This window comes from Jaculus jaculus, chromosome 4 (assembly GCF_020740685.1).
Source record: "Jaculus jaculus isolate mJacJac1 chromosome 4, mJacJac1.mat.Y.cur, whole genome shotgun sequence".
NCBI classification, from domain to species: domain Eukaryota; kingdom Metazoa; phylum Chordata; class Mammalia; order Rodentia; family Dipodidae; genus Jaculus; species Jaculus jaculus.
In genome coordinates, this window is record NC_059105.1 from 35,888,841 (window position 1) to 36,142,546 (window position 253,706).

General features: G+C 41.1%; 1 pseudogene; it reads right to left on the reverse strand.

The window, feature by feature from the left end:
- Positions 1 to 98,175: 98,175 nt before the first annotated feature.
- On the reverse strand, positions 98,176 to 232,677 carry LOC101611087 (annotated as a pseudogene).
- Positions 232,678 to 253,706: the final 21,029 nt, after the last annotated feature.

The window sequence follows — 253,706 nt, forward strand, 5'->3', positions numbered from 1 at the left end:
TAACCACTTCTAGACCAAGCATATGAGGCAGTGTTAATTTGATGACATTCAAGGGCCCATCCTGTGTTGACAATCATTTGTGGTGAATTGTACTTTCACCTAATCATCATACCTGCATATAACAATGCTATGTTTTTGGATCTTCAAAAATATTGTTGACTTTGCTCAAGATTTCCTGATTGATTCCAATAATTCCCACATTACTTCCAGGTGTGACATCTTCTAAGATTTAGCCAGAAATTTCTAACTGATTTCTGGGTGCTATTGAGTTTTTCCTTTTGTAATATTTATGAATGCAATATCTGTGCATGACAAGATAAGGTCATTGAAGACAGGCATCAAATTAGGACTCTTTTTCACAATATGCAGAGAATGGAATATAGGATGGAAACAGGTGCTCAGTAGGGTGCTAAATGATTGAATCACCAAGCCAATATAGACAGAGACTCATAACCAACATGAAAGAAGGGTTTTAGGACCACATAGTCCTTTGAGGTTTGAGAAAAACTGTAACTACATATTTTTATTTTGAGTTTCAAGTAAGCATATGTCACTCAACTCCAAGATCTTTGAATAAGAACCACTTGCCTTTAAGATAGCCTGGAGCTTCTCACTCAACAGAGCAAACTCTCTTCCAGAATCAGTAAGTTTTCCATCTAACATGCCAGAGATAGTCAAAATCTCCCTATCTACAGTAATTGTCTCGACAAGGTCAATTAGTATTTTAAAAAACGGTACAGTCACTTGGCCCCTGCTTTCCCTTTCACTTCTGTTTCTTAGCAGAATGCTACCGGCATCAATTGCCATGAAAGCTGCACTGCACGAGAGGAAAAAATTGTCTCTGTGGATGCCAAAGGAGGTATCCTTCAGGGGGAGAGAGAGAGAAAGCAAGGGACAGAAAAAGGGAGAAAGAGAGAATCTTATAGGTGCCCTGGGAGACACTATAGCTCCCAGGCCCATCTTTCTGTGACTACATAATGTTCCAATTGCCTGGGATGCTCCAGTTTGCAGCCCAAATGCCTGAGAGAGCTGCTCAGGAGCCAACTGGAAATTTCGAGTCAGGAGAAATCAGTCCAAATGGGAAATAAAGCAACTCTTGAGTGGTAGACTTTTCTAGGAACCCCCATCAAAAAAGGAAAAAACTCTAGCTCTTCTGCTGACCAACATAAAGGATAGAAGTTAGATCAGGCTTTAGCCAAACACTAAATCCTTGTCTGGTTTGTTGTTTTCCTCGTGTCACAGAGTTCCCAGGAGGTTACTAAACCCTCTGTGAAGTTTTCTGTGTCTTTCACTGCCTTTTACAGAGAAGGATATTAAACATTTTAAGATAGTTAAGCTTTCATGTTACTTCAACTTAATAGCATCTAGATGTATAATTTTTACATCTGTGGTTTAGGGATACTTAGTGGCATGGGATTGTCAAGCTTGCCCTTCACATTAACATTTAAGGACATACATGATATATCAGAAGAATTCCTCCAGGTATAAAATTGCCCAGTGTAAGGGAAGGGTAGGAGCTTATGGGGTTGGCGGGGAGCATTAAAGGAAGAGCAAATAAAATCTAGTTGGAACAGCACTCTCCTCTCTCTGGGAGCACTTCTCTCCCAGGCTCTTTATTCTCCCCATGTGGATCTTCTCGCTTTCAAGCCCCTGGAAAGGCCAAGGAAGCCTTGTAAGGAGCTTTGGGAAGGAAAAAAGTAAAAGAATCCTGTCCTTGATGTATGAGTCCATCTGGCCTCGAAGCACTACAACCCTGGCTCAAAGCACTTCTCCCTGCAAGTGGGGATACGAGGCGCAGGGGACTGGGCATGGGTCAGCCAGTGCCACTTGACGCTGGTGCAGGCTGCCAACTAGACCGCTGGAGCCCTCATGACTTTGATGAAGTCAAGCAGACATTCATCCCAGATTCAGCTCGAGTAGAGGTGGCTTCTCAGCTCAGCTTTCACAGGATTTAGGCCTGGGACACCAGCCATATAACCCCCAAAACACAAATCATAAGCCTATCAGGAAAAAGATTACACTTCTCTCTACTCCAGGAAACAGCACAAGGAAAAAATTAGGTCCTCAAGGTAGCTTTCAATATTGATCGAAAGGCTGACCTGACGAACAACTGCCTGAAATCCTGTTTGCTGTTGCTTCTCTCCAGGGTTCTGGGATAATTTGTAATTCAAACTTGGAAGGAATCCTAAGTTATTTCCTTCAGAGTTATTCTTTCCACATGTGAAATGAAATAATTAAAACACCTCATCTGCTTTTAGAACTAGAGGGTTTTTTTTAAGCCAAGAAATTACTGATTGAATCCACATTTCTCCTAATCTTCTACTAATTTAATTTACTGTCAAAAAATTATTTTCTGTGATGAACAATGATTTTGCATACAAGTGGATCTTAGAATGGGGATTTAAAAAATTTATACTTGTTAGTAAATCATGATAAATATGTCATCCTCATTCTTATTAATCAAGATCAGACCACATTACTTGAAGCTAAGAGGACTCAGGCTTGTTTTAGTTCACTCGAGGGGTATTATTTCTGTATACCCCAAAGTGTTAATGCAGGAGACAAGCACTATTAAGTGGACACTTATGGTCATTAATCCTAATTAACAAAGGCCTTATAATTGCATATGCTTGGGAAAATTCTTATTAAGACAAGTTTATTACATGATTTGTCACCCTTATCCAAGTGAAATCATCTGAATTTAAAAAAAAAATTCCACACTGATAAAAGACAAATACTACAATGATCTCACTGGCACACGGAATAGTGGGTGGCATGGGGAGTTAGGAGAGTGAGGGGTGGAGTTGGCCAGTTGTTTCAGTGTAGCAGGAGGAATAAGGTCAAGAAACCGACTGTCCACCATGGTGACCATAGTTAATAGGAATGTATGGCCTTCTTGAAAATCACTAAGAAAGTACATTCTATATATCCTTACCACGGGAATAAATTAGTATGTGAGGAGATGTATATAATTATCTCAACTCAACCATCCTACAGGCCTTCCAACCAAGAACTTTGCCTCTGAATAGGCAATAAGCAATGACTTCTGTAGTCCATGGATTGAATCCCTTGATAGTAATTATGAAAAGCATTCTCAATGTTTCTAATTTCCTGACAACCTAAGGATAGTCCCAGACTACAAGTATCCAAATTTCTCTCAAATCTACATATACTTTCAACCTGCTTCACGGTGTGAGGTTGTTCCATAATGATGCTTTTGGAAAGCCTACCAGCCCTAACCCTAAGTCCAGGACTATAAGCACCCGAAAAGCAGAATCTATATATGTCTTGCTCACTTTATTTTCCCCAATACCTGAGTGTCTATAATAGGCATTCAAAAACTTGTTTGTTGTTTTAGTAAATTACAGTTATTAGCGAGTAGTTCCAAAGAAACAAATAGCAATAACCAAATGTGTGTGTGTGTGTGCGCATGTTATTTGGTTTTATCTAAATTGGCTGGAAGGATTGCAAAAACAACTTCCTGGCCTTTCTGTATTCTTCTTCAGACCCACTAACTGCAGGGACCATCCTCCCCAACACACCCCCAAAACATATAAACAATCTCACACACACACCATGGCAGGGGGTGGAGTTGGAGAGAGAAGACAACTGGGATCTGTTTGACACTGTTGCATATTGTTCAATTGCAGAATAAAGCATTAGCTCCCTGGAACACGAAGTCTTCCCTGCCATCCATCCTTGATCCACACGCCCCACTTCACCTATTTAGCCCTCTCTCCCACTGAGCTCTGGCCCATCCTGTGTTCTAGTCAGTCCAAAAAGTCACCTTTCCAGTTTTGTGTTGTGCTTTGTTCAATGCTCTTCCATGTTCCCTAAATGTCTTCCTTAGCTCTCCCCTAGAGTGCCTGACACACTCCCACTAGCCCCTCCTAATTGAGCTCAGATATTATCCAACTGAGAAGTTTTCTAGACCAGTTCCCCAGGGATCTCTCAGTGTGCCTCAGTTCTATCATGAATCCTAGTTGTCCTTTAGAATCACTTGGGGAGTTTATAAGGCTTTTTGAAAGCTCTAGATGATTGTACTAGGTTGCCAGACGCCTTGTTCTATGGTAATCTCTGTAGTTTTCAATGGTCTTCTCGCTTTTCACTTCTCACAGTTCATAAAGATGCCTTATCTATAATCCATCTCTTTGTGATAACTACCACAATTCCTGGCACAAAGGAGGTGTTCAGGCAGTCTTTGTAAATTCACAGTGATAAATGTATGACAACTCCCCAAATCACCCTTGCATATCTTAAAAGGGCCACAAACTTACCTTTGCAGTAGTTGCTAAAATTGAAGACTTTTTACAAAGTTCTGATACAGGAATTGATGGGCTTGATTTTATAGATAAGCTGGATCAGGGCTACCAATGAAAACTAAACTGAGTTGAAGTGAGAAATTTTCTTTGGAGTCTGTTTTCTATAAGCAGCTGTCACATTTTTCTAAAAATTAAAAAGCTCTTTTGTTGAAATGATAGGGCTAAAACTACCATTAACAACAAATAACAACAACAACAACAAACTAGAGAAATCCATGGAAATGGGTACCCAAAGATGTCTAGGTAAGAAATCTCAGGGTACAGCCTTCCATAACGTGGCTTCTCTCCTCCCCACAAAAAAAACAACTTGAGGCTCCACTCCATTTCCTGACATGAGCACCTGGCTGACACTCCTCTATGGTCCCCTTCGTTTGGCCCTGAATGTAATTGGTAGGTCTTCTGCAACTGAGCCATTACCTTAGGCATGTGACTTCCTCCCATTAAGTGACCTCAGTAAACCCCAGCGCAGTTCTCTGTTAAACATCAGCAGCTTCCTGGGTGGATTGTTAAGAGAATTAAGCAGTTTCCTCCAGCCTGAGACATGATAAAGGCTCCATCAATGTAAGTGTGTTACTGCTTGGTGGCACTGAGCAGACACAGTTTCGTCACATAACAAAACAGGCTGATGCGCAAACTGAAGCAGAAAGTAACCACTGGCATGTGTTTGGACAAGAGAAAAAATATTTCCTTATATAAAACATAATTTTGTTTAAGTCCAGACACTATGACCTTTTGAAATGCATTATTGACAATCTGTTTAACACACAAATTTAATTTCTGAGCCACAGACATGATGGAAAGGAAGGCATGCTCATTTCAATCATAAAGATTTTAGGCATAGGATTCAAATAATTCAATCAGTTGAAAAATAGGAATGCTTACTGAAAAAAAAAAGCCTTTAAAATTGTTTATTAAGGCAGCAAATATACTAACATATAAACAATATTTCCGTTGGTTAAGTAGCTGTCAAGGCCAGAAAAGGCTGGATGAGTTCACTGTCCCCTGAGGACCCAGTGGTGCTCCCTCACCTGCTCTTCCCACTGTGCTCCTCTGGTCTGGGAGAGGGGTCACTGGTGTTTTCTTTTAGGACCTGAAGCTGGAGCTGGTGGCTCTGACCTCTGTGCTCCACAGTGAGGGTATGCTCCCTAGGGTGGGCACTGAAGTGGGATAGGATGTTTTCTACTTCTAATTTGCATATGCTACCCTCCCATCTCCCCAGAGGCCTCTTCTCAGGGTAGGCTTCCTTTAATGCCATGGAAGGATGGCGTGCCTTTCTTTCCCACATGGTTCACATGGAAGAAGTGTGACATTTCCACAGACAAGTTTAGTGATGCTTCCTGTCCATCAATGTCCACTTAAGAACCCCCCCCCCCATGCAAAGACACCTCCACACCTGACACCACCATCATTCATATCATTCCAGCCAACCTTGAGCTCCTTGAGTCAGACCAGAGCACAACGCTGTGAAACTTACGGCACAGCAGGTCAGCAGATTGGGCAGCCGCTTGCATGTACTGCCTCCTTCCTCGTGTTAGTGATCACTTATCCACTAGGCAACTTCTGTATCATCTTGACAACATTATAAGTCTTATGCTTACATACCCAAGCGTTATACTCAGCCTACCACTGACACACTAATTCAGATCCCAAAATTTAGCTTAAGAAAAATCAACAAAGGTGTTACCTATGAATTCATTTAAATAGAAGTTAAAGACAATCATGAAGAATTTGGTTGCAACACTGGAAATAAAAATCTGTCCCCTTAATTAGTTAAATTATGTTAATTTCACATAATTAGTATTTAACTAATTTGACATAATAACAGACTTGCTTAAATTATAGTCCAAACAAATAATGGAATACTTTACAGTTTGTGCAACATTATGGAATAAAATTTCATGTCATAAAAGATGTTTGTTTCATTAAGAAGTGGGCAATAAAGCAGCACCAGTGGAGAAGGCTAGTCAAGGAGACTTCCTACCTATGTTGAGCAATAATAAACACAAGAGTTCCCCCTTTGGAGAGAAATGCTCGGACTGGGATGGGGGAGGATAATGACGTTAGAAATAATTCTTCTCTGAAGTTGATTCATAGGCCTATTTGAAAATGCTTGCCCTGTAAGTTGCATATAAAAATAGCACATGCATTGTTTAGTATATGCCAACTGTTATACAGTAAAACACTAGAGCCCCAAGGACAGTATGTGCCATTTCAAGGCTGCCGCAAGCCGCTGTCTCCTGACAGGGTATAGGATCCTGGAAAGAGAATATTCCAGCTCAGAGGAAAGGGAGCCCTTTTAATAATTTGAATAAAAGGACTCTCTACTTGCCAAAACATGCAGCTTCTGAGGCTGCTTCTGCCCAGAGAGGTCATCTTTTTTGGATTTGATTCCCAAGGCTAGAATGCTGTCTCACTTTCCACACAGGTGCTGTGTGTCCTGGCAGAGACATGCATGTGTGTGCAGTTGTCAGCATGCTTACATACAATTGTCTCTGTGTGTGCATATATAATCTATCCTTCACTCTGAACGCTGGGGATTTCAGCTTTAAATATTTCTCCTCGCTAGTATTTTCAACATTTTCTTCATATACCATATCCTACTTTGAACATTAAAATGTTTAAATACCTACTTCCATATAAGGCATTTTCCTTTTTCAGAGGACTGCCAACCTAAAAATGTGCACTCGAGTTGACAAAAATCCACCAAGTCATTTCACATCTGACCTTGCCTCTTAGTTTCATTTACTCTCCCCCTCTACCCTCCTCCCCTTAAGGCTGGCTTGTGATAGAACTTCTTCCTTGTTCTTGAAGACTGCCTCAGAAAGAGTAAATCTTCCCTCGTTGGAACTCATCTTGAGATATTCCGTGTGTATCACCATCTCTACTGTTGGCCATCAACAAGACTATCAATCATAAATGTTTGCAAGCACTGAAAAATATAAGTTTCACAACACAATTTTTGCATGTGGAGGAATTCATAGTGAGAGAGACAGAAAGGATCTCCCAAAACTAATAAAGTTTTTCTTTCCAATTAATCCTATAGTTAATTAAATCTATGTGTTGGTTATTCATATATATGCATAAGCATGGGGATGTGCCGGATCTAATTAAACTTATTCTTTCCTCAAAAAGAGCTAGATTTATTATTTCTTTTTCAGATTTAAAATATGTAATATGTGTGCTTAAATATTTTCATAAAAATATAGAACTAAATTTAAAAGCCACCTAGAATGATCACTTCTATGTTGAGTGACAATTGTTCAAATTTTATGATTGATTCTCCTAGAACTCTTTTTAAATATATCATAATTACTATGTATTGAGAACTTTCATTGAGTAAATGATTATACTCACTTGTATGTGTCAACTCTTAAAATCCTTTAAAATGACTTTATGAAGCATGGCCACCCACCTAAGGCTTAGGAAGCATTATCTCTTATGAGATAACTGAGGCTCTGAGCACTAAAATAATTTACTTGTCATACTGTCAGTCAGGGACAGAATAGAGAAGGAAAGTGAATGTCTGGCTCCAAAGTCCAATACAACTATGATAAATCCATGCATATATGGATTACATCTATGAATGAGTTGGACGGAGGCCCTCAAGATATGTCTACCTAGAAAAAAAAGTGACCTTATTTGGAAATAAGAGTCTTTACAGATGTAATTAATCCCAATGACTAGGATCTTCACAAGAGAGGAGATATGGAGACAGAGGGGAAAGTTCAAGTGAAGATAGAAGAATGTGGAGTAATGCACCATTCAGCTACATGCAAAGAACTACCAAGGACTTTTGCTAGTGTATCTCAGAAGCTTGGTCAGAGGTATGAAACCTCAAGAGAGAACTTTGAGAAAGAATCTACTGACACAATTTCACACTTCAGTGCCCTGGAACTGAGAGAGAATAAAGTTTTGTTTTGTAAAGCTACAAAAATGAATAGCAACTCGTTATAGAACATATGATGACTGCTGTTTTTTTTTTATTTAATGACATATCATGAACACCTTGAATATAACAGCATATCATAGACACAGATGTATACTTATAGAACCAGGTGGATTTAACAAACTATAGTCAGTTAATTCATGACTTATTAAGTTGGTTTTAGCTTTTTGTCTTTACAATCAACAATGTCATTAAAATTCATAGTTGAGAGCAAGAGAGATGGTTTAGCTATTAAGCACTTGTCAGCAAAGCCAAAGGACCCATGTTCAGTTCCCCAGTACCCACATAAAGTCAGATGCACAAGGTAGCACATGTGTGTGAAGTTCATTTTCTGGGCCTAGAGGCCCTGGCACGCCCATTCTCTCTTTCTCTCTCCCTCTCTCTCTCTCTCTCTGTCTCTCTCTCTGCCTTTTTCTCTTTCTCTCTCAAATAAATAAATAAAATATTTTTTAATCCATGATTGATTCCATCATTACATATTTTTCTAAAATTATTTTCTTAGAATAAATTTCCCAAAGTGAATGCCCATATAGAACTCTACCTTCAATAAAGACTCAGTATATCATTATCAAACTACCTTCCAGAAAAATCATACAATTTATTAGCCGTGAATACATAAAGCAATGATGATCAAATATTTGCTTTTGTAAACCCAGGTTTTCACAAAATATTTATTGAGCAGGTGATTGGGGTGAACAATTTTTGTTTGTTTTTTATTAAGAACATACTCCGTATGGACACATTGTGTGTTGGTACCATTGGGGTGAACAATTTTAATGTTAGCCTCTTCTTCCTGGATATGCCATTATTCAGTATTAAAGATGGAATTCTCAGGCATTAGAAACAAGGCTAGGCTGTATCTCTGTAGTAGAGCATATGCCTACATGCTAAGGGTCCTGGCTTCCATCCTCAGCACTGACATAAAAAAAAAAAAAAAAAGACATAAGAAAGAATGATGCTGGGGCTGAAGAGATGGTTAAGTGGTTAAAGGCACTTATTTGTAAAGCCTGATGGCTTGGGTTTGATCCTCCAGTACCCACATAAAAACAGATATATAGGGCTGGAGGAATGGCTTACCAGTTAAGGTGTTTGCCTGCAAAGCCAAAGGACCCAGGTTCGATTCCCTAGGACCCACATTAGCCATATGCACAAAGGGGTGCACGTGTCTGGAGTTCATTTGCAGTGGCTGGAGGCCCTGATGCTCCCATTCTCTCTCTCTCTCCCTCTCTCTCTCTCCCTCCTTTTATCTGTCAATAAATAAATAAAAATAAATAAATATATTTTTTAAAAAAGACTGATACACAAAGTGGCACATGTATCTGGAGTTCATTTGCAGTGGCAGGAATCCCTGGCTTATCCATTCATTCTCTTTCTCCCCTTACAAATGAATAAATAAAGTATTTCTTTTTTTTTTTTTTAGAAAAGAATTATGCTATAAGTAACCTCAAAATCTCTATATATAACAAACTAACTTGTTGATCTTAAGTCATCATTCAGGCAGTCATAGTAACTGACTAACTTACTTGTAAATAAGCATGGCTTCTCTGTATTTGTAGACGTGTCTGTAATATAGACAATTATTATGTGGCCAGGGTAGAAAGGAAGAAAGAGATGAGCTCTAGAGTAGGATAGGCTGTCTGGATCCAGTTGTCACAACTTGCTAGAAATATGCCCTTGAGACAGTTGCTGCAACTCTCTACACTTCTATTTCCTTCCATGTAAGAGTGGACAGACATTCTTCACTATGAATGATGATAAGAAGTTGACTCTAAGAAAGTAACACTAAAAAGGTGCTCAACAAGAGTCTGATACAAGAAGTGCTCTACACATGCAAATACTCACTATTAGTATGGTGCATGATAGTTTTACCATAAATATGGCCCATGAGTGTGACTGACTGAGTATTCATCCCACCAGAGAGGCCAAGGTCACTGGCTCAACTCAGGTTAACTTGGCTCTGTTCCACAGCCACAGATTGCATCCCAGTCCTGGCCAGCTGCTGCCCAGGCAGTCGGGTAGACACATGATTAAATCATCAAGCTCCAATGTCACAGGCATTCAAGAGGGTTTGGAGAAGTCCCTCCCACTAAGGACTTTGAGAAAGAAAAACTGAGAAGAAAGGGAGGTTGGAGGAAGACCTGGGCCCTCTGAGCCAGTATTATAATAGGGATAAGTTATAAGGTGCCTGGATTATGAGAGGGGACAGAAGTGATAGCAAAGTGTTAGGCCTGTTTGTTCCTATCATCCCTGGTATTCTATGAATGAGTTAGGGCTCTAACCAGGCTTTCATGAAGGACAGGAGACACAGTGACCTGAATTTCTCCAAGGGATGGGAAGGGAGCCATAGGCAGTGTTGTCATCACTACAGGGGAAGTCACATAGTAGTTTTGTGGATAAAAAGTTGTGTGTATCAGCTATGAGAGGATGTGTGTGTGTGTGTGTGTGTGCACGCGCGCGCATGTGCGTGTGATTGAATAAAATGTACTGAAACTGGTTATTAGGGGTTCAGGAATAGAGACCTTGGACCCCAAACCTTAGGTTTATGTCTACTTCTAACCAAAGAATTAAATAAATTAAGACTGAGAAGGATAATTATTAAATTATCATATTTATTGAGAGAAGCACAGAACCAAGGCAAGGAAAACTGATACGCACATGTGGTGGGTCTGGAAAAAACATAAAGAGAGAGTTAGAGAGGAAAGAAAGAGGGCAGGAGCAGGTAAAGAGGCCATGTGGGAAGTAAGGGTCCGGGGGTTCTTCTCTCACCTCAGTCCAGCCTGGCCAAGAAAAGGGGAAACTCACACAAACTTGGAGGTTCAGGAGTGATCAGGTTCAGGAGAGACCAGTCCCCTTGCACACATGGATTTATAATCTTACTGTTGTGGGTTTTGCCTTTTGGCTCTAGTGACCCCGAGAGACAGTTGATAGGTCTGGGCTAGATGCAGGCTGAGGAAGAGGCCAGCCATGATATCAAATTCTGGGGTCTAAGCTTGACCAACCACAATGTCAGGACTTACTTTGCTTTCTAGAAAAAGAGACCTTCCTCCCAGGGAGGGGTTCAGGTATAGAAAATCAGGTCTAGGGAACTAGACAAAAGATAAGAAGTCAGATCATCCTTTGATTTCTAGCAAGTGCAGATTTTGAGCACAGACCTTCTCACTTTTTTCTTTCAGGGTCACCCTACCTGCCTAACAAAGCTACCTGGCTCCCTCTCAGTGCCTTTATCCTCTGGGGTACAGTGAATAATAATGGGAGACAATAACATTTTGCCTTAGGTACTGGCCCAAGGAGGAAGACACTCAAGACTAGCTTTAAAAGTGGGGAGTTGGGCTGAGGAAATGGCTTAGTGGTTAAAGGCACTTGCTTACAAAGCCTGGTGGCCTGGGTTCAACTCCTCAGTTCCCACATAAAGTCATATGCACAAAGTGGTGTATGCATTTGGAGTTTTGTACAGTGACAAGAGGCCCTGGTGCAAAAACTAAAGTTTATCTTTAAAAATAATTTTTTAAACCAGGCGTGGTGGCTCACGCCTTTAATCCCAGCATTCAGGGGGCAGAAGTAGGTGGATCACCATGAGTTCGAGGCCACCCTGAGACTACATAATGAATTCCAGGTCACCCTTGGCTAGAGTGAGACCTTACCTCAAAACAAACAAAACAAAAGAAATTTAAGTGGGGAGTCATTTCTACAGGTTTTTTCCCAAGAAGGGAAACTTCTCTTTTCCGAAAATAATCTAAGATACTCATCTTTGGAAAAATCATACATTAAGACACCTGTTACTGAAAAGTGGCACAACTTAGCAAGCTCCAAAAAGGCAGAATAAATTTTGTTCTTCATACTTATTAGGAGAATCTATGAAAAGAAAACTAGCCCTGAATCCCCACTTCTGCCCTCAGGATATTCCTGTCATGAAGAATTTGTTGAGGAATTTAGCCAATACATTCAAAATAAAGTACCTACAGGAAAAACAAACAAACATCAAAACAAAAACCTCTCATTGAAGTCTGTGTGCCAAGAGCAGCTTGCTGTTTCCTTAAGGACACCTTTCTTTAAGGACAATGTGGAATACACCTTCTTTCCTTCCCTTCTCCTGCCTGGAAGCTCAGAGCTCAGTTTGCAAGTGAATGTTACTCATGCTTCCGAAATTTGTGGCAGGCAGGCTGGCTAGTATTTTAACTTTGCTTTGGATTTGTTTACTTAGCCTATCAATATGGTCCCTTGCCTGCCTTCCCCCCCCCCCCCTAAATTACTGTTAAAGCAAGCCTTAGTCGAGGTCAGAGAGAAGCAGAGTCCATGCAAATAGCTTTACAGACAGCTTCAACAGTGGCAAAAAAAAAACAAGATCTGGAGTCAAAGAACTTTGTTTTCAAGTTTCTGCTTACTCTTCTACCATTTGTGGCCTTGGTCGTGTCATTTAATCCATTTTGTTTTTGATGTCTTTATCTGCTAAATAGAGGCAGTTTTGCAAGCAATCACCTTTAACCACTGAGCATCTTCCCAGCCCCGGGGAATAGGTGGTTTTAATCACTACTGGCCCCTTAACATGTATGCAAGGGTTATATGGGCTACTATATGTTAGTTACCTTGAAGACAATGGAAATCTATACAATTTAAAGTGTTCCTGGCCCAACAACATATACGCCTAGGCAAGGTACTTTTGAAATTGAAACAATCAATTAATGGCTTTTAGCACTGGATCCAATGTTTTCTAGGCTTAGCCTAGACAACCCACAAAGACAGTCCAACCAAGTTGAGCTATTCCAAGGCAGACAATCTTCCTTCCAGATCAAAATTAGCTACTATTACTAAGTCCCCTCATTTCAACATGTTTATCCTTTCATCTCTCTAACAATTGTAAGTGGGATCAGAAGTCCTAAGTAACTGATGATTCCATCCATCCATCTAAAGAAACCTGAAACAGGAGCTATCTTTTAAAACAGACCTGGGGAAACCTTCTGCTACTTAAAACCCTTCATTAGCTTCTTAGCATCTTTAGGATTCCTCAATGAATCCATTTAGGAAGGAAGAAGGAAGGAAGGGAGAGAAGGGAGGAAGGAGAGAGGGAAGGAGGAAAGGAAGAACAAAGGAAGGAAGGAAGGAAGGAAGCAAGCAAGCAAGGTAGGAAGGAAAGAAAAAGAAAAAGTCTCTTTGGGGTAGACAGAAAATGTGAGTGGAATTTACAAACACAGAGTATAATTGATTCTGACCCCAGCTTTGATCACACATTTCATGTTGAAGCTTTATGAGATGTGTAAGATAAGGTTGACTGAGGTCTAATGTAAGATGCAGAACATATGAGTCTCCTCAGATTGACAATCTTGGCATAGGAACTAACTTTCTGAAGATACTTCCAAAGTTTCCTCATGACCTCACTACCCTCTAAAATACTCAGAACCAACCCTTCCTTCCATCTATCCTTCCCTTTTCACCGGGCTTTCTGTCTCATCCTCCCCTTGGCTCCTCACTCTTCTTTCACAGATTTTCCCCTAAGGGCTTCTTTCATATTTAATGTTTTTTCATACTCTTGACTGTTCATAACTATTTCTAGAGTTAGGGTTACCATGAAAATTACTGTGTACAAGGCTCCTTTTCAAGGCCTTTTCAAGACATAGTAAACTCTCTGGTCCAATCCACGTGGCATTGACTAGCTGCCATCTTCCTTGGCTGTGAGCTTTCTCGAGCTGTGGATTTCTTAGAATTCTTATCTCCAGCTTTTGTCTTCCGGAGGAAAACACAAAAATGTCACAGAGAGGAGAGCTTCAGCACCCATCCTCTCGTTCCTGCTTTCAGAAATAGAACAAGTAGGCCTGCCAAGGGAGCTAACCACATGGCTATCACACTGGAAATAACCATAATCGGATAACTAAATTTGGCAGGAAAATGTAAACAGAAGTGTCATCAATTCAACCAGGTGGGTAGGGAAAATACCTTAATAGCTATCAGAACAACAACAAGAAGAAATATGGGTCTCCAGGTGATCTTGGAGAACAGAGAAGTCAACATTCGACCTCCCACCTACCTGGGTTTGGATGTTGACTTTTTTTTTCCTGAAAGGAAAATAAACCATCCGTTGTAAATAACATTTTTGGTCTTCTTTGTTATAGCTGCATATCCAGCACTTTACCTAATGCATCTTTTTTTTTTTTTTTTTTTTTTTTTTTTTTTTGGTCTATCCATATATTCTCACACTGCTTGCTTGACCCATAACTGGTTGACAGCCTGGCTCCTTAATCCATTAATGCCTACTCCTCAATATGGCATTTAATTACATTTGATGACTTTGAGGGATAGCAAAACTAGTTCCCTTTGGGCACAGGATTATCTCAAGTCAGAGTTAATAGCCTTAATGGTTTAAAATGGCACTAAATGGTTCTCTACATTTGGGGAAGGCCATCTGGTCATTTGCAGATAAGCATAATAATAAGCACCAGGGCAGATTTCCACATATGGGCTGAAATATAGACATGTTCCAAATTTTATACACTGTAAAATATCCTATCCCTCACTAAAACCCAAATCACAATCTAACCATTACTTGATTTGCATTAATGAGTTGTCATTCAGACAATATGATTGAAATGCGTCTGTCTGCAAACAAAGCCCCTCTAAACCACAGACACTGGTCTAGGTCAAAAGACAATAATAATTCTGGACAGTTCTTCCGAGTATGCATGTCAGTAATGGTCCTCAGCACTGCCAAGCACGTTTGTTTAAAGTTGAGCCATGACAATTGGGTAAAATCATATGATTTTGTTGAAGAAGCAATCACATCCTCTGAGTATGATTGATAAGTCATGAAAGCAAATTGAAGAAATGATAAAATAATTTATTTGCAATGATAGTATTTACTTCAATTTCCTGACTTTCTTTTTGCCAAGGTGTCTAGGTAGATTAGACATAAATAAACCTCAAGAAATCTTAGAACTAAAGTTTTTATAATCATTCCTCTTCCAAAACAAAGTAAGTCAAAGATCAGAAAAGTTCTGTTTTTTTAACCATTAAGATTATTTATGTATCAATTAATTTTTAAACATTAGTGCCTTAAGCTATATTCTTCACTTACCTATTGAATCATCTGATAATGCCCCTGGATCCTTTGGTAGCATTGATGACAATTCTCCAATTCTCGGTAACACTGCTCAAAACCCTAAATCATTTAGAAGGGAGATGCCCTTGTAATGAACAAAGCCCCAGACAAAGAGACCAATGACTGGCATTGTTGAATGCCCTTGGTAACCATGCCCCAGCTGCTTAATATGTAAAACAGAGACCAGCCAGATGACTAGCTAGCCACTTACCTGGAAGACCGGTGTAATGAGACAATAATGAGAGAATAATGAAAGAATAGCACAGACACATCTTAAGTTATGAATGAATGAAGCTTCTATATGCAAATCACTGTGGCTTTATTTCTTCCCTTAACAAGCATTGACCATGAACTTGAGATAATAGCAGATACCTTATAATTCTAGCTAATGATTTTTTTGTTTTATCCCTAATAACTAAAACCAAAGCAATGAACAGATTGAGTTTCCCTTCTGAAAGGCCTGTGAATAGGGAAGGCTAAGGCAGACCTGAGCTGTCCTTGGAATAAGATACATTTTCTTTATCAGATGAAGCAGCCAGGATTGAATGGCTTTGGGCTGCCTTGGCTTATTTTAAACTCCTACCTAATTTGCCATCCGGTACCGCACCTGGGTCTCTTTTGGCACCAGTGTGGTCCAGATTTCTTTGGCCCAATGAATATCTGCTTTTTGAATTATTTTTCCCCAGATGTAGTTTCCAGCTAGCCAAATTTAACCTTGTTTTATCATTTCCTGCCCCTCATTTCTAACCTCTTTGGGGACATTGTGATCAGCTGAGTGTTGACAATGGACCCTTATTTAGAAGCATCTGCAATTTGCATCAATAAGAAAACTCATTTTTCAATTTATAAATAAAGACACTAAAAAATAATATTTCTTTCAGGAATTGTGCCTCTCATTTGGAATCACTGCTGTTTATCATGGGCCACTTCATTTGTTAATTCTTAGCCTGTTTCCAAACCTGTCTTCTTCAGGGCAATTTGATTTTGATGACAAACAAAATATCAAAACATTGGCTCTGTGGGAAATGGCTTGCTCCTCACCAACACGTGCAACTTTGCCTTCAATGGCTGGTGATTCAACTCCACTGAAAGAGCTTTATTTCAGTCAGTCTGGCACAACCGGTTCTTTGCATGTGGATCATGGCTCCATGTTTCTCTTGGATTTTCTACAACTCGTCCTTCTACGTTCTGAGACTCTCCTCCAAGAAGAATATAAACCTGGCATGACTGTTGCTTCCTTGCTTCTTGGAGTTGCTGAAATCCCTCAACCTGCTGGAAAAGTAAAGGCTTACTTAACATTTTCTTGTTACTTTATTGAACCCCTGGGAATCCCTTCCCGGAACCTCTTTAATAATATGATGTTTCCTCTCTATGTGAATTCTCAGCTGACAGAATTTCTCCTCAGAAGTCAAAGTCTCCTCACTGTCTTTCACTCCATCCACAGTCACACCTGCGATCAAGCCACCTGAATTAGGGTCATCGTCTCCTGGTTAGTCTTCCTGCTGTCATGTTGCCCCTCTCCCTGAGTCAGAGCTACAAAGTAGGTGGCCTGGCAGTCCTACAGTTGTCGCTGCCTCTCTCCCTGATGGACAAGCCACTAGGTGATAGGCCAGTGACCAACTCTCCAGCATGTGTATCTCCTAGCTGGGTGCATTGAAAATTCTGTAGGAAATAGAAGGTGCAGCATGATCCCGGTTGGCTACTCAAAATAGAGGTTCTGCAATATGGCTCAGGGAAATTTTGCGGAAGAGGGGGTGGAAAGAATGTCAGAGTCACATGTTGGGTCATGATTTGCAGAGACATTTATCATACCAATACCTGGGGGCTAACTCCACAATGCTCGACCCATTTTCATTAACAAGGAGGGTCTAATGGGAGGGGGTAGATCACAGATGAGCCTAAATAATGGTACCAAACTGCCTGTATTTACTGAAAAGAAAACTAATAAATTAAATTTAAAAAAAATAGGGATTCTGGAAATCAAGAGCATAATGTGCCTTTGTGAATACGAAGCTTTTTCTAAATATAAGGGACAGAATGCATTGTATCTGTTATTGTAGGTAGGCACACTTGACTTTCTCATGGACAGGAGAAGAGAGAGAAAAGTAAGCTTTACCAGATATTGGCTGGCCAAATTTGCTTTTCTCGGTTTACTGATCAAAACTAACCTGAGGGGGTTGGAGACGTGGCTCAGTCAATAAAGCCCTTGGCCATGCAAGCATGACGAACTGAGCTCAGCACCACCAGCACCCATGTGAAATGTCAGGGGTGTGTGGCACCTGTAATCACAGTGCTCTAGAGACGGAGACAAAGGATTCCAGGGCAAACTGGAACTCTGGGTTCCAGTGAGAGATCCTGTCTGAATAAAAGAAGGTGAAAATGATGAAGAAAGACACCCACCATCAGCCTCTGTCCCCCACACTTGTACACGTGCACATGCACTCACACACACGTATGTGCCCACACACATGGAAACATGCAGACATTTCACACACATACACACACACACACCTAAAAAGAAAAAAAAAAAAAGCTGGCCTGAGGGCGGAGTTACACATATATCTCTGTTTTTCCTATTCATCTGCAGGTGGAAGTGGTTCTGGCATCTTTGCCAATCCTGTCCCCTTATCTTCACTTTACCTTTTCCCCTGCTACTGCCCCTCTGAATATTACGTAACATGCTTTCTTACTCTCCTAATCCCTTTTGCTGGCAAGCTTTTGGTCAATCATTATAACTGCCCAGACTGCTTTAATCAAAGCAGCATATTCTTGTTTGGCTCAATTTCCAGGAGATTTCTGTCTTGTTACTCCTCTATTTTTTTCATCTTCTTTCCCTTTATTCATAAACTTTTATTAGACCTTTGTGAAGCCAATTGAGATAGCAGGGAGTATACATTATAATTCGTTTGAAAAGGAATCAGCTGCATTTTGATGAGAGGAATCATTCTCCAAGGCATGTGGGAAGCATGGCTATTGTGCCCCCTCTCTGTGAGCAGAGTTGGAAGGCACAGGCTAGCACTTGTCTGTTCTCACCTCAGTTTAGCAGTCCAGTCACATAGGCGGCCTGGCACCAATTGCTAGCCATATCTCACCCTTGCTACAGCAGGAGGCAATCAATAGATAGATTAATCACACTTTGGGGAGCTCACACCCCAGGAAGGAGAGAAAATGAGGTTTAGAAGAAGAGGCTGTTGCCAACATGTTCTGCCTGTGTCCTCAGCATGGTACACACAAGACAGGCCAGGCACAAAGAGATGCACTTTACCCAGAACAGTGACCAGCATCAGTTTCACTAGGAGTCTTAGAAATCTACCACCAGCTGGACTTCAGGTGATGGGCACTGCTCTTTGAAAAATTCTACATGCTAAAGATGGCTCAAGCTCTATAAAAACATGAGGCTTAAGTGATCAGTGAGTAAGACTGATCATAAATGATGCTCACTTTCTGACCCCCCAACTACATATACTTTTCAACATGAAAAGAACTCTGTGTGTGAGTATGTATGCCATGCTTTCAGTGTATCTCTAAGCTCACTGAAATTTTAAATATTATAGGGAATTTATTTTGTTTGTTTGTTTTCCGAGGTAGGGTCTCACTCTATCTCAGGCTGACCTGGACTTCACTATGTAGTCTCAGGGTGGCCTCGAACTCTCGGCGATCCTCCTACCTCTGCCTCCCGAGTACTGGGATTAAAGGCGTGCACCACCACACCTGACGGGAATGTGTTTTTTTTTTTATTTGGTTGTTTCATTTACATTTTTATTTGTAATCAGGAGATTTATAATGACAATTTAAAAATCAGGGTAGAACTGGGGGCAAGCAGGATTGCAAAGCCCTGGTTACTGACAATGAGGTCAAAGCGGCTTTAGAGATCAAATTTACCATAATAGGTGATAAGGTATGTACAAAGATCACTATAGTTTTTTGTTGTTGTTGTTTTGTTTTGTTTTTGTTTTTACGAGGTAGGCTTTCACTGTAGCTCAGGCTGACCTGGAATTCACTATGGAGTCTCAGAGTGGCCTCAATCTCATGGCAGCTCTCCTACCTCTGCCTCCCAAGTGCTGGGATTAAAGGCGTGCGCCACCACGCCCAGTCCAAGAGCACTATAGTTTTGATCAAAAGAATCAAGATCGTCTTCTTGCTGCTAACTGACCCTCCAAAATAAAGCAACTGAACCTGCCATCTCAGTTTGCTCACCTCAGCAATGGCCTAACTCTGTCTTGTGAAGCAGATGCCAAGAGCAGACAGTGCTGCCCAAGGCGTGGCATCAGCTGGAATAGTTCTCTGAGGCTCCACTGCCGACTTTTCTTTTCCTGAGTAAAGCTATTAGCTCTAGCGACACTTATGCTAAGCCTCTCTGGGAGCCTTGGCCCTGTGACTGCCTGCCTTCCCCTCTGGGTAGACACTGCATCATTCACAGAACGCTTTGATTAGTGTTTGATTAAGGAGTTCTGACCTTCTTGGAATTAGTCTCATAATTACAGGGCCATGGATGTCCCCAGCCTCTCGCCAGCTCCCCAGGTTCAGACATCTTTGTGGTGTTCGTGAGTGACAGGCATTGAAGAGGGATGCCCAGCTAATGCTATAATAACCAGGTACCACCTAAATGCAGCTCGCATTGCATTTCTTGCTTCTGAGCGAAAAGCCAAAAAAAAAAAAAAAAAAAAAAAACAAGCAAGGGAAGCTGTAGTGTGAGGCTCTGGGTCCTTTTTCCTGTGTCTTCGGTTTCTGCTTTCAGCAGCTTCGCTAATTCAATCACCACCTCTAGCCACACGATAGCCAGAAGAGATGCGGGGGGAGCTGCCAAATCAGTCTTCATCCCACTCCCCTGAAAGTGCTCATGGGCTTGCAGCAAGGAGCAGCTGGGCGAGTTGGCCCAGGGGCCCGGCTGCAGAACAGGCAGCAGGTGTGCCCCGTAACGTGACACGCTCGAGCCAGGCGTCACGCGCCATGTGCAGAGGCCTTCCTCTGCTTTGTAAGCGTGCCTCCCCTCGGCTTCCAGAGTTTTCAAAAGTGTAAGGGAAATGAGTCAGAATATGAGAATCAGCCTGTTTGGTGGGAACCGTCATGTTCACGGCACTGTTTTATCCCATTTAGTGAGACATGATGAAGGATTAAAATCAAGGCATTCAAACCTCTCCGGTGTCCTCAGCCACTTCTGGAAATCCATGAACCAATGGAGATTTGGCTCCTTCTTGCAAAAGCAGCCTGGGGAGTATTACTGTCCAAATCAGCCTGAACCTCATCCAACATTTCCCCCAAGTTGTGTGGGAAGTAAACAGGGTTCACATGAGAAAACTGTTCTGGATCTAAATAAGTTTGGAAGGTTCTGGATCAAATATGTTTAAACAGGTTGCCTCACTGCAGGACTTCTCAGAACTTTTAACTATTTAATCTATTTGATAGATCTCTAAAGGAAGGCAAAGAAAAAAATCATTGCAGCCTTGTGATAAACTTGGCTGAGTTACAAAACTCTACTATTTGGAAAATAGTGGTTAAGTCCAGTCTGGTCTTCTGTCCTGTGTATGCAGGATTCCTTCTTGTCCGAACTCTACTTTGTTGCTTACAAGTGTGTGCTTTTTCTCAAAGTATACTTAAAAATCATTGCATACTATTGTTAGCAAAATGTTCTAGTGACCAGAACTTGTTTCATTTGCTCTATGTAGAAGTCTGATGGTATAATCAATACTGTGAGAGACCTTAAGTCCAGAGACGTTTACCTCTTCTGCCCACACTGAACTACTCTTGAAGCATAAGGGCCCATATTGGAGTGACTCCTGGGAATACCAGATGCTAGTCCCTTCCTGTGACCACTAGTCCCCTTCGGGGAAGAAGGGTGGTATAGCGTAATCATACCAGGTACAAAAACTGGCTCTTCCTCTTCTAAACTAGATATTTCTGGGCATGTCGGTGTGTCTCTGGGCCACTCTTTGCATTTGTGTAACGTGGGGCTGATGGTGTCATGCTTGGTGTGTAGATGACATGGACCCACCTCTGCATAGAACCAAGAAGCTGAGATTCTCCTTGGGTCCCCACTGCCTTCATTGTATCTCAAGGCCACACACAATGCTAAGTGCAATTTGCAGCCCATATTTACTTCAATGAATTGGATACCCACGTTCTGAACTTCAAGCTACATTACATGCAAACCCTTTCTTTCCATGCCTAGTACAGAAATCAGCAGATGGTAGGCGTCCAATGTTGCTAGATTGGGTGAAAAAGAAAAGAAAATTAAATAAACTTTTCCCTAGGGTCATTCAAGATGTTACTCTTTGTAATTTTATAAAATTTTTTGAAGCCTTCCAATGTGATTTTGTTATTGGGAATATAAAGGAAGAAAAAAAAATGCAATAAAAAATTCTTTATGAAGAAAGATGTTCGCCCACAGCATTACCTATATTGGTGATAAGACAGAAACAAAACAATTTCTCAATAATCAAGGAATGCCTAAGTAAATTACATTAGAACTGTATGATGGAACATCATGTGTAGTACTGGCTATATTTTCTATTTTAATAAATAGTTTCATGAAGAGCTTTATAAAAAGAAAATGGTTGTGATAGAGTGTTAGTGGAAAATGAGATACAAAATAAGACAAAGAATGTGATCAAAATTATGTAAAAATAAGGCCAAAAATGATCAGATGAAAATGACCAAGATGCAGCAGGTTATTTTATTTGATAAAGGATTTTTTTGCTCTAAATTTCAGCCTTTCTATAAATAGCTATAAATTATCTGTATCTTACAAAGATAATAAAGAAGTAAAACAAAACAAACTTATTTTAATCCCCTGGAACTTATTGATTGTTTCGATTCCAGGGCAAGCTGCAGCTTAAGCTTGAAGCAGCAAAACCACTCAGACCCACATGTCTTCATTGGCTGGAGGTAACAACTAAGGAAGAGCTTCAGAGTATCAGTCAGGGCTCTCTAGAGAAACAAAATAGGATGATCATGTGTTATAAAGGGGATTTATTACTTTATCTTACAGGATATGGGCTGGGCAGTCCAACAATGGCTGTAGGAGGGTCATAGAACCCAGTAACTTTTCATACCACAAGGCTGGATGCCTCAGCAGTCCCAGTCTGACAAGGAAGGTGTGAAGGTTTCCTAGACAGCCACTGGTGTTCAGTCCATTCTGGAAGTCCAGTGATGCTGGCTTCCAATGTCTGGGAAAGGTAGCAACAAATGGTAGATGCTTGTGTCAGGAAGTCGCTCTGGCAGCCAGAGAAGGGCCCTGTGCTCTCCTAGAGCTTCTTCATATGCATTCACATCTGGACGGGCTGCCTACTCTGGGGGAAGAACTTCCTCCCTCCCATCAGTCCTTCCTGGAAATGTCCTTAGAGATTCATCCAAGCAACATGTCTATTACTTGAATCCTAATCAGACCAAGTTGACAACAGAATTTAACCATCACAACCATGAAGAGGGCCTGGGGCCATTGACACCAGAAAGTCTGAAGAGGTCATGAGATGTGCCCTATAAGCAAATTTCTTACCCAATGTGAAAATTTCTATAAGGCTTTATGCTAGTGAACCACTGGAAACAAACGAGGGCAAAAAGGCAGAGTAGCTTGCCTATGTATCCCTCTAAGAAGCCCGCTTTTTCATCTTCATATATCTGAGCCACATTCAAGTTAAATTGTGAAATGTTTAGCCATGCCCCTCACCATTATTATAACACACACACACACCAAAACAAAACAAAAAAAAAAACATATATGAATGCTTAATCACAATTATCCAAACCTGGAAACAGCCCTAATGTCTTTCAACTGCTAAATGGATAAAGAAATGTGGTATGCTCATGTAGCGAATTATTACTCAAAGCCAAGTATGATAGTCTATGCCTGTAATTCAAGAACTCAGGAGGCTAAGGTAAGAAGATAACATGCTGCAGTCTTGTCTGGGCTACATAGTAAGACCCTATCATTTAAAAAAGAAAGAAAAAAAAGACTAAACTAGGGGGCTGGAGAGATGGCTTAATAATTAAGGCACTTGCCTGAAAAGTCAAAGGACCCAAGTTTGATTCCCCAGGACCCACATAAGCCAGATACATAAGGTGCCACATGCATCTGGAGTTCATTTGCAGTAGCTGGAGGCCCTGGTTCGTTCCCTCCCTCCCTCTCTCTCTCTCTCTCTCTCTCTCTCTCTCTCTCTCTCTCTCTCTCTCTCTCCCTCCCTCCCTCCCTCCCTCTCTCTCAAATAAATAAATAAAAATAATTATTTTTTTAAGGCTACAGCATTTGGGGCTTCTTGATATTTTTGTTTTCTTTTGTTTGGTTTTCCAAGGTAGTGTCTTGCTCTAGCCCAGGCTGACCTAGAATTCATTATATAATGATGGCCTTGACCTCACAGAGCTCCTCCTACCTCTGCCTCCTGAGTGCTAGGATTAAAGGCATGCACCATCATGCCTGGCTTCAATAATTTTTAAGGATATAAACAAGTCCTGACCTTAAAAACTTGAGAACTACCGATTCATGTGTGCACATGAGCCTCATGTTGTTGTCCTTTTAAAGTGTGGTTTCGTGACTTGCAACTTATCTAAAGTAAAATGCACTCCTCTATGTACAGTTGTTATTCTTAAAATGTACTGACTCACGTTTCTATTACTGCATTCAAATTATAGAACCCTTCCATCACCCCATAAGGTCGTGTGATCGCGTGCCCTTTTGTCCTCATTGTCTCATCCTCCTGTGCTCCTGGTAACTACTAAACTCTTCTGTTTCTACAGTGTTTTCCAGAATATCATGCAAGTGGAATAATGGAGCATGGAACCCTGTGTGTCTGGTTTGTTTGCTTCTATTTCCTTTTTGCAAATTAGCTCACAAAGTCACAAGGTTCCTTGTGGTATTTTCATACATCCTTCCCAGGAATTCTCCCTCCATCTTTACCTCCCTCTCCTTTTCTTTCTGTTAAATATTTTAGTTCTTTATTTTATTTGAGAGTGAGGGAAAGAGGGAGAGAGAAAGAGGCAGATAAAGAGGGAATGGGTGCATCAGAGCCTCCAGTCACTGCAAATGAACTCCAGATGCATGTACCACCCTGTGCATCTGGCTTACGTGGGTTCTAGGGAGTTGAACTTGGGTCCTTTGGGTTTGCAGTCAAGCGTCCTAACTGCTAAGCCATTTCTCCAACTTTCCCTCTCCTTTTCATGTCCTCCTCAATTTCTTCCATTATGCACTTTTTCTCCCAGTATTTCCCCTTACACTTTAATATTCATGTCTTCTATCTATTTTACTTAGTAGAATACATTTAGAATCTATTCACATTGTTTTGAATTTTGTGGGATAGTCCTTTTTATCACTTTTATGAAAATTATTTTTATTTATTTATTTGAGAGAGAGAGTCTGGTAGAGAGGTAGAGAGAGAAATGACGGGAGAGAGAAAGAGCAAATGGGCACATCAGGGCCTCTAGCCACTACAAATGAACTCCAGGCACATGTGCCACCTTGTGCATCTGGTTTAAGTGGGTACTAAGGAATTGAACCTAGGTCCTAAGGGCTTCACAGAAAAGCACCTTAACTGCTAAGCCAGCTCTCCAGCCATAGTCTAGTTTTTGTATTGTTTTGTTTTGTTTTAGTGCTGGTATTAAAGGCATATTCCACCACACCCCGCTCTAGCTTTTTTTTTTTTTCTTTTGAGAGAGAGAGAGAGAGAAAAGGAACACCTGGGCCTGTATCCACTGCAAATGAACTCCAGATGCATGTGGCACCTTGTGCATCTGGCTTACACAGGCCCTGGGGAATCAAACCTTGCTAGTTTGGCTTTGCAAGCAAGTGCTTTAACCACTAAGTTATCTCTCTCCAGCCTTGTGGATAATATCTTAATATTTATCATACTAGTGTTTAAAGAGAGAAAAAATAAATTATTTTCAAATAAATTAAAATGACAATTTCTTACATTCTAACATAAGCAGTATGTATTTATGAAAATCCTACTTTTCCAAAATAAAAAATTAACATGTGACATTGTTCAACACTTTGCAAACATCTCTGATAAGTAACTTAATAGAAGATATTGGAAATCTCATATTTGTTTTGATGTTATATGTATTTTTGGTTCAAGTAGATAACAAAAACCCAACTTGATGTAAATATGTATTTAGAAAAGAAAATAATACTCTTATATTTTTCAAATAAATATTGGTATTGCTTTGGTAGTATTAATACAAAGGTCAACACAGTGAAAAGGGCAATCTTAGACTGCTATGAGAATGGATATGACCATGCAGACTTCTTAAAAGTATATCCAGGACCCCACACCCAGGAGTAATACTTTTGAGTACCATCTAAGAGTTTCTCATTCTTACATCCTTTCCTAAAACCCACCATCTCTCTCTTTACTCTCTGAGGTTATCATCTTTGAATCTGTGTTCTCATAACCCTTTAGTGTCCCACCCAGGTTGCCCACTTACCACTTGTGACGTCTCATCAGTTACTTCTCAAACTCCTTGCAAGCAGTCCTTCCTCCATCCCTGGTCCAGTAATTCATAGAGGTACTGTAAAAAGTGTTTGATGATGTGCAAATGTTAAAACCCATGTATGTACAAGTACATAGTTCTAGATGCATAGAATAGATACAATGCTGATGAAATTTAGAAAAGTGAAAGAAAATATGACATAATTAGTTCTGAATATTTTTAGGCTCCCAATACCAGAGGCCAATCCATTTGAACTCAGATCTTTTTCTTCTGGCTATGAAAAAGTTGTGTTTTCTTTTTAACCTGGGCACCTTAAGATAAAGGAGAGTGTATGATATTGTGGAAACAGCTAAAGTGATAGCACAAAAGAATGTGGGTTCATATTTTATTTCTACCATTGACTTGACCTTCACGATACATTTACAATGGCTGAGCCCTAAGCTATCCCATCTGAAATAAAGGTAGGAATTGCTGCCTCAGGTGCCTCATAAGGTTGTAAGGATTAAAGAAGATAACATCTGAAAAGCACTCAGCTCAAAGATTTGCTTAGAAATTGCAAGTTGCACTGGTCTGAGTTTCCTTTGACCTTTGGCTATAAGAAGGAGCTCCTAGCAGAGGTTGAGTGGCCACGCCAGCTCTCCTAACTCAGCGCCCACTGGTGCTCAGCCACTCTCACAGAACTCTTCCCATCCCAATTTACTTGCCATTCTTCTTCCAGTCTCCAATTACTTTGTCCTTGGGTTAGATGAAATCTCTTAGTAAATTTGATAATTCTAGTTCTTGAACTTGAATTTAAATCATCATCTGGTATATCACCAATCATTAAACATGAAGACAGACAGACTCTATAAAGGGATATGCAAGAAGTCTTGTATCAAAACGATTCTCTCTGCTTAAGAGGAGAAGGTTTCCTTATTAAATATCCTTTTCAAATTTTCCAAGCTTATAATCATCAAATGTTTTGTTGGAGGACTTTTTGTTAGGAAATCACTCATTTATAAATTTTGCCTGAGACTAAAGTGTTTTTGTCTTCTGTTCTTTATGTCATTCATTCAAGCAGCTATCATGTAAAAAATAATTATCTAATATGTGCCTAGCACTGTGTTAGAGCCACTGGGAATTAGAAAGAAATCTTAGTTGATATGATACATCTCTGAACTGGATATTGAGAATAAATAGCTTACCATCTCCTCCACAGCAGTATTCAGTATGATTCTATTACATTTAAATGCTAATCCATAGCCTGTAGAAGTCTGATTCACCGGAGGACTAATGTTGCTGATAGCCACACAGATAGCCTAGTCGGATATTACATTTTGAGAAACAGCAGAGCAAAACCTTCTCAACCTTCAGTTCCTCCAAATGCCCATGAACATAGCCTTCTGATTGAGCTAAAAGATATCCACAAAATAAGAGAAATTCTGTAAGTGCATATACATAAAGGTGATGAATGTTAAATAACAAGTGTAAATTTTGTGATATTACTAACCACCCTATTTTAAACTTTGGCTAAATGTTTGCCATGTCTTAAAGCCTCGAGCACACAGTTAAATTTATTCCAGTCTTCAGTTCTCAGAATATTGTCAGTCGGTAAATGGTTCTTTACCAACTTTTATTATTTTATTTCCTCTCTTCTCTATTTTCACACTGCAATTCTTCCTTCTTCCTGAAAGTGCCTAATCAAATGCTTCTGATCTATGTCCTATGTATTAATCATTCTTATAAAGTTCCAATATTATCATTAATGGTTATGCATTCTCACTTATAAAATTTGTATTATGCTACAAATTCAATTCTGTTCCCAACATCTTTTACTCAAGACTGTGTTTTGGCACCAACAATATTGATATATACATAATTTTGTACCTGATTTGTACTATGGATCAAGTACATTTTTGAAGTGTCCAGAACATGCACCTGCATTTGGCACACATTCTGCTGAAGGACCCTTAAGGCATCACCATCTCCCACAGAGCAAACGATGCATCTGTGAACATCCCTGTGTGTTTCTTTGTGCATCTCTGAGAGGAGCCTTTGTGGTAAAAGTACATAAACAGACATAGCCATTGTGGTGGAAGGACCAAGAGATCATCCAGACACCAGGGGTCCAGGCTCAGAAGACCATATAGGGTTCTAAGGAGGTCTGCATGGTGGTCTTGGCTACAATCTGGCAAGGACCTAAAGTGACAAAGCCAGACAAGGTCTGGATTCAAGATGGGCCTTCTGACAAAGGCCATAAAGATCCAAGTTCCTGGAGATCTGTCTTGTCTCTGTGCTTTTCATGGAATAAGAAAGGATTGACTTTTCCTGTAGCATCCAATAAGGATGAGTTTTTGAAGAGCATGCCAGTGTAAAAGCAGATTTGCACTGGCCAGTAGACCAAGTTCAAGGCATTTGTCACCATTGAGGACTACATTGGTCATGTTCAGTGCTCCAAGGGGCTACCTACCTCCATCCGAGGGGCCATCAACTCAGTCAACGCTCCCCTCTGTGCCTGTATGCAGAAGTTAGTAGGGGGCCGGGCATGGTGGCACACACCTTTAATCCCAGCACTTGGGAGGCAGAGGTAGGAGGATCACCATGAGTTCAAGGCCACTCTGAGACTACATAGTGAATTCCAGGTCAGCCTGGGCTAGAGTAAGACCCTACCTTGGGGGAAAAAAAAGTTACTAGGGAAAGCAAGTCAGCAAGCATTTCACCATCCCATGAAAATTGACAGGATGCTATATCTATGTGAAGGTACACTTCATACCCACTGAGAGGCACTGGTGACCTCTCCACTCACTGCTGCTGTTGGCTAGTACTGATGAATGCTGCACTTCAGCCAGGGGCTCCACTTCCTCCTTGAACAATGTCGTCAAGGCCACTTTTGATGCCACCTCCAAGAACTCCCAACCTCCACCAAGAGACAGTATTCACCAAGTTATCCAATCATGAATTCATTCACCTCTTGCAAAAACCCACACAAGACACTCTATGCAGAGGAGTGCCCTGTGGCTACAAGATGGTGTTTCATACTAATTAAATAAGTAAATAACTAAAATGAAGCTTATTTACCATACCAGGTAGATGAGAATCACTAGACTGAACAAAAGACATATATTTTAATCCCCCAGATAGCCCTGGTTGTCTTCCAGAGTGCCTGAGTCAGTTTACAGTACCATGAAATGTGTTCCCTCACCATGTCATCAGCAACACGTGCTAATTTTCACATGTTCCTCTTCTATTGGTCTGGTTTTTGTGAAATGTTATTGTTTTGTTATTCAAAATTAAAGTTATCTTATTATTAGAGTGATTTGGGTATTCCTTGGTACTTATGCTTATATGAACTGTTTTATTTCTTTAATTTTCCATTTCATTCACTTTATTGTTTGTGGTTGTACTCTTATAAAAATTACTTACTGGGCTGGAGAGATGGCTTAGCAGTTAAGCGCTTGCCTGTGAAGCCTAAGGACCCCGGTTCGAGGCTCGGTTCCCCAGGTCCCACGTTAGCCAGATGCACAAGGGGGCGCACGCGTCTGGAGTTCGTTTGCAGAGGCTGGAAGCCCTGGCGCACCCATTCTCTCTCTCTCTCTCCCTCTATCTGTTTTTCTCTCTGTGTCTGTCGCTCTCAACTAAATAAATAAAAATTTTAAAAAAAATTACTTACTGCACATGCCCCCTCCCTCCATTCTTTCCTCTCTCTCTTTCTCAAATAAATAAGTAAAAGTATTTTTTTTTAATTTATTGATAGGGCTGGAGAGATGGCTTAACAGTTAAGCACTTGCCTGTGAAGCCTAAGGACCCCAGTTCGAGGTTTGATCCTCCAGGACCCCCATTATCCAGATGCACAAGAGGGCGCACGTGTCTGGAGTTTGTTTGCAGTGGCTGGAGGCCTTGACGTGCCCATTCTCTCTCTCTATCTGCCTCTTTCTCTCTCTGTCACTCTTAAATAAATAAATAAAAATGAACAAAAAAATTTAAAAATTTACTGACAAAAGCTGGTATCAGTTTAGATTTGAATGCTACTGTGTATTTTATTTTTCAGTGGGCTTTTCTCATTTATTATTTCTGGTAAAGATAAATAATATCTGTGTCAAGCAATTTTGTTGACCTCTGGAAATTTTTAATGATTTTTGACTCAATTAGATTTAATTTAACTTTCACTGATTGAATTTTCAATAGATACAACACTACTATCAGTAAAATATTAGAATTCTATTTCCATAATTCCAAAATTTTCTTTTCTTGCCTTATATACTTGATCAGGCAATCTAGCACTATGCTAATCGAGAGTGAGAATACTAAATAGTTTGTGGCTGGTATTAATCAGAAAAGGTCCAAAGATATTTGTATTATGACATTTGTTATAGTTTTTAGGCATGTAACTTGTATCAAATTAAGGGTGCTTCTTTATAGTCTTCATTTCCTAAAATGTTGTATCATTACTTTAATTCATGCATTTTATATGCATCCTGTGTGTGTGTGTGATAGTTATGTTAGATCCATAAAATTATTTGGCAAGCTTGTTTCATTCCCGAAACAATACATGTTCCTTGAAACTTTTTTGGTAATTCTTATCTATGCAAACATCTGAGTCATGGACTTTGGACAACAAACAGAAATCATGAGTTATCAGTTCACTTTTTTTCTTTCATTGAGTACAATCTACACCATAATGTAAACCCCCATACAGACAGACAGACACACACACACACAAACACACACTTCAAACATGTGAACTCTTTCAGTTTGCAGCTGTGTAAGTAAAAAAAAAAATCACATTTTTATGCTTTTCCCCCATGGGATTCCAATGATTGAATGCATGAATATTACATATTAACACTAAAAGAACAGAATGTCTAGTTCTTCCATCCTCATAAGTAACAAACTAGTGCTTATTTAAATTGTTTTTGCTGCATAATCTACCCAAGGCTCAAAAACAAAAATAAAACATTCGGAGTGAAGTATATTTGGCTTTAGCACTGTAATTCTCAAAAGTTAGCAGTTAAAAATCATCCAGATTCTTAATTAAAATGTAGGTTATTTAGCCATAACCCCAACAAATCTAATGTAATGTTTTTGCAAGATGGGATTCAAGATCATTCTGATATAGAAGATGATTTATGAACCATGCTTTGAGTACATGGTCCTAGACTCTTTGACGTACAATAATGTTTCACACACAAATGCTTTAGTAAGAAATTAAATAGGGGACTGGGGAGATGGCTCATGTAGTAAAGTGCTTACTATGCAAACACGAGGGCCTGTGCTCAGAACGCCAGCACCCATGTAAAAGCTAGGTGTGTAGAGCAGGCCAGCAAAATCCTAGAATTTATAGAGAGAAGACAGGAGGGTCCCCAGGGCTTGCTGCCGTGATGAGCTCCTGGTTCACTAAATAAGGTGGACAATTATTGAAGATGCCCATTGTAAACTCCTGGCTCCCACATACAAGTGTACACATGTGCACTCACATGATATGAATATGAACACTGTTACAGTCAGGTTCACAATGCTGGCAGAAATCACCTGACCAAGAGAAGCTTTTTGGAAAAAAGGGTTTATATTGGCTTACAGACTTGAGGGGAAGCTCCATGATGGCAGGGGAAAACGATGGCCTGAGCAGACGGTGGACATCACCTCCTGGCCAACATCAGATAGACAAGAGCAACAGGAGAGTGTGCCAAACAGTGGCCCGGGGACACTGGCTATATAACACCCATAAGCTCACCCCCAACAATACACTGCCTCGAGGAGGCATTAATTCCCAAATCTCCATCAGCTGGGAATGTAGCATTCAGAACACCTAAGTTTATGGGGAACACCTGAATCAAACCACCGCAAATAACCAGAAAGAGAGGGGAGGGAGAAATAGAATAAATCCCCAGCTATTTGGAGTATTAGGAAGATCACAGATCAGGATTTCTGAAAACAAGAGTTGAAACTGAAACCATGTGGGATTTTGATGGCATTGAAGTGAGCAGCTAAGAGAACCCACCTGTTCTTGGCTGTGGGACGGTGAGCACATCTCTTACTTCCATTGACTCCTCAGTTAGGTCACGGGTCATGGGAAGAATGAACTGTATAGTTCTAAGTTTTGCTTTGATATTTACATACTGTACTATGATTCCTCCAAATCAGGATAAATTGTGATGGCATGAATCTGCCAAAAGGCCAGACGATGGCAAGGCTTGAAGCTTCATTTAAAAATGAAGTTGTAGGACACGGAGACAGCACAGTGAGGGAGGTGCTTGTCTCACAAGCATGAATTCAACCCCCAGCACCTACATGAAAGTGCCAGGGTGGTATGACATGCTTATAATTCAACAACTGAGGAGGTGGAGGCAGGAGGATCTCGGGGGCTCGCTGGTTGGCCGATCTGGCCTAATTAGTGAACTCCAGGACAACGAGAGACCCTGTCTCCAATAAGGTGATCAGAATTCCTGAAAGGGACACCAAGAATGTCCTCTGGCCTCCCCATGCACATGTACATACATGAACAGGCACACACACACCTGCACACCTGCGGTTGTAACTGATTCATCCCAAGCCACTCCTCCTTTTCTACGGCGTTTGTCCCCCGTTGCTAGGGTGGGCATTCTGCAAATAGTTCACTGCTAATGCTATTTCAGTCCTTAAATAGCAAGGGCAGCCAAGGCCAAGGGCAATGTTGCACAACTTCAATCCCAGCACTCTGGAAGCTGTGGTAGGAGGATCATGAGTTTGAGTCCATCCTGGGTTGCATAGTGAGCTTCAGACCAGCTTAGGTTGCATACTAAGATACTATCTCAGGCAAGTAGGTGGCAGTGCCTTTTATGAGTAGTATTTAAATTCCACCTGACTTGAGGTAACTAGCTTTGTAATGCTTTATGGCAAGACGAGTCTACATTCTGCTCTGTGGACAGACACCCTTAGCCATTCCCAACGCAAAATCTTCACTTCTTGTAAGCCCATCCTGTAGCCTGCCTTCCTTTCTAGGTTCCCTGGCCTGAATTCCAGACATCCTTCTGAGTCTATGCCCAGAATATCACGTCCTGACTTTGCGTCTCTACCCTGGGTTGATCACTTATTCTCATTCCTTAAGACACATCGCTTTTATAATTTAAATTTGAACATGGACTCTTATACTGCATTATTCTGCTAGCTGAATGGTTTCATATATAAACACAATTTAAAGCACTTTAAGTGCAGGGTTCAAATCATCCAAGGATCCTAAAGATTCAATAGATTTACATTCAAGTTATTCATTTTCAGCCAACTCCTCTCCGAAAATGTTCTGAGATACAGGTGAAAATGTGTTGAAATTGAGCAAGCCTAGCTTTTAAGACTCACAAACAATCCCATGGTTCTGAAACCCATTTTCCCTCTCACTCATAGCATTATACTAGCTTCTATTTCCACCTGATTCCATGTCTAATAAGTAGATGAAAACAGATTGCAAGTGGATAGTACTTTGCACATACCTCTTGTTAATCTAATGTTGAATTTTCCATTAACATTTTGGACTTCTCAAAAAATGTCTCAGTCCAAATCCCACTAGTTTCTAAGGGATAATTTCACCCTACTGCTTCAGCACATGTGTTTTGAATTTTTTTTAACCATGACTTTTATCTATAAGTACAGTTCACCCACAAAATAATTACTATGACCACTCTCGTAAGTGCATACATTGTTTCTGAGTTTTTCCTCTCCTGATCTTTTTCTTATTTTTCCAGGGTTTGCAGCCTCCCAGGGACCTCTTATGACTCATTTTGCAATGTTACTTCATCAGAGAAGAATGGCATCTTGACCAGGGAAGGGGGCTTAAGTTAAAATTCCTAGGTTCACATCCCATTTCAGTTACCAGCCAACTATGTTAGACTATCTACATGCTAAAGCTGTAAAAGGGATTTGAGATAATTTAACCCAAACCTTATATTTTATAGCTACTAAAGAAAGCTTATGCAGCTTACTTACATATCACCATGTTGAAAATATGATGTTCCATTTGGGAAAAGATTCAAATACGGTTAAATTAACTACATTTTATAAAGAACTTCATTTTGGTTTATCTTTGATATTCCATGAAAGAAGATTAAAAAATAAATTCAATGTACTATAATATCAATTGAATTCAAGGAATTTGAACAACAATGAAAAAGGAAAAAGTGAATAGAGAAAACTTCAACCTAGTGCAGTTTGAATGTCTTAACCACATACTTGCAGCCCAAACAAAATGAAAGAGGCATCACTATAGTTCCTTGAAACTCTGGAGACCTTAGAATACTCTGCTTTACATAGTATAAATTGCACCACAAAGAGCTATCAAGTATGGCAATTTTGTTTTTAATGAGAAACAGAGTGAGAGAGGGAGATAGAGTGGCCTCCAGCCATTGCAATTGAACTCCAGACACATGCACATCTTGTGTGCATGTGCAACTTTGCATGCCTGCGTCGCCTGGTGTATCTAGCCTACATGGGATCTGGAGAGTTGAACGGGGGTCCTTAGGCTTCGCAGGCAAGTGCCTTAACCGCTAAGCCACCTCTCCAGCCCAAGTGTGGCATTTTTGTGGAGATGGTCTTAGAGCAAGTAATAAGACATGACCTGTATGGATATATTCCATTGTTGTAAGCAAAGGAGTTTTAAAGCTTATTTTATTTATTCATTTGTGAGGAGAAAGATGATAGATAGATGGATGGATAGAAAGACAGAGAGAGAGAAAGACAGAATTGGTTTGCCAAGGCTTCTTACTGTTGCAAACAAGTTCCAGGTTCATGCACCCCTTTGTACATCCAGATTTACACGGGAAGTGGTACTGAAGAATTTAATCTGGGGTGGCAGACTTTGCAAGTGCCTTCACCTGCTGAGCCATCTCTCTAGCCTCTAAGCAAAGAATTTGAGCAGAAATGTATTTGAAAAAGACATACAAATGGCCAGTGAACACATAAAATTGATCAGCATCATTAATTAAAGAAATGCAACTTGCTGGGCATGGTGGTGCACACCTTTAATCCCAGCACTTGGGAGGCAGAGGTAGGGGGATTGCCATGAGTTCAAGGCCACCCTGAGACTCCATAGTGAATTCCAGGTCAGCCTGGGCTAGAGTGAGACCCTACCTCAAAAAAAACAAAAAAAGAAAGAAAGAAAGAAAGAAAGAAAGAAAGAAAGAAAGAAGGAAAGAAAGAGAGAAAGAAATGCAGCTTAACGTGACAATGAGGTACTCCTTTGTACCAGCTAAGATGGCTGTCATAGATTTACACGTCAATGAGAATGTGTACTCACTGGAGCCATCACATACTACTAGTGAGAGAAAGTAAAATAGTTGTAGCTACCATGTAAAACAGTTTAACAGTTCCTCAAATGGTGAAACATGGAGTTACTATATGATCCAGTAGTGTCACTCCTAGGTATGTACCCAAGAGAACTTTAAATATATGCTCATGCCAAAAAATTGTCTACAAATGTTCCTAGCAACATCTTGGCTCTGTTGGCCTCACTTTATGAATATGGAATACAAAATAATTAGTACTGTTCAAACTAAGTTCTTCCTCAAGTAGTGGGAAGAATCCATAGGACTGGCCTTGATACCTTCCTTTGCTAGAAAGGTTTGACATGGAGTAGTTTCTCAAAAGTTCCTGAGGTGAATTAGATACTACCTGTGGTTCCACCCCTATCAACTTAAGCTCTTCACCTCAGCCAGGGCTACCTCACCAAAATATCTTCTAGTTGAGAGTAAGGTGACAATTAGCTTTGTATTATTGCTTTTTGGAGGTAGGACCTCCCTCTATAGGTCAGGGTGGCCTACTCCTGCCTCAGTTTCTCAGAGAAAAGACTCTAAACTCTTAAACATCATTTTGACAGTCTTCCAGCCCTTGTTCCAGCTCCAGACCAAATAATGAATAGCTTGATTTAGGTACTCAGCACCAAGCTTGCCTGTAACTTTTTCCCAGTCAACATCAAAAGCAAACATGAAAGTCTACACATCATAAGTCTAAGTATCTTATTAAAAGCTAATAAATGATACAAAATGACATGTGTCCTACCCCCTTCCTTGACAAATAGACTTTCATGAAAACAAATAGATCAGGGACAGCAGAATGGAAAGATATGGTACGCTGTGGTTTTCACATGACTGAACTTAAGCATTCAGCTCATGCCTGGGTCTTGCATTTAAGGGCCACTAACAAAGCAGCTGCCCCATCCTGAAGCTCGCAGAATGTCTTCATCAGCGACTGTGAGTGGTCCTGAATCTTTGCTTTTGTCAATAGGTGCTAGAAATCAAAGTACACCTTCAGCTTTTGTTTTGTTTAAAATGTTGGTACATTTTTCTGAAAACAATGTAACAAGCTAACATTGTATAGATAAAGCCAGCATCGCCAATATCTGCTATAGAGAGTAGATTAGCAGCATTCACCTCCATTGCCTTTTCAGGGGGGCTGGTAAGGTGAAGGAGTGTCTACCAAGTGCCTGTGACCTGTCACATGAGCTGAAGCCCCATGTCTAGAACAACTCTACAAATTTAATCCCTGTCACATACATAATTTCAAGTCTCCTAAAAGCCACTTGAAACACAAAAAAAGAACCTTGAAAAATTACCATTAGTGATATCTTGTATGTATCACAATTCAGCAAACATGATAACCTATAACTGACATGAAAACGTTTGAATGAGTTATGTTAAACTGATTTTTAATGTACACTATTTAAATGTGTATACTGTTTGGTGCATATATGTAGATTCTACACATATTAGCATGTCTCAATCTGGATTATACCTGTTTCTAGTGCTCAGAGGTCACATGCCTGGTGCCTCCCATATTATCCAGTGCTGACTGAAAGGTAACTTGAACCTATAATCTACTGCAGTGTCTCAAGGTGTGGTCACTGGAGCACCTATGTCTGAATTGCTTAAGGAGTTTGTGAAGATGGATGGATTCCCAGGCCCACCTTCAATGAATGTGTTCTACAGAGGCCCCCCTTGGTGTTTGCAAAGCACAGTTGTCTTTGAAAAGCAATGCCTTACAGCTATGGAATAGCTATTTTTGTTTTGTTTTGAATAATGCCGTTATGGCCTGGATAATTTGATCAACTCAGAATAAACCAGAAGTTTATTGTTGCTATGGTATTAAAAACACGGCTGCTGCCAACCAGTAATTAGTCAAAACTCTGCTCACCTGTGTGGTATGAAGCAAGTCACAGTAACTCTCCCTCCTGGCACAATTTCTCCATCAGAAACTAGAGCAGTGGCACTAATCTATGTCACTGCGTTCCCCCTGGGGACGAGCCCTTCATCAACAGGAGTTTAAAATTTGCCCTTCTCTCTTGGCTCCTTAACTTATCACTAAGGTTTCTCATTTCCAGATCCAGACCATTGTTTCATTTGGATTGGAAATGGATGGGGTGGCATTTTCATTGCCATGTCCAGATTCCATGTCTGTTTCTCCAAGTGGATGTTTTCTGGCATAGTCCAATGTACCAGAAGGAAGGAAGAAGTCAGGATGGCTGAGTTCATGTGTGCCACAAACTGCAGGAGCTGATTCCAAATTCACTCTGCTCTGAACCTCTTTTTCCCATGGTAGGAGGTTCTTGAAGCTGTTGCACTCTCCTCACAAACTTATAATGTTAGGGGGTGCTGGGGAAAGCGTCTTCAGAAAGTTTTTTAAGTGTGTCACCAATCTCCTGGGGAGATGTGACAGGTGATTTTAAATATTTGATGCTTGGAGGGAAAAGGATCCTGTGTGGCTTGAGGCAGGAAGAAAGGGAGAGGCAAGGGGCAAGCAGCCAGGGGGTTGCCCTCCTTCCTTGTTCTTTCTGCCTCTTGATCCTCCCCTTTTCCTTTTTCTGCTCCCACTTCCTGTTATTATGCATCTTTTTGTCAGCTTCCTCACAGCTCCCCACTCCCTCCCCTAATAAGGTCACAGGCATTCTAAGCTCTGGAAAGACAATTCTATGAAGCTAATTACATGTCTGGAAAATGACACCCCAGCCTGCAGGTGGAATCCTTTAACAGCCACCACTATTACTGTTATTATTGTTATTGTTACATTATCACTTCATATGGTGCCTTTAGCTTTCCTGGACCAAATTATCTTCCTTTGGTTTTGATGCCTTACTGACTTTGTGGGCCTTGATTTGCTTTTCTGTCAGGAAATTTTCTTCTTCCTTTGTTTCCTCCCCCCTCACCTTTATCCAGAGTTACATGCAACAAGAAAGAATTCTTAGATATATCAAGGAAGATGTGAAGACAATAAAATTGGTGACTTCAGTCCAAGTAATGTCGGATGGCAGAAATATTAATGAAAGGTGTGATGTTTTAATGACTTTCACACAAATATTTGAGGCTCTGTTACATGTCAGGCACTCCTTCGGGGTTTAAAAGTACAGGAGTCCACAGGACTGAAAAGTCTTTCTCAGAGTAAGAGGCAAACAATAAAGAAGTAACAAAGCAAACACAAAGTCTGTGGTGATGAAGGCGACAGGCCACAAACACCGGACAGAGAGCTCGAGGAGGACTGGAAGGTTAATTAAGGCAGCCAGGCCTTGCTGAGAAAGTGACCTTCAACCGAGACCCAAGAGGGCAAGATGTACAGAAGACCACAGAACGTTCTTCCAAAGACAAGGGGAAAGCTTGTGCTGCTGTTCCAGCTCGGAGACAAGAATTCTCTGTGGACTATCACAGAGGTGAGGGAAGTAGCTCTGGGAAGAGCAGTTTCTTTAAAGTGACACCTCCCACAGTTGTCCTCAGCCCTTCAAGCGCTTGACCCTCACTCAGTCAAGTTTATAAACCATGACAATAGATGGACCAGGTCTTACTGTTTCACTGGTACTAGAATGAGACACCCCTCCCACCCCCAAAAAAACATAAGCCTTCTAGTACAGGGAAGGGAAAAAAGAAGAAGAAAAGTAACAGTTATTTGGTATTTATCCTATAGAAGGTGTTTAAAAGGTTACACAAAGGCCCCTGAGCCTCAGCAGCTTGGAATACAAATCAGATCCCATTAGCCTGAGTGCCCCAGGCCCTCGGCCTTCTTGCCCTTACCAGCTCTGGAGAATTCCCAACTCACTTCCAAGGTCTGCTTGTCCGGCCAGGCGTGGCAGGGGCCCAGAAGGTGTTACCTGCACTCTCAAGCATCAACTGCCACAGGCTTCTTTCTGCTGCTTCAGGCTGCTGGGGCTGCCTCACCTCTGTCCTTCGGCCTCTCTGCCCCGCCACCCCACGGCCCCTGTCCTGCCTGGGCCCCCTTGGACATGCCAGTGCTGAGCACTGCTGCTCCTGCCCTCGGATGCTGGGCAAGTGGGGCGGAAGCTGGCTCTTGCCCTCCACCCTCTCTGTCCCTTCACTCCGAGCTTGTGGAAGAGAGGAACCACGACACCTTCATCCTCCACCACGAAGTTCCTTGAATCCCGGCCGACCTCTACAACTGAGGTCCATTACTCGTCTAAAGTTTTCATCCTTTTAAATAAATCTACCAGGGAGGGCAACCCCTCCAGTTACCACCACAGCTCACACTTTGATGCCCCATTAGCCTCACAACCAGTCCCTTCCTTCCTCCCTGTCCGTCAGAGTCAGAGCTTTGCTGTGAAATCTCTCTGGTTGCTAAGTTTAGAGGCTTTTAACACCCAGCTAAGATAGGAGAGCAGGCAGGTAACATGTGCATTCATTTTAAGATCAATATTTTCTTTTATTTTTAACATTTTCATACATGTATACGATGCATTTTGATCCCACTCCCCCATTTACCTTCTCTTTTCCTCCATCCCTTCCCACTCAAACCTTTTTTCTTCCCATTAGATACCCACCCTATTTCCATGTCTTGCCCATTCCCCCCCCCCACTGATTTGAATTAAGGTTGCTTGCTTATTCATGGATGGGAGGATATTTAACTAGAGACTGAGCTATCCTCTAGTGGCTTTATCACAAAAGGGCATAATTTCCCCTTTTCCAACAATCAGCAGTTTCTACTATCTACCCTAGGAGGCGTGAGGTCTCATGGACCCCTCCCTCACCCATGATGAAGTATTGGCAGGCTCAATCATGTGCAGGAAACCACATCTGCTGTGAGTCCTGGAGTGTAGAGGGTTTGTCGTATCTCAAATGCTTTCTGTGCCTCCTTTCCCATCTTCATGCTCTTACATGCTTCCTGACTCCCACCCAGCAAGGTTCCCTCTGTGGGCCTTGGAGGCTGTGCCTAAGATGTCCCATTGAGGACTGAGCACAAGCTAGTCACTTCTTGGTGACATTGGCATCTATGCACTTCTGTATTCACCTCTACTCTATGCATAAGGAAATTTCTCTATGTTCATGGGAACATAGCTGTTCAAAGGTAACTGGATAAGCTATCTGATTAGCATATCCACAGTACTGGGTTCCCTCCTAGGGCCTAAGTTCCTACCCATAGACTTTTAGCCAGCTTTGCAGTACCAGGTAAAATTTCCCTCTGATAGAGCAGGCCTCAACTCCAATCTAAAAGCAGTTAGTTCCTCCCATAACATGGATGCCATTATTGTACCAGTGGGCATATTTTACCTGGCAGGTTGACTGTGGCATACACAAGGTCCACAGCTGGGTAGAAAGGCTGATGACTTTTCTTCCCCCAACATTGCAGAGCACCTTCTGGCCAGGAGGCAGCTGCTAGCTCAGTTCCATTTAGTTTCACTGCATCTTGGAACCAAAGTATGTGGTGTCTTCAAGCAACAGAGACATACCATCTAGTTTTGGTGGGCAAACGAGAGCAATGTGCCTCTGTGGCCACCCTGATCAACAGTTCTTTGGGAGGCATCTCATTTCTGGCACTGGGCTTTTGGAATTATAACCCTGGATTCTGGAAGCATTTATCAACCTATATAGGAGACTTTGGTTTAAACACTTTTATATTTTAGTTGGCTTACTAAATAGTAGATTTCCATATGATTTATTCACATGTTCTTAGTTTTGGGTTTTTTGCTTGTTTATTTATTTTTTTTAAGAGTCTCATTCCTCTGGGCCAGACTGAACTGGAATGCATGGTGATTCTCCTACTTCAGCCTCTCAAGTGCTGGGGTTAAAGGCATGTCAAAGACAAGTTTAAAAAATTAAAGATATTTTATTATTTATTTATTGGAGAGAGAGAGAGAGAATTGGCATGCCCCAGCTTCCAGCTACTGCAAACTCCAGACACATACACTACCTTGTGTATCTGGCTTGCATGTATCCTAAGGAATCAAACCTGGCTTTATAGGCAAGTATCTTAACCACTAAGCCATCTCTCCAGCCCTCAATTTTTTAATAGTAACTTTCCTACTTTACAACCTTTAGTTTGGGGGTGCATTTCGTGAGATGTAAAGCAAAGTTTATCTGGAAATAGACTTTTTATTTTTTTTCTTTTATTTTTTGGTAACACATAAAGTTATGTCATATCTTACAGCTAAAGTTTAGTAGATGTGATAAGGTGTGATAGGTACATTGTGGTGAGGTCAGTCTGAGGAGTTCTCTGAAAGCTTTTTTTTTTGGTGTGAGAAATGTATATGAACATGTGCAGGTGTGTGAATGCAAGAAAACACATGAGACAGCAAACGTGTGGCAATCTAGTGCAGTTTCTAGGGTTATTTTTCACCTTCCACCTCACCTGAGGCAACATTTCTCACTATTCTTTGCTCTGTTCACCTAAGTAGCTAGACCACAAGCTTCTGGAAAGTCCTCCTACCTCTGACTCCCACCTTGCTATGGGGTGTGCTGGGACACAGAGGCCCACCACAGCTTCCGGCTTTGGATGTGGGATCTGAGGATCTGAGCTCAGGTACCTGCATTCTTGCGCTGCAAGAGCCTTATCTGCTGAGCCACCTCCCCAGCCTTGTATGTCAGTCTTTCCTAATAACCCTTAGCTCTGGCTTTTTCCTGGATCTGCGTGGCTCATATTCTCACAATGACTGTAAGGAGCAGGTATTATTTATTATTCCTATTTTATATGGAAGAAAATTGATTCAAGCACATGTAAACCAAGGCCCAAAGTTACAGAGTGGTTAAGAAACAGAGGTTAAAATTGAAACCTAGTTTTGTGCCCTCAAAGCCCTGTGCACTTCCTTCTGCCCCATTCTAAAAAATGATGAGGCAAAAAGCCAGAGACTCTCATCAGAACTGGCCAGAGCACTGTAATTATTGGCCCTTGGGATATATCTTAAAGCTAGGCATTACTTACCTTTGTGTTAATATTTTCTCTGCGTGTGTGTGCATGCACGCATGTGTGCAGGTGTGCATGCATGTGAATGCATGTGCATATGGAGGCCAGTGGAAAAACTCAGGTGTCATTCCTCTCAGGCACAGTCTACCTTTTTGTGAGATGAGGTCTCTCTCTCACCATGGTGATTATAGTTAATAATGTAGACTTGAAAATTGTTAAGGAAGTAGATATTAAATGTTCCCACCAAAACAAATATAACTATGTGAGGTGAGGGATATATTAATTATCATAGTGTAGTAACCACTTCAAAATGGGCTTATACACCAAAATAATCACATTGTACATCTTACATACAGTATTTTTATCATAAATTATTCCTCAATAAAGCTGGAAAAACATTCTAATTATAAATAAAATAAGATAAAAAATACCCCCCACGATATGTAAATATTTCCTTCATTGTGCCTTTAGACCCCAAAATATGGTAAAATTGTGAGTTCTTCAAACCACCCTTTGGGGACCGTCATTAATTTTCTTATCGGTTCCATATGTTTTACTAATGTGGTCTCAGAGGTTGAGAATCAACATTCCTCTGTCCTCCGGTTTTCCCTGGCTTCCTAAAGTTTAGCATCCACTGGAGACACGCACTGGTTTGCAGGTTCCACTGGGTCCTCAGAGACCACCTGCTCTCTAACTTTCCTCAGTGGTTTTGTCATGTTAAATTGCTTGAATGATTTCACAGGGGTTCAGTGCCCTTAGAATTCTGCGAGGTACTAGATATTTATAAAGGTCATTTGTATTGCAGGTGCCACTCAATTACTTGCCTGCAGATGGAAAGAATTTCTCCTTCTCTTCATATGAACCCGCCTTTTGTTTAGTTTTCATCTATAGCTTGCAGGTCTCAAAAATTACCAGGGTAAGCCCAAGGGCCTATTAAACCTCCCCTACCCCTGACAAGAATAGCCCTTCCCTCCACACTGCCTAAATCTAGTGACACAAAGGGGAAGCAAAATGGCAAATATCACAGGGAAGACTTTGGAAGTTTTGGAGTTAGAGTCTTGCCTGGGCTGTCTGTCATTAGACCCAGTCACACCAACAGAAGATGAATCCCATCAAAAGGACTCAGGCTCTGACATTCTGTCATAGCATCTGCAGTCATAACCCCTTCCCTTGAATGGAAAGACATAAGTAAGAAGCAAAAAAAAATGGGGCTACACTGGGTCCCATTTATTAATATACTATAGTAGGAAAATGCCTGTTCAAGAAAATGGAAACGAATAGCCAGCCAGTTGCTTAATTTTAAAAATAGGAATTGGAAGGTTAGGGAGTGACCCAGACCACAGAAACCACCTGAGGCAAAGAGGAAAGCTTTTATTGTGGAAAAGCAGGAGCTGCCTGGACTGACTCTCTGGAGCGGAGCACAGCCAACCTGAGATTCCCGATGGAGGGCTTTATAGGGCTCTTCAGTTGGAGGAAGGGGAGAAGGGAAAGGCTGAATAAAAAGGTTTCTTTAGGGGAGATCTATGATAGCCAGGGTGTGACAACAGAACAGTGGCCAGGTGACTTACAAGATAAGGGGTCAGGAAATGATGACCTGGGGGCGGGGGGGGGGGGGGGCATTGTTAGACAAGGACAGCATGATTATGCTGGGCGGTTTCTTGAGGAATGTGGATGACCCACTTCCTTGTGTCTGAGGCCATCCTGCTATCTTCGTCTTTGGTGACTCCATTTTGGGGAGCCCATCCTGCATCCTGACCTAACAGGACCATCAATAACTTCCTTATTTCTCACTGTGTGTGGAACTGAAAATACAGACAGGTTAGAGGTTGGTTTGCAATCAAGGTGTCTAGATGACATAACAAAGAAATAACCTATGCTTCTTGAATCCTGCCTCTGGTTTCTAGAGTGGGACAGGTTCCTCATCCTCACCTGTAAAATGAGATCGATTGCATCAAAGACTGGGCTGTTGAAAGGATTAAAGGAAATTGCGTGTAAAACTCTTAGCAAGGAGCTTTAGACAAAGTAGGCACTCAAAAAAAAAAAAAGTTACTCCCTTTTCCCTGGGGAGAAAAGTGTGCACATACAAAGCAATTAGTGAACAAGACAATGACTACAAAATGCTAAATTGCTGGTAATAAGTGCTCAAGAAGCCAAAGGAAGTGGAGATCAAAGTGGACGGACTCTACCTAGAAGCAGGGCTGGGGAGGAAAAGGGAGCTAGGCCCCAGCCCCTTGCAGACCAGTCAGATGGATTCCTGTGAGGGGAGAATGCACCCCTTTTATGTCTGCTTTGCAGCTGACTCCATAAGCCCTTCGGAGATAGACCTGCTTTTCCCGTTTGGACCTCATGATGTTGATGAAGCAATGAAGGACTGTTGCCAGCCCTCCCCCCCCACCACCACCCCGTCCAACAATAAAGACATAAAGGTATTAAAAAACCATCAACAGGGCTACAATGGAGCAGAAAACTGACATTTGTGTCCGGCTGTGTTTGCGGAACCTGTTTAACATCTTTCTCTTCCCCAATCTGTGGGGCTCCAAGAGGTGCGGTGGAAACGATGAAATACAAAATTCTCAGCTGCTGGTATCAGCAGAAATGATTAAAAAGAGGGTGGGGCGAGGCAGAAATCATCTTTTAGTTTAAATTGTTGTAAATCAGACCAGAAAACTAGGCTATACATTATGCTTTTGTTACTCTGAGAGTTAAATTACAAGGAAATGAACTGTGCATAATAATTCCCCACGTCACCGACTTCCTCGCTTCTCTGCTAATGTGCTTCCCTCCAAAGCAGGGCCAGCGCCTGGAGCCATCTCTGGGCCGACGGCGCGGCCTAGTGGCTGTTTTCTGCAAGGCGGCGGCAAGGGGCCCTGGAGGCTTCCCGAACAAAAGGGCCACCTGCGGGTCCCTGTGGTGGGAGACACTGGGACGTCCGGGGCCCACAGCAGTGGATTCCAAGAGGATTACCTGTGAGCAGTTGACTCTTTCAGTTGTGGACAGAGGATTGTAAGTTCCTGTTTCACTATCAGTCCTCCTTATGTTTCTACCCAAGCAGGGAAATCAGAATGAATAAGTAGAAAATCCCACTTAAAGAGTAAATTCAGGGAACTCAATCAGGTATTTGGTAAAAGCTGAGCAGCTGTCTTCCCACATCAACACACACACTCAGCCTCAGTTCTTCCTCAGCTCCGTTTTCTAAGGGAGACGTGTCCTGTGGTTAGTACAAAGGCTGTCTAACTGAATTCCTGCAACACCAAGTGAAGGAAAGAGCCACACTGTTCTGAGGCCCTGGAAAGTCTTTGAATGGAATGTATTATTATTATTTTTTTAAACTCAGACCAAAGCATTTTTTCTTTCTTCTTTTTTTTCCATCGAAGTTTTGACTAGATAACTCATGAAGTGGCTTCCAACTGACCGAGTTTAAACAACAACTGAAAAAAAGGTCTCATTGTCTCTCGCCAGGCGACTTAGGAGACAGGACCAGCTTTCACCTCTCAACTGCGTGCCTTTGATGATGACTAATGACGCTCAGAGCAGTCGTGCCTTGAACACTCCCTGGCACATGCTACCTCCTTCTGGTTGTTAAGCAGACAGCCTGGCGAGGTCACACAAATTTCACTTGCACAAACCAGCAGCTTGCTTCACCTGTGTGCCCCCAGCTCAGCTGAGATCCAGTACAAATGACTGCTACGTGATCTTGGCACATCCTAAGAACTAATGTCTGGATGGAAATACAGATGCCCTGGCTAGTAAGGTTAGGCGTGCTTGGCTGTGCATTCTCGCTGGTCTGGAGCGAGTACGCAGTGCACCCCAGTGAGGGAAGATGCCCACGGGTTGAGATGCAGACACGAACAAGCAGACGCAGGCGCAGCGTTTAAGTATTACATACGGGCTTCAGCCACCCGACAGGCTCCCCACAAAATTTATGGCGAGCCTCATGCAGCATTAACGGCGATGGGCTCCGTTTTAATGAATCCCCTCGGTAGTGTGATCATCACTCAGACAGAAAAACTGCCATGCAGGGCTGTGCACCCTCTCACTGACCTTTATCTCTTCCCATGGAAACGGAATCCTTTCCATCATCCACCCCATTGCACAAAAACTTCATCTTTAAGATGATTCAGTGTGTGCAGGGAGAGTCCCAAGGGGGAGGGAGAGCAACAGTGTGAGTCCCAAGTCTAGTGAGGAAAGTGAATGGGGTTTGGTTGGAGGCATGATTCCCTTCATGAACACCGTGAAGTAGAATTTCATGTTACAAATTGTGCGTGTGTGTGTGTGTGTGTGTGTGTGTGTGATTTTTTTTCCAATGCAAGTGCTTTGTTTCTGAGAGCTCACAAGGCGCCACATGCTGCGGTTGCTATGGTAATTACTAGGCTCTGTTGAATAGGGACGCAAGGGGTTACATGGAAGTGAACCAAGGGAAGAAAGTGCATGCTGGAATGAGTCAGCTCACTTATTTGTGAAAGGTTGCAAGAGGGATTCGAACTCACAAATGAAGGTATTGGGGTAAGGGCACATATTTATAAAAACCCTAGGAAGCCAATGCCTTCAGCAGTGCTCATAATATTTCTAGAGTTAAAAAATGTTTTAAAAAAAAGCCCTTGAGGCATCTTCCCATAAGGTTTCTTCAGGCAGAAGACAAACTCATGATAACAGCAGTGCAGTATGATCCTAGTAATAGTAGTTGCTGTAGCAATTGTGACAATAACAAGAATTATCCTCTATGAAATCAACTCAATGTCTTCAGGGCTTTTTTATTTTATCTTCTTTAAACCACACAAAAGAACCTTGAGAAAGGTTCAATAGTTCAAGTTTTCATCTCATTTTCTGAGATACTATCTCACTACATTGCCCATATACTCAAAATCCTCTTGCTTCCAACCCTTCCAAGTCACAACCATGGGCCACCATTGCCCAACGCATTTAAAATTTTTAAATAATTTCTATAAGACACTGAGTTGAGCCTTGACAGAAAAATATGATCACCCCAAAGGAGCTCATGGCTGGTGGAGAGATGTCATATAGGTGTGCTCATGAGAAGGCAGGGAATTAAGAAGTCACAAGGGAAAAACTTTCTCATGGGCCTCAGAGCTGGAGTTGGGAAATTGATGGTGGCTCTGTAGCAGTGACATTCACGTAGGACCTAAGAATAGTGAGAGCTCCGCAAAGGACCTGGGAGAACAGATGTTCTAATGAGAGTGAAATTTGAGCAAAGGTCCACACCTGGAGGCCAAACTTACCAGTATCCCTGAAGAGGTGAGCTCGCTGTGGCTGGGACATAGAGGATGCTGCAACTGGTGCACAAGCTAGGAGAGAAAAGAAGGGTTGCATGAAAGGGACTTGATTATCACCATGAAGGTGTTGTACCTTGTCCCAGGGCAATAGCAAGCCAATAGAGGATAATTAGAAGGAAGTATAAACACATTCAGTTTGTGTGGAGAATGGGATGGAAAAGGGGAGAATAGACAAGATACCAGAGGAAAGGCTGTGTGATAATTGAATGAGAGACAAGGGAGGGTTGGATTCAGTAGAAGCGAAGGGAAGGTGGGAGGTGGGCAGATGTATGGCTATGGAGGGGGCTTGGCCAGCAGGACTTGGTGCAGTGGCTGAGAGAAAGGAGGCCACTAAGTAGCTAGAAGGTAGTATTACTTCATTCTATTGAAAGTCTAGGATACTTCAGAGAAGTGTGATAAGCACTGGAAACAGTGCAGAGCTCAGTGGGGAAGAGCACTTGCCAGGCAAGTCTGACAAGCTGAGTTTGCAAAGCTGGACCAGTGACATGTATCAGTAACTGCAGTGTGTCTGTGGTGAGTTGGAAGGTGGAGGCAGGAGACTCTCCAGAAGCGTGGGGACCAGCTGGCCCGGTCTATGCAGCAGTGAAGAAGAAGATGTTAAACAAGGTGAAAGCCTACCACCAACATCCAAGGATGCTTTCTGACCTCCATATGCGCCATGGCCTGCATGAGCTTGCACACACACACACACACACACACACACACACACACACACACAAACTTCAAAAAGAGCTGGGTGGTGGTGCATGCCTTTAATCCCAGCACTCAGGAGGCAGAGGTAGGAGGATCACTGTGAGTTCGAGGCCACCCTGTGACTACATAGGGAATACCAGGTCAGCCTGGGCTAAAACTTCAAAAAGAGGCTGAAATAATTTATGAATTTTGTAATTTGTTCTTTCTTAGTTTAGCCTCCTATAGAAATATTTTTCTCTTTGGCTGGAGAGATGGCTTAGCAATTAAGGCACATGCCTGCAAAGGCTTAAGACCCCAGTTTGATTCTCCAGGTCCCACATGAAGCCAAATGCACATGGTGGCGCATGCATCTGGAGTTCGTTTGCAGTGGCTAGAGGCCCTGGCACACACATTCTTTCTCTCTCCTTCTCTCTGTCTCTAATAAATAAATAAAAATAAAATCTCTAAAAATTTTTGAATAAAATATTTTTCTCTAGTCACAATAAGGTGTTATAACATTTGCTTTTATAAAAATCTTTCAAGTGGTTGAAGAGATGACTCAGAGAGAAAAGGGCTTGCTGTGCAGGCACAGGACCTGAGTTCGGATGCCCATCACCATGTAAAGTTCCAGACACAGTGACACACGTAAAATTCTGGCATGGGGTAGGAAGGAAGTAAAGACAGGAGTAGTCTTAGGGTTCATTGCCTAGCTAGTCTAGCCAAATGGGTGATTTTTGGGTCTGACCTCAAACCCTGTCTCAAAGAATAATGTGGAAAGTTCAAAAAAAACAAAGAAGAAGAATGTGGACAGTGAAGAAGACTCCTACCATTGACCTCTGGCCTTCACATGTGCACACACACACATGTGCACATGTTTACACACACATACCACATGCATGAGCATTCCCACACACACATGTGACTACACACACAATAACAAGGAGGCATACCTCCCCCCACACAAATACATAAAATATCCTTTAAGAAGCAGGTTTTTTTAAACTTAAGGAATATCATTACTATATTTTTTTAAAAAGCAGTTAAAGATCCTTTACCTGTTATATTATGTTCCTTCAATAAAAAGTAACACGACAAACCAACTAATTCAGTGCTATACTTACCCCAGAAGATTTTAAAATACAATATATGATTACATTTCTTTGGGAATTTGATAAGAGATAATTATTTAGCTTTCCTACCAAGAAGTTGTCATTCAAAAAGACAGACAAGAAGCCAGGTTTTGTGGTCCAGGCCTGTAACCCCAGCTATTAGGAAGGCTGACTCAGGAGGATCACAAGCTCAAAGACTGCCTGGGCAAGTTGTGAGACTTTGTCCCACAATAAAAACTAAACACACACAATAGAAAAGAAAGAAAATAAATAAAACAACATGAAGTTATGGATTATAGTCCCCAATCAGCTTTTATTTTGTTTCAGTTGTGAAGATTTATATCCTTTTTACTGAATTTCTTTTTTTGGACCTTTTGTTTTATCTTTGCCTTAAATTATTCCCATGATCAGTTTTATCTTTTTAACTTCTATTTTCTAGATCTTTAAATGAAGGCCAAATCATTTGTTTTAAGGCATCAGTAAAAATAAATCTAGCAGAGCCGGGTGTGGTGGTGCACGTTTTTAATCCCAGCACTCTGGAGGCAGAGGTAGGAGGATCACTGTGAGTTAGAGGCCACCCTGAGACTACATAGTGAATCCCAGGTCAGCCTGGGCCAGGTAAGACCCAACCTCGGGGAAAAAAAAAAAAAATCTAGCAGCACAAAGCCGGGCGTGGTGGCACATGCCTTTAATCCCAGCACTTGGGAGGCAGAGGTAAGGGGATTTCTGGGAGTTCGAGCCGCCCTGACATTACAGAGTGAATTGTAGCTCAACCTGGCTAGAGCGAGACCCTACTTCAAAAAACAAAAACAAAACAAAAAGTTAATCTAGCAGCAATGGGTTTGTGTTTGCACAGGCTTATGTTTTTAACTGGAAAGTCTACAAATCTGATAACTTGCCTATGCAATCTAGACTCACCAGGTGGTCTATATACTGTCAGTCCATCAGAAGAGGTTGGAAACATTAACTGGGCACATTAACTGGAAATTATGCGGAATGGTCCCATCCATAGACGAGTGTGCCCACCTTGGACATCATATAAGCATTTAACAGACAATGTAAAGTGCTAAATCTTGGGTTTGAACAGAGTATGGAAGTTGAAGGAGGGAACCAGCATAGGCCTCAGCTCTCCTCTTCTGTTTCCTCATCACACTGTCTTCCTTAACCTTGACCTCTGACTCTTGGTGCTCAGTGTTTCGGGGAGGTTGACTATAGGGCAGAAATAAGTATCCAGACTCAGCAGAGAAGCTGACAAAGGGAGGGTGAGAGTCTGAGGAACTCAAACCAGAGTTTTCCAAAAGAGACCAAATTTGGTTCTTATAAATTCCAAGCAGCCACTTGAGCAGGGAGCTGATGCTGCTTTTGCGCTCAGCAACTTGACATTTGTGTCATCCAAAGAAAAGTAATCCCTTTGTAATTTAATCAGAGGAAGTCACAGGCCTTATGAGGCTCCTTTTAATCATCATGCCATCCAACTGTGAGGCTAGGACTTGGTAAACGACCCTGCTCCTCTTCGTTAGAAGCTCAAACTGGACCTGGACCCACTGAGAACTGCTCAGTATGCACAGCAGAGAGTGGACCATTGTAAGAAGCAGCCTGAGCAACAGCGACCCCCACCCCAAGTCTAGCACTCTCTGCTGCGCTACATCGCAGGAGGCACTGTTTTTGGTAGATGGAGATTGTTCTTTCATACCAGCTATAACCTGATCATACATAGAACCCAGATGTGTTCACAGAGGGTTGACGATGCCTTCCAGGAATACAGCATCCTCTCTTCTCTGCTTCTGCTTCCCAAGATGAACAAGATCTACCCAAAACCATCACATAAGTCCTTTCTCTGTGTATCATAGTTGGCCTCACATTGCTGGGATGAACTTCCAAACCAGGCACAAGTTGTAAGAGGAATGGCATTTATTTGACATTTATAGATTCAGGGGAAGTTCCATAATGGCAGAAGACGATGGCCTCCTTTCCTAGATACAAGCAGAGAGAAAAACCACCACTAACACCATAAGCAAGCACAGTCCAGGAAACCAGAGGCAGAACTCAGTCATTCTGTGTATCTTAGGCTGGAACTCAGACCTGCCTCCAAACGCACCTTAGGGCTGAACCCTAGGATCCATCCACAGTGACACTTCCTCCAGCCAGGTGGCTGGAGATCTAAATTACAAGCTTTAATAAAACTCCTGAATCTATTGAGTGGGGACATCCATTCAAACCACCACACAATGTGACCCTATTCTAGCCAATGTGACAAGGAGAAAGAACTATGGTAAAGATTCTCAGTGTCTCATAGCCTGTTTCTTTTTGCCTTAGAATGTTACTATATGAGGAAGGACATGATCCTTCAATCTAAGGTCCTAAAAGAACATAACAGAAGTCAAATGCCCTCTGACACAGTTAGAATGGTTAGACATGATAATTATATTGAAGTGCATGGGAGAGAGTCTGTCTTTTAGAGCCAACACTTAGAGAATTAGAATGTGTGGTACATCCCTACCTTCCTTTATAAGGGAAAAAGGCTTTTAACGTGGGTCAAGGGTTTGTTGCTCAACACACATGGAAACAAATACCATAGCCTCAGGTGATTGTAAAAAGAAAAGGCTTTATTGTACTATCAATCTGCAGTCAGGCCAAGAGCTAAAAGGCGCTCCTGATTGGTTGGTTGAGAATATGGTGATTTATAAGAAGAGAGAGGGGGAAAGCCGTTGGTAGGTTGGATAGCGAGGAGGTGCTGCAGGTATAAATGGTCATCTTTGTGTCTCCCTTACACCAATGAAAGTTATGTTCTGTACATAGGATTTTCAGCATGTGATAACTGGCATCTGTGCATGTCTATTCTAGGAAAGCTGGTTCCAAAGTGTCCCTGGGTGAATTTTGAAGGCTATCCATGAAAGATAGCATAAGGAATTTATATCTGGGTGTGTCCAGGTTTAGCCAACCACACTTACTCAGTTACTAGGAATCAAAACTTTGAGAGTAATGGAGGAAGATACCTAATGTTGACCTTTTTCCTATACACACATACATGTACATGTGTGCTTGAACACACACATGTGCCCCCACACATATGAATATATATACACACATGTATGGACACATAAATGTCACATTTTGGATCAAGACAAAGGCACCAAGACAGTTTTCTTAAGTTGAAGACTTTAAAAACTGGTGGGATCTGAAGCCTATAGGTAGATAGATGATAGATAGATTAGATAGATAGATAGATAGATAGATAGATAGATAGATAGATAGATAGATAGATAGATAGATAGATAGATACCAGAACCAAAGAGGGAGAGGAGGAAGAGGAAAAGAAGAGAAGGGAAAGATAGAGAGGTAGAGGGGACATAGAGTGTGTATACCAGGGGTAAGAGAACCAAAGAGGGGTAGACAGAAGGTTTCATGGTCTTGGGACCAAGAGGAAAAGTGCTCTCTAAGGAAGGGTTCTTGCTGAGGTGGGGCCAGGGTGAAGTGATATTCTCTCTTCTTAGCCCAGAGGTATCCTCAGTGACCATTACCAGATGTTTCCAGAATCTCAGACTTAGTATGAGCATGAACAGTTGGAAGGAGGGAGAGAGAGATCTGAGACTCTCAGAATAAACATGCAAAATAAAAGAAAAATGTTGGGCCTTGAGAGGCCCGGATGTGAGGCCTAGTGGAACTTCCTAAGCCTAGCTAAAGTTTGGTGAACTGCCTCCACCCAGCTGCGACTCAGCAGGAGGCCAACTGGCATCTGGCCTGCCACTTCCACACAGGAAGTTAGAGTCCCCTGCTCCTGCCCACTAAGAACCAATCATCTCAGAGGTCACAGTATGCTATTGGCCCTTACATCTCACCCCACCCTAAAGTTTCCGCCTTTGTTCTCAACATTATATAAACACCCGCCTGTAACAATAAAGTGAGTTCCTGCTTAGAAAAGACTCTCAAATCAGTGTGGTTTTTCTCCAGTGGCCAGGTGAGGTTTCTGGGTCATCTGACGCTCATCATCCGGACAATCTAAATCCTGGGGGCAATTGCCTTGCTGTCTGGTAACCATGGGAAGCTCAGGACCTTAAGGAGTTTAAAAAGGCAGTCTCAGAGGATGGACACAACTCTCCTTGGGCTGAGACCCTATTACAGGGACTTGCCCATCAACCTTGTACAACTCAAGATTGGAAAAATCTAGTCAGGGCTGTCTTGTTGGGTCCCCTATACCTTAAGTGGTGTGCCTATTTTAGAGATGAGTGCCATGCACAGGCAGAATGAAACCAAAATCAACAGCCCCCTGTCCAATAACTTTTGGGATGCTCTCCGGTATCTCTGATCAATATGCTACAGGTACTCAACAGGCAGCTATACCTGACCCGTATAGGGACTAGGTCAGGGCACTGGGCTTGGCGGCATGGAAAAAGCTTGATGAGGGACCCTCTGAAACCCCCCTTATGAGTATTACTCAAAAACCATCTGAGGACTTGACTACATTTATGGATAGGGTGGAAAAAGTCTCCAAAGAAAATTTCCCAGGGGCATTATGGGATCAGTTTACTAAAATGTTGGTCTGGGAAGAGATGATGGCCGATCACTGCCTCGCCTGTGTGGGTCTCAAGGACAGCTCCATGAGTAGATGGATTGTAGCCACCAAGGACATTGGCACTATCTCCCATCAGTCTAGGGCCATGGCTGCCGCCCTTCAGGAAAATAAACAGAGAGATTTGGACAATACAATCTACACATTACAGTTAAATCCTAAAAAATCAACATGTTTCGGGTGCGGGACGTGGGCCACTTTAAAAAGGAGTGTCCCAACAAGACAAAGCCTCCCCCGCCCTCTGGGGAGATGACCAACGCCCCTCACACCTGCTGCCCTAAATGCAATAAGGGGTTTCATTGGTCTAGGAACTGTCAGTTGAAGTTTAACATACAGGGAAAGCCTTTAAACTTCTTCCAGGGCTCCCCCAGCCCAGTTAAATAAGGGGAAAGAGACTATCAAAGCCCACTGGACCATCCCCCTGGTCCCCGGCCTTAGACCCAAAATTATTTTAAATAGTGGCAATAAAAAATTCAAACTTCTTATTGACACTGGAGCGGACCAAATGGTCCTGAGAAAGGAGGAAGTGCCCCCCTCTCCTGACAGCTTGTGCCCGGCCCTCCCCTACTAAAAGTTTGTGGGCAGTCCACCTCCTGGGAGACTGCCACGTGGCTCCCTTGGACTGACCCAGGTGGGGACAAGGGAACAGTCCCCCCTCTCGAGGTGACTGGGCTCACTGCTAACTTACTGGGGCAAGACATCCTTGAAGATGCTAAGGCTTTCATCACTACTGACCATAGGCCTTTTATAATGATTTGTTAAATAAAAAAAAATATATCAACAACAGTTTCAGGAAGGGAGGGGATGTCATCCCAATTACTCCAATAAACACCCCCAATTCTAAGGGCCACTGCCCAGTGCCCCCCCATTTAAAATCCAGTGGAGACTGGGGGATCCTATATGGGTTGAGCAGTGGCCTCTCCCTTCTTCTAAGTTATACCAACTCCACATACTTATTGATCAACAGTTGGAGGCCAGACATATCCGTCCCTCCACTAGCCCCTGGAACTCTCCTGTCTTTGTCATAAAAAAGCCTAATGGGTCCTGGAGATTTTTACATGATTTAAGAAAGATCAATGAATGCATGATCCCCTTCAGAACCCTCCAGAGGGGACTTCCATGTATCCCAGCTATTCCCAATATATACCATATTACTATCATTGACATTAAAGATTGTTTCTTCTCTATCCATCCCCATCCAGGAGACATGGAAAAATTTGCATTCTCTGTACCCACTGTTAAATTTTGTGGCCCAGATAGGAGATTTGAATGGACTGTCTTACCTCAGGGCATGGCTAATAGCCCACCCATTTGTCAACATTACCTGTCATCCATTTTCTCTTCTCTTATCAATCTCCCCAATACCCTGTTTTATATTTACAAGGATGATATTATTCTTGGGTGCCTAGATTCCTCAACACTACAGGACCTTACCCACCAATGTCTAACTATCCTTCATACTCACAGCTTTAAAGTAGCTCCTGAAAAAGTTCAAACTGTGCCTCCCTTTAAGATCTTGGGCTCAACCCTTACCCTAGACACAGTTTCACCCATTAAACCACAACTTTATATTCAGGATTCTTATACCTTGCTTCAACTCCAAACGCTCTTGGGAGAAATTAATTGGATGAGGCCTTGGATACCCATAACTACAGAAGAGCTGTCCCCTTTATTTGACCTCCTAAAGGATCTTAACTTCTCCTCTCAGGTAATTTTTTTATCCCCTGTCATCAACAAATTTTTCATAAGGTACAACAGGCTATAAATACTGTGACCTTAAAGAGGTTCAATCCTGATTTGCCCATCTCCCTCCACATTTTCTCTGGGGAAACATTATGCACCACACTGTTGGCCCAGGAAGGTGAGCCCATCCAATGGGTCCACCTATCAATCGGTGGGGTCCCCAGAGTTTATTCTATAACCAACCAGGTTGCTGATTGCATTATGAAGGGCAGAGACTAGATAGATAGATAGATAGATAGATAGATAGATAGATACATACATACATACATACATACATACATACATACATACACACACACATACATACATACCAGAAACAAAGAGGGAGAGGAAGAAGAGGAAAAGAGGAGAAGGGAAAGATAGAGAGATAGAGGGGACATAGAGTGTGTATACCAGGGGTAAGAGAACCAAAGAGGGGTAGACAGAAGGTTTCATGGTCTTGGGACCAGGAGGAAAAGTGCTCTCTAAGGAAGGGTTCTTGCTGAGGTGGGGCCAGGGTGAAGTGATATTCTCTCTTCTTAGTCCAGAGGTATCCTCAGTGACCATTACCAGATGTTTCCAGAATCTCAGACTTAGTATGAGCATGATCATTTGGAAGGAGGGAGAGAGAGATCTGAGACTCTCAGAATAAACAAGCAAAATAAAAGAAAAAGTCCCATTTTACATGTGCACTTAGTTCATCTTTTAAAGAATTTCTTTAGCTGGATAAACCACTATATGTGAAAATATTAATTTTTTAGTAGCTTAAGTGTCTATGTAGATTTTTTCTTCATCTGGGAGGGGAAGACAGAAAACATCTGCATTGCTGAGATCCTGCACACTTAGATCCACACCTAGATGGGGGGGGGGATTGTGTTCAATTATTTCCTTTTGATGATCTTATTAGAAGACCTAGCCAGACTTCATCATCTGACTTATACATAATAATTTATAGTAAAAAGTGAGCCGAAAGCCAATAGAATTTACATGTGAAAAGATATTTCCGAGTGAGCGCATGAAGTAAGCTGCTGGAAAGTATTATCCAGAAAGGAAGGGCCTTGGGGCCTGGGAATGTGCTGGGACGAATCCACATCTTGAACACAGATTCCTGCTGCCGTCATCACTGCTATATGTGTGCTGACTCCAGCGCATGGCAGGGCGCGGACCTAGCAGAACCCTAGTCCCTTGTGCCCTGGAACACAAATGCTTCCAGGAAAAGTCTGCTTCTAGAAGCTTTACACTATGATGGTTTGGTCAAGGTCAAAGAACAATGCTTTTCCGCAATGCAATCCATTCCCTCCATTTTCTCACTGAGCTTGAATGTGTTGGTGTGAGAAACTATAACACGTTTGTAAGAACTTTGTAGCTGGATGAAAAGAGTCTCAAATTGGTTCCTGGGCAAGAAGAACTCTTTAAAAATGGTTAACCTTTAAAGCAACTCCTAAGAAAGACAAAGATTCTGTATATTGAATGAGACCCTTGGAATAACAATTGCTCGTCTTTTCACTGTCCAGAACTGGAAAGCAGCAAACAAACCAATTTACATTTCCCTTAGCAATAGCTTGTTTGTTGTTATTGTCTTTAAGAGTATCAGGGTCCGTGGGTGCAAATGGAATTTAAATATGTAAAGAGGCAGTCAGACTAAAAGTAAATGAGATTTTGAATAACTTCTGTAATATTTATAATCCTTTGCACTCTGAATTCCCATCATTTCTTACTCATCCAAACAAACTCAAATGGGTTTTTGGTCCATGACCCTTCTTTCCAGTAGATACACATAACACACACGGGCACATGCGCACGCACACACGTACACACACACACACACACACATACACCACAGCTGGAATGTGAAAATGATATGACATAGACTTGGATGGAACAAGAAGTTATATTTGGTAACCCGAAAACTTCCCACCTGGTGAACCTTGGGTGACTTTCCAACCAAATGTTTTGAGCCCATGCTTGCGTCTACAACTCTCTAGTCAAAAGCAAGCAGGAAAGAAGGAAGGGATTAGTGAGTCATTTCACCAAAGCAAAACCAGGGAGGAACAACCCTGGGAAGCAAGAGTGGAGGTGCATGGGCAGGAACGAGAATTCCCTAGTAGCCCACCAGCCTCAAAGCTGTGCTGGACAACACAGGGCCCCCAAAACAGACACAGTTAGCTTCTGGGATGAAGTCAGCACACCTGCCTCCTGGAAGGTCACAAGCTCTTCCTGGGATGGAGTATCATTGTTAGGCCAACCTCTCTTTTGCCCTCAGTAAGTTGGCCTGTAAATTGCCTGATCCCATGGCTCTCCTAGCAGTTCTTGGAAGGTTGCGAAGCAGGTGTTATCACCTCTATGGTACAGGTTAAAATTCAAAGGTAGAAAAGAGTTAGATGGCATGATGCCAAACCAGATAGCTGGAGGACAGCAGAGCTAGGAGCAGGATCCAGACTTGCTGACTGGATGAGGCACTTTCCCCTGATGCATTCAGATGGCCCTAGCCATGGCCTCCTGCTTTATTTAAAGGCTTATGCATGTTGTCTCCTATTTCCTCTACACCACACAGATGGTAGAGCTGGTAATTCCATACCATTGCTGCTTTGTTGAGTTAAAGGTACATGGACTGGATGACGAAGCCGACTGTATTTGATGGTCCCCTAGAATCCTCCCCTTTCTTTGTTCATCTTTTCCCCATTGACTATTAACTTCCCCTGACCATGGGATGAATATGGTAATGCCTCTTCTTTTGAACTAATCATTCAAAGTCTTACAGGAAAACCTGCTTTAACAATTAACCAGCTTTGTGAGTTGAGTCCTGTTGCAGGATGTAGAAGCGAAAGACAAGTTTCTTATGCTGAAGAAGATTCTGTGTGATGAAAGAAATGAAGACTAACGTGAACTGTGACCAATACACAGATGCAGATAGGAGATGCCCAAGCAGAGCTTCTAGAAAGAGACAAACTTTTGCCCCTCCCCCTTCCTCCACCACCTTCACATGCAGTATAATTGGAAAGCACAAGAGCTGTCCAAAACAAAAAAAGTCTATTCCCAGGAGGTACAACAGTGTGAAAGCCCAGAGTGATAACATCACAACATCTCTCTTCCAGGCCTGGCCCGGGATCAGACAGATGCTGAAACACCAGCCCTCAGCCCCGCGTGCTGTAATTGCTCTCGCAGTATGCGGCTCAAAACATCTTGAAGTGTGGGAAAGTATTATAGCTGGAAGAATTTGAAAGGAGACTATTTGGAGATGGAAAAAGAATCTAAGAAAGCCTCAGGAACATGTGTGTGCAGAGCCTTTGCCCATGCTCCCAGTGCTACGTGACTGGAAGTACGCAGCAGATGGAGGATAAGTCTGCGTTTCATGACAAACCCCTGCTGGAGTTTTCCTGAGGCATCACTGGAAGCCCGGGTGAGATCGCGTGGAGAAACTTCAAGAAAGGACTATTACAGAGGGTAAAGGAAGGAGCCAAAGCTAGTGAAGCCTGGGATTTAGAAACCACAGACGGTCATTTCAGCCCAGGAAAGAAAGGGGGCAAGAGAGGAAAATAAGGTGACCAGGGCCCACTTAGAACTGGAGCCTTGGAGGAGGGACGCCTGGTAGACACTGCGTTCACAGAGAGATCTGGTTATAACAAAGAGGAAAGGAGGATGGGGCAGGCCAAAGAAAATCCAAACTTTTCTCTTCCTGCCCTTTCATCTTCTTATTGATTAAATCCAACCTGAAGCCTGTCTGCAAAGGAGCCACAATGATGGAGCTTGTAGGGGCCAGCTTCAGAGGCAGAGTGTGACAGAGATGGGCAAATCTGGAGGCTGAGAGAAAACCCAGTAACCCTGTACCACTGATAACAACTGTTAACAAAAGGGGCCAACAGAAGACCAAAAAACTCCCTCCTCCTGAGGACATGTGGTCAACTGCTAAGGGAGCAGACGCAGCACCTGCACATTCACAGGCCTGATGCAAAAAAATGAAAATGGGGGCTGCAGACATGGCTCAGGGGCTAAGGTGCCTGCATGTGAAGCCTGTGGACTCGGGTTTGATTCCACAGGACCCACGCAAGCCAGATGCACAAGGTGGTGCATGAATCTGGAGAGCGTTTGAAGTAGCTGGAAGCCCTGGTGCACCTATCTTCTCTCTACTTATCTGCTTCTTTCTCTCTCCCCGTCTCATCTCTCTCTCAAATAAATAAATAAAAAGCATTTTATTTTTAAAAAAAAGGGGGGGGCCTCTTTCTGTATCCAGCTTCACAAGAGCAAAAGCAAAGCTGTTGTTCTGGCCATGAAGCGGAGATATGGCCAGCGGGAGCCGGGAGCAGTGTACGTGCGTACCACCACCAACAAAAACGCGACATCGCCCTCAGCAGCATCACACGCGCGATCTGCAAGAACAAGACCTGCCCCGGCCTGCACTTGGCAGCCGCCCACAGAGCAGGGAAAGCCTGTGTGTGGTGGTGAAGGGGAGGCGGACCCACCCCGCTAAGAGCTCCTGAACCCCCATGTCCCAGGAAGCAGCAAAGAGTAGTCCACTGACTTTCGAAAGAAAAATGAAAATGTGTGTTCCTTTCACGAACTGTATTAAGAACATCAACATTATAACAGCAAGTCATTGAAGCCATGGTGGGTCCTTTCTGAGCACTGGGCTAGGTGCACAGGCCACAGGCAGCTTGTATCTCAGAGCATGCAAAAAAAAAAAAAAAAGTTGGACCAGCCACATACTTAGCAAGGGACTAGATTAAGTTGGCAACTGAAACATGAAAGCCAGGGCACTGGTAATTCAGACCCGTGCTCACTCACTCACTGGAATGGCATGTGTTGGCTTAAAACTTGTCAGAATGGGGCTGGAGAGATGGCTTAGCGGTTAAGCACTTGCCTGTGAAGCCTAAGGACCCCGGTTTGAGGCTCGGTTCCCCAGGACCCACGTTAGCCAGATGCACCAGGGGGCACACGCGTCTGGAGTTCGTTTGCAGTGGCTGGAGGCCCTGGCACGCCCATTCATTCTCTCTCTCTTTCTCTTTGCCTCTTTCTCTCTCTGTCTGTTGCTCTCAAATAAATAAATAAAAATGATTTTTAAAAAAATTGTCAGAATGACCTTCCCCTGGGAGATGGCATTAGACAATGAAGACCCTCAAAACGTTACCAAAGCAGAAATCCAGACATAGCTGACAGCTTACCGCTAACTTCCAACACACCCTCCAAGGCTCAGGAAACTTTGCGGAAGACAGGGGCAGAAAGATTGTAAGAGCCACAGGTAGGAAGAAATATCCAGAGGCATTGCCCCCCCCCACACACACACACACAATGAATGACTGCTGCTCGCACAACTGGTAGCCAAAACCCCAATGGTGAATCCCGATGACTCCACTGAGGGCTCTAGGTGGGATGGGGTGGGGGGAAGAGGAGGAGGAGAATGGGACCAACACATGATTTGTCCATACAATGAAGTTTCTAATTAAAAAAAAAAAAAATGAGAAAACTTGAGAGAAGATTTTTAGGAGTCTTCAACCTAACGGCTTCAGAGAACCTTCCCTGGGTTTTCCATACGCAGCTCAACTTTGTTTGCCAGTGGCCAAATTCTGCTCCCAGCTCTGCTGAACGCTTGGATGGCCTGAGATAGCTGCATGCTCTCAACCACGCATCTGCTTGCATTGCGTCCTGCCCAACGCAGACTCCCCTGAGGCTTCATAGGAACCCAGCCAGCCCGGTGACCTGGGCAGGCAGCTCTGATTCTTCCTGGATGGCTCTGTGGCCAGGCTGACCAGGTGCAGAGCACATCACAGGCCTTGTCTGCTAATCCCTTGGCATTTTCATTCTGCAGTGATCTTTTTGGCTGTGTATGCTGAGCACAGAAAAGGCATTCAGCCATGCTTATCGGAAGGATCTGAATGGCCTCTACCTCAGGTGAGGCAGAGCCTGTTGGTGCAGGTGGGCACTGAGCTCCAAGGTTGGGTCATGCTTCCGTGGTGGGCAGCAGGAAAGAGATTTGCATCCTCCATGGAGTTTTACATTTTAATTACTTGGATTAAACACCGGCAAAGGCAAATGGCATGATGATTTAGCCTTTGCTTTCATATTGTAAATGGAATGCTCGAGTTATTGTATCTATAACTCTTTATATGCTATGAGCTTTATGTACCACAATCTGTGGTTCTTTTTTTTTTTTTTTTGCCTCTGGAGATGAAAAGTATGAACCAAGTAAATTTCTTTTTAATGACAGCTCTTTTTTCAAGAGTCAAATAGTGCTATCAGAAAGCTATTTTCAAAGCCTAATTTTGGCTGCACTCCTCTTCCCATTATAAATAAGACTCTTTTCTATAAGCTTGATTTTCAGTCTGTGAGATGTGGTAATTCTTGCTGCAAAGCTCTTCATTGACCAGAAATTCCATTTTTCTACTTCGCACCATCCTCTTAAGTTGCTGGCTCCTTATTTAGTCTAAGAAGTATCTGTGAGGAAGCTGTGTAAGTTCAACCCTGGGACTCCAGTAGAAATTGATTTAATTGTCACAAAGTTCTCACACTCAATACCCGAAAACTTATGAGAATGAATAAAATCTTTTATATCATTATTTACACTTCTAAGCTACTGAAAAGTACAACGATTTTATAGTTTGAGGTAGGGCCTCTTGTTCACCACAGTATATTCCAGACTAGCTGTCCCACAAACTGGAGAGTGTCCTGTCTATGCCTCTCATTCTGCCATTGGAGTCTGACATTTGCATGGATTTTGGGGGATCTAAATTCAGGCCCTCACACTTGTGTGTGAGCCTTTCTCTAGCCCCAGTTTTTGTTTTTGTTTTGTTTTGTTTTTGTTTGTTTGTTTAGTGTAGTTTTTAAGGTCAAGAATCATCCTGTGATACTACCCTTGTCACCAGAGCTTCTTATCTGGTTTGATCCTTGTTCTAGATTAGTAGACAGCAAGCAAATATAAAATGGTATCAAAAAGGAGGGCTATCTAGGACTGTTCCTGCAGTGCAGGCAAGTTTGGCTACTTCGGTATGCTCAGCCGCGCTTTGTGATGTCATCTGAGGGCAAGGAGAGTTTCTAATTGGGGCTCCTGACTCCTTTCTTCTCTTTTGTTTGTCAGTATCCAGAAAAGATATATTTGTTAGCACCTTCTCAAGTCTCCTTATAGGACTGAACGAAAATATCCACCCACCTTCCTGAAAGAATTTTTTACAATCCACTTTCAGTTCTTTTCTTCAAATTTATCAGGAAAAAGGGATCCCCATGGAAATGGACCTAATTTAATGCTTGATGAGTAGAAAGGAGCAAAACCTGGGGTCCATCTCCAAGTGGATCCCACTCCAAGACAGAGAATCCATTCAGTGGAAATGTGGTGCATAAACAATTTCGGGATTAGGCATCAAAACATTTGCACCGACGCTTCTCAATTGCCAATTACAGCGGCTTGCACAATTCAGTTACCAAAAGCATTGTGGTATGCCTTGATGAATAAGCACTTAGAACTAATTGGAAAATGCATTTCTAGAGTACCTTGTTGCAGCCCTACGTGGCTCCTTTATTATCGCTTCCTGGCATCTTGCCCACCCAGCAGAGACGACGTTCTTCTGAATAAGGTATAGATGCGATAGCTCCCTCATTCCCTCCTCTTCTCACTTCCACAACCCAGCTGATTACTTCAACCATTTTCTCTACCCTTCGCAGCATCTTTCCTTTTTGTTTGTTTGTTCCTTACCAATCAAAAATTCCGCCTGTTGGTGGCTCTAAAATTACCAATTCTCTGAAAATAGGCCTTCAAAGCTCACTTTGCAGCCAGTTTGTAAAATTGTTTCTTTTTAGTGCAGTTAGGAAGTAGTGGGGCGGGGGAATGGCAATGCAGTTTCAAGCAGTTTTCTTGCTTGTTTATATTAAGGTGAAAATTTAATCAAATTAAAATTAATCTAAATAGATGCATGTGGGTACATTCTAGAAAACACAATATAGTGTACACATCAGCACACACAACATATAAAGAGGTATGTCACAGCTAATGAGTAGTTTTCGATACTATGAGTAAAGTGTTTTCTATTCTGTAGTTCTTTGCATTTTATCTTGGCCATGTATCATTTATACGCAGGAAAAATATACATGTGAATGATATTAGATATTCTTTTCATTACACAGGATATTCTTCTAGGTAGTTATCATGGAAATCAAAAGTCCAAGCATTATTTTTTTTTTCTCTTTTTTTGGTGTAGTGAGTTTGTTAGAAGAGATGTCCATGAATGAACAAATTCTCATTTGTCTTTCTAGAAACATCTGAAATTGGGCTCAGAGCAACATGACAAAGAGAGTAGTTGCCCCTCACTTCCCTCTCAGCGCCTCCTTCTGGGTGGAACAGACTTGCACTGTCTAACTTCTTAAAAAGGCAAAAATGGCTCCAGGGAAAGGAAATTTTCCCCACTGTTGAAATCTGAATTCCAAATGTGTTATGTTCTGAGGATTCACCACTAGCTGTTGGGTTCTTTTGGTTTGTTTTGAAATTCGAACAACAGCATGAGAAGTATCTGCTTGAAAATTCAGGAGGTGAAAAGTTCAGGATAAATTCTGCATATTCAAACCTCCATCTTACTATAGGGGAGGAAAAAACAAACACAGAATAGTTATATTCTATATATATTGAAGTTGTCGTGAAGTTTACCAAAAAATACTTTTTCATATACAAAGGGGAAAAGCAAGCATATAATAGATTTAAACACTAAAAGGACAAATTTCACAAACCTCTGACCGCCTGTGCCCCACTTAAACAAGACTCATTAATTAGATCCTTTGTTGACCTGGGAACTGTGAGGTTTCCACTGAAGGATGGAGAGCAGTCTGAGTCAAAATGCTGTCAAAATTTAACTTCGACAAAAAGAGCACATAACTGCATATACCAGGCAGAAATTTCTTCTAAAAAGAATTAACATTTTCTTCTTGTCTGAATCATTTATATTTTATGAACAATCACAGAAATCTGTGACAAGTTTTACTACCACATCCCATGCCTAGAAACAATAGATGTATTTGTTGCTGGAAAAAAATGACTCATGTGAAGGCCTTTCCCCCAAAAGAATAATGCTAACTTTCAACCAATGGGAAAAGCTGCCATTCAAAACAGTTTCCTCATATGCCTGGTCACTTCCTGAGGTCTCTAAAATGATCTTAAGCCTTCCAGGTATAACCTCTATTTAGAAAGTGTTGGAGAACCATTTCATGGAGACCCACTCCATAGCCTACCCAACCATATGGCTTGATCCGACATCTACTCAGCACTGAAGATATGTAAAGTATTTTGACTGCCTTATAGGAAATAGCAGAAAGGGTGGAATATTATTTCTTCCCTCAAAATGGTAATAATATCTGGGCTGGAGAGATGGCTTAGCAGTTACAGTGCTTGCCTATGAAGCCTAAGGACCCAGGTTCGACTCCCCAGGACCCACATAAGCCAGATGCACACATCTGGAGTCTGCACTGGCTAGAGGCCCTGGTGTGCCCATTCTCATTCTCTCTCTCTAGCAGATAAATAAAATATTGTAAATGGCATTAATATGAAATAATGATTAACATAGCAAGTGCTATGGCAGTTATTACATCAGATATAATCCTAAGCAAGTACCATAATAATAGATACCATCATTTACCATTTACTTTTGGAATGTCACTGGAGTCATGGAAGGAGAGACACTGTGAGGCTCTGTGTGTGCTCTACATATGTGCCAGAAGAGGTATAATGGATTATAATGGAGATTTCAAAAAAAAATAATAATGTGCACATTTTTAAATTCTATCACTCATCCTTTAAAGAAGGGGACTCTTTCTTCCCTAGGCAGTCTAGAGTCCCCTGTGTGGCAGAACGTGGGGAGAGGGGATTGAGAAAGTCAAGTCACTCTACGAAATAAGAAGCTGATTCCAGGGCTGGAGAGATGGGTCAGCAGCTAAGGTGCTTGCCTACAACTTGTTCCCCAGTACCCACTATGAAGCCAGATGCACAAAGAAGCACATGAATCTGGAGTTCCTTTGCAGCAGCTAGCGGCTCTGGCGCACCCATGTTCTCTGTCTGTGTCTCCTCTCTATATATCTGCCTGCAAATAAATAAATAGAAAATTTTAAAAAATAAAAAAGAAGCCGATTCCAAAAAGAACAGAAGAGACTGTGTGGGTTGAGACAAAGGAAGAGCTCAGAGGACAATGCAATGGGAAAACAATTTGAAGACAGGAATATTGGTGGGAAGGGAGTAGGTGGGTAGAAAATGAGTTGTCGTAATTACCACGAATGTTTTCTCCCAGCTTCCTACTGAAGTGAGATCACGGTAAAGATTTCACTATGCTTCGGTGACTTTTTATGGTGAGTGATGTTTCTAGGATCATGGCAGACACTGAAATAGGGTCAGCAATGGGGGAGGAGGGCTGGGGGAATGGCTTAGCAGTTAAGGTGTTTGCCTACAAAGCCAAAGGACCCAGGTTCGATTCCCCAGGACCCATGTTTACCAGATGAACAAGGGAGCTCACGCATCTGGATTTGTTTGCAGTGGCTGGAGGCCCTGGCATGCCTATTCTGTCTTTCTCTGTCAAATAAATAAATGAAACTAAAATTTTTTTTTTTAAAAAAAGAAATGGTGGGGATTGCAGAAGTTCTCATCATTTGAAGTAAATGACAAAATGAGATTAAAACTATATATGTGTGTGTGTATTTACATGTATGTATACATATATATGTATATGTGTGTGTGTGTGTGTGTGTGTGTGTAGAGAGAGAGAGAGTGAGTGAGAGAGAGAGAACTGTAAAGAGACCACCCGTGAGGAAGATATTTGGGTTGTGAGTGGGAAAAGTGTCCATAAGTGCCCCCTCTACCATCTGGAACCACAGCTGTCCCCCAAGAGTGCAGCAAATGGAATGAACAAACATAGCACAAACATTTTCAGCATAAGACATGGGGTTAAAACCATAGAAAGGCAATTTCAGGAATGGAGAGAACTATTTTAATCATGTATAGGGACAAAAATGCCCCCATCATGTCAGGACATGAGAAGTGACGCCCCCTTTTCCAACATGACGGGCCGCATGTGTGCATGGATTCATTTAGCAATATTGGGCTGGAGATCCATTTAGTTTTGCGTCAGTGGGACCACACAGATACAATTACAAATATCAGTTTTCATTATTGTATTTGCAGATTTAAGTGGCATATTTCCATCCTGCCTGCCTGGGAACCTGATTAACGAGCATCAGCAAATTGGATTGGAATGCTGAGAAATAGACGACCAGTGGGTTTCAGTCTTCAGAATGAGTGTCGGGGCCCAGCTTCTCTCGCAAGCCCCATGTTCTTGCTATCCCTCAGCTGTTTTTCATGACAGCAAAGACTGCTGACAGGCCCGCTGAAGTCCCTAAACTCTGATTTTCTATCACACCAAAAGATGACAAATGAGGTTTTCACTCCTGTTGATGAGCACATCATGAAAATGACATAATGGTGTAATTTTTTGCCCCAAGACAAGGGGGGAAGATGTATTGGAAACCACTGTGTTCATGTTTTTGTTCCCTTTCCACCTTCATCTGACCAAAGTTGTCACTCAAAGACCCTAAAGAGAAGCAGAAATGGATGGTGCTGTTGAGTGCTGCCTTGGCATGTGTCTATGACAAGGTCATACTCGTCACAGTGGCTAGGACATGCTTTTCTTATCAAGACGGGTTATCCTGGGACCATTTTACAGGCTATTAATTGACATCTCTGGAATTGGATATGACACCCCAAATGACATTTCTTAGGGAGAAAGCTTGACAGGCACCCGTCTAGAAAAATAACTACCTCCATTTATGCACTACCAAGAACAACACTTGAGCAGCACACACGAGTTCTCTTCAGTCTTTGCAGTATTGTTTTTGACTTACTCTTGGGCAATGAGCACAAGCTGACCTGGTAAGCTGCTTAGGTTTAAGTTATTTAGCTTAAGTATTTAAATTAAAGGTGGGCATCAAAACAAACTCTTTGTTTTGGGATTTTGGTTTAATAAATTGTGTATAGGATAATGGATGGCATTTCAGGGGCAACTTGAAGACATTGCTAAGCAGGAAGGTCCTGAATGTCCAAGGGAGGAGCTGGAAGGCCCATGACGTATCTGGAGGGTTTCCCAACTCCAGTCAAAAAGTTTGTTTCGAACCGGGCGTGATGGTGCACGCCTTTAATCACAGCACTCAGGAGTCAGAGGTAGGAGGATCGCCATGAGTTCAAGGCCACCCTGAGACTACATAGTGAATTCCAGCTCAGCCTGAGCTAGAGTGAGACCCTAACTTGTTCAGGGCTGCGGGTGTAGCTCAGGAGTGGAGTGCTTGCCTAACATGCACAAGGCTCTAAGTTTGGTCCCAAGCACTGCAATAGCAAATAAAAGCACAAAGCTTCTTGACAGGGGTTTTGGCCCACTTTTGTCTAAAATTCTGCGACAGCAGGTCAGGCAAAAGTACTCATAAACTTACCATTCCAACGGGTAAAGTTTCCCCGTTGTTACAGGTTACCCCTTCTTTGGTTCAGTAAAATATGATTCAGTTCATTGGGCTTATATTCTGTAAGCTGCAATTTTACACTGTAAGGGGTTAAGAAAGTACAATCTCTCTCTCTCTCTCCCTCTCTCTCTCTCTCTCTCTCTCTCTTTCTCTGTCTCTTACATATATTCTCACCAGGCACTCATGCATAGATAGAGCTTTACAATATTGCACAATTAAAATGGTACCCATTCTTTCGATGCTTTGTATGAAAATTTCATCCTCAAATATTCAATGCATGAAATTTTTATTTCAAAGCACAGACAGAGAAATCGGGATTTTGCGTGTGTGTGTGTGTGTGTGTGTGTGTGTGTACTTATATTTGAGTTGGAATAAAACTTGGGAGTAGAGGCCAGTAAGCTAAAAAGGGACTATAAGGGAAGGAAGAGAGGGGAAGCTTAAAGGGATGGTATTGTATATGTGTAAGTAGAAGAACAGATTACTGGGGGGTGGAATGGCCTAAGTGAGGTCAGGGGAAGAGATTGAGTAAAGGAAGGGTGGGGAAGGGCTAATCAAAATTTAAGAGCATAAGAATAACTCATAAGGAAACCTACTCTTTTAGAACAATGGCACACCCAGAAGCCATAGATTGTTACTAGAAAATTTTCAGTGCCAGGGATGGGATACCTTCCAATGAATTCCCTGGAGGGAGGTTCCTGATTCACCCAAAACATTACAGGCCATTGCTGAGGCCCTTGGTTTCCCACCAGGAATAGATGGTAAGACCTTATTGCTGAAGACTCCACATACTTGGGCTGTAAGGTCACTGAGAAATCCTGCTGGAGCTGAGATGAAAACTTCTTCCCTGTAGTCCAGCCGACAGAAAGCTGGAAAAAGTTGTGCTGTATGCAGCTCCATGGGAGAAAGAGAAATCATCACTGGGGATAAGCATCAGTGGAGACTGCAAGCCTTAAATTCAGCCAGCTGGGACAGATGAGCCAATGGGCATAGTAGAGGCATGTCTGGTATGGGGGAAACCAACTGCTTTCTAATTGGACTGGAGGCCCACTCTAAAGAGGGGATACATGCCTGATATTGAAAACCTATGATGGGGGGTGCCATGAGCCGTAGGTATATAAGGCCTGCTGGTGTCTGGGTAAATGCATATATTATGCTTATCAAACTGCCTGGTAAGCACTTCTCTTAATGTTCAAACCTATACATTAATGCTACTCTCACTTTTGGCTAGAGAAGCTTCTCTTTTCAGATGGCAGTGATCTTGGGATGATTCAAAGGCACCATAAGGCTGAGAAGAAGTGACAGAGGAGTGCTCAGCACTGACACCTCTATCTCACCTTCCAAGGCTCAGGGTCCATTGTGGAAGAAGTGGCAGTAAGACTGTAAGAGCGAAAGGAAGGGTAGGACTCCTTACATCATGCTCTTCCAGACACAAAATGGCCTGGATATCCATGACCTCACAGTGCATGGCACTACCTACACAAGACCCTCATCAAAACAAAAGAGACTGACTGAGAGGTAGAGAGGGTAGGACGGGGAGTGGAGCTGTGAAGGGGAACGTGGGGCAGGGAGGGAATTATCATGGTTTATTGTCTATAATTATGGAAGTTGTCAAAAAATAAAACATTAGGATTTCTTATATTAAATTAGAAGCTAATCCTTGTCATGGACGTTCAAAAGCTTTTAAAGATTTACCATAGTCCCCAATTAGACAGAAAATAAAACATTCATCCCCCACATTTGACTCACATTTTAACCTTTCCTGTCTTGATTTTTTTTTTTATTATATAGATTATAACACAATATACTGTTTTTTGCCCTCACACCAGCTCCTGTTACCTGAGGTGGGGGGGCTTCCTCCGTGGGGTTATGGTATTCACTGTGGGCTCGTGAAGGCCTCAGTCAGTTGGGGCACCAGGGCTGGTGGCCATTCCAGGGTGGCTGTCTGGGAAGGGACAAATCAGTGAAAGATCAGTTGTGAGCAGCCAACTAACTTGGATACTACTTCTCACCCACACTTTGCAAGCCCCCCCCCCACCCTGGGAGCTGATCTCACTCCAAAAAGCCAAACAGGGAATAAGACTGGAAGAAAAGTACCCAACTTGGACACCAGAAAAGACAGGCCTCCAAAGATTTGCTGGGAGGTGGCAAGCACAAAGTAGATCCTGCTCAGGCTCAAGTGAATCAACCCGAACCCAGTGGATATTCTTTAATCCCACACGTACCTTGACCAATTTAGACGAGGCCACCCAATGCACGGTATATGAGAGCTACTACTATTGCATCTGCGGTGAGACAACCGACCTTAAGATGGCCAATACTCCGATGCAAAGCAAATGACACATGACACCCAGCAAAGGAACACCAACCGAGATTACCTACTCCCACAGTGGAAGCTGCCAGTGAACACGTAGAGGAAAGCCAAGATAGAGAAGCCCAGAATGAAATCTCAAAAATCTAAATTCCATGGCTCCATCTACTTTCACAGGAACAAAACTTAGGATTATGACATGGTAAGGCTACATGTCTTTCTTGCCTCTCTGTACCCACATCCTTGGGAAGTGTCCTCCTTCACTGCCACTGGGATGGGTCATAAAGCCTACCTGGTAGAACAATTAAGAAAAATGGCATAAGCAGAAATTTAGAAAGATTGTTTTGTGAGTGTGTTTTCCTATGCTACCACTATTATGGTATGGCTAGGCTAGTCTGCTGGAGGAATGCCAAAGTCATATGAAAGAGGACCATGTGGCCCAGCCAACAGCCAGCACATGGGCCCCTGAAATCAACTATTTCCTCAGCTGATGGTCCATCTGAGCAACACTATGTCCTCCTTAGCCCTAGCCTACTTCACCAGTAGCAAATACATGGGCAATGCATGTCGATTGTTGAATCCATCAAGTTTTGTGGTTACTCCTCAACATTTCTGTGACAATGTACCCTACACTTCTCCACATGTCAGTGTTTTGTCTCAAATGGCATGTAGATCATGGACATTGTTTCCTCTCATTTTCTTGGATTCCCCATATTTGGGAAACAAAGGTTGAGAGAATCAGAAGTCCAAGGCCAGCCTGGGAAACGTACATGTCTCAAAATAAACATACAAGTGTCATTAAGCAATGAAAAGAGCTGGGCGTGGTGGTGCACGCCTTTAATCCCAGCACGCAGGAGGCAGAGCTAGGAGGATTGCCATGAGTTCGAGGCCACCCTGAGACTCCATAGTGAATTCCAGGTCAGCCTGGGCTAGAGTGAGACCCTACCTTGAAAAAAAAAAAAAAGAAAGAAATGAAAAGAGAGGCTGGAGAGATGGCTTAAAAGTTAAGGTGCTTGATTGCAAAGCCTAGGGATTCAGGTTCGATTCCCCATTACCTATGTAAGCCAGATGTCTATGATGGCACATATGTCTAGAGTTTGTTTGCAGTGGCTAAAGGACCTTGTGCTGGTGTGCCCATTCTTTCTCTCTTTCTCCCTCCTTCTCTCTACCAATAAATAAATAAGTAAAATATTTTTTTAAAAAATTTGGCTTCAGCAACAGCCTATAATGTTTTGGGGGCATCAGGGACCTCCCTGGCCAACAACTCACTGGAAGGTATCCCATCCCTGGCACTGAAATTTTTCTAGCAATGATCTACAGCTCCTGAGTGTTCCATTGTCCAAAACTGAAGGATTCCACTTGATTTATTTATATCCTCTCAGATTTTGATTAGCCCTCCCTCCACCTTTCCTTTACTCAATCTCCTCCCCTGACATCACGTTAGGCCTTTTCACCCCCATTAATCTATTCTTGCAGGAATAGATGGTAAGGCCCTATCGCTGAAGAGTCCACATATTTGGACTGTAAGGCCACTGAAAAATCCTGCTGGAACTGAGCCGATAACCTCCTCCATGTAGACCAGCTGACAGAAAGTTGGAAGAAGACATTCTACCTGCAGTTCAATGGGAGAAAGATATACCACCAGGGAAGATACTCAACAGTGGACACTGCAAGCCTATAATTGACCAGCCAGGCCAAATGAGCCAATGGGTGTAATAGTGGCACGTCTGTCATGGTGGAAACCAACTACCCTCCAATTGGACTGGAGGCCTGTTCCAAGGGAGGGAATACATCCCTGATGCTGAAAACTTAAAAAGGGTAGTCATGAGCCCTTGGGGTGTAACATCTGCTGACGTCTGGATATGTGTCTATTCTATGCTTATCAAACTGCCCAGTAAGCACTTCTCTTAATATTCATACCCTTATGTTAATGCTACTCTCACTTTGTATAGAAAATCTTCTCTTTTCAGATGGCAGTGACCTTGGGACAACTCAGAAGGTATCGTGGTGCTGGAAAGAAGTAACTAGAGTACCGAGTAACATCTCGATCACACCTTCCAAGGCTCAGGGTCTAATGCAGAAGAGGTGGAAAAAAGAATGTAAGAGCCAAAGGAAGGGTTGGACTCCTTACAACATGCTCCCTGCAGACAAAAAATTGGCCTCGAAATCCATGACCTCATATTGCCTGACACTACCTACATAAGACCATCATAAGAGGAGGGAAGGATTATGGCATCCAAATAGAAGAGAGACTTAATGAGATGGGGAGTGGATGTGATGGAGAATGGAATTTCAAAGAGGAAAAGGGGGGAGAGAGGGTATTACCATGGGGTATTTTTTATAATCATGGAAATTGTTTAATAAAATTGGGAAAAAAATTTTTGGGAGGAAGTGCTCTCAGGAGATGGAGATAGGAAGATGATTAGCTGAAGGTCAGCATGAGCTACAGCATCACCCTCTCTCAAAATTACCATGGGCTGGGCCAGAAGCTCTGTAGTAGCTAGCTTCTTGCATAGCTGCACAAGGCCCTGAGTTCACTTCCCATTGCTATAAAAAAAAAAAAAAAAAAGAATGAAGTTTTGTGGCAAAGGTACACACTGATTAGTACAAACTTGTAGTTTTAGAAATTGCTTAGTAGTCATTTTCAAATCTTAACTCAGAAAAATTTTTGTCAGGAAATCCTATTTGGACCCACAGGGTATAAGATGGATTGAAAATGGTCAAACATGTATTTATGAGTCAATGGAGCCTCACACCTACCTACTAGCCACCCAGAGGCACCTACTCAGTGCGGGTGTCCCCCAGGAGTATACTTTGACAATCATTTCCCATCTTATTGTCAAGTAGACAAAGATTCCAAAGGATTAAACCAATTTGGCCATTGTCATGAAGGAAATCATGGCAAAGCCAAGTTCAGGAACCGAGCTCCCTTATAGAACACTCAAGCTGCCAGAGATGCAAGGTACCATGCACTGTGATCTACCTGAAATAAATATCTATCACTGCCTCTTGAAGACCACACACCCAAAGCCCATTCTTTCCTCTTCCAGACATGACCTGTAGTCAAGGTGGATACTGCTTTGAAACAGGCAGTAAGCTAACAGAAGAAGCTAGCTTATTGTTGTGGTATGTGGCCACATACAAGTATAGAAATCATATACAGCCATGCCAATTCCAGAATTTCAGCTCTAGTTTCTCTTACGGTTTTCTTTTTCTTCAGTTAGCTTTTCTTTTCCTGTGACCAAAGCTCTCTGTTCAGTTCCTGGGTGGAATGGTTCCCCTTTAGTTTCTCATCCCTTTATACTTTTCCCTTGAAGCCTTAAACAGTCTCCTTTGCTGCTTTGCTCACATTTCCCCCAGCCATCTTTCTCATCATGTCTCCTTCATGGTCCCTTTGCTTCTACTCTGAATGTAGTTCTACTTCACTGGTCTCTCTCTTAGCACAAATATCATATCTAAAATCCGTGTTTAAAACTTTAATGATTTTTCTATAGAAAAAGGATGTTATAATACACAATCTCTTTTGATCATTCCCCTCTTTCCTTTAGAGATCTATTAAGAATCCTAATCAGTCATTAATCTACAAATTTTCTTTGTAAATATAGTCTTCATATCAACTATCACCTCCCAGAGTATCTCACAGTTCTAGAATTGAAAGATCAATCTAGTCACATATGCTACAGACATTGTTCCCTCTTATTTTCGTGGTTATCAATTAAAGCATCAAAACAATGGATCCTGTCTACCTTAATGAAAATTTCTATGCATATGGGAATTTTCTAGAATCATCTGCAGGGTGCTTTGTTTGCTAAGTGTTAAAATCAAAAACTTGGGCTTGACAGCTGTTACCACAAATCGTGGCCTACAAGCAGACCTACACCTATTAAATTCTCTCAGAAAAATAATGGTTATCCCAATTATCTAGTGCTAACTTTACTCTCCATTGGAGAATGTGCTTCTCTTTTTCAGATAGATGCAGAACCTAAGGCGAAAACCACCCCATCACACCTCAAAAATGGCCTCAGCTGAAACTAAGAATAATTGGTGAAACAAACAAGGGCCCTGTTTTCTTGGTGAACCAGCACAAGGATGAAGGAGATCGACACAGAGAACAATCAACTCCTACCAAATCAGATATCCAGAGACACAGAGGCTCCCAAGACCTCATCACTAAAGCAGACCTAAAATGAATCCAACATGGCTAAGGGAAATTTTGTGGAAGAGGGGTCGGAAAGAATGTCAGAGCCACACGTTGTGTCATAATACGCAAAGACATTTCCTCCTACCCATAACTGACACCTAACCCCACAATTCATGACCCATATACCTCAATGAGAAGGGGCCAGGGGGAGGGGTAGGACAGGGAGGAGGCTAACAATGGTACCAACTTGACTGTATTCACTGAGTACAAAACTAATTAATAATAAAAAAAAATCCAAAAAAAAAAAAAAAAACCTTGTGCTTGGGCTGGAGGGATGGCTTAGCGGTTAAGGTGTTTGCCTGCAAAGCCAAAGGACCCAGGTTCGATTCCCCGGTCCCACGTTAGCCAGATGCACAAGGAGGCACATGCACCCAGAGTTCGTTTGCAGTGGCTGGAGGCCCTGGCGTGCCCATTCTCTCCCTCCCTCCCTCCCTCCCTCCCTCTCTCTCTCTCTCTCTCTCTCTCTCTCTCTCTCTCTCTCTGTCATTCTCTCTCCCTCTTTCTCTGTGAAATGAATAAATAAATAAAATATTTTTTAAAAATTTTTATAAAAACTTGTGCTTGAGTACAAATTCTTCAGGTCAAAAATGTGTTTTAAAAAACTATGAAATAAATATTTCTACGGTATTTTGATTTAAAAAAAATAGAAATTCTATAGGAGGTACCATCAGAGAAGGGACAAATAGTTTTTCTGAGCAGCTTCTCCCCCAAAACTATTTCAAGTAGATGAAGAAGGAAATTCAACCACACTTGGGAGCACAGGGCTATAATCCTAGCAATTAAGGAGACTGAATCAGACTGGTAACAAGTTCAAGTTCTGCCTGGACAACTTAGTAAGAGTGTAATTCAAAAATAAAACTTTAAATTAAATCAAAATGTTCATGTATCTTATTGGGACAGCACTTGCCTAGGGTGTGAGAGACTCTAGGTTCAACATCCATTGCCATAAAAAAAAATACATATTTTGGAAAAGTCAGTAAAAACTTTGTTTTTAATTAATAAGTGTTTTCAAATTGAATAAAAATTACAGTGGTGAGGAAATATGATCTATCTACTGATGTGTTCATGCATTGTCATTTCCTCCTTGCCTTTAGGAAAAATATATCAGTTCTGTTTATAGGTTTTTGCCTTTTCATTTATATTTCTATATCTCTAGTCATTAAGAATTATTCATTTGTGACTGTTTATTTTGGTTTACCCAGTTTCAGCTCAGATTGTTGTTGATTCTCAATAAATGTCCATTATGAACAATTATATAAATATGCCTAATTAAAATGATTGGCATCATTTTTAATAGTACAGAACCAATTTTGCATCATCTCTGAAATCATAATTTCAACATTAACTTCTCAAACCCCAAGTGTGAGTGTGTGCTTGGGAGTGGGTGTGATGTGTAGGAGGGACTTAGTTCTGAAAGCAAATTTGCTATAAAAATCTACCTCTTCATCTATATACACAAAGGCTAAGAATCTACCATCAGATCTGAAGATAGTCATTGCAGCTTTGCATGGTTATTTCCCCTCATCATAGGGCAGCATCATTTTGCTTGTTCTTGCTTCCATGGACTAGAGAGATGACTAGAGTAGAAACACCTCCACTTCCCCTAAATGTAGAAGAATGAACCATGTTTAAACATTAACCTTCACCCCCACGTGTCACTTTCTAGAATCTCTAAATGTTAGATATTTTTATAAATGTACTAGCTAAAAGTTTACTTTTTTTTTTTTAAATATATTTATTTATTTGAGAGTGACAGACACAGAGAGAAAGACAGATAGAGGGAGAGAGAGAGAGAGAATGGGCGCGCCAGGGCTTCCAGCCTCTGCAAACGAACTCCAGACGCGTGCGCCCCCTTGTGCATCTGGCTAACGTGGGACCTGGGGAACCGAGCCTCGAACCAGGGTCCTTAGGCTTCACAGGCAAGCGCTTAACCGCTAAGCCATCTCTCCAGCCCAAAGTTTACTTTTTTAAAGGAAAAGAAGGAAGGCAATTGTATGACAAATCCTCCAGATTGTTCTCCCCAAAGTGGTTAAGAACTATAAAAAGGATTAGTATATTGTGCTGATATTAAAGCATCATATTGTTGGCTATAACAATGCCAATCACTAGGAAAACTGGTTTTGAAGAAGAACCAGCTATTACTGTGCCCATTTTATGAAAGGAAAGAACATTCACTAAAAATACATTTATTTTAAAATTTTTCCTTTTCACTGCTGCTATGTTGAAGCACCGACTCTCCTTGACACTGTAGAATACAAACAGGAGTCTGCAGAGAATATAACTACAGTGAGTTCATCAAGCTGATGGACTCCCAATTGCTGGAGAATCAGGCTTCCAGCAACCGCAGTGTGCCCACTCTCCTGACTCTCTGGGAGATGACAGGAGCCACTGGACCACAAAAGATAGCATTTGGAGCCTCCTTATACTCTCAAGTCAGACTGTTGCCTCAAGACATAGTCATCTAACATACCCTTTCATGTGCTAAAATACACCTACATAGACGCTAACATTTCGGGCTTTCCTCTATCAAGGCAGAAAGATTTTAATTCCAATCATAATTCAGGGTGCTTGTTAAAGTAAGACATCATTAAAATTTTCTCTCAATAAATATTTTTGAATAAATGAATGTATTCCCAGGAAAGTCTAATCAGGTCAAGAATTGGAGAGTGCAAACTTTTCATCACTTTAAGACTGGAAAGGGGACTGGCACCTAAAGTTGAGGTGGAGGCCAAGGGAGGAGATCACCATTGAGTTCAGGGTGGGAAAGGGCTCCGGACCCAGAGAAGGGTGGGTAAAGTGACTTGTGTTTGGTATAGAAATAGGGAGGTAGTTGTTTCCCCCCCCCCCCCCCTTTGAAAAGGACAAGGACTAACAGAAGCATTTCTACAAGTCATTTTTGTCCAGTTAGTACATCGGGGCCACTCTGCTTTGTATGATTTATAAGGAGTTAATCTCATTTTTAATACAAGCACTTTATTATAAAAGAGCTTTGCTCCCAGGGGGGTTGTTAATTGAGATGTCACTGTATTCCCAGTGGTTGTGAATCTTCCCCCTTGGAGCATAGATATGACCTTTGGAGCCAGCCAAAAGTCATTTAGAAACAAGCAGGATGGGCAAAGCAGGGGTTTGGCTGGGTAATAGAGTCTAAGGACAAAACAAAGAGAGATCATAAAATAAGAGTGATTTCCCGGGTATGCCTCACAAATGGGTGCTGGAAATAATTCCACCAGGGTTGGGGCAACCTCTTTAGAATAAATACATCACTTTCCAAGGTGACTTTTTCAAAAATAAGACTCTTCATTTGCATGTCAGTATTTAGATACATTGATATTAAGATGAAAGTCACAGTCTAATGAAATTTGACATGTATGTAATACTCTCCTTATATACTTTTGGGTACATTATTTATTTTAGATGACACTGAGATTTTTTAAAGTACATTTAAAAAGATCTATTCTCTAACCCTTTCAGCATCCCAAGTATTATGCCAAGGAAGAGCCTAAACTTCAGGGCAGAAAGTATGTAAACATACCTAGTTTATGCATGTTATTTTGACCAGGAATTTTAAAAAATGTTTTAATAATTTTCATACATGTGCATAATACATTTTTATTTTAATTCCCTCCACACAATTCGTCCCCCATCCCCATCCTGAGCCCCTTCTTTGCAGTAGTCTTTCTTCTTTTTGGCCCTTATCCATGGCCACATGTTGATGGGCCCAATGTTTTGCAGGTCTTGTGCAGGTAACAACGGCCACTATGAAATCACAAATGCAGCAGCCACTTGTGTCCAGAAGACACATTGCAAAGCATTCCTCACCATCCTTTGTCTCTCATATTCCTGCTGCCACTTCTTCTGCAATGCTGCTGAAGGGCTTGATACAAACGTCTCATTTGGTGTCTGAATGCTCAACAGTAATTCTGACTTTGATGCATGTGACGTCTCCCCATAGTCACTGCCTTTCACCAAACAGAAGATTGTCTGCAACTGCGCGGTCAACAGTGAGGAGACCACCTACAGAATGGTGGAGATATTTACAGGTTATTGATCTGACAGAGGGTTGATATCTGGAATATGTAAAGAACTTAAAAAGAAACAACAGAATGGGTAATCCAATTTAAAAATGGGCAAATATCTAAGACACTCCTCCAAAGAAGAAACAAAAGTGGCCAATAAGTATATGAGGAAATGCTCATATCACTAACCATAGAAGGGCTATTATCAAACCTAAAAGAAAGTAAGTAATAAATGCTAGCAAGGTTGTGAAGAAAAGCCATGTTTACTGGTGGTGGAAATAGAAACAAGGAAAGACACTGTAGTAAACAGTGTTCATACCCTCAAAACACTAAAAATAGAACTCCAGATGATGTCACTATCCCACTCCTTTGCATGTATCCAGAGGAAATGAAGTTAATATATAAAAGAGATACATCCATGTCCACGGCTATTGTGGCCTAATTCACAATAGCTAGGACATGTGACCTGACAAAATGACCATTGACAAATGAATGGATAAGGAATATAAGGTAGGTAGGTTGGTGGATGTAAAATAGACATAGAAGACAGATATCTAGATAGGTGATTGATAGGTAGATAGATGATAGATATAGAGACTATTGTTCAACCATACAGAAGAAAATGTTCTGTCATACATAGTAAAATCTATGGGACTGGAGGACATCATATTAAGCAAAATAAGGCAAATACAGGCAAGAATTACATCTTCTCTCTCCCATGTGGAAGTTTAAAAAAATCACAAGTTAACCTAAAGATAGAGTGATGAATATGGTCTGGGAAGGTTGCTAAGAGGTAGTGTGGCTAAGGTCGAGGATAGATAGATATGATCAATGCATGCTATATGCATGCATGGCAACTCCACATTGAATATCATTAATATCTATAATAATACAACACACATTAATTTTAAGCTTTTTAAAGTATAATAGCCAAAAACTGAATAAATTCTAGAGTTCAGATGAAAAATAATGAAGATTCTCTTAACAAAAAAGGTAGCACTAATCCGTGGGCATAACCATAAATATTTAGATGGCAATTTGATGACACAATGTATTCATTTAGCCAAACACAATAGTCACTTCCCCGTAGGGAATAGGGCCTTCCCAGCCATTAACTTTTGATTAGGTTTCCAGTACCAGACATGGATTTCCTGTAGTGGAGCAAGGTTTAAATCCAATCAGAGACCAGTTTGTCACCCATACCAGTCATGCTGCTAACACATCAGTGGGTACATCTTCCCTGGCCAGTTGTGTAGCTCACTGGGTCTACTGCTGGTTAAGACTGTTCACGACTTTTCTTCCCCACAGCCTGGATTACACTGTCTAGGACTAGACTTCTAGTCAACAGGGAGAAGGCTTCCAGTTCACTTCCAGCTTTGATTCTCTGTGTCCTCCAGCCAAATCATGGGCTGTCTTCAGTAAAAGAATCTTACCATTTAATTCTGATGAGAAACCAAGAGCACTGGAAATACCTGTACTGTTTTGTGAGCCTCAGGCACCTCCATGACCAAATGTTCACTGAGAGGTAGCCCACCTCTGGCACTGGGATTTTTCTGTGACAACCTATGACCTCTGAACACAACATTATCTACCCCAGCATGGTCCTGTGTCCAGGCATTTTGTCACAGGTAAAACTGGGTAAGGTGGTCAAAGAATATTATACAAACACAAAATTTAAAAATTGTATTTTCTTTTATTCCATAGAAATTCTAGATCACTTCTCTTTCTTCCTAGAGAGTTCTAAAAGTATCTAATATATTGTATTATTCAATTCTCTCAAACAAACTAGAATTTTGATAAATCATTATCTCTAAGATTCTATATTTATAAAAATAAAAATATACAACATTCAGTAACTGAGACACGTGGAAAGATGAGGCAGGAGGGTCACAAGTTTGAAGCCAGCCTAAAAAGACATCCACTTAAACTTGAGTTTTAGATAAAGATATCTTTTTAGCATAAATATACGTGTGTGTGACCCCAATAATGTGTGGAGTATGTTCATGTTTAAAAATTATTCACCATTTATCTGAAATTTGGGTTTAAGTAGATGCCCTGTATTTTATCAGGAAATGTCACACACACACACACACACACCCCTGAAAGGTATGGGGGATGGTCAACAAGCTATTCACTGGTGAGAAGTAGATCTCTGTGTTTCCTCCAGCAGGGAGCAGTGGGATCTCCAGCAGCCTCAGAATGTCACGCACTCAGAATGTCTGGGTGGCCCCAGGGAAAGAAGACAGAGGCTGTGCAGGTGTTCTTTCTGGGAGCTGGGGGTCCAGGGAACTTAGTGAGGGGGTTACAGAAAGAGATGCTCCAGAGGCTCTGGTGTGGGTTATTGTGTATGTAAAAGAATTGAAAAGAAGAAAAGGAATTTTTCCAAGTATGGCTGTAGATTATGAATTGGATCTCCTTTAATGTTCCTTGAGAGAACAAGTAAAGACTGAAATTGCTTTTTAAATTACTTTCAGTTAACTGGATTGCGTTTCTTTCAGTGATACTGCACTAAGATTAAGTCATAAATCCTCAGGGATTTATTTGGGTTGCAAACAGTATAATTTTTCCTGTTTTCCTCCTCTCTGGTTGCTGAGTTGCCACCCATGAGACCACTGCAGGAAGCTACCAGGCAGCTACTGGCACCACATGTAGGACCCCACCATCTCCCCCATGTCCGACTAGAAGCTCACCTCTCCAGCTCAGTTCTGTCATGGTCCAAACATCCATCTAGGGAGCTTCCAGTGGCTAGCAGAGTATTTGTGAAATCTTAGCCCTGTGTACATGTGAGTTGAATGTGTGTGCTCATGAAGTTCTGGATGCCTGCTTCTAACATGGATTAGAATTAGTTAACAATATTTTATAAGTGTGAAACCATTAAAATAAGAGACACAAGGAAAAGGATGCATGTCTGGGAGTTCCAAGTCCTTTAACTTACAGAAACCAATGAGCCTCTGCTCCTATCCAGTACAGTTGGCCTCCTGGGGGAACATGACTGATGGCTTTTTTGCAGACTGATTCACCTGTTAGCAATAGGCTTGCTTTTCCACAATTCTAGCCTTTGACTTACTCATGTATCACATTCTGTTTGGGCTTGTTGCTGCTTTCTCTGTATTTCACCAAGATAGCTACTAAATTAGCCAGGTAATTGACTTGCTAGCCTTTATTCTTAGTTTATTTTCAGAGGTTGGTTCTTATTTTGTCCTGTTTCTGCTCCTTATAGCAGTTGCACCAATTTCGTAGAAGCAGTATGTGTCTTGTACCTCAATAAAATCTCATTTTTAAAAGGTACCAAGGACTTTCTGGGGTGTTCTGGCACATTTCTGAGAATACAGAGGTATTATTTCCTAGTAGTTTCACTCCTTTTAGTTTTCTTTCTCCATTGACTTTTCCCCCTTTTTTTCTTTCTAAGAAATGTATGTTTGACATTTACTGAAACTCCATATACTAAACCAGAAATGCCAGATGCTCTTCTTACCATTCAATAAACCTCTCACTCTTGCCTTAAAAGCTAACAGGAAACAATTATTGTGACAGAGTAATTTGCAACCACGATAGGACTTTGAGAATTGGCAAAGAATTTTCATCGACACCAGTAGGTGCTTAGGAAGGAGGTTATTTTTGTTTCTAAATTCACACCTTCTTTGTAAACTCAATTTTCAGTGGGAGAAAGTGATTCTTTCACTACTTTGTCTAGTTTCCGAAAACTTCTTGAGCTGCATTCTTGCCTTCCAACCAGAACCCAACCTCCAGGGGGATCAGAACCAGCCCTACAGGGGGATCAGAACCCATCATCTAGGGGGAGGTAGTAAGCAGCTATCGACTAGGTGTGATTTGAGGAGAACCCAAACAACAAAGTTCTGCAATATCTCTGCCACAAGGCTGTATTTCTTTAAATAACAGGACTCCTCTTCAATATCTAATTTATCTTTGTATCCAAAGAGGGATATCTAACATTGTTGTCTGCCCAAACTCAGCCCTCACTGTCCATTTATGCAAGGGAACTGAGTTGCCTGACCTGAGGAAGGAAAGAAACACATGACTAAATGGTGTAAATTAGGACTAGGTCTTGCAGATTGCCCACTCATCATGGCCGGAATAAACATCAGTGAATGAGTCAAAAATTAAAAGGGGCTGGAGAGATGGCTTAGCAGTTAAGCACTTGCCTGTGAAGTCCAAGGACCCCAGTTCGAGGCTCGATTCCCAAGGACCCACGTTAGCCAGATGCACAAGGGGGCGCACGCGTCTGGAGTTCGTTTGCAGTAGCTGGAAGCCCTGGTGTGCCCATTCTCTCTCTCTCTCTTTCTCTCTGCCTCTTTCTTTCTGTCTGTCGCTCTCAAATCAATAAAAATAGACAAAAAAATTTATAAAATTAAATTAAAAGGCCCATAAAATTTAAGGATGGCACAAAGGTGTAAGGAATATGGAAAATAAATATATCAGGATTTTAAATAGTCTTGACAAACAAGAGTAACAATGAACTGACTAAAATCAAATTTAACTGGGATTAATAAAAGATCTTGCCAGTTGAGCTCAAAAATCTATTTGCAGGGCTGGAGAGATGGCTTAGCAGTTAAGCGCTTGCCTGTGAAGCCTAAGGACTCTGGTTCAAGGCTCGATTACCCAGGTCCCACATTAGCCAGATGCAGAAGGGGGCATATGCATCTGGAGTTTGTATGCTGTAGCTGGAGGCCCTGGCACGCCCATTCTCTCTATCTCTCTCTCTCACTCTCTCTACCTGTTTCTCTCTCTGTCTGTCCTTCTCAAATAAATAGATAAAAATAAATAAAAAAAATTTTAATCTACTTGCATATCAGCAAGAGAAGAGATACCTAGCTTAGCATCCTTTCATGTTTAGTCAATAGGAGATTCCATATTCTTTTAGATCTACCTTAGAAAAAGACGTAGCCAAGGCTGAGCTTGGAAAGAAAGCTAATAAAGCAAAAGCAGCAGAGGTGGCCAGGGCATAGATTAAAGAACAATCGAGGAAAGTTTCTCAGTCCATGAATGGCATCGTGGTGGTGGTTGGCCATCTCTTAGCTGGGTTCTTGAGGATGTAGGACCAGAGTAAGAGTGAAAGTGCAGAAAAAGATGAATAGCTAAAGAAGATGCAAATTATGTGGTATGTCTCCATTCTCAGTGGTCCAGCTTCTTTGCAAAGTTCCAAGAAACAAAACAGGGACGAGCCTTTGACAAGCTGGATATATCTGGAAAGGATGCAAGACAGGAGAAAAGATAAGGAATTTAAATTTAAATTTATCTGGTGTCTTCCTCTTTCCTAATTCCAGGCAAGAGTAACCCCATAATCCACCCCTCACCCCCCCCAAAACACACTTCTCTCTCCCTCAGCACAGGTACTGCCTAGCCCCTCAGTGGCACCTTGTGAAACCAGATGTAGTGGTATGATGTCATCCATGATCCCACATATCTCCTTCTAATTATATGTAAGAAGGAGCACCTCAGCATGCTTGGGGTGCAGACCAAGAAAGAAAGACGGAGGTAATCAAGAGAAGCTAAAAGATACAAAGCGTTTGCTCAACCCTTTTGTCTGGTTTCCTACACATACAAATTGGCAGATGAGATAACTAGAAGCCATAGTGGAAAGAGAGAACTCCACAAGCTACCCTTCTAAAGAAGCTATTGTCATTTTAAGTCACACCAGAGGGTTCTTCTGTCATAGGCAAAGAATGTAAAGGAGCCAAACTTATTTACTCACTAGCAATGCAAAATTTATAGCCTGCGTTCTTTTCAAAAGTCAATAAATGTTTTAAGACCTCAAAAGTTTTACTATTAATAAAATATAAACCCGATACATTGAAATTAATAAATGTTCAATTAAGCACCTACAAAATGTAACACAATGTCAATTTGTTATATTTGGGGTTCATAAAATTTCATTGCATTTGAAAACAATTTGTAGGTTATATATTTTCATTTTACAAGAATTCCTGAGTCTGCAAGAAGCTAGCCAAGAAATCATTGCCAATCATAAGTCATAAATAAATGAGTTACTCGTAATTTTTTTCTAAAGCAAACAATATTTAAAATCTTTTCAAAACTCTATGATAGAAAATGTTTCCTATGCGCTAATAGTGACTTTACTATGTTGTATATATGATGTAGAGTAGTCTCCAAAGGAAGTATTAGGACCAAGACCTATTGTGATCATATTGGGGCCAGGGGAGAGGATCCACTCCTCTATGACACAGCACCTGCTACTCCCTGTATTCCCATTCAGGCGCTGCCACTTGAAGGCTCACACTAACACTGGAGGGTCTGCAGTACCACCTCCAATGTACGAGCTGTCTGAGCCAGGATCACTAACTTCATCTTGATGAACCAAAGTCCCTCGGGGCTCACACAGGTTTGATGACATCTATCTCGTTGGATATGGACAGCTGAGAATAGTACAGAATGTAACCCAGGACCTAATATATGCTGGATCCCCAATAACCCTATGTTTTATGACAAATAGGGGAACTGAGAGATTTTAGATTGAAGAAGACACAGACACTTATAAAGTGAAGACCCTTCAGAGGATACATGTCTATTCATTATTGAATATGACACAGTATAAAATGAAAATAGAATGAATTAATGAATGAATTTATTGGTTAATGACAGCTAACTTTTAATAGATAATAGGCTCTAAAGTTTTGATTTTTTTTTTTTTTTTTTTTTGGCTCTAAAGGCCAAAGAACAAGTGGTTCAAAGTTATAAAAGGAGCATATGTCTCTTATTTTAAGGGACAACTTTATCAGAATCAGAACTGGCCAACGGAAATAGGCTTCCTCGGGGAAAACGTGCCAAGATGTGGAAGAAAGACTGGAAGGCAATACCTGAGACTCTTCCAACAAGTTCTATCTTTCTGTCACCACTTCTGCTTAGTCACACAATAGTTTGAGTGTCAGTAGAGTCTCTATTATAATTTTGAAGTTTACTACCTCCAGCATATTCTCAATAGGAGAAAGCCAATGTCCATTTGTAAACATACCCACTCATATGGATGTGGGATGCTGTGTACAGTTATCTTCATGGGTCTTTTGAGAAGCTATTCTTGCTTGTCTTGGCTGCTTTTCTGTTCCATTATGAAAATAAGTCTCAAAGAAGCCAGAAATACTTAATAAAGTATGTAGGGTAAGAATTCTAAAAGGCTGTCCAAACTCTCTGCATTAGCATCGGGAATTCTTATATTTAATAGAACTTAAGGGCTCACTGAATCAAGTAGTAATGCATTGAAATCTTTTTGAACAATGGTTAAATTTGTTACGGTTATCAAAAAGACAGCATAGTCTGTGCTTGAATCTGTGATCTGATACTTAGGTTGACTCTATCTGGGGTAATACTGAGAGGTGCCTTTAGCCTTCCTTCTCTGGGAGGGTTACAGTTAGTTACATCTCACTTGCTTCACTCTACTTCGTGTCTACAGTTACCCAGTGCTTCTGAATGCTTTGTTCACTATAGACAACTTAGTAATTTCCACAAAGGACGCTATCTACTTTCACAAGTTAGTCACTGGTCACAATGACCATGACCTGAAATAATGACAAGAAATGACAAACATGGGCATACTACGTGCCTTTACTTTTATATCTTTAAGGTTCTTTTCTTGTCTGTAGTTGCACTTTCCCCTATCAATGTGTCTGAGGCCTTTTCAAGGATTTTGGGAAGTTCTCATTTGTACCTATTTCTGTTTTGCCAAAGAAAACTGCAGTTGTAACCAAACCCTCTTTTATCTTTGGCCAAATCATGGACAAGAAACTCTAGCTAGGTAATAAAAGCACACGGATGTAGGTCAGAGCAACTTATTTTCCTTGAGGTCACTAAAAGCCAGAACTTTGTGCCTGTAAGTAGTTTAGTCATCTAGTTTGGGGAAATGTCCAGAAAATATAAGCTTAGGTCTTAAGAAGTCAATGCCCTTTCATTGCATGATCTTAGATGCAAAGACAAATTTACCTTTCTGGGTCTGAGGTTCTAATGTGGAAAACTAGAGGAGGAATGTCTGTTGCTGCCATTTCACAATGAAGTGACAAGGACAGGTGTGAACATGCGCTCCATCCAAATCAAAGTTTTTTCACAGAACATCTACCCCGAATGCAGTGAGGTGATTCCACTGAGAAATGCCTGGAGTGGTTTTGCTAGCAAGGGAGGGTGTGTGTGCTTTGTCATCTCTCGTTCACCTGGTAGCCCCAGAGATAGGACTGGCTGAGTTGAGGAGTACTGTCCAAGTATAGGAAACAATCTTTTTTTTTCCCATTGTGCAAAGCTAATTGGCCCTTGTGGAAATTGGACCCATTCCCTTAGACTAATTAACACTATTGCCTATTAGCTCCAGCTGAACTCACTTCCTCAAATGTAAACTCATTTTACTTGAGTAGATCGCTTTTTGCTACTAAATATGCCTCAAATCACACACATACTCAAGTACAGATTGGGCATTACATTGTGCCTCCTGAGGTGTTAGGAGGTGGAGTTGGAGTAAGACACTACAGACAAAATTCCAACTCTGCTGATAACTAAATGACCTTCACGGATAGGTGAACAGCCTCACAGGACCTGATTCCTCTTCTGTGAAGAAGGAGAGTTGACTAAATGATCTAATGTCCATTCTAGGTATAAAATTCTGTGAGCTTTATAGCTGCATGCTTTGAGAACACAGAGCTTCACTAATAAATGGCTGTATTCACTGGCAATAAGAGAGACTCGGTTCATCAGTGTGCCTCCTCCTCATGCTCCATACACATAATTCTTAATGAAAGTTAATGGGAATTAGAAACATCACTAGCAAAACAATCAATGCCCACACCTTTAACCCATGACCTCCTGGTCTGTCATTTTGCTGCTTTTGTCTGAACATCCTGTCATAACTCAAGAGACCTAAATGAACCCTGAGTAAAATGGGCTGAAGAGAGACTGACGTCAGGACACATTGACCTTTATTAGGAAGGTGCAATCTCATCAAAGGCCAAGTATGTGGCAGAGAAGAAGCAGCCAAGACAGATGGATGAGGAGGGGGCCATGCAGCTTGCCTCCCGCCCTTGGCATTGTCACCATCAGCAACAACCTTCCAGCAGGATGCATTTGCAAGGAATATGCCATGGAGATTTTTATAATACGCCCATCTCAGAGAGTGCTCCGCTGCACACCATCTCTACTATACACAAGAAGATTTGTCCTTGTGGTTGTCAGATCAACACAACATGATAAAGAATTATGTATAAACCCACTATTTCACCTACCCCACATCATTCAGTTACATTTCTTGGTTTATTTTTTTTAATTTTTTTTTATTATTTATTTGAGAGCGACAGACACAGAGAGAAAGACAGATAGAGGGAGAGAGAGAGAATGGGCGTGCCAGGGCTTCCAGCCTCTGCAAACGAACTCCAGACGCGTGTGCCCCCTTGTGCATCTGGCTAACATGGGACCTGGGGAACCGAGCCTTGAACCAGGGTCCTTAGGCTTCACAGGCAAGCGCTTAACCGCTAAGCCATCTCTCCAGCCCTCTTGGTTTATTTTTGTACAGGAGACTGGCACCCCCTCACACCCATAGTCTTGGATTATGCCTCCCCTAAAGTCCCAAATTATTCTCTAGCTATTGGAAGGCTATGTGCAGCACAGTCAAGGCAAATCTGCTGTAGTTTTCTTTCCTGCAGGAACCAAAGATAGCAAACAGGAGAAACACATGTGGAGAAGCCTTTCCTGCCGAGCCCCGGCTGGACACTATCTGGGATTTCTCACTGTTGCCTGCATTCTTACCCTTGACCCTTTGGTGCTATCCAGTTCCCCCTGTGTCAGGTCCCTCTGAAGGCTGCGATTTCCTCTCCTGACAGGAGGCAGGAAGGGGAGAAAGCTGCAGGCCAACCTTTGCTCTAAAAGCACTAGAGGGTTATTAACCAAGGGGCATATGACAGGGTGTGTTCAGGAAATATGGATAAAGTGAGAGCGAGAAAGAGTTGAGAGAGAGAGAGAGATGACTCCATGGGGCCCACCACACACACACTCAGCACACACATACATTCCTTCTCCCTCCCGCCATCGTTCAGTCGAGATGTCATGGAGGCTACTACAAAGTCTACTCAAATGGATATTTGCATTGCTTGCTGCCTTTTCTTCCAGCTTGTGCCCAGTTAAGAAGCAAAATAAAGTCATGGATTTCATACTGTATAATATTAAAACTTTTGCTTCCCAGGAACTAAATAAATCAATGAGTATAAAGTACTTGGACAATAAGCTGACATAAAGTAAATACAGGTGCAAGTCCTCGTTAATATCTTATTATTAATTATAAGATGATCTGGAGAAAAGCAATCATATTATAGTCACTATAACAGACTGCTTCGCTCCTGAATTTTGCTAAAGATACGCACAGGAACACACTCCCATTAGAGAAATAGCAACATGAGCATATTCTCATAGGCCCCTGCACTTTGATCTTGTCCTGCTTTTGATAACTCTTTTCTGCAAATGATGACCTTCAATTGGGTTTGGGCTTGGATGGGTCTTAGGCTATCCAAGCTTTGCTGTTTGCACTTGTTTTATTTTAAGGTATAGGACAAGTATTGGGGAAGGAAAAAAAATCTTGATCTGGTTTCAACTCAGATATTTATAAACTCATTAACCTGGAACAAGTCCCTCAGTGTTTCTGAACAGTAGATTCCTCATTTGTAAAACAGCCCAGTGATGTTCATCCTTACTACCTTGTGGCATTGTCAGGAAAAATCCATTGAGATACTGTAATAGGAAAGATATTGGGAAAGGCAAATTACCATAGAAACAGAGACTAGAACTTTGAATTCGTTTTCTACAATGGTTAGCCCAGCATTTGTTACATGTCAAGTTCTTATTGATGACAAAGATTTGTCAGCAGACAGAGGAATCACTCGACTACATTGCATCATACCTCATCATACCTGCTTTGTATCTTTCTCAGAAATCCCAGGCTAGTCATGGGAAGAAAGCTTAGCTGTTCAATACCACCATTTGCTAACTCTGATGTCAGCCTTTCCTTCCCCCACTAAATTTTATCACTGCAATCATGCTGCAAGCTCTTTGTCTTTCAATGGAGGTTTTTACCCCTTGCCTTTAATGTAAAATGACAGCCAAATCTTCAGAAGACTTGGTGTTAAGATTATGTCTTTTACATTCCTACAGTCTCTGTTGTTTAGTTCAGCTTGTCAGACTGTCAGATAAAGGCCCGTGGAGCGTTCCACAGGAATTATTAATGAACATTCGACTGGTTTTTCTTCTGGAAACGGATCACTTCACTTTTCATCTTACTGGCATTTTACATTAACAAACTAAAAATAGCCATGAGTATTCCAGGGAAGGAAATATCAATATTTGGCAGTGTGTTTCTTGCTTTCTAGTTGTTATATTTGGTTCTTTGCCTACTTAGGACAAAAACCAATGAATCAACTTTAATCATATACTCCCCAAATCAGTATCCACAGATTTTTCTTCAGCACGCGAAGAGTTGAATCTGGCTTGGGACACCTGCCTTTAAACATAGGTCTTAACTTTGTCTGCCCTGGAAAATAGCCATTTTCACACAGCATCTAACAGCAGTGGCTTTAGAAATGTCGCCCACCTGATCTCCTAGCAGCCCAGGTGCCGCCTTTCTGTACACAACACTGACAGCTAACTGCCGACGCTCGGCTTGGGATCCCACTGCTCCTGTTTATGTGCCCACTCTCTGTGGCGTGCAGTGTCTACCTGCATCCCAGCCCTTCTGCAAAGAGAGAGCCACGTGTGTCAGAATATCATATGGATGAAGTTTGACATCTTTATTCATCTTCTATTTATGGGATGAACGTACAGTTAAAAGGTGGCTTGAGACCATCAAACCCACGTCTAGCTGTGATCTAAGTGGAATTTAACGCAGGTCTCCTGAGGTGAAGGGAGAAATGAAGGAAAGAAATGAAGTGCCTGTTTCAATTTAATCCTTTAGGTCTCTCTCTATCTCGCTCTTGCTCTCTCTGTAAATCAAAAGGTTGAGACCTCCCTTGGCCCCCTGAAGTTTTAGGGTTTCAGATACTCAGAGATACAATCTGTGCAATTTTGTGGCATCTGTTTTTTCCAGACAGTATATTACCACTATAAAGTAGCATAAACGGTGGAGTCCTCTCTGCTGGGGTCCCACTTCAAAAGCAGCCTTTGAAGTCCCCTAATGCTGGCTGTGGAGGAAAGCACCCACTGTTGTGTTTAATTTATTAATTACTAAGCACAAAAGAAATGCTAATTTTCTTTTAAATTTCTCAGCCTGCCTTCTTTCTTTGAGTTAACATCCCCCAAATCTGTTTTTTTTTTTTTTTTTTTTTTGGTCATACACGAATGGCTTTTGTTGCAAATATTGGTATGATTTAATTATTAAACACCTTATGATCTAAAGGTTATTGGCATGTCTTGCGAAAAAACACATTGCTACTTTGTCCTATATTTTGGAAACAAAAATTTGGAGATCAATACCATTTTCTTCTCTCATAGTTAAACCATGAGGGTACACATTGATAGCAAGAAACCTCTGATTTATTAATTTCATCAAAAAGGAGGAAACAAGCTTGGTATGGTGGCACACACCTTTAATCCCAGCACTTGGAAGGCAGAGGTAGGAGGATCACCATGAGTTCGAGGCCACCCCGAGAGTACATAGTGAATTACAGGTCAGCTTGGGCTAGAGGGAGACCGTACCTCAAGAAACAAAAACAAATAAAAAGAAAGAAAGAAGCAAAGAGAAAAAGATCTCCAAATGTTGGCAGGTCTGGAATCCCCCAAATCCTGAAGAAGAAAATTGCCTCCTGCTTCCTCACAGAACAAACATTTGGCCAAACTTTCCTGGCAGTTCCTAGTCTCACCCCAACCACAGCCTGACTGTTGCTTAATATTTTCTCAAAATTCAAGCCAGTCAACAGGGTTCTCTGTGGTGTGAAGCAAAACAAAAACACCCCAAAGTTCAGATGCAGTCACCAGACAAAAATTTGCTAAGAACAAGCAGAAATGAGGAGCTAATAGATCCCATATGTGGCCACTAATGCAAGTTTATGAGAATTTCCAAGAGATTTCTGAAGAGATTCTTGTAGTACAAAGCAAGATCAAACGCCCATTTTCCTGTTGAACAAGACAACTAATATTTAATCCATAGTTCCCCTGAATTTGCCTTGGTAAACATGGGAGAAAAAAAAAATTGATTACAATGTTTTCTTTGTAAGGGGCTGACCGCAACGTGTGGTATCCCGCAGAAAGCATTTGAAGATGAAACCTGTTTCCTCCCAGCACAGGGTGTCCAGCCCTTGGAGTCTATTGATTAGTATTAAGTTTACCTTAAAAGAGGTGTGCTGGCTGACAAAGGTGAGAGCTTTTGTTTTCTTGCCCAACAAAATAGGATGCATGCTAAAAGATCTGTTCTCTTCAAATGCTCATTAGCTCCTTCTAGCTTCGAGTCTTCACGGAGGGGTGGGAAATGCATTTCCTCACACATATTTCAGTGTCACACCAGGAAGCTCAGCGGCACACGTGCTTTACAGCCCAGTGGTGGTGGACACGTGAGAGCTAACCACGTGAGGCGCAGAGTGGAGCGCAGATACTTTGTTTTCTTGTTGGTTGTTGTTGGAAGGGAAGCTGGCGGTGGGGTTAAAACCGTTCCCATTGTTTTTGTTTGCTTTCCCCTTTTGTGTGTCACGAACTCTGAACTAGAGAAATGAAAAATATCTCTCTCCACTTTTGTCCATGGAATGGCTTCTGTGAGGAAATTCCAGCCACCAGATCGTCCACATCAAAGAGGACCACAAGTCTTAGAAATTGCCTGTGGAATCGCTGGCTTTAGTCCCGTGGACAGAGAAAGAGAAACGCTAGCCCAAGGTGGAGGCCGTTAGGTAGTGGAATTTAAGAGAAGCAGGAACCTGCCTGAAACGTGCATGCTTTGGGAAAACACATCCCAATTAACCAAGAGCACACGAAACACGCACGCTACAGCAAGAGCACCCTGCAAAGCGCCCTGAATCTTTGAGTAGCTGGGTGGTGGTGAGAAGTCTCTACCCCAGACAGGTTACCAATACCAGAGCAGCCTGAGGCCAGCTGGAGGGAGGCTGAAATGTTCAACATGGGAAGAGTCAGCATGATCTGTGGAGATAATGGAGCATTCAGTTTGACAGCCCACACTGGTGTTATCCAGGAAGAACAGAGTTCTTGCTGGGAGGGGAGACAGTAATTGTTTTTAGCATGACAGATAAGAAGCTCTGGCTTCTGGAGATTCCTCAGCACTGGAAAACAACTGCTTCTAATGTCAATACTAAACATTTCAAATAAGGCCAGCGAAGTATTCAGTATCTTGCTACCCCCTCCTGCAGAATTATTTTCAAGCAAGAACGTCTTCCCCTCTTAGTTTTAACACCCACACGGGGAAACTTTAGGAGGTTGGTTTTAATATGATCAAATCTGTCCATCACTAGGAGCCTTCTAAGGAATTACAGGCAACGAGGTGTGGACGGACTGGCCTCCAAGGCTGGAGGAATCTCATTAAATAAAACTCTAGGGCTGGAACCTAAGACTTGAAAAGGTTGGAGAAAACAGAAGCTAAGGGGGGAAGTTTGATGTCTCCTTTTAGGTAGAAATGATAGTTTGTTCCCTCTGAGTTTGTCTAGAGTCCAGTCCCTCCTTGGGTGTTCTCATTAACGCCACACTCAAGTGAAGAAGCAGGATGGTTACTATGACTTAAAAGGAAAACCGGCCTCCCCCACCTGGTGACCATGCCCCTCCAGTCTGCTGGCTGGCAGGGTTGACAAATATTTAACCCAACTAAAGGGACATTTGGGATGATACACAACTAGTTTCTCCTTTTCTAGACCCAACTCTTGAAAACATCAGACAAAACAATTCTCAGAATAATGTTGCCTTCGGAAAGGGATTTCCCCCTCCCGCTTCTGCAGAGTCCAGCTGTCTTTCTCCCCCGCCCCCACCCCACGTCCACATTCCCACCTCCTCGGGCCCCCTCCCCAGCAAACCCTGGAAAAACAGTAGTAACTAACATTTGTGCCTTTGGCAATAAAACCACAGGCCTCACAAACCCCAAATGGCAAAAAGACATTTCCATTCCAATCCCAGTTTTAAATTAAACTGTAATGAAAAATCAGCAGTGGCAGCTGGGACCAGAGACACTGATTGTCTCTAGGAACAAAAAGGAGGGGAGCAATGGGGGGGAGGAGAAAGAAAAGAGACCGCAAGGAAGCCTCTCTCTGGCAATAAAGCAGCTGGTAAACCTTCAAGTAAAAAGAAATTAGAAAAACAAATCTAATGCCGAGACAAGCCAAGATGGCTGTTTCCCTCCGCAATCACAGTAAGGCGGATCACAAATCACCCTCCACTTTATGAATGGACAAGGAGGGGGCTGGGAGGCAGGGAAGATGCGTGGGCCTACACTGACACCTGGAGGAAGACAAAGGAAATTCTCAGGGGGCACTGAGCTTGCCTCCCCCTCCAGCCCTCCCTCACATCCCACCCCCACCCCCAACCTCGTCCAGAATGGGGAAATGCGGTTTGGGGCTTTCTCGGGGATTGAGGTAACAGTGGGGCCCCTCAGGGATGACAGAGAAAATAGCAGGGCCTCACTGCCTTCTTATAAGGGGTGTTGGGGGGGGGGGCTTTGAGGAGAGCATTGACTTCAATTTGAGTTTTGCACCAAGTAATCTGGCTAAATTGAATCCAACCTTGCAGTTTTAACCTTGATTGAAATGTACATATGGAATAGGTACCTTAATCAGAAATGGGGAAAGAATTCTGAGTAATGGTGGCCAAAGGAGGGGAGGGGGGCAGTCTGTAGTACCCTGTAAAAATCACAGATGCTACCCAGAAGGGAAGCTGTTAGCACAGGAGAGTGAATGGGTTTGTAGGTAATAAGCACTGGAAACTGTGAAATCCATGCCCCTTCAGTTTATTTTGTTGCCAAACTTCATTGAGAATCCTGTGAAATTAGTGAATTCTTCCTAAAAAATGTATGTAGATGAACACACTATTTCAGATATTCAGAAAACAGCCTTGGATCAATTGTTGAGCCCAGGCAGATTACTGTTTAAGAAAGAAAAAGTAAAAAAGTAAAAGAAAGTTGTCTCCCACCCAAGGAGACTTGGGAATCCCATGGCGACAGGAGGGGGGAATCACATAAAACTGAAAACACATAATTGCCTGTATAGATGTCATATGAATTTTCTATATAGAAAGATGCTCTTGAAACTTGTCAGATGCTGAAGAGGCTCAAGATGATCAGCTGTAGCACCAAATGGCAAGGCCAAATGAATCTATTATTTAAAAGTCAAGATTATTTACTTTGAGTGTTGTTTTCCATGCACCTGGGACACGTGGAGAGTTGAGCTCTGGGTGACCCTTCAGGTGGAAACTTCTTCATTAACTCAGTCCTGGAAGCTTGAACTCATGCATCCTCCAATGGAGCCAGCTGACCTTTATTAACTTGCCCAATAGGAACTATTGACTTACTACCAGTGTTTTTAAAAATAATCTTAGGCATTGCTACTAAATTTTGATACTCTTGCTAAATTCTCGATGTAAAAGCCAGACAAGGGCTGGAGGGATAACTTAGTGGTTAAGTCGTTTCCGTGAAAAGCCAAAGGACCCAGGTTTGATTCCCCAGGAGCCAGCTGCACAAGGGAGCACGTGCATCTGGAGTTTGTTTTTAGTGGTTGGAAGCCCTGGTGTGCCCATTCTCTCTCTTTCTCTCTCTCCCTTGTTCTCTGTCAAATAAATGAATAATAAAAAATAAAGTCAAACAAAGTAAATGGCTTTGAAAGACTATTTTGAGGGGAAGCATCTTGTACCCCACTCCTCTGATCCAGCCAGTTCCTCCTCCCAGAGCCCAATCTTTCTTCCCATTTTCTCTTCCCACCTCCTTTCACTGCCTTACTTTTGTTCTCTTCATTTTCTCTAAAGAATGGAGAAGAAGCTGTGAAGAAAATGCACATCCTTAGAAAAGTTAAATGCTTGAGGTTTAAAATCATCATAGATGTAACTTTTCTTTAATTAAGAAAACTAAACAGTAAGAATATTTCATTTCATTACAATGGCATCAATATAAGATTCTCATGTAGGTTTCTTTCCTCCATCAGTTTTAGCCATGATGCACAGTATTTCTACTTAGGCTATTGAATGACTTTCAGATATGTTTTCGTAATATGGTAGCCTCTAGGAAGTGACTTCTGGAAAAGGAAAACATTTTATACTTCTTCATTTACTGCGTAACTTTCCAGATTTTTGGTCCTCTCCAAGCTGTAATTTTATTTTGCTTTGTTTTATTTTTTGGAGTTTTAGGGTGGTAGTTGATCAAAGAAACAAAAGTATCACAGGAAGCAAAGGTTTCTCTTCACCTCCACATTTCATAGCCATGAAATATATCCTAACGACCTAACTCCCAGTATGTTGGAAATTATTTACCCACATAGTGTGAAGAATGCAATCAAGGTGGTTGGTGATGGAGATGGGATGCTGGTTTAAAAAGCTACAGAGGGCTGGAGATGGCTTAGTGGTTAAGATGTTTGTCTATGAAATCTAAGGACCTGGGTTCAATTCCCTAGTATCCACATAAGCCAGATGCTTAAGGTGGGCACATGCTTCTGGAATTCGTTTGCAGTGGCAGTGCCCTGGTGTACCCCTTCTCTCTTTCAAATAAATAAAGAGATTAAAAAATATTTTTTTAAAAAAAGATACAGAAGATGAATACCCAGTCACCAAAGCCTAGTGGTGGAGGAATGAGTCTGGGTTGGGGAGTGAGGCTTGGTTCTGTCCACTCTCTGATTTGTTGTCTACAGACCTTGAATTTTTGCCAAGTCTCCTGTCTTCTTTGAGCTTATGTTTCATTATCAAATGTGGGGAATATTATCAAAATGTGCTTAATGTTTGATTCATATCTATTTTCCTCCCTAGACTGTATATTCCCAAGAGCAGGGCCATGTCTGGTGAACTTTCTGTGCAGCACCAGGATTTGGCTGGGTAGGTGATTCACATATGATGGATGAATCTAGAGCATTGTGTGGCACTTAATGGATACAGTAAATTTGAATCTAAGTTCTAAGTTAATCTTATAGATAACATTTATAGAAGCATTTTCTACATTTTGGATATCTTGCTAAGGACTTTACATATATAGTTGTGTGTTGATTAACCACAAAACTATGTTTGAGGAATTCATAATTATGAAATTTTGTCACTGTGTGAACATTTCATGTATTAACACAGACCTGGATGATTTAAGTCAGTCATTCAACTTGGCCTCTTGGTAAAATCAGGACATTCAGTAAACTAACCCTCACCGTAAGCCTAACCCTACCTTTTGTAGACAAAAGAAAACCCTTATACATTGCTGCTGGAACTGTAAATTAGTCCAATCACTAAGGAAATCAGTATATAAAGATATTTTTAATATTATTATTTTATTTATTTGAAAGAGAGAGAGAGAGAGAATTTGGGCACACCACTGCCTCTAGCCCCTGCAAACGAATTGCAGATGCATGAGCCACCTTGTGCATCTGGCTTTACACAGGTATTGGGGAATCAAAGCTGGGTCTGTTGGGTTTGCAGGCAAGCACCTTAACCACTAGGCCATCTATGCAGCCTGGAAAGTTTTTAAAAATCTGAAATTTCTCACATGACCTATTTATACTACTCAGGTCCATACTCTTGGAACTCCAAGTCAGTATTTCACAGATGCTTGACCATCAATGTTATTCTAGCACAATTCACAATAACGAAGTTATGGAACCAACCTAGGCATCCAACCACCAAGAAACAGGTAAAGAAAATGTAATATATATCACAGTCGAATTATTTCAGCCACAAAAGAGAAGAAAATGAAGTTATGCCATTTGCAGAAGGTACAACCAGAGATAATCATATTAAGCAAATTAAGCCAGTCTTAGGAAAACAAATATAATGTTTTTCATTCATTTGTCATTCCTAGGTTTTATATGGATAAATAAAATCGTGTATGTATGTATAGATGACATGAAAGCAAAAGTGAAACTGTCTAGTATAACAAAGTAGACTAATTGGGGAGGGGAAGGAGTGAAAAACAGGAAGTTAGAAGGTATGAGGGCAATTTGCTAAACGTAGTATGTGAATTTGTATGGAAAATGTACTCATGTAATAGTACCACGTGCAGTGAATGTGCACAATGAAAAATTTTAAATATTTCAGTTTTATTTGAGTGAGAGAACAGGACAGAGCAAGAGAGAAAGAATGGGCGCATCAGGGCCTCCAGCCTCTGCAAACGAACTCCAGATGCATGTGCCACCTTGTGCACCTGGCTTACATGGGTCCTGGGGAATCAAACCAAGGTCCTTTGGCTTTGCAGACAAGTGCCTTAACCACTAAGCCATATCTCCAGCCCATCGAAAATTTTGTTTTAAAAACTAGACATAAGCCAGACATGATGGCACACACGTTTAATCCAAGCACTTGGTAGGCAGAAATAGAATGATCAGTATCATTTCAAGTCCAGCCCAAGACTACATAGTAGATTCCAGGTGATCCTGGGCTAGAGTGAGACCCTATCTAAAAAAGACAAAAATAAGTAAATAGGAGATTCAGTAAGCACAATGCATGAGACATGGGAGGCTGCTACCAGCATATCACAGAACCTTCTACCAGGTGTGCTCACAGGTGTGAGCCAAGAAAGCCCTCTGGGGAGTCCTGCCAATATCCCACTCACAAGCCAGGAAAAGGGGAGTGAAGACAATTCTTAGAGCAGAGAGTTTTCCTTCGGAGACGCCCATTTCTCTGGCAATCTCTGCCACCGGTGTTGCCAGGACTCTTCCTGCCACCAGAGAACCCAGTGGACCCACTGCTGTATGTTTCTGAGGGGGTCGTGACCCACATGACTTTCAAAAGATCAAATATTTTAGACGTGGATGTCTTAGAATCAAAACCCTTCGGTATTATAAACCTATGGACTTGCTTTCCTGTTCTTCAACACTCCCACCAGAGAAGACACCTCCTTCATAAAAACCATTCTCAGAGACCACAGATAGCTTTTTCATACTTGTACCTAAACCTGAAATACCATAGGGTATATTTTTGCATTATTTCTGAATTATAGCAGAGACCAAATTCTTTTATCCTGTTGTGAAAGGTTTTGTTCATAGGAAGAGCATGTTTATTCATGCACTGTTTGCAAAGCTGATACAGACCTTGAATAGTTATATACCTGTACCTGCATCTTAAAAACAGAAGCCTATGAAGGCACGCAGCAGCCTGGTCCTCCATCACTTCCAAACGATCCTCGCCATGAAGGATTTATTAGCAGTGCTTTTCAGAGTGATGTGAGTCTGAGCTGCATTAGAATCACCTGCAAGGCAGTCACCTGAGCACTCCATAAACGCGAAGGTTCCAGTGCCCCAGTAAGAGACAATTTAATTGAAGCCTCTGGGGGTAAGGCCTTGTAATTCTCACATTTAACAAATATCTCCCAGTGAAGTTTAATTCATGCCAAAGTCTAAGAACCACGAGTATCCAGCAGCATCGTTTAGCATGTAAGAGGAAGAGAAAACAAAACAAAAAATTTCAGTTTGATCTTGGGTGACGACTCAGTTGCCCAGTCTGTCACAGAATGAGAATCCCATTGTTTTCTTAAGTCTATTCTTGGAATTGAGCAAGATGAGGTATGAGACACAAAAACGGGAGTTGGTTTTTGTTCTGGTCTGGGCAAAGTGACTTTATTAGCAAAAGCCAAGATTACATAGGACGTAAGAGTTAGCATTGGGGCCCTTCTTCTTGCCGAAGGTGGGCATGACATTGACAAAGTGCCAGTTGTACTGCATCCGCCGCTTGGCCCGGCCTTTCTTCTTTTTCTTCTTCTCCTGTTCCGCCACCTTGGCAGTTTGACCTCTCTCTTTTCCAGCAAGAGCCAGGCACCCATGAACTTTACCTCCCAGCATGTGCCCAGCTACTCCCAGAGTGGCCAGGGCCTGCATCCCACACTGGGCTAGGCTGGCCTCATCTTCCAGTGGTGTGCCAGGAGCACGACTTGACCTTCCCGGGCGATGCCCTCCAGCGAGGCCACGTGAGCCTTGATCTGGGCGACCGTCTCCTGGCCGGTCACCTCCAGGGTGTGTAGCTCCTGGGCGCGGACAGAGAGCTGAGCGTTGGCGACTGATCCATGGGACCCGATGAGGCTGCAGCGAAGACGGAGGGGAGAAAGAGGAGGGCGCGGGGTGGGAGGGGGAGCAAGTCCTCGGGAGCATTATTGAAGCATAAGTACTCAGGGCCTCTCCCCTCTGCCTTCCCAAGAAGGTACTTTATGCTGCTGTTCAGCTCCTGCCTCCACTGAAGAGGAATATGGAGGAAAGTGAGGGAAAACGTGGAAAGTGGCAGAAGGAAGTTGTGGGAATGACAACAGTAGACCAGAAGAAACTGGAAGAGAGAGATGACACGCTCCATGGTGGTGCAGACTGAGCAAAGTGTGGAGCTATCCTAAAGGAGGGAGGAAGGCAGATTTTCAGAAACCTGTGTTGGGGAGATGGCTCAAGGAGTAAAGTGCTTGCCACATAAGCATGTAGACCCGAGTTCAGATCCCCAGAATCAACATGAACGTGCTAGACCTGGTGGCACACGCCTGAAATCCTAACACTGAGGAGGAGGAGATAGATGAAGGATTCCTAAGCCTTGTGGGCTTGCTTGTCTAGTCCAATTAGTGACCTCTGGGTTCAAGGAGAAACCCAGCCTCGGAACAGTAAGATGGACAGTGTTTGAGGAAGACATCTTACACACACAGAAAAGAAAACTAAGCCAGGCATGGTGGCGCGCACCTTTAATCCCAGCACTTGGGAGGCAGAAGTAGAAGATTTGCTGTACATTCAAGGCCACCCTGAGACTACATAGTGAATTCCAGGTCAGGCTGGGCTAGAGCGAGACCCCAACCTTGAATAATGGTTATCTCATTTATCCGGTGCTGACTTCACTCTCCGTTGGTGAATCTGCTTCTCTTTTTCAGATGGACGCAGAACCCAAAGAGAGAATCAGCTCATCGCACCTCAGCAGGGCCCCAGCTGAAACCAAAGAGTAATTGGTGAAATGAGCAAGAGTTCTGCTTTCTTGGTGAACCTGGTACCAGCAGAAGGATGAAAGAGGTAGGCACAGTGAACACTCAACTCCTACCAAAGAGGATATCCAGAGACACAGAGGCTCCAAGACCTCATCACTGACGTAGACCTAAAAAGAACCCAACATGTCTCAGGGAAATTTGTGGAAGAGGGGGCGGAAAGATTGGTAGAGCCACAAGGTGGGGCATTATGCATGGAGACATTGCCTCTTCCCCATAACTGATGGCTACCCCCACAATGCACGACCCACAATCCCCAAGGAAGAGAGTCCCTTCGGAGGGGGTAGGACAGGGAGGAGGTTAACGATGGTACCAGCATGGCTGTTTACACACTGAGTATGTACATTACTAATAAAAAAATAGTAATATCAACAACTACTACAAAAAAAAAAACAGTGAGAAAAATAAAACAAAACAATACCAAAAGAAGGGGAAACTATTTTTAGGAGCCTATTCAGTGTGTTATATACTGAAACTGCCTTTTCAACTTCTTCAGAAAACTTATCCAAAGACAAGACATGTTTTTAAAGCACGCAGGAGTTAGATATAAATTTCTTTGCGATGCAATTACCATTCAGAGTCCGACTCTAACCCTAGAAAGCCCGAATTAGATAGATGTTGGGAATAGATAGGTAGATGGTAGATGGCATAGAGATGGGTAAGTAGATTACCTAAGCTCAATAGAAGGCTTAGAAACCCAGAGACACTTATCAATCACCTGACTTATCCCACCGTGTCCCACTAATTTTAGGTTCCCCTGCTTTTTAAAATGTGTTCCTGCCCCAATTTACCTTACATTTCTAGTGTAAGTAGTAGTGTCTACGTTTCCCTTTTATTTCTTTGTGTTCTACTTTGTCCTTTTTTTGTGGTTCTCCTTTCTCTTTTCTCTGCCTCCTTTATTGTTGTCTTTGGTTTTGTGCTCTCTTCCTCAAGTATTGACTCAATATCACAACCTTCTGGGACACAGTCTCTTTCAACTCCCAAAAGTCACACAAAAGCCAGAGAGATCCACAACCTGACTTACCGATCCCAGGAACTCCTGGTCCTGGGGTTGAGGTCATGTCTGCCTGGTGTTTTTGTTTTGTTTTGTTTTTGTTTTTGTTGTCTTCTCCCTTTTATTTTTTACTTATTTTCTCCCTTTTAGGGACTATGTTCCTTGTCTCTGAAGACTCACAGGCATGAGCCAGGACACGTGGATCGGGGTGTCAACTGAAGCTGTGAATTTCTGATGCCTATGCTTCATACTTTCAGAAATTATTGATTTTATTTTTCCTGCACAATACTGTACCTTTTTGTTCTGGAAGGCGATTCTTCCCCTATCCCCTGTGATTATGGTGTGACTGTCAGTCATGTGCTTTATAGCACATGTTTCAACCTCACCAATCCTAGCCTCTCAACCCTCTGACCACACTGCTTCATTCAAAGGTAGCCATATCACTCAAGTTATACTGGAGTTATATAATGCATTCATTTTAACATGTGAATATTGTCATCTGTGATACAGTACCATGAAAAAAAAGTAAATTAGTTCTACTTGGAGCCATCTTTCCTAAGTTTGTGAAGAGAGGTCTTGTATATGATGACAGGCTTAACATGTATGGAAGCGCCTTCAGGAAGGAAACAATGACAGTCGATGGATGAGTACTCCAGTCTGCCCACCCCTCAGTGGCACAATCCTGAAGCACATTCAGTGTTCTTTCTCAGTGTTTCCCAGGAGGTTCAGTCCCTGTTACCCACAGCAATAACTTAATCATGACCATACTCTGTTTCCTTCCTTCCCCACCTCTTTTTCTTTTCCTCATAGTGCTCCCTGGAATTACCTTCTAAATAAAACACACCTAAACTTTTTTTTTTAAATATCCTTTATTTATTTATTTATTTATTTATTTATTTATTTATTTGAGAGTGACAGACACAGAGAGAAAGACAGATAGAGGGAGAGAGAGAGAGAATGGGCGCACCAGGGCTTCCAGCCTCTGCAAACGAACTCCAGATGCGTGTGCCCCCTTGTGCATCTGGCTAACGTGGGACCTGGGGAACCGAGCCTCAAACCAGGGTCCTTAGGCTTCACAGGCAAGCGCTTTACCGCTAAGCCATCTCTCCAGCCCCACACCTAAACATTTATGGGGTGTGTCAAATATTGAATGTGTTCCCCTCGTGGTTGATGCAAAGATCTATTTTCAACTCTTTGGAACCTGCCAGTAGTAAATTCAGATGGCTAATCAGCTGATCTCAAAGTAGGGAAATTTGCTGAGCATGGTGGTGCACGGCTTTAATCCCAGCACTTGGGAGGCAGTGGTAGGAAGAGCTCCATGAGTTTGAGGCCACCCTGAGACTACATAGTGAATTCCATGTTAGCCTGGTCTAGAGTGAAACCCTACCTTGAAAAACCAAAAAAAAAAAAAAAAAAAGGAAACACAATGTATACATAACTAAACATGGATAAAGGAACTGGAAGAGACCAATTAAATGGAACATGGAACTATGAGACAGTCATAGCCAGATCTTATTAATGCTACAGATAAAGGAGAAGATCATGAGCTATGGACTGTGCAATTTCTAGAACCAGAAGGAAAAAAAATGGCAGAAAGAACTGACTTTTCCAGAAAGCAACACACCTCAGCAGCATCTTAGGGTTATTCCAGTGAGATCTATGTGAGACAATACATGTTTGCAATGGGAAGCCCCTCAGTTTGTGGAAAGATGTCCCATAGAAACAATTCTAGATTGACTTTGGACATAATTTTTTTGGAGAAAATCTAAACTTAAGAGAATTGGTTTTTCATTTCATATTGTCCTTGGGGTATTCAGTCCCATTTTCCCAAATATATGATGGGAAAATGTTCAGCAAATATGACTGCCAAAACAATGTAGAAAATTGAACTAATTCGGAATGATGTCTGACTAATTACATTAAACCTCTGTCTCTTTGGCAAAAGAGGCCTTACCTTGGAGTGCCAGAGGAGTCTCACTAGGGTACCAGTTTTAATTAGCCAAGCTCTGTCTCATACCCAACGTCTGGTTCTGCATCTGTTGATATTTCTTGTTTAAAATATGAAATAATCTAAACATTCCAGTGCTGAGAAATAATTATTGTTAGAGACACTGGTGAATTCAGCAATTACCTGAGTGCAAATAGCTTCATATTTTACTATGAAGGAAATGATCTCTAGCTTTGGAAATAATATAATATCTCTTCAGATCTCTTAATGCTAGAGTTCTTTACAGTAAAAGCTTTGGAAATGAATGACTATAAGCTTCTTATTTATTTATTTTGTAAATCCTCAAAGTATTAGCCCATCTCATTTTCTTAGTCAAAGCTTGCTTCCCAGTTTCACCCTGCTAATGACCTCCTCTCTCTCTTTCTCTTTCCCTCTCTCTCTCTCTCTCTCTGCTTTAGGACCAAGCTATCTTTGATTAATCATTCTCTATGTTAATATCAAACAGCCCTTGCATTCTTCAAACAGATTGCAGCTTCTATTAAATAATGCCCTAAATATACAAAGCACATAAATGACGACCATTGAGCCAATGGGAACAGAACTAAGCTCCAAGTCTGCTGTGCAATTATAATGAAAAGACATATAACTGATGATCTCCATCGCTGAACTTAAAATGATTTGTGAAGCGTAAGATCAAGAGAAGTAGTCTGAGGTCTTGAGTTAAAGTTGCTATGATGAAGTTTAAACCAGAGGTAGAAGGCATTGAGATTGCTTGAGGGGCGCGCACGCATGTTTGTGTGTGTGTGTGTGTGTGTGTGTGTGTGTGTGTGTGTGTTTGCATTGCATATATTTTTTCTTTGAAATGGTTAAATGCTTCAAGGAGTAGAGATGCTTTCAGGGGCAAAGGCCCAGAATGATATGCATCAGAGTTTTATTTCATTGCTTATTTTAATTTATGAGGTGTGGAGAATATTAGTTTTTAGGATGATTTAATATTTTATGTTGTAAGTGATCTTCTGCAGTCAGTTTGTTAATTAGATACTGCAGACAGGCTGTTTAATATTATGTGTTGACTCTGCAGGAATAAAAAAAGAGAGAGAGAGAATATTTCTGGTAGTCAAAAAGGATCGAAGGTACATGATCAAAGTTCTCATAAAGACTATGTGTTAGAGGTGCATTCCTGTAAAACAAATTGTATTTGGCCCTTCTGAAGGCTCCCTGAGTGTGCTGGAGATAATTGGAGCCCTCTCTTGCTTTGTTCCCTTAGAAATTTTCTGGAGTTACCAGAAAAAGAAGATGGAAACCAGAGCTTTTGATTTAAATAAAAAAGCTGTGTCTAGGAAAATTAGAATGCTTTTAGAAGGCTGGAATCCATTGAAATGGATTTTCCTATTTTGATTTCCTTAGCAGGTCCAGCTTCAAATTACAGTTAATGTTATTTTCTACTTGTCATATTCTCCATACCAACATCTCCTAACTAAAGACATGACAGGTGACCTCTCCGTATGTTATTTATGTGTATAGCTTTTTAGTTGGGGAGCATTGAAAATACAGGTGCTTTTTCTTCCATCTGTGTCGTAAAGAAGGTTGTCAGCCAGAGACTTGGGTTCATGTTTACCATGTGGATTGACTTGCTATCCAAAACTTTGCAAGAGCCAGGGGATTCACACACAATTTGTTTTGTCACACAAGTCTGTCTGATGAGCCTTACATTTGATTTCAGTAAAATACATGTGTCCAACTCCAGTGAGATGTTTTTAGTGAGTATTCAAAATACATCATGGAGTGAAGAGAGATCAAATTGGATCGTTCAGTTTAAGATGAAGTTCAGGTACAGGAAACCAAAATAAAATAAAAGTCCTGCCAGTAGTGCAACTTTCTTCAGCAGCCCAACAAGATCAAATTACTCTGTGACATGATGTGATAGTTAAGGTGTTGTCAACTTGATCTGTTTAGTAATCCACAGGCTGCTTCTAGGAAGGATCAACTAAAGGAGGAGGTCTTTCTCCCAGGGTGAGCCCTTCCCCCAGAGTGGGCGGTCCCGCTCAGAGAGGGACTTGATATAAGGAAGCTCTGGGTAGAAGAGTTCCCTTTTTCCTTCCTTCCTTCCACTTGGCTGCCGGAGCTGCTCCCTACCTTCTAGCGTGGATTGAAGACCAGTACGGACTAAAGACCAATATCAACTGAAGACCCATGTGGATCGAAACCCAGCGGCTCCTCAGGAAGCCTCCAGGCTTTCCGGCTCCTCAGGAGGCCTCCAGGTTTTCCGGCACCATCTGCAGTGCCAGGTCGGGACTGCTGAGGCATCTGGCCACGTGGACTGAGCAGCTACCAGGTTCGGTGATTCTCAGGCCTGCAACTGCTATTGGACTACTATAAGCTAATCCAATAAATTCCCTTTATAAAATAATTCATTCTAGTAATTCTGTTCCTCTAGAGAACCCTGACTAATACACATGATATAAGGCATTGACAAGGGTTTTGAGCTACACTTTGTAAGTGCAAAATGGTGACACATTGTGTGGATAAAGCATTTAAAAATACAGTACAACAAAAATGGCCTTCAACTTCAGAGCCAACAATGTAATAATTTTTCATTCATTTCTTTGCATTGTATCCATTTAATTCCATCCATAAGATCAAAATGTTTAAACTATTATCACCTTGCTTTCCTAGAACTAATGTTGCCAATATTAGCATATGATAATTTGTATTTTTCCCATCAAAACAGTGTGCTTTCCAAAAGGAAAATAAGTAACCTTTGTTATTCTCATTTGAATTTCATGCTCCACATGGACCACTAATTAAGAAACAACAGAGCAAGATATCAGGATAGGAGTTCTCAGCTCTAGTTTCCCTCGTGGATATGCTAAGTAGAAACTCTTCACAGACAAGTCCTTTATGTGTATGCCAGAATGTGGAGACGAGGCTGAAACACCCACACTTTTGGAACATAAACCAGAAAATCAAATACCTATTGGGAAAGTCAAAGCAATAATTTCACTTTGACCATGCTGAGTTCCTCCCAAAGCCACACCATAGGGTTCCCCATCTACAGTTTCTCCAGTATGGAAAGAGAACTCAAGGCAGGCATCCAGCTTCCTTGGCATGCTGAGGTACTTTCTGGGTTTCCTGCTCCTATTTCTCCTTAAAGGAATATTGGCAGATTGCCACCTAGGGTCACTCAGAAAAAGAGTAAAGCAGGACGAGGCTTAAACTGACCAGCACATGAATCATGGGTGGTAACACTACATCCTGACTGGCAGCTTTCCTGAACTATCAGTGGATTTCTCACATGAAACCTTGCAACCCAGGAGAGATGGTACATTCGAATAGTGAAAGAAAAATACTCCTGTCCAAGAATGCTACATCCAGCTAAGCTGTCCTTCAGATATGAAGGAAAGATAGATTTTTTCCAAACAGTCAAAGGCTAAGTGAGTCCATCAGTGCTAAGCCTGCCATACAAAATGTATTAAAAGGGAACTCTTCAAGTTGAGATGAAAGTGTACTAATTGACAACATAAAACATACAGAGATATAAAATTCACCATTACAAGTCAATATATAATCAAATTTAGAATTTGCAATCACTTTCAACTTTTGTATGAAAGTAAGACAAGTGTGGATAAAAACTAATTATAATAATATGGTAGTGGATATATAGTACTAAAATATAAATCATAGCTGAATTGTCAGGGAAGAAAAGTAGGCATAGTTTTGGCAAGCAATCAAAGTTAATCTGAAAAGAAAAGTTACACTACTATCTTCAAATGGAGCATTATAGATAGCTTTAAAATGTTTTATATAAGTCTCACTACAGCAACAAAATAAACACTAGTAGTAGATAGATAAAGAAAAAGAAATCAAAAGATAACACCACACAAAGGAAGACAGAAGAAAGGAATAAAGGAGCTAAGAAGGTAGTCACAATACAACTAATAAAATCCCAACAGCAAACACTTATCAACAACTATTTTGAAAATAAAAGAATCGACTTCTACAACCAAAAGAGAGAACGACTAAAATGAATTTTAAAAGATCCAATTGTATATCTATAAGAAACTTTCTTTAAGACTACATTTAATCTGTATGGTAACTTGAATTAGGTCCCCCCCCCCCGCCCCATAAAGCATGTGTTCTGAATGCTAGGTCCCCAGCTGGCAGCAATTTGGGAATTGGAGAGTTGCTGGAGGAGGTATACTGTTGTGGGCAGACTTACAGGTGTTATAGCAAGCCTTTCCTTGCCATTGTTGGGCACACTCTCATGCTGTGGGGTTCCACCTGCTGTGGCAGAGGTGATGTCCAGCCTGAGCTCATGTCATACTTTTCTCTGCCATCATGTTGCTTCCCCTTGAGACACTAAGCCAAAAATAAGTCCTTTCCTCCCATCAGCTGCTTTGGGTTTAGTGTTTTGAGCCAGCAGCAAGAATATGGCTGTAATAAGCTGTGTGTAGTGAAAGAAAGATTCCCTTGCAAATTATAGCCAGAAGAGAGCAAGAGTGGTTATACTTGTGAATATTAAATAAAAGATTTTTTTAAGTCAAAGCTGTTACAATAAAGTCAAACACATAATTTTACATGTATGTGGACTCTAAAAATTTTGGCTATGTAGAATTATACAGTAGAATTGTGGTTACCACAGGTTTAGGGGAAGAGGGAGGTTGATATGCTATTGATTGAAGGATACAAAAATTTACATTTTATATAACTCAAGAGGAATAAATTCAAGAGTTCTATTATACAACATAGCAACTATGAAGCGTTGGTGGTATAGTGGTGAGCATTGCTGCCTTCCAACATAGCAACTATGATTAACAATAACACATTTCATTCTTGAAAGTCACTGAGCAAATTGATTAATATTTATTATTTATTTAAGAGAGAAAGAAAAAGGCAGAATGGGTGCTCCAAGGCCTATTGTTATTGCAAAAGAACTCTAGGCACATGTACCACTTTGTGCAACTAACTTTTACATGGGATATAGAACTGAAGCCATCAAGCTTTGCAAGCAAGTGCTTTTAACCACTAAGCTATCTGTCTGGTCCTAGATTGTGTTTTTACTACAGATAAGTATATAAAGTAATACATGTTAACTACTTTAGCCATTCCACAGAATGTAAAAATTTCAAAACATCAACTTTATACACAATTAATACATACAATTTCAGTTTTCAATTAAAATAAATAATTTAAAACACATCAAAAAAGATGCAAGACGCCACTATATAATGATGAATAGGTGAATTAGTTAAGAAGCTATATCAATTACAAGTATTTATATACCCAATATTGAAGTTCCTGAAAATTTCTAGGAAATATTAATAGAACTGAGAGGCAAAAGAAACACAGTACAGTAATTCTAGAGGATTTTAAAGCCCACTATTAGCAAGATCATTCAGACAGAAGATTTGAACTCTATGGACCAAATAGGCATAGCAGATGTGTAAATAACATTATTTTCTACAGCAACAGAATATATTCTTCTCAAATGCACATGGAACTTTATCTGGGATAAAACAGTTGTTAGTTAAGAACAAATTATAACAAATTTAAGAAGATCAAAATCATACGAAGTATTGTATCTACCCACAGTGCTATGAAACTAGAAATTATCCCATGAAGACTGGAAAATTCACAAATACAGAGAATTTAAACATGTCCCTGAATAACCAATGGGTCCCAGAAGTCAAAAATAAACAAACAGTAAGTGGGCATGGTGGCTCACGTCTTTAGTCCCAGTACTTGGGAGGCAGAGACAGAAGGACCACCGTGAGTTCAAGGCCAGCCTGAGACTACAGAGTGTGTTCCAGGTAGCCTGGACTAGAATGAAACCCTACCTCCGAAAAAACCAAAATAAGTAAATAATTTTAAAAATTAAAAATAAACCAATAGTGGTTTTCAGGAGCTAGAGAACAGGGCAAATGGGAAGAGTTTGGTCAAAAGGCACAAGGTTTCAGTTCTGAGATGAATAGACTTTTGGCATCTACTGTACAGCATGAGAATGTAGTTAATAATAAATGTTAAATGTTTTTTTTTTAATTTTGGCACTAGAGATGAAACCCAGGGCCTGACACAATGTCCCTTAGCTGTATCCGATCCTCTATAGATAATTATGTATTTTATACTTGAAATTTTGTAAGAGTAGACCTTAAGTGTTCTTACTATGCACAAAAAGTACTATGGGAGGTACTGGTTATATTAACTAACCTAATTTTAGTAGTTACTTCACCATATAAGTGCATATCAAATCCTCACAGTGTAAACCTGAAATAAACACATATCTGTAATTTGATGATTAGAATAAATTATCAGTACATAAAGCTGGAACCAAAACAATAGACACTGTGAAGCTCATATATTTCCAGGCATTTTACTGTGCCTCACTTCCTTGCATGCACCTCCAAGATACTGTGTTTTTGTTTGTGTTTGTTTTACAAGCTGAAGGTCTGTGGCAACCCTGTGTCCTATTTGCCATCAGAGTCCTTTTCACAACTGGATGCAGGCATTTCATGTCCCTGTATTACATTTTGGTACTTAGATTTGTGTTATATTTTGGTAATTAGATTTCAAGTCAGTAAGGTTTGGCAGTGATCAAGACCACACAAACCACTCTGAGGCAAAAATGAAAGCTTCTATTCAGGAAAAGCATGAGTTTCCAGGGCTGATTTACAAGGGAAGAGCACAGCCAACCTGAGTTTCCAGGTAGTGGGCTTTATAGGGATTTTTCAGTTGGGGGAAGGTGAGGAAGGAAAAAGAACTCCTTTGTTAAATTGAATAGAAAAGTTCCTTTAGTGGAGATCATGACATTAACCATTTAAAATAGCTAGGGTGTGACACCAGAAAACTGACTTGACAGTGTAACTTAGGAGATAAGGGGGCAGGAAACCGTGACCTGGAGCCTTGTGAGGCAAAGAGAGGATAAGGACTGGGTGATTTCTTGAATAATGTGGATAATGTACTTTCCTATACCTCTGTCACCATTCTGTTATCTTTGGTGACTCCATCTTGGGAACCTGTCCTGACTTAACAAAATCCTCTCATTACTGTTGTATCTATTATTGTGGATCCATGCTCAGTAATCTTACCATGCTAATTTTGGGGGGGGGGGGTAGAGTATTTTGGACCAGCCCTGAGAAGCTGACTGGAACAAGCTGTGCATGGTAGAGGAAAGATCCCTCTGCAAATTATAACCAGAACAGAGCAAGGGTGGTCATATTTGTGTATATTAAAGAAAAGAGATCTAACAGAGTGAACTTGACTGGTAAACATTATCTATGTCCTGAATGTCCCAACCTCTCTGTCATTCTCCCTCGTTAGGCCTCCCTCAGACCAAGCAATATTGGAAGTAAGCCAATTAATTACCCTTCCATGACCTCAGTGTTCAAGTGAAAGGAAGAGTCACACATCTCTTACTTTAAATCAGAAGCCTAGAAATGATTAAGCTTGGTAAGGAAAGCATGTCCAAAGTCAAGACAAGCTGACAGGCTTGCCTCTCATTCCAGTTATCCATGTTGTGAATGCAAAGGAGAAGTCCTTGAATAAAATTAAAGGTATTACTCTACTAAACACACAAACGGTAAAAATAATAATAATAATAATTTAATAATTTAAAAAACTGTTTAAGTCAAACAGGTTTATGGTTCCTATAGGAGAAGCTTAGTAGCATGAACAGGAAATCATACATGCTCCAATAGTCATTTAAACCAAAACCTACATCAGAGCAAGCCCTAATTTCCTTTGATTCTGTGAAAGCATAGAGAAGAGAAGTTACTGCAGAAGAAAAGTTTGAAGCCAGTGGAGGTTGACTCATGAGGATTAAGCAAAGAAGCCATCTTCACAAGCTCCAGGACAAGGTGAAATAGCCAGGGCTGCAGGCAGTGCAGCTGTTTGAGGTCAGTGGTGACAGATGGAACAGATGTCTGTTGGAAGAAGATGCCATCTAGGACCTTCATAGCAAATGCCTAACTCAGTCTTGTTAGATGCTAATGGAGCTCATGACTTTAAGCTGAAGACAATGCTCATTCACCACTCTGAAAATACTAAGTCATAAGACTCACAGTAAATCCATTCTGCCTGCATTGTACAAGTGACAAGCCTGGATGGTAGCGCCTCTGATGACTATATGGTCTACTGGCTAGACTACTGTTCAGACCTACTATTTAAAGAGAGAGAGAGAGAGAGAGAGAGCAATTTCTTCCAGATACTATCACTCATTCAGAAAGCACCTTAGTTACCCAAGATATGTACAGAGAGATCACTTTCATGTATACTCACACAATATCCATTCTAAACTAGTTTTAATTTTCAAGTCTTATTATTTAATGAGTATATTTAGGGCTGAAGAGATAGCTCCGTAGTTAAAGATGTTTGCTTGCAAAGCCTGACAGCCTGGGCTTGATTTCCCCAGTACCCATGTAAAGCCAGATGCACAAAGCATCACATGCATCTGGAATGTGTTTGCAGGAGCAAGAGAGCCTGGCATCCTGTCTCTCTCTCTCTCTTTCTCTTTCTCTCTCTCTCTCTCCTTCAAATAAATAAATATTTTTTGAAAGAAGTACATTTCATAAGTCTATAACTATTATGGTGATTCCTCTGATGGATCTAGGAAAACTGAAATGTGCTTCTTAAAATAATTCACTATTTCAGATACTATTAAGAACAGTCAGTCATGACTAGTGAGAGGAGAAAAAAATATCAACATTAACAGGAGTTTGGGAGAATTCGAATCCCCTAGATGACTTTAACAGCATTCAAGACCACTGGAGGAGGGAACTCAGCTGCAGTAGAGCTAGATGTGGAAACTGGAGACGTGACTGAGTGCCACAGCCTCATGATAAAGCTCACAGATGAGGATTTGTCTCTTACGGATGAGACAAGGAAGAGGCTTCTTGAGATGAAAACTGCTCCATCCAGCTGATGCCGCTGTAATGTTGTTGACATGACAATAAAGGCTTTAGATTATGGCATGAATTTAGCAGCAGAGTTTGAGAGGGTTGACTCTGATCTTGAAAGAAGTTGTACTATGGGTAACATGCTACCCAGAATGCTACAGAGAAATCTCTTATGAAAGGAGGTGAATCGCTGCAGCAAATGTCATCGTTTTCTGCCTCTAATAAATGGCTGTGGCCACCACATCTTGAAACAGCCACTACCTGGTCAGTGAGCAGCTGGCAAAACCCTAGACTGGCAGAAAATATACACAATGTAATTCTACACCCAGTGGTAAGGGAAAAGGAAATTTGCAGGCAAATGAACGGACCTAGAAAAAATCCTGCTAAGTGAGGTGACACAGGCTCAGAAAGACAAATGCCACATGTTCTCTCTCATATTCAGTTCCTGACAAAGAATTACTTGATTTGTTTACAAATTGTGGTAAGTATCAGTAATAATGGTAAGGAAGCTAGAGCGAGGCTTGGAGAGAGGAGAAGCAGGGAGGAATGAGAGGAGGGGATACTTAACAGGCTAAGTTGAGGGACAGAATACAGGGAGGTAGAAGGATCTCTGAGGGTCTGGGATAAGGGAGGGAAGGAGAGATACACAAAAGTAATTAGGGCATGAATCTGTACCATATAAACCTTCCTTTGGCTTAACTAGTTGAAAGATGAGACAGAGAGAGAGAAACTGACTGGATAGAACCACCCTGCAGGGGTGAGGAAGCTTTACCCCTCAACCATAGGCTGCTGCTGGGGAATTCCAGTCCCAGGCAGTGAGCCATTGATCCGGAGGCCCATGAAGTGCTCAGAACAATGCAGGCTATTTTCAAAGCGCTTGGTTACCCATCTGAACTAAATGGAAAGACCCTATTACTGAAGGATCCACAGGCTACAGTCGTAGGACATTGAGAGACCATGTTGAAACTGTCTTCTAAATATCCATGTTTATCCTCTTTGGCCATGATACTGTAAGTCTTGGCTAGAGAATCTGCTTTTTACAGATGACAGCAAATACCAGGGAGACCCAAGACCCATCAGAATGACAAGCAAAGAAAGTTGACTGCCTAGAGCGAGAAGAGTCAACTCTGCAGGGCCCGGGAGACAAGACAGAGGAAGTGGCAAATGAAATATGAGAGCTGCTGTCACGGCTTGCCTGAAAACCTCCTCCAGGCAGATGGCAGTAGACACTGAAAAGACTCAAAACTTATCAAAGCAGAAAATCAGAGGATGTTGAGAGCTCACCACTAAAAGAGACATACCATGACCTTTAAGAATTAGTGAACATTGCTGAACAGGGGCAGAAAGAATGTAAGAGCCACAGGATGGGAAGCTTTACCCCCACCACAGAGACTGACTAGTACCTTCATGACCCCACATTGAATACTAAGAATGGCCTTCAGTGGAATGGGGGCAGGAGAGATGGAACATAAAAACCCAATGGGAATATGACCAATATGCAATATGTTCATATAATAAAGTTCTCAGTAAAAATATACAACTTGAAGCTCAGGTGATAATTAGCATTTTTAGCAATAAAGTATTTTTAACTAAGCTATATGCTTTTTAGAGACATTGAGCTATTGCATATTTAATAGACTACATTACAGTGTAAGCATGAATTTTATATATACTAGGAAGCCAAAAACTTCACATGGCTAACTTTTTTGCAACATTCATTTTATTACAGTTATCTGAAACTAAATTTTCAATATCCCTGTGCTATTCTGGTGTTTCATTCACATGTGTACATATCTGTCTTTGAAATTCTTTCTTGAAAAACAAAGCAAAACAAAAACACCATGTTATCTCTCATTGATGTAACAGGTTAAAATACATAAGTAATTTAAAGAGTTAAGTACTGAACAACATTTGGCACACAACTTATTCACCAACTGCTGTTGGCCAATTCTGCTACTAGAACTTTCACAGTACACATTTTCCTTTCATTAAAAAGAAAAAAAAATAAGCTGGGCATGGTGGCACACACCTTTAGTCCCAGCACTTGGGAGGCAGAGGTAGGAGGATCACCATGGCTAACCTGAGACTACATAGTGAATTCCAGGTCAGCCTGAGCTAGAGTAAGACCCTACCTTGAAAAACCACACACACACACACACACACACACACACACACACACACACACAATTAGGTTTCCTCCGAGTATTATCAAACAACTTTTTCTTTTCTCTTTCCTCCCTACAATTTAGCTCCCTTTCTGCATTCCTTCTCCACCTCCTGCATCACCTCCTTTTCCCTCTCAAGAGTCTCCTGTCTCTAGTCTTAGCCCATACTCTGTTTCATATGCCCACAGTTACACACATACAAACATTAAAAGTCAGGATCCACATATAAGACACAGAGAGTATGTGAATTTTGTCTTCCTGGACTTGGGTTACTTCACTTAGTATAATCTTTTCTAGCTTCATCCAGTTGACTATTATTCCCTGTTGGTGTACTCATTTTTGAATGTAGTGGAAATAGAGACAGATTATTCAAGAAGGGAAGGGTGCACCTGAGAATGTTAGTGGGCTGGTGAACTGGAAAAGACATATAACCAAAAAGTGCCCCTGGGCCTAGAGTCTCATGGCCCTTTTTATAAGTCATGTACAGAGCATACACCTCTCCCACATTATATGTAGCAGGCCGTTCTCCCACATGCTCCATTGTTACATGGAGCATGATTGAAAAGGTTTCTGCTGCCATCACCTTCTCACTCTTAAACATCAATTGCTGCTCACCTATGGAACATCTTTTACACTTTTATTAGAGAGTAATACTATGTGAATAACAGGTTCTCTTGTGCCTTCAGGAAAAAGCATTTGGCTTCCTTAATGTAATTTTTTTTTTAAACCTGAAGGCTTTGTTCCAATTAGTTACAATATACTGATGTAGTATTACTCTATGGAAATGAATCATGTGTTTGAAATATATATTCAATACAATAGTGCTATCAACCACAAGAGTTCAAAAGAAGACATCTTTTTCTTCTTTTTCTATCGGCTGTTTAATTTCATTATGATTTCTAAAAACTCTCTGGTAGTGTACAGCTGCTCCACTGTTAATAGCCTCGAAATAGAAATGTGTTGCTTTGCTTAGAGAAAGACATCTGCATAGTGTAGAAAAACAAAATCATTTGATGTGATTAATACAGGGAGATGGTTATTGGTATTTTTAATGAGTATTGTTTAATCTCAAATATGTTTGCCTTCCAGCCATTTTTAGGTATGTTATTCAGATATATGATTTAAATCTGTGATGCTTTAAGGATCCACATTAAAAAAAATGAATGTTTGCCAGCCTATTCAACACCTCCTGCTGCTAGTGGGCTGAGGATTTTTTTTTTTAATGTCACAAGCATAGCTTTTGATATGGTACCCAAGGGGCTGCTTATCCAGGATGATGTAAATAACTACTTCCAACATTTGGTCCTTCCACCATCTTTGATCATGTCATCTTAAAATTTGCCTTTGCAATGAGAAGGAGCACACTTTTACATGAGAAGAGCTTGTACTACATTTGGAAATGTCAGAGTATATAAGCCCTGAGAGGGCAATAGGACAGGTTCAAAAGTTTGCAGATAGATGTATTATTACAGGCTTAGAAATGCCAATGAGAGAGAGCATGCATGTCTTCTATCTTGCAAATCTCTTGTTACATCATAAATATTTCTATAGCTATGTCCCATTCACTATACATTTCACAAGTGGTCAGTTTTGCCAGCCTTAGATTTACACTCAAAGTCCTAGCACTGACCTCCTTGGGAGGCATGATTTATGTAATGTAGACAGGGACCAAGTAAGAATAGAATGCAATCCAGTTCTCTTAAAGAGAGGCCAAAATGCTCCTGCTTATCATTCATGGAATGGCAGTGCTTCAAGGGTCCTTGAAGGGTACCTGCTTCTGGTCTCTCCTTTTTCAGATAAAGAACAGAGCCCGGGAGAAGCAGTTGACCTGGCAGTGGCATAGCAAAGAAAGCTTCCTCTTTCTACTCATCTTCATCTGTCTTGTACTGGTATAACAAAATTCCTCCGATTGAATAATGTGTAAGGATCAGAAATTTATTTGGCTTTTGGTTCTGGGGGGGCTAAGCAGCCCAAGATGGAAGGGCTGCATCTGGTAAAGCCTCATATCCCATGGCACATGACTTCCTATGGTAGCAGGGGAGCTGGACTTATTCTTATGTAAGGAACCTGCTCTAGTGATAACAGCATTAACCTGCTTATGAAGACTATTCCCACATAAAGGTAGCACCTCTTAATTCTGTTGGGATTAAGTTTCCTACACATGAACTTTGAGGAACATATCCAAGCACTACTCATCTGTTGGGCTCTGAAAGGCCCAGGCGTGAGGTCTAGTGGAAATTCCTGAGCCTAGCTAAAGCCTGGCGACCTGTCTCTGGCCAACTAGGACTCAGCAAGATGCCTAATGGCTTCTGGCCTGCCACCTCCAGGTGGCAATTGTAATTACCATTTCAATAGTTACAGTTTACTATTGGCCCTTACCTCTCACCCCCCCCACTGCCCCCCATCCTAAAATCCCGCCTTCATCCCCAACATGATACAGGAAACTGCTCATAGCAATAAAGCGAGTTTTTTCTGTGAGTTCTGGCTTCGAAAAGACTCCCAACTCAGTTTTGTTTTTTCTCCGATGGCCAGAAGAGGTTTCTGGGTCATCCGAAGCTCATCTTCCTTCTCAATCCCTAGGGAGGAACCAGCAGGCCTGGTCCTTCCCTCGGCACTACCTGCCCAGGAAGGAGCCTGGCACTCATCTGAACAGCCTATCCCTGAAGTTTCTTTAAGAAAGGATAATTATGTTCCTGCCATAACCTGAGGCCCAAGAAGCATTGACTCCTGAGACCTTCAACCCACCTGTGTTTACATGAAACAGGGGATTTTAGTCTTTGGCGCCACAGAGAGCCTTTTCTAAAGACTTTTGACCAAGCTAGGGTCCCCAGAAGACCTTCACTGATCCATAAACAGCCCAATAAATTTTCCCATAACCATGTAAGATGTTCAGATAAAATGTTCATCAGTATCTATTCAATAATATTTATCCCTGTAAGTGGTGTATGTTACAAGAGGCACCGCAAGTCAGTGGGACAAAGAAGAGCTATTTGATAAATGATGCAGGACAAAAGGGTAGCATCTGGAAAAAATTAAATTGGCTCTTTACCTTCCATCTTATGCAATGATTAGTTCTGAGTGGATCAAAAATTTAGATGATAGAAAGAAAACCACTGGAACATTAAAAAAAAAATCCTGGTCAGTTTTAATCTCTGGAAAGGTTTTTGTTTTGTTTTTCAACCCTGAGTCAAAATTTATTATCCATGTAAGGAAATGTTAAGAAACTTGAGTATATAGCAGTAAAAGCAAAATCTCAGATACACACACACTCATACACACATATACACACACATGCACACTCACACATACACACAACTATAAGCAAAGTCATAAAATAGAGAAATGTACAAACTATGAAAAAATTTCAGCTTATATATAAAATAAAGTTTGTTTCCTTGATATATTATTTATAAAAAGATTCTATAGAGAAATAAGAAGTCAATAAACTAATAGAAAAAACTGGGGAAAATACTTAACACATAATTCACACAAAATGAAATAAAAAAGACTCTTAGAATTTTGGAAAGATGCTTGACTTCACTCATAATAAAAGATATGCAAATCACAACTACACTGAGATACCATTTTTCTCCTATCAGGTTGGCAAAAATCCAAAACTCTGTTGATACACTCCATTGAAAAGGTTGTAGGAAACAGGCCCTCTTATACATTGCTTGTGGGAGTATATGTTAGCATAACCCCATATGGAGAGCAATTTAGCAAAATCTATCAAAATTATAAATGAATATATCTTTTACCCCAATAGTTCTACTTTTGAAAATTTATGTTACACATGCACTAGCAAATAAATGATAGGACATATGCTTAAGGTATTCATCATAGCATTGTTTGTAAGACGAAGAAAAGGAAATAATCTCAATTGTCAAATCCAGGAAATTGCTAAGATAAACAGGTTAAACAGATTATGATATATTCATACAACAGAATACTACAAAAGTTGGGAGACAAAAGTTTACTGACTCTGTAGTAATATAGATAAGTGCCCAAGAAAGCCTGCTGAATGAAGAAATGTAAAATGTATAATTGTATGAAAAGTTAGATACCCGCTACATTAAACAGGAAAGATACAGGGAGCGGGAGCTGGACAGATGAGATGGCTCAGCAGTTAAGGTCCTTGCCTGCAAAACCTAAATTCTTGTGTTTGATTCCTCAGTACCCATGTAAACCAAGATGCACAAAGTGGTGCCTGCGTCTAGAGTTCATTTGCAACAACTGGAGGTCCTGGTGCACTCATTCTCTCTCTCTCTCTCTCTGGTTTATGTTGATATATATCTTTAAAACTATGCAAATATATGCTCATTAAAGCATTACATGTTTTTGCTTATTTTTATTTATTTATTTGAGAGCAACAGAACAGAAAGAGAAAGACAGATAGATAGAGAATGGGTGCGCCAAGGCTTCCAGCCACTGCAAACAAACTCCAGATGCATGCATCCCCTTGTGCATCTGGCTAACGTGGGTCCTGGGGAATCAAGCCTCGAACTGGGGTCCTTAGGCTTCACAGGCAAGCACTTAACCACTAAGTCATCTCTCCAGCCCAAGCATTGCATTTTTTTTTTTTCAGGAAAAGAAATAATCCTCCACTTAACTCTAAAGAGGTTAGCAAGTCTATTTTAGCACAAATTTTAAGATTCTAGATTAACATGTTACTGCCCAGAGTCTTAACTTTCTTGTTTTGATTTTTTTTCCCTTCATTCAACCAACATTCCTTTATAATTTTCTGTATAGTAGGTGCTGTGTCAAATTCTGGGTATACACAGAGAGCAGGACCAACTCGATCTTTGCTTCACAGACTCTACATTCTAGTCCAAGGGCTCCTCCGTCTGGACTGTGGGCTCTCCAATCAGCATGCAAGCTCTCTAAGACCTGGCTTGACAAGTTTCTCTTCATTATGAGCAGAGCATCTTAAATGTGAGCATGTTAAATCACCATTGGCATAAACTTCAAGAATGCAATATCCTTTATTTTTATGAGAAAACAAGATGTGTTCAGGCTGGAGGCTTTTTTTTTTTTTTTTTTTTTTGGTTCTCTCAATGGCACCTTTTAGTAAAATTTCACAATATATTTTATTGTGCATAATCCAATAGAATTTAAAACTCCATTCCAAACATGGCCCATGCTTATACTTATCCAAAGTTGTAATGATTTCTTGTGATTTATATGGATGCCTTTTCATTAATGGTCTAGGATTGCACAGTATGTCACCACTTTTCTTTTTTTTTTTTTTCCTCGAGTTTTATTAGCTCACATTCCATTTTGATGAAATTTTTCAAGGCAAATATCTATTTCTTTATTCACACCAGAACCATGACTAGCATTCCCTTCTTCCATTGTTCTCTACCCCAGTTCAGGCCATTAAGACTCCAGAGTCAAGTAGCATCAGCTCAGTGTGCATTTGTGCATGAATATCTATTATAATGCTTAGCTCATTTAGTTAATAAACAAAGTAGGGCTTTCAAGGTTGTCTTGTATAACTTATCCAAAACTTGAAATGCCTTAGATTTATATTGTCCAATTTGGCAGCTATTAATTGGTTGTGACCACTGAACATTTTCAAATGGAGCTGAAGAATTATATTTTATTATTTCTTAAATTAATTTAAAATGTAACCACTAACAGGGAACACTATGATAAAGCCAGCACACAACCCCAGGGAGAATATTCCACCATCTTAATGATGTGCTCCAAGAGTACAAAGTGCATGTTCTGAGCCTTGACTATTCCAGCCAGATAGTGAAAGTGTCTTACTTGGTGAAGAGTGATCCACATAGACTGGAGATAGTTCCCAGCTACTGGTTGAAATAAGACAGAGGACAGTACCTTCTTCCCACACCCTATCCTTCAAAGAAAGTCAGCAAAAAACAAGCTTTGGTTAGGGGCTGAGGTAGGCTTTTCAGTGTTCGAGGCTAAATAACTTTCAATCTTTGAGTACTCAACAAGAACATGGGAGAACATAGCATCTCATGGATTAAACAGAAGTCCTGGACATCACGGTTGCTAGGCTTAGGACCTCACTCATTAGTGGGAATGGAGTCCTAATACACAGACCCCTGACACCCGTGTTAGCTGAGGACCTACCTTACTGCAATCACATCCGTGATGCAAGCCTTCAGCATCTGGGGGTAACTAGGCTCAGATAAATAGGAATTAATAAGCTCTGCCTCTAGCTAGTTCAACCTCCTTCATTTGCCCTCATTTCTCACACTACCAGGTATATATTCCCATCTCTGACTCACAGTTTTCCAGTGCTCTCGTCAACCCTTGTCACTTCCATATTTACACAACACCCCAGCCAAAACTTGCTTGCATGTGCTTCCTTGAACATTCCCCAGCCTCTCCCACACACATGCCTGTGCTCCAGCTGGTGCCACATATGCCCTGGTCCAGCATCTTTATCTATCAGACACAATTCCACTCATGAAACATTTCAGGCATGCACTCTCTGAAGTCATTTTCTTTAAAACCCACAACATGAGTGCTCACTCCTCCTTACACCCTGTGAAACTCAGTTCATGCTGCTGTTTTGGCATTATATTTCTTCCTTCTTATGTTGTGCACGTTGGAAAATTTGTCTGATCTTTCCCCTGGCCTGTGGGTCACTCAATAATGGGGCCAATGCCACTCATATTCTATTTCCCTGACAGTGCAGGGCACTTGGTTTTTCTCCAGGAATTATCAGTATATGAAGCAAATGAAGGACATTTATACCCATGGGAAGAATTCCAGCTATGATGAGTGAGAAAGAGATCTTTTGCAGCAATCACATGCAGCCGGTAGATGTGTTTTGTTTGGCATGCAATATGATGTTACAATTGTCAGAAATATTTAAATTTGGGGTAGTTCCTATAAAGATCTCTAGTTCCAGATTTTTCTAAAAAACAAAAACCCCAATATGCCCTATGGGTCATTTATACTTCTCTGGCAATTTACCAGCTCACACGATCTCTGCTTCACTCACCATACTCACACCCTCCAGGGGCCGAACTGACTTTAGTTTCCCTTACCCAAATTGGATGTGCACCATCTATGCACCTTCAACGACTGTAATGTTCGACCCCTGCCATTTATGAAGCTCATGTTGCCTATTTTTAAGCCATACCATTTCTGATGACTTTAATGGTTACAACTGTGGCCTACTGCTTTATGTATCATTCATCAAATTCCCAAGAGTGCACTCTATGTTCAGATATAAATAAGATTTAATTCATTTTTAAGGGGTGTGATGGCAGCTCCGTGTCCACTGACACTGTGTGTAAGTGGAATTTTTAGACATTAGAGAATTAGTCAAGGGACTCAGGGTAGCAGGTCAAAAGGCTTCCTTGTCAAAGGCAGAAGTGGCAGACACTTAAAGAGGAACTGAGAGAGTGAGACTTACACGATATTGAATGTTAACATTTCATTTCACATCTATAGCACCTTCTGTGTGAAGATTTCCAAGTAGATATCAGGCAGTAAATGAGCTTCACAGTACTTATGAGAATGGAAGGTGTTTTCCTCCTTGTCTGATGGAGGAAACTGAGGCATTATTTCCTCACGTGGTAAAGATCCCTCTGCAAGAGACACGGCAGTTGAACTTAATTATCCTTCTTTTCTGGCCTTTCCCTTAATCACCCATTCCTCATCTTTGGTTTCAAGGGTAATTTATGTTCGATCAATTTAGACACAGACTCGGAATTTAATCAATACCATCTGCGACTCCTAAGTTCTCCTTTGCAAAATCATAATCTTCAGAAAAATGAAATAACTAAAGGCATAACTAGACAACATGTAAAGATCAAATGGCCACTCTGGTCTTATAGATAAATACCCGTGTTTCAAAATCTCACATTCCATTTTCAGTAGTCCTTTGCCCTGCCTCCCCATCTTCTCACACCTCCCCACAAAGCACAAAAGGAGCTGCTGCTGTGGCCAGCATCTACTTTAATGTTTCATACTTGAAACATTGAAGGGAAACTCCTAATTTCTCTGACCCATGAGAAGTTGTACTTAAGAAAAAAAGATCTTATGCGGCTAAGTCAACACTTCAAGTATCCTTTAAGTGCTCACTTAAGAAAAAAGCAGCACACTGCCTTGGACTGTTAAACCCATTACTTTAATCACACGTGAAACGAACCATTCCAGGGCACAAATTTAGTATACTTTTCATGAACACAGGATTTCTTGAGCATAGGTACGACTAGTATCTTGAGCACAGTCAAGTTGTTACATATTCTTTGTAAAAATCATTAGTGATTAACATTGCCCCTCACAAAAAAAAATTATCTTCCTAAAGTCATCTCCCTAAACAAAGAATTATAACAAGCAAAGAATTCATTATGTGGCTTCCCAGAGTTCATGAGCTAACCCCTCACCCCTAGACATGAATAGAACTCTTGCATGTGTTTTGGGAACCAAAAACAAAAAGGAAGTGATTACTCAGACCTACCTAGAAATCATGGTGGTGAGGAAGAAATAAAACTACTGTGTTTGTGTTTCACAGCCCCTCAGCAGAATGTTGATGTCAATACATGATAGCGTTTCTCCAAGTATAAGTGGAATTTGTAGGTTTCAGGTCTGCTTTAAGGGAACAAGTCAAAGTTGTACTGATGTCTGCCTGGGAAAATCATTAGCCATCATTTCCCCCTCGGTGTGGATCCTGTTTACCCCCAGCTGCAGCTCTTTCTGATTCGCCCCATTAGAGCCCTTGGCCTCTGCTCTCTCTTCCCTCCCCAGTGTGTCCCTCTCACTAGCATTTGATCATGTCACTGGATCATCAGCTCGTTCTACCTGTCATCTTTTCTTGTAGCCAGGTGACCTGCCCCGGATCATTTCATGTTCTGTGTTTTTCAGAATTACATTGTTCTCTGGAGTCTGTTGCCCAATCGAAAGAGTTACGTTTTCTTTCTCTGTTAGTTACTCAAAGTATCAATCATTCTGTCACCACCTGTACTACCGTTAACCTTCTTCCTGTCTTCCAAATCAAAACCCATTTCTCACTTCCATACATCAACACCAGCCACATGCATTGATTAAATGTCTTTCATTTGAAAGCTCACAGTCCTGCTCTCCTTGCCCACGTCTGAATGCCTCCCATATGCTCAGCATACATGCCTAATTCTTCTGTTCCCTTCCTCTGGAAAGTCATTCTTCATTGTAATAAGTTGCCCAAAGTAAATGTATTCATCATCTTTTTCTCTGACAACCATGTTTCTCCACTACGGGAAATTAAACACTGCAACATATGGCCTGAGCAGCAAACTTTAGTGCTTGCTCGCTCAATTGTTTTAACACATTGCCGCCTTCACATAATATTCTGTTTGCCACTAGCATGTCAGGCTTCCGCTTGACATATGCATTAGACATGTTAATGGCAAGAGAGAAACCAACTGAAGCTGACAATATGACGAAAGAAGGGTAAGTGCCTATTAATTACTAAAATTCACATTTTCCCTCTATTTAGCAGGGAGAAAAACAAATTAATGCCTTCAGAACATGCCACAACATTAGCCTGCTGTGGTACCATCTGACGGATTTTTAATACCCTAAGTATGAAGGAAGAGCTTTACGTAGACTTAACAAGGCCGGTACAATTGGCGCCAGGACTGTCCCTATTCTCATGGACACTTCACCTGTTTCTCACATGCTCGTTGTACAGCATACAGTGACGGAATTCCATGACTAGTTGTCCAAACACTACTGCTGCATGTTCCAAGACTCTTTTTTTTTGTGTGTGTGTGAGTGATGTGGTGTGTATGCACGTGTTTACGTGTGTTCATATGCATGTGGACACACAGGTGTGTGGGTACGTGTGCATGTGTGTGTAATTCAGACACTGACTTTGGCTGTCTTCCTCCATCACTCTCCACCTTCTTTCCTGAGACATGTCTCTTACTTGAATCACCAGTTTGGCTAGTATAACTAACTAGCCAGCATGCCCCAGGGACGCCCTCTCCATCTTCTGAGTATTGCCATTACAGTCAGGTCACCACCTGGCTTGGACTTCATGTGGGTGCTGAGGATCCCATTTCAGGCCCACACACTGGCCTGGCAAGTGATTTACTGGCAGAGCCATCTCGCCAGCCACAGGATTCTTTCCTCAAGTATGCACCCAAACTGCTATGAAAGTGAGGGAGGGTACAATTAAGGTGACTGGACCCCTGAATGTGAAAAGAGCTAGAAAGTTTGCACTTGATAAAAAATCAAAGATGATCTGACTTATCTCTTGCCTAGTTCCATAGAACTGTTTTTCTACAAACAGTCAGAACCCCTCCTGGGAGGGAGGTCTTTCATAGTATTTAAGCCTTGTGGTTGGTCAAGTTCAGGCCCTAGGACTTGGTATCAGGGCTAGTCCTCACCAACCAGCCCGCCCTCTGGTTCACCTGAGCCGGGAGACAGCCCACCACCCAAAGGTCATAACTACCTCTGCAAGGGGAGGGCTGGCTCTCTGATCACTTGAGTGAGTTTTTCCTCTGGCTGGGCCTGGGCTGGCTTGGCCCACCCATAGGCCCAGCCAGGAGGGTACTCTCCACATGGGCTCTTTATCCCCTCCAGCTCCCCACATGGCAGGAGCTTCTTGAATTTTCTTTTCTTTCCACGCTTTCTTCCAGGCCCTCTGCATGGGATCTCTAGCCATTTGGGTACCTTTCCTTGGCTCTGTACTTCCCTCAAGAAATATAAGAATAATTATCCTTCTCAGTCTTCTTTTTTATTCAATTCTTTGATTAAAAATAGAAACAAACCTAGGGTTTGGAGTGCAAGAACTTTCCTGGACCCCTAGCACCCATTACAAAAGTATGCTTTAAATGACACACCTTCCCCAAAATAATGGAATGCAGTATCCTTCTAGGTCTTTAATTCTGAGGCTAGATCATTTAATTGAGCATGAATCTTTGGGCTTTTATTGCAAATCCACTGACTCTGAGTTCGTCTTTTAGTTAAGTAATTCAGATCTCAAAATTAGTTTTAAGTTACCATTTACCTGAAAGAAAATTTTAGGGGACCCATAGCTGGAGCTGGGAAACAAGTCAGAACTATATCCAAACACTAGCCCACTCTCCGATATCAAGCTAACATCAATCATGGGCTATAAGAGGGCCTACACCTATTAAATTCTCTATAAAAAAAAAATTAAGGGTTATCTCATTTGTCCTGGTGCTAACTTACTCTCTGTTGGAGTCTGCTTCTCTTCTTCAGATAGATGTAGATCCTAAGGAGAGAACCACCCCATCATACCTCAGAAGGGCCCCGGCTGAAACTAAGAAAAATTGGCGAAACAAGCAAGGGTGCTGTTTTCCTGATGAACCGGATACCAGCACAAGGGGGAAGGAGATCAACACAGAGAAAAATCAACTCCTACCAAATCAGAGAGCCAGAGCCTCAGAGGTTCCCAACACCTCATCACTGAAGCAGACCAAAAATGAATCCAACATGGCTCAGGGAAATTTTGCGAAAGAGGAGGCAGAAAGAATGTCAGAGCCACATGTTGGGTCATGATATGCAGAGACATTTATCTTACCCATAACTGTGGGCTAACTCCACAATGTATGACCCATATATCTCAACAAGGAGGGGCCAATGGGGAGGGGGTAGGTCATGGATGAGCCTAATAAGGGTACCAAACTGACTGTATTTGCTGAATACAAAACTAATTAATAAAAAATTAATAAAAATAAATAAAATAAGATAAAATGTGTATAAAATATGTATTTTTAATTATTCCAATTCAGTTTTTAGTACATATGCATATCCTTAAACAATGAAATGTTTTCAGTGGACATTACATTGAATTTCCTTTTGTATATTGAATTTTCTTTCCTATAAACAGAATTATACTTGACTCATGTATGGCGTTTGGTGCTGGATGACATCCAATAGCAAGTAAGTTTTCTAGAATCTCCAGTCTGATTGTCTGTATCTTTGCAGCCTTTCTTGAGATTGCCAGAGGCCATTTTCCATGTCAATGACAGTGTCGTCTTAAATTCAGTGTCAGGCAACGGTCACTCAAAGCTTAATTGAAAGGAACGATTTATGGAGGCACCTTGGTGTCCAACCATGCCTCTGACCCTCTAAAATATATCTTGAGATTCAGCTAATGGCAGACAGTTGTGTCCCTAAGACCTCATCACATGGGGTCCTCTGTTGAATTGCTTTTACATTGAGTTGAATGTCATCAGCTTATATTGAGAGGCATCCTTAGAAGCTATCTTGTAAAACTTACTGCACTTACTAGAAGAGCATTACTGTGCAGGTTTTATCAATTGAACTACACTGTGACTTCTCAACTAGGGCCTATGTGACAACTGCTTTTCAGGCGTTAGTATCAGGAAGGGTTGGGTCACTCCTGAGCATCTAATGTTATCTTATAAAGAGAAGGAACACTGAATCCTGCTTTATACATTGTCTATTGGAGAACTTAAAGGACGTACATCTTTGTTTCAACCTCTGTACTGGCATCAGCTTTTTCCTCCTAATAGCCTTTATTTCTTGTTGTTCTTATTTTCTCAATTATTCATTTTACATGGAGTTAAATATCATAATATGCATACCTTATTCAATGTCCTTAGAATTTTCCTGAAATAAATTTGTTAAGAAATATGAATTTGCACAAAAATCAGAGTTAAGAAAGTATTCACCTATACACATATTCATAATATTCATATTTTCAGATGTATTTTTAATTAATTATTTAAGTTAGTGTGTGTGTGTGTGTGTGTGTGTGTGTGTGTGTGTATTCCAGGGTCTCTTTCTGCTGCAAATGCATATGCATCCAGCTTTATGTGGGTGGCTTAGGAATTAAACCCAGGCCATCAGACTTTGTAAGCAGGAAACTTTACTCACTGAGCAATCTCTCCAGCCCCTTTACTTGATATTTTTAAAAACTCATTTGAAAATATACCATTCAACAGAAAAAATAAATGACACTGGATAATACCTCTGCTTACCACATTTGCAACCAGACAACATCAGCATGAAAATTTTGTATAGATTTTTTTTGAATCAGTACAGTTAGCTTCTTGAAAATAAATCTTCAAACGAGATAGAAAATGTGTGTGCACTTTGCATCTGCAGAGCCACACAAACAACTACATGCAAAAAACAAACAAACAAACATATAAGAGGTCAGAGGCCACTGACAACAAAGCTACCAAGAACAAAGGAAAGTCACCTTCATTCATCTTGGTCTCCAGAGTTCATGTGACAATGACAGTTCTGTTAAAATCCCAGAATAAATAGACATATGGAGTTTGATGTCACCAAAATCTATATGTAGTTTGATATTATCAAAATCTATATTCATTCATTGATTTCACAGGATACATGAAACAAAGTGTCAGGCACGAGATTCTGGGATGAACGATTAGCAGTTTGCTGCAGTAGGAAATGGGAAGCAATGGGACATATGTTAGAAGAGGAATCCTACAGTGTTTGTAGGTGAGGAAGATCCACGTAAGAGAGTGACGTGTATCAGGATATTCTCAACATCATAGCTCACCTTCCCCATTATAGTAAGCGCTGGTCAGCCCAGGGGAGCAAGTCTTACTGGGTGAGAAACATGTTCCTGGTGTGAAGGTTGAATGCTGGAAACTGCTTCTTTTTTGGTACTTAGGATGAGTGGCCGCATTAAGTCTCTATGTCCACAGACATTACCCAGACACCAGTTTACACTCTTGAAACCATTATTGCCATAACTTCCTTCACTTTTTACTTGCCTATATCTTTCAAGTGTGTCTAAAGTAAGTCACTGCATTAAAAAAGAATTTTATTTTGTTACCATGGAAGCCCTACACCACACAGCTATGAGAAAGCTCAGGAGGCATGGACTTCCTTTTGAGGTTCATATCTCTAAGCCATCTACTTGGATTAAAGTACAACCTAAGGTTTCCAGGTGAGCATTTGCAATGAAGGGGTCGTTTGTTTATTTCAATACTTAACTAGGAACCAAGGAAGAAAGCAACCTATAAAATTGTTTGAGTGAGTTGAAAGATCAAAGTTATTGAGTTGAATTGCTCCTGGAACAAGATGACAGTAAATACAGTCTTCAAACACACATGTAACCAGCCTCTCTCTGGAACACAATTAGAAGAGTTCTCAGAAGCATCTCGTATTACCAGTGGATGGATCAAGGGAGACCCTGATCACTGACATTGCAACAATTCAGTTTTGAGGCCATGAATTTGAGAACCTGAATAGAGTCCATTTTTTCTGCTATATAAATATACCTTATGAAGAAAACTTTGAGCACTAAGCCCAGAGATACAAAATGGATTTTTGAAACTGGAAGCTTCTAATATCTTCAGTCACAAAGTCTGACTTGAAGACCATCTCAGAAGGATAGAATAGTTAAGGTCTTTGTGCCTTAATATTTCTTGCCAAGAGTGTGAGAAATAATTATGAAGTGCCTGGGATGACTACCATCAAACCTCACATCTTCTAGAATTTCTTATTTCATTATCTATCTGGTTAAAAAATAGCTTTAGGGCTGCAGAGATGGCTTAGCAGTTAAAGTGCTTACCTGAAAAGTCTACAGACTTAGGTTCAATTCCCCAGTACCCATGATATCCAGATGAACATGGTGGTTGTTGCAGTCAGGTTGGCATTGCTGGTAGAAATCACCCAGCCAAGAGAAGCTTCTGGGAAAAAGAGGTTTATTTTGGCTTACAGGCTCAAGGGGAAGTTCCACGATGGCAGGGGAAAATGATGGCATGAACAGAGGGTGGACATCACCCCCTGGCCAACATAAGGTGGACAATAGCAACAGCAGAGTGTGCCAAACACTGCCATGGGGAAACTGGCCATAAAACCCACAAGCCCAACCCCAACAATACACTCCCTCCAGGAGGCGTTAATTCGCAAATCTCCATCAGCTGGAAACCTAGCATTTGGAACACCTTAGCTTATGGGGGACACCTGAATCAAACCAGCACAGTGATGCATGTCCTGGAGTTCATTTGCAGTGGCTGGTGGCCCTGACAGAGCCATTTATCTCTATCTCTCATAATTAAGTAAAATAAAATTGAAAAAAATACAGTTTTAGAGCTACGTCTCCAGTACTGTACACTTTCACCAAATTCAAAACTAAACATGGTGCAGAGGTGATTTTCTTTGTTCAATTTTTTTGTATATATTTATTGAGAACTGATTCTCTAATTTTATTTCATTCCCACCCCAATACCCTCTTTTGAACCTCCTCTCCCAGCCCCACACTACTGAAGATCCTCCTCTTTCTAAGTAGCCCTTCCTCTGCTTTGTACTCCTCTGTTCTCAATACAAAAATGTTGATGGGCTCAGAACAGTGGAGGTCTTATAGGGGTCCAAACAACCACTGTGGGCTCACGAAGGCACCAGCCAAGAGGACAGAGCCTCAGAGTACTCCTTTCTACCCTGTGCCCCTCCCTCCCTCCCTCTCTCTCTCTCCCTCCCTCTCTCTCTCTTCTCTCTCTCTCTCTCTCTCTCTCTCTTTATTTATTTTTTTTTTTTTAGTTAGGTTTTGCTCTAGCCCAGGCTGATCTGGAATTTACTAAGTATTCTCAGGGTGGCCTCAAATTCATGGCGATCCTCCTACCTCTGCCTCCTGATTGCTGGGATTAAAAGCGTGCACCATCACACCTGGCAGCCTCTTCCATTCTTGATATCCATGCTTCCACAATGAACTCTGAGCTTTGGAAAGCGTGGTGGAGATGTTTCATTTAGTGCTGAGCTCTTAACAACCTCATATTTTCAGCTTTGATGAGCTTTGAGTCTCACTGGTGTCTACCACCACTGCACAAAGAAGCTCCTGTTTGTCCATGTTAATTGGTACTTGTGGCAGACGCTCCTACTTGCTTACCAAGATTCATCATTCTCCTCTCTTCTGGGACCATCATGTGACTCATTCTGGCTGAGGAATGTAAACTATAATAGGCACGAACTGCTGAGCAACTGTCCGCCCTCTCCCTTGCAGCTATGTTGACGCATCTTAAATACCAGTTAAAGGGAATGTTGAGCTTCCACCTGAAGACAGACAACTTCTTGGAGTGTCTGACACCTATCAAAATAAACATGTTTATTGTGCTAACTCACTAGTGATTCTGGTGCTGTTTGTTACCTCAGCATGAACTAAAGTATTGTGGCTACTGAACCCTACTTCTTTCTATTACTATACCCCTATCACAACCCCACTTATGGTCCCATAATGTCTGAATACAAAGAAAATATAGAAAACAGAATTGAGTTTTAAGTTTCGACTTGTCCTTGTACTACACTTTTTTAAAAGATATATGTTATTTTATTGACAACTTTTATACTTACAGACAACAAACCATGGTATTTCCCTTCCCTCCCCTCCCTCAATTTCCCCTTCATAACTCTGCTCACCATCATATTCCTTCCCTCTCTCCATTAGTCTCTCTTTTAATTTGATGTCGTCCTCTTTTCCTCTTATTATGAGGGTCTTGTGTAGGTATCGCTAGGTACTGTGAGGTCTTGGATATAGAGACCAAATTCTGTCTGGACAGTTGTATGTAAAGAGTGGTACCCTTTCTTTGGCTCTTACATTCTTTCCGCCACCTCTTCCACAATGGACCCTGAACCTTGGATGGTTTGAGATGTTTCAGTGCTAGACACACCCTATACTGTATCAATTCTAAATCTTGACTGTGTCAGACTCCTGGGAAAAGCCATCTTTCTGAATAAGGTTTTCCACCGTTCCTATAGTCAACAGAGACTTAGTAAGAAACCACTTCAAAGCAGAAGCTGCTCTACATCCTGGCAATGCTGGAGTGAGCAAAAGAAATAAATGCTGTACTTGCATCCATCTTTGGATCTAGCAGGAGAAGGAGTACTGTGAGCAAACAAACATATTAACTCAGTGCTATCAAGAAAATGAAAAGGGAAATTTTAGCATCCACGGTAGGAGTAGAGGACACAGGCTTACCAAGGCTACTCTGAGGAAATGACATTCAGACTAACACCTGAGAGACCAGGAAGTCAGCAGCGAGAAGCAGAGACACAAGAGGCAACAAATCCACAAATGCCAAAGCCCTGAGATGGAAATCAGATGGCACGTCCTCAGAGAAGCTAAGTAGGGAGCTGGTGTGACTGCAGCTCAGCGTGAATGAGAGAGGGCTGAGGAGGAGCAGTCAGAAGGGAACAAAGAAATTATGTCTGTAGAACCTTGAAGGCTCAAAAAGGAGGTTGGATTTTACTTTCCTGCAACAAAAAGCCACTGGAGTGTTCTACACAGGAAGGTGGCTTGCTATGACCTACATTTTAAGTAGCTCACTCTAGCAACCGTATAGAAAACAGAGGGTGAAAGGAACGAGTTTAAAAAAAAAAATGAAAGAACTGAGTGATCACATAGGCGGTGCTGCAATCATTCAAGCAGGGGTGCCGAAGACGTGTGGCATGGGTGGGACGCTAGATATCTGTCGGTGGTCCCCAGATTACGCTGCAGTCACAATCACCTGGATGGAATAGAATTATTTTAAAATGCAGACCAATTAGATTAATCACTGAGGAGAGGACACTGGCATCAACTTTTATTTATTTATTCATTTGTTTGTGTGTGTGTGAGAGAGAAAGAGGCAGAGAGAGAGAGAATGGGTGCAGCAGGACCTTCTGCTATTGCAAGACAACTCCGGATGCATGTGCCACCATGTTCATCTGGCTTATGTGGGTTCTGGGGACTCGAACTTGGGTCCTTAGGCTTCAAAGACAAAGTGCCTTAACTGCTAAGCATCTATGTGCCCTAGCATCAAGATTTGGTGCTCTCTAGTGACTTCAGTGTGTAGACAAGTTTGGGAACCACTGATTTGAAGTATTTTGAGGTCATCTCACAGGGCTTCGAATAGACCGAACAGACAATGGGGAGATGTAGAACAAGAAATAAGGACATAATCTGAATTTATGACATGTGTGTAAATATTGAATCAATTGTATAAATATCAGTGCCATTTGCTGAAACTTGGAGGGTCTAAGGAAAAAGATATTTGAGGCAGGAGATGGTGGGAAAAAAAGGTCCAGTTTTGTACATGGAAATTTTAAGGTGCTATCTAGGTATTTTATATATTTTATTTTATTTTAATTTTATTAGCATTTTCCATGATTATAAAAAAATATCCCATGTTAATTCCCTCCCTACCCCCCACACTTTCTCCTTTGAAATTCCATTCTCCATCATATTACCTCCCCATTTCAATCATTGTACTTACATATATACAATATCAACCTATTAAGTATCCTCCTCCCTTCCTTTCTCTTCCCTTTATGTCTCCTTTTTAACTTACTGGCCTCTGCTACTAAGTATTTTGATTCTCACGCAGAAGCCCAGTCATCTGTAGCTAGGATCCACATATGAGGGAGAACATGTGGCGCTTGGCTTTCTGGGCCTGGGTTACCTCACTTAGTATAATCCTTTCCAGGTCTATCCATTTTTCTGCAAATTTCATAACTTCATTTTTCTTTACTGCTGAGTAGAACTCCATTGTATAAATGTGCCACATCTTCATTATCTACTCACCAGTTGAGGGACATCTAGGCTGGTTCCATTTCCCAGCTATTATAAATTGAGCAGCAATAAACATGGTGGAGCACGTACTTCTAAGGAAATGAGATGAGTCCTTCAGATATATGCCTAGGAGTGCTATAGCTGGGTCATATGGTAGATCAATCTTTAGCTGTTTTAGGTACCTCTACACTGATTTCCACAATGGCTGGACCAGATTGCATTCCCACCAGCAGTGTAGAAGGGTTCCTCTTTTTCCACATCCCTGCCAACATTTATGTTCATTTGTTTTCATGATGGTTGCCAATCTGACAGGAGTGAGATGGAATCTCAATGTAGTTTTAATCTACATTTCCCTGATGACTAGTGATGTAGAACATTTTTTAGATGCTTATATGCCATTCATATTTCTTCCTTTGAGAATGCTCTGTTTAGCTCCATAGCCCATTTTTTGATTGGCTTGTTTGATTCCTTATTATTTAACTTTTTGAGTTCTTTGTATATCCTAGATATTAATCCTCTATCAGATATATAGCTGGCGAAGATTTTTTCCCATTCTGTAGGTTGCCTCTTTGCTTTTTTCACTGTGTCCTTTGCAGTGCAAAATCTTTATAATTTCATGAGGTCCCAGTGATTAATCTGTGGTTTTATTGCCAGAGCAATTGGGGTTGTATTCAGAAAGTCTTTGCCAAGACCAAAATGTTGGAGGGTTTCCCCTACTTTTTCCTCTAGCAGTTTCAGAGTTTCAGGTCTGATGTTAAGGTCTTTAACCCATTTGGACTTAATTCTTGTGCATGGCGAGAGAGAAGAATCTATTTTCATCCTTCTGCAGATATATATCCATTTTATATTATTTTTATCTGATCACGAGATTATCTTGGTTATCTTACCTCTGAAGGGAGAAGTCCTGTAGACATCAATATGGAGATAGCCTTAAAGCCGTGGACCAAGTGTAGACCACCAGGTCAAGGCATTCAGCCTATGCAAAGAATCCACCCGTAGTCAGAACCTGATGCTCTCCTTTCTAGTCCTGCCTTGATTCCTAGGCAAGAAGGCGAGTGAGAGAATTGTGCCACTTCCTTTTTGAGGTCCCAGTATGGACTCTACCCTGACTCTGACTTCCTCTGACCACTGCTTCCATGCCCCAAGACAAGCCCTTTCATCTGTGTTCTAAAGCCTTCTGGTCAGTCGTGAGACCTCTTGAGTTCTGGCTCTTTCCCTCCCTATACCAAAATGTCTTGCCCCCACAGTCATGCGTATAGAGCACCGAAATGAGGATGTGTCGGGTACTGTGATGGGCAACCTGGAAGGTGTACAAACATGATATCCCCTCTGAGTGTTGCACGGCAGCCTCTCTTTCAGCACACGGATGTACAAGGCATGATCCCCAGACACACAATGCACACCGTCCTGTTAATATGTGGATGCTCCTGTGTAGAATTTATTTCTTCATGAAAATATTTCCTCCGTCTCTTCAAGTTAGTGCTGTCACTTTATCACTTTGAATTAATGAAGTCTTACAGAAGAGTAGGAAAAAAAGTCCTGAAATCAACCTACCTGAATTTGAATCAGCTATGTCAGGCCTGTCACTTCCTAGCTATGTGACCTTGGACCAGTGCCTTGTGTTTTCTCTAAGCCTCGGTTTTCTCACTTGGAATGAAGAGATGATAGCTCATAGCATCTACCTCTGAATCTTATTAAAGGAGCTGGTATACAGCAGCTTGGCAAAAATCCTTGCATAGACTAAGTACATCCTAAATGTCTGCTGTGCAATCAGTGTATTCCCAGGTTATTGTCCTCTCTGGGCCTTGGGGAGCAGATTCTTGTCCTTATCCTGTTGATTACCTCAGTTCTCTGACAGGCCTGGATCCTTGTCTAGGAATATAGCACTGTTACTTCTCGGTTCACCTACCAGAGCTACTACAAATCGCCACCTTCCTCCCCAGGCTTAGCTACAGATGAGGAGCTTGCTTCAGAGGCCAGTACCTGCCTGGATGACCACTGCTCCCATTCTCTGCTACTTGACTTTGGTCTAATGGTTGCATCCACATCCCAATTTTAGGCCAATGAATCCATCATCTATGGTTCCCCTAGGGCAACGTTCCAAGGTTACCTTATTATAATATTATATCTTTAATCATATTTAATCATACAATAAGACAGAAATACAAGCAACTCCCACCTGACTATAATAGTATTTCCTTCCATATAATGTGCTTTTTTTTTCAGTGTCTTTTCAAAAAGCAATACACAAAGTGTCTTTAGCAACTTGAATAATAGTAGAATTATGAGATGTGAGTGTTTAGGGACCTTGGAGGTAAACCAAGAATCTATTGATTTTCCTTAATTGGAGGAATGATCTAATAATCAATCCATACCCTTGAGATCATATTGAGGATAAAATTTTCTGCCATAAAAAGGCAAGCTTGTTTGAGGATGCAGCTTTTCTATGGAGAAGGGTAAAAAGAAAATGCTTAAAAATGCAATCTGAGAGAAAGGTTAGTGAATGTTATTTATGGTTTCCTTGGAAATGAGTTCCTCTCAGAACTGTCTCATACAAGAGGCCTTCTGAGGACACAGAGAGACCTTTGCCATGTTCTAGTCAAAAGTCTCTTATGATCTTCATCTTTTATAGAGCAAATCCTAGAGTGGGCGCCAAACAATCTAAAACTGATCTCTGTACAATTCCACCTCCACTGCTGATGTGGATAGCTTAGAAACCTTGCCCACATACCAGTTTCCCAAGCCCAGACTGCGGATCAGAGTGTAGGAGATTAGCTACACATGTTCTCCATCAGCACAATCATGCTGGTGAAATGCCTGGACATCATCATATGAGATCTGGTTAATAAAACCTGGTGTGATAAAAATAAACAGTAAAGTGATAGTCTGGTTTTCGATCCAGCCTTTCAATCTGTTTGGGAGAGAGCATCCACAGGGTTCTTTCTCCCCATAACATGCCTACATGACTTTCATTAGCATCAGTGAGAAGAGCACACAGAGACCCCACAGTGAGCCATAAGTGAACATAATTTTTGGCAACCAGTGACATGCCAGCATGGAGAGATTCTGAGTATTCCACTTAGAGGAAATGGCAGGAGGATCACTCTGTAGGACTTCTTTACATATATGCATATGCTTATATGATAGATGCCAAGGAAGACCTGCATGGAAACGGAAAGGACAATTTGAATGTGTAATGAGGAAGTGAGGGTAGTATTGTGTGGCAGGGCGCAGGGGGAGATATTATATATACTAATTCAATGTGCAATTATGAATTTATGTACAAAAAGTAAAAACAGAAAGTAGCATATAATCTCAAAGTTTTATACTTGACCAAGCAAAGGTGGTACTTGAAAATTTCTCTTATTTGTTGCATAAAGAATACATTTAGACACAAGATGCCCTTTTTAGATTCCATGAAAGCCAGACCCATGGGCCCCTGAGCATGATTTGATCTGGTGGGTACCAGCCATTTAAATAGCTGTAGAGCCTTTCCCTTCTTGTGTTTAACTATGCTCACACTGCAGAGTAATACTTGCATGTGTGTTCTCTCTACATGATGCTAACAGATAAGGCTACTAACAATTATGAGGTCATGCTGTTATTTTCAAATTAGAAAACAGTTCATGAGCAGCTTTGACAGCCGTGCTCAGGAAAAGGAAATTCAGATGCTGGTTTGATGAATGCAGACCTCCATTCCTTGCGGCCCTGGCACATGGAGACAGGCAGCTACTTAGATACTGACAAGAATCCTTACACAGCTACGGCTCCAAGTTGTAGAATCAGCCTGCTTGCAGATAGATTCTATAGCAGTGAGGGATACAGATGACCTTTGAGAAATGTTTTTGAGTCTGAGGTCAATGATCTATTTTCACACAATTCAAGAAAAGAAATTATAAGCTCATTAATAATGGCTTCCTGGTTCCATGCAGAGTAATGATTATGCATTTCTGATATGAATACTCATGAGTTGCCTCTTTGTAACAGGATTCCCTTATTTGACAGTGTTGGGGGGTTACTTAAAGGATAACTTCCTTTGTGATAGTGTTGGAGGGCTGAGGAAAGAGACATCATATAGCTGCTAGCATTTTCCTGTGAGTTATTACTAGTGCTAGGCACTCTACTAGGTGCCTTAAAGAAAGATATTATTTCCCCAGCTCCTTTAGATGGTAGGAACTATTCCCCTCTTAAGGAGATGGCTGGTTGAAGGTACCAATCTACTTGCCCAAGATCACACAGCTATGGATTGGCAGGTTGCGTCTGTCCCATAAAATTTGTAGTCTTTGACGTACTACTTTCAGCTTCTCTTGACAGAGGAAGGCTTCTCTCCCCTTGGTTGAGAAAAAAAAAAGGACTAAATGAGGCCTCCGGGAGTTACTAAGGGAACGTGAAATGCCCATACCAGGAAAAATCCTTTCGCTCTGTCAGCATTAGTCAGCATGGCAGCTGCTGTCCACATTCCCCACCCAGCCCCAGGCTCTCTTTTCATTTTTAAATACACCAGCCCCCAATAGCCGGCACATGTATCTCTTTGTCAGAGGGCTGCCCTCGGGCCGAAGGAGCCTGCTTTGTGCACAGGAACACCTCAAAATGTGTGGAAATTTATGTCCCCTACATATAATCACTGCCAGATCTAGACGCAAAATTAAAAAAAAAATTAACCCATACTTGTGTTTTCCCTGTACAGGATGCTCTTAGGCGTGACACGCCCCCATAGTCGCTGGAACGCCACGCCCCCTGCTGGACTGAGTCAAAATTACCCCCATGGGATTTTAAAAATTGGGCCTGTTTTATTGGACTCCTCCCTTAACAGTCTGGCTTCTCTTTCCTCTTACATCCTCCACATATGAAACTGAAGTGTTGAGGATAATTTTGCTGGTAAAAATGAACGATAGTAGGTGGCTTAAAGTTGGTAGTATTGAACGTAGTTGCTATGATGAGAAACACTATTCCGTACTACAGTCTCTATAGACTAAGAATCAAAATAAATGAACCCACCTAGGTGAAAAGCACAACTAAACGTAAGGGAAAAAAAAATTCTTGACTACAAAGATGAATAAACACGAAGATATTTCTCACGTCCTTAAATGTATTTCAAAAGGAAATAGCTACCTAAATTGCTATCAACAGTGTTCGGTTGTGATTGAGGTCGTGGGTTTGTTCTCACATAGGGCTGAGTTTCAGCACTGCATTTTCCATGAACTGCCTGATAAGTTCTCTAGGCCTCAGTTTCTTATTTTGCAGATGGAAATAAAATTATATATATATATATATATATATACATATATATATATATATATATATATATATATATCAGCTGTTGTTGAGAAACTTAATGAGCTATAAGATTCTTAGGTTTCTTAACATATAGCAAGGACTCCCTAAATTGCATTTTAGGTGAAGCACAGCCCTTTGAAGTTCTTTTCACGTCTGTAATTATATGCCTCTTCCTTACCTCTACCCAAAGTCTAATACTTTAAGTGGGATCCTGGGCGCATCATTACTGAGACCAAAGGAACTCAGGAAAGGTAGCAAAGGTGCACTACCAGGAAACCTCAGTAAGATGTATGGAGATGGATGTGGCTTCACAAGAGGCCACAGTGGCTACCTACTGATTCTAGGGTCTTGGTCTTTTAATGGAGTTTCACAAACTAATATGTCATTTATTGATCTTTTCCTGTGAGCCAGGCTCTGCTAAGTACTTTATATACCAACCTGCATTTAATCCTTACAACAGTCATTTGAAATATCCATTGCCTTCATTTATAGAAGCCATGAAGGCTCAGAGAACTTAACATTCCCAAGATCAAGTGATGGACAAGGCCAAATCTAGACTCCAGTCACCATGGCTTCAAACCCCTCTTGTACTTCATTCTATGGAGAAGCTCAGAGAAATGACTCTGGGGAATTTCAGCTCCTCTAACTCTGGTATGAGCTTATCCTGGGCAAAGAGGTTAGATGCATCAGTATATTCATAGGTAACTTGCCTCAATAGTAAGTTATTCCAAAGAAAAGTATGAGCTCCAGCAAGGTTGTTGAAATAAAGAGATCATTTCTACCCATAAGTAAACTTACGAAACCATGAGAATCCCTTAGCTTTATGGTTACAACCCCTAATCTTGGAAGATAAACAGCCTACAAAAGAAAGACTACCCAACATTTCCAAAGGATCTTTCTAGAATTTGTTAAATCATCTGAGATGCCCACCAGCAACAAGCCAGCTGGCAGCCTCCTTGCCTTCAGTCCTTTAATTTCTCCAGACTGCTAGGGGATGTTATGATAATCAGACATGAGAGAGGGTGAGAGTCCATTCCCATTTTCCTTGCAATCCTCCAATCTATTGAGCCTCGAGAGAAATCCTGAAAGGTCCACAGAGGCGCTCCAGGATCAACCCGGCCCCCATCCCTCAGAGAGTGCCTTCCTACCAGACTGTGCAAGCCTGGCAAGGGGATAGCCAGAAGCATCTGGCAGTGAGACCTGTACCACCGTTAAGTCGGCTCTCACCTCCTGCTGAAATTCTGGAAAAGTTGTGTGAGAGAGGCTGCTTGCTCTTATTTAGTTCAGAGGCCAACCATTTCTCTGGTGACTTCTTTAGACCAGCAGTTCCCACAGGACCCCCCATGAGCCTAATGCAATTTGTGATAAAGAGGAAATGATTCTTGTGAAAGAAGCTATGTTCTATTCATCCGTTATCTGAGTAATAATGGCAGGGGGTCTGGGAAGAAGCAAAGCCTGAATTTGTACTGAGAACAAGTCAAGGGTAGGTGCTTTTTTCCTCTCCTTTATTTTGTAAAGTGTTTCTGTTAAGACAAAGAACTGGTATTAAGACAAGTGCAGTCCAATTCCCCGCCCTGTGTTCCCCTGTCAGGAATCCATTCTTTTTAGTATGCCATATGCGTAGCTTGAGGTTATATTGGAATGCATAAATCTCTTGTGAGCCACAAAACGTTAAGCTGCCGTTGTCCTCATAATTTCATTATCTCAGTTTCTGCCCTAAAACGTTTAACACTAATTGAACACCCGAGGTTTTCCTGTGAAGTTTATTTTCTGAACATTATTGAAGTGCTGTTGATAAAAGTCAGAATTTATGGAGTCAGCACTCTTTAAAATGCCATGATAGATTTGAGCAGGAATATATATTTTTTTAAAGCAGGAATATTTTTTATGACTTTGCCTGGAATTTCAAAGTCTTTCAATCATTCTACATTATAAAGCTGTCTATTTCAAAGTGCACTTTGCAAGGACCAAATTACTTCACTGAACCAGACTTGTGCATCTGCAGGTCCAGGTTGGAACCCTGGATTCTCAGATTCATCTTACATTTCAGGTTGTTTATTTTGTTCCTCATTAAAAACACTTGACTTCTCCCCACCACCCTCTCCTTGGGGCTGCCCAGAATAACGTTAATATTAGTAGTCATCTCGCTAATGACACTCCATTCTTCTTTCCTGAAAAAAAAAAAAAAAAAAACATTTGCATGAGTCACAGCCATCAAACATCCTTTACTTTTTTAAGGAAGGGAAACGCTTCCTGTAAGTTTCAAAAAAATAAAACATGATAAAGAGATGCCATGTGTTAAATCTATCTTTTGGATACTGTTTGAAATTCAATTAATTTCACATGTCTCTGTCAGAAAGTAATTTAGTTCAAAAATGAGCTATGATCTGTGTCTCTTATGGATTTGTATTATGTGTATGCAAAAGTAACTTCATTCACAAACACACACACAATGTAAGGTATACTATTCACAAGTAGGGTCTTCACAAAACATATGACTGCATCCTGATTTCCAAAAAAACTTGAGAGTTAAGTGTCCATCTCCCATTTAAAAGAAGTTAAGTTGCTCCTGGTTCCTATGGCAACTGGCAACAGACTAGCATTTTTCTATCATTATTATAATTGGAAAAGCAAAAAAAAAAAAAAATCTATTTTAAATTATAAAGCATGGAGAGGACGATGTGTATAAAATGGGTCCCTAACCTGGCAGAGAAGGAAACACAACAGATACTTGCCTCACCTGAGCCTTAGAAACTTCACTCCCCTAGACCAAAACCACGAAAAGTCTCTGTAGGGTTCAGCAAGGGGAGTTGTTCATCCTGATTCAGGAACTGACAGGGAAGAGTAACGATTCAGTGCTTCCAACCTGGACCTTAAAATAAGCTGAAAAACTCAAAGCCTCTTTCACAAGGTGAAACATGACTAAAAACCTATGATTTTTTTTTTTTTTTTTTTTTTTAGCATTCTAGAAGCGTAGTGTATGTGTCTCACTGTATATGTTCAGCCTCTGCCCTCTACCGCCATTTACTGCCAGCATCTACAGGAATAATTTATTTGGCTCATAAAAGGGAAGACTTTCTCTCCCTGTTCTCACTAGTTTTCCCCTTCAAAAAAAAAAAATAGTTTTTTTTGTGCAGAAAGGAAAGTGAAAATAATCCAAACTACTGACAATGGGCAATACAAAGTAAACTTGACTTTATACTTCAATGTCAAAGGTAGTTTTTCTTCAGTAAGTCCATACATCTTTCATAACAGCAAAACACATAGAGATGGTTTTCAAAATATATATTTTTGTCCCCCATAGATCTAAAAGACTTTCTAGCCGAAATTTTTTTTTTAATCTCCACATAGCCCATGACTATGTATCACAGTGTACATGCTATGGCTAGGAAGGCTCCTAAAGGGACATTTCTCACCGTAATTTTTTTGTTTGTTTGTTTTTTGTTTTTTGAGGTAGGGTCTCACTCTAGCCCAGGCTGACCTGGAATTTGCTATGTAGTCTCAGGGTGGCCTCAAACTCATGGCGATCCTCTCACCTCTGCCTCCCGAGTGCTGGGATTAAAGGCGTGTGCCACCACGCCCGGTACTCACTGTAATTTTTATATCAGAATATAGAAGTGAAATTAATGATCTAGGAATCCATTCTTAAGGGTGATTAATTTCATTTAAATATTTTTTGAATTTATTTATTTATTTGAGAGAGGCAGATAGAGAAAGAGAATGGCACACCTGGGCCTCCAGCTGCTGCAAATGAACTCCAGATGCATGTGGCACCTTGTGCATCAGGTTTACACGGGTCCTAGAGAACTGAGCCTTGGTTCTTTGGCTTTTCAGGCAAGCACCTTAGCTGCTAAGCCATCTCTCCAGCCCAAGGATGAGTTACTAATGAAAGAGAGCCTTATTTTTTATTGAGAACTTTAGTATATGAACATATCGCAAATTGGTCCTATTTCCATCACATTATACTCTTTTTATTTGAGAGCGACAGACAGAGAAAGACGCAGATAGAGAGAGGGAGAGAAAATGGGCATGCCAGGGCCTTCAGCCACTACAAACGAATTCCAGATGTGTGCGCCCCTTGTGCATCTGGCTAACATGGGTCCTGGGGAGTCAAGCCTCGAACCAGGGTCCTTAGGCTTCACAGGCAAGTGCTTAACCACTAAGCCATGTCTCCAGCCCCACATTATACTCTTATGTCCCCTCTCCTCCTCCCACCCCCATTCCACTGAGAGCCCGCTTCAGTGGGGTTATCAGTATTGGCTTTGGGGTTGTGTATATAGCAGTCATCTCTGTGTGGTGGAGAATGACTCAGAGGGTGCCTTCCTACCCTGTGGCTCTTACATTCTTTCCACCCCTCTTCTGTGATGTTCCCCAAGCCTTGTAGTACACGCTGTAAGCATCCCTTAGTGACGGGCTCTCAGCAGCTTCTAGTTTTCTGCTTTGATGGATTTTGAGTCTCCTCAGTGTTGACCATCATCTCCCTGGAGGAGGGTCTCAGACTCAAAGTGAGAACAGCACTCATATGGAGCCCACCACTTCCTCTATAAAGTTTCGCCAACTATGGCAGCTGTGATACAGATGACTCATTTCATGCTAGGCAGCTGGTATTTCTTCCATCATATTGATGGGTCTCCCTATTATTCACTGCCATCTCCAAAAAGTAGACTCTTGAGGCTGGAGAGATGGCTTAGCAGTTAAGGTGCTTGCAGAAAAGCTTAAGGACCCAGGTTTGATTTCCTAGCACCCACATAAGCCAGATGCACAAGATGGTACATGTACCCGGAGTTCATCTGTGGTGGCTGGAGGCCCTGGTGTGCCCATTCTGTCACTCTATCTGCCTCTTCCTCCTCCCCTCCCTCCCTCCCTCTCTCTTTCTCTCTCTCTCTCTCTCTCTCTCTCTCTCTCTCTAATAAATGAATTGATTAAATATTTTTTTAAAGTAGATCCTGTAGTCAAGAATGACAGCAGCATGAATGAAAGGGGATGAAAACAGTCATTTAGGCTTTTAGCTAAAGTAAAATGTGAGTTTTCCTCTAGGGTCTGTGACCTTCTTATTTGGTTCTCAGTACCAGACTTCTTACTTGGTTCTCAGTACCAGGCATGAATTCCCTTAATACTAAGTGGACCTTATATTTAACCAGAGAGCAGTTGATTATCCCCATAATTTATGTGACACTATTGCCCTGGCATGTACGTCTTGTCTGGCTGGTGGCTTTTGTACCTGCCAGAATCCACTGCCTTTTCATACTGTGAATAACTATGTACACAGGTAATCGGGTGACTTCGAGTAAAGAAAGGGGATATAAAACGAAAGCATTGATGTCAGACTTTATCTTGATTTTAGACTTACTTTGTAGGTCCAAAGGAGGAGTCAGTATATTTTAGCAAATGCAATTTCTAAGTGCCTGTTATACTAGGGATCAAGAACAAATAAAGCTTTCTGTATTTGTCATACTTACAGAGTATTTCCATGGCTTATTTTTCACACATCATCTCAAATTATAAAAAAAAAAAAAAATGCGTGTGGCTGGACGTGGTGGCACACACCTTTAATCCCAGAACTCAGGGGCTGAGCTAGAAGGATCACTATGAACCTCATGTGTTCTGGATGATTTGTCCCCAGCTGATGGCAATTTGGGAGGTGGAACCTTGCTGAAGGAGGTATGTCACCTGGGTCAGGCTTAAGGGTGTTATAGCCAGCTCCTCAAATATACAAACCAATCAGGTCCTCCCCTTGCCTATAAAGGCTGCTGTCTTCTTCCTGTCACTAGCTCCACCCACTTCCACTCAGCTACACAGTGCTTTTCTGGCTCTGCTCAACCCGCCTCCCTTCACCTGGGCCACAAGGACACATGTGAGTCCGGGGCTTCCCCTGGGAGAGTGGGGAGAACATAACACTGTTTCTCGGTCTAGGGGAACTTTTCTTCTTGCCTTCGATTTATAGTTTGAGGCAACTTCTTACCTTGACTACATGCATGATTTCCTCTGGACTCTGAATCTACCACATGCATGTTTCCCTGACACGTGAGGTCTCCTGTGTGGTGCTCTCTCTAACGCCAGGCCTGCTGCCTGTCCTTAAACTCAGGGTAACCATCAGTGTAACTCTCTTCATTACTCATGTCTCCTCTGAATTTCTTGGTCTCTGCTTTGATTTTTTTCCCTCTTATCCTTCCTTGAGTCTCACCATTTGCCCTCTTAATTTCCCTCCATAGGAAAGCACATGGCAGATACCATGGGAGCTCCTTCTAAGTCTCCTTATATGAGCTCCTGAATTCTATCTATCCACCACGTGCTTGTGGCTGTACTCCAGTCTTGCTTTGAAAACAGCAGTTTCTCTTAAGTGGGCTGTATGAACTCCCCTCCATGTGCTTATATAGCTCTACTCCAGTCTCTCCCTAAACAAACCTCATATTTTTTAAAGGAACCTTATAACCCATGCAGTGTTTTACACATGAAAACATATTTCCTACTTCCCATGTGCCTATGACGCTGTTCCAGCCTTCCTTCCTAGAACCCAATCTCCCTTAAATAAAACAATTTGTGACTTCTCCATAAATAAACTTAATAATTCATAACTTATCCTTCTTGAATCTGTCTTTAAAATTTCCTTGTTAAAGGTAGGATAGAACCCAAACTTAGGGTTCATAAATTTGAGGGAATCCCTCCTGAACCCCAAAATCCTGCATCAACACCAATCGCAAGACTCACATACGCACCAGTCACATTCCTTGAATAATGGAAATGCTACAGGAGTTACGCAGGGTTTTTTGGCTAGGCAGACACAGATAGGGAAAAATGACTCTTGGTAGATGGCTGTCTACTAACCAAGATGGCAAAGAGGATGATGCCACTTCCTCCTTTTTCTTCCTTCACATAAGTGAGTATTCTGCCTGTGGGCTGGCTTGGCAGGCTTTCTAGGACCTGCGCAATACTGGCTGCATCATTAAGCAATCAGTACCTTTGTCTTTGCTTAAGCTGACCAATCATGGGTCAAGATGGGCTGGCTTCCCTCATTAGATACAAATCTAGTTTCCCTCTGGGTTAGCCTGTTGAAGCCCCTTCTTCCTGAGGAGTTTGTGTTCCCTCTGCTGTACTTCTTACTTTGAAATAAACTGTTCTTTTAAGCTCTTTCCTCCTTTGAATTCTTGAGACTGCAGAAAAAACGAACCCAGCACCCCTAGACGGGATTGTAAACGACAAGGGCGAGACTTTTGCTGAGTCGTCTGGGAAGGGTTTGCAGGTTGGGTCCACAGACATCTACAGTGGCCTAGGCAAAGTTCTCCCGGAGCCCATGCAGTTAGTCCCGAGTGGTGACTGGGTCACATCCTCCTGAAACAGAAGTTTGACGTTAGCAGCTGAAGTGACTTCACTGCCAGTCAGAGTTAACAATGTTCCTTGAAGCCGGAATGGAGTCTCTTCAAAGTAGGCAGCTGCCACAACGCAGACAGTACAGCTGGGTGCCAGGGCAGGACTTGCAGGCCTGACAGCTCCTAGTGGAGGCAGCTAGGGGTAAAGAAAGGGTCTGTCAGCTGTCATTCAAGGAGACCAAGAGCCGCTCTGGACAGGTCTGCTCATCCACAGAAAACGCACACACACACACACACACACACACACACACACACTCAGAGGTGCTTACAATAAAGACCTAGGAAATTGACATTCTTAACAGTGCTTGAACCCTATAGCTTAAACACACTTGTTAAGGGGTAGGGACCTCTGATCTGTTACTAAAGATTTAACATGCTTTATTCACATATATGTTGTTCTGTTCCAATGTGGCCTCTGGCAAGTACCCTAAGAACAAGCAAGGGACAACAGAAGACTTTCCCACATTCTTTGAATTTGTAGCATTTCTCTCTCTCTCTCTCTTTCTGTCTCTTGTGGCTACTTACATAAATTTTTAAATATAAAGAACAATAAAAATAAGGAACAGGACTGGAGAGATGGCTTAGTGGTTAAGGTGTTTGCCTGTAACACCAAAGGACACAGGTACAATTCCCTAGGACCCACGTAAGCCAGATGCACAAGGGGCACATGTGTCTGGAGTTCCTTTGCAGTGGCCAGAGGCCCTGGCTTGCCCATTCTCTCTCTCTATGTGTCTCTTCTCTCTTCTCTTTCTCTCTGTCCTTGCAAATAAGTAAATAAAATTTAAAAAATAAGGAACAATATAAGGAACACAGGAATTTATGTGCAGGTGGGACCTGGCAGGATTCTTAAGGGGTAAATGACCCACAAAGGCTTTCCATGTACTACTGTCACAAATTTTTCTCCAGTGGGGGTTCGTCTTAGCACATTAAGATTTGGAAAAGATCTTAAGGTTGTTCCGCATTATCTACATTCACTACTTTTATGGAGGATCTCCAATTTGTTTTCTCAAATGTTATTTTGTGCTGAACTTTAATGACATGATATTCCCAGTTTTCCCCTAAAATGGAGAACCAAGAGTCATTCCTTAATATTCTATATTTTGTTCATTGGAATTTTTTCTCTATGAATGTTGTGCTGAGCAGCTGACTCATGGGTTTCAAATTGAATTTTTTCCATCATCACGTCTCTATGGAAGCTCCTTTAAGAAAAAAACAGAAAATACTACTTTTTCTAAGTAAATTCACAGCCACATCCTCAGAGAACATTAAGTGCATTTCCTGGCTTAAGCTTCTGGAAGTTTCTTTGGATATCAGCCATACAACCCAAGAGAGAAAGGGGAAGAAGGTAAGCTAGGACTGGGAGAGCAATTAGAATAATGTGTTTGTATTCACTTCAATTGCTAATAAAGAAATTTTTATTTTCAAGTGCATTTATACCCACTCCTTCTTATTTTCTCCTCTATCAATAGCTTCTTTTAACTGTTACCATTGTGCTTGGAAACTATAAAAAGCAATGCATTTGAAGAATTTAGGTAAAACATTCCATCTTTAGTAAAAAAAAAAAAATCTTTGCCCAAACATATGAGTTGTTTTGAGAGACTAGGTATATACATGGATACTGGCTAGAACATACATGCCAGTAGAACGCTGACCCATCACCTTAGAAGACATGGTCCAAGAAGCTAAGCCAAAATTTTCACAGCAATGAGCCTTATATAAGCTGGACCAATAACTACCAGATTCCTTCAATTTTTTTATTATTTCCTCCCTTCTAACTCAAGACCAACCAAAAAAAGGTAAGAATTCTACCCAAGCCAAATCAGAGAAGATACCCTTACTTCTAGTTAACCAGTGTCCAGTTTCCCCATGTCAAAAGCCCCCAACTAAAACATACTATAGGAGCAAAGGAATACTTTTTCTTGGTAGATGTATGGCTGAGGGACATAACTGAGAGGGAGTCAGGTAGCTTTGTTAGGTAGTTTAGGGTGAATGGGCCCTGAAGGTAAAAGGCAGATAGGTCCTTATGTCTGTCCTTATAGTCTCCACTTTACTAGAGATCAGAGAAGGCTCTTTCCTCTCCTTATCTCATTACTGAAGACATTTTCTAGATCTGTTTTTCCATAGACAACCTGAGCCCCTCCTAGGAGGGAGTTCCCCATTCCTAGAATTTAAGTCTGATCCTGGCATTGTGGTTGTTTAAGCTCAGCCCCAGAATTTGGCTTCATGGCTGAAGATCCTGAGCCAGCTCCAGGAGTCCACACCCATCAGCTGTCTCTCAGACTCACCTAAGTCTTTGGGTAAAGCTCACCACAATAAGATTATATAAAGATCCTTACCACGTGGGCAAGGCTTTTTTTGTGTTGTTGTTGTTGTTGGCTGTTCATCTCTCTTGAACTGCCAGGTTCCTATCCTGGTAACGCTCCTCTACTTCCCCATGGGCTTTCCGTCCCCTCCTGCCCTCCACATGGCGGGAGCTCTCTGCACTTTCTTCTCTTTCCTCTCTAAGTCCCTTTTCATGTTTCAGGTCCATGCTTACTTCCCACATGGATTCTTGGGCCACATGGGTGTATCCGTTTTCCTTTCCTCAGCTTGCAACCCCTCCTTTTCTCTCATATATTTCTGAATAAAATTATAATATTCATAAATCATCCTTCTCAGTCTGGTTTATCCAATTCTATGGCTAAAACCAGACACAAACTCAGAGTTCGGGGTTCAAGGACTTTTCTTGAACTCCCCAAGCCCCTATTTCACATGACAAATGCAATTAACAAGAGAAAAAACATATACACCTTTATGGGATATGCAAGCCTTTATAATGGAATGAAGACTCAAAGAAACAGGTGCATATCTGTTTATCCTTAGGTTTATTGCGGCAGAAGTCTAGAGAAGTAAGATAAGACAGAGAGTGTGAACAAATAGTAATGACCTGGAATTTGGGGGTTCCTCACCAACATATGAATAATTTTGGGGTGTTCTCTGGATTCTTGTCTTATGATATCAAAAATAAAGTTCATAGACTAGAGGAAAAGTTTCAGAAAGATTTCTTCTATAGCTTAGAGCTTTAGAAGGAAGGTCTTTAAGAGAAGGGGGCCTAAGAGAAGGAAAGAAGATACATTTCTTGTCTAAGGAGGCAAGAGGCGGGTTGAAAAACCCACCTCGACTTGTGTTTTTATTTATTTTTTTATGAACCCCATAGGTGGGTGTCTGGTTTAGCCAGTCTAGTCCTGATGTCAGTGTCTAGGATCAGAATTTCCAGGAAAGGGCAATCTTTCCAGAAATCTTAATTCTCTAGGAAAAGCCTTTTCAGAAGGTACAGAAGGACTCCCTAAAGGGGCAGAGATTAGGAAAGGCCAGACCCTTCTGATATTTCTGACCTGTAGTAAGGTGAAATGGTCTACATTTTCCCCTTGAGGCCCAAGGACAATTTCCATGTTTAACCAAGAGAAAGCTATTCTCTTTGGGGCCCTGTCACCTCTAAGCTGACTCAGTATTAGGCTGTAGAGGGGCTACTTGTCAACATCTATCTTTTCAGGTTCGTCTCAGAATCTGTTTTCAGAGATGAACATGTTTCTTTCTACGTATAGGTAGGCTATCTCATGAACGAATGTGCTATGGCCTGCTTCAGGGGAGAAAGCTGAAGTAATAGTGCCATTATTATTTCTGTTTCCTCTCTCTCTTTCTCTCTCTCTTGGTTTTTCATTTTTTCATTTTTCAAGGTAGGGTCTTGCTCTAGCCCAGGCTGACCTGGAATTCATTATGTACTCTCAGGTTGGCCTCAAACTCACAACGATCCTCCTATCTCTGCCTCATGAGTGCTGGTATTAAAGGTGTATGCCCTGCTGGTATTAAAGGTGTATGCCCCCATAACTGGCATTCTACTGCTTTCTCAAATGCTAAGGTGCCATATTTTATAGCAGCATGTCCTGAACATTATTACCTAAAGCATTCCCAGAGCTTTCCCGGTCCCCAGCCTGCCTTTGAGACCCTGCTAAGTCCAAGTAATGGTGACTAACTCCCTTGTAATAAGTTCTAAACAGTCTCTCTGCATCCCCTGACCCCCGTTTTCTCTGTCTCCTGATTTCCACACTCCCACTTACATGTTATGCAATATGTCCTCAGTTTTGCATTTAGAATTATGCAGCTATCACCACACACACTGGGGGTTTTGGTTGCTTGGTTTTTGGCTTTGTTTTGTTGCTTGTTGTATTGTTGTCTTAGATTTCAGAAAACATAGTGTTGGGGCTGGAGAGATGGCTTAGCGGTTAAGCACTTGCCTGTGAAGTCTAAGAACCCCGGTTCGAGGCCTGATTCCCCAGGACCTATGTAAGCCAGATGCACAAGGGGACACACACATCTAGGGTTCCTTTGCAGTGGTTGGAGGCCCTGGTGTACCCATTTTCTCTCTCTCACTCTCAACTAAATAAATAAAAATGTAACAATAGAAGAAGACACAGTGTCTTATCCATCTTAGGTAAAAGCCATAATACAAGGCAGCATTTATGGAGGGCTTAGTACTCTCTAAGCAGTATGAGACGTGCTCCGAGGGAACCCTCATGATGACCCTATGGAGTAGGTGCTATGCTTCACACTTACAGTTTACAGGAGAGGAAAGAAGGAACAGAGTGGAGTCTCGCAGCTGACAAGCATGAAACCAGAAGGAACCCCAGCAGTCTCACTTTGGAGCTGTGCCTCACCCTCTCTGCATGTCTCAGGCCACTTGAATTCTGCCAATTTTGTTTTGTTTTAATTAGTTCTCTGGACTTTGAGCACCACCAAGTGAAGGAGAAACATGAGTAAAATGGCTGTGTGTGTGTGTGTGTGTGTGTGTGTGTGTGTGTGTGTGTGTAGATAGATAGATAGATAGATAGATAGATAGATAGATAGATAGATAGATAGATATAGATATAGATATATTTGCAGTCAGACAGGGTTGGTGGCTCAAAGACAACAAGGAGCTACCACCCAGTCTGCCCTGGCAGGATTACAACCCACAAATTGATCCCATCTCATTTAAGAGAACTGCAAGCTATACTCCCCAGCAGAAGCCTCCTGCTTCCTCCTCATCTCAGTATGCCTGGAGGGCAGCCTCCTGAGTCCACAAACCAGTAAGCTTTCTCCTTACACACCTGAGCCTGAGAACAAGGCTCACCCTTACTGGATGACTGATTTGAATTAAGGGCCTCACCATGTGTGTAAGCCCACTCTCTCTCTGCTTCCTGTGGCTTCACCTGAATACCACTGTGCAGATTTCTTTTTTCCCCTGTGCCTAGCATGGCTGGGAAGGATTGGGGTTCTTCCTTCAACCTGGGAATTTTCTTGCTGGCCTCCTCCATGTGTCTTGCTTTGGGGTACTTTCTCACTTTGTCACATGCATGACTTCTCCTTGCTCTGGGTCCTTCCTTCTTTCTTACTCCTCTCTGCTCTCTTAGGAGAAGGGGATCCTTTGGGCCTCATGCTTTGCCTTCCATGTGTGGGTGTGGGTGCTTCCTCCAGGGCCTTGTTACACCCCGAGATTTCTCCATGTAGGAGATTCTTTCCACCTCCCCTCTCCGTTTCCATCTGGGCAAGGAGGAGAATTCTCCTTTGATTTGAGTCTTTCAGCTAGCTTTTCCCATGGATCTTAATTCCCCATAAAATAAACCTCATAATTCATAACTTACCTTCTGAGAGTTAAGTCTACCAATTATTTGCTAAATCAGATAAGGACCCAAAATTTCAGGTTCCCAAGCCCTCCCTGGACCCCAAAAATCCTTTATCACAAAGACACTCTTGGAAAATAGCAGTCTTCATAAGTTTTCACACCCTCCCTTCTGGATATAGTAGCTCCTATGCTTTCCCTAATCAATTGAACTCTGCAGTCGGTTCTATTTCCATAGTGCTGTAAATTTCTCCCATCCATTGCTAATGGAATAAGCCATATCTCCTCATATTCTCATTTATAAGTAGATTTTTCTACCCGTCAGTAGCTGTCTTCTCTTTCTTGCTCACTCATCTTCTCTTTCTCCCCATCTCTTTCTTTCTCTACCAATAACAAAATTCCTTCTATGAAAAGGCCTTTCACCTATGTGTTGTCTCTCTCCATATTTATCTTCACTTAAGATGACCAACAAAACAGTTTCTTTTCTTTTCTTTTTTCTTTTTTTTTTTTTTTTTTTTTGCTTTAGGATTCACTTATACTAAATGATTTCTAAATCCACAGTCCAGAGGCCTTGACTGCATCTGTAAATGGTCCAGAAAGTAATTTTTGCCACCACCAATAGCTTGCATGTTTACGGCTCTATTACAATTCTCCAAGAACTTTTACCTCAGTCCTTAATATGCCTGTTATTCATCTGAAGATATCCAAGTAGTTTTATGTGTAGAACTATTTATTCACTAGTGTTTGCTGCTGGTACATCTCCTCCTTCATGTAACGAGGGCTGGGCAAGAGTAGGGGAAAGTATCTGTCAGAAAGCATCATGCATGAGGTCATCACTTCCTCAACCAGAGCTTGACTTCAACAGGGAAAGTTCATATGGATAAAATTTAAATTTTGCCAGAACATTCAGGTCTTACTTTGTGCTGATCTTGGAGAAGAGGGGTGCTTTGGAAGTGGTGGCTTGCCAGCTATCAGTGGAGCCCTGATGAGCGATGACTGACATCCGCACCTTGCTCATCGGGATGTGGACAGATGCTCTGGCTCGCTAACTTCACAGGAGGGGTTAGTGACTGAACACCACTTGGGTTTCGAAGCCTTTTTTTTTTTATGATGTAGACAAGTTTAACTAACAAACTAACTGCTGAACTTGGCCTCTTGCACTGTGAAATTTGTTCAAACACTAGCTAATAGTCTCTCAGGTCCCCTCCATGCTCTGGATAAATCGTAAAGGAACAGCCATGTCCTACAGACACAGGAGTCAGGGAGTGACTGGAGACATCCCCACCCTTGTCCCTCAGTCAGTCTGTAGGAGTGGAAATCATGTCAACCCTCACATGAGCCAGAGGCGCTAATCTTGCTGACAGAGCTTTGGTCTTAGCAGAGTCATGCAGGCAGTTAATTATACCCAGAGTTAATTGAGTGGTCAGATTAACAGTCTGGTCTCAGGAGGTCTAAAAGAGGATTCCAGAAATTTAGGTATATAACACCCTCAAAACGATGTCAAATGAGACATCATGTTCTGTTTGACCTTCCCTTTCAATTTGGAATGATGATTTCATTAATCAGGAGTCCTTCCCTCCTGTCATTCTAATTGACAGATGCTAATTAAAATAGCAAACTGGATCCTCTCGGGCAGTTTCTTCTGTGTTTCTTCCATGACCATTCTGTTCTTGACTGATTTAGCATGGCTCTTTCCCCTCAATTAACAGACAAGTTAAACTTTATATTCCCTTAAATTTTTATTACTTATAATTAGGAAGTGAAAAAAATCATTTTGCATTTTACAACTTTAAAATGTAAAAGTAAATTGGGTACTCAGATAATGTGGGACTGATTGCTAGTATGAGGTGAGTCAGGGTGACGTGGTCCATCAGCATCACCTCTGGGTCCTGAATCCCTTAAGCCCATCACTCCAGCATCCCAGCCCAAGCTTATCCTTACAAGAAGGTAACATTTTAAGATACTTTATTTTTATTCATTTTTAAGTTGAGGAATTATTTCATTGTAAATAAACTCCAGCAGTTAAATATAAGATTCTAACCATTAAAAAAAAACTTAATTATATAAGCTGATTTCATTCTAAAGCTGGGGTGGTGCATTATTTTCATGGCTGCATGTTATGAATAGAGGGCCACACATGACTCTGCACTCTGTAACCCGGAACAGCACATTGTACCCAATAAATACTTGGGGATGCAAATTAATGAATCAGCATTACATATCCTTAACTTCAGGTTCAGTGCTTTTCCATCTGCTTTTTAACATTGGGCTACACTTAAAATGAGTAACTTGAGCACTGAGGATCAGGTGGTATCCATTGTAATTTCTTTCTTACAAGTGCTGCCTCAGTCCAGTCCTACACGAAGAAAGAGTGACTATTAAATGCTGATTACACCTTACCCTCAAAACAAGAAAGAGGAAATTAGCCATGAATGAAAGAATTTGCATTAAAATAAAATATGCTCAGTAATTACCTGTAATGGCATTGATTTTTTTTTAAACAAGAATTTTCATTAAAAAGCAATTTTAAGTTCCTGGCCAACTTTTCTTCCTCTGAGCAGAAAATATTGGATTTCAGCGGTTCACATTTTTACTATGCATTATACTTACGCTCTTTCCCCCAGAAGTGAGATGAAAAAATTAAGTTTGTGAAAAACTTATGCTGAAAGAAAAAGGTAAGCAGGATGCTGTGGAGGAAAGTGGAATTTCTGATTCTTCCTTCTTCCCAGGGAAATGCCTTGCCATTAAATGTAAACAGTACTTTCCACGTTCCATTAGGAAGAGATGCATCTCCAACACACCCGCTTGTAGTCCCTGGGCAGCTCGGCATTTCACGACGGCTTGGGAGGACTCCTGCTCCCAGGAACTCATTGGTGGTCACATGCTTGCGTCACATAGATACATCCATGAGAACCAGATGAACTCAGGAAGGGTGGTCGTCACGAAAATTAGCCCTGATGAAACTGGCTACAGAAGCCCATGCTCTCCTTCCTAATTCATAGATGTGCCAAAAACCGCTGAACCCTGATAGCCATCAGGAGCCACTGGAATTTCCAAAAGGCATTTGTGTAATGGCTACAAGAGGAAGTTACAAATATCTGCAGAGACATTGCAACAAGTCGTCTATTTGGCTATGGGACCTCGTGATAAAATTAGGAAGGTTGACATTGTACATTGACAACCTCTCTTGGCTTGCCTGGCTCTTGTCTTGGGTAGTGCACAGAAGCAAAATTTCGGGTTCCAAACTGACAGTCTTGGGCAAATCAAGAGAATTGCTTGCTTTAAATTTGACATGAATCACCCATTTCTAATTACATATATTTTGAGCTTCACCAAGTTAGCATTGCTTAAACACAAAAATATTGTTCTGGTGTAGAGAATGAGTATGTCCTAGGATCCTAGATTTGGAGTTTGTGACAAGGGACTAGACACACTAATCCCCTTGGGAGAGAGGATATTGGTCAGGAGAATCACTTTAGACAAGAAAGACATAGTGGTAGAGGCTGGAAAGATGTCTTAGCGGTTAAGGTGTTTCCTGCAAAACCAACGGATCCCAGTTAAATTCTCCAGGACCCACATGCACAAGGGGGCGCATGCCTCTGGAGTTTGTTTGCAGTGGCTGGAGGCCCTGGTGTGCCTATTCTCTCTCTCTCTCTCTTTCTCTCTCTCTCTCTCTCTCTCTCTCTCAAATAAAGAAATAATATATATTTTAGAAAGAAAGAGATAGTGCTAGGTTTAAACGTAAACATTTTGAATATAATCATCCCACAGACTTCCCCTGTACCCCAGCCACTCTCCTCTTAGTCCAAGTATGGAGTTTGAGTTATATGTCCCCCCCCCCCATAAAGTCATGTGTTTTGAATGCTTGGTTTCCAGCTGCTGGCAATTTGAGAATTGGAGCCTTGCTGGAGAAGATTGGGGGTGGGATTATAGGTGTTATAGCCAGCTTCCCCTTGCCCGTGTTTGGCACACTCTCTTGCTGCTGTTGTTCACCCGATGTTGGCTAGGAAGTGAAGTCCAGCCTCTGCTCATGCCACATTTCCCCCTGCCATCATGGAGACTTCCATTTACGTCTGTAAGCCAAAATAAGCTGTTTCCTCCCACAAGCTGCTTTTGGTCCAGCAGTGAGAAGGTAACTATAACGCCAAGAAACACAGTAGCTCACTAACCTGATTATTTCTATTGGCGTTATATTAGCCTTTTATTTCCCTGTAAACACGCCTCCACTGCCCATTTCAGCTGTTTCCCATTCCAATAGTTATAGTGAGACCCTATGGAGATGGTTCTGGAGCTTTTCCCACCACACACTCCTCAGCACACAGTCATCTGACAGCAACTAGGGAACAATTGGCAGGGATGTGGATTCAAAGATCTTGACTGAAGATTTCCTCCCCTTCATGATTCTTCCCTGGGCAATGACCCAACCCACTCTTATCTTGCACTTACATATCTAATAAATAGCACATTAAAGATATCCTCACAGTCGAGGCGTGCGTGGAAGTTAGGATTTATCCTGAAATTTTGCAGGGCTCTGGGTAGGTGCTACATGCTACAGAAACAAAACTCAGAAAGCTAATAAAACAGGGAACGTTAGAGGTTAAAAGTTTGTACCTACGAAGGTCCTTGCCTCTAGTAATGTGGGAGGGACATGAAACTGGCCATGGATTCTGAAATACTGCCATGGGAAAAAAGAACTTACACTGTCAATAAGTTCTGTTCAATCAATCCATCTGAAAATGACTGGAAGCATCAGTAATTTGGTTATTTTGATAGAAATTTTTTTAAACCCCTTGTCTGCATTATTTCAGTGCCACATTATAGTATCTTCTTAAAGCATCTACAACTAGTGAAGTGAGGATATTTAAGGGAGAAGTGTTTGAATTTAGACACACAGAGCTTGTGTGGTATGATCTTTATTGTAAAATATATTAGATATGGAATCGGCTAAGAAACAGCCTCGGTGGATCAGTGAGAGCATTTCCAGGTAGATGAGTGGGAAGGAGAAGACCTCCCACTGAGTGGACATCACCTTCTCCCAACTGCCCAGACATACATAGCTCCCAGGACAGAAGGCACTGCCTATCTGCTTGCCTCTGCTTGTTGCTGGTGGGGGTGTCTACCTTAGTGGCTCTACTGCTGTTGCCAGCATCCCTCATTGACATCAGAAGCCAGCTTCTTCAGGTTCCAACAGGAACTGAAGGCCAGTGACTATTTTCCAGGCCTTCAGTGCCAGATCAGGACTACTGAGGCATTTAGCTTTGTGGATTGAGAAGCTACTAGTTTCTCAGCATCTCCAGCATGCAGACAATCATTGTTGGGCTACCCGACCCCTATCATGTGAGCCAACCCAATAATTGCCTTTAATATATGCATATGTGTGTGCGTGTATTATTAGTTCTGTTCCTCTGGTGAGCCCCGACTAATACCTGTGGCTACAGATGCATTGTAATACAACGGTCGTGCCTCAACTTTGGAGCCAGACACTTCCGTTCATTTCTGGAGATGCAACCTTACACAACTTGTTCAACCATCTGTATTTCAGTTTCCACATCTGTGAGACACGAGCCATTACAACAGCAGCTCTATAAGGATCTCGTGAGACTCGGTAGGAGAACACAGGCAAAGTGCAGATCACTGTACTCTGTATTTGATGATGTCCCTATCTTGGAGCACAGGGAATTATTAATGAAGGAAGAAGGAACAGACCCACATTCAGGACCCACTTCAGTGTCTCTTAACCCTGGGGAATGCTTAACAAAATGCTAAAACTTACACTTTGCTCCATATCAGTTAAATTACAACTACTAGAGAGCAGAGACTGAGCTTTGATGTAGTTTCTGAAGCCCTGCAGGTGATTGCCAAGGGCAACCAAGATTGTGGACCACTGATTTACGGGCTCTGTTCATTTTGGCTTAAGAACGAACAGCAACCAGCTGTTGCTGACTGCCATCGGCCGAGGTGGTTTTCAGGTGACTTTGCTAATGGTCCTGTTATATAGGAGGTAGGCAGCATGCCTGCGCAACGAGTTCAACTTTTCTTCACTTTGGACTGGTAAATTTTCAATGGTAGCATCATACAGCAAGGCAACAGGACTCCTGAGAGTTGAGGGAAGAGGATGGTAGTAAATAAGAGGTGATACTTTATATTCAAGGTGACCTTACTACTTTAAAAAAAAGAAAGGTGGGGGAGCGAAAACAAAAGGAAAAATCATGAAGCTAGAAATATGAGTTAGAACACTAAAGAAAAAATAGCTTGTGAATCATAGATGAGCAATAGGAAAATGGACATAAAGTCATCATATCCAGCTGAGAAAGATAATAGCACACATTTCTGCTTCATGGCCCCCAAACAGAATGCTTCTGAGTCTCCTGTAACTCAGGGGGTCTTATGATCAAGAGAGAGCTTTGGAAGGCTACATTAGTCTCTTTAGATTGATGATGGACAGTTGGGCTTCCATCAAACTATTGCCTGTATGTGAAAGTACTAGGATTTCTCATTCTCTGAGCTTCTGCTTCCCTAACTTTAAAATAGGAATCATAACACCTACTATTTACCTGCCTTTGGGATTTCATGATGATAAACAGAAATAATGTTCCACATAAAGCCTACATAAAGCTCCTAGAGAAAAAAAAGGGTGAAACTTAAATCAAGGTAATAGTATTGTCATGGAGGAAGATATTGGAACAAATTAATATTTTTACCTTATAAAAGTACTATCTTTCCAGGCAAATCAAAGTTTCCCCAAGAGAAATTTTGCTCAAGAATTACCCAGTAAATCCCAATATTCCACTTATTCTAACGAATCACAATTGAAGCAGCTGCCAAGACCCATAAAGCACCAACAGTAGCCAGATTGTTAAAACAGAGCTTACTTAACCCCCACATGAGTTCCACTCTATACCCTGGCATGTCCAGTGATGTTCCCAATCTCTCTCACCGCTGTGTGAATGCCTCGCAGAGGTGAGCAGTGCATGCACCACTCACATTTGTGCTTTCTGTTGCTTTTCCTGCCACTGCTACTTTTCTACAAGGCTAGCTTAACAACCCTATGAGGGTTTTCATTACAGCAAACAATGTTGGCTCTAGCTTTCTTTGCTGAATTATTCCTCTATTTTCTATAATGGATGACCCCAGTATTAAATGGAAACCATTTTAGGAACATACCTTTCACATCTCTTCAAAAATTGTGGCATTTCCTCCCTCTACTTAAATTCACTATTTCTTTTTAACTATTCTTCCCATAGACTCTTACTAGCATTTCAGACTTGATAATATATTGCAGCTTTGTGGCACATCAGATCTCTTGGAAGGCTTGTCTCCCAAAATGTTCTGAAGAACTAAAACAGGAGAACAAACGACACACTCTAATTTGTTGACAATTCTACTCTGGAAAAGTTAGGTATGCAATAGGATTAAACCTAGAGGGGAAGCAGAGGCAAACGTGTGGGAGAAAGTATGTAACATGAATAATTTTAAGGAACTGAGAAGATGGCAGGTAAAAACTTGTCTGTATCTATGGAGATTATACAGTGATGAATGATTGGTGGGCACAATGATGATTTTGGCAGGATGATTAAGATACTTATAATATCATGGTGATAATCCCTGTTGAATGTTCACTTTGGGGAGTTCCTAGACAGCAAATGATAGTCTACTGATGAATCTCTCTTAATTGCTTTTAATCCCTATACTGGCTTTTACTCTCCCCTTCACACTTTCCTAGTAGGATTGCAGTTAGGCACTGTCTGCTGGAACATTTGCTCCTCAGGGAAAAGAACAGAATCTTGCATTGAGCATCCATTCATCATCATCCTATGCTCCTTCTGGAGCATGATTTTCTCTTATAGTGTCTATGCTATTTGGATAGGGTAGGGAGGAAATAATCAATCAAAGCTTTGCATCTCCAGGAATGAGTATGTGACCCAATGACAGTAGCTATTGTGGTTTGAAAGCATAATGTTCTCCATAGGCTATGTGTTTGAACACTTAATGCTGACGGTGCTGTTTGGGAAAATCATGGACCCTTTAGGAAATGGAGTTGCACTGGAAGAAATGGGTCACTGGAGGAAGGCTTTTGAGGTTTTACAGCCTAGCACCTCTTCCTATCTGTTCTCTGCTTCCTTTAACTTCAAGATGTGAGGGGAAGGCTCCAAAGATGTGTACTCCTGCTACCATGGAACCCCCTGGCCTTCCCCTCCATGGTGGATGTATCCTTGAACTGCAAGTGGAAAGAAACCCTTCCTCCCTTAAGTTTCTTCTTGTTGGAAACTTGATCATAGCTGCAAGAAGCATCAATAGTTCAGTAGCCAATGAAATGGCATGAAGTTCTAAACCCTGTCCATGAGATCTGTGGCATGAGTGGTGTCTTGTACCACATAACCATTTTATGATTTTTTTTTTTCCGTGTTGGGAGTAGAATCCAAGGTTCTTTACTTGACAGTCAAGAGGTCTACAGCTGAGCTAAATTCTCAAACCTACGCTGTTGAAAATAGAGTCAACAGCCGGGTGTGGTGTCACACACCTTTAGTCCCAGCACTCAGGAGGCAAAGGTATGTGGATTGCAGTGAGTTTGAGGCCACTTGAGACTACATAATGAATTCCAGGTCAGCCTGAGCTAAAGTGAGACCCTACCTCAGAAAACCAAAAAAAAAAAAAAAAAAAAATAGAGTCAACATATTAGGAGGCAGAGCTGAAGAGAAGCTGGGACCTGATAGTATTATTTGAACTCTAGTCAAGCAAAGCCCTGAAACTTAAGTTATATGAGCCATGAAACTGAGTTTTGTTCAAGCCAGTTTGTGAAGGGTTTTGGATCACTTGTAACTAAACGTGTCTGACATAGAAAATGTCTGTTTTATTTACTTTTCTTTCTCAGAGCCTCATATAATAGCTGTCACATACTAGGCATTCAACAAATACACATGAAACTGTATCAATGGTTAAATGTCCATAATAGAAACAACATTGTTCTTTCTCATCTCCATTCAACACTTCCTTAGCCAGCACAGGAATTTATGACAAGACACTGAGAGAAATAAAAATGTATGTCCTCACATAAGATTGAGGACTTTCAGTCACTTCATATGTCCTACCCCACCCTGAACAGTGGAAAATAGCTGTCTATTGCCTTCACTTTTTCTCTGAAATTGATTTCACTGGCTTTCAACACCAGTCAACACATTCCTCTCCTGATGCTTCCTACCATATTCCACAATGAATTCCCATTCATTGCAGAAGTTTACTCTGCCATTGAACATTGAGGCTTTTGATATTTGAAGCTTTCTGTAGATTCCCCTAATAGCAAACTGCCAAATGCACCAAAAAATAACAGTGTTTGGTAACAGAACACTGTGACAGGGACCTGGAAATTAACTGAGACCCAGAAAGCTTAGACTTGCTCTTGGCCTTGCCAGTGACTTCCAGCATGACTTGGGAAAACCATCACTTCATTTTGTTTTGCTTTTTTCCTGCTTCCTTGAAAAACAGAGATATAAATAGTTTAGAATACAACAGTCACATTGATTTGGCAAAGGAAGCATGATGCTATAGGAAGAAAGACTTAAAAGACTTTCAATCTGTAAATATGAGAGTGGCTAATCTGAATACCAATTTGTTCATTCAATCCCAGGATACTAGAAGGTAGACCAAATTTGCAAGGGTCCCACATGGCATAAAAAGAAGCCTATAATTTATATAAAAAGAGTAGAGTCACCTTTTTTTAAATCTATGAATAAGAGATCCATAAATGGATTAAGAAGAACTATGGTGATTTGTAGTATATTCCACGGAGAAACAGAATGCAGGACTTGATTAATCTGGGTCTAACCATAAAAACCCCCGTATTTATGTTTTGTATCTGACTATAAAATAAATCCAAAAGCTCTCATAAGGATTTTGTTGCTGAGGGCCAAAGAACGCTCAGCAGAAGGAAGATATAAAATAGAAGTGCTTTTATTTTGATGCACAGGTGTCCATAAATACAGTCTTCTGCAAGTTGTGGCTTCATCTCTCACCAATTTCCCAAACTCAGTCCATTCAAAATAGTTCCAAAGCACAGGCCATGGTGTCAGTAGCCCTGAAATGTAATCCCCAGGCTTCTAATAACTAGTTCTATAATTTTTTTTTGAGGCAAGCCCAATAGACTGGCCTTTTTATACAAGAGAGCAAGAGAAAGAGAAAGAAGAGAAGAGAGAATTGGCACACCAGGCCCTCCAGCCATTGCAATCAAACTCCTGACATGTGCGCTATCTTGTGCATATGTGCAACCTTGAGCTCCTGCATCACTTTGTGCATCTGGCTTAACATAGAATCTGGAGAGTCAAACATGGGTCCTTAGGTTTCACCGGCAAGTGTCTTAACCACTAAGCAATCTTTCCAGCCCTAGTTCTAGAATCTTAAGTATATCATTTTGCCTCCTGGGCTTTAGAATCTTCATTTGTGAAATATGAATTGTAAATTTCACTGTAAGGACTCTTTTATCTGTGAAATTATTTGCACCTAGCAGGAAGATCATACAGAAGAATTTCCTTCATGATAAGTAGTTAGAGCATGGAAGCATTCTCAGACATCTTTAAATCCTGGGTGATTCATGAACCTTAAAGGGCAGTAAACACCTGGACATTGTTCGTGGGATAAATGGAACAGTGCAGGGACTGAGCAGAAAATCAGCAAGCATAGCTCTACCGCACTAGCTCCTGTGGTTTCTCCTCCACTCTCAAAGACGCTCAGTGCCGCAAAGACTGGAAAAATAAGAGTTAACTTGGCTCCTTTGTGACTGACAGTGCTGCAGGGTATGACAAGCAATCTTTCATTGCTCAGCTCGATAACAATGGAAATAAGACATCTCTTACTTTTTATCAAATACAATATTTGCCATCTCTTGTTAGGGAACATGATACAATTAAACTACCAATCTTACCCTCTGTGTTCCTCTCTTTCTCTCACAACTTACTCAAACAAAATGTTGGCAGATACTTTGGAATCTCTTAGTCAATGCTCAACATTGAGAATGTTTGCCTTATTCTGTTCTGTGTCCAACTTCCAAATTTAAAAAAAAAAAAGAAGAAGAAGAAAGAGAGTTTTCCTTGATTGCAAATTCATCAGGGAGGCTTTGAATTTTTTTTGCCGACAAATTGCTTTAGGTATATTGACTTCATAATTTGTGTGTGGCTAATTGGATTGCCTGATTAAAGGACATAGCCATCATTTGAAGGTAGCTGTTTCTGGACTTTAGTACTCTGGTGGCTGAAAAGATCTCTGGTGTGTAATCTTATACTTCTGACTTGAGATTTGTGGTGTGTAAAGCCAAAGGAAAAATCATGCGACTCCTCAGAGCTGAGTACCTATGAGGAACTGACAGACTTTCCACCATCTCCAGGATCCTTTAGAGTCAAGATCCTGGGCCTTACCCTTGACTTAGGATCTGTACCCTAGATGTATGGATGCCATATTGTGCCAACACTGATTCACAGCAGTCCCAGCTTTTAAGAAAACATGTTAAAACTGAACTCTGACTAGGCTTTGCACCTAATCACCAGAGATCCCAAGCATTATATCCTTGCCTCTCCTTATTAAACCATCCTTTGTTAAACTTGCCAATGTTGACATGTTAAACCAACAGATCTAAAAGGTCTGTTTCACATAAACTTTTACCACCAATGCTTTGATGATATGAAATGCCATGTGACCCTAGATATCTGGTTTAGGTCTGCAATCTAACACCCAGAGGAGAGGGGAGCAAATACCCAATAAGAGCTTGGTGCATCCAATTTTGAACTTAGTCCCTTTTTTCTAATCCTAATTTCTAGGGTCTGCAAATAAAAGTCAAGGGAATATAAAACATTACCTAAAGCAAAGCTAAAATTGCATGTTTTAAATTTTTATGTCAGGAAATGCAAAATTAATACTCTCCTTGAGATATTGCTCATTAATACTGTACTTAGGCTAAGCTATAGTTTTAATGGCCTAATTCAAAAGAGTGGAAAATTTTATTTTACTTAATTTAAATCATTTAGATGTATGAGCTATTTTATTTCTACTGGCACTTTTTCACATTAAGTGTAACCAGGGAAGAAGGCGATCTGAAACTCTCTCATAGAACATAAACTCTTGATGGACTGAAACGAAGTTGCGTCTGGAATACTTATGACATAATGGACTGGATGGGTGGTTGGGGAGAGAAGGCTGTCAGAAAGTCCACAGGAGCAGGGAACTCGAGGAGCTGAGCACATGATCAGGTCGGGAGAACACTTGCACTGATGTGGAGATACTTGTGTATGAATGACCCATTTGGAACAATAGTGAGACGGCCATGGCTTGTGAGAGCTGGACAATTGCAGAAGCTCCAAGTTAGTGATGATAGAAGTGTCAGTAAGGAAGCGCCTGGAAAAGAGGTTGACAGAGGGATGATTCAAACAGGACACTGAACATAGCAGGCCCGGGTCTTTAAACCAAAAAATCAGTCCCCAGCACCACAGGGCTGTGGCTTAGAGAGTCTACATGGACTGTCACTGCCCAGCCCTGACAGTTTTCTCACTTATGATAAGGAAACTTCTGCGCTGGAAGAACTATACAGTTCCTGCCAGCCTTGTGTTTTATTCCATGCTAACATGGCTCCAGGGAAATTGAGTATCAGTCACTGTTACAGGAAAGCATAAGAAATTGTCACTCATTTATTAAGTATCTTCTAGATGAATCGTTGCATACTAGTAACTGTCCTATTAGCAGGGTTTTTTTTTTAATTCAAATGGATATGATATAAACATAAGCACTGAGGATATATCCCTGTACTACATGATTCGCTGGTTTCAGTTTTTCTTATGAATATTATTGTCTTCTGTTCCACTTATTTCAACTCCAAATAAAGCAAGCATAAAGAAATAAAATCAGGGCTGGAGATATTGCTTAGTTGTTAAGGCTCTTGACTCTTGACTATAAAGCATAATTATCCAGGTTTGATTCCCCAATACTCATGTAAAGCCAGATGTACAAGGTGGTGCATGCTTCTGGAGTTTGTTTGCAGGCTCTGGAGGCCCTGATGCGCCCATACTTTCTCTTTCTCTCTCTCTCTTTCTTTCTCTGCATCTCTATGCTTGCAAATAAATAAATAAAATATTAATATTTAAAAAAGAAATAAAATTGGCCAGGTGTAGTAGCACTCACCTTTGATCCCCGTACTTGGGAGACAGAGGTGGGAGGATCACTGTAAGTCCAAGGCCAGCCTGAGACTACATAGTGAATTGCAGGTCAGCCTGGGCTAGAGTGAGACCTTGCCTTGAAACAACAACAACAAAAAGAAATAAAAATCAACAATTTAAGATAATCAATAAGGAAGGTGTCAGCATCAGTCAGGTAATAGTAAGAAAGCAAGATATGGCTAACACAGGTCCCATATTCATGGATCTAAATGGATCCACAGCTTTAGCTATAGATTCCCTCCCCCCATACACACACACACACACACACACACACATCACATCACATTTATAGAACTCTACTCAGCCTTCAGTGGGGCGATGGCTTAAGACAGGCAGGACATTTTCTGATGTCAGTGTTTTCATAAGCTATAGTGTTTTACAATCTAGGACACGTGTTTGAATGGAGAAGGGAAAAGAAGATGAAACATGGTTATTAGTGGTTGCTGTTCTGGATGGAGCTCAGACACCTAGAGCAGGTAGCCCAGGTGTGAGAAGATGGCTCACTTGGATACACTGAGGACATTGAAATGTAGTATTTGGCACCCTCAGCTTTAGTCTTACCAAGTCAGGTTTGAGTCCTGAATCAAACAGTTATGAACATTTTTTTTTAATTTAATTTATTAGTTTTCTTTTCAGTAAATACAGGCAGTTTGGTACCATTATTTAGGCTCATCTGTGATCTACCCCCTCCCATTAGACCCTCCTTATTATTGAAAATGGGTCGTGCATTGTGGAGTTAGCCCCCAGTTATTAGTATGATAAATGTCTCTGAAAATCATGACCCAACATGTAACTCTGACATTCTTTCCGCCCCCTCTTCCGCAAGATTTCCCTGAGCCATGTTGGGTTCATTTTTGGTCTGCTTCAGTGCTGAGGTGTTGGGGGCCTCTGAGGCTCTGGCTCTCTGATTTGGTAGGAGTTGATTTTTCTCTGCATTGATCTCCTTCCCCTTTGTGCTGGTATCCAGTTCACAGGAAAACATCACCCTTGCTTATTTCGCCAGTTGTCCTTAGTTTCAGTTGGGCCCCTTCTGAGGTATGTTGGGGCAGCTCTCTTCTTAGGATCTGCATCTATCTGGAAAAGAGAAGCAGATTCTCCAACGGAGAGTAAGTTAGCACCCAGAAAATTGAGATAACACTTACTTTTTTGATAGACAGTTTGATAGGTGTAGGCCCTCTTATACCCCGTGATTGATGGTAGCTTGATATTGTAGAGTGGGCTTGTGTTTGGGTATGGTTCTGACTTGTTTCCCAGCTCCAGCTAAGGGTCTAGTACCACTGAGTGGATCAGTTAGCCAAATCAAGAGCAATTGATTCCTCACCATGGCTGTGTACCACTATTGCACTTGTGTGGGTATCACATCCGGTTAATTGTTGCTACTTAGGTTAAACAATGTGTTGCTTGGACAGATCTTGGTCACTTCCCCCAGTCGCCTATGTAGCGCCTTCTGGCACTAGACACGCTGACTGTCTGGGGACAGACTCTCTCCTGGCTTCCAGCCATGTCATTCCATTTTACGTGTCAGCTGCGTATGGAGTCTTCAGCAATACAGTTATGAACATTTTTGACCTTAGTAAAGTAATGTATACAAACTTTGGAAAATGAGAAGCCATTTTGTTTGGTCATTGGGACAATTCAATGGAAGGAGATGGTGCTCATGATGTGCTAGGATTTGTGGGGAATTTTCCCCAGGAAATAACTAACATGGACTTTTTCCCAGAGATAAATAAGGGAAAGTAAAATTCCCCAAGGTATCTGCAAAAGTGACAAATTATACAAGACAAGGAGATTCATCTTAAGGAAATGGGCCACCTGGAGAGGCACACACTCAAAACCCAGTCATGTTTCCAGAATAGCTTGTCTTACTTCTGCAGATTCATTTCCATAAGGCTTTTTCCTCTTGATGTTCTGCTTGATCTTAAATCAAAGCTCACTCTTGTATTTTTACTAATTAAAACACTCACTTTCCTTTCCTTTTTACAAATTCTTCATTCCTTTTCCATTCTTGAGAATAGGTGGTAGCCCATGGAAGAAGTGGTGTAGCCCTTAATTGTGAGTTAGAAAAAAGCATAAATGCATTGAATTTTATACTAACAAGAGATCTGTGATTTGCTCTTTTCCTCCCTTCAGAAAGTATGAAAAACCACATCCTACCTTTGAATTTTTAATTTGCTTTCTTTCCATGTTAAGCAGGGATTCCCCTGAGTTTCTGTTCTCCTGATGTGTGTGTAAAATTTAGAAAGTGATTAGAAAATCTTTTTTTACTATGAAAAGCAATCAGAGCTAATACACATAAGGGCTAATTACTGTGAAGATGGATGGTGTGTTTTGGTATCTAATCATACTTTATTTGTTAAGGGTAATGCATTCTGAGTGGCTCTATCTTGCCTTCATTTAAATAGAAAATGCTTTCAAATAATCACTTAGATGGAAACATCCAGTGAAGATTCATCCCATAAGGGTTTTTTTGGAAGTTACTTTTTATTTTTTAATTAATTATGAAATTTTCTGTGAAATTACATAGGGCATATGGGTGACAATCCAAACCCAGATACCCAGGTGGCTTGGATCTGGTCAGGCTCTTGGTTAAGCATTCAGGACTGTGCAAGCCCCTTGAGCCTGTGTTGCTGAAAAAGTTCATGTAAATGTTAAGTAACCTCACTTACCTTTTCTTTTCTTACACATCAGTGTAAGGTTCATGTGCAGAAATGGTGTGCAAATCTTAGAAAATCAATAATGTAAATCATCTTCTATACATAAAGATCAGCCCTTTCCAAAGTCATTAGAAGACACTCATCTATTTTTTTCACCCCCTTCTTGCTGCCATCTCTGCTATGCCAGTGGTGCTTCTCTCACTGAGGTCACTAGTGACTGTCCTAAGTCCACTTCTCAGTCTGTATCTTTTTCTGTTGTTTTGTTTTGTTTTGTTTTAAACGTGTAGCCCAAGCTGGCCTCAAACTCCTGATCCTCCTGCCTCTGCCTCTTCAGCAAGTTCCTACCTGCATGTACTACCACAATCAGCTTCATTTTGTTTTTAACAGTTTTATACCAATATAGCTTTAATAGTTATCAAAAGTTATTACGTAAGACATACTCTCTGGTTCCACCCTTGATTTTCTGTCCCTACTCTTTTTTCTTTTTTAATTTTTTCTTTCTTTATTGACAGCTTCCATGTAGACGATAAAACATGATAGCTCCCTCACCTCCCTCACTTTCCCCTTCACAAATCCACACTCCATCATATCCCCTCCCTCTCTCCATTGTTCTCTCTTTAATTTTGATGTCATCATTCCTTCCTCCTATTCTGAGGGTCTTGTAAAGACAGTGTTAGGTGCTATGAGGTCGTGGATTTCAAGCCCAGTTTCTGTCTGGACAATTGCATTGTAATCAGTCCTATCCTTCCTTCGGCTCTTAAGTTCTTTCTGCCACCTCTTCCGCAATGCTGTCTCCACTCTTAAAGTATTTCTTATGATACCTCTATATTTCTAAGTAACATGCTAATTCTACATTTCTACATTTGAGTTATACCTAGTGATTTCCAATTTAGGGTTATAGCCAGGCATGCTGGTGCACACCTTTAGTCCTCACCCTTGGGAGGCAGAGGCAGGAGGATCACAGAGGCTGGAGCCCATCCTACGCCTACGGAGTGAGTTCTAGGTCGGCCTGGGCTAGAGTGAGACCCTACTGCAAAAAAAAAAAAAAAAAAAAGCCCGAAACAAAACAAACAAAAAGAATAATATTCACCCAACTTAGGAACATGAGTATTTATATCTCTTTTAGCCTCTCTTTCCACAAAGTATAATGTATTTTTTCAACCTTCTGCCTTTAACTCTTATTTTTTTTTAAAAAAAAGGAGTACAAATATTATTGAAAGAATAATTAATATTTATTTTTAAACAATTATAAAAATATTACTCAGGAGATAAGAATGGTTGTTCATGCCCATAATCTGAGCCCTTGAGAAGCTAAGGCAGAAGGATTCCAGTGAATTTGAGGCTAAAATGGGATATATGTCAGCCTGTGCTATAAAATGAGACTTTGTCTCAAAATTAATTTATTTATTAAAAAAAACAAATAAAAATACTAATCATAAGTAAATTTATGCTCTTCATTTTCTTCTGTATCAATAATTAGTTACAAAAATGTCCAAATTCCAGTGGTTTACCAAAGTACTAGTTCATTTCTTATACATAAAAAATTGCATGTGAATGTCCCCAGTGCTCCTCTCCCCATGATGTGCCTATCTCCCATGGAACCTTGCAATGCCCTGTAGAACCCTCTGTATCTTCAAAGACACCAGGATTATATGGCTCTGAGATGGGGAGTGGTCTATACAACTTCAAGTTATTGCCCACTGGTCAGATTCAAACAATGCAGCACAAGCTATACATATGTGCTTTACCCATCTTCCCCCAAGTAGACTACAATCAGTCCTTCCACTAGGGCAACCCCCAAAGACCCAGCAGTCACTGCCTCCTTATCAAAGGTCAAAATCCTTCTACAGAGCTGGAGAGATAGCTCAGCAGTTAAGGCACTTGCCTACAAAGCCGAAGGACCCAGGTTTGATTCCCCAGGACCCACGTAAACCAGATGCACAAGGGGCACATGCATCTGGAGTTTTTTTGCAGCAGCTGAAGGCCCTGGCACACCCATTCTCTCTCTCTCTCTCTCTCTCCCCCTCTCTCTCCCTCTCTCTCTCCCCCTCTCTCCCTCTCTCTCTCTCCCCCTTTTTTTTCTCTCTTAAATAAATTTAAAAAAAAACACTTAAAAGAAAAACCAACCTTCTAGAGAGGTCTCTTCATAGGACTCTTCAAGCCCAGTAATCTATGAACCAAGAAGACAAAAAGTTCCCTCATCTCCCTTTCCACTATACACCCAAACTCATTAGCTACTGGGGAAAAGAAGGAAATATGGAGATAAAGACAGAAGACGCTCAGCAGGCATTGGCATGTCACAATTATGGTAAACCCTTTCCCAGCGGTAGGATTTCAGTCCTTGATGATTGGCAAATTCATTGGTTAGACCCTGATTCTCTTTTTCTGAGAAGACTTCCTCATTTTGTCTTATTTTTCCATGGCTCCTGAATCTATACTGTAGAGAATTCTTCATTGTCCGTTATTTGCCATTGGCACGTCGGGCGCAGGTGTGAGTATGTCTATTTTGTTTGAGAACTGTGTGGGTTAAACATAACACCTTCAACTTGGGAGTTGCTTTAAGATTTTTCAAAACAAAAATTACACTGAGATTTTTTTAAGGTTATAGTGCACTTGATAAGACAAATAATATAAGTCCTTCAAATGTTCATCAGACTTTGGATGCACTTGTTACCAGTCATGCTCACAGCCACCTAGAGTTCATTACAAGATAGTTCTCAATCCTGACACTTTAGTCTTCCACCTCCATTTCTGTCCCTCAGCTCACGGTAACTATCTGGGCGCCATCTGAAATCTGAAGTTTAGGTGAAAGGTCATGTCTTTAGTGGTGTCTTTGCTGTAAAGCTGAATCAATTTGGTTAAGTGGGAATTCCTAAAGTCTCTTAAAGGCTCTATAGCATCCTCAGACTCTCCATCAGAAATATAAACCTCTATTTTTGTGATGTCAAGGAAACCTCTTTTTCAATTTCTGTCTTGAAGAAATCACTCCTGGAGCCATGCTTCCTGAATCATTTGGGACCAGTTTACTCTCTGGGACTCTTGCACAGGTAAAGCACTGAAGTGTTTTATACTCACTCTGCGAATCCCATTTTCTTGTTGATATTTTAAAACCTCCATTTCCTGGATCCCAATGTCTGGATCTGAAACTTGATTTTATTCTTTGACATAGTCATTTCATACACAGAATGATAAATTAGCATGGTTTTGTTCCATAGATACTAGAAAAACACCAGAGATCCTAGGTCAAAAAGATTTCACTAATTATAGCACAGCAAGCAGCCATTTCCCTGGCACCCCCAAAGTTCCTTGGGGAGACATGGAACAACTTGGGTGGATGCCCTGCATCCTATAAGCTGCTTTACAGAGAAGGAACATTGAACTTGCTTTATTGCTACTGTTTTATTAGCAAGCAGTGTGCAGGTCTACTCTATCCCAGAGGGAGACATTGGCTCATTCCTGAAGGTTGCTTGCCACAGATAGTGCCTTGAGAAATGCACCCACCCCCCCCCTCCACACACACACACACACACACACACACACAAAGAATAATGACCAGGGCTTTGCATTGTTGGCATTCTTAATGTACAGGAATGTTCTGGGCCCATACGGATCAGTTTCCTCAAAACCCATTCTACACTCTTCAGATGACCCCATTAGAGTTTTCTGTCCAACACCATTGAACAATGGCCAGCCATGAAGACTACTATAAAAACAAGGTCCAAATTGCTACCTCCCACTGGCTTCTCAGTGACTGCCACATTGTATGGCACATGGTAGGGAGTGATAATTCACAATCTACATAAACTAAGAGGCTTAAGTGTTTTATTCTGTGAGTGATTTTATATGCTAGCTCAGGTAAATATCACATTAACACTCATAAACATAAAAACCGATATCCTTTTATAAAAGACTGTTACCCATTTTTCTATATTAAACATTATTTTAAAATTTTCCTTCAACCCTTCCTTAATTATCCCACATTCTACAATCTCCAGAACCTCTCATTTGAGCAAGATAAAACTTGGATAAAATGATCTTAGCTTGCAATTCACATTTGCCTGACCCTATAGCACCTCTTTTCTATAATCCCACTATTTTTTTGGCCATTACATTTTTCTCATCGGTTAAGCATCCTGACTTCTGTAAGGACCTGCTCTGGTACAATGGCTGTCAACCAGCACCAGCATTTACTTTGCTGATGGCTGGAGGTATTTCAGTTGTTGCAACTGGAGTGAGAGGTGCTATTAGCAACTAGTGGACAGAGGTCAGGGGACTTGCAAGTACCAGAACGTCACACACAGGCAAAGAAAGGCATGGTCCAAAGTGGCAATAGTGCCAAGGCTGAGAAAGCTGGCTTTGCTTGGGAACGGATGGGGCTCCTCACATGCGTGAGGCTGCAGTTCACTTCCTATGTCAGCTGAGCAGCAACACTCACTGTTCTCTCCGTGTTTGTCCCTGCAGTGGTTCAGAGGCCTAGAGTTCTCTTTTCTTCAAAGCTAAAGTCTGTGTTTATCCTACGAAAGCTATCTTTCTATCCTTTTTGATAGCACCTTTGTCTTTGTAAAACAAATAATCTCCAAAAAAGGGTTTAAGTTAAGCAACATGGATTTAAGGTTTACTTCTTTCCCATGGAGTCCCTCTGCCACCCCGCCATAAGCATTCTCCTGTGTGGTCTAATTTATAACTTGCTACTGCTTGATTAACGGGGACACAATAGACATGTCATGTCATTATGCATTGCCTTGAGCAATAAAATTGAGTTTAAGATTATTTCAAAAGAGATACACGCCAACAATCTGACCCTTTATTTAAATATCAGCCTCATTTAAGCTCGAAGCCCTTGCAAGTTTAGAAGAGCTAACCCTAGGAACTTAACTAAATGTTTCTGTACTTAGGCTAAATGTTTCTGTATTTAGGCTGGGTCAGAAGAAAATGTAAACGATAATAATCCACCCCAGATAAGGCCCATTTGCACAGCCATCTAACCTGACCTAAATTGGGGTAAACAGGTAAATCAATTCATGAAAGTTTGGCATGGAGGCTTAATTTCCAGGCCTAAGAGATTAGATTTGCATTTGTAAAGACACAGGCACTGAGCCACAAAAATATACAAATAGTCCACTTTTAACCCAAGGCACACATAGAATTATTTTTGCTTCATCTGCTTGTCTGCCTGCCTGACATCACAAAGACTGGTTCGCATCACTCCTGGATAAGCATTATAACTTGGCATTTTCCACTTATCAATAGTATTGGAGATCAGACTGCAGCATGGAAAGCCCAAGTACAGCCCAGAACACTCTCTCCATATAACTCCAGTGCCTTCTCCTTGCCTCCACTGTATTTCTGCTTTCCTTAAACATTGTCCTGGCATGCATTCCCAACAAATCCTTTCCTTTCTGTCTGCCTGCCAACGCTTCTCTCCTGCCACTACCCTGATTTCTGGCACCAAAGAGATCTACTCAGCAATGATCCAGACTCATAATTCAAGGGTGTGACTTCACACACAGCAGCCATGAGCTATTTTTCCATAGGAAAAAAAAAAAACTCACTACTGGAGCCTGTGACTTCCATTAGCAAGAAATTATATAAAGCATTCATTTAACTTATGAAATTTTCAACTTTTTTTAAGGTGAAGGGGGAAAGAGAGATGTAAAAGGAGAAAAAGAATCTCCAAATAGATTTTTGTTGAAACGTAGTAGAAATAGACTTTCATGTGCCAGCAGAGTGTTCCAAACACCATTTTTTAATGTTTTTCCATGAATGTAAAGAGTGAGCATAGCACATAGTTTATTACTGGAATTGGCGTCTGTCTGATGCGACAGTTAAAAGGCTACAATGCTTCCTATAACTCAAGCAGCTGACGCTAAACAAATGGGATGGGAAGCTGGTTGCAGGTTGAGGGAATGGGTTTTGCAAGGCATTTCTCAAATCTCTGAGACAGGAGGTGAAGATAAATGGAAGACTAAATCAGAAAATAAAAACACACTCCTCCTTTAAGGAAAGTGAAACAGTTTTTAATGCACTCATACTCTAAGGAAAGAGGTGAGGAATAACAAAACTGGAATCTTTGAGTTCAAAGCTCAGTCACAGCTTGCTCTTACTTGGTTTAATTTAGTCCAACAGATCCAACTCTGTGTCCAACTCTGATCCAAAACTGTCAGGAGATTTTACTATACTGAGTCCATTCTCTATTTTCCTTTCTTCCAGAGCATGTGTTGGGACTTTCTGCCTTTCTTGGATACCATATAACAAGGAGTAGGAACTGGATTGCTCCTAAATCTGAAATGAAAATTCCAAGCCATCCCAGTGAAAAATGATGAAAATGATGACATGTTATCCCTGGGGGTTCTACTGGTATAAAAGCTGGGTTTTTCTCACTCCCTCACTGCCTTGTCCATCCTCAGGACATTAAAAATAAAGTAAGCAGTTAAGTCCATTTGATGACAACTTTTGAAAAATGAATTCTTGGGGTGGGGGCGAGGGATCAGGATTAGAGTGAGCTGAGGAGCAGCGGGATGCAGACCTGGGGGTCCATTGAGACTTCCACACTGTATTGCAAGTTAGTCATTAGGGAGAGTAATTGGTTACGGTTAAACCATAAGTCTTTCTGTTGGAAAATTGCCTATGGACCTTGACATCTTTTGCCTACTCATCTTTGTATTCAGGCTGGCGAGGAAAAAATATATAAGAGAGAAGTAAAGTGACTTTCAGGTTTATCTGAAGGTGCTGTATCATGAAGCCATTTTTTTTAAAGTTGGAAAATATGTGTATAAATTATTTACATTATGTGTATATTTTTGTAAGCTTTCTTTAATTATTTTGTAGAGAAATACTGCATGTTGTTTTTAAAAATATTTTTAGAAAACCACCTATTTTAATGAAAAAAGAGTCAGCCCTCCCTATATCTGTCTTCATATCTTGCAAGTAACAAGTAACTCACCCTTAGTCATCCACTGTTCCCTGCTGTAGTCACACTCTTTATTTAAATCTCATACCACTGTTCACATCTGAAAGTAATTATCTACTGATATATCTGTCTTTGTCCACAATCATAAACTTTTCAAAGCAAAAGACCACCGTTTGCAACTCTGTGACTGCCTGACACACCAGGGTCTTTAAATGTTGAATCAGTGAATGAATGAATGAACTTTTTACATGTTAGTTTCCTTTCTTATTCCCCATCAAAGGGTCATTATAAGAATAAAGTAAATGGAAGTAAGTAAAAGTGTCATTAAAATGCAATGCATCACCAGTAATCACTTAGGGAAGAATGACATTAAGATAAATATGAAACATGACCAGATGAAGGTAAATACTTTAAAGGAATATCCAGCCAACAGCTCACTAGTGATCGCCACAATCAACTTTAAAAGGCCTAATGATATGAGGAAGATTCGGTCTGAAACAACCTAAGAAAAAGTCTGTCTGTGATTATTATTCATTGCACTACTTCTCCCGGTTGTCCAATTTATGAAACCAAACTGATGTTGTTTCTGGAACAGTCTTCCCTTCCTGAGGGGCCCAATAGAGGCATAGGAGCCTATACCTCTCTTTTTTGACTTTCATTTAAGTGATCTAATCCAGATGGAAAGTTTTTCACAGACATGGCAAAGTAACCTGTCTGTGAAGCAAAAAAAGGACAAGAAAAGCTAATGAACTATCTGAAAGCTGTATTACCCATGAAGAGGTTGTGTTGAGGTCTGATAATGAATTAACTCAGTGTTGTATGAATGCTCCAGATAATGCTGAGAAAAAACACTTTCCTCTTCTGCTTGTCCTTTAATAGGGTCACCAACATTATGAATGTCTTTCGCAGTTGGTGGAGAATAGAACTTCCTACCTACTTATCTAACATAAGTTAAATAGGATTTTCAGATGTACTTGAGTCCCCTTTCTCTTTGTGAACTGGGAGCATCTTTTAGTAGCACCATGACCCTGGGTAATTCTTTTCCTTTTAACATTTACCTTTAGTTTCTTCCTTTGTAATCAAAGAAACTACACTTATTTCCTATAATTGTTGAATGGAATAAATGATTTTTAAAAAAGACATGGAAACAACTCAGTAGAATGCACTGTGAATACTGTCTTCTTTGCCTGACTACAGTGACTGCTGTGCTCGGGCTCCCGTCAGTTTGTCAATATACCAGGCTTTCCTGATTGGGCATTTTGTCTTAAATTCCACATCCATCACCTCACTACCAAAAAGTAAGAAAGAGATAACATTGCCCAAAAGCCAAAGGCCATTGTCCCTCCACACTGACAGAGAATAATACAAACCTTGAGCATCATTTGCATTGAGTTTAGGCACAGGAAGGTGTGTATGAAATTATAATGGTCTCCAGGCTGGGCATGGTGGCACACACCTTTAGTACCAGTGCTTGGAAGGCAGAGGTAGGAGAATTGCTGTGAGTTCGACTCAAGCCCGGACTAATGTTGGACCCTGTTTCCAAACAAATAATATATAGTCTTCCAAACACAACAGAATATCCAAAACCTTAAAAAAAATCACAAATGTTAGTTAGGCTGAGCAGCACCTAAGAACTTTTGTTTGTTGTTGGTAAGAATGGAAAATGGTCTGAACACTTTGAAAAAGGATCCAACAATTACTTTAATGAAATTCATTCCTTTCCTGTGACCAACAAGGACACTCCTAGGTATATAGTCAAAGGAAATAAAAGCATATCTTCATCAAATACAATATGAAAAATATTCATAAAAATTTTGCCAATAGCTAAACACAGAAAATAGTCCAGATACCAGCTAATAGGAAAATAGATCAAATATGGCATAATATAAGACCACACAGCTATAAAAAGAAACAAACTACTGGATGTTGGATGATCTCAAAAACATTATGCTAAGTGAAAGACTCTACTCAAAAGAGAACATAACATATGAGTCCTTTTACATAACACTGTAGCAGGGCAGGACAACATGAGAAGGAAGGGGCATTAGGAAGTAGGAGGACAATGACAGCTTTCTTTGTCTTGGTAAGATACAGACACGCATTTGAAATACTCCACAAGTATACAATTAAGATCTGTGCATTTCATTATATACATATTTCATTTCAAACTTGAACTCTGTAAGATGACATCAGACTCTACTGAATTAGACACAGGGTAAAATATTTAAGAAGTATACTGATATTAGCAATTTATTTATTTATATTTCATTTATTTGAGGGAGAGAGAGAGAGATTGGGAGAATGGCTATGCCAGGGCTTCTAGTCACTGCACACACACTCCAGACACATGTGTCACGTTGTGCATCTGACTTTACATGGGTACTAGAAAATTGAAACTGGGTCCAGATGAATTAACAGTTAAGGCATTTGCCAGCAAAGCAATTTTTTGAAAATTCTTTAGAATTTTGTTTATAAGAGAAAGAGAGAGGGAGAGAGTGGATGCACCAGGGCTTCTAGTTACTGCAAACAAACTCCAGACACAAGTGCCACCATGAGAATCTGGCTTACATGGGTTCTGGGGACTCAAACCTGGGTCCTTAGGCTTTGCAGGCAAGTGCCTTAGCCACTAAGCCACTTCTCAGCCCAGCAATTTATTTTGAAATACACCAAAATTTATGATGGATTGTCAATGGGCAGAATTTTAAGTAGATATGTGATAAAGTGGAATAAATGCTAGTCATAAAACTAGGCTGTGTGTATAAAGCTATTTACTGGAACATTCTTTCAACATAACTTTTAAAAAATTATTTATTTATTTATTTATTTGAAAGAATAAGAGAGAAAGAGAGAGAAGGAGAGAGGCAGATAGAAAGAGAAAGAGAGAATGGGCATGACAGGGCCTTCAATCACTGCAAACAAACTCCAAACAGATGTGCTACTTGGTGCATCTTGGCTTACGAGGGTTCTGGGAAATTGAACCTGGGTCCTTAGATCCCCTGGAAAGTGCTTTAACTGCTAAACCACCACTACTGCCACAACATAATTTTTAAAATAAAAGTTAGAGAAATACAATGGTGGCAAAAGCTCTGCCTTACCTACAGAAGTAGTTCTGAAACTTTTCTGGGTCATATGCGTCTTGCTTGATTATACAACTCCATAAGTTAAAAACAAAGGAATATATCAAATGTACAATAGTCCGGGTATAAGAGGGGGTCATGGAAGTTACTTCCTCAGAAGACAGGTTAACATCAAATGCCCTTTCACCATTGTTGCTTTTTCACTTTTCCTTCTCTTTCTACTAGTTTAGCATTATCCTTTGCCTAAGTCCTGCACAAAGTGAGGGCCTTGCCTATTTGTGGTCTAGTTGAATGCCAGACTTCTATTTCAATATCAGCCTGTTTAAGAGGGAGGCAGGGAATGTCTGACAAAAGATGGAAAATGGTACCAATGTTTCTCTGCAAAGAGCAAACTCTGTGTGAAATGAGCTTGGTGATAGATGGGTGCCTTTGCTACAGAGAATGAAATACCTGCATTGCCAGAACATTAATATAATAAATATGGAGAAGAGGAAAGCGCTTGTTTCTCACTGAGCCAGAAGCAAGGGCAGTACCACGTATGAAAAATGGAATTTTCCTTTTGTTAACAGGATCTGGTTTTCCATTTTTCCACATTAGGACTAGCTGGCATAGTTATTTATAGGGTATGGGCACATACCCACTAGCCATGTGCTGATTTTGATACTTTTTCTTGATTAAAATGTGTATGAAAGGAGAAAAGAAACACATTATCTGAAGGAATAAAATGGATACTCAAGAAAGGCCTTATCAAAGCAATATGGTTTGCTCTTTTAGAAAACATCAGGATTTTGCATTGTGTAGATGAGCATCGGGTCTGCTTGTCTTGGCACAAAGAAAGGAAGTCTGACAGAACCTTGACCATATCCAGGTTATGACTCCATAATAATGAATGGGCTGACGGTGCTTAATTTTAATGAACACGTGAGTGAAAGTAATTAAGCACAATTGTTAACTTTGCCTTATCGGATTTCATAATAGCCACTTTCAGGAGATGGAAGGTCTGCTAATGACTTCAAGGAAGCAGCCAGTGAGCATTACCATGTTACAGTCACTCTCCCGCAAGCCTTTTGAAAAGTGACAGGGAGCAGCAAGATGGCTGCCAGACAGCAACACCACTGCAACAAAATTTATCTTCTTACACTTTTTCAGCCTAGTGCCGATACCTCGTTGAGTTTTCTTTCAAAGGGTTCTATTAGTAAGTCCTAAGTAATTGCTGCAAGGACAAATGACCCTTCTGAAGAAGTCACAGGCATCAAATGTTTATTCTCTGAAAATGGAAACTTAAAAATGTTTAAAAAGCCATCACAACTTGTTTTTTCCTTCATTTTGAAATGAAGACATTTAGAAATGAGAATGACCACGGAAAATGCAAGTGACCAATAAAAATGAAGTATGTTGGCCCACTCCATGGGAGGGAATATATGCCTGGTACTGAAAACCTACTCAAAAGCCTATGTTGGGGGGGGGGGGTCATGAGCCCTAGGATGTAACGCCTGCTCTTGTCTGGCTAAATGCATATATTGTGCTCACCAAACTTCCTAGTAAGCACTTTACCCAATATTTATATCCATATATTAATGCTACTCTCACTTTTCATTAGAGAAGCTCTTCATTTGAGATGGCTATGACCACTGGGATGACTCAAAAGTTACCAGAGGAGCTGAAGGGATGGCTTAGGGGTTAAGATGCTTGCCTGCAAAATCAAAACACCCAGGTTCCATTCTCTAAGTCCCACTTAAGCCAGCTGTACAAGGTGGCACATGCATCTTGAGATCGTTTGTAGCAGCTGAAGGCCCTAGCATGCCCAATGTCTCTCTCTCTCTCTCTCTCTCTCTCTCTCTCTCTCTCTCTCTGACTACCTCTTTCTCTCTCATAAATAAATAAATAAAGTTTAAAAAGGCACCACAGTGCTGAGAAGTGGCAGGAGTATTCCACATTGAAATATCTCTATCATATCTTCCAAGGTTCACGGTCCTTGGAGGGTGAGGTGGTAGAAAGAATGTAAGAACCAAAGGAAGGGTAGGACTCCTTACAATGCAATTATTCAGACAGAAATTGGGTTCAATATCCATGACTTTGCAGTGCCTGACACTACCTTCACAAGATTCTCATAATAGGAGGAAAAGATGATGACATCAAAATAAAAGAGAGACTAATGGAGAGAAGGAGGGCATTTGATGGAGAGTGGATTTGTAAAGGGGAAAGTGTGGGAGGATTATCATGGTTTATTGTCTGTATTTATGCAGGTAGTCAATTAAAAAGTTTTAAAAAATAAAATATGTTTATCCTTATTAGTAATTTAAGATATATAAATAAAGCAATGAAATATCATTTTTCTTACCTAGCAAACTGGCAAAGATTAAAAATTGGCAACAGAATGAAAAGGGAATCTTTATAAACAACCTTGAACATATGGATATAAATTTGCTATAATTTTTGCTGTAATATTCTTGATTAGAAATTTTGGCAAAGTGCATTGAGAGCTTTAAAATATTCTGTTTTCTATGAATGTAATCAGTATACTGGTATTCTTTAAAAGGTTTATTACAGAACTTTTAGAGGAGGCAAAATTTGGGCATAACTCAAATGCTCACCCAAAGGATATTAGTAAAATAAGCAACAGCCCTTTTATAGAAAGGAATAACATGCAAAACCAAATTATGATTTTAAGAATATTTAACATAGTTATAGTATGCTATCAAGTAAATTTGGAAGTCATATTTGCAACAGTATCCTAGCTATACAAAATATGTCCCTATTTCTGAAAATCTTATGAGTATATATTTGTGTGTGGTAGGATTTCAGGTGACTTTTTGCTTTCTTATATTTTCTGTATTTTATGTCTTTCCTACAATGAATATGTTCTGCCAGACAAGAATGAATCCACACTTTGAATTATACAAACAGATTTTATGTTTTGTTTGAATCTCGCAGGCCATTGTCAGTCAATTCATTTGAATGATAGGACAATTCAGTGAATAAAAAAAATTAGGCAACCTGGTTGGTTGGCAGTTTGTAGACAAAAGAGTTGGATAATTTCCCATACTTGTAATTTTTCAACGAGTTGGTTTGGCGTCACATAAATACAGCTAGAGTTGGAACATTTGAAACTGAGAAAGCTTTTATGCCAAAAATCTCCTAGGCTCAAATCGAAAAAAGATGAAGACTGAATTTTTGACTGCAGTTTCTCTCATACATAAAAATGAACTAATAAAGCAAATCTCCCATCAACACCAGCTATATTTTAAGCACTTTAAACTGTAAATGTAGTCCTTAGCCCTACTTGGCTCCAAAAGAACCATTTGTTAGGCTGCAAAGACCACGGGGTCTTCATGGGAGAACGTGAGACTATGTCTGCTCAGACATGCCCAGGTTTCTTGGCTTTCTTACTGCTTGCCCCGTTCTACTGCGTTGCCATTTTTCTACTGATCACCTTCGGTAGGGTCAAATTAGAAACTATGATTGTTACTTCATAGAAGCTGAAAGGTTGCCCAGAATTTAAATCTGGTTTTCTTCACTGTAATGGTACCAGTAACTAGAATAGCTTCTGACACACAGTAGGCACTCAATTAATTATGGATGGAAAGAACCTGCATGAATTCAAGTCCCTGTAAGTCTATATCTGTTCAGGCAATCCTTTATACTACAGCCTTAGGAGAAACATTTGAGTGTAAGTTCCACTTAGATGCTAATGATTCAAGTTGTTTTCAGTCACTTTTGATGGTGTGTGTGTGTTCGTGTGTGTGAGTGCAGGTATGTGCACTCCACCACGCACATGTGGAGGTCAGAGGACAGCATTCAGGTGTTGTCCCTTACCTCCCACTTTGTTCCAGGAAGTGTCTCTCTGTTCACTGTTCTTTTTGCCAGGCTAGCTTGCCCATGAGCTTTGGGTCAAGTCTCCTGTCGACACCTCCCAGATGCACTCAGATTACAGACGCTCACACTACATATAGCACCTAGCTTTTTCTACACAGGTTCTGTGGAAACAAGCATTTCAGCCTGTTACCAGTGCTTCATCAATAGATGGGCGCTTGAGAATGAACGTGACTGGGAAAGGGAGATGGCAAAGAAAGCTTCAGAGGCTGACAGGAAAAGAAAGCGAAGAGTGCAAGCTCACGCCTTTAACCCCAGCGTGCACACTCAGGAAGCGAAGGTGGGAGGTTGGGCATTTGGGGCCAACCTGGGCTACGTAGCAAGACCTTGGTGTGTGTGTGTGTGTGTGTGTGTGTTTTAGAGAGGGGAACAAAAAGGAGGAGATAGAGATAGAGAAAAGGGGAAATAGTGCTTCTCAACTGCAAATGCTCAGTTTCAAACACACTGTCAAATCTTTAAACAGACTCATAATAAATATAAAAGAAGGAATTCCTAGACACACACAATCCTAAATTTGTGTTAGATGCTTTCACACATATTTCTTTTTAAAAACAGTTAAGATAATTTCTAAAAAAAAAATTTTTTTATTTATTTGTAAGCAGACAGAGACAAGAGAGTGGGCATGCCGGGGCCTCCACCTGCTGAAAACAAACTCCAGATGCATGCACCACTTTGTTTATCTGGCATATGTGGGAACTGAAGGATCAAACCCAGGTCATCTGGCTTTGCAGTTAAGTGCCTTAACTGCTGAACCATCTCTCCAGCCCAAATATTTCTTTCTTAATCCTTGCAATCACCTCTCAAGCAAGACATTTTTTGTGCCCATATTGCAGATAGGAAACCGAGGCCCACATGAGTCAATGGAAGAGATTTATTCTTTTTTAATATTTTATATTTTTATTAGAGAAAGAGAAAGGGAAGGGGAGAGAGAGAGAGAGAACGGGCATGACGGGGTCTCCAGCCATTGCAAGCAAATTCCAGACACATGTTCCACCTTGTGCATTTGGCTTACTTCTAAAGTCCAAATCATAGAGGAGAAAAAGACTGAATGCACACAAAAGCAATTTGGCCATCAGATCAGTATTGCCCCCTTCCCCGTGTGTCACTGCTGGTAATCTCTCCATTGGCATTGTGTTACGTGGATGGGTCTAGAACAGAAGGAATGTGGAAAATCCCTTCTTCAACCAAACAGGCAAGACTTTGTAAACCTGCAGCCACATTATCTCCACAAATGCTACAATATTGCTCTGTCTGCCTCCTGGACAGTAAAAACAACACCCTCCCCAAGCACTTCTAATATCCTGAAATAAATACTGGGAAGTTCTAAGTAAATATCCAGAAAGCAAAGGTTCAATAGAGAGCTAAACAACATTAAATTATTTAAGTTCCTGAATATCAAATAAAAGAACCAGACACTAGGTAAATTAGTGGGATGTTTACATTCGAACTGAATAATTTCTAATCTAATTTGCAGTGGTATTTGGAATACTGCTGACCATTTGCAATAAATAATATGTTGTCTTAGATTTGGATGATTAGAATCCTCTGGAAGGATCAGTTTTATGGTGCAATACTATCTAGCAAAGGAACATTGTTTTCAGAGGAACTATTGCTAAACTGGGGATTGTTTGTAGAATGTACATGGCCGAGGATAATTGTGTGCAACATCAATCTTATCACCATACAGAAAACTCAAACAAGCTTTCATGGTTAGTAGCTGAAACTGAAATAAATATGATTTAGGGTGTTTTTATTCCAGGGAGTAATTGTGCACTCTGGCCAGCAGTTGAGAACTATAAACAATGTTCAGGAAGTCAGAAACAAATGTTTTAATTTTAGTGAGTTAGAAAGTTTGTGCGAGAACATCCGAGGAGAACAAGACTGCTTTTGAAAGCAAGACTGAAAACTGACTTCTCCCTTGCAAAGGCAGCTGTCCAGGCGAGTGCTTGGAGAATTGCAAAGTTGGATTTACTTCAGCTCAGCTTCCTAATTTCTAGTTCTGTTTTCTCCTCCTGCCAACAGTAAAGTTAGGCGTATATGAAAAAAAAAACAAAAAAAAAACATAAAATTTCCACTTTTCAGCAAAGCTTGCGGGCTTTGCAGCACTCTTGTCTCAAGGCAAAGAACGTCATGGGAAATAGTGGTGCTTGCCACCAAGAAAGAATTTTAATCTGTAAGAGTTCCAGACTAATATTTAACATTAAGCACCAAGGAGTTGGGCAAGATGAAAGCTTCAGTAAAAGAAAAAAATAGATTACTAGATATCATAATTTTAGAATATTGATCTAAGAAATTAATAATATGAACCAAGAGTTCGTACATATACATGTTTGATGTCAGATTCAAGGATGTAGATCTATTAGATGAACCATGTTCTGGTCAATAAGCATTGATTAAAGACTACAGTATGACACTATGAAATACCTGCTGAGGAGGAGGCAGTATTATCAGATAACCTTCAACCTTCTGATAACAGGAAGGGAGGAAGATATATGAAAGGTCAACTGTACAACAGACACAATTCTAAGCACTTTGTCTTGAATGCCTGAGGAGCTATTAAGATTTCCATGTTATGAATCAACTGTGAATGAAACAACTGCAAAATGATACAAGAGGGTACAGAAGGATGTCTCATGAGGAACATCTTCAGGTTCAGTATTTTATGACTCTTGGGACACAGCACAGATCAGAAGGTACAAAACAATTTATTTGACTACAAGTATCCTCATAAAAAGGTGGTCTTTGGGATGAATTTTTAAAGTGCAGGTAGGGGCTGGAGAGATGGCTTAGTGGTTAAGTGCTTGCCTATGAAGCCTAAGGACCCCAGTTCGAGGCTCGATTCCCCAGGACCCAAGTTAGCCAGATGCACAAGGGGGCTCACACATCTGGAGTTCCTTTGCAGTGGCTGTAGGCCCTGGCGCACCCATTTTCTCTCTCTCTCTCTCTCTCTCTCTCTCTCTCTCTCTCTCTCTCTCTCTCTCTTTCTCTTTCTCTCAGCCTCTTTCTCTCTCTGTTGCTCTCAAATAAATAAATAAAAATAAACAATTTTTTAATTTAAGTAGTATTGCAATATATGCAATAATGTCTTGATGAGAATAGGTTAAACATTAAGGGGGAAAGCCAGATAGCAAAAGTAAAAATCCTTTAATAAAAATATGTATGGAGCAGTGGCTACATGATAGGAAGAGAGAATGCATTGGGGAGAGTATAGGGCAATGAAATAAAAGATTTTAGTTGGTGCAAAAAATAGAAGGTCATTCAAATTTCCAGTGAGGTAGATGTGTAAGTTCTTAGCCACAGAGGCAGTCCAACTCATTTCATCCTGGACGCATTGGCAGAGGTCACCCTGTAAAGAATGGTGCTCTGGGAAGACACCACTCACGTCTGTTAGAGCAGAAAATGGTGCAGGAAAAAAACCCAACAAAGGGAGCTCAGGGCATTCCTCTCACATGACCACAGTGGCCTGAACTAGGACCTCAACAGAAGAGCAGTGGGAGATACACTTTAGACTAGTTTAAAGGAATATTCTATGGGACTGTGCCATGGACTTGGGATGTTAGAATGGAGTGTTTGAGTGTGACCCCTGGGTCTCCTGCTAGACAGTGAAAGAGCCACTGGCAATGTAAGCATGCGTTACAATGTATGCTAAGCAATATCAGCTTTGTGTACATGCGTGTATGTACATGTTTTTATGTGTGTGGGTGCCTATGTGTGTGCACATGTACATGTATGCAGGTAGGAGGCCATAGGTTCATGTCAGGTTTCTTTCTCAATCGCTGCCCACCTTATTTTTTGAGGCAGGGCCCCTTGCTGAACCTAAAGCTTGTGGCTTCAGCTTGGCCAGCTAACCACAAAGCCCCAGAGTTTCCCTATCTCCCCCTCCCCAGTGCTGGGATTACAGCACAAGCCACATGGGGAACTGGGGGTCCAAACTCAGGTCCTCATGCTTTCATGGAGAGTACCCAGCAACTGAGCCATCTCCCTAGCCCCACTCCATGCCATGTTTTAACTAACTGGTCTGTCCTTCACCCAACACTGTTTCACAGTTCAGAGCTAGCAACAAGCCAGGCAGAAGAACTATATTTGAAAGGATAATTTGAACTATTTATATTTTATTAGATAGATAGATAGATAGATAGATAGATAGATAGATAGATAGATAGATAGATAAAGATGAGGATGGAGGGTTCACAGAGAATAGTGCAATAGTGCATAACGTGTCCACATTACCAAGGGATGGCAGAGTAGTGTGATTGTTATAGTCCCTTCAGTCTTCAGGAACTTACACATCAACTTCAATTTTACAGCCTTGTATCAGACATCATGCCAGTACCCACCACTCTGCCCTTGCTGCATCCACTAGTAAGATACATGAGACATTTTATACCAGAGCAACAGTTCCTATAGAAAATATATACAGCAAGAACCCTAACCAAAATTGACCATTGTGACTCTCAGCAGTATCCTGTGTATCTTTGGGCTAGAGGCTCAAACAATAGCTCAACACTGGACACAGTGTCTGGCACAAAACCATAGCAATGAATAATAAGATTCTTCTATTCTCCCTTTCTCTTTAGTTACATGTTGCTTGAAAAATATCCGAAGGCATCCATCACTGTGATGCTCTGAAGAATGGTGGAGAACAGCTAACTTTAAGATGGTTGAACCACTTTGCAGCACATGGAATGGAACATTTGTCTCAGGAGATCTATGCTTCAGGACAGGCTTTGCCTTGTGTGATTTCTAGACAAATCACTTCCCCTCTCTAGGCCTCCATTCCTCAGTGGGAGAAGTGGGTCTGGATAGAGAGAAATCTCAGGCTTGCTCTGGTATAACAACTTTTGAGTCTCTACAAACTAGTTGAAGTAAGTTCAAAGATTACTGCAAGTCCTTCCCAGGGCAGCTGGTTGGCTGAAATTTCCGCTTCAGCCTTAATATATAACTTAGTAGGATTTTCTTTTCATCACTTGACATCTATCATTGAAAGGTCTTTTGTGACAGGCACAATGAATGTGGCCTTCAAGCCCTTCCAAGGCCCTTAAATAAATATAGCAATTCTTCTGTGACATCTATGAATGGACCCATGAATTTACCACATTGGGCACAGGTTTTGGTGATAATTACTGGTATGGCCCCTTTCACAGGAAACACCTGCTGAGATGTGGGGTCAGCCCAGCTGCTCAAAATATGAAACACTTCTATCCATGTCCCTGTAGAGGTAGAGATAAGCAGGCCAGACTCAACAGAACCTGGAAGACTGTAGCTCCCTCTTCATTCTCTCTTTTATGCCTGGGATCCAGTATTACTCTCAGAAAACCCACTTTATATCTTTTTCCAGCCACCACCAGCACATGTCCTTCTGCTACGTTCCACCACATTTAATTCTCCTATTCATATCCGTGCTTTAATTTACTTTATTTCCCACTCAAAGTAGCAAGTTGATGTAGACGTTTCTTGAACAAAAAGTATCAAGTATTAGGAAATGGATACAAATGCAAAGGGTGGCTTTAAAGCTCTTATTGCTTTCTTTCCTACCATGCCCTTCCCATATAGATTACATACAGATCTAAGGCTAGAGAATTATATCCCAGAAACTCTGATCTCTGGAAGTCAATTGTTTCATTTCAGCCCTCTGGTCTAAGGCTTCTCGAGACATTACCCCTCATGCCTCATTCTCCTGTGGATTCACCGTTGGCCTGTCTCCTTTTCCTGTACATCTTCTGCTATGGTCTCAGGCTTTGAGTCATCACAACTTCAAATGCATTTAAGTATATTTCTGGATCAGTGCTTTCAATGAATGTGTCTAGATCTATGTGGGGTGTGAAAACTTGGCAGTAAGGAAAACCAGTCAAGAACCAGAAAGGAACAGGAAGCAGATCAAACAAACACATTCAGGAAGAAGGTGGAATAGGGATAGAGCTGTGTACTGGGTTGGATGGTGTCCTCACAAAGTTCACATCTGTCTGGAACCCTAAATGTGACCTTATTTGGAAAAAGAATCTTTGCTGCTATCATCGAATTAGCATGAAGTCATACTGGACCAGGATAACCATAAATCCAGTAGGACTATTGTCTTGTCAGAAAAGGGAAATGTGGATTCAGAAATAAAGAGGAATCATGCTGTGTGACAATGAAAAGACGGGAGAGATGCAAGCCAAGATTTACCAAGACAGCACAGGAAGAAGCAAGGAAGGATCTTTCCTAGAGCCTTCAGAGAGAGCCCAGTTCAGCTAACACCTCAATTTTAGACTTCTGTCCTCCAGAACTGTGGGGGGAATAAGCCATTGCTTTAAGCCACCAAGTCTGGGGTTATTAGTTGCAACCACGGAAATAAGAGGTTAATTCAGGTCACAAAGGGAAGGAAGTACGAATGGACCTTTCCCAAGGCACAGGAAGATAGAGGAGCTGAGGTCAAGATTCTCCCGGCATGCTGACCCGAATCCAGAGCCTTTTCATCCCTGAGCCATGAGAGTTGCAGAGTATGGCAGGGAAGATGATCCCAGCTACCGTCATGGCTCGGGTTGTTATTTACATACAGAAAAGGGAAGAAGCAGAAAAAAAGATAAAGATGAAAGAAAGAAGGAGCTCACAGTGAAAAGAATGATTTTAAGTGACAGCACTCTTATGACTTTATATCTGTGACCACAGCCAAAGTCAAATAAGGAAGCAGGGCGCCCAAATCTGGCTTTACTGGATAAAGCTATTAACTTCACAATCTGCTTGCCATGTGTGCCTAATAACCTTGGACGTAATAACCATCGTGTGTCTCTGTCGCCCTCAGATAGAAATCGCTGTAAATTTTATTTGATCAAAACAGTAAACGATGTAAACAGCCTTTATAAACGCTGACTCCCACCACACAGCCGTTAGCTCACAGCCTACAAGAAACAGAAAGCCAAACTGTAGGCCGCACTGCTTCCCACCACTCAAAAGAGCGTAGATGATGCATAGGAGACAACTGGATTTTACACCCAGATGCGATTTAACAATGAGGATTAAGAGAAATGAAACACGTCCTTCCACATGAAAGCAAACGCAGAAAGAATGTGGCAAGGCCATGGTGACATTGCATCACCTTCTCCATGTAATATTCCTAGCCCCAAATAAAAATGTCACGTATTCAAGACAGGAGTGCTAAGCTCTCTTTGGCATACAATTGTCGCACCGACTGCTGGGCTTTGAACAAAGACTGTTTGTCACTAACGTGTGTCCGGTGGTATCTGAACCACCCCCACATACAAAATAAGGTTTCTTTTCATGCTCCCACCAAGACTTAAGGAAAATATCCTGTAAGTGTGAAAGCACAATCATGTGCAATTATTGGGACTTGGCTGAACATTGGCCCCACCGTTTTTTGAGAACATGAATACAATCTCCCAGTTTTCCTCTCCCAAATACACTGGATTTTGTTGTCGTTGTTGTTGTTTAATGATCAGTCTGGGTTTAAACAAAATGCAATTTGTTTTTAAAGATATTTGAAACTAAAATAGGAAGTCTCATTATTGGTTTATTGGTCTATAAGCCCGTTCTTTCCTGAGAGTTGTTTCCAGCATTCAGCAGAGAACGGAAGGGTCCAGGGATGGGGTGTTGGTGCCCTCTGGAGGAAGAAATTGCATGGTGAGGGAAAAGGAAGAGGAAGGAAGCTCTATGCTTCAAACCCTTATCCACCTCAAACGACAATTCCGATCTGGCTGGGATGTGGCCAAGAAGCTGTCTACATTTTTTTTTTAGTACAAATACACATTTTATAATATTTATAAGAATAGCCCACTGCTTTATATTTACAACGTGTTCCCCAAGGTAATGTCATTTGATGCCACTGTACCTCCTTGCTTTCACATAGTTCACCATTAAGAGTGATTTTTATTTTTGGATGATTAAATCCACACTGTCACCCTGCCATCTGGTCATTGCTAGCCACGCTGAGGATCACAAATTTCAAAAGAGCTCCATCGATCTCACCCTCACTCCCTACTTGGTACCGTGCCTTTCTCTGTCTATGAGCACTCAGTAACTTCACTCTGCCAAATGCCTAATCACTTGTCTTACACGTCTTTGAACTCAATCCAACTTTCTGCCTGATTCTGATTCCAGGAATATGGGCTTAGAGAGCATTTTTTTTTTTTCAAATGCAAGACAAGAAATAAAACTCCAAATATCCTTGCAGCGCAGTTATGATTCAATGAGATCATAGCTGCAACACTCAGCCCAGGGCATGTTCACACATGTGTGGGTATATGTGTGTGCATGATTCAAATGCACACGGCATGTGTGCACATGTGCAGGAAGGCTAAAGTCAGAGGTTAAAGCCGAGTGTCTTCCTCTATTGATCATAACCTTATTTATTGAGACAAGGTCTCTCATTTGAACCCAGAATTTGCCTGTTGGGCTAGTCTAATCATCCAGCTTGTCCTGGAGAGCCCCTGTCTCTGTCTCCCACATGCTGGGATAAAGATAGGCCACCACACCTACATGGGTGCTGGGGGGCTGGGTCTGAACTCGGGTCCTCACGCTGATGCACCAAGTCCTTTATCCACTGATCCACCTCTTGGTCCCCAGTATGTGTTGCTGTTTTCAATATCATTTTCTCTCAGGCTCTCACAAATGTCTCAGTAGATGAAATGAAGGACTAAGCTTGCACCTGCCAAGGAAAGTTCATTGTGCAGGATGGGCCCTGGAAAGCCATCAGAGACAGGATGTCTGCCCCTCCCAGTCCAAGCATGAGGACCAAAGTATTTCCCTGGTTACCACCTACTCCAGATGACCTTCATCCTGGTAAGACCTGTCTCACCATGGGCTAAGGATGCTCTGCCAAATCTCTCAATAGTCTCTAGGGCGTGTCTGTCTCTGTTGCTTCTAACATTGGGCTCTCTTCCTCCTGGGGCCAAAAGAGACATGTCTTACATGTGTCCAGATGTCCTTCCCACCACCTCTGCTAACAAATACTTGGAGAACCACACATTAATCATGTGCTGTTTCATGGATGTAATCCTTGGTCCTCAAAGAAGAGACGTCCGTAAACAAGATTTTGTTGTTGTTGTCGTTTTCCTTTTAAGTAAGACAATTTTCCCCAGAAGCCTTAACTCTTTTGCAGGTTGTGATGGGTTGGGTTTGGCTATAGCAAAAAGCTTATTTTCCTCACACTATTTCTGAGTGTACTTTTGCCTGCTGAGTTTATTACGTGAAAGGTTAAAAAAGATCTAATTTGGGCTGGAGAGATGGCTTAGTGGTTAAGCGCTTGCCTGTGAAGCCTAAGGACCCCGGTTTCAGGCTCGATTCCCCAGGACCCATATTAGCCAGATGCACAAGGGGGTGCATGCGTGTGGAGATCGTTTGCAGTGGCTGGAGGCCCTGGTGTGCCCATTCTATTTCTTTCTGTCTCTGCCTCCTTCTCTCTCTGTCTGTCGCTCTCAGATAAATAAATAAAAATAAACAAAAAAGGATCCAATTTATTGATAACAAGAGATGTTCTATTTTCATAGGCACAACCTCTCACCTCTGAGTCTGTATTAGTCTATTGCCAATCTGACTCATCCTGAGGGTTGTATAAAATTATTTCAAATCAATAAAACTGTAAAAGAGATACCAGGAATTTGTGTGTGTGTGTGTGTGTGTGTGCACGCGTATGTGTGTGTGTGTGTGTGTGTGTGTGTGTGTGTGTATCAGAGATACTTGAGGCAAGTGGCCAAGAACATGACTAACACCTTCCAGAATATTCCTAGTGTTCAACTACCTTATCTGTTTCTCATAAAAATAAAATTAAAAAAAAGGAAAAGAAAGCACAGGGTTTTTCTTTTGCCTCAGGTGGCGTGTTAGATTACACAGGCACCCTTGAGGTTGCAAATACAGCCAAGTACAAATGAAATTTTAACTTATGCAATGTGTGCATGGATAAGGATGTGACAAGGGATTAGGGCCTGTTTTTGTTTTGTTTTGTTTTTTAAGAAGACCTAGTGTTATTGTTTAATCTTTTCTCTGCTTCTAACACATGAATGTCAAGGATCTAGATCACAATATCACCCTACAGAGATTTCCCCATTACTTTGGAATTCCTGGAATGTGATCTTCCCATCACTGGAAATCAGTGATTATATGTGTTTGTTCTGTGGAAATGTTTCCTGAGATAAGCTTTGTTTGTCTTAATGCTGGGCAGCCAGAAAAGAAAATGGGCTAACCAGAATCAGTTAGATTCCATCAGTCTCAGAGATTAACCAAAGGTATCGAATGTTGTTCTAATATTTTTTAAGCTGAGTTACAAATCGACTGTTCAGTCTGCAGCCAAAGACTCCAAATATGAACTGAATATGAAAACATTTTAACTTTCATGTTTTAATGATAAGAATGTTGTTGGCATTAATATTTGAACATTTTAGCATACTTCGTTCTGAAAGCTATGTCATGGCAGGCTCAGAATCTGCTGGCAGACTATAAATAAAATCTTTCTATAAATATACTTTATGTCAAACTACCAGCAGAATACATTTTTCATCTTCTAAACAGATGGTATAAGAGGAAAATCATGCGTGTATATGATTAATCAAACGCGCTTTTGCTGATAGAATTTTCATTACCACTACCAGCATGAGTTTTGTGAGATTTCTGCATTTTATATTTTCTTTTGAGAATTAGTTTATTTAAGGAGATGATTAATATCAATGAAGACAGATATATGATAAGGTTGTTTGGCTTCTCTGACGTACAATGGACCTGAGAGGCCAGGGAGGTTGAACCCAGTTCTTAGGTCTGTGCTTTTTTATGCGCCACCCCACTACAAGTTCTTGCTGGTTATTTTTCAGAATTCTTATTCTGCCCAAAAGTTAGTCTTTGTCAGACTCTTTTAGTGAGGGTTTAACTCTCTTGGTAATGATGACTGTTATATAAAATACTGGATGCCATCATGGAAAATGTTCATGTATTACCAAAAGTACCAAGAGTGGGTAAGATGTAGTCCCAAAAGAATGAAGATTCTGGGCTGGAAGGATGGCTTAGTGGTTAAGGTGTTTGCCTGTAAAGCCAAAGGATCCAGGTTTGATTCCCCAGGACCCACATTAGCCCGATGCACAAGGGGACACCCATGTCTGGAGTTCTTTTGCAATGGCACATCCATTCTCTCTCTCCCTCTCTCTCTCTCTCTCTCTCTCTCTTTCTCTCTCTCCCTCTCTGTCAAATAAATAAATAAATAAATAAATAAATAAATAAATAAATAAATAAATAAAATTTTAAAAAGAATCAAGATTCCCCTAGATCCAAACAATCCAGGTTCAAAACCAGCCCACCACTGTAGCAAAGATTCTGTTTTCCTGCATGGATATCTGTTCTTCCATTTCTCCTTTATGGAAGATCACAAATTTATATCTGAGCATTTTCCACATGGTATAAAAAAGACTATTGCCTAGGCACCCTTTTGGCTAGATTTGGTCATGGTACTAAGGTGAAGTCTGAGACTAAATTTCAGCCAATGAGATGTAAGTAAAGCATGTAACTTATTTTCTTGTTCTTTAGTCTTTTGTTTACTTTTATTTATTAATTTGAGGGCGACAGAGAGAGGGAGAGAGAGAAAGAGGCACATATATATATATAGAAAGAGAGAATGGGCACTCCAGGGCCTCCAGCCACTGCAAATGAACTCCAGACGCATGTGCCACATTGTACATCTGGCTTACGTGGGTCCTGGGGATTCTAGCCTCAAACTGGGGTCCTTAGGCTTCACAGGCAAGCACTAACTGCTAAGCCATCTCTCCAGCCCAGTCTTTTGACTGCTTCTCAATTGAACATGAATGCAAAAGCCAGACTCACCATAAGGTGACCATGAGAACAGAAACAGCATGCTAGGACAGTATGCAGAGATTTAGCCCTGGAGTGACCAATGTCACTAGACAGCTACTATGTCAGCTCCATCCTGCCGCCTGCCAATCTTCCTTCATGTGAAAAGAAATCAAGAGCTATAATATTTAGCATGCTGCCTGTAGATCTTTGGCAAATAATTTTCAGCACCTCAGTTTCAATTTCTTTTTTAAATACCTTATTTATTTATTTAAGAGAGGGAGACAGATAATGGAAAAGAGACAATGGACACACCAGGCCCTCCAGCCACTGCAAACTCCAGATGCATGCGCCACTTTGTGCATCTAGCTTAAGTGGATACTAGGGAATTGAACCTGGGTCCTTAGACTTCTCAGGCAAGCACCTTAACCACTAAGCCATCTCTCCAGCCCTTTTTCTTTAAAAATATTTTTATTTATTTATCTGAGAGAGGAAGTAAGAGAGAGGAAGAGACAGATGCACAGAGAGAATGGGCTCGGTTTCCATTTCTATAAAATGAAGATAAATTTAAGTCTAGGTAGTTCCTATTTTTCCACTGCATAGATTCAAAGACAGGTAGTTGCTTTGTAGACTAAATTCACAACCCTGAGCTCAGGCCCTTCCTTTTTCTCCAAGCCAGTCTCCTTTCTCATCTATGTTGTGCTCAGTGCCAGGTTTTGGAGCAAATAGAAATATAAATGCTAGTGAGGAGGCAGTGGGTGGGGAAGGATTCTTTATACACTGCTGATGCACTAAAGACTAATATAATCACTGAAAAGTCAGTATGGAGGCTGGCTCCTCAAAACACAAAAAGTAGAACTCACACGGTCTAGCTACCAGCACTGGATCTATGTCCAAAGGAACCTAGGTCATTAGAGATGCCCACACATCCATGTCCAGTGCAGCACTGGCCACAAGAGCCATGATACAGCACCAGCCTAGATGACCACCAACAGATGAATGGATTAAGAAAATATAGCAGCCAGGCATGGTGGCTCACGTCATTAATCCCAGCACTGGGGAGGCAGAGATAAGAGGGTTACAGTGAGTTCCAGGTCAGCCTGAACCTACCTAATGAATTCCAGGTCAACCTGTGCTAGAGTGAGACCCTACCTCGAAATAACAAAACAACAACAAAAAAAAAAATCAAATAACAAAGAAAGAAAGAAAGAAAGTAAATATAGCATACACAATGGAGTTTTGTTTATGAAAAAAGAATAAAATCATGTCATGTGTAGGAAATTAGATAGCATCATATTAATCAAAGTAAGCTAGGCTCAGAAAGGCCAATGCCATACTTTTATATCATATGCAGAAATCTATCTCTGTGTGACACAAGAGTATAAGGGTACAATAAGGGGGGAGGATATCCTAAAAAGGGGGGGGAAACAAGCAAGAGAAGATAATGGGGGAAGACAAATATCTCATTTATAATGAAGATTCAAATACATTCTGAATACATGTGTGAATATACAATTGTGGATGTGCACATGACAGTTATATGAAAGCAGAAGGAGATCTATCCAGGGAGAAGAAGGGAAAGGAGTAATGGGGGGGAGGAAGGATTATGAGGGGCTTTATACGAGAAAATTACAGTGATACACTTCTAAGAAAATGTCATAATGTAAGCTATTGTATTGTCTGTTAACTAAAAAGTAAATAAGGAAACTAAGAAATGAAGTTAATAATAACACCTAATTCAGAAGGCTGTTGCAGGCATCAAATAAGAAGATGTACACAAAGCAGTTAGAGTAGGACCCTAAGCAGAGGAAGCACTCACCAAATGCAAGCTCTTGCCTAATTACAGATGCTGGCATTTGAGGCTAGAACAGTCAGTTTCAACAACTGAAAAGTCACCTGGTGAGTTTCTCAGCAAGGCATTGTTTTCGAATGTTCTGAACCATGAGTTTGAATCATTCCCTCTGAGAGGAGATGAGTCATTTAGCTCGTGAAGGAGGCTGGCGTCTGCCTCTCCGTAATGTGTGTGCTATCCTCTGCTCAGGCACCTGCTCACTTGTGGTATGACTAACACCTGTTTCTTCATGTAAACAGCACTAAAATGCCACTGCCAGTGACAGCTGAAAAAAAAAAAAAAATTAAAACCCTAATAAAGGGATAAAATGAAGATTTCCAGTTAGATAATTAGCATTGTAGGAGAGATGGCTTAGCCATTAAGGTACTTGCCTGCAAAGCCTACAGACCCGTGTGCCACTCTCCAGATCCCACAGAAGCCAGACACACAAAGGTGAAGCAAGGACAAGGTCGCACATGCCCACTAGGAGGCACAAGCATCTGGAATCCGATTGCAGTGGCTGAGGCCCTAGGGCCCCAATTCTTTCTCTCTGTCTCTCCAAAATAAATAACAATAAAATAAAATTAAATTGACATTGTAGCTATGGTCCTGAGCTATGAAATAAAAATATCCATCATAGACCCCATAACACGGAGACAATGCCTTGTAGAGATTTTCAAATGTCCCTCTGCATCTGATTGACAGACGTTAAGGGGCTGTTGTGAAGTGTTGTTCACAGGTAATAAAATGATTAAGTGAAAATCTCCAGTGACTTGAACCCGTACAACGATTAATATGCAGAATGCATTTCGGTTTCCTTCAGAATAGAAGAAACTACTTTTTTAAAATTTCATTTATATCTGCTTCCTCTCCCCACCCACAAGGACATAAAACTTTTCACAATGAAAGGCACAGAATTAATAAGAGCATACAGCCAACGAAAGCAGGAGGGAGAACAGTGAAAGTGGATAGTGGAGAGGGAGGAATTATTACTCAGACATCCTGGCTTCAGACTAGCAACGTGACCTTGGCTCAGTGCGTGCACGTTGGCACAGAAGGAGCAAGGGCCTCTGAGCTGGACCTCTCCAGCCCTCTAAATGCCCTCCTGCTGTGCCCACTCTCTGCCCCTTTGTGCAGAGGCCGACTGGTGATGGCCAGCATCCACAGGCTCCCCTGCCCTCTTGCCTTCTGGGTGGTTCCCTCTTGGTATCTTCAGACAGGATCAGAGGAGATTGAGCTCACAGCACTGTCCTTATACTCCAGTTTCTGCCTTGTGGAGGTACCTTGAGTTATTTGTGTGCCAAGACAGAAGCTTACTGAAGAGTGACATGACTCTTCTTAAAGGCCCCTTTCTCTTTGAATCCAAAGTAAAGAGCCAAATTCAGCAAATACGTATACAAGATGACCCAAGAGACTTGAATTTCAGATAAACAATGTAATTTTAATATAAATATGTCCCATGTAACATTTCAGTCATACTTATACTGAGGCATTATTTATTACTTGAATTTCAAATATAACAGTACATGCCGCATTTTATATGGCAATTCTTATCTAAAGATACTGGCAGCTGCCAATCCTGAGTTCTTGTTATAGTGGCAATGTTGCCTTATGTCCCACCATGCCACTGATATAAATCTCTGTCTCTGAGCCACCCTGAAATTGTCATGGCTTAAGTGTGTCAGCTGTTTTCCTTCAGGATGCTGATATAGTCATCACACCCCTTGGTTAGTACCTGTCAAGGTTATCTCCTCATAACTGCCTCTCCTGTCTTTGTTTTTTCAGAGAAAGGGGTTCAACCCAAGGCCTTGCACATGTCTGGCAAGCACTCTACCACTGCACCACATCACAAGACCTGGGCATTTTTTAAAATAATTGTTTCTGTTTTTCTTTTCTTTACTTATTTATTTGAGAGAGAAATAGGGAGAAAGGGAGAGAGAGAGAGAGAGAGAGAGAGAGAATGGGCATGCCAGGGCCTCCAGCCACTGCAAATGAACTCCAGATGCCTGAGCCTCCTTGTGCATCTGGCTAGCATGGGTCCTGGAGAATCAAACCGGGTTCCTTTGGCTTTGCAGACAAACACCTTAACTGCTAAGCCATCTCTCCAGCCCTGACCTTGGTATTTTTTTAAAATATTTTATTTATTTATACAGAGAGAGGAAAGGACAGAGAAAAGAGAGACAGAGCTATATCACAAGACCTTGATATTTTTTAAAAATTATTTTTTATTTATACATTTTATTTATACAGAAAGAGAGAGAGAAGAGGGGCAGACAGAGAGAATGGGCATATCAGGGCTTTAAGCCACTATAAGTGAACTCCAGATGCATGTGCCACTTTGTGCGTCTGGCTTTACATGGGTACTGGGGAATCAAACCTGGGTCATTAGGCTTTGCAGACAAATGCCTTAACTACTGAGCAATCTCTCTGGCCCCAAGACCTTGGCATTGTTGCTGTGCAGAAAACTTAGTGCAGAAGTTGCAAAGCTGCCCTCTTGATATATCAGAATCAAAGAACTTGTAGATTCTTATGTCAAGATATTGTATGGAGCATTTGCCTGAAAGCAGAGCCTGAGACAAAGGCTTGTTTACAGGCATGATTTATTTCTAAACAGGACCTTGGTGAGCAGGAGTGTGGACAGGAGAGTGAAGAAGGGGAGAGGACAAAGCCACCATGAGCAAGTTAAGTGCTGCTGGGTTGACTGTAGGCAATTACTACACAAACACCTCGTGCGGACACTTCATTTATATCAGGTGTCCAGGAGATCAGAAAAGGTGATATTTGACAATGGCTCCTGTCCTGGAATGGTCATGAATAGCCCAAAAAGCATCCCTGCATTTCTGAGAGTAAAATTTCTGAGAGTCAAAACGTGAAAAATTCATGAATGCTAAACCTTCTTGGGATTCCTATGAGACATTATAGTAGCTTAAAGGCAAAATGTGGAGTCCTTGGAAAGGGTCTAGAGTGAAAAACCACCTAGTGGCAACCACATAGTAATCAAAGTGCCACAGCATTAGTTGGCCCTGTGTGAAATTTAAATGAGTGACTAATGTGCCTCTCCAGTACACTTCTGCATGGAGGTGAGCTCTTGTTTGCCTAGAGCAATACCAATACATTCACGAGAAGGTTAGAAGCTTATGGCACTGAAGAAGTCCTTCTTAAAGTGAGATCTGGGCAGGAGTTGACAGACGGTAGTTATGAGATTCAAACATGTTCTTGAGCACTGTACATCACAGTGAATGGCTAAGTAAAGAGACACCAAACTGACTTCTTCCCTGAAACATTGGCTTGTCTATTGTGTATAGTTATAACAGGTCATCGTGCCTGGTTTATCCTGCAGGAGAATTTTCTGGACATTCCAACACAGCTAAGAGGCATTTACCCCAGTCCTGAATCAAAATAATTGGTAGAAACACTTATGAACAAAAAGGTTCCTGAATTCAATCCAAGCCATAATTCTCATTTATTCTTGAAACAAACTCATACTCCCAAGTCTAATGCAAAGGCAGATCACCAACCATGTAGGCCAAATATTTACTGATTAGTGGTTAGTAAAAGCATAGAGCATTATACTCATGACCCATGAACCTGTCCAGTGGCTTGCAGAGGAGAACAGATCTAGAGGTTGGGATTAAAGTAGCAATAGCACATAGCCTTTGCATCCTGTCAGGATAACTGCCAGAAGACACATTTTGTAAGCTCTGTGTTTATTCAGATTACCATCACCAGGGGGATAATTCAACTTTTCACCTTGTGGGGAATAAATACACTCGAAGAGGACTTTCAATATTTTTCTCTTCTGTGCAAAATGTACCCACAATAATTTGAGACTGCTCAGGTAGCTTAGCATTTTAAGCTTCATCTTGCATATATATGCATTAAAAATTCTTGAAATGCTTATGCTTTAGATTTTATAAGAGGAGATGGGCTCTTGGACTTAAAATGTAAAATAGTGACTATTTTCCACATCCCTTTATATTCTTCTAGCATTCAGAGAAATTAGGAAATGTACTAGCCACCAATTCATAAGACCTCAGATTTGGAAAAATGAACTTTTAAAATTTTTGTTTATTTTTATTTATTAATTTGAGAGTGACAGACAGAGAGAATAGGCACATCAGGGCCTCCAGACACTGGAAATAAACTCCAGATGCATGCGCCAGCTTGTGCATCTGGCTTACGTGGGTCCTGGAGAATCGAGCTTTGAACCGGGATCCTTAGGCTTCACAGGCAGGCACTTAACCACCAAGCCATCTCTTCAGCCCAGGAAAAATGAACTTTTGATCTATTGGCAGGGCTACTCTCAAATCATACCACTGAAAGAATTCTACTTCCCTCACTGCAGTTAAATGGCAGTGCTATAATAATTAAGACTATCTACAATTCATCTTCAGAAAGTTACAATTTGATCTAGCATTTTCAATAAAACAACAACAGATTACCTCTGTCCCAAAGCTTTACTTCCTCTAAGTTGCCTAACTATGTCATAATAGAGGCACATACATGAGTGGAAATAGCAGAACTTACCATCCCAAGACACGAGGCATCAGATTTCCTCGAAATACTCTCAGAGCACATGAGTCCTGTTCAGAAATCATGAACGTAAAATATTCAGGTTCAGCCAGGCATGGTAGTGCACACTTTTAATCTTAGTACCTTAGGAGGCAGAGGTAGGAGGATCTCTGTGGGTTTGAGGCCACCCTGAGATTACTCAGTGAATTTCAGGTCAGCCTGGACTAGACTGAGACCATACCTTGAAAACAAACCAAAAAATCAGGTTATTTGGTCCCTCTGTGATCTGTCGTGCTGTATTCCTATACAAGCCTAAAACTATACAATAACAAAAGTGACAGAGATGTATTGTTTGGAGACTACAGTAAAGGGGGACTAGGAGGAGTGATTTGTGGGCAAATTACTATCAGATAGAATAGGAGCTGAAGTAAAAGATGTTTCGACTCATTAATAAGTGATGTAAGTTGACAAGTGCTGAAAGGAATCTGACAGATTGATGGTCAGTGAGGCAGGGTGTTGAACTGAGAAGCAGTATTTGACTTCCCCGGCCAAGTGTCTGGCTCCCAGGGACCCAATGAGTCATTGGCACAAGCAGAAGGGCTGTGTAGTGCCTCTTCTCCCTGCTGCATGCCAACCAAGGAACTGGAGGACCAAGAAAGAACGGGCAAGCAAGCAGAACTTCACTTGTGATATCTAGCCTCTACTACGTGTAAAGAGCTTGGAGATCATCATTACTGTTTCTATAACAAGAAACATAAGAGACATGGGAAAGAAAGACTTTTCTTGGCTCTACAGAGACATGTGTAGGACCAGGTGCCACTATAAAACCTGGAGAGATAGCACACCCAGGAGACATTCAAGACCTTCTTTCTTAGAACAAGAGCTGCTAGAGTCATAAACAGGTAAAAAAAAAAAAAAAAATACTTCAAATGGTCATTTTAATGGATTGCTGAAGGCTGAGTATGGCATGATAAGTCCTGAGCCACGGTTCTAGAAAGGATACTCTCAGTTGCTCACAACAGCCAACTATGCGCCCACACAGGAAGAGTTGTGAATGCACACAGGTGCAAGCTTCACCCTTCTTAGGCCTTTTGATCTACCTGGGCTCCCATCCTATGGAAGTACACCACTCACTTTCAGCTCAGGTCTTTACCCCTTAGTTCACTAGCCCATAAGCCATTCCATTTAGGAAACATAAACAAACACACCCAGGCCAGTTTCCTAAGTGTCTCTCAATCCAATCAAGTTCACAACCAAGATTAACCATCACATCACACTCCCTCAACTGAATACAAAAACTATCAACAGAAGTAAGAATTTATTTAATGAAATGGATTTGAAAATAAGTGTGGTGCAGGAGAATAGGAAATAGACTTCTAGAGAGATCTCTGTGAAAGTTACAGTTCTAAGACACAGACCCACTACAAATATTGAGATTTAACTGAAGTACTATAAATCAAATCCTCTCCCTTATACCTTGCTACTACTGTAGATTACAATTGAAGAGTTATAAGGCCCAGATTCTTCTTAAGGAGAAAAGTCCAAAATACCTGCTCACAGAGGAGCCTTAGATGGAGTCTAAGTCCCGTCATAACAGCAGGCATTGGTTGAACATCTTTTTTATTAAAATATTTTTATTTATTTATTTGAGAGAGAGAGATACAGAAATAGGCAGATATAGATAGAGAGAGAATGGGCGCAACAGGGCCTCCAGCTACTGCAAACGAACTCCAGATGCATGCACCCCCTTGTACATCTGGCTTATGTGGGTCCTGGGGAGCCGAACTTAGGTTCTTTGGCTTTGCAGACTAGCGCCTTAACTGCTAAGCCATCTCCCCAGCCTTGGTTGAACATCTTGGTACAGACTTGGAAAAGGTTCATACTACTCTTACTGGTTAAAAAGAAACACCCTGAATTTGTGACATCTCCCCACCACATGTTTCTGTAAGCAGATCTAACAATGAGACTATAACGTGCAGTATTTATGATAAGCAGAGCAATAAGGCAAAGCCATAGCCAGCAAACCTGACCATTTCAGTTCTATCCTATAAGAGGGCCTACAGCCCCTGGGTATAATTTCAGGCATAAAGTTGCTAGCCATCCTAAGACCCTAATGACTTCCTATGTTGTTAGTGGACTTGTTTTGATAAAACACTGAAGAACCTTTTCTTTCCTTGCCAACGCTCACCTGAATCTCAGTAAAACCTATACAGTTTTTTTTTTTTTTTTTCTTTTTCGCAGTAGAGTCTCACTCTAGGTCAGACTGACCTGGAAATTACTCTGTAGTCTCTGGGTGGCCTCGAACTCATGGCAATCTCCTGTCTCCCGAGTGCTGGGATTAAAGGCGTGCACCACCACGCCCAGCAATTAACTAGAATTTAACTGATGGTCTAAATTACTGACCTCAGAAGTCCAAAGTGTTTCATCATAGAAGTTTCTAAAGAGTCCTTTCTAAAATTGCATGAGCAAGATGCTATTAATTCTGTGCAAGTCATTTGCATTTATGCATTACAATCACAGTTAGAGCATCTTTCTGATCTGATGTCCCAAATGTGGCAGTAAAAGATAACCTTAGTGCTCCTAGCATGATGAAAATAGCATTTAACGACCATTCGTAAAACCTCAGGATGCTTCCTGGATTCAAATGCACAGGAACCAAGTGTGTTAATCAGGGTTCTTTCAGTCGCGAGCAACAGAAACACAACTCAAAGTAGCTTAACAGACTTGGGAATTTATCAGTTTCTGTTACTAGGAAGTTGGCGGGAGAGATTTTGAGTATTTTGTTTGTTTGTTCTGCTTGATTTTAAATGACTAGCACTTAAATATAGGCTTTTCACCCAAGATTCAATCTCCTCATATTCCCTGTTGCTCCCTCTTTCTCTTACCTCTGCTTTTCTTTCTAATCTTTCTAATCTTACTCAGTGTTACATACATTCCCTCCATCTGATGAATCAACTGGCCATCATAATCCCAGTCTTAGACTATTCCAGCACTAAAGCTCTATAGAAACAGCAAACTTATTTCTCTAAGAACCCTTGTAATATCTCAGAGAATGACTTGGATTGGCCTGCTTAACCATGCGCCCAATCATTAGACCAATCACTATGGCTACAGTGGCTGCTCAGAGAGTACTGTGGCCAGTAGCTCCACTAGATGTTCATGGAATGGGAAAAGACAATTTCATAAAGAATAGGGTGAAAGCTACTGTTAGATTAGTTTCCCAACATGCACAGCTATCTAAGACATGTAATTTCAAAGGTGTCCCTACCTAACTGGGGACTTGGTCAGCTCCCTAAAAAACAGCAATCTGAAATTGCATGACCTCTTGATCATGTACATTGCCCTAATTTGGTCCATATATGGTTTCTATAACCACCCACAACACTTCCAGTGTAAACTAATAGATTAACAACTTCAAAGACTATTATCTGGTAAATGAATAAAACGTACTTTGTCTCATAGTCTCTTGAACAGAAATCATAAGAATGTATGCCCTAGGGGCTGGGGGGTTCCATGGGGAGCTCTGCTATAAGAAGGCTTTTCCTTGGCCATTGACTACTAAGGCTCCTTTTGAGACAGATGTACAGGGATGTTCTAGGGTCTCTCAAATAACCCAATACCCATGACTTAGTTATAGAAGCCCAGGAATTGCCTACTTGTTAAGGCATCAAGTTACCTTTCTATCAATCTTTATATAGTGATGTCCTCCAGGACAGCCGTCATTGGCTTATCTTATCCAGGTGGTCATTAAACAATAGGTGGGTCTTTTGTTAGAAAACAATAAAGCAAAATATGAAAAAAAAAACCATGCAAACAAAAAGGGCAGAATGGGGCTGGAGAGATAGTTCAATGGTTAAAGCACTTGCCTGCAATGCCTAACAATCCGTGGCCAATTCACCAATATCAATGAAAAGCCAGATGCACAAAGTGGGGAATGCATCTGTAGTTCATTTGCAGCAGCTGGAGGTCCTGGTGCACCCACTCTTACTCTCTCTCTCTCTGCTTGCAAATAAATAATTTTTTAAAGGGGGTGGAGTGGAGCAGCTAAGCCAAGAAAGGTCAGGAAAACTCACTAATCATGCTTCAGAGTAATGCCATACAGGCCACCAAGGAAAATCACAGTGGCAGTGGGAGACAGAGCCCTGTGCTATGGCTTTCAGCACTCTGAGTGTCTTTCAGAGGTCTCTACTTGGGCGGAGCCATGAGTCTTCACTTATGCCACAGAAAAGAATTTCAAAACAAGTCAGTATGAAGCAAAGCTGTACTTCATTACAAAAAGGGTTTTAATGTATGTTTAAGGGCAGGCATTAAGGGAGACCTGTAAGAGGACAACAGTACACACCCTTGCATCGGCACAGGCTTCTCAAGAGAGAGCATTCATATGTTCCTTTCTAGATATGAGAATTCTAGGACAGCATAATTCCTTAAAACTCTAGTAAATATTTAATGGAATCAGTTCTGGGAAAACTCCATTAGCTTGGAACCGATGCCAGCAATCTCGGCCAGTCACAATTTGTAAATCTGAATCCTGACTTTCAAGTTTCTGTCTCTTAGCAACAAGCCTTGGTCCTCTGCCCACGCTACTGCTCTCTGCTTTATGCATCATTCTCAGTCACTGTTTTAGGACTGCGTAAGACCATACATTGAGGTGATAAGGTGGAGATAATCTGTCCCTGCACCCCAAGCAACATCCCATTGAGTGGGGTCTTTGTGTAAGGAAACCTATTAGCTTGATTTAGCAGAGTGGCATAGAGAATCTGGTTCCAATGTAATCTCCCATCCTTCTTTATAATACATGGAGAATGAGACATATACATTGTATTGTTTATTTGTTTAGTGTGTGTGTATTCATGTGAGTACAGGGGTGTACATGCCATAGTGTGTATGTGGAAGTCACAGGACAACTTTTGATTCGGTCCTTGCCTTCCACTCCTTTTAAGGGAGAATCTCTCACTGTTCATGGCTTTGAGCTTCTGGAAATGCTCCTCCCTCTCCCTTCCTTCTCATTATAGGTACACTGGAATTGCAGAAGGCCATCACAGCGTCCAGCTTTTTTTTTTTTTTTTTGGTTTTTCGAGGTAGGGTCTCACTCTGGTCCAGGCTGACCTGGAATTAACTCTGTCATCTCAGGGTGGCCTTGAACTCATGGCAATCCTCCTACCTCTGCCTCCCAAGTGCTGGGATTAAAGGCGTGCGCCACCATGCCCGGCATAAATTACTTTTCTTTTTTTTTTTAATTTTTTTTTAATTTATTTATTTGAGAGCGACAGACACAGAGAGAAAGCCAGATAGAGGCAGAGAGAGAGAATGGGCGCGCCAGGGCTTCCAGCCTCTGCAAACGAACTCCAGACGCGTGCGCCCCCTTGTGCATCTGGCTAACGTGGGACCTGGGGAACCGAGCCTCGAACCGGGGTCCTTAGGCTTCACAGGCAAGCGCTTAACCACTATGCCATCTCTCCAGCCCGCGTCCAGCTTTTACATGGAGTCTAGGGGTGTAATTAAGACACTCAGAGTTGCATAGCAAGTGCTTTATCCACTGAACCATCTTCCCAGACTACGACAGATATTTTGACATTTGCAGTTCCTTAGTGGCCTAGGCATTATCACATTGGAAAGAACATAGCCAGAGAGACAGCTTTTATCATACCAAAGAACATGTGATGTGTACAACAGGCATGACATGAGGCACCTACAACTGAGTCAGAAACAGGATGCTTGAGAGATGAGTCTGTAAAGTGGGTTAGGACTAAGAACCAAGGTCATAGGAGTCTGGAGAAACAGCTTTTTCATGATTTCTGAAACCTCCTGGGGAGCGCAGGCTCAAAGTCAGAAGGAATTGGAGGCAGAAGTTGGACAAAGAACCAGGCTCTGGAAGCATGTCCAAATGCTAAGTTGTTTACTTATTTTTTAATATAATTGGTGTCTTAAAGTTCATAGAATTGTTTGTAGAACACGGGATGGCTTATAAAGCATTTAATATAAATATGAAGCAATTAATTCAGTGGCTTTCATATTTGAAACTATATTAATGAAATTTTTCCTACAGGTAAGATCTTATAAGAAATTCTCATTCATAAGATGATGCTATTCATTTAGCAAATGTCTGTGTTCTGGACACTTAGCTATGTAGTGACAAAGGGCAGGAATCTAACAAGACCTATCATAGCTAGCCGCTCTTGTTATAGCCCAAAGGGAGCTTAGAGCCACCTGGCACCTCCTGCAGTGGCTCCAGCATCCGTACAGTGTCTAGCAGGGTTTCTATGACTGATCTAGACTCATTCTGACACTCAGAAGGACACTGAGGTCAGAGGGCAAACTATGCATGCAGTGTTTCACAACTGGCTGATCAATGTTAAATTGCATCTCTTGTTGGGTTGTTTCATTTCTGTTTTTGTTTTTTGAAGCAGGGTCTCCTTCTAGCCCAGGATGATGATGTGGAATTCACTATGTAGTCTCAGACTGGCCTTGAATTTACAGTTCTCCTCCTACCTTTTCCTCCTGAGTTCTGGGATTAGAGGCATGTGCTGCCACACCTGGCATCCATTGTTTTTCTGTTGCTTGAAAATATAAAGAACAGCAAAAGTTGTCCTCCCACCATTTAGAAAATTCATTCCTCCTACATATGACTTCAAAATTCTTTTGGTTTAAGTAAAGGAACAAAAACATGTGGAGTTTTCTCATTTTTTGGATACTCTCTTCTACTGTCATTTTGTTTCTGGAAGCAAATCTATGTGGGAGGATGAGAGCAGAGTGAAGTTGGCAGAATGAAGGAAGCAAATAATGTTCCCTGTTCCCTCCAAGCAGAAGCCTTGGAGTTGGAGGAGTAGGAGGTAGAGCAATGTGATTATGATACAGTTGAAGACCAGAAGAAGAAAAGATCACTTACTTGGAGCCACATGGGTCAGCAGAGAGCCAGAGAAAGAAGAAGAGCATTGTTAAGGAGAGAAGCTATAGAGGCCATCATATGATTATAACACATTCATAGAGCAAAGAAACACCAAGGAAATGCATTTTCTTCACAAATATGTTCTGTTCTCACTACCGTTTAACCACAGAAGCTCTTAGATACAATGCCTGCTCAAACTGGAGATAAGTTTGGAACACAGAAATGGAATTCATTATCAGTCAAAATATACTGCCTGGGCCTAGGGAGATGTCTCAGTGGTTAAAGATGTTCCAAAGCCTGCTAACTAGAGTTCAAGTCCCCAGCACCCACACAAAGCTAGATGCAAAGATGCCCACACATCTGTAATCCCAAAGTGTCTACAGTTATGATCCTAGAGAAGAAGCCAGAAGAATCCTGAAGCTCACAAAGCCAAATAGACTGTCCTTCCCAATGGCAAAAGCAAGAGACCCTAATCTCAAAAAGAAAGAAAGAAAGAATGAAAGAAGGAAAGAAAGAAAGAAAGAAAGAAAGAAAGAAAGAAAGAAAGAAAGAAAGAAAGGAAAAGATGGAAAGAGAGGACCAATACCCCAAAGTTTTCCTGATCTCAGCATACACACGCCATGGCACATGCACACCCATACATACACAAACAATAATTAATAATAACAACACATTGAATATCTATCATGTGGCAGGTACTAAGATATGCAGTGAGGCTAAAGGACTAGGAATTACAGCCATACCTCTTAGTAGCTCTTGGTCTGAAAAAAGAGAAGGATCCAAAACTAAAATATAGTATTGATTCTTCCCTTTGACCATTGTGTGCTCAGTACCTACCCTGAGTCAAGCGCTGGGAAGCATTTCCTCTGCTCCTGGCAAATACAATAAGTGCAGAAGGCAGCCAAGCAAATAATCGCACAAACAATTGTAGAATTGCCTGTTATGAGCTGTGAAGATGAGTCCCAGGGAGCTATACAAACCTAAAATGTAGGATTTGATTTAGGCACCGAATCCAAGGAAGGCTTCCCCAGCTGAGATAGCCAAGATGACTAGAAATTAGCTAAGCAAATAAGATAATGCGCATTTGTGGAGAACATGGAGGAGTCTGAGTACAAGATTTGGTAAGGTGATTTGGGAATCTCCATAGGAAGTTGTAAGCCACATTGAGGTTTTGTCATTATCCTAAGAATAACTGAGAGCCACAAAGTCTCTATGACAGTCCTATGTAAGAAGCATGGTGGGATATTGTGGTGGCTTGAATTAGGTGTTCCCCATAAGCTCATGCGTTTTGAATGCTTGCTCCCCAGCTGATGGCAACTGGGGAACTAGAACATTGCTAGATGTGGTGTGTTATTGAGGGGCAGACCAATCAGTGTTATAGCCAGTTTCCCCTTGACAGTGTTTGGTACACTCTCCTGCTAATGTTGTCTTCCAAATGCCAAGTTCCCAGCAAGCTGCATTCTCCCTGTGGCATTCCATACCTATTATCTCAGACCATTTGCCTGGATCTCAACATTTGTTGCCTAGATTTTTTTGGCAAGAGTTCTTGAACCTACATATTAAGCATTCTTCCATCTGACATTTAAGTTCAAGTTTCTCACTTTGAGGGTTTTTATTTATTTATTTACAAGCAGAGATAGATAGAAGAGAGATAGACAGAATGGGCATGCCAGGGCCTCCAACGGGTGTGAATGAACTCCAGATGTATGCACCACTTTGTGCAGCTGGTCTTTATGTGGGTACTTGAGAATCAAAACCAGGTCATTGGGCTCTTCAGGCAAGCACCTTGACTGTGGAGTCATCTCTCCAGCCCTCACTCTGAATTTTTGATCTTCTGAAATGATGTCCCAGGTCAGCTGCCTTCCATGTTCTCACTTCCAGAGATGACTTATTTAGGGTTTTTAGACTCTTGAGACCCACAAATACCAGATGGATCCTTTCATTGTCTTCTATGAGCCAATCCCCCCATTTGGCAACTTGTAATCCACTTTCCCCTATTGTCAACAAGAACCCTGATATACGGTGCTATGTTCAAGTCTATCCAAAACAGGGTAATAGCCACAATGTGTTTTTCCTACTCCCCTGGTATTTTTTCTTTCTTATATCAGCCCATTCTCCTCAGTCCTTTGGACAGCCCAAAGGAACAGCACCTGAAAATTTTCGGTCTTGAATCACTGCCACACACCAGTCTTCTTAGCATCACATTCATTATTGAATCAAATAAAATGAAGGCTGATGCTGGTGCACATTTCTCCTTATCCATTCTCATGATTCTGGGGAACGAAGTTAAGTCAAACACTTTCTTTTCCAAGTAAAACGAGGACCTGTTATTGTTTCATGAGATGATGTAGACAGCATGCCTACTCAGATGGCTGACACACAGTGAGTACTCATTGAGCTAGTCTACATTTAGTATAATTACTATATTTTACCAGTGAAAACACATGTACTCATGTTAATTTGTTTCATATTTTCCCAGGACTAGATTGTATGGCAACTGGCCAGTGAGCCACTTGTAAATGGTTTAGTTCAGAAGTGTCAAACGTTTTCATGAAGGGTCAGACAGCAAGAACCTTAACCTTCCCAGGCAGTATAGTCTCTATTCCAACTATGAAATACTGAGGAACTAGTAAACAAATGGGTGTGACTGTGTCCCAGTAAACTTTACAAAAGTAGATGACAAGCCAGTGTTCCCTAATTTATTGATCTCTGTTAAACTCTTCTTCAACTTGGGGTTACTTGCAGTTGGATAACTTGAACTGCATTTAATATACCTAACCTATAGAACATCACAGCTTAGCAACACAACACTCCACAAAAGATTGATTGTATGTGTCCGTGACTGTGAAACCGACTGGCAGCTGAAACATACAGCCAATGCCCAGTACATCATTATTCCAGAAAAAGAAAGATCAAAATTCACAATTTGAGTATTATTTCTGCTGAATGTATGTCACCTTTGCACTATTAAATAAAAATATTATAAACTAGGAACCATCTGTATATGGTTGCCTGATTGTAATACCATATTGAATAAATGATTATTTACTGTTATGAGTTAATATGAAATATTCTGCAAGGCGTGTGTGTTGAATGCTTGTTCCACAGCTGGTGGTGCTATTTTAGGAGATTATGGAAACTTCAGGAAGTGGGGGTCTATCTGTAGGAGTAGGCCTCAGGGGTATGGTCCTTGGCACTCTTCTCCTCCATCTCCTTCCTGTCCACCATGTAGTGAACAACCTCCTTCTCCACACAATGTTAGTGCCATGAGGTGGCTCCTCATAATAGTCCCAAAAACATAAAGTCAAGTAGACCATAGACTGAACCCTTTAAAAACATGAGTCAAATCAAATCCTTCATCCTTCAAGTTGTTTGTCTCAGGTATTTGGTCACAGCAGTGAAGAAGGTAGCCAATATTAGGGGCTGGGAAAATAGCTCTGTAGTCAAAGGCACTGCTGTCCCAGATTCAATTCCCAAGCTACATACTTGGGAATGCTGGATGCAAAAGTGGTATAAGCATCTGGTGTTTGTTCACAAGTGACAAGACGGCCTTACATGCCCATATACAGAAATTAATTAATTATTTTAAACGTGGCCAATGTACTTTATTGTTTTAACAAGCATTCACTATTTTGACTGCTTGTAATACAGCAACAAGAGAGCTATGGATGAGATGGATATAAATCAAATATTACAAAGATGATTGAGGCTATGAATACCAGACATAGGATTCTTTTAGACTGCTTGACAAGACGTTTGGTGTTCTATTTATACATTCTGTTGAAATTGGGTAGAGAAGTCTCTGTAAGGAAATGATACTTGAGCTATGATCTTAAAGCTAAAGGTAAATTAATCAGGTTAGAGAAGCAGTAGAAGGGCTTCCCAGGCAAAGGACACATCATATTAAAACACTGTATGGGAAGAAACTTGGAATATCCAAAGAACTGAGAGAAGACTGATGGATGTGGCCAAATCACATGATAGGGGGAATGTATGGTTTACGATGTGATGAAGACCAGCGAAGTTCTTGTTAACATGATGGTCTTAGCCTGACAGCAAGGGAGAGCCAATAACAAGCCTCAAACAGGATTACATTTGCATATTGAAAAAGCACTTCTTCATCTAAACTGTTGAAAATGAAATGAAATTAAAGATAAGTTTCATTTTTATCTGTGGAAAATGAAGAAAACAAAAATCAGTGTTTGCTTTTTTAACCAGTACCAGCCTTTTGGCCTTCTCAGTGTTTCCCCTTTAGTGTCGAAATGCCAACATATCTGCATAAGGTTTATTCACACACAGTTCTGGTAGCTAATGACTCAACTTGCTTTTCAACTTGACTTATTTTCCACACATGAGACATTTTGGCTCAGGTGGCTGACAGGTTGTAATAAAATAGGACTCTTATTTGAATTCAAATCAAAACGGTCTAAATATGAAGTGTTTTTAAAGATCAAATGCTAATACTCAAATAATAGGAGTAGCTGGTGTACTAATTATTTGCTCCTTGCCTTGACCAAATATCTGACAAGAAGCAGTTTAAGGAAGGAAGGGTTGCATTCGAGGTTACCGTCCATCACGGTGGGGAAGGACCATGGCAACCGGAGCTTGAGGCAGCTGGCCACATTCAGGCCACAGTGCGGAAACAAAGAGCAATGAATACTAGTGCTCAGCTATCTCCCACCTTTTTGTTCAGTCTGGGACCCCAGCTGATGCAATGGCTCTTCCCACAGGTAAGGTGGGTCTTCTCACTTCAACTAACTTGATCTAGATAGCCCCTCATAAACATGTCCAGAGGCTTGTTTTCTAGGTGATTCTTGGTCCTGTCAAGGTGGCAATCAATATAGACCATCACAGTTGGTAACCTGCAAAATGAGGATAAATAAATGAAATGATCCTTTAGAGGTCCTTAATGTGTTCATACTTTTCATAAAAGCACCAAAGTATAAAAGAGAACAGTGGTTCTGAATGATTGGTATTTTGTTTCCTCAGAAGCTATAGCTGTTGGGCTGTCACAGTTTTGGGGGAAAATTGATGGGGGTGTTATAAACATCGTGGTAATTTGCATGTAAATGGCCCCCACAGGCTTAATCTCTAGCTGGTGGCCCTGTTCTAGAAGATTGTGGAAACTTTGGGAGGTGGAGCATTGCTAGAGGAAGTGTGTCACTAAGGGTAAGCATTCTCTCTCTTTCTCTCTGTCTCTCTGCCTCTCTCAATCTCCTTATTTCTCCTCTCCTCCTCCTCCCATTCATCTTCCTTTTCCTCTTCTTCTCCTCTCACACTCCTTCTTCCCTGATGATATGACAATGTGATACCAGCTTTCTGCTGCTGCCATACCTGTCCTGTCTTGATGTACCTAACCTCAGAACTATAAGATGAATTAAACCCATTTCCTTCCACTAGTTGATTCTGGTCAGGTATTTTGTCCCAGCACCAAGAAAATAACTGATACAAACCTCTAGTGTGGAGTGGGCAGGAATGCTATTAAACATCCAACAATACACACAATAAACCTCCAACTCCAGCAACAAAGTTTGCAAAATGTTAAATTCTGGTCTAGAAGTCTGTTAATCCACAAACCCCCTTCAATTTTGCTCCAAGTAATATCTTTCTCCTCCTCTCCTTTCTCTTCTTCCTTCTCATATTTTCCTCCTAAATATCCTCCTCTTCCTCCTATTTCCCGGTTTTCTCATTTCTCCATTCCTTCATCCACTTTCTCTTCCCCTTCATTCACCTCCTACTCCTCTTCCTTCCTTCTCCATTTCCTCACCTTAAACCTTCTGCTTCTCTATCTCCTCCCTTTTTTTCTCCTCCTTTACTCCCCCTCACAGGCTTCCACTTCCTCTTCTATCTCTAAACTTGCATAGTATATAATATGACCTATGTGAATACCTCTCTTTACATGCCCAGATTTCCCTTGCATTTAACTACTGCCTACCTGTAATTAAAATGTGGTTTAAGAAAGCATATTTAAGTAAGGTCTATTGAGATATTGATTAAAATACCTCTTACTTAGAGCTCCTACTTTACTAGAGGGTTTCCCTGCTGAAGATACATTCCAGAAAAGAACCTCAGAACCTAACACAAAATGCTTTATACAGATCTAGCCAGCCAGATATCTCTACTGGAATAGTGCCAAGAACTTTGTTTCCAGACCTGCCTATCTCACTTGCATGCAGGTTCAACTGTTTCAAAGTTCCTCTATATTTTCAACCAAGGTGTACAGCCTTTCAATTGGTGACTATTGTTCTTTGTAAACTACCTGTTGTCCATCCATAATCTGAAGTGAGATTTCTTGGCCTTTTCCACAGACAGAAATTTCCTCATAGACACAGGTAACTGCCACTACGGTATATAGTAAAGTCCATAGATAGTTGACTCAGCTCTAATCACAATGACTCTCGGCCTTGGTATGTCAATAATTATCTCTCACTGTGACTCTCTTATCTCCCTGCCTTCATTCCTATCCCCTTTCCACCAAGCAAGTCACCTTCTAATCAAGTAAATTTAATTTTTACAGATTCATTTATTAATAAGATTTCAATTATTTCCAGAGGTGTAGTTTCAAGTCTTTCATCATCATCATCATTATCACCATCATCATCTTTCTCTCTCCCTCTCTCTCTCTCCTCCACCATCTCCCACTTTGTCAATTTCATTTTATGCCAGTTCTAGTCCTTCCTCCTCACTCCATCACCTCTGGATTCTCTATCCTTTAAGTATGCTATACTCTGTTATGGTTCAGACATTCTTCATGGGTCCTTCCCCCTGCATGGAATGCTGGTTCCTTAATGTACATCACACCTACTTATCATGCACGTCATCATTTATCAAAGAAAGCAACCCTGATTCCCTGTATAGCTGTACAAAATCCGAACCCTTGAGAGTAATTATTTCTGTATTTTTTTCATTTAGTGCTGATGTTGGCCTTCACCAGATTATAAAACAAACTGTGAGTGGGTGTTCAAAAAGAACCATGCACTTTAGGCTATTAAGACTCTTTTGAAGTTTTTATCTTTTTTTTTTTTGTAACCACATGTTATGGCCCTAATGCTTCCTCTAAGAAAAGAGTATACTTTGACAAACTTTGCAAATAATTCTGATATACAATTAGACTTGAACAAGGAACCACATTTATAAATCACAATTGAAAGTCATTCTGCCTATAATATTCTCCATGAAGAAGGTACAAGGCACTTCTTGTGCTCTATTTTATGTTCTTTGGACCATTTTTCACTCTAGCCATGTGGTTACAACCACTTGATATACCATAAATGCTCGCACTTCTCTAGCTTCCAGCCCTGAGACTTTCATAATGTACCACAGGACACCTAGAGGAATGTGCAAGAAGGAATTTAGTAGCCTCTGGGGTTAACCCTGGGTCAATGGTTGGTAGAGATAGTGTTTTCCTACAGGCATGCTATCATAGGCAGACTCTGCTGAAGAATTCCTTGAATCTTCCACAGAAGGGTCCTGCCTGGATCAATCTACAGCTATCTATAACAATGAGCAAGCCGATAATGTCCTTGAATTGACTTTCCTGCCTTTGTTCTTTCCTAAATCAATCGCTCATTCTCCCAGGGATCATAATCAAAATAAACCACCTGCACATAAACTCTTGCCCTCACTTGCCCTGGGCTTTCATGTTGAAGACAAGTCTAAGGTCATGATGTCTGGTGTGGTGGGAGTCTGCATCAATAGCTATTTAATCAGTTAACTTATGCAAACACATTCTTGGTTACAGAATATTGCAATATCATCAAGTAGTCTAAATAATGGTGCCTCTCCATCAACCCATCAATCCACATTCAAATCCTTCATATTTCATTTGAATATGGTAAAGGGCACTTCACAGATCTGGTTCAGATAATCTTGAGGCAATGAAGTTCCCTTGCATTATTCCAATGTTCCCTAAATGTAATCGCGAGTCCTTGTTAGAGAGCAGAGAATCAGAAAGGCCATGTAGCAATAGAAGCAGACTGGAGTGATAAACATGTTTAAGATGGAGGAAGGAAGGCTACAAGTCAAGAAATGTCGGCCTCCATCAGAAGGTGAAAAGGCAAAGAAATGAATTCCTGTGGAAAAAATAATAATCTTGATCTTAACTTGACATAAATGACCTTGGACTTCTGATTTCCATAACTCTAAGACAATTACTGTGTATTATTTTTAAACCACTAAATTTGTGGTAATATTTAACAGAGGTAGTAAGAAACTAACATAAATCCTTGTTCTTAGACCCTTTTTAGTTCCAAGTCCATAGTACCAGGATCAGCTCTCCACCTCAGTCCAGCTTGTGGACATTAACTCCAACCCCACTGGCTCCTTGCCTATAAGGGAAGATCAAATATATCAAACATAATACCACTGGCTGCCTCTATTAATAGGAATGATCATAACTGCCAATAATTATTAAGGCAAATATTGTGTCAAGTCCTAATCAATTCTGCTTTGTTCTTGAAGCATCCCAATGACCCTATTATGTGGGTACTTATCCTACACAACATGATGAATGTAATCCTTATAACCCTCTAGATCTATTCTCTTCCTCACCCTGCTCTGTTCTCTATCATAAGGTGTGGTTTCCTATGGAAAACCTCAAATACCTCCCTAAATCTCTGGTACCAGTTGGGTTTGACCAGTGGGAGACAAAATCAAGAAATATAGAAGGTAGAACAGTGGTAACATCTCTAGCTCTCTCTCTTCCAGATTATCACAGATGGGCTAGGTTGGCTTCCTAAGGTCACAGAGTGTGTCGGGAAATGCCTACAGGGAACATGCTCATAGAGTCCTTGCTCCTGTTACTCCTGGACATTGTCCCATCACGTGTTGCCTTTCTGGACTCCTGCCCGCACATCTGTACATAGCTTTCGGTTAAACATTCCTTTCCAAGTTCATTCTGCATTATGTCATCTGACTTTCACCAAGACTCTTCCTGATAGTCTCTACTTTCTACCTAAGGAAAATAAAGTTCAGAGTGGCTATCTTGCACATTTCATCTAAGTGTACAGTGACCAACTCGAGAAAATAAGTGATTCCATGCTTTCACTATGGGAGTGAACATGGTTTACATCCTCTTAAATGTAAAGGAGGAAAATTGGACTCATTCTTTAATGCAAAGCCTAGGATCCCACATACATTGATTATGTTATTAGCATTTTTATCAGTGTCTCTTAAATATTGCCTTCTTATTTTGTAGGTGCACTTGCTGTTATTTTTAATCATGTATGCAAATTTTGTGAAAAAGTATTGTTTCCTATCTTGTTTTGATCATCTTGACACCACATTTTCCTGTTACACAAACATTTTAGAGTGTGGTTTGTCCTCAAAGACGATGCCAATTGAAAGGAAATGTCTCTGAGAAGTCTTTGAGTTATATGAGGCCATTTTTGATGAAGTCTGCAATTCTGACAGCTGTGTCCTAAATTAAGGAGATGGGCATTTCTCCAGAGATGAAACAATTCATCAAGAACTCATCTTGCACATAATAAAACTTTAATAATTCAGCCCTACTAAGGGGTTAGCCAGGCTGAAACATGTTGTTTAAAGAAATACAGTTTGATGGCTTTGAAATACAAACAAGACCTTGTACTGGGTAAATAGAATATGGCCAAGCACAGTTCCCAAGAAATCTGCCTGAATGAACAGCTAAGAAAGATTTATAATTGGTGTATCAATTATTTCTATGGCAGTGGATGTTTTTATGATGCTTGAGGGTTTAAAAAGTTTGCTCTCGTAAGTAATTTAAACATTCCTCTTGAAATTCTGTTTGCACTATTAATTTATTTAGCAAATTAATCTTAGAATCATAACATTTTAGAACTGAAAGAGGCCTCAGAGAAAATCCAGTGTAACTCGCCTTCCACAAATAGCCTCTTGGACCACTCCTTAGCTCCATGTTCACAGTAAAAGGGCTAGTATTCAACATCTCCCTTGTATTGGCTCCAGGTATTGAGAGACTAACTCTAATACAGCTGGCTCCTTCTTGCCTACAGGGATAGACCAGCCATGATGCAACCCTCTTCTTGCTGCCTTACAGGCAGAGCCTTGCTCTGATCCCCTATTTCTTACTTTTACTGCCAGAGCTAAGTATATCCAAGTCTTATGGGCCAATGTCTTGCCAATTACTTGCACCATAAGACTCAGAGAAGAACCAGCTCTGCATCTGGCCTTCCTAGTGTTCCAGGCTGCACAGTCTCTGCAGCCAACTGGAATTTCCACTCCACTGGGTTTTGCTCACTGATAGTGATTCAAGACTCACTGACCGAAACTTTCCTTTGTAGCTTTCCTGCAGTTCTAGCTTTCTTTGGCTTTGTTCACACTCACAACTCTAACCGTTCCTTCCTAGTTTTCCCTCCTTTTGATTGGAGTTCCTATCTGTTGCCATCTTCTCTTCCCATTCGAATTATCTATGGAAAATTGAAATCACTACCATTACTTCTTTAACTTCCTAAAGACTGTTTACTCTCATGCTTCAGTCTCTGGCCCACATCTTTCTCCTGAGCTTCTAACCACCTAATGACACCTTCTGAAGTTCCCCAGGCCCTCCAGATTCAGCAGATACGAAGTAGCATGGCTGTTTGAATCAGGTGTTCCCAATAAACTAATGTGTTCTGAATGCTTGGTTCCCAGCTCATGGTAATTTGGGAGGTGCATCCTTGCTGGAGGAGGTGGTGTTGGGGGCAGATATAAGGTTATAGCAAGCTCCCTCTTGTCAGAGCTCGGCTCACTCTCCTGCTGCTGTTTTCCACCCACTGTGGCAGAGGTGATGTCCAGCCTCTGCTCATGCCAAACTTTTCCCTGCCATCATGAAGATTCCCCTCGAGACTGTAGACAAAAATGCTTTCCTCCCATCAGCTGCTTTTGGTTGGGCTCTTTATCCCAGCAACATGAAGGTAACTACAAGAGCAGGGGTGTCCTCCTTTCCAACTGTGCCTCCTACTCATGCTTTTCTTTCTTTAAAAAAACAACCTCAGGGCTGGAGAGATGGCTTATCAGTTAAGCGCTTGCCTGTGAAGCCTAAGGACCCTGGTTCGAGGCTCGATTTGCCAGGACCCACGTTAGCCAGATGCACAAGGGGCACACACGTCTGGAGTTCATTTGCAGTGGCTAGAGGCCCCTGGCATGCCCATTCTCTCTCTCTCTCTCTCTCTCGCTCTCTCTTTCTCTCTCTCTCTCTCTCTTTCTCCCTCTGCCTCTTCCTCTCTGTGTCTGTGGCTGTCAAGTAAATAAATAAAAATAAACAAACAGAAAATCCTCAGGGATGGAAAGATGGAGCAAGAGTTAAGGCATTTGCCTGAAAAGCCTAAGGACCTAGGGTCAATTTCCCAGTTCCCACATAAGCCACATGCACAGGGTAGTGCATGCATCTGGAGTTCATTTTCAGTGGCTGGAGGCCCTGACATACCAATTATCTCTACATTCCTATCTGCTCCCCAAAAAATAAATTAATAAAATATTTTTTTAAAGCAACCTCTTTCAAAAAGGTTTCCATCCAGAAATATGACAATTATCAGATCAAGCAAAATGTCTTGTGTAAACCTTCCTCTTACCATTTTGCTCCTCTCTGGAAGATTCACCTCCCTCTGTGACTCAGCTCAGCATACTTATTCGTGTGCCTTTTTTCCTCTACATGGATTAAAAGTTTCTTTGGGGGCTGGAGAGATGGCTTAGCGGTTAAGCGCTTGCCTGTGAAGCCTAAGGACCCCGGTTCGAGGCTTAGTTCCCCAGGTCCCACATTAGCCAGATGCACAAGGGGGCGCACGCGTCTGGAGTTTGCTTGCAGAGGCTGGAAGCCCTGGCGTGCCCATTCTCTCTCTCTCCCTCTATCTGTCTTTCTCTCTGTGTCTGTCGCTCTCAAATAAATAAATAAACAAAAAATATTTTTTATAAAAAAGTTTCCTTGGGTCAGGCCCCATAACTAGTTTGGATTGATGTCCACTGAATTTCACATGGATGCATATAGTACTTGTTCAAAGATGTATATGAAAGTACTGACACTAAATGCGTGAGTGGATGGATAGATAGGCAAATGAATGAATATAACTGAATTTTTTTAATAACCCAAAGTTGTTACCAGATGAGGCATTGAGTAAGGTTTATGTTCCTCTAGGTGCTAAATGTCATTTAGCTTGAATTCACTTGAGAGCAGGGCTGGCAGAGTGGAAGTGGAGGCATAGTGACTAAATCAATGTTACTGGAGAGAAGGCTAGGTGAAGAAAGTAATGAGAAAAAATGTCAGGAGGGATAGTTGGGTCAGATTGTGATGAACTTTGAATGCCAGGGTAAGTGCTGGGATGTTGAGTATTCATTGTCAGCTCACAAACAGAAGAGTAGAAGGTGCTATCATTGGTTCATGAGCAGCAAGATAAATGGCAGTGAAAATCTTATTCCAGGAATTTCAGCATGGCTTCACTATGTAGGACATATGCAAGACCAGAGTCAGGAGGAGTACATGGGAACCAATTCAAACTCTAAACTAAGACTTCAAATAAGGTTATTATGATTGAGACTAAGAATAAAGAACCAAGTTAAATGTTGACCAATTGTACTGAGAACACTAAAGTTGTCTCAAGGAAAGCGAACTACCTAATGAATCAGCTTTCAAACTGGGAGATGTTCAAACCAATCTACTCATTGATAACCCTTTGCTCAGGATACTGTGCTAAAAGTGAAATGGCTCTATGCCTCAGTTTATGTAATAACTTCTCTATGGCTTCTTTCCTTTGGCTACCAAGTTGTAGAGGTAATCATCTTTGTGTACTGCAAACCATAACCCCATTAGTCAGAAGGAGATAGGGGAGGGATGTAGGCAGGGGAAAAACAAAAATGTGCATTGCCCTATCTGATGTCTTTAATCTACTAAGACTAGACATGTGGGAAGAAACAAGATGAATGACAGGTGGATGCCGAGAAATCACAAGTTCAAAAGAGGGTATTTTTACCCTCTTGACAGTACAGTGCAGAAAATAGGCTGCAAAGGAGAAAGGATTTGTCTCTGTTCATTTTGCTCACAGAGAACCAGCTGCAAGTTGTCTATGATCCTTTGCCTTTAGTCTAGTCAAATATCCAGGACTGAACAATATTTCCCAAGAATGTGCAAGGGCTTATTGCTTCCTTTAAAATCACCTACAAAGACCTAAAACAAACATGGCTGCTGAAATCAGACTTCTGGGTTCAGTGACAAATGCATGTTGATGTCATCGGCAGATCCACAGCACCTATGGCATGTATACAGCAATCTTGCACTTGACCTTCTAGGTGTTTGTTATGTGGTTCTATCCAACTTCTCTGGGCTCTTGCACAAAACAATTATGAAAGGCACTCTCTCACCTACAGGTATTGAAACACATGGTTTCTACGTTAGAAATATAATATATGAAAATTCTGAAACCTAAAGTGAAGAAGCAAAGATCTTTACTGTCACACTTCCCAGATCAAATCTTTAATAGATTTTCTCCATTAAGCACCAGAGTAGGTGATGTACAAATCAACAAGAGCTCTGGGATTTGACAGAGGAGAAAGGAGGACGTTGTACACATGATTAACTGTGTCTGGCTGAGTTGAAAGTTTCTGAATGATTAAGACACTGGAACTTGACTAAGTCAGAAACCATGTGGTCTGTAACAGAAATGCGTCTAAAGGAAAACAACATAAATTTGCAAATGAAGCAAACAGATGATTTTGGTAAGTTTGTAAGAACGGCCTGAACTCCTTCTTGTCCTCAGTTATTCCCTCAACTAAGGCCAACATACGACAAGGGGTCAAATGGGCCCTCGGTGATCTCCTGGAGAGGGAAGAATTATGTTTTTAAACCAAGTCTTCTTATTGGTTTTAATAATGCCACCATTTCAGTTGGGTAAGTGAAAATATGAAAATTGTTGCTAGTACAAATGGGTTTTCACTTCTTATGTTTTTCTGATGGGCAGGGAAACACCGTTCTAGCTAGAGGAATGTATACTAACATTTTCTTGCATCTGCTAGGAGGTAGACACTGTGTGAAGGAGGTCCTGTCACATGCACTCTCACCTTGAGAAGGAGGAACAGTAATTGGTGGAATGTGTTGGCATGCCACTGTTGACTTAGATTTCCCTGTGTGCCAGTAAATGCTTAGTATTATAAGCAGGTCATTCCATTGTCAAGGTTTCCAGGATTCATCCATATTGCAGCATACTTCAGTGCCTCATTCCTTTTCATATCACCTTAACTTTATTTTTTAAAAATTTTTAACACATTTATTTATTTATTAATTAGACAAAGAAAGAGGGAGAGAGAGAGAATGAGAATGGGCACGTCACAGCCTCTAGTCACTGCAAACGAACTCTAGATGCATGTGCCCTTTTGTGCATCTGGCTAATGTGGGTCCTGGGGAATTGAACCTGGGTCCTTTGGCTTTGCAGGCAAATGCCTTAACTGCTAAGCCATCCCTCCAGCCCTCACCTTAACTTTAGATGAAACTAATTCATACTGGTGAAGGATAGCTACTGTGGCCACTGAATAACCTCTCCCACTGTTCTTATTAGTACTTCTCATAAACAATGATTTCCACACCATCTCTGTAGTCCCCTGTAAGGACAATGAAAATTGTAATGTTTCTTATGAGATGTGCAGTATTGGTTTCCCATTATCTTGCTTTTGAGCTCTCTACTACTCTTTTGTAAGTCAAAGGCCAAAGGACCCAAACATCACAGGACTGCTCAGTCCCCATGGGGAGACAGACCAGATATGAAGAAATGAATTTACTAAATGTCTCAGGGTTCTTGTGTGTTGCTTGCCACACGGCTTATTTGTTTTACCACCCTTGGAAAACAGCAGTTCCAATTCAGGGAAATTTGGGTTTCCAATGTAGCCTGTCTCTCTCTCTCTCTCTCTCTCTCTCTCTCTCTCTCTCTCTCTCTGTCTCTCTTTCTACCTTAACAGTACAAAATTTTAGATTGTGTAATCAAATTGAGATTAGATATGTTATTTCCTTCTACAATTTGGATTTGTTGCCATTTTCTTATTAGATACTGTAATCAGAGAGAAATTTTCAATGACAGAAATAGCCTTAATTATCTTCTTAAGAGACCTACCAAGGGCACAGAGCCAATGAGGAGCAGAGCAGGACTTAGAGCAGAAAGGGCAAGATATGTGTCTTGGTGAATAGAAGGTAATACAGGTATGCTAGAGTCAGAAGATTCTGGGGCTGGGGATGGAGCTGGGGTTAGCAATATGGTTCAGTAGATAAGGTGGTGGTTATACAAGTACAAATGGATACCCGGACTCAGATCGTCAGACCCCAGGTAAAAGCCAGAAGCTGTGCCAGGCTTCTGTAATTTCATGATGTTTAGAGACTGGAGAATTTTCCAGAAGCTTATTGACCAGCTAGCCTGGCAAAAGAGAATTGAAAATATTGATAGTCTCCAACAAAATGAAAGGACCAACACCCAAAATTTGTTCTTAGACCTCCACGTACATGCCATATCATGTTCATGAACACACACACACACACACCAAAAAAAAAAAAAAAAAAAAAAATCTACCTGTGAATCTCCACTCTGTAACTTCTGAGCTATAGGAATTTATAAGTTATATAGTCTCACCATGATGCATTAGATAAGATCGAGTAAAGTACAAAACAACACTATATTTATAAACAGAGTATTAACTATTATCTCTTCTGGAGCCCTCCAAAGAGTTCACCAGAACTCAGAATTTCCTATTGCCCCTGTGAGTACTCAGCTCCCCAAGACTGTGTCCTTTTGTGAGCTGGAATCAGGACGTCAGCTGATATTGTGCCAAGACAGATCAGGACATGGTGCTTTCAAAGAGCACAGGGCTTCCTTCAGCTGGGAAAGGCTCTGTTGCAGCCCTGGAGCCAGTCTTTGTCTGGCTCTCAGCTATGGTTACTCCATCCTGAGAAGCTGTGGGGAGGTCCCCTAGGAAGTTAAAGTTTATTGTTCCCACGCTCTGGTTCCCAGGGGCGAACATGAACCCAGAATGTAGCCTGAACTCCCTCTTAGGCCCTAAACACATTATACTACCAGTTACAACCCACTTCTTATAATTGGATCTTATTACTTATAGTCACAGATTTCCCATTACAAAATATTGACTTAATTTTAACCAACATGCTTACTCCTCAAAATCTAGCTGAAACTTTTTCATGGTGCCCAAAGACCCTAGTTAAACACTCATAAAAACTTATGTAGTCACGTTTGCTCCAAATTTCCTCTCTTTTTGTATGTTCTTGACTCACTTTTACATTTTGCTACTTTCCTAGATATGGGATGTGTGGTGGTTTGATTCAGGTGTTCCCCATAAACTTAGGTGTTCTGAATACTAGGTTCCCAGCTGATGGAGTTTTGGGAAATAACACCTCCTGGAGGCAGTGTCTTGTTGGGGGTGGGCATATGGGTGTTACAGTCAGTTTCCCCTTGCCAGTGTTTGGCACACTCTCCTGTTGCTATTGTCCATCTTATGTTGGCCAGGGGGTGATGTCCACCCTCTGCTCATGTCGTTTTCTCTGCCATCATGGAGCTTCCCCCTTGAGCCTGTAAGCCAAAATAAACCTCTTTTTCCTACAAGGTACCCTTGGTTGGGTGATTTCTACCAGCAATGTGAACCTGACTACAACAGGATGGATGCACAAACATATTTTCCTTCCTTACTTATTGGCAGACCCACTGCTTTGTTACTGCCTCCCAATATGCCTCTGAAAGTTCCCAAACTTGGCTCAAAAACTGTCCACTTTCTTAGTTACTAATAAAGGAGACACAACAAAGCATGTCTTGTACCAATTAATGGTTCAGCTTTTGGGCTGCTATAGCATGCAAAAACTGAACTAGATTCTGTGTCTTTGTAGATTACCATGTACAGTTTCTTTTGTTTTAATCCCTGAGGTTAGCTTTCCTATCTGAGGAAAGATGATATAGGGTGGATTTGAGTTTAGATGATCTTTGAGTCACTATATGGTTACATCCCAGATATCCCATTATAGGTTGAAAACATTTGAAGTTGAAAATGCATTGAATACATCTAACCTACTACAGAACATCCTCACATGGCTATACATAGAGCATCATTGTCTCCATGAGGATACTATAAATACAGGGAGCTGCAGCCCACTGCCCTGCCTAGCATCATGAGAGAAGGTCACACTGTATATTGCTAGCCTGGGAAAACATGGATATTCAACAGTTTGTGTATGCTTTCTATTTTCACTATCTTAAAGTTGAAAAATTAGTCAGCAATCATGAGTCAAGGCTTGTTGTGGTGTATAGCCTATGTAAGTGACTTGTGAATATTAATTCTTGTCATCATTGTCACTGGCAAAGGGCAATGCAAAGATACATGTAGACATAGTCCTCACCCCTATAAGACACTTGGCTTATAAGATATAAGCAGGTGTTAAGACAATAAGATAAGAAATTTCCTAGTTAAGTACATGGTATAGTTTTTGTCATGTAAATGAAAGGAAGAATAGTGTAGGTTAGTATATAGAAAGACAATGTGAGGTATAGGGAGAGGTAAGGCAGTAAGGAGGTGCAAGTAAGCATTCTAAATAGAGAAATTACAATAACTAGGCATGATGACACATGCCTTCTTGGGAGACTGAGGGAGGAACATTAGGAGTTTAAAGTCATTTTTCTCTACAAAGTATATTTGAGGTCAATCTGGGCTACATGAAGAAGAAAAAAAGGAAGGAAGGAGGGAGGGAAGGAGAGAGAGAGGAACAAAGGAAGGAAAGAAGGAAGGAAAAGAGAAAGGAAGGAATGAAGGAAGGAAAGAAAGAAGGAAGGAAGGAAGGAAGGAAGGAAGGAAGGAAGGAAGGAAGGAAGGAAGGAAGGAAGGAAGGGACGAAGGAATGAAGGAAGGAAGGAACGAAGGAAGGAAGGAAGGAAAAGAGAAAGGAAGGAAAGAGATGAGAAGGAAAAAAGGAGGGGAGGAAGGGAAAGGAGGAGAGAGAGAAGGGAGGGAAGAAATAAAGGAAGGAAAAGAGACAGAAAGAGAAGAAGGGAAAATCATTAACAATATACAGAGACAGGAAAGTGCATGAATGAGGACCATGAGTGACAGATTACATGAAGCATTTATGCCAATATATGTGACGGTTAAATTATGACAAACATTGATTGGTGCACTCTGTATAGGCATTTGAGCTTTTGACCCACAAAACTGGGAAGCTTAATAAGGTAACCCTATATCGGATATGGTTAGGAGAGAGACTACAATGGAAAGATAATGTGTAGTTGCAGTGGTCTCAACTTAAGGTGAGGTACAGAGGTTAGCTATTTGGAGGTAGAAAGGAAAGACAGTTGAAAGATACTTAGAGGGTTGTGATTTAATAAGCAAGTACAAGGTGGTGTTTTGCAAGAAGAGGGGTACCGGATACTCGGTTTTAATCCTAGGAGGCAAAAAGATTCAGATGATATTGTACTTGAAATATGAAGGTCATTCACCCAGTTGTTTATTAGGAACATACACTCCCTACCCCAGACCCTATGATGGCTCACTGGGATCCAGAGATGAATATGACTGTCCCACCTTCCAGGAAATCACAGTCTAGTCAGAAGGGGAAACTGTATGAAACTTGGATGAAAAAAAAAACTGGATTGACTCATGTTACTCACAAGATCTGACAAAAGTTAAATGTCACTTAGAATACACCTCACCTGAAACAAACTTTAAAGATGAGAAACTGAAGTTTAAAGGCACTAAGTAGCTGGCAAAATTCACACCTCTAATTACTGTCAGCCTGAGAGGTGAGCTCAGAATTCTTTGTGTCCGATGACGCAGTCATTGCTCCATGTGCAACCCTCTCTACCTGGATGTGTGCTTGACATGATTGCCTTGGGACATCAACTGCAGGCTACCAAGCAAGGAGACTATTAAAAAGAAAACTGTAAGGGAAGGAACATGTCATTCACTTACATCTCATATGCTGGTACCTATTTGCTCCCAAAGGATTCTCAGTTACTTTCAAGCCCCCGGCATGCAATGTCTACAGGATCCAGAGCATTGCGCACCATCCAGATGAAAACTGGGGCCTCCCCTGGCCTCCCCACCCCCAGAAGCCCCCACTGCCAGCACTTGAGCATTCTGGGAGTACATCACTCTGCAACTTCACTACTGTTCAAATCAGTTACCTCATTTTCACTTCTACTACCACTGTTGTGTCAGTCCAAGCCGTTATTGCCATTGTCTCTGAATTTTTTTTGACCTATCTTCTCTCATTTTTGTGCTGCCATCAAAAACCCTAACCTGATCTTCCTCTACTTAAAACCACCAATTTCTTCATTGAACTCAGAACGAAGCCCAATCTTCTAAGTATGGACAACAGTTCTTTTACTTCCAGAAGTTCCTTTCCATTCTTTTCCAGATATATTATGCTCCCACAAAAAACTACCCACCATTATCTGAACACCCCAAGATCTTTCACCTCCCTGTGTTTTCTCCATATATGCATTTTCCTTTTATTTCTCTTCTTGCTACTTGGAATCCTACTTATTCTCCAAAGCCCACCTCAAAAATTACCTTCCCAGGCTGGAGAGATGGCTTAGCAGTTAAGCACATGCCTGTGAAGCCTAAGGACCCCAGTTCAAGGCTTGATTCCCCAGGACACACATTAGCTAGATACACAAGGGGGCGCATGCGTCTGGAGTTGGTTTGCAGTAGCTAGAGGCTCTGGCACACCCATTCTCTCTCTCTCTCTCTCTCTCTCTCTCTCTCTCTCTCTCTCTCTCTCTCTCTCTATACATACATATATATATATATATCTGCCTCTTTCTCTCTGTTTGTCACCCTCAAATAAATAAATAAATTATTACTTTTAAAAAAATTACCTTCCCAAGCTGGAGAGATGGCTTAGGGGTTAAGGCACTTGCCTGCCATGCCTAAGGACCCAGATTCAATTTCCCAGTATCCAAGTAAAGCCAGATGTACAAAGTGGTACATGTGTCTGGAGTTCATTTGTGGTGGCTAGAGACCCGACATTCATTTCATTCTCTCTCTCTCTTTCTCAAAAAAATTGATACATAATTTTTTAAATCACCTCCTCTAAATATACATATCTATTAATTACATTTATTTATAGCATATACTATAAACAATAGACATATATAATGTTACCTTCAGAGATACACACTATGTAGCAAAATAAATTCAAATCAGCCAATTGAAAAGAGTATCAGGTGAAGATAGAAGTAATGTTGGGCCATAAGGTGCTTCTTAAGCAATCCTCCACAACTGCTAACCTTTCATAACTCCTGGGGCCTTTAGGTCTTTATGTCTTACTCCTACCCTAGATGGCGAGTCTTTGCAAACAACAAGTTTGTCTTAATAATTTCTGTATCTCTAGTTCCTCAAACAATGACTAACTTTTATTAAACACTAAAGAAATGATAAATGGAGAATTTAGTAAATAAATGGAAACATACCTATCATACTACATACTTGTTTTTACATCTTTACCACATACTGACTAATGTAGAATATAAGGTGTAAAGGGACGGAGAAAAATATCTACGTACTTAGGGATATGTTTGTTCTCATTTGGAAATGCAAAATAATCTTTTGGAATGCATTGTATATCAAAAGACTCAGTGAAAGGAATGGAAATAGCATTGAAATAGGAAGGGCTCATAGGGAGGAAGAGAAGAGAAAACCATGAGGGGTCATTTAGTGAATGCTCAAGACAGGCAAGTCTTCAAGCACAAATGTGCTTTGAGTTCTCTGGACTTGCATATGAATGAAGGCAAGTTGTCATGTAAGAAGTTGGACAGGGAAACAGGAAGACCCCAAGTCAGCAACACAGCAGGTGCATGACCTCCTTCTCCTTGAACTGGGTCATCCAGGTCAGCCTATCTGTATACTACTTGCTGTACCCATGTTTGCATCATCTGTCACTCATTTCTGGCTACCTGCTCCCCTGGACTCCAGGGCCCCTGAAACAGCCTTCCCCCTGCATTTACATACCCTGGCTATTTAATGAACACTGCTCCCTACCTGCCTTCTCACTGCTGACTTACTCAAGTTCAGAGTGTCACCTATCCTGGGTCTTGATGCCTTGTTCTGAGAATGAGCATGAGCTAATCTAGGCATTACTTGCTTCAGAAACACATCTCTTTCCCTGTCTAAAACCGTGGGCTCTAGCAGACTTAGAAAGGTTAAAATGCTCTTTGTCCCAAGGACCAAGTATGTGATGTTTACTCAAGAGGAATACAAGTTTGTTTGGGATTTCACTGTTTTTCTTTTTCACACTAATATAGATTAACCCAAAATCATCATAAATTCTCAAAAAACTGACAGCTGGTGACAAAAGAGAGCAATCACACTCGAAAAAAAAAAAAAAATCTACGAAAGCTCTACCATGGTTTGTGAGGAATTTCATCCAAGTGTTTCTGACTTAGAAATTGCTCATTTGTAATTGTTAATACTTAAGTCCAGGAAGCATTTTTAGTACCATCTTCGACATTTTAAAAGTTTTTTTTTTTTCCTCTTGAAATAACAACTTAAAAAGCTGTGTCACTTGTATCCCCATTCTTAGCTAAGAATGAGGTAATTACTAAGTCAACATATTCTCTATAAAGTCATTCCTTCCTAACTGCTCTCTTGGGGCAATCCTATTTTCCCATACCATATGCATTGGGGAAAATGTATAAAAATCATAACATAAAATTACTAAAACTGGGACAATGGGAATTCCCAAATTGAAGTAAATCTAAACTGACTGCTTCTTTCTTAAGCATGGTTTCAAAGGGTAGAAGGTAGAGATTATTAAATAAAAACTTGTACATGCACGCATGCATACATTCATATATATATATATATACACACACACATACATACACATACATGTACATATATGTATATATTAATAATTTGGTGTTTTCTACAGCCATGTGATTTTTTTAAAGATCTTTAAGACTTACCTAGCAAACTGCTGAATGGCCAACTGTTGAAACTTTAAATACAGTAAAATTTTAAAAATTGACACAAAACCATCTTGTAGATGAAATTCTTGGTACCTTTGAGTATGGAAGGCTGTCCGTTCATCCACCTGATCATGAAAAAGAATGGAAGTCAACCAAGAGTGGTGGGCACAACTGTAATCCCAGCATTCTAGAATCTGAGTCAGGATAATATCAAGTTTTCAAAGTCAACCTGGGCTACATAGTAAGATACTGTAAAAATAAAAAACAAGCAAAAGGAAACCTTGAAGTATAAATAGTGAGCTAACATAACTTACTCTGCTAATCCCAAACTTATCATCTGGTAAAGGCTTCAAGGAATGCTAAAACTGAGCTAAAGAGTTTTCAATGAGGGGACTGGGAAGGCGGTACAATGAGTGGGAACACTGAGTGTGCAAGCGTGAGGGCCTGACTTTGATCCCCAACACTCACATGAAAACTCAAGCATGGCCACAAATGCTTGTTAACCCCAGTCCTAAGTAGGATGGAGACAAGAGGATTGCTCCAAGAGGGGCTCCCGGTCAGCCAGTCTAATGAAAACTGGGAAGATTTAGGTTCAGCAAGAGACCCCATCTGAACGAAATTAGGTCAAAGAGCTACAGAGGAGGACAACTGAGATCTTCCTCTGACCTCCACATGGGGCACGCACATCTGCACACACACATGTGTACACTGCACATACACACACACACCAAACATACCACATACACATCAAAAATAATAGGGCTGGAAAGATGACTGAGGTATTACGAGTGCTTCTTGTGCAACCATAAGGGCCTGAGGAGGCCTGAGAGACACCCACATATAATCTCACTCCTGTGGGAGCAGACACCTGACAATCACCTGAGCTCATGAAAAAAAAAAAAAAACCAAGTCCAGAGATCAGTAAGAAACTCCTGCTCAAGTAAGAATGGCTTGGAGGGAGGCAGGGTTGAAGGCACTGGGTTATAAAACCTGACAGCCCTGGTATGATTCCCAGGACCCACATAAAGCCAGGTGCACAAAGTGACGCGTGAGTCTGGAGTCCATTTGCAGTGGCAGGAGGACCTGGCCATGTCCATTCTCTCTTCCCTTTCTCTCTACCTTCCTCTTTCTCTCTTTCCCTCTCTCTCTGACAAATAAATAATTATTAATAATAATAATAATAAAAGAATAGGTAGAAGAGTGATGAGGCTGGACGGGACACTGAAAGTTCTCCTCTTGCTATGGCAGGTGACTGCAAGTGAGTGCATGGACCCAACATGGGCTCATACATGTGCCCACCTATGCATTCCAAGCCCCCATGCACATACCCAGGCAAAAATAAACAGGCTTACAGTGATAGAGTAGTCAAACTACAGAAACAAAAGCAAGTGCAGAAAGACTTTTTTAAACAGTGTCCTGGGGCTCTCCAGGCTTCTCTGTGAACTTGGACAGGCTTTGCTAAGTCCCCCCAGTTTCCCGACCTATAGTCAAACCCCTTCAGTCCAAACAGACTTTTCCCCAAAACTCTCTACCCTTCACCAAAACAAAGCATAAAACACACACACGCATCCATCTTTCTTTGGATCTTTTCCTAAAACACTGAATAACTTTGTATGCTTTTCTCCTGTGCATCTGTCGATTGCCATCAACACGTGCATGGGCAAGAACTCTTTTCGCTGTTATGGAGGAAACTGGGGCCCCCAGTGAATTGATCTTTCTGACAGTGAAATGACTGTGTGCTGACAACGGTATCAACAAAAGATAATATACTTTGAGAAGTAAGAAAAATTACAGACAGCCGAGCACAGTTGCTCAAGTCTGTAACCCAAAAAGTATGGAGGTTGAGGCAAGAGGATCATGAATTTGGGGCCAGCCTGGACTGCACATGGAGTTCCAGACCACCTTATAGTACTTAGTCAGGTCCCATACCAATAAAATGCTGTGTGGGGAGCTCAATGGAATGGGGTGTACTTTGGATGCCATGCAGTGGCTTGACCTGCGACAATCCTAGCTTCAGCCCACAGTCCCATGAAGCACACTCTGTGCCCTTCTCAGAGAAGCTGGGTCATGGAAGGTCCCACCCACACACCGCCCCCGCATGAAGGGAAAATAAAGGAAACAGAATGCTCCAAGCTGGCAACAACGACAGGAAAATGAAGAGATAGGAGGTGCAAAAGCCAAAAAGCTCTTGATAATTATGAGGAGAACAGAAAACGTGCTAATTTTAGGTAAATTATTAGTAGAAATTGTATAGCTACATTGTAAACTTTCTTTCAAGCATGCAATTTTTTTTTAAAAAGTCTCAATCTTTTTTTAAAGAAAGTGTCAATTTAAAATTCAGGTTTGTCTTTAAAAAAGATTCACATGTTAATTTGATCTGCAGCAATTCTAAGTACTACATCTTCATAAAAGCAAATTACACTGTAGGGGGAAAAAAGTGCTTAGCAAGAGATTCTGTTCTGTGCTTTGTGGGGTTGGCCAGGTTTCTAGATTATAGCAGCAGAACTCAGCCTGCTTATCTGCTAACCCTGGTGTTTTTACCTGTGCTCTGCCTCTCAGTAAAGGGGGCTCCTAAGTAGCCCCTACAACTAGCAGAGAGGCTCACAGGGCTTTCTCCAGCACAGAAGAAAGAACTTGACTTGGGTGGGGTCTTGGTATAGTAATATTCAGACACAGTGTCAGCTCCTTCTTGATCATGAAGATAATAAGAGGCGGGGAAAACCCAGATGACTTCAAATAAGCCCACAGTTGAAAACGCAGAGGCTGGTAAAATTGGGTTAAGAATCTTTTGTGAGTTGAGCCCGACCTAGTGAATGCCCAGCCCCTGCCTTTAGCATAATAATGTTAATGATGCCTTGGAAAAGGTGAGAAATTGACATTGTCTTCTGAAAGTCATATAAGGAAAAACATTGGATCCATTTGGCCTAAAGAATAGAAGTGGAGAAGGGGTTTGCTGACTGTCTTCAGAAACGAGGCATGATGTGGAGAGAGAGGGTTGGTAGAGTCGCTCTGGGGGCATCCGGTGATAGCTACCACGAGGGATTTCCATAAAAGCCAGGAAGAGGTTGGCTAAAATTTCAGCAAGTAAGGAACACATTCTAATAATAACTATTGAAAATACACAGTGAGTACTCATCTCTGAGTGTCTAAAGAATGAAATAGATGACACATGACAAGAGAATACATTTCTCGTCAGGGTTATGTCACATTTCAGTACATCAGAGGTCATCTCACATGACATCATGTGAGTGTTATCCCCAGGATCGTTTGAAAGGAAACTTCTTGTGTTTGTCAGTTTGTCAGTGTATTGTTAAACTCACACCAGTATATTCTGAACAAGGCAGAGATCAAAAGCTTTCTGTAGCTACCAACCTCTTAGGCTTATTCTTTGATCAGTAGAAGATCATGGAGGGAAGGATGAGAATGAGAAATCTAGGAAAATAAGAGAGATGAAAATGGTCGGAATAAGACAGAGCCATCTCAGTACCATTGGAACAAATGACACCTCAGCAATAGGAGACCTCAAGGACTTTACTTCCTCAGAGCCCAGGCTTCTCCAGCAAAGGGATAAGGGCTTCTGGGGACATTAAATTCATGGTGAAGGTCATAGCTAACTACCCTGACTATCTTTTTTTAAATATTTTTGTTTATTTTTACTTATTTGAGAGCAACAGAGGGAGAGAAAGAGGCAGATAGAGAGAATGGGCGTGCCAGGGCCTCCAGCCACTGCAAACCGAACTCCAGACGCATGAGCCCCCTTGTGCATCTGGCTAACGTGGGTCCTGGGGAACCGAGCCTCAAACCGGGGTCCTCAGGCTTCACAAGCAAGCACTTAACCGCTAAGCCGTCTCTCCAGCCCTACCCTCACTATCGTACACCATGCCACCTGAGCCCTGTCTGAACTCACCACCCCATGGTCATCACTTCTCCTTGGGAAAGCTAAGCCAAAGAAGAACGTGTGGCTTTTAGAGTCCATTCCTCATTGTATTGACCAAAAAAAAAAAAATTTTTTTTTTCCAACCTTTTCCTTTCCCTGCAGCTGTCAAACTTTCTACTGCTTGAGAAGAATGATACTATTTGATGAGAACTTTCCACTATCAACTCGGAACAGCAGAAGCTGTTAGTCAAGCAAAGCTAAGATGATTTAACTCATTGAGTTAACAGTCTCAAAGCAGGACATTAAGGCAGTCCAGGCTCAGGGTTTTGGAGTCACAAGACAGGAGGTTGGTTGGAATTTGGGGGGAGTTTATGCCAACATACAGTGATAAAAAGGGCACAGCCAGGCAAGAGCAGTGACGCTGGTCCTCGTGAGGAAGCTGCTAGAAGGAAGATGCTGGGTTGACACTGCAGACTGAGTTCACCATGAAGTCGCCTGTCCTGTTTGGCAGTTCAGGACTTAAAAGAGTTACTTAAAAGGACCTTTGCTAATACACAGGGAGAAAGCTGGTGATGTTAGGCTGAAACACAAGCCCCAAACTCGTTTTGTAATATTTGACTTATTTACTTGCAAACAAAGAGACACAGACAGAGAAAGAGAGAGAGAGAGAGAGAGAATGGGCATGCCAAAGCCTCCTGCCACTGCAAACAAACTCCAGATGTATGACCATTTTGTACATTTGGACTTTCCTGGGTACTGGGGAATCAAACCCAGTTCGTTAGGCCCTGAAGGCAAGTGCCTTAACTACTGAGCAACCTCTCTAGCCCCCAGATCCATACTGCTAATCAGGCTCCATAGGGAGCTCTGGATTCAAATGACCTATCAGAACTATTCCATGCTGTGCCACATCACTGGATGTGGGCTGACCTGGATATGGTTTACTTAAGTGAGGCATCTTTCTGCAGGTGAGCTATCCCTGAGGAGAGAATGGCAAATACGGGGCTCCCCAACGGCATTCCCCACCGGGGCAGAAGCCTTTTCCTGGGGTGTTGGTTTCTGGTGGTGCAGAATTTCATCAACCATGAACATGCCTGGTAAGATTGCTTCATCTTGGCATTATTTAGGAGAGAACTGGGAAAATATATTTGGTCCCATTATTGTTTAACTAAAGAATAAGAGGGTTTCAATATTCCCAGCAAGCTTAGCTTCTCTTCTCACACCTAAATTTAAATGAATCTCACAGAAAAAGATGCTCTTCCTGTATATTTGTTGCATGTTTTTGATCTCAAATACCCTCACCTATCTTTTGCCATTCAGGTAGAATGTTTCCCCTTATCTCACACATCTCTCTGAGGAAGCACAGGTCCAGCTGGGTTCTGAGAAGCTGAGGACAAACTGAAAATCAGAACCAACTGCAGCTGCCTTGGTCAAAACCCACTATTGTGACAACTCCAAGAGGACCAGAGAACAAAAGAGGAATATGACCATGTCTTTCTCACTGCTCCAGACTCACAGGGAGTAGCTGACAAAACAGAAATGCGATTTGCAGAGTGCCAGCCCCAGCATCCCAGGACAGGGACACGAGGTTGAATTTAGACCTCAGAAGTGACAAGCTTAATGACCTGCACTGGAACCACAGCCCTGTAAATCAAGGGCCAGCAAATCACAACGTGTGAGCCAGATATTTTAGTAAATAAAGTATCATTAGAATGTAGCCTCACTTTTGTTTTATTCTTTCTATTGTCTACTAATACTTTCATGCTGCAATGGCAGAGTTGAATAGAACCTATGAAGATTGTATGGCCTATAGCACCTAAAACACATGCATGACCCTTTCAAAAAATATACTTCCAACCCCTATTTTCAATTTCTAAGGCTAAATAACTTCGTTGCTTTGACAACTCTAGTTTCTCTACTCCAATACAGAATCATATGTTAAGTTTCATTAACTATACATCTGTAATATTATCATTCCTTTCTGCTTTTTTCCTATTTCTTCTTTACTTTTTAAACATTTTTTAAAAATTATTTATTTATTTGACAAAGAAGCCTGGGCCTCAGCCACTGCAAAAGAACTCCAAATGCATGTGCCCCCTTGTGCATCTGGCTAACGTGGGTCCTAGTGTATCAAACCTGGGTCCTTTGGCTTTGCAGGCAAACACATTAACCATTAAGCCATCCCTCCATCCCTTCTTTACTTTTTAAAAAGCTCATGCCTGGAAATCTTTCTGCCCTGCTTAAATACCCCCTAGCTTGTCTCATTTGGTTAAAAAAAAAAGATAGTCTAATTCCCCTGTTTTTGTTTGACCTTAGGTATAATCCTTGGTTTATTTCCCACCATTTTCCTACAAGTTCAATCACTGATCTCTGACTAATCCTTATCTTCCTTGCCTTTTCTTTTTTTTTTTTTTTTTCACTGAGCCTTCTAATTGGAAAGAATCCAGTAGCAGCAGCAGCAGCAGTAGTAGTAGCAACAAAATCCTTATCCCATAGCTGAGTCAATAAATGTGAAAAATACCAGCTGAGACACAGACTTTCATTGAAAGAAATAAAAATGGAGACTAAATATTAGGTTTGTCACTAAGGTGGTATATATAGCTAATTTTTACAACAACAAAACAAGAGAGAAAGCTTGGATCTGAAAAATAAAACACTATTCAGTATTCTTACTTCACACTAATAGACATACTAATAGCACTCAACATCTTAAGCCAAGCACAATGGTGCAAGTGTGTAATCCTAGCACTCTGGAGGCTGAGGCAGGAGGACCAAGAGTTTGGGGCCAGTCTGGATTACACAAGACCCTGTCTCAAGAAAAAGAAAGAAATGAACATCCTAGTACTTATAACTTTGTAATAGATTAGCTCTATAAAATAAGGAATTAATTGATATTGTCTACCTGATAATATAGAGTAAAAAAGACAAGGTGCAAATTAAGGACTCTTATGCTGAAGAGGAGGAGCAGGAAAAAGAGGGGGAAGACGAAGAGGAGTGGAAGAGAAGGAGAGAGGGTGGGAGGAAGAGAGGAGAGATAGAAGGGAAGGAGAGAGCGAGGTTAAGAAAGGTCTTGGAGATATGCAGTTCTCCAAGTTTGCTCCCTCATTTGTTTTTCTCTTATCCTTTGCAACAATACATAAAGTTATCACACAAGAATGTGACTATTCACCCAGACAGTCTTATTTTACCTTTAAGAGCTTCTTCCTTAAATTATCTACTGCTCCCGTGGATTCTTCTTCTGACTACTAATAGGAAGCATGAAATTGCTCCCAGAAAGAACACTAGGATAAGTCCAAATCTGTACTTTCTCTGAGCCTGAGATTTGACACCCTCACTGAATTCTCATCTTAAATTATGCCCAACTATCCTGACCAGTATTCCTGAAGAGGTCTTGCAATATGATTAAGAAGCAACACAAATGTGTTACAACAATACATGTCCAACAAAACAAAGATGCTCAAAATTTGCATATAAACTTCATATTGTGAATCCCAGAAGATATGGAAGTCCAAAGATTAAATTCTGAAAATTAAAGTTCAAATAACTTAACATGCAAAAGAATTAATATCCTTAATTCTTCCTTTATAAGTGATTATTCCACATAGGCTCAGCTAAAGTTCACATATCTGGTAGAGTCTGGGTTCCTTCAACAACTGACGCCTGAAACCTTTGTTACTGAAGTGAGCATAACTTATTTGTTTTCTCACATGAAAAGAATCTGAAGACCTGCCAAGATGATCACTACAGCAGCCCTATGGTTATAAAAGGAAATAAAGACAAATCTCTGATTGTAGGGAAGTCATCTCAAGCAAAACTGTCCCTTGATCACAACATTTTAGTCTAGACACACACTAACATGGCAAAAGACCACCTCAGTAAATCAGAAATACTCAGGGAAGTCATCTCAAGCAAAACTGTCCCTTGATCACAACATTTTAGTCTAGACACACACTAACATGGCAAAGGACCACCTCAGTAAATCAGAAATACTGAGGGAAAGGGGAGTCAGAGAGGAAAAGGACCCAGTTGCAGCCTTATCAGTATTCTAATCAGCTGGTATCAATTACTTAAAGTTCATGACCATGAACTTAAGTCCAATTAGGAGAACATTTTTTTCATAGGGTATTATTACATATCAAAGAAAATCCAAGTATATGCTATCTCTTTCGTCACAGATACTGGGGACATTATAGCCTTCTTAGAAAGCCCAGAAATTTACAAGGTTGTGTTTCCATTGTCTCTTCTAGTCTTTTATTTTTGATGCCCTGGTGCCATACCACATGTGGTATCTACTAAGATCATAACTTCCACACCCTGTTCTGAGCAAGCATTTCCAGTCAGTGACACAATGGCTACATACCTACATACTTTATGAAGTATGATCGCTAGGGTCTATGGTGAAACTTGCTTCGTAGAGAGCGTGTGGTGGTCCTATTCCCTGTACTATTCCCTGTACTTTCTTTCTGTTGGAGTCACACTCCCAGCCAACCTTTGATGGAAGCTTCCATAGAGGCTTCAGAATATTATCCTTCAAGACATAGCAACAGCTCATATCTCCAAACTACATCCTGAAAGTGCTCACTGTCTGTCCTCAGCTTTCAGATGAATTTCAGTCAGCTTTGTCTATGGGGCTCGTGTTTTTCATCCTGTCCTGTTACTTCTGTCCCCAAGTGTTAATTATGGTTCCAACAGTTAAACAAATGCTTAAAGGGATGTTCTTCTTGCTTATCTCCAGGAGGGCTACATAATTTGGGACCAGGGCATCTTCTTCTCCTTACTTTCTTTCAGCTTCTTAGCATAGACATTTTAGTTTGCTTATTTTAAAGGATCCTAGAGATTGAGATTAAAAATTAGTTATTGAGCTACCAAATCTCTCACTAATAAAATTTTTTCCATCTGCACCTATCTGACTTAAATAAGTCCTTCCCCTAAAGATGTCTGCTCATCAACCCAATATCTAACAAAGTTACAATAAAATCCACAACTTTCCTACTTGTTTCCCCTTTAATAGGGGAAATTTGCCAGAACCTTCCTTTGAATCCTATTATCACAACCCTCAGGCATATGGTATCTGCTTACACCCATGATAACCTTGCTGCTTTGAAATTAATCTGATATTCTTTTTTAGCATTTATTTTTGCTAACATTTTGGTTTCTCACCTTTAAACATCCAGTGATTTTTGCCATCCTCAAGGGTCAATTTTCTGACCATTCTAACTGTGCATGGTTTTTACATTGTTAAATTCTTGCTACTTCCAATTCAAGGCTTTAAGATGACACCTCCCAAAATGTGGGTTATTTTAATCTCTTCTCTGAAATTTTGTTTCTTTTCCTTGGTTAGACCACAAGAGGTCATAGATACTGTTTGTCTTCTATGACCAATAAAATGTTTCTTCTGCCAAATGTCCTACTTAATAACAATCAGGCCTACACCTGTCTCCTTTTCTGTTTTATAGGCCTTTCCTCTTCTGTGCCATCATCTTCCATGATGTCAGTATTTCTGCGAAAGGAGTATATATTACCTCTCCCAATTTAATCACACTGTCTTCTTCCATCAGCTTCCTAAGTCCATTTGCCCCATTCCAAAAAGAAGATCAAGGTACATTTCTCAAACTACTTCAGTTCATTCTGAATTTCTTAAGCAAGCCATATTCCTTGAGGCAGTGTCATAGGAGGAAGCATTTTAATAGCCTTCTTAGCTGTTCAGTTTACAATAATTTCAGTCAATTATTTCTCAACAAAATCATGGGATAAAATAACCATCCTTCATTTTTAAAGAAAGCCTCATTAAAGTATAATTTATATTTAATACATTCTCCAATTTTCAGTGTTCAGTTTGATGTATTTTGGAAAATGTATGTAATATTGTAACTACTATTGAAATTAAGATAGAGAATATTTGTTTAATGTCAAAACATTTTGCAAAGAATCTACCCACTCTGCCTGACTACAGAAAATCAATGGTTTTGATTATTCTAGAATGTCATATAAATGAAGTTATATGATATGACATGTTATCTTTCATGTCTGGTTTCTTTCAATGAGCCAGATGTTCTTGAGTTACATTCATAATATTTCATGCATCAATTATCTTTCTTCATATTATTGAACAATATTCTAGTGCATAAATTTTTCATAATTTTTTTATTCAGCAGTTGATGGCCATTTAGGTTTCTTTTGTTTTTTGTGTATTATGAATAATGTTATGAACACTTGCATCAAGTTTTTGTGTAGGCATATATTTTTATTTTAGTGGAGAACAGATTTAGGAGTAAAATTTTAGGTTGTAGGATAAAAGTAAGTTAAACTTTGTAAGAAACTGAGAAACTATTTGTTAAAATGGCTTACCATTTTAGGTTTCCATTAGTAATGTATGAGAATTCCAGGCCCTCTGTGTTTTATAGTCAGCTTTATGTTGCTGGGATGAACTTCCAGACCAGGCACAGTTATGGGAGGAAGGAATTCGTTGAAGCTTACAAACAGAGGGGAAGTTCCAAAATGGCAGAAGCTGGTCTACTTTCACCAGTCCAGGTAGAGAAATGCCACAGCCAGTATCAGAAGCAAGTACATTCCAGGGTCCCATGATAGTAGAACTCCAGCACTTTACACACTTTAGTCTGAAAACAGATCTCTCCCCAAACACACCTGGGCACTAGGATCTGCCCACAGTGACACCTCCTCCAGCCAGACAACTGGAGCTCTAAGTCACAAGTTTTAATAAACCTCCTGTATTTACTGGGGTACATCCATTGAAACTACCACACTCTTTAAGGCCACACCTTAATTTTCGGTATACTACTATGTGAGGAGTACTATATTGCTGTGGTTTTTATTTGATGGGCCTGATATTGAACACTTTATATGATTCTATATATAACCTTTATGAAATGCTTGCTAAATCTTGTGTCCATTGGGTTGTTTTCCTATTATTTTTTTTCCTATTACTCTTTTATTTTTAAAAAAAAATATTTTATTTATGTATTTATTTGACAGAGAGAAAAAGAGGCAGAAAGAGAGAGAGAATGGGCATGCTAGGGCCTCCTACCACTGCAAATGAACTCCAAATGCATGCACCACCTTGTACATCTGGCTTACATGGGTACTGGGGACTCAAGCCTGGGTCCTTAGGCTTTGCAGGCAAGCACCTTAAGTGCTAAGCTATCTCTCCAGCACATTTTCCTATTATTTTTGACATAAGCATTTTTTGTATAGTCTGAGTACAAATTCAATGTTAGCTATAGGCATTGAACTATGTTCTACCAGTATGCAAGTTGTTGGAGATTTTGTTGCTGTTTTGTTTTCTAAGTAATAGTTTAAAGAGCAAAATTCCATTCTATAGATTCTTACTTTTATATTTTTGCATAATCCATACTTAATTACATAATTAATAATAAATAACTACATAATTTGGCTAAGTGCTCTGACAAAATTGAGAATTTCTCATGACCCATGTTTCCTAAAATACAAAATTTTTTTAAAATTGCTTACTCAAGGCTCTCAATCTTCATGCATTATTTTGCTCAAGAAATGGCCCAATGGCTGTCACCTATCATTTGGTAGAGGAAGAATGAATAATATGCGGATCAAAAACTAAGAATGTCACCATAAAAGAGTTCCTAGCCCATGAAATATGAGGACTGTACTGATACTGCTCAATTTCTTTCTGTTAATGTCTTGTTCATCCTTTAAGAATGAATTTGCATATGGCTCTTTAATTCAGACCCCAACCTTTCTTGAATCTCCAAGCTTGTCAAATATTTAACACTTCATTTTTACCTGGCCTAGACACTTGCTATGTTCTGTATTGCCTATTTTATCTTTAAGGAGGTATAACTCCTTAAAAGCACTAATTAAGATTTATACTTTTTAATTCCCTGTAGCACCTCGTAGAATGCCTTGCACACAGTAGATTTAACTTTTTCCTTGAATGAGTAAGGAAATAGAGGAGATACGGAAGAAAAGATATATGGGCGTTATAGAGATTGCTCAGTGGTTAAAACACTTGCCGGCAAAGCCTAAAGACCTGAGTTTGATTTCCCAGCACCCATGTAAAGCCAAATGCACAAAGTAGTACATGCATCTGGAGTTCATTTGCAGTGGGTAAAGGTCCTGAGATGCCCATTCTCTGTTTCTCTTTATCTCTCTCTGCTTACAAAATAAGTAAAGTAAAATCAAATAAGATATATAGGGCTATTATCCAGAGGAAGACTGTGTGTGTGTGTGTGTGTGTGTGTGTGTGTGTGTGTTACACACAATGAGAATTAGAATCAAGAGGTGACACTACAAGTAAACTTCTGTTAAACATAGGAAGTTTAATAATATTTGAAATTTTAATTAAGTGAAATGGTCCTCATGTCAGAATAAGACATCTGTCATTTACTGTGCCCAAGGAAAGCTGAATGGCTCTTTCAGGATTACTACAGAACCAGTATTGACTAGAATTTCAACTGTACCAGATGACCCTCCTCTTCCTTCCTATTAAACATCCACCTGAAAGTCACTCACTGACCCATAAACTTTACTGCTCTAGACTCATGACAATGTCTGTTTCACATATTTATAAATATATAGGCTGGATTGTCACAAATCTTAATGACTGGTCCCAGTACCTCCTTACCCGTCCCATATGTCTAATTTTCATAACTACTAGTATCTTTCAGTTATTCACAATGACCCAGGATATTTCATCAACAGGTAAGGTATAAGCAAGCACATTTGAGCCATCACTAACAGAAAATAGTGAACCTGAAGTGATTATACATAAGAAACCTTTCTATACATTTCCTTCCCTCTGGACCAAGAACTAGTTCAAGCCAATGGCCAGGTCATAGTGTGAAAATAAGCTTTATTACAATTGGTTGTTAGGCAAAACATTTCACCTGCTGGAGCTGTGGAGTTAGATTAAATTACAGGTGCTGCAGTAGTGACATATAGCTGAAATTTTATTGACTGATAAAACCACTTCTTTTACCTAAAGGCTTACCAAAATTAACCATAGAGTGGAGGCTAGTGTTTGAAAGTTATTTCTCACATGAGCTTTGATGATAATTGCATAATTCTCAGGTCTTATCAAATATAGTGAGTGGTAAGGCTGCAAATAAATTCAAATGATTTAGGAAAGAGTACAAGGATAAAGGCTGTCTTAGTACCTACTTTGCAAAGTATAAGAATAGATCTGGATTTCAGGGTGAATCCAATGGACTCTTCCATTTTTATAAAAAGCTACTGACCATATATTTTCATATGTGGCAAAAACTTATGAAGAAAGAGGGCACACCAGTGTCTTTTGCATCAAGGCAGAGCAGAGAGCTGAGGAGCATTGTGAAGCGAGGAAGCTTAGATTTGTTAGCAAGTCTTGGGGAAGAGTAGGAAGCTTTTTCTCTCATAGTTGGCTGTACTGTACCTTCTGTCTATCCAGAAACTTCCCCCTGCCCCCTTTTTATCCTCTTCATAGTCTACCACTGGCCAGGGGACAAGAAGAAAATAGATGTGTAGGGTATGGATATGTGTAGGGTATATGAAGTTGGGTTGGGAAGGATAAGCAAGTGAAAATGAGTAATAGTTCCCAATCTGCTTCTGATTCTGTCTAGGAATGTAACCATAGGACATACCTTCACACGTTTGGGCCATCTATGAGGTTACACAGGCAATACTTGGAGACTGTGTGATTAGAGAGCTGGTCTCTGTTTTTCTGAGTTTTGTAAAGTTTCTCTTTTGATCAGATTCAATATCTAAAACATTGCTTTTGTCCACATATAAATGATTATTCTAGGCTATTGAAAATCTGGACAGTTAGGATTCTGTCGTATTTTGCTTGAAATTCAGAATTTGACATGATTGTTCTTTAAGGATAAGAGAGAAGAGCTAAGGAAAAGTGAAGAGGCCATCTGATTATTTTAAATCACTCCTTTGATCCTCCAAGAGCAAGAGGATTTGCTCTCTAATCCTTGTTTTGGAAATCTTAGACTGGATTCAACTGGAAGGCAGTCACCAGTTCCCCTTTTCCTCACGTTCACTCACTTGTGTTTCATAATGTCAAAAAAAAAAAAAGAGTGTATCACAGAAATATCTGTTCTCTTTATTTTAAATAATAAAATTCAGACAAATATATACCAGGGAATGGAAGAAGATGGAGGAGATACCCACCCTGATTTCCACTCAAAGGGAAACCCTGACCCAAAATAACTCAATTAAGCCTAACTCACTTTTCACATGAATAAAGTGAACGAGCATTAAAAAGCTAATTGCTTCTTTTAGGATTTTGGCAGGCTTTTCCACATTAAGCACACACACACACACACACACACACACACACACACACAAAAGCCCAAACCTTACTTCGGGGTATGGAAGTCTAGTGACAGGCAGTGTAGGGCACCTGGCTAAGTAAAACAATGGTGCCTCTTGTTCACATAGGTTGTGACTGTGCTGACTCTAAAATATCATTTTCTCTGTAGGAATTGTCTTTTTCCTTTGCCAGTATTAACTGGCATCGAAACCATTGGGCCTACTACTTTTGGTAGAAGTAAGGAAAAGGGAACTGGCATTAAGGGAGTTGAGTTCATTTTGCTCACGGCACTAAAGCCCACGTGTCTGCCCTTCCTCTGCACAACAGACAGTATGAGCCGCCATGGCCTAGGGATGAAGTCAAACTTTGTATCCAGGGTGCTAGGAAAGGGCCATGAGGGAGGTGGGATAGAGGAGGGCTTAAGGAAAGGAGATAAAAATAAGGAAGTAGAGGCAAGGGATATTGGCGTTGCAATGATCTAAGTGGGGTCAGGGGTGGTGGATAGAAGAGAGGAGGGTTAACCAAAACTAAGGAGGTGGGCTGGAGAGGGGGTTTAGCAGTTAAGGCCCTTTCCTGAACAGTCTCAGGACCCAGCTTCAATTCTCCAGGTCCCACATAAGGCAGACGCACAAGGTGGCACATGCATCTAGAGTTCATTTGCAGTGGCTAGAGGCCCTGGCACACCCATTCTCTCCTCCCCCGCCCTCTCTTTTTCTGTAATAAATAAACAAAAATGAAAAAATGAAAGAGGTTATAATATATACCTACTTCTTAAGTTACATATACCTACTTCTTTGTTACTAACTTAAAATGTCTTTTTTAAAAGAGAGAGATTAGGCAGAAATACACTGAAGGAGGGGGTATAAATGTTATACCTAGAAGCCATAGGTTATCATAGAAAAAATGCAGTATCAAGGAGGGTCGGAATAACTCCCAGTAAAGTAGTGGTGAATGAGGTTCATAAAGTCCCTAAAACATTTCAGGCTATTGCCAAGGCTCTTGGTTGCCCACCAGAACTAGATGGTAAAACCTTATTATTGAAGACACCATATGCTTCAGTTGCAGGACACTGAGATATGCTAGAAGGATCCTCCTAGTAATAGTTCTGGAAACACAGCCTGCTGGAGAAGCAAATGTCACAGCAACCTTAACCATCAGTGGACCCTGTAAGCTACACAACTGGCTGCTTAGGCAAGGGGCACCCACTAGTGCGATAGAGGCATGTTAGTTATGGGGGTGACCAGCTGATCTCCAGTTTGATTTGAGCCTGATACTGAAAACCTAGTCAAACACTGTGGTAGTCAGGTTCACATTCCTGGCAGACATTACCCAACCAAGAGCAGCTTGTGGGAAAAGAGGTTTATTTTGACTTACAGACTTGAGGGGAAGCTCCATGATGGCAGGAAAAAGCAATGGTATAAGCAGAGAGTGGACAACATCAGGTGGACAACAGCAACAGGAGAGTGTGCCAAACACTGGCATGGGGAAACTTGCTGACACCCATAAGCCCACCTTATACACTTATACACTGCCTCCAGGAAGCATTAATTCCCAAATCTCCATCAGCTGGAGACCTAACATTCAGAATACCTAAGTTTATGGGAGACACCTGAATCAAACCAGCACAAACACCCATGGGTAGGAGGGTCACAAACACTAGAGGGGAAGTTACTACTGTTGTCTGACAACCTGGATATTATACCCACCAAATTATCCTCTAAGGACGTGTCTGTCTGTGACATCTGTAACCCCATTGATCACCAAGGTTGATTCGGCTGATCTGGCTGGCAAGACAGGTGTCCCCTTCCTCCCTGACCACTCCATGTGTATCCCTCCGAAAGCTGCATGCTCCGTCAAAGAGGACAACCTTCCCTGAATAGAGGAAGACTAGTCTTCAGTCAAGGGTATACGAGTAGCTGTGCTCCCCTGCTAGAACCTCCAAACAGGCTCTCAAATTGTCCTCTGAATACTTATGGACATATGTATGTACATATATATATATATATATATATATATATATATATATATATATATATGTGTGTGTGTGTGTGTGTGTGTGTGTGTGTGTGTGTGTGTGTGTGTGTGTGTGTGTGTATGCATATATATATATGGATTATGGATATATATATATATATATTTGCTGCACTTATTTATGGTTAGAGAAGTCTCTCTTTTCAGATGGCAGTGACCACTGAGGAGACTCAGCAAAGTGCGAAAAGTAACAATTCAGCAATAAGGAGACATCTCTATCAGACCCTGCAGTGGCTCAGGGACTACAGTAGAAGAGGTGGCAGAAAGAATGTGAGAGCCAATGGATGAGGAGGAGTACTTTGGACTGATGTCCCCAAACATGAAGTGGTCATTGCATTTATGACCTCACAGTGGCTCTAGTTATCCACACAAGACCTGCAAAATATTAGGTACACCAACAGGTTACTGTGAAAGATGGAAGAGGAGCAAAATGGTATAAATATAGAAGAGGAAATAATGGAACAAACTAGGGGTTCAGTGGAGGGAGATGGGAGAGGAATAACAAAGGAGGGTGGTGGAAAGGGATTATATAATTTTTCATAAAGGTTTCTTATTTTATAAAGACAAAGTCTATATTAACAATGTTCTAGCTTGGAATTCCCAAGTATTTTCCAGTTAGAGTTGTTGAAAAGTCTTTATAGAAAGAAAGAGAGGAAGAAAGAGAGGGAGGAAGGGAAGGAGGGAGGAAAGAAGGAAGGAAGGAAGGTAGAAAGGCTTTGCTCAGGACTATAGGACTCAGACTCGGGATTGAGGACATGACCCCTGGACAAGGAAATAAGGTGATTTCAGGAGCTTTCTCAAAGAACTATGTGAAATTTCTGAGAAGAAAACTTACAGATAAACATAGTTATTCTTAAGTATAGAAACCAAGGTTGGGAGTAGAAGGAAGGATTCATGAGGAATTTTCCCACTCCACTCCCTCTAAAAGTTTCACTTTCTAAGTGACTCATTTGACACTCAGTAGAGACATGGTAGATGATATCACTTGATTTAAATAAAACACAGGGTGGAATGATCCACACTTCTAGAGATGTTCTGACATAATCAAGTCTACTGAGAGCATGAATGTGTGAAAATGACAGAGGTCCACATTAACAGAAGGCCCGATGGTTAGGAGACGGGCAGGATGAATTGTGGTCATTAAAATATATCCAAATCTCGATCCTTGGAACGTCTGAATGAATTTATAAAGCAAGGGGACTTTGTAGATGTGATTAGTTAGCAATCTCAAGATGAGTTTAATAGTGGGCCATAAATGTCATCAGACTTGTTACAAGAAAAAAAGCAGAGGGAAATTTGACTATAGAAGGAAGAGAATGAAAATAGAGATTGGAGTGACATAACAACATAACAATAGACCAGAAGAGTGAAAAAGCCAAGAAAATGGATTCCCCCACAAAACTGCCAACACCTTGATTTGAGCTCCATGAAACTGATTGTGGAGCCTGAGAACTGTAAGAGGAGCACGCCAAGTTTGTGGGGCTAGAGAAATAGCTCACCAATTAAGGCATTTGCCTATAGAAGCCTAACGACCAGAGTTCGATTCCCCAGTACCCACGTAAGCTAGATGCACAAGGTGGCTCATGCATCTGGAGTGCTTTTGCAGTCACTAGAGACCCAGGTGCACCCATACTCTCTTTATCTACCTATCTATCCCTATGCTTGTAAGTCAATAAAATATTTTCGAAGAACATTGCCAGGTTTGTGGTCATTTGCTACAGCCACAGGAAAGCAACACAGGGATGATGTGGATGAGGAACAGAGCGAGACCACATCAATGTACCTGCTGTTTCGGGTAGCGCGACGTGGGAGGAGTTGAAAGAGCCAGGCAGACAGTCTAGAGAAGATGGCACAGGAGGTGCCACTCCAAGGCTGCCCTGTGGATGTGGGGGACACCATTATGTGAAAAAAACGTTCTATTCACTGTAGTGCAGTTTTGCTTGTTCTGCTTTTGGAAGGAGCTCATCCTTACTTTAGTTTGTCCTCGAAAGACTGGGAAAATCAACACCTTTCAGCTGAGATTCGTGTCTGATGAACTATCACTTCACTGAATGTAATTCTAAAATGTGGGCTGAGAGGTACTTGGACATTTATGCTTGGAATTCATAGGGATTTATGTGTAAATTTGCTCTGTATATGAGAAAACATCTTCAGTAGACTTCATATTATTGGGAGAAAAAAACGATGGGGGAAAGAGTGCCACATTCTTCAGTGACGGTCCAAGCATCAATATAAAATCCAAAGAAAAGAAGACAGAGAGGCCATACTAAGGAGAAGACACACTTTAACACTCAGTATTTTTATCAAAGAACTACACTTAGATGCCACCGTGTTCTTATTGGCACCAAAGATGAAAGCTTCTCCTCTATGGAACTAGAAATTAGTTTGTGACCCTGCCTCAATAGACAGATGCCCTTTACTCCAAGAAGAAAGAAGGTCAGTCGTACGTGGTTTAGTTAAAGTTTTTGCCCAATTCTACTCTAAAAGACCACCTTTCCCAGTGAAACTTCCTGGCCACTGCTTCTAGGTGGTTTTTTTTTTTTTGTTTTTTTTTTTTCCTTTTCTTGTAGCTTTTTAAAAATGTGATCATCATAGAAGTCCTATGCTGAAAAGACTAAAAGTCTAAGGGAGAAAGTCTACCCTAGGTCATGATTGGAACATGTCCCTGAAACTACACAACACTAGGTAGACTTTTGAAAAAACAAAGTTAAGTGTCCACAAGGGTTGATATGGGCATTATTTATAGATTTGATCCCAATGGCCTCACTGACTTGGAACATATGGAACAATAGTTAAGATTCATATTATGAATTCATAAGCATCAAGAAACAAGGCAGAGAGAAACATAAAATGGCATGGTGTGAAAAATATCCAAGAATCACTTTTTTTTGCAAAAGATAGTGAATTTTCCATTTTCCTCATCTTAACACAGACCTTGAGGAGGAGATTAAGTGTTCGTGTAGATGCATTCATCCTTACAGGAAATTTCAAATCCCCCAACTCCCCTCTCCATAGAATGAAGGTTAACATAGTCTGGGAGCAACCTGTCTTTTATGGCACCAGGAGAAATCTTAGCTACCCAGTAAAATTGAGAAAAATAGAAATGGTTAAGGACTTGGGTCCCAAAATGCAAAAGTCATCTCCTATTATGAGGAATGTGAATCTAAGGAAAAGCTTCAAGAGTAGAGAAGTTTATTCATCAGAATTCAGGACACCATGAAGAAGGTGGTCAGAGCCTCATAGGTTTCCGTGTCCCAGGGCCGTGCCTATTGATAGGAGATGGAGCAGATGGAGCAGGTCACCTTGTGCTGTGGCTTAGTTGGCACTCCACAGAGATAGGTGGTTGTTCCCGTAAATGTGAAAGAGATTAAGGAATAAACATGAACAGATTAAGCCAGGCATGGTGGCACACGCCTTTAATCCCAGCACTCAGGAAGCAGAGGTAGGAGAATCGCCCTGAGTTCGAGGACACCCTGAGACTACAGATTGAATTCTAGGTCAGCCTGGACTAGAGTGAAACCCTACCTCGAAAAAAAAAGAAAGAAAGAAAGAAAAGATTAAACACTTCACCCTACCAATACTTATTTCCCTTGATCTAACAAGGCAAAGGGTGTATTACCCTTTGAGCCTCTCCAGAATCAAAGAATCAATAAGATAGGTTTCCAAGGTTAAAAAAAAAAAAAGTGGGGGGGGTGCTGCAAAGAACGCTTAGCTGTTAAGACACTTTCCTGAAAAGCCAATGGATTCCAGATGCACAAGGTGACACATGCATCTGGAGTTCATTTGCAGTGGCTGGAGGCCCTGGCATGCCCATTTCCTGGCCACACCCCCCCCGCCCCGCCATGTCTGTCTCTTTTAATCTCTCTCAAATAAATAAACAAAAATAAAATTTTTTTTTTTAAAGAAGTGTATGTAGCAGATGAAGGAAGCACCAATAATGAAGTAGGGAGGAAAGTCAAGGAAGGAATGGCTACTGAGTAAAAGGCAGGTGTCATTACAAGCAAGTGGAACTTAACACCATGGGAAAACCCTGCAGGTCACAGTATTACACATGCTAGCTTATAGTATGGGTTCTCCCAGGATGAGAAGTCAGGGTTTCGCCTGGGTAAAGAAAGTAATAAGATTGTACAACCTGGTATGAAATTCAGGATCTAAGCAGAGACCAGAGGGTATCATGTAGAGTTGGGCAGGAGAAGGAAAGAAGCTGATGGGAGGTAGGTTTTATGCTGCTGAGCAGATAACATAAATAAAATATATTAAGGACATAGAAACCAGGTTTCACACTGTCAAAGGAAGGACAAGTAAAAGAGATAAAAGTAGAATGAACCTTATAGTGTCATATCGGATTAAAGGCATGGGTGTGAATTCATAGGTTTCTAGATGGATACATGCATAAATGTGTATGTGATACATGCATAGATGTACGTATAGATACACACAGGCTCGCATGCACAAATGTCCTCAGTTGTTCACTGATCAGATTTAGTAGGAGCAGGGAAACTGCAATAACCTTGAGCATAATTAATGAACTAATGCCTATTCCCAGACCTTGACTTCCCAGAAACATTTCTTCCTGTAGGACACCAGGGCTCTGGAGAAGCAGCTGATCTAGCACTGGGACAAGGTAACTCAAGCTGAGCTGGAATTACTTGTTCTGTAAGAAAGTAGAAGTCTTGAAAGAATAGTGGGCACGTAGCAGAGGCATATAAGATCCACTTTAACTGGGCTCCTACCAGCCAAGGTTGGGGCAATTTTAGTATAAAAACAGAATATATTAGTAAAAATTATTTTGGGGGGTGTGTGGCTCGAGGGATGGCTTAGCAGTTAAGGCATTTGCCTGAAAAGCCAAAGAACCCAGGTTCAGTTCCTCAGGACCCAGGTTAGCCAGAGGCACAAGGGGACGCATGCGTCTAGAGTTCGTTTGCAAGGGCTGGAGGACCTGGTGCCCCCATTCTCTCCCTCTCTCTCTCAAATAAATAAATAAATAAAAACAGTTTTGTAGCAATTTTTTACCCATTAAGTACAGGAAGACACCATGTCTGAGGGTTTTATATTGTCAACTTGACAGGATGTAGAATCACCTAGGAATCAAGACTCTGGACATGCTGGTGAGGAATTATCCAAACTAGATTAGATTCTGAGCATGCCTGCAAGGGATTATTTTAATTTGGTGGAGTTAGGAAGACTCCCATGAACTGTGAGTGGCAGCATTGTATGGGCTGGGGTCTCGGACTATATGAAAAGGAAAGAGCTGGTTAGGCGCACTCATTCATGACTCCCTGCTCCCTGACTTTGGATGCACCGTGGCCATCTGCCTCAAGCTCATGTTGTCATGTTTTGCCCCCATGGTGGACTGTAGCCTTGAGCTTTAACATGAAATAAACCTTTTCTCAAACTGATTTTTGTTAGGTATTTTGTCATAGCAATGACAATGTAACTAACATATCATGATACCATATAGATATAAATGAACAAATGAATAGATTGAAATTGTGATGCGCAACCGAGGTTTGCAATGTCTCAAAGCACTTTAACACAAAACACATTTATTAGCCATAAAGGGAAAAAAGTTACATGACAAAATAGGTGGTAGACATGACCTTACCCAAGTGATGAAAATGAACATCAACAGCAATTACAAGTCAAAACAGTGAGCTGCCCTGAAGAGTTCAATTAAAATAGCACATAGCACAGTATGTTTAACTATGTTTAACTGCATTTTATTTGTGAGGAAGCATCAGGCTGGACCAAAAAAGGGATATTCTGCAAAACAAATGTTTGTAATCTTCAAAAGAGCAAGGCCACGGAGTCTAGACTGAGGAATGGTCCAAAATGAAGGGCATATCAGAGACCAGACAATCAACTCAAAGGGTGGTCCTGAGCAGGACCAATGGCTGCCAAATACAGGCTAGAGGCAAGGGACAAATCATGAATGAAGTCTGAGGTCTAGATAGAAGCAATCTCTCAGTGTTCATTTCCTTATGTTAACGGCTGACACCCGAGAACACAGTGTCAGTCTCTGTAGAAAATACATACCTTTCAACAGTGACAGAAAGTCATCTCATGTGCAGAAACTCACTTATGGAAAGAACATTCTATTTGCTGTGCTTCTAATTATTTGTTTGCAATTTTTAAATCTCAAAAGGACAGATAAGATGGAAAAAAAAAAAAAAAAAGCAACCATCTTATACAAATGTGCAAGGTCCCTGAAAAAACAGGGCTGAGGCGATAGTTTCCCTGCTCCAAGACAGCGCTGTGAGGTATCTTCAGTTGACGAATATCACATATTTATCCTTAACTCATATGACTACTAAAACTTTTTCATAACATTTTTCATAGACATTTTATCCTTTAACAGTTCATTTTCAAATGTTCTATGTTGGGGTGAGGAAGTTTCAAGGCGCAGCTTAGGATGTTGATGGCAGGCAAGCCACTGCCAAGACTGCTTTCACCCTCAACCCAGCACAGAAAGGTGTTTCCAACTCCAGGCGTGACTCTGCAAAGCTGGCTGGGCTGCCCCGGTCAGCTGAAAAGAGAGAACACCGTACTTGGTTCAAATTATAAGTTCAGTACTATACTGTACACATGCAGCATTACACATGCTTAACATAAGTATACGTAACGATACATCAGGTCTCATCTTGAAAGTAAACTGTAAGCAGGCAACTACAGATTTAAAATTATGTCAGCCTTAGTTTACTTTAAAGTTAAAACTTTTGAGGCAGCCATACTGGCTGCTTCAGAAGCCATGCACCCAGGAGAGTGAAGAAATGTTACAGCTACGAATAATCACATGCTCCTTGTATTTGAGAATCTTTCCAACTGGTTACTATTCTAAATACAACTGTATTAAACAGCCAGGTCCAGTTTGTATCCCACATGATTTCTGGGAGAGATTTATACCCTGACTCCTGTGTGCATCACAGATCCGAGAGGCCAAAGCAGCTGCTTGTCTGCCCCTGGCTCAGTGAGGTCTCTCAACCTTAGAATTCCACCTTGGCTTAGGGGGCTGCTCTGGGCTCCTGGGGACCATTTCAACCTGTCAGGCCAAGACAATATGGCTGCAGTTTGGCAGAACCTGCAGCTTTGAGGCTAAATAGATATTCCTCTACCTAGCGGGGAAAAAAAGTGTTTGCCCACTAAACCGTGTTTTGTTCGCCTGCTTGAAATTATTTTTAATATTTTATTGATTTATTTGAGGCAGACACAGACTGAAAAGGGAGTAGAGAGAGAGAGAATGGGTTTGCCAAGGCCCCCTGATACTACAAATGAACTTCAGATGTATACACCACCTTGTGCATCTGGCTCCATGTGGGTACTGGGGAATAGAACCCAGGCTATTAAGCTTTACAGGGACCTACTTGCAATTTTAATATTACCCACAAAAATAGCCAAGCTTCTGATTAGTAGCACCATGAAAATAGATAGTGGTGGAAAATATGATACTAAAATGAAGTTGTTTTTGATCCCAGGCAATGTTTCCTACCACTAATACCAATGTAGTGAACCATTTTAACTGAATTTGGGAAAATAAGATGTCTGTCAGAGAGAAAAGAAAGTATTTTTGTAGGAAGAATATGGGCAAATTATATCCAATATAATACACATATAGCCCATATAAACATATACAGGTACATGTGTACATTTTATTGAGCAGGGGTGGAGAACAGTGTAGACTGAACATATTCAGAGTGGCTGCAGGCTGTCAAGTAGACCTGGGTCTTTGCTAAAGTGGCTGAAAGCAAGAGAAGGCAGCTAGATCCTCGGTGGAATGGTCAAGTGGGATTCAGAGGTTGGAAGAGAGACTTGTGTAGGCATTAGCATTCAATGTACAGTAGACATCAACATCTCAGAAATGAAATAGCTACAGTCGCAAAGCATCTCCCTCTACTGCCTGCTTGTAAAAGGAATGTCTGTCCCCACAGAAAGAAGAGGTAGTCTGTAAAATGAGGACAGATGCTGTCCCCTGGCTGTTTTCAGATTAATACCCTTGGCATCCTTTTAAAGTTTTTGTAGATGTGTTTGCTTTACTGGCTGGTGCATTGTTAGTAGCAGATGGAGTGAAAGAGAGATTCTATTCCAGTGAGTTCTGCTTGTTGAGTCCACAGGAGCTGGGCCTTCTGTAAGGCTGGTTGCAAGAAGGTGTTTGCTTTGAGAGGACTCAGCAATACTGTCGCAGTCTGTTTAAATCTGAGTAACTGGTCGATACTGATCCAGACTGAATGAAACACCAGCAGGAGATGCATCTAGTCAACTCAGGGCAGATGCACTGTGGTCCAAGACATGCAATTTTCTCACTTCAAGTTTAGGGAGAACTTGTCAATGTGGTTCATGCCTAGCTGCCAGGGAGTTCCAGATTATGAGATCACATCTGCAACAGAGAAATAAGCATAATTTTTTTCAAAGGCTCTCTATGGGCCAATTCCCTTCAACAAGCTTATCCCCTTTCAGTCTGGTTTTCACACACACACACACACACACACACACACACACACACACACACACGATCTCATCTTTCTACTTTAAGACCCATCTCCAGTTTCTCATTTTCCATGAAGTTGACTCAGCCCACTTCTGACATCTAGAACGAACATTTTTGAACTCTGCGCTTTGAACTTCACCATTGGTTCGAGCTGCTGCCAGTACATTGCTGGCTGCTCCAATCTGTTTTCTGCCTTTCTTCTTTCTCTGAAGACTCGAAAACAGGCTTATCCTGGGCCAGCATAAGGATGAGGGAGAAGTAACACCCACCCCCAGGGGGCTTCAAATCAGTAGAGATGGAAACAATGGATAACTGTCCCACATACCATCTTTCAGAACAGCTGTGGCAGGTGCACTTGGGAGATATCCCGTGAAGTCCTATCCCGGGAGCCTAGAGCCATGCCCTTGGTGATCTATGGTAATATACCCTCAGCCGTCCACTTGCTTTCTTTCCTTCCCTCCTGGTCTCTTGTCACTTCCTCCTGGGATTACCTCCCCAAAACTATTTACACTCAAGTTCTTATCTCAGATCCTGTCTTTGAGAATCCAAACTAATAAAGAACACGTTATTATTAGCACAATACCTCAGATAAAATATATACTTTCAGTAGCAAAGTAATGAAATAAAGCTTATGATATTAACTGTCTGTAAAGGACTCATTACCGTTCTAGGCCTCAGTTTTTGTAATTTAGAAAAAGAGGTGGGGAGAATATGAACTAATAATGGATTTGTAGCTCCCTTCCCATGCCGTAATTCCATGACAACACAATCTTCATGTGTCCCTGAATGCCTGAATAACAGCAGAACTTCAATGGCTCTGTCTCTTTAAGCACCTCCTAACATTCAAGTTTCAAAGGCACAAGATGTGTCGATTTTTCATAATGGGTGTTTCAGGCTTTCTGGGTACTCCTCAAATTTGACAGTACTACATTCAAACTTTAAGTGAAATAAGGCCAAATTCCATCTAACTAAAATTTCCAAAGCCATGAATGCATTGGAAACTTGTATATTAAGGACTTCAAAATAACTGAGTATCTCTATGAATTTCCCCTTCTTCCCCTATAACATAATTCATATCTCTTCTCTATACATCTAAAATTCCCATCCATTTCACTGTCCCCATAGTTCCCATCCAGTGACCGATATCCAATAATATCTATCATGTGATTTAGTGAACTTTCAACAAGAAAAGCTTATAATCATACCAATTTTTGAAATGCTAGTTGAAATTTACCTTGATAAAATTAAATTGTGGTACATAAAGTTTGGAGGGGGCGAGTACTGGGGATTGAATCTAAGGACATATGCATGGTAGGAAAG